General features: G+C 41.6%; 4 protein-coding genes across 17 annotated transcripts; 2 read left to right on the forward strand and 2 right to left on the reverse strand.

The window, feature by feature from the left end:
- Positions 1–1,744: 1,744 nt before the first annotated feature.
- PROS1 (protein S) lies at positions 1,745–67,488 on the reverse strand. 2 transcript variants are annotated; one of them, XM_014858500.3, is made up of 15 exons: positions 67,125–67,488; positions 42,642–42,799; positions 39,901–39,925; positions 29,929–30,015; positions 28,200–28,322; positions 27,970–28,101; positions 25,039–25,164; positions 21,152–21,273; positions 19,305–19,420; positions 16,348–16,537; positions 12,321–12,488; positions 10,894–11,062; positions 7,210–7,358; positions 5,011–5,236; positions 1,745–2,158 (listed from the first exon to the last, which is right to left on the reverse strand). In XM_014858500.3, exons 1-15 carry the CDS (start codon positions 67,198–67,200, stop codon positions 1,998–2,000), a joined length of 2,028 nt encoding a protein of 675 aa, XP_014713986.3. In that variant the 5' UTR covers positions 67,201–67,488; the 3' UTR covers positions 1,745–1,997. The 2 variants fall into 2 exon arrangements, with proteins under 2 accessions (XP_014713986.3, XP_070364632.1); XM_070508531.1 differs by having other exon boundaries at positions 67,032–67,236.
- A 6,212-nt stretch (positions 67,489–73,700) lies between these two features.
- Positions 73,701–142,593, forward strand: ARL13B (ARF like GTPase 13B). 8 transcript variants are annotated; one of them, XM_014858492.3, is made up of 11 exons: positions 73,704–74,036; positions 89,984–90,054; positions 98,485–98,734; positions 120,236–120,341; positions 121,196–121,398; positions 123,958–124,072; positions 127,741–127,960; positions 130,793–130,909; positions 132,121–132,189; positions 139,432–139,517; positions 140,531–142,593. In XM_014858492.3, the coding sequence occupies exons 1-10, from the start codon at positions 73,978–73,980 to the stop codon at positions 139,515–139,517; spliced, it is 1,296 nt and encodes a 431-aa protein (XP_014713978.1). In that variant the 5' UTR covers positions 73,704–73,977; the 3' UTR covers positions 140,531–142,593. The 8 variants fall into 8 exon arrangements, with proteins under 8 accessions (XP_014713981.1, XP_014713978.1, XP_044627690.1 ...); XM_044771755.2 differs by lacking the exon at positions 140,531–142,593 and adding an exon at positions 139,709–139,829; XM_044771752.2 differs by lacking the exons at positions 139,432–139,517; positions 140,531–142,593 and adding exons at positions 84,293–84,394; positions 132,637–133,514 and having other exon boundaries at positions 73,732–74,036.
- STX19 (syntaxin 19) lies at positions 106,214–116,072 on the reverse strand. Of its 5 annotated transcripts, none has more exons than XM_070508533.1 (3): positions 114,217–114,340; positions 111,551–111,626; positions 106,214–107,253 (listed from the first exon to the last, which is right to left on the reverse strand). In XM_070508533.1, the coding sequence occupies exon 3, from the start codon at positions 107,238–107,240 to the stop codon at positions 106,356–106,358; it is 885 nt and encodes a 294-aa protein (XP_070364634.1). In that variant the 5' UTR covers positions 107,241–107,253; positions 111,551–111,626; positions 114,217–114,340; the 3' UTR covers positions 106,214–106,355. The 5 variants fall into 5 exon arrangements, 3 of the variants coding, with proteins under 3 accessions (XP_070364634.1, XP_014713983.1, XP_044627692.1); XR_011503106.1 differs by lacking the exon at positions 111,551–111,626 and adding an exon at positions 115,801–116,072 and having other exon boundaries at positions 106,320–107,253; positions 114,217–114,391; XR_011503105.1 differs by lacking the exon at positions 106,214–107,253 and adding an exon at positions 115,801–116,033 and having other exon boundaries at positions 111,284–111,626; positions 114,217–114,391.
- A 5,634-nt stretch (positions 142,594–148,227) lies between the features above and the next one.
- NSUN3 (NOP2/Sun RNA methyltransferase 3) lies at positions 148,228–207,283 on the forward strand. Of its 2 annotated transcripts, XR_006528425.2 has the most exons (8): positions 148,228–148,473; positions 149,062–149,171; positions 163,903–164,246; positions 174,596–174,750; positions 175,469–175,590; positions 180,855–180,908; positions 181,674–181,816; positions 205,507–206,046. XR_006528425.2 is itself a non-coding variant. In XM_014858488.3 (6 exons), exons 1-6 carry the CDS (start codon positions 148,357–148,359, stop codon positions 205,775–205,777), a joined length of 1,119 nt encoding a protein of 372 aa, XP_014713974.1. In that variant the 5' UTR covers positions 148,239–148,356; the 3' UTR covers positions 205,778–207,283. The 2 variants fall into 2 exon arrangements, 1 of the variants encoding a protein (XP_014713974.1); XM_014858488.3 differs by lacking the exons at positions 180,855–180,908; positions 181,674–181,816 and having other exon boundaries at positions 148,239–148,473; positions 205,507–207,283.
- Positions 207,284–288,358: the final 81,075 nt, after the last annotated feature.

Below are 288,358 nucleotides of genomic sequence, written 5' to 3' on the forward strand. Positions count from 1 at the left end.
TTCCAAAAGAAATAAGGCAATTATTAAATAAACATACAAAGTCTTCTCTCCAGCAATACTACCAGTTCCAGAATGAAAAGAAAATTGAAAATACTTTCTAAAATTCACATGTGGAGACTGAGACTGGAATTACAATTTCAGATAGGATAACGGAGGTGAATAACCCTGTTCTCACAAATTAACCATTATTTTTACTGATCCATAACCCATCTTTGCAAATGGGAAGTTCTGGGGGACTCTGCAATGACCCTGTCACTTGGATTTTTTCATGACACAAAGCTCAAATAATACCACCAACTATCCCACTTGGCCTTCATGAACCACTGTTCGCTATCAACTCTTTCAAAGTAGGAAACATGGAATTGATCCCTATAGCTGTCCTTGTATCTGCGTATAATTAAATGAGAATCTAAGAACTCTTCCGCAAAGAAAACTCATTTTTCCCTTTCTTTCTTTGTTCCCTTCTCATACACTTTCAGTTTTTCCATTTCCTTGCTTTTTTACACCAACGTAATCATCAATAGTTGTTTGCTGAAATCCATCAGCCACAATAGATAGTGGTAAGTGGGAGACAAATTACATCCAATGAGATGATCTAGCACAATTTCTGGAATGTGACAAACACTCAAAACATGAGTATTCACTCACTACTAATACTCGATAATTTTGCTTTTCTTCTCTTTCTGAGCTCCAGTCTACAAGTCAATCATAACTATTGATCGAATATTTGATCAAAGACAGCTTCCTCTGTCTTTCAACTAAAAAAACTACTGTGCTGCATAAAGTTACATGTAGATTATATAATTTTACATTCTATTCAGAGTTGATAGAGTTCAGATATTATTCACATAAGTTTTTAAAATATACACCAATTTATTATGTTCTACATGATATAAAATATCTATAGTGGAACAAAAGTTTATTTTATAAAACCATCAGTGGAATACCTCATGTATATCCAATGTGAATGGTAGGTTTTGGAGGGAGAAAACTGACACTTGAAATGCATTGCCAGCAAGCACGTGGCAATCTCACATCTTTACAACTGTGTATTCATAGTTAATACATAGCATTAACTGCATCCCTCTGTGGTTATCCTTTCACTAAAATCTGCTCTAGTTTTCACCCTTCAACAGTCAGATTCTGGCAGCTTACTCTGGAAATTAAGGTTGGCTTCAAGGAAAACTATGAACTTTCACATTATTCATTCTCTCATTCATTCTTTCCATCATTGGGTCTGCCTTTTCTGATCTAGAGCTTGTGTGACCCACACAGCCAAATTTAAGGAATATACCCACCCCGGGTTTCCACACCCATTCCAACACAATCTGGTATCTCGTCCTCATCAAATCCAATTACTAACCAGCAAGAAGCATGTGCTGCTCTCATGAAAATCTGTCCAATTTGTCTCCTAATTCAGTAAAGCTTCTGGTTCAAAGGTGAAGCCGGGTGAAAGAAAGAAGAAGCCAAAGCTGATGCTCCTGAGGAACTGCTCTGGAATAAAGCCTCCCCCTCAAGTCCTACTTAATAGGCCACTGTCTCATCTGCCATCTTCGTCAGGAAAAAACATAGACAAATAAAGTAGCATCTGCCATGATCAATGGTATTTAGTCACAGAATTTTCATTTGGGTCTACTTTCTTGCTTTCCCAGAAAAATAGATATTTAAAAACTATTTCCTGGTGATAAAATTAAATTTTACTTTTACAAACATAAAAATAAAGAACGGTCATTTGTAGCAAAGATTCAAATTAAAAATCTTTATATGTTTCATTATTTAATTTCTAGACAGCAACAGAGGTAAGAATTTTTTAATGTTATTTATATCACAAGAGAATCTTGCTTTCTTGAAAAAGAACATTTTTAAAATTCCAGGAAGGTCAACGTATCACAAAATTATCAAGGTCTGAACATCGTAGGTGAAATCCTTTAGCTATTACTGAAACGTAAGTATAATTACACACAGGAAAAAGATATTATCAGCAGAGAAAAGATGCCTTAAGAACGCTTCGTGTTCCTCCAAACTGATGGACACGAGTGAGCCCTGATATCATTGTGTTTAGAAACGGCCTCGTCCAGATCCAGTTGTGCACCATTAACATTCACATCCATACAGCCACTGTAAAAGGCATTCACGGGTGTGGCACTGAATGGAACATCTGTAAAAACAGAATATTGAACTATTAGCCCAAGACTTTTAGCATCTTATTTGCTTACAGTTAGAGGAATTATTCAGACTTCCCATTTCCAACCAAATTTTAATCCTAAAGGAGAAGTTGATGATGTAATTCTATTCAATAAATTGACATTAAGTAACTCCTATGCACCTAAGGTATTGTGCTTGGCACTGAATTCAGCATGTCACGAGTTCCTCTGACTTCACTAACACAGTTCCATCCCAACCTAAGATAAACACACTTAAAAAAGTAGAAAAGAGCATATTCTTACTTGTGATGTTCTACTTTATCATTTTCTCTTTAAATTTGAGCAACTAAGCACTGTTAAATCATTTTTCATCTCCAAATTATAGCTACTTGGGAATCTTTTTTAAATGCCATGATACATACATCTCTTTTATTATTGCTAGAATAAAAGCAGATTTCTATATTTTCCAAAGAAATAGTTTCTTGCTGGGGATACAATGGCAAGTCATGATAGGAAATTCACTTTTATGTAATGTTTGGTGTTCTAAAAAATAACAATTTTAATAATGCTTCAGGGAACAGTTTAGAGCCTTTGGGCCTTTCTACACTTTCACTCTCTTTGTCAAACTTAATGCTAAGGTAACACCCTTGAATTCCTAAGAACTGTGGTTCATCTTAGAAACATCCCTCTCTCTACTTGCTCCCTCCTTTTTTGGCATCTCCTCTTCATGAATTTTAATTCCCAATGGACATTCTTCAGCACTTGGTCTTCTCTCTTAGAACCTTATGTAAAAAATATATATACTTCAGATTTTCCACCTATAACTTTCCAAGACAGTGAATAAAGTCCATACTTTTCTATGGGCTCATAGCATGTTTTAAAAAACCCTCTCAAGTTGGTCTGAGTATCACAGATTATGCCACTACTATAAAAATCCTCAAAATCATCAATTTATCCTCATTTTTAATTCACAACATGCAACTGAACATGCCTATTTTACATATCAATTAATAACTTATCCATCTCATAGTCACTCAATATCTCAATTTTCAGCTCCCCTCAATTTTTCCTTACTCTTTTTCTAAACACATCTTGCCTGAAGTCAGTTCTCAATGCCTTTTCCAAAGTCCCAGAACCACTGAAATTTTGATAGTTTTACTTCTTTTAAACTCCTTCATTGTTTGTTTGATTTCCTAAAATTGCATTCAATTAATTTGTGAATAAGGTAGTAGGCAGGTTCTAATAGAGAATTCATTCATTTGAACTGTAATTATACTTCCTAATAATTAACCATGCTAACTTAACTCCATCTATCTATATCTATCTATAAAGCTTAGAGCCTATTTACTCCTATATTGCCCCCAAACCCAGAAAAATTTCTATATGTGGGAAATTAAGATCCTGAGCAGTTACAGTAATATAGTGAAGGTTACTAGAAGTCCAGACATCAAACTCAGAATTCTCTCCATGAGAATAACCTGCAAATGGCATTTGAAAATACTTCCAAAAAACTTTCTGCCTCAATTTTTTTGCCATTTAAAGTAAAATGTTGATGTCAATTTCCAATATTAAGTTAAAAATAAACCTGCTTTTCCTCCAGTTTTTCCCATCTTGGTAAATGCAATCTCCACCCACACCAACTGCTCATGCCAGATACCTAAGAGATCTTTATATCTGCTTTTCAATCATTAAATCCTGTTAATTTAGTTTCTCACACATACCCCCAATCTATTCACTGTATACCACCTCCACTGCCCTCACTCTAGTCCAGCAGCTTCCTCATCTTGCTCATCTGTAAAATGGGGATAATAACAATACTTATCTCACAAGACTATTTTGAAAATTGAATCAGTTGATACGTTTGAAGCACTCTGAACAGTGCCCAGACTGTTTATTACGCACCAGTTGATGGTAGGACACTGTTGTTGCTGTTATTATTACTGCTCCTCCATCTGGATGCCTCAGTAGCCCCCAACCCACTTCACTCACTTTTGCCTCCACCTGTCCATCTCCATCCCTCACACGGGGGGATTTTTAAAACTGGAATATTGATGTATCACTTGCTTATCCAAAATTATTTAATAATTTTCATGACTCTCATAATAAGACTTGGGACCCTAAACCAGGTCTACAAATCGCACCACCACCCACTCAGTTCACAGCCTCATCCCGCACTGCCATCTCCCCTGCTCAACATGCTTCCACCGTAACCATCTTCCAGAAGGGCCAAGTGTATCAACCCTTCCCACTTTGCCCACACATGGACATTCTACTTGAATACTGACTCCAATCCCCTCCCCATCACTTGGTTAACTTTATTTAACCCTTCTAGTATCAGATTTATATCTTAGTCTTTTCTTCGGGGAGCTTGTTCCTGGCCCCCACAAACAGATCATGTCCTGATTTTCAGGCTATGAAAGCAACCCACATTCTCCTTCACAGGAGGAATCACAATCAGGTGCTCTACTCCCTGCCTGTGTCACTGGGTTGTAAAAGCCTCTGCAGCAGGGACCACATCTACCTGTCTATTACCACGTCTCTAGTGACTAGGACGAGGGTTCTTAATAAATATTGGGTGAATGACGGATGAATTGAAGAACAGATATTGAACTCGCAAGACTATTGTGAGGATGAAATGAAATAATAAATCGTTTCTGGCTAGGGCAGTCAAATGCAGCAAACCTGACTTTCAGTTCACCATTAAATGTATCAATAAAATGTCAATACAAGTCCCCAGGAAAAGAATAATGGATACTGGAATTTTGTCTTCCTTTCTGATCCCCATTTACTAAAGTGACATATTTAAAATACTATCAATTTGATTAAAAGCATACTTTTTCAACCTGAAGAGAAAGTAAGCAGATACCTGGAAGGCCACCCAGGTAAGTGGCCATTGTTCCTTGCATCGCTTTGTCCAAGTTGGCGAATTGTCTTGGAAGGTCTTCAGAGTAGATGACATCGTTTCTAAGTGGAGTCGACACCTGCAGACTGTCCCTGTTGACTCTGAACTCCAGATAGGATTGTTGATTGGAACACAGACTTAGGGCCTCTATCTGATATATTACCATACTTTCAACAGATACAAGGATATCCTGAAGCACAGAGAAAAGACTCAATATAAGCAAGCACTAGTGGTAATGCCACTCAGAGTGACCTATGAGTTTTTGAAATCCAAAAACTGAATTTCAATGAGGAAAAAGAAAAGGCATGATAGAGCCTCCAAGTTTAAATGAAAAATTACTAATTATTAAAATAATCATAATTTTAGAATATACATTTGTTTTACAAACTCCAGGTTTAGCTAAGATGTAAATGTCTTTTGGCTTCTGAAAACTCAATAAACCAACAGTTGTTTTACCAACAGTGAGAACCTACAGCAGTGTCTTAAGCAGTCTTTCTCTGTTCATGAGCCTTCCTACCTTCAAAACTTACATATGAAAGAGGAAGGAGTTGAATCACTTTTTGTTGGGGAAGAGACTTGGAAAATTTAAAGAGCTTTAGTAAACACAAGCCAGCAAGACTGATGGGTTTTTGTGCCACACAAGCAATCCTGTAGACTTGGGACAAAGTGAGTGAAGAAGCCCAGAGAGAAAAACCAGGGTTTGTAAGCAGCAAGTTACAGAGTATTCACCAGAAGATTCTCAAAGGAGAGGACTTACTCACTTTGCTGAACTTTTCAAAATGCTGATACACAAAATTACTTACCTTGCTGAGAATGGTCTATGCTTGTAGCTTCTATGCATCAGAGCAAACACAAAAGTAAGAGAGAAAATCGACTCTAAACTAGGGGGTGGGGGTTAAGAGGTGGTAGAAGGATAGTCTGAAGTGCCGACTTTAAGTGAAGACTATACTTGGCAAACAAGGGTTATCTGAGAAGATCTGTCACCATGTCATACATGTCTGTATTGCTGAACTCACGACAAGCCCTACAGATGGCTAGCTGAGGAAATGGCCCAGAATGTGGGATACATTGTCAACAGCACGTGGGATGAAACACTGTGCACAGACCTTGTGCAGGCAATCCCACAAGCAAAAAGGAGGAGCCACGGAGACAAACAGAAAAGATAAAATAAATATCAAAGACGTGGCATGTGCTAACCCCTGTACCTCACAAATGTAGTCCTGAAGATAGGATTTCCATTTTGTTTAAAAAAAAGACAAACAAGCAAACAGAAGGCTGAAATCCAGATGTGTAAGCTCCTTTGGTAGACTGGAGATAAAATCTCGGCAGAATCTTTTCAGGTTGCTTGTGCTTAATGGTCAGAAACTCCCCACGATCGTCTTTTAAGTTGCCTACAGCACCCTTTCTATCACTACAGGCATTATTCAACTACACGTCTCTTTCTACAAGCTACAGAGAGCATCCAAGCCAGTCTGGCGCAAACACAAGCGTCGTGCTGTTAACTTGCTGGACTCCACTGCAGATGACACATGAACAGAACTACTAGCCTATATTAGAAGGCTGAATAATACAGATCTTTCGATAACTCTCATATTTCCTTCTATCCAAGAGTTTTCCCTGTTTTTCCTCCTAATTTCAAATGAGAGTTCCCAGTAAGAAGCCAAGTGTACTGGGCTTAGTTTTCTCTAGTCTTTCCTAATTCACCCATGGGAAAAAGGATTAAGAGTGCCAGAAAGCACAAAACATTATAATTAGGCACTAAATATCTGAGAGTCGATTGTAATCAGACTCACTTCGATTTTGTTAGTAGAGACTAATTCTCATGATACTTCAAGGATTCTACATAAGGGTGGATGTCCATGTACTCTGGGAAGCTCCAAGCAGCCTATGTGTGAGTCTGCCTAATCTTAGCTATAGATGCAATAGGCTGTTCAATTTCTTCCCGTTATTTCTTGGTTCAGACCTTGGAAATATGTCAGGAAAAAAGTCATAATCATAGACATTTATGGAGTCCTTAATGATATGCTGGAGATTGTGCCAAATATTTTACATAAGTTATCTCATTTAATCTTCAAAATAACACTTTGAGGTAAATACTGCTAATATATCCATTTTACAAACTAAAAAACAAACAAGTATCATAAAGGTTTAGACTAAAGTTACCTGAAGTTTTTCAGAGGTGGAGTCCACCAAGGACAAGGCAAAGGGCACTGTGTTACCAGAAACCAAGGCAAACATGACGCCAGTGCCGGTGGACGGGCGAATACGCAAGGACACGTTGACGTGCCAGCCCTCAGCACTGGATGTGTTATCTGCTTAAAGAATGAAACAGAAGCAGGATCAATGTGCTCCTCAAGTGCACCCATAGGAATTATTACAATCTTACTAATACTCAAAGACATTTTTGTGTAATACTAAAGATTCTAATTCTCCTTTCTCAACAATCTATATAACCCAGGCAAAACAAAACAAAAGAAAAAAATTTAAATGCAGACAAGAAACACATAAACGGAGCCCCATCTTCCTGTTCTTCTTCCTAAAACAGCATTCTGGATTGTGGAGTTTAGGGTTATTATGGATTTTCCCTGTTTGCTCATGAACAAGTCTGCCTTCTGCCGTGCACATTCACCAACGCTCAGATCTCAGAGTGGCCACATTTAAAGGAAGAACAGCCAATTCACTGCAGCATTTCTGAGGGAAATTTGAGTACAGCTACCAGCACCCCCCCATCACCCCTCACCCACAAAGGGGTCAGGTTAGAGCGATGGGAGGGAAAAGCAGGACTTCTAAACACAGGGGAGCCAGGTAGTGTGATGGTAGAGACACACTCTGAAGTTAACAGTTAACTGTGAAATTCTAACAGGAGCTCTTCTCCTCACAATACTCAACACTATCTGTCCTAATTACCAGACTAAATGTCTGGCCCCAGAATGCAGCCCACATGTCTCCACCATCACTTTGTTTGCCAGAGGAGTCAATCAATGAATATCTGTTGAATCAATGTTTTTGAAATAGTTTGACTCCTAAAAATATTAGTTCACAATCTGAAGTCTTCCTTATTTAATATGAAGTAATATATAAAGCCCAAATGCCACTCAGAGGCTTTAAAAGTGTGAATGTGAATTGAGAAAACAATTTTCCTTTGACAAGATGTTCTTCCATTTAGCCACATCTAAGCTATCACATTTTTCGTTATAATCCTCTAATTCCCACCCAAGAGAAAAATTTACGTATATATAATCATCTTGAAATAAGTAAATTTACTACAAGATATTGACAGACTCAAACTAAAATGTACATGCAAATGTACAGAAATTATAATGTAATTTAAATATTAATTAAAAAGTAAATCATTTTCAAGTTATCCATGAAATAACCAATTACTTATAAAAGTATTTTTTCAGATACAACATAACTCTTATTTTCATTTTCTTTCCAGAGATTTTTTTCCTTTGAACCAATTATTGTGGGCCCAGTTTTTTCCTATATTCAGTCATCATCCCAATTAAAACATTTTTAAAAATACCCTCCATATACAGAACATAGCTAAAGTTAAAGACATTATATTAACTTATGTTAGGAAGACAAAAAGTATTAGTGTAAGATTCTTCCTTAAAACTCTAGTAATACCTTTTTAGGCTGCAAATAAATACTTTTAAAATATGATTTTTTCTTAAAGCAGAGATATCAAATTAACTTTAAATTTATAATGCAAGGTGTTAGTAGCTCAAATAATGAAGTCCTTAAACAGAAAAAGACGAAGAACGCAATAAAATAAAGATATAAATTAGCTAATAAACATATGAAGAGATACTCAAGTTCAGTAGAAATTGGGATAATAATATTTAAAACTGTAAGATTTAATTTTTCAAACCTCAGATTGGAAACAAATCTCAGGCATAAACTTTCCTTTTCTGCTGGTAGAGGTATACATTGACAAACATCTTTGGAAGAGAATCTGATCAAACAGTAGGAATTATACATTTGCACAACCTTTGATGGATAAACTAAGATTTTCTCCTACAGAATTAATCACATAAGTGTTGAAGGATGCATGTCCAAGGACATCACCAAAGTATTATTTATAAAGGTAAAAACCTGGGATCAGTCTGGCAAGACTTCCCGTCCCACTTAGACAGTAGAAGACTGGAAAGAACACTGCTCCCACCATCACGGCAACAACAAAAGACCAAGTATGCACAGAATCGCCACTCTTCTTCAACTCTCAAAGAGCTGAGGTTGCAGAGCAACTAACTAGTAACCTGAAGAAGGACAGGTGCTTCCAAGGAGAGAAGAAGAAGAGCGCTCTCTCACCCAAGGCAGACGCCAGATGTATTACAATTTGGTAAGAAGGATTTAGGTAAAAAATTTAACAAGTAGGGGTTGGTGTGAGCCTATAGAAGCCCTGGGAACTGCAGACTCACGGGAAATTCATACCTATTCACAGGTTCTTCTTCACGGACCTTACTGGGTGCTCAGTAGAAAAACTAGAGGCAGAGAAAGAGATTAGAGAAAGCTTCCCTCCCAGCACAGGCCAGGGTGAGAGGAGCAGCAACCTGCAGGAAAGGCACAAAGTCCCACCCAGATCCTTCTCTGTCTCCTCCATGCCACAGAAGACTTAGAGCACTGGGGAAAAGGCAACAAACCTTCTTGCCATTCAAACACATGCAAAGACCCACTGCACCTGCAGTTAGGGAAACGAGGAAAACCAAACAAGCAACAAAATAAAACCATTTACCATGGAGAAGGAGTAGAAAGACATCTTGGGTCCTGACCATTAGATAGCTCCCCTACTAGTGGTGAGGAGGGGATGATGAAAAGTCCACCTCCCTGAGACCCAGGGATACAATATCTGCCTAGGACTAAATCTGTACCAGAACATTGGGGAATGCTCCTCAGACCTTCAGACCCCTCTACCATGCCAGCAAATGCCAAGGAACTAGTAAGAGCACCCTTCTGGGGTGAGGCAAGACCTTGGAAAGACACTTTCTTGAGGCATGTCATATAAGGAATACCTAAAGCAGAGGATGGATCAGCTACTAAGAAAACTCCTCTGGCAAATTAGCCACTACCCTAAGCACAAGGTGATATTAAAGGAATGTGAAGGGTAGTTATGGAAACAAGAAACCTAAGCAGCTCAACTCTTGACTAGATTGATTCAATCCCCTTCATTAAGGGCCTAGCAAAAGCAGAGATGTGCTCATCTCCATACATAAATATTATTTATCTCCCTCCCTACTGTTCTATATAAGATGCCCCTCTTTAAGCCAAAAATTATGCAATACAGAAGGAAGCAAGGAAAAACAAAATATAGTCAAGAGACAAAGCAATCAACATGGCCAGACTTAGACATGACACAGAGGTTGGAACTATCAGACAGGGAATTTAAAATAATTATGATTAATAAGTTGTGCAGGCACAGGTGGAAAAGGCGGACAACATGTACAAACAGATGGGAAATTTCAACAGAGAGGTGAACATCTTAAGAAGGGACCAAATGGAAATGCTAGGAATGAAGATGAATCCTTTCAAGGCATTACTCAGTAGACTCAGTACAACTGAGAAATTAGAGAACCTTACAGCAGGTCAACTGAATTTACCTAAAGTTAATCAGCTTATGTGCCAATAATCTTTAAATAATAACATAAGCATATTCAACAGGCTTCCCACCCGCCGCCAATAGACTGGAAACATTTTATAAAAAGTCTTTAACAGTATGAATATGCTAATATTGTGCTGGCACATAGTAAGCACTCAGTAATGTTTACTGAAGGAATTATTGCTGTTTGTCAAAGAGTAAATTTAGCCATTAATGAAAAAAGAGAGAGGAAATGGGAAATCACTTACCATAGTTGATGCTAAACTGAGCAACTCCAGAACCAGGAAAGTAGGAACCCTTCTCCACAGAGACAAGGCAATGCTTATTCTGTTTTTCTTGAATAATCTCCTTTACTCCTGAAGCTCCTTGATTCATCAAATTCCAGCCTCGTATACACCCATCCAGACGAGGGTTAATCTAACAAATTAAAATGTAGGTCGAGTGCATTTTAAACTTAAACAAGTCAGACTCACAAGTGGCTTAAGTGATTATAGCTGTAGGTTTTCATTGAGAGGGAAAACACTTCCTTTGATGACATTTTAAAATATTTAAAATATTTTGAATTTTATCTAAATTTTTTTTTCAAGGTGTCCTTCAGATAGAGTCTTTTTCAGTAAAAGCGAGTTTATGCCATCACAAACCTCCACTGGGCTCCTAATGGTTTTTAACACCTCAAGCCCTACCTTCCTCTCCAGTATGACCCAGTGGTTAACTTTTCTGCTCTCAGGTTCCACATATGCTTCCACCTGTGGCCCTGGGCTCTAAGATGCTTCTTGTTTTCTTTAATTGCATTTACAACACAGGTTTATTTTGCCATCAGACACTAAGTCTCTTCATGAACAAAAGTGTTTGCATTCTTTAGCCTCCACCAAAGCATCCAGTCAGACTCAACACATGTGGTGGGCATTTCATAAATAGTTGATTCTTTTTAAATTTATTTTACTTTTAAAATGTCTTGATTTATCAATTTCAAAGGACAAGTGTATTCATTCTGACATGGTTTAACTTGACTTCAGGTTTTATATCACAGAAATATTTTAAAAGTTAAGGTAAACATGAATCGCCATGAGTGTAAGACGGGTATAAAATGGTAAATATTTAAGTGAAATCAGCCAGTGTAATTGGCAGGCCCATGACTTCAAATAAAGTTTTTAAAGCTCTGTAAGGATAGAGATTAGTCTCCTCCATGAAGCCTATTCCACGGTTGTTAGACAAACATCATATTCAGAAAATCACCTGTAGTATCTGACCTCAATTTATGACAGGATGTAGTTACACTCACAGCAAATATATTTTTTTTTAAAGTTCCAACTTACGTGCTAAATTTTAGTCCTAAAATAGACCTAAGAAAGTTTCTGACTGGCTTCTACAAAATAATGTGTTTTTGGACTCAATTACACGTATTTGTATGTTTAATAGCCGAATATGGACTATTGTGATGTTAACATTGATGGGATGCTTGAGAATTTAAAAAATCTCCTTCTGTGTGAGTAATGTTGGGGATTTAAACGGGCTCAAGCATCACTAATGGTATTTTTCCGCGTCCAATACAAGCTGTCACAGCTGGTATATTCAACAAAATAACTTCTTTTGACTCTCAGAAAAACACATCTACAAATCTGTTTCAGACAAAAGGAATTCATCCGTGACGAATGTTATAAGCTTGAATCATTACCGGTCTAATGAGTGCATTCTCCACTTTCCGAGGTAATCCTGCAAAGTATACTTTGGTTTCTAAAAATCCATTTGTAAGCTTAAAAAGGTTTTCGGGTTTATTTATATTCATTACAGCTTCTTTAGCTATTTTTACACTAATACTGTATTCTAATTCTTCCACAGAGACCTACAATTAAAAAGACGAAAATTATCAATCAGACATCACTGCCTATCCTTTGAAACACTAACACTGAGAAATCACGTTATTATCCCAGTACTCAAAGTAATCATCATAATGTAACTACTAATTTGTTTCCACCCATTTGAAATGTCAAATTATTATAAAAGTGATAAAAATACATTTTAAAAATGTGTTTGATTTAAAATTAAATGAATACCATATTTTAAAGTTCAATCCCAGTATGGCATAAAATTAAGTTTAAAAAAAGTGAGCTACTCTAAAAAATCTTTAAAATTTTTTAACTCTTATTTTCTCTTATTTTCCAATTGTCTGATAGTAGACATATGGAATAAATAATGTAAATAGATTATTAATATGAATTAAGAGAAATCAGTGCATCCAGTATTCTGTTCACTACATGCAAATTATATTTCAAAATTCAAAAGTAATTGAAGTCATAAGGAAGCACAATACATAAAACTAAATTTGGGTTTTCCAATTTTGAAAGTAGTTTGGGTTTTTAAAAAAGGTTGGAAGTGATGGTAAACAACAGTAAAAAAGTCCTCCCCAGAAGGCAAGTCAAAGAACCACTGCTGCAAGCTCCTCATGTGACACTGCAGCACTCACTTACTAGTCAGTAACAGGCATATGGCAGCACCACTCCAGAAGGAGAAAAGCTGCTCTACAGTGAAATAAATTTGGTAACATTTACCGATTTAAAGTCGGTCAACACTCTGTCCTTAACACTGCCCACCAGCATCCTTTCAGTCTAATGACGGTTCCCTCCCTGAAAGATGTTCTGCCTTAGCGTCCAGGACCTCAGGCCACTTGCTTCTCCACATGCTTACCACTCCTTCTCAGCCTCCTTTGCCGGATCCCCCTCTTCTTCTCAATCTCTACAATAAGCCTCAAAGCTCAGCCCCCAGACCTTTTCCCTCTAACCATGCAAATATTTCAAAATGGGGGCTCTACTGCCCCACTCTAGGGCATCTGGGAAATTCAGGGTTGGGGGCACTTTCAGTTGTCACAGCGAGGAGGAGCTATGCTGACACTGCAAGATGCAGGATAGTCATGCAAAATAAATAGTAAAATATCTGATATCCTGCAGGCTTTCTGAATACCCCTACTGTGTACTCATGTAGGGCACACTTACTCTTATAATCATCTGAGTCTGTGTATATGTAAACACAAAATACTAGTTGCACAATTTCAGCATTCACTAAACTTTTCAAGAATGTCACACTCTTGTAAACCAAGGATGGATTAATGTTTGTTTTGTTTGGAGCTTTACCTAGACTTTCTCACCATTTTGGAAAATTACTATTACTCCTGGTAATACCATTTATGCACTTATGGTATTTGAGTTGCCCACATAACACCCCAGAATGAGTCTTCATTTGCAGCTTTCACGTTGTTCCATGCATAGGAGCAAACGTTGACAAGCATTGTACTTGAGCACTCATATATTGAAATATATATTATTTTATTACAAATTACTTTCCTGTATTTTGTTATATAATAGAGCATTATATTGGTTTCTATTAGTGATATGTGAAGGTAGCTTATGTTATTTACGCATTTCATTATAGGACAGTAAAGGAGCCTTATAAATATTTGGGCATTGGACAAGCTAGAGTTTAGAACCACAGACTGACGATAACCAATTTCATGGCCCCACTCTTTAGTGAACCCTACTTGCAACTCATGATGTCAACTCACAGGCAAACATTTACCTTCTTCCTATACATAATAATATTCTACTTAGAAATTTATCTAAATTCTCCTTCAAACAGCTGATATTTTCAATTTGTATAAACTCAGTGGAAAAAAATTGTTTGCTCTCTTTTAATGGAAAAGTGATTTTAGATAGCTGATTTGGGGACATTAGGCAGTGAAATTCTTCGGCACATTGGAGGCATAGCTTATGCATCAAATATTCTAGATACAGATGTAGGAAAGATGGAGCAGCAAAGTCACACTGATGAGGGCACCAGGAGAAGCCAGAGAATGTTAGTGATTTCTCTGACAGTTGCATCTGATCCTGTGCAGACACTATGCTTTCAGAGTTAGGAGGCCAAAATCTATGGCTGCCAAGGGACAGACAGCCCTCTTTTTGGTGAACCACATGTGTGTTCCACTGTACTGTATTACTGCCTCTTCAGTAACACATTTCACATCACATTGTATCAGTTCATAAGGCAGCATCAGCTACTAGACTGTGCGGTACTAAGCTCAAGAGCAAGGAACACCTTCTGCTACAGGTCTAGCACTTGAATGCAGGAATTTAGCACTTTAGAAATGATCACTAAAAGTTATTGAATATATGGGGGCCGGCCCAGTGGCATAGTGGTTAAGTTCACACACTCTGCTTTGGTGGCCTGGGGTTCATGGGCTTGGATCCAGGGTGCGGACCTACACATCACTCATCAAGCCATGCTGTGGCAGAGTCCCACATGCAAAATAGAGGGAGATTGGCACAGATGTTAGCTCAGGGCCAATCTTCCTCACCAAAAAAAAAAGTTATTGCATATGTGAGTGCATGAGTGGGTAAACAGATGAATGAAATGATTTAGTGATGACTTCACATGGCTTCTCAGCATGGACCTCTCCTCAGCTCCCATAGGCATAGAAAGTGTCTCTTGCAGGCACCACATTCTAGGGTGAAGCTAATCTCTCAGCTGAAAGCAGCAATGACTCTATTACAGAAAAGAATTCTCCCCACTATAGACTATCAGAAATCCCTTCTCCAAGGGATTACTTTTCCTTCTCCAAAAAAACTTCCATTTTAATACATTTGATTAGTGTTGTTTTGTTTTTTATTTTTAAAGATTGGCCCTGAGCTAACATCTGTTGCTAATCTTCTTTTTTTTTCCTTCTTATCCCCAGAGCCCCCCAGTACATAGTTGTATATTCTACTTGCAGGTCCTTCCAGCTCTGCTATGTAGGAGGTGGCCTCAGCATGGCTCAATGAGTAGTGCTAGGTCCATGCCCAGGATCCAAACTGGCAAAACCCTGGGCCGCCAAAGTGAAGCACGTGAACTTAACCACTCAGCCAGGAGTTTGGCCCCTAAAATGTTCTTGATTAGTAACATAAAGTCTCATTTTTAGGATGATCTAAAAATGCTAGTTTCTAAGTAATCTGATTGGTATTGGCTAGTATATACTGTTTATATAAATTATTAACCTATATGCTAAGATTTAAACTTGAATTAACTTTTTATTTTTTGGTGAGGAAGATTGGCCCTGAGCTAACATCTGTTGCCAATCTCCCTCTTTTTGCTTGAGGAAGATTGTCGCTGAGCTAACATCTGTGCCAGTCTTCCTCTATTTTGCATGTGCGACACTGCCACAGCGTGACTTCATGAGCAGTGGATAGGTCTGCGCTGGGCATCAGAACCCACAAGCCCCAGGCCACTGAAGCAGAGCACACGAATCTAACCACTACACCACCAGGCCGACCTTGAATTAACTTTTTGATTTTGTTACTATGTGTATTCTCTTTCGTTTAAAAAATATTTGTGGGTATCCAGCATAGTGTTTGATCAGTGGAGTCTTTGCATAAACTGTTATGCCTGCTAATAATCTCTGACCTAGAAGAGAGGCACCAATGACAGCCACTAAAAAAGGCAAAAGTTAAAGACGGCAGTTCCTGAAAAACTTTAGTTACAGGAAATCCTAAATATATCAAGAGAGTTACCATTTCTCAGGCCGTTTCAGGGATTTACAGCACGCAGAATACACTACACACAACATCAGATAAACTCAACCCCATTTTAGTTTAGTATCACTATAAAAGTAATTATTAGTGATTTTATACAAACTGCGTCAAATTGGGAAGATTATTCCCGAAATCTGCAAAACATACCATATTCCATAGACCATTATTAATAACTTTGCCTCCCGTTGTGATTTGGGTTGTATGTTCATTCTTAAACTGAATTTCAATCTTTCCATCACGAAGTGCAATCAGGAACCAAGCTGAGTGATCGAGAGATTCTGCATACAGGATAACACCTTCTGAATCATAGGTTCGGAAATCAAATTCAGCTGAAAATCTAAACAAGGGGCAAAGAGACAGCCTTAACAATGAGAAACAGGGAAGGCTCCATGCATTAATCTTTTTCCTTGTGCTGACAAACAGCAATATGTTGAAAGAGTCTACTATTCATTTCTTTCCCTGGAATTAATAAAAGAGAAAGGCAGAATTAGACTGCTCATGTATTATCTCTGGCTCCATGTGTGTTTAAAATCAAGTTATTATACTGTTTTGCTTATTCTTGGAGTCTTTTTTTCCCAGTGAACAGACACTTTGGTAATTTTTCATCTTTTTTTTGGCATTTGTTTTGAAGGCACTCTTTCAAACACTGGAATTAATACACATGTACAAATATTAGGCATATTGAATATAATCTGACATTAAGGTTCTTTTTTTTTCAGTATCCATAAGTGATTAGTAAAAAAATGTTACAATTTCATGATTGGTTTATCCGTCAAAAAGTATATTTTCCCTATGATTTCTTACATATCAGGAAGGAATCACTCACAGAGGCATACAAGATGGCATCTGGATGACTGCAGACATAATTACACTTTCATGTGTGGTAAGGAAGGTAAAGTCAAAAACTTTAAACTGTATCTGTCAGCTTGATTTCAAAAGCTCTGCAGAACTCTAGTTGCATAAATCACTCTAGCAGAGCACATGGGAGGACAGTTTATAGATGCAGTGAGCCACGTGTTTGGGGGTGGCTGAGCTCTGGCAACGCCTATTGCTGTTAAGACTCGAGACACATACAGAGCTATTATAGAGGAGGAAAAATCTTACGAGTGCTGGATTAAAAAATATGTGTTGATTCAGAGTCCTTAGGACACTTCATTGAGAATCAGCATTAAAGTTTTCAAAGGACCAGCAAATCAAAATGACTGAAAAAACAAACAGGGAAGAGGAAAAATAGTTGTGTAACTGTCAGTCATCTAAGTTGAGGTAAAGGTATTTTAAGTTAAAAATGCAGGACTTCAGATAATTGCTAAATAAGGCAAGAAAGAATCCCACGCTCTTATCTCCACATCTAATAGTCACAGTAACAGAGGCACCATCTGCAAGAGGCAGAGATCCACCTCCAGTGGAACAAAGGAAACGTGATAGAATAAACTTCTTGGTTTTTAGATTTCCAAGGAAATCTTGTAAAGGGGTAAATGCAGGTTGGACAGACATCAATGTAGTAGGAATTTACTGAACTCAGATTATATTTTTAAAAAGACACTTTGCTTGGAATAGGGACTTCCGTTCTCTTTCATGACCATCACATCTTGCTGACGTGAAGCGCGCATTATCTTGCCAAAACCCAAATTGGTGTCTGCTCAGGATCTTCCAGAAGTTGATGCTGTTACGGACATAATTTCCTTCTCTTTGTAAAATCATGCTAAACCAGTAATTCAAAGAGTTGTGCTCCATATATTTTTTATCTGGAATACATCAGCATACTGATTCACTACATTGGGGAACAATTCATTCTTTTTCAGAAGTATTGTAGCACAAAAAAAAGAGTGTATTTGTTAACTTTTAAGTATGGTAAGTATTCGATTGTGGGAAACAAAGCTGAAGGAATTTGCAGAAAAAGAGAAAAAACAAAAAAGCTTTAGCTGTTCTTTGTGTTGGTTACACAGGTGGCAGTTTATAAAAATTCATCAAGCCGTACATTTAAGACACAAGTACATTTCTGTATATATATTATACTTCAATAAAAAGTTTAACTGACATAAATAATAAACAAATACATAAATACTGGAAAAAATAATTATTTGGCCAATTTGATCCAATGTTGGAGTCCAAACTACTGTGAATTGTCAGTGGGAAATGAATACCCGTGAAAGTGCCTGAAGATATGCAATAACTAACTTTTTTCTCTCTCATTCTCATTATTCTCATAGCAAGGAAGGGCTGTCTTCAACCTCTATCATTAGAAAATATTATTTGCTCTGAGATGTTAAAGGCAAAAACCAGGTCTTAGGGAAATGTGAGTGTTGAAGGAGCACAATTACATCCATGAATCTTAGAATAAATTTCAGTGTTCCATAATATTTCTATGAACTTAGTTGAATTATTTAATGAATATCACTCATATATCTAATGAATTAAGTTCTAAATATGCATGCTTATCTAATTAAGATATTTTAAAATTTGGACTCTGTAATCAGTCTCAAATATGTTTCCTTTTCATTATTCCAACAAAATTCCAATTTCTTTATTCTAGTTCCAATAATATATAGCTCTGAGAAAATTTGATAATTACAGTAGAATCACGACTCGAAAACACAAGCAAGTGCTCCCTCGCTAAAGTCAAGCTAACTGCAGGAGCAGCGGACACAGGGCTCAGAGTCTCTGAAATCATGTGACGCATTCCTTTAAATACCATTTAAGCAAGCCCATGAAATTTCCTTAATAATTATGAACATAGCTATATGTTAAAAACAATACTTTGAGTATTTTCTCATTACTTAGTTTTTATAACATGTATAAAGAAGAATGAAAATTTCACCAATACATTAAATCTACTTTCCCAGTTTCTTAGTAAATATGTATTCACTAGAAAAGGAAAAATGGTGGATTAAGGTAAAATGATCATTGGAGAAGGTCGGCCTAGAATGACCCAAAATGGTTCAAGCATGAAAATTACATGTGTGAAAGGGAAAATGAACTTTAGGATTCCACAAATCATCTGATTGATAACGCAATTCCATACATTTCAAACCCTTCCAGTCACTTCTTTTCTTCTGTCCTGACCTGCTTACCTCTAGAAATTATTATTGACATTAGTACCTCACCTGGTTATATCTGGCAAACGAAATTTTAAATATAAAACAACCCCTACAAACTGCTCTGCCAAGTACAGTAATTCATAATTCTTGTCAAGGTTCAGGGGAAGGCAGACTGGAACAGCCTGGAGAAAAGGAAACAAACAAAACACACAGTTACTGCTCGGCGTGTGTGGGCTCCACACCCTTTCTCTGGCTCCTACGCTCCTGTCAAATGTACCCTCCGTCTCCACTGAGATAAATGAGGAACACCACTATCTTTTACTTCCTTTTCTAGACCCTCTGTACAACCTCCAAGAATACGTGTGTTTTAAAGTCTTGTTCAATGTGTGTGGCTTTAGATTTTTGTCTTTAATCTTTCCTTTGCAAATCTCAGTCCAAAACACAACCTTTTCCCTCCCATAACAACATGTATCCCTTAATTAACTGCAGTTACGATGTGTTCCATGAATTATATCTGAAAATTATCTTTATTTGGAGTCAGAAATTGGTGGAAGAATTAATGTACCAGTAAATAGCACCTCATTCATTTACTCATTTATCTATTAATAAAAATGTTATGAGCAAAACTGTGCTATCTAGATAGTAAAGGTATGCTGGAAAACCCGAATGGTTTAAATATAAATTAAGATATCTTAATCTCCAAGAAATTTACAAAAAAGTGATTTAGAGTCATTAAATCCGATATCAAGGTTTTTTTTTCCTAAGAGTAGAAACAAACTTTAAAATGGAAGGCTTTTTAGGGAAAAGTTCTTGGGCCTACATATAGGGGTATTCTAGGGGAAATCTAGGTCCAGAAATAAGATTTTCCTCTTAGAACTTCAACAAATCTATTCCAAGGTATATGGTAATGTGTAACTACAACAAATCTGAAATTATAAGAGACTAAATTACAAAATAGTCATCCACACAGCATAGCATTTCAGGTCAGCACTCTCAAAGTCACTGCATATGCCAGCCAGCTCACCCGACCTTCTCGACCAAGGAGGTGACATAACAGCAAATGCACATTTTTTGGACACATGCAGCTTTGTCTTGGTAACAGATGTAGACATATGTGTAGACACATGATTAAATAATTCTTTAGGGGCTTTTTGTTTTGGTTTGGTTTTTTTACTGTCTGCCTCAATCACATGAAATTTCACTTTCACATGTAAAAAGTAACAGAGATGCAAGAATTGGGCTAAGGATCACTAACATGTAATTCTTATTTAGGAAAAAAAGAGCTTCAGATGTTGACCTATTTACTTCAATGGAGGAGAAACTAGAACCTACCCCCAACATTTAATTTCTGGGTCAATTATGAATTAAATCCAAGTGACTACAAGCAAATTTGAGAGACACAGATTAACAAAATCGTCCTTTCTGAATTTTGATAAACTTAAACCCTACTCCGGGGAAGCTGCTGCCGCGGAATTCCCTGAGCACCGTCGCGAGGGCTAGTGCGCTCAGGCGCGACCAAACCGTCAGCGCGATGAAGAAACATCGATGCTTGAAAACGCTTCTATGCAAGATTTTTTCTCACCAAGAGGAGCATGAATCTCAGGGTTTCTCAGTGTCTTAAGTAAACACACACTTTGCATTTTGTAACTGTGCAGGCTGCACAGATGAGCATCTCTGAGCTGTGACCCTGCAGTGGCCCTGTTTTCACTCGCTCATGACTTACCCCCAACGTTTACCACTTACATGACCAAAATTAGTAAAAAGATTGTAACTCACAGCCTGCTTGGAACTATAACAGTTATTACAGAGCATGTGCATTTTCCTGACTTACCTCCGCTATATAAGTACCTGAATAAGTACCTGAATCTCTCGTTTTAAAAAGAGGTGGGAAGTTTAGCATCACGAGATGTTACCTCACAACTCTTCTGATCTTGGGCAAGTTTGAATCCTTTCTTGCCATCACAATAACAGTAGTAACCCCCAGGGTAATTGACACAAAGTTGAGCACACATGTTCTCAGAGCATTCATCCACATCTATGATAAAAGAGAACATAAATTTTAATATCTCCTAAATGTTCAATCCAATAGAAGAAGGAGTATTCTGATTTTAGTACGACATAATCAATGATAAATCCTCAGTCAAAGAAACCCTTGTGACATCAAACCACATTTATACACTTGGCACAGAAATTTAAATGAGTTACAAGTGTAATTTATATTTATTTACATACTCAAAACAACAAATTTAATGTATAACTCTCAGTAATTCATAATTAATAAAACTATAACAATTATACTAATTTTCTCATTTTTAAGAAAAAAAGACTGAGAGTCTCAAGTTAACTGTCATTCTGATTATATGAATTCCAATGACACTACCTCTCAATTCTTTGTTTTGAGGAAAAAAAGGAAAAGAAATGGAAGGGGAGTGGAGGGGAGGGGAGATAGGGAGATAAAGGGAAGAAAAGATCCCTTTTAACTGAAGGTTAATGTAATTTGGAATAAATGACAATAGCAATAACATTTGACTTTTCACAATGCAATGATTATTGGTGGCAATAAATTTAAGGGCATATCCTCATTTTTTATTATTATTTTTTTTTTAAAAAACCTCACTATGCTATTACCTCCCATATTGTGAAATCTTCTATGTGGTTCCTGTCCTGGGTTCATATTTTGAGAAAATCATTCTTGAAAAGTTGTATTAATATACTTCAGCTAAAGTCCACTCCAGAGTTACGTAAGATCCTTGACTTTTTTGATGAATGCACACCATGACCTTTGAAAATTCCCAAGTTCATAAATGCTATTACAGTGTAAGTTCCCCTACAAAGTGCCTTAAAATAAAACCCCAAAATCAGTGATCTCTTAATGCCATTAAAATCAAATGATATATGATTAGAGTAGTAAAATATTAGATAAATGCCAGATATAAATTTTTTCTTAAAAATCTGGCATTCATTGAATAAAACTACAATAAGGATTATGAAGTTGGCTAATGATAAATCTGCAAATTACCACAATAATTTCCATCTAGAGTAGCAGAAGAGTAGAAATGGTGTGTAGGGGGATATCTTTTGGTGAGTGCACAAGGAGGTAAGACATCAAAGTCTCAAGAGGAGTATAGATAGTTGAAAAAAAAAAAAACCTGTTCTAAAATTATTATTGATTTAGGCAAACTTATAGAGACAGAAAGCAGATTAGAGGTTACCAGGATTAGGGGAGGGAGGAGGAGGAATTTACTGCTTCATGGTTACAGAGTTCTGTTTGGGGTGATGAAAAAGTTTCAGAACAGATAGTGATAATGGCTGCATAACTGTGAATGTAATTAATGCCACTAAATTGTACATCTAAAAATCATTACCATATGTCCATATTGCCTAAAGCAATCTACAGATTCAATGCAATCCCAATCAGAATCCCAATGACATTCTTCACGGAAATAGAACAAAGAATCCTAAAATGTATAGAGGCAACAGAAGACTCTGACTGGCCAAAACAATCCTGAGAAAAAAGAACAAAGCTGGAAGTACCACACTCCCTGAAGCGAAAATACACTACAAAGCTATAGTAATCAAAACAGCACAGTACTGGCACAAAAACAGATACATAGATCAATAGAACAGAATTGAAAGCCCAGAAATAAAACCACGAATCTACGGAGAGCAAATTTTCAACAAAAGAGCCAAGAACATACAATGGAGAAAGGAGAGCCTCTTCAATAAATGGTGTTGGGGAAATTAGACAGATGCAAAAGAATGAAAGTAGACCATTACCTTACACCATGCACAACAATCAACTCAAAATAGATTAAAGACTTGAATGTAAGACCTGAAACCATACAACTCCTAGAAGAAGATATATATAGTACACTCTCTAACATCCATTTTAGTAGTGTCTTTTCTACTCAGGCAAGGGAAACAAAAGACAAAATATACAAATGGGACTACATCAGACTGAAGAGCTTCTGCAAAGCAAAGGAAACCATCAACAAAATGAAAAGACAACCCACCAACTGGAAGAAAATATTTGCAAATCACATACCTGACAAGGGGTTAATTTCCAAAATACATAAAGAACTCACACACCTCAATAACAAAAAAGTGAACAACCTGAATAAAAAATGGGCAGAGGATATGAACAGACATTTTTCCAAGGAAGATATACAGATGGCCAATAGGCACATGAAAAGATGTTCAACATCACTAATCATTAGGAAAATGAAAATCAAAACGACAATGAGATATCACCTTACACCTGTCAGAATGGCTGTAATTATCAAGACAAAAACAACAAATGTTAGAGAGGATGTGGAGAAAAAGGAACCCTCATACACTGCTGGTGGGAATGCAAACTGGTGCAGCCACTATGGAAAATAGTATGGAGAGTTCTCAAAAAATTAGAAATGGAAATACTATATGACTCAGCTATTCCACTACTTATCCAAAGAACATGAAATCAACAATTCAAAGAGACTTATGCACCCTATGTTCATTGCAGCACTATTCACAACAACCAAGACATGGAAGCAACCCAAGTGCCCATTCACCAATGATTGGATAAAGAAAGTGTGGTGTATATATATACAATGGAATACTACTCAGCCATAAAAAGAGACAAAAATCAAACCATTTGCAACAACATGGACAGACCTTGAGGGTATTATGCTAAGCGAAATAAGCCAAAGAAAGACAAACACTGTATGATTTCACTCATGTGTGGAAGATAAACAAACACATAGATAAGGAGAACAGATTGGTGGTTACCAGAAGAGAAGCAGGTGGGGGGAGGGGTAAAGGGACAAAAGGGCACTTATGTATGGTGATGGAGAAAAATTAGACTATTGGTGGTTAACACAATGCAGTCTATACAGAAACTGAAATACAATAATGTACACCTGAAATTTATAGTGTTATAAGCCAATATTACTTCAATAAAATAATTTGAAAAATGGCTAAATGGGCACATTATATCTTAGAAATATTTTGCCACAATAGAGAAACTACTGCTGATTTGATTAGTTTTAGTCATGGTATTAAATTCACTTTGAAATTTTTAAAAATTTAAAGGAAGATGTGAAATAATTTGTCTATATTCATGATTATAAAAAAATCTCCTAGTCCGTCCAAGCTCCCCGAGCACATGGCAGCACCACCGCAGCCAAACGAGGTAACCACACGTCAAGGGCACCCCAGCCTCCGGCCTTGGCCTCTGCTACTGATCAGAATGTCTCAGATTTCTAGAGCTCAGTTATCATTTGGTTATGATGAGACTTTTATGCATATTTAATTATAACAGAACGGTGTCATTTCCTATTTTACAATAAATGACATACTGACATACGCACAAAAAATCACTGAAAAGCTTGGCATGAAACCTAAGACATGTAACTGTCCTTGTAACCTCCACGTGATTTTTAAGCTTGTCTTTCTTTGTGTACTTGTGTTTCTGTATGTGTGTTTCTCCTTCTATCTTGAAGTTCTTTTTATCTTTGAATATTGTTTAAATGATATGAAAATGTGTTTACTTTGCTTTTAACATACACGGGTCATCTCCAATTCATGTATAGCTTGGAGGGCCAATCTAAGGAGGGTATAACATAAACCTAAAGACCATGTGCCTCACATACTCATTCTCTGGAAGGAAGCCAACGATGACCCAGTCACCAAACTATATCATGAATTGTACCATCTTAGAAAACCTGATCGTTGATGTCAAACAGAACCAATGCTTCTAATACCAAATCAGGGTTCAAACCTACCCTCTCCAGCATCAACAACGGTACCACCACAACTCTACCTTCACAAGACTTTGAGCTGGGATTGTAGCTGTAGCCTTCGGCACATTCACATTCATAGTCTCCTGGGACATTCTTGCACACAGCTGTGCCACAAATGCTTGGCTGTGTAGTGCACTCATCCACATCTGTAAATGAAACTAATATATTAAAAACCATTTTTCCCATACCAGAAGGTGCACCCAAAGAACCCTTGACGTAGGTTTCCTGGACCTAGTTTAACATATGCAATGAGACAACAGAGTGGCCTGACAATAACAAAGTATTAAATCTATCATCATATTTTAGTTCACTAAATATGATTTCTTGATCCAAATGCATAGGGAATTTGACTGATGTTTGCCATGTTCCTTTGTAATTGCATAAAAGAAGGAGAGGGGTTTAGTTACGTTTTTATCTATCAGGTTACAGTATGAAAATAAATAGGAGAAGAAAGTTACCATATTCTTAATATGTAATCCTAAATACATGTTTCTGAAATACAGTCTTAAGCATATATTCACTCTGTATTATCACAAATACGAATTTAAAAATGAGGTGGCTCGTCAGTCTTACATTTTCCCTTTGGAAATAGATAATAGCTAAATCTGCATACTGTTATTGTTGCCTGAAGTATTCAATAGTAATTCAAATTTAAAACGAGACTGAGAAGGTCTCAAAGTATTTATAAAGATGCAGTGAATATAAACTTTAGTGCTAAATTAACGTTCCAGAAATTTCAGAAGTGTTTATTATGTTCCATAACAGAGTAGGAGACAAAGTGTTGACTGTAACTACTTACTAGATAAACACCTGTGAGAAAAACAAAATAAGTGACAGAAATAGTTCAATGGAGACGTAACTATTAGTGAACTTTTCCCCTCTGTCCTCTCTGGAGAAAGACAAGCTCGGAATGGAAAATATATTTTCTCCACTAAATAGATGAGAGTTTAATTTTTCCACAAACTAACAGCCAAAAATTGAAACATTATTTAAAATAACATGCACAAAAATAATAGAATCAATCTCTATGGTAAAGGAATTTTTCTGTATCTTGACCATATCAATGTCAATATCGTGGGTATGATAATACACTATTGTGTTGTAAAATGTTACTACTGGGGGAAACTGGGAAAAGGACACACAGGATCTCTTATTATTATTTCTTACAACTGCATGTAATCTACAATTGCTGCAAAATAAAACAGTTATTTTTTAAAAAAGAGCTATAAAATCAATATTTTTAAAAGAAAGTGAAAGTATTTGGTTTGAGGCATATTGCAAGACTTATTTAAATCATATGAGTTCAGGTTCCAGCATATTGATGTTATGACTCTACACTGACATCCAACATCTAATGAGAAGTTTTATTCTTGCATTTGTAGACATTTACTGGCAACTGGATCCCAAGAATATCCACATCTTGGCAAAGGCCCTATTGTAATAGTTGTATACATAGTCTTCTAATAATTCTGTACTCTATCACTTAGGTATCATGGATAAGAGACTCTGTAAATGAAGCATACGAGAACATACGTTCTGGGCATCAGGGACATTCTTATGTATAAGAAAACTTTTTGTAATTGTTTACATATGTGTATTAACTCAATGGATAAGGATTAAATACCTTTTAACCAAAAACGTAAGTCACAAATTCTTTAGAAGGACTATCCAAGTATTTAAATGTAAACGTATGAATGGGATTATTTACTTATGGAATGCATTTGGTATCGTGCATTATGATGGTTTTCTGTAATGGTGTTCTAATGATATTGTTATTCTAAATTTCCAACCTCAAATAGACCTTCAAATAGGCAGACAAGAAAGAGATACGGTCACAAACTGTTTAGAAAAAATTGCTAAGGTAGTTCACGTTAGAGTCATTCACTGTACTTTAAATAATATTGTAGTAAACCATACCATACCAAACTCTACAGTGCAGTGAGAAACAGACCATTCCTTGCATATAATTCAATTTGGGGATTTAACAAAGCAGATATGAAAAGAGTTTAACAGGAAAAATTTTGCAATTTAACTTACTAAATTTCTTTACCTTGCTGCAAGAAGACGAAGAAGAGGAGGAGTAGGAAGAAGAAAGAAAAAGAGAGGGAGGAGGAGAGGGAAGAAGGAAGGAAGAAAAGAAGAAAGAAAAATTTGCTCCCAGTTTCCAAAAGCAAAATTTAACTCCAGGCTGGAAAATCTCGTTTTTAGGCATCCACACACCTACACTTAGATTTGGAGATTTAGCTACGGCAGCTACACCAGTCTAATGGAAAAGACATGCAGAGAGAAAAACAGTCAAAACTGGGGGGAAGAGAAGCATAAAGAAAAACAAAAGAAATACACTAGTAAAATGACGTGTTAAAAAGTTAAACTGACAGGGATTATTTAAGTTTGAAATAAAAAAAAAGAGTTATGACCAATGATGTGATCTTAAATGTATAAAGAGAAAGAAAACCAGATCATCTTTCCCAAAAGCACAATGGGAAATGAGCTGCAAGATGAAAGGTTTATATTGGAAATTATAAAGGTGTTTAGGACAAGGAAATATAAAATACTAAGGATTCTGGTGGATTTCTTTGTATAGCTGTTTATCTTATTTTAATAAAGGAAATAATATTGTGGTATCTGAAGAAAAGCAAAATCAATGATTTTTCAAAGATTGTAGTATGCAGGGATATGATGAAATTCTTTACAAAATGCACATGTGCACACGCACACATACACACACAGTAAGAAAAAACAAAATGCTCTATACATAACAAAAAGCCCTAGAAACAATAAACCAAAAGGCAGTCCAATAGTAACATGAGGCTTCAAGGCAGATAATAATGTGTATTTATTATAAGGACTTATAACCAGAGAGTTTTCCAAGAATTTCCTGGAGAAATTCCTCTAACTGGATTTAGCTCTCACTCGGGAAACACCTCTTCATTGTACCTTCTTCCTCTTACCTTTGCAGTCCTTTTCATTTGAAAGCATAACGAAACCACCTTTACAGGAACAGTAGTAACTTCCAGGAGTATTATTACAAATCTGGCTGCAACCTCCATTTACATTCAAGGGATCTTTGCACTCATTTACATCTAAAAAGGGGGAAATAAATTATTTCTAAAGTAATGAAGTCTTCAGGAACTTTCCAGGAGGCCAATCCGGATGAGCTGGGTGGGTTTACTATACATACCAGATTCACACATCTCTCCTTGCCAACCTGATTTACACACGCACGTGAATGTGGCTTGGCCGTCTTTGCAGCTCATATATCCATCCTCCTTGCACGGCAGAGGATTACACTGGTCTGGAATGGCTGAAGGAAACAGACATCATTTAATTTCTGCCACATGCTATGGTAAGCAGAATTATATGCCCTTTAATAGAAATCCTGTGCACAAAGCCTATAATCAATGGAAAAATTATAAATCTTTCCTTCAAATAATACTTTTTCATAAAAAGTGAGTCCATTAGACAAAATTTTATAATTATTTTGCAAAAGGAAACTTTTATATTTGCAAATATATACAGTATTTTAAAGCTGTAATTTAGGTATTTTTCATATATACTACCTTATTTTATCCTTAAGATAAATCCACAAGATATTCAGAACAAATAAAACTATTCTCAGTATCAACAGCAGAAAGAATTTGAGACTTCCAATTTGGGCTAAGATGGAGAAACAGGGACCAGACATATCCTCCTGCTTTAAATAAATACAACTGTAGTCAAAATACATGAAACAATGGTTTGAGACATTGGACAACAGGTAGCAGAGTACTATGGTCCCTCACGGAGGGACAACTTCTTCAAAAAGTGTCACAGCAACTTATCACCATCTTAAATGACAGGCCCATTTGTTTCCTTACTCATTTGCAGTCTCTGCCCTCAATAGACACTGTGGCCCCTCGCTGCCTGCACATTTCCACACCTGCTGCTCAAGGCTTCATCGAACTACAAGTTCGTTCCATCCTTCCAGGCCAGTCCCCCTTGTCAGTTAGCCAGTGGGAATTTCTGTTACTTGCAAGAAAAATGTTTTTAAAAACCTAGCTGAAACCTAATCACTGAATTTTTCAAAAAATGACCCCATAAGTTTTTTGAAAAGTAGCAATAAACTAGGTATTAGTTAAAATGATAGAAAGACATCAGAAAATAGTTTTCAAATTATTTTCCTATCCTTTGGTAAATTAAAAAAGATAAAGTGTTATATGGTGATGGACAAGAAAAAATGTACAGCTGAAATTTCACAATGATGTAAACTATTACGAACTCAATAAAAATTTTTTTAAAACAGGAAAAAATAAAGTATGAATTAAATATATGTGTTTTACTTGTGTAATTATAACCAACTTTAAATTAGAGAAAATGCAAATAAATAAATATCTAGATAATGCCAATGCTGAATGTAAAATATTCACTGTAAAAACATCCCAATTCACATCTTGAAATTTTATCTTTTTCTCTTTGACTCTCAGTTGGGAAACTGGTAAATTAGAGGCAAACAATCTACCAGAACTGTCACTGGAACTTCTGAGGGAGAAGACTGACGATATTCTAATATTTTCCACATTATGTTATTGATGCCAGAAGAGTAAAGACGGCCCCACTCCGACCTATTAGTCAACTGCAGCACGTGGTCAGACTGCAGGATTGTGCAGCAACAGGCAAAATAAGGCTGCTGGGAAGAGCACGCTAAGGGCAGCGACCTAAAGTAAACAAGGAACACGCTCTATTTAAACGTTGGGTGGAAAATTCATTTTGAGTAAAACAGCAGCATTTACTCTGAAAACACCTCCTTACTGGGCATACAACCCTCCAAGGGCTTGTTTATTGATTTTTAAACATTAGTCATATTTACAAGTGTACTGTACTTGCAGGTTTTTGTTTAGCTTTGTTTTCTAAATAGATGGTAGGGTGTTTACCATTGACACAGCTCCGCAAGTCAGGGTAAGCGTTTGTCGACTGACGTGCAGCCGTGAACAGTCCAGCTCGGAAAGAACCAAGACAACCTGTGAATGCAAACACGTGAGATCTTAGAGCAGACACACGGAACTTCATCTGAAGTCATCCAAGACAGAAATGTCCAAAGAGTGAACTCTTTCTGCTCCTGTGGATTTATAGGATTTAGCATTCAAAACGTGAGCCCTAAATACTTCCATTCACCTTTTTGAAAAACTAAAAATCTACACACAAGATTACAAGAAATACAGAATCATCAAAAACAAGTCTGTGGAAGTCTCTCTTTGGAAAAGAATCTTAAAGCCAAAAGTGAAAAAGATCTTGGATTAGCAGGGAAATTTATTGTCACATAAATCTGTGTTCTTAATTCTGCAGCAGAGATGTGAAGTTATCCTCAAATCTGTAGACCAGGGCCTGGTTAGGAAAGTGGCTCCACTTAAGTCAGTAGAATGAGCTAGCGTTTCTGGTTGCTGTAGGCAACTCCCAGTCCTTCCAATGTTGTGTAGAGGCTAACACGATATTTGTATGATACCTCAGTATTACAAAGCAGGTTTCCCTGACCCATTTTATTCCTCACTACAACTCTAAGAAACTAGATATAGCAACCTGGCAGAAATAACAGCTGAAGTAGTAGAGATAAAATACTTATGGCCTTAAAGGAACTAGGGGTCATTTAGTGCCAACAATATAACATTTCTTAATAGCCACTGAAGATATTATATGTTACTTCATTGTACAGATAGTCACTATCTAACTGAAAAGGTGGATTTAGTTATCTTTTCCTGAGTAACAAACAACTCCCAAAATTAGTAGCTTAAAATAATCATTCTATTTTGTTCACGATCTGTGGGTCAAATATTTGGAGAGGGTTTGTTTGGGCTGTTTGTGTCTGCTGCGCACACTGAAGGAGCCACCTCCAACACAGCTTGCGCTCACCTGTCTGACAGCTCAGGCTCCCTGGCCTCTCTCTCCACGTGGCATGTCAAGCTTCAGGGCTTCTCCCTGTGCCGAATGTCTCTTAGCTGGTCCTAAAGCAGCGCTTCTTTCATGGCAGCTAGCTTCTAAGAGGAAGAAGGTGGAAGCTGCCAGGCCAATTAGGAGGCGTTTTGTCACTTCCACCATATTCCTTTGATCAGGCAGTCCCAGGGTCCACCCAGCTTCAAGCGGGAGGAGTGGCAAGGATAGACCCCAGATAGTGATGTGGGCGGCAAGACGACATTGCAGAAGAGTGTGTGAGGTGGAGTACATTTTACAGCCATCTTTGGAAAACACAGTTTATCACAGATGGATCCAAAGGCTCATTTGAAGTCAGTGTGTGTATTGGTTTCCTATTGGTGCTGTGACAAATTACCACAATCTTGGTGGCTTAAAACAACCCGAGTTTATTCTCTTACAGCTACAGGGATCAGAAGTCTAAAACTAAGGTGTCAGCAGGGCTGGCTCCTTCCGGAGACTTAAGGAGAGTCTGTTTCCTTGCCTTTTCAGCTGCTGGAGGCCACTTGCATTCCTTGGCTCATGGACCCGTCATCACGTCACTCCCAACTTCTGCTTCATTGTCACATGTCCTACTACCAACCCTGATCTCCTGTCTTCCTCGCATAAGGACATTATGATTACACTGAGCCCATCCAGATAATCCAGGATAACGTCCCCATCTCAAGATCCCTTTTGTCATATAGGGTAACATTCATAGGTTCTGAGGATTAGGACATGAACATCTTTGGGGGGTCATTATTCAGCCTACCATGCTGGGTTAGAATATTTTCCCATAGAAACAAGACCTTACATCATGATGGTCTTTCTGGAGGCCAAATGAGACCTAAGCAGTTTTACATCTTGAGTATTCTTTCCCTGTGTTCATTTGTCCCTCCTCCTGAATCACCCAATCCCAAAATCAGCTTTTTCTATTGTGGATATTGCATTAGGATCCTCGTCTGTGAGAAAGCCTACTTTTGCACCTCTGGACAAATTTGACAAAGAATAACAACCAAAACTTGAAAGTCTTTAGGTTGAAGGTACCAGGTAAAATGTTTCATATGGTGATCAGGATCCCAGGCTAGAGTGCAAAGTAGATTTAACCCATAAAGCAACTTTTATAGAAGTCTATAGGAATAGACGTGATCATGTGCTAATGGAAACCCGCACCCAGGATTACAGTGTGGAGAGCCAGTCGCATAGCCACCCCAAAGCAGTGCAGTACAGAGCCCTCGCTTCCCACTTCTTTCTTATTGCACAGCAGGACTGGGGGGGGGGGGAGGGGGGGGTTGGAGAGAGTGAGTAGGCAGGTGAGACCTGGAGACAGGTTGTCCTAGCTTTTGTAGCCTGAAGCAGAAGAGATGGGATTAGAAACAGAAATTAGGGCCATAAGGGAGGAAAGCCTAAGAAAAAGGCACTTTCAGGAGAGGTTCCAGCGGTCAGGACAGAGTAGCCTAGAAAGAAATCTTGGTTCTACGCTATGACAGTTCCTACAAATACCTTCTATTTACTTTTTTTCCTCATTGATTTTATTAGGGACCAAACTATTGGACTCCCTTTTACCACCAAGACTGTGTTGGCTGTCTTAATTTGTCAATTTTGAAAAATAGTTCAAACAGCCATTGTCACCTAAAGAAAGGTTGTATTGGGATTACAGCAGAGCCAGAGTCCTGTAAAGTTTTCTTCTCTCCAAGAAACTACTCTACATCCCTCTTCTTTAAATCACAGAAGAGGTCATTACGTAAAAGTCTGAACGTTTGCTTGTTTTCAATTCTAAAGCAGAAAGCTGAGCTATTCATACTCCCTCTTTAATGGTACATTATCATTATTGGCCTTTGAAAAGCCCATTGCTTGCTGCTCTAAAATATATATACTCCTTTTTTTTGCTGAGGAAGATTTGCCCTGAGCTAGCATCTTGTGCCAGTCTTCCTCTATTTTCTATGTGGATCACTGCCACAACATGATGAGTAGTGTAGGTCCGCACCCCAGAACCAAACCCAGGCTGCCAAACTTAACTGCTAGGCCACGTGGCTGGCCCCTATGTGCTCCTTTTCATCTCCATGTACGCTCTCATTCACCCCTTAGGCAACCATTCGAATGGGTTAATATATATTTTTTCATTTGTATGTGTTCTTATGAAATACGTATTTATAATTTTGTGTTCATGAATTTTTAAATCTGTAAATGGTTGTGTTTTATGTATCACATTCTCTGACATTTCTTATTCAGTACTGTATTTTTATGATCCATCCATGCTGCTCCATATAATTTATTGTTTCTAACTGCTAAACATTACTCCATGGCATGCAACTACCATTTTTATAATCCTCTCTACCCATGAGAGATACTCAGATTGCCTCCAGTTTCCCACCCCTACAAGCAGCACTGCATGGACATCTTCATGCACGTCTCGTTAATGCATGCATAAGAATTTCTTCGGGGAGCCAGCCTGGTGGCATAGTGGTTAAGTTTACATGCTCTGCATCAGCAGCCTGGGGTTTGTGGGTTCGGATTCTGGGCACAGACCTACACACCACTCATCGAGCCATGCTGTGGTGGCGTCACATATACAAAATACAGGAAGATTGGCACAGATGTTAGCTCAGGACCAATCTTTCTCAAGCAAAAAGAGGAAGATTGCCAACAATTGTCAGCTCAGGGCCAATTTTCCTCACAAAAAAAAAAAAAAAAATTCTTTGGAATGGGTATCCAGGGGTTTCCAGAACTGTAGGATCATTAGATAGGTATGTACTTAGTGTCTCTCCAGAGGCACATTTCCACCAGCAGAGCATAAGAATTTCTATGTCTTGGCTTCCTAATTGTTGCCAGAATAGGTAATGAAGTGATATATTGTTTTTCTGATTTCTAGTGACATGGAGCATATCTTCATGTCACATAAAAAATTGGGGGGTTTGTTCCTCTGAAAATTTTCTTTATTATTTTTAAACTGTTTTTCTATTGGTACTTATTGTTCATGTAGGTTTGCAGAAATTCAAACATTTATAAATCTCTCTCGTTTTGTTATCTGTCTCTTAACCTTATTTTTATGTCTGTCTTTTAAGAGAAGCTCTTAATTTTGTTGTAATCAAATTTACCAATTATTTTGCCTTATGGTTTGTGCATTTGCAGGTTTTTTTCCATGCCATTGATCACAAAAATATTTTCCCATATTTTTTCTTTAATTTCATAGTTTTACCTTGAAATTTCGGTCTTTATTCCACCTAGAATTCATCTTTATGTTGGGTGGTAGTTAGAAACCCAGATTTATTTTTCTCATTATAGTTAGCCAGTCCTCCCAACTCCATCTCCTCAGCAATTCATGGTGATTTGTGGTGTCATCTTTATCAAATATTAGGTTTCCATATATACGAGTCTACCCCTAAAGTCTTTATGTTCACTAGTCAACATGTTCTTTTGACAATATCATACGGATTTCTTTCTATAGTTTTGTAGCATTAATATTTGATGAGGTGTGTCTTCCTTTTGCATTTTTTAAGGTTTATTTAGGCATGTGTGGACTTTTATTCCATGATTTAAACACTAAAGTGAACTTACTGAATTCCTTTTAAAAAATCCAGCTGGAATTTTAAACAGGATTGCTTTGAATATATAGATTAATTTGAGAAGTGATCTCCTTATGCCATCACTCAATTCAAGATCATGAAATATCTTTCCATGATTTCAGTTCATCTTCTATATCCTTAGAGTTTTAAAATTTTCTCTATAGAGATGTTATGTAGTCTTAAGATATTTTAGATATTTTATGGGATTTGCTATTACTAATGGTATTATCTTTTCATTTTCTACTAAAATATTGTTTGTACAAAGAACTATCACTGATTTTTATAGGATAGTCTTAGAATCATCTAAAAGCTTTTATGTGCTCTAATGCTTTGTCTATGGAGTCTAGTTTTTCTAGGTAGATCATCGTATCAATTACAGATAATGATAGTCATATTTTGCCTCATGACCTACACAATTCTTACTTGTTTTTCTTTCCTTATTGCATTGGCTGTAACCTCCAGTGCTTCTCTTCTTGTTCTCAATCATAAAGAGACTGTATCTAAAGTTTATCCATTAAGTATGTTTACTATAGGTTTTATTTTTCTTCCTTCCTTTCTTCCCTCCTTTCTTCCTTCTCCTTCCTTCTCCTTCCTCTCTCTCTCCCTCCATCTCTCCCTCCCTCCCTCCCTTCTTTCCTTTTCCTCTTTCTTTCTCTCATGTTGGGTGCATATTATTAGCATAACCATACATGCCAACTTGCCCAGGACAGTCCTATTTTATTCTTTTTTACTTGGCACTTATCTAGTATTAGTACTGGACAAAAGTGTTAAAATTTGGAAGATAAATTATTTGGTTATTCTACACATAATCATTACCAAGCTCAGAAAGTTCTCTTATAATCAGTTTGCCAAACGTTTTTACCACAATTAAATGTTGGACTTTATCAACTTCTTTTTCTGTATGAACTAAGATAACAATATGCTATTTATGTGGAGAATTACTCTGATAGATTTTCTGATGCTAAACCACCCTTGAATTTCTGGAATAAGCCCTACATTATCATAATATATTATTTTAATATACTTTAGATTAGACTGAATATCATTTTATTTAAAATTACTTCATAAATAAAAAGGAATTATGTTTTTATTTCCTTGCGTTGTTCTCATTTGGTTTTAGAATCAGGATTATATCAGACTTTTTCATAATAAGTTCACAGCATAGAGTCTTTTTCTATTTTCTATGACAACTTTAAAGAGAGAATTTAACAATTTCTTTAAATTTGGAAAAGATCATCTGTAAAGCACCTGGGTCTGGATTTGGGGGAAAATACAGAGAAGTGGGCTTTAATCAAGGTTTTGGCTTGTTTAGTACTTATTTGTATACCCAAGTTCTGTATTTCCTCCCTTGAAATTACAGATGTTTTATATTTTTCTAAGAATGTATCCATTTTATCATTTCCAAACATATTTTGGTATAGCTGTTTGTAATATTTTATGATTATCTTTTGTCATATTTTGTGATTATATTTTATTTTATGATTACCTTTATTTTATGATTATAAATACAAACCATGTTGGGTTTATAGTATTTCCCCCTTTTTATCCTATACTTTGTATTTTGGCATTTCCTCCTTCCATTTTTTCTTTTTCCTTGATTATTATTGCCAGAGGCCAGTCTAATCTACCAACCTTTTCAAAGACTGAGATTTTGCTTTTGTTAATCCTCTCTTTTGTTTTCTATTTAACTTACTTCTATTGCTATTTTTGTTACTTCCTTATTTCTTATAACTCAGTGTTTGCTCTATTATACTTTTAAAAAATAGTCTTGATTTGAATGCTTAGATCATTTTTTAAATACTCGTGTCTGTCGTCTTACTGCTGCCTCAGCAGTCAGCACCTCAATCCCCACACGCACCAGGTCAGGCCAGCCTTCAATCTGCCACAGTTCCTCATATTTCTTGTTTTTCATTTTATTTTGTTACTATTAGTGCCTGGAATGCTATAATTTCTCTTGAGGTGATTCCAAGAGAAGGAGTCAGCAGTCTGTGCTAATTCACCAATTTGGCAAGATCTAGAAACTAAAAATTATTTCTAAAGTTTATACTTAGGCTCAGAATTTAGCATTCTTCCCAAGAAGTTTCTCTCTCATTAATAGCATCATCCAATGTATCAGATGATATTTTAAAGGTTTATATAGATAATAGAGATATTTATTCTATTTTCTAAGGAAAAGAACACAACTTAAAAAATTACATTTATATAATGAAATCCAAAGTATTTCTGTCCAAATTCCATGTTTTCAACGCAGAACATGGGACATGTGGATAGACTGAAGTGCTTTCTGAACTCCTGAAACTCTAAATCTAAATATTGTCCAGAAAGTATGGGTTAGTTAGTGGTCTGCTTCCTTGGGTGTCCTCACCTTGCTGTAAGGAGCTCCATGCAGGAGCTGTGGTAATTAGTGAAGTTACTGTTATGCTTACCAGTGGCAGGATTATAAAGGTTTGTGGGGTTTTTTTTTCCAATTAGGGCCACTGGACTACAGAATATACAAATCAAAGACAGAAAAGTTTAACTTATGTAGAATATTTCTTTTCTGTTTTCAATAGGGGAGTTCATTGCATATGCCTATATATAAATAAACTAAAATGTAAAATTTAAATAAAAAGTAATTAAAAGTATTTTTTGTTTCACAATATAGGTCAGTTAAATAATAATACTTTACTTTTGAGGAAAGTCTTATGCAGTAAGAAGTCTATCTACATAAATACACTTACTTGTTATTCCCAACAGCTTGAAGTTAGAAAATACAGTTATAGTGTATATTTAAATACAGAACTTGAAAAATTAAATAACTTGCTTAACCTGATACTAACTTAACAGAACTAAACAGTAGAAATGTTTAGTTCTGGGCCTAGAACCCACGTCTTATTTATTTATTTTTTAGTACTTGGTTTTTCTACCATGCTGCCAAATAAGATAGGCAAAGAGAAAAGAAAGTTGGGTGGCTGGACTGGCCTGGTGGTGTAGTGGTTACGCTCGTGTGCTCTGCTTTGGTGGTCCAGGGTTCACAGGCCCAGATCCCAGGCTCAGACCTAGCACCGCTCATCATGCCATGCTGTGGTGGCATCCAACATAAAATAAAGGAAGATTGCCACAGATGTCAGCTCAGCAACAATCTTCCTCAAGCAAACAGAGGAAGACTGGCAACAGATGTTAGTTCCTCAGGGCCAATCTTTGTCACCAAAAAGAAATAAAAAAAGAAAGAAAGTTGGGTGGAGCCAGAAAAGAGTAAGTTGAGAGGGATAAAAGAGAAAAAGAAAAACATCTTATCTAAGTAACTTCCCCAAAACACATAATGTAGTATTAAAATGATATTTATCTTTATCCAAATGTACTCTGTGATCAAAGGTCTATATCTTCTAGAGTAATGAAGCCTGCAGAGACACAGCTTCATTACATAGACCTAGGAAACAAGGGTTAATATTATATTTTTTAATGCACCTTATAATTTTTAAGATTCAAATAGTCTATTTTTATTATAAAATATTCTAACTCCTACCTAAAATAATCTTGATATTGTATCTTGTCTCCACTTTAACAATGCAAACCCTTAGTTTTTGCTTATAAAGTGAGTCATGTATAACTTTACAAAAAAAAGAGATGTTTTTCATGGATGCACATCAATATCCCACTTTCCTATTAAGATACGGCAGCTTAAAGCTTTAGAAAATCTTGTTGCATTTTCATATATAGAGACAAATAATATTGCTACACAATTTTTATAGTATCCTCTTTCCAAATTCAAATGAAATTGTTTAAGTCTGTTATTCAAAGCTGGAAAAAGGAAGGAGAGAAAGAGAATGGGAATCAAGGAGAAGTCAGGGAAGAAAAACCAAGAGAATGAGCATGAAATATTTTATAAGAGCTATGGAAACATCGCAGAGTTTTATTTCTTGTTAGAAACTTGGTAGGTAACTTGTTACTACCCACATGACAAATGAAAAAACTGTGGCTCATAAAGGTTAAATAATTCTAAGACTTTTCAGGAGATAAATGTTAGATTGGAGATAAAAAGAAATTATAGTAAATCAACTGGAAAACTCCCAGCAGCCCACAGAACAGAAATGGGTCACGACACAGACTTCTAAAGAGAGACATCACTGAATTGACGTCCTGTGGCAGATGAGAGGGTGAAACGAGACACAGCAGATTACAGTTGGTCTCCTTGGCTCAGGATGTGCCACACAAATAAGATTCACATCCTCGTAGACACTCAAAAACTAGAAGAGTAACCACTTCAGGAGCTATGAAAAACAGCACTTTGTTCTAAAAGTGTCTTTTCCCAAATAATGTTGGGCTCCTGTCTTGTTAACTGTCCTGAAGGGCTAATATAAATACATACCATCATTTCAATGTGAGGCTCCCCAGAAGGAGGGGAAGGGATAAACATTCCCTTATCTACACACGGTCCCTGGTGTCTCAGCATGGGTACTCAGACACAAAACACGAACAAACAAAAGTCACAACCTAAACTATCATTAAATACTGAAATTTCAAGAGAAATGAGGGTTTAATATAAATAGTCATTTGCAAAATTGTATTAACAATTTTAAGCTGCATAGTTATTAATGTATATCTGAGTACATTTCTACTTTTTTCTTCAAGTAAATCTTGCTTGATTGGAGCCTCAAGTTGGCTAGGATGAGAGTAGGGTGAAAACATGCACAGATGGGACTATTCTGAGCCTAAAAGGGGAGGGAGAGCACATCTCTCTGGGCTGGACCCAGAAAGCATCCCAAGAGAAGGAGGTGTACAAATTACGCTCCACTTTTATTGTCTGGAAATGCTGACAACTCTCCCAAGAAAAATTAATAAAATATTTCTATATTTGCTTAAGGCAAACTGAAGTTTATCTTTAATAGACATTTAGTTGAAATCATCTAATCTATCTGGGTGTAGAAATGCTATTTCACTCCTTGAGAGTCCAGAACTGTATCCAAAAGCAAAACTTAGGTAGGATATTGCAGAGAATGATGAAATGGTGTTGCAAAGAGAGAACATTTAAATAATTATTACTTATGTCATAAGCTCTGGGCAGTACAGAGATCTTTGCTCTCATTAAAAGACTACCCGTGAAAACTCACATACTTATAAAGAATGTTCTAGTACCTAAACATAACTTTGCATCAGCCCAATGACTCTTTATGAGAAAGGCACAAGAACATAAAAGACCAAAAGTCAAAATGCCATATGGTAATTAAAGAACCATTCCAAATTTGTCTACATGGCTTTTAATAAAAGGACAGTAAAACTGCATTTAGAATGTGATCTTCCGCCCGCGGCTCATGAACTTGTTTTGAACGGAATGCACACAGGTGGAGGGTGAGACTTGGTCATATCTAAGTTCCATTCCATTTCTGAGATTATATGACTGAGAGCCTTTGAACTTACCTAAATATTTTGGATAAAAATATTCCTAGAAAGAAAGAAAATAAAAAATATATCTTAGCAAACTTAAATTTCACTATAGAGTTAAAATTTAATTTTAAAATGTGTTTTTATATTAAAGATACAAATAAATTACATATAACTTTCATTTTCAATTATAATATAGCATTTTTCTATAGTAAAATATACCAGAAGTAGATAACTAATAACATTAAGTCAACAAGATGCTTAGGCTTAAAGCAATATTGATCAATTAAATCATGTTTCAAAAGCTTTTAATCTGAAAACAGGTTCTATTGAAAATGTTAAATGTAATCACATATGCCCCCTTTTGGTAAATCCTTTAATTTTTCCATAATGATTACAGACCCATTTGATAAATTTCATGTCATACTGATTACACAAACTAGATTCAATGTTGAATAACAATGACATAATTTGAAGTGAATTAAAGCGGACATTTATCTTTTAGTATCTTACATACATGTAATACCTTACTTGTAAATTGATTATGTACCAAAAGTTTCCCTGCAAATCAGTAATCTGGACTAAGGAATGTACTTTACCAAAAGGAGAAAAATGTTAAAAATGATTTCTGATGATAAGGTTCACAGGCTAGTTCACAAAAGCCTTCTTAAGCCATAATACATCTAATGTGCAGCATTATTAGCACAAGAACACCACATGAGAAACCAGTGTTTCTACACAAAAACATACTCAAGTACAGAACATAACTTCATCCAATACACAGTTAAAGTGCTCACTCTTTCCTCCTCTCACACATAAACCTACCTATCTACTAGTTAATAAGGATGGGATCTCCCACCAAGTAATTCAGGCAGAGGTGTTGTCTTCTACAGAACAAAAGCCAAGAGCGTAAGCAACAACAAATGTGTTCAAAAGGAGAGGGTGTGATGGTGAAAGGAATATGTTAGAGACAATGGGAAGGGAAGAAATGGGGTAGAGATGGAAGATGTGGACTGGGGTATTAGGGATGTGGATGGGGAGAGGCTGGGTCAGGACAGAAAGTGAGAAGCAGTAACAAATTTCTTTTTCATGTCTTCCATTTCTTCCTTACTCTCCCTATCATCTCAGTCTTTTCTGTCAATAACATCATTGTCAGAATGAGTGCAGGAAAGGAAGCACATCAATGAGTTTCTCTTTCCCACTCTTTCCTTCCTCTCTATGCCTTCTGCCTCACTCCTCATTTGCTACTTTGAGGCTGAGCTCTAAGAACTTGGGTACAGTGTTAGAAATACATACTCAAGTAGCTATGGGTGATACAGTAATATGATGTCTTGGGCATGCAGGTTTGCCTTAAAATGTTCCAACAAAACAAAGCAAAAATTTGGAGTGGGTGGGGTACAGAATAGGCAAAACAAGAATGGCAGATTGTTGATAACTGTTGAGGGGAGGTAGGCATATTGGAGTTCATTATTTTGTTCTACTTTGGGATATATTTTCAGTTCTTATAATAAAAAGAAATGTGTGTGTTTTTTTTGTGTGTGCGTGTGTGTATGTGTATTTGTTTCCTACACAATGAACACTCATATATTGTGTGGAATAAAATATTTTTGTCTTGTCAATTGTTTATGCACAAAAAGCAACAAAACTAAGAGGGAAACATTTTGATTCAATCCCAGAGAGTATTAAAAACAAATCTTTGGGTACCTTGGGAAAAATTCCCTTTGAACCTATTAGAGTAGGTGGAGATACAAGGATTAAAGAGCATCCCAGAGAACACAGGTCTCACTGTCTTGGGCAAGTGCTCTGAGTACAGACAAATGGTTCCTGCTCACTCTCTCCCAACTAGTCTCACGTCCCGGGAGCCACGGCGGAGATAAGGGAGGTACTTTGCACGTTTTCTCCCTCATCTCCTTTTGGTTACACAGTTCACCTCAGGGAAAATATCTGAGGTAACCTGAAGGTTATCAAACTGGAATTCTCAAGGTCATCCTCACCCTAATTCTTAGAGGCACTATTTATACTCCTGCTATCCACAGGACATGTTACAGAACATCCTTCTCTAGGAAAATTAGGGGATTATACAAAAGGTCTAGGGGTCCTCTATTTCTGGATTATATTTAGGAGTCTTTATGATTAGATTCTTCTAGACTAACTTGGAAAAATTTCTACATGAAAGATATAAATTCTAACCCCAGGGGTTGTGGATGATATGAAATGGGCTCTGGAAACTCCCCAAGGGTTTATGGAATAATTTATACTGAGAGAACACAGTACTGTAAAGAATTCTTCAGTAAGCATTCACTGAGTGCCTATTACGTGCCAAGCTCTGGATTAGAGGGTCTATTTCTAAAGCCTGGTTAAAAACGCCAAAGGAGAGATTTAAGGAAGGATAGCGATAACAATGCAATCACACACATGTGCGCACACGCACACACTATACTCGGGATGTCTCCCCCTCCACCCAATACTAACAAATTCTGGTTGCAAGAAAGTAATTATAAACTCTTGAGGTCAATACCATTTTCTGACAATTAGGTATAATTGAATTGTATTTTGGTCAGAGCACATTGCTTTTGGAGAGAGTGTCTTCCTAACAAGCCCACTTTCTTTTGAAGGTACTTCCTCCTGAAAGGCTTCAGTGGTCACATGTGGAAGGTGATAGACTCTTTCACTAACTTTAAAAAGGAACACAAGGGAACAGAGACTCAAGCTGGAAATGGCCCATCTGTAACTGTATGTCTAGGTATGCTAACTTACTAGTTTTCATGAATTCTTACCGTTTCAGGGATATTTTCAAAGATCTCCCTGGCTTCTTCTTTATTGCACAGTTCTTCAATGCATTCTCTTTCAAGATTACCCTTTTTGGTTTCTTCAAGAATAGAATTTGCACGGCGTTTCCTAACCAGGACTTGTGAAGCATGTTGCTTTGACAAAACTAAAGGAAAAATAAGTTTATATGAATAAATCTTTCATTTCTCCACCTATATTATTCTACTAAACAATGATGATTAAAATCATTTTCTGCCTGTGAATTGTATGACCTTTAAAATCAGTACAGTTGAACTGAGAAAAAATGCAGATACGTAAGCTCTTCAGTTCACAAATCAGAGCAGGTTGCTGAGCACCTACAGAACGTGTATAATGACCTACACAAATTGCTCAAGCCTGTGCTTGAGGTCCAAGTACCAGACGGTATTTAATGTTTCCCATATCACGACCACATTGAAAAAGCATCATGCTACAACAGCCACATCAGCCGTGGCCACACCATCTTTAAAGCCAGAGTAACAAACTCTTTCAATTTTAACGGGAAACTTGCATGGTCTCTGTGGAGACAGAGATCCAGTCAGCTATTTAAAAGACGTCTGATAGGGTAAAACACTTGATTATTCATACAAACAAGAGAATAAAAACTCATGGAAAAAGGAAGACTTTGTGCAAAGTACAAAAAATAGAAGGCAAAGAGAAAAACATCGGTAACTTCAACTACATAAAAAATTTTAAACAGTTGAAGAACAGCAACAAAAATAACATGACAAACTTCAACATCAAGCAACAGATTGGAGGAAAATATCTGCATCATATAGAATAGAAAAAATTACATCCAGAAGTTATAAGCAACTTTTGCAAATTAAAAAAAGCAAACAATAAGCCAACTGATACAGGAATATATGCAAGATTAAATACAAAATGATTTAAATAGTATAAACAAAATGTAAGCAAAAACATATAAAGAAAATCATATAAACTACAGAAAAATAATTTAAATGAGCAATAAAAATGTGAAAAGATGTTCAATGCAAACTTTAAAAAATAATTAGATTTTTGCCTATTAGATTTAGAAAAATTTAAAAGACTGATAATATCAACTTTGATGAGGGCAAAGGGAAACTGTATTCTTGTACATTGGTGACAGGAATTTAACTGGTAAGCATCATTGGAAGGTACTTCGGTAATATCTGAAAATTTAAAGCACATTTACTATTCAGTTCAACAATTCTGCTTCCAACTATGTCCTACACATATGCACCTGTGCTGGAAAGGGCATGTATAGAATGTTTATTGACAGATTGTTCATAATATGAAAAAATTAGAAACAACCTAAATAACTATCAAGAAGGAAATGGAAAAATAAGCTATAATACATCCGTACTGTGTAATGATATGCAGCTATTAAAAAGAAAGAAGATGCTCTTGTACTGAAGATGTCCAAGACATATTATTAAGTTTAAAAACACAAATTGTGGAATGCACACCTATAGCATAATCCTATGCACATCAGCCATACTTGTAGATATGTAAATACCATGTGGACAAACACACAGAAAAGAGTTTAGAAAGACCCTCAAACTACTGATTGCAATTATATTTGAAGAATGGAGAGTATGAAGTTTTGGTTTATTATTTCAGTAAGTGAATAGAATACTGTTTTTCTTACCTTTTTTAATATAATTTATTTAATTGTAAGTTTATGTAATTTAATCGTTTTAAACAGCTATGCTTAACAGCTGGCTCACAAAATTCCTGAAAATTTAACAACTGGCCCATGTGAGCCAGTATAAGCTGACTCCAGAACACCACTGCAAAATTTACCATTTTCTACTCAGGAAAGTAATATGGCTGCATTGCAGGAAATTTGGAAAACACAGAAACACACAAAGAAAAAGTCACCCATACCACTGTTTTTTAATTGAATTTTTTTTTATTGGAAATTTTAAAAGCACAAATAAAATCTACAAAAAATTTTTTTAATTCTGATTTTAACCACAAGTGATTCTTTCACTAAGATGATAAGCAAATAATATAAACAGCTAAATTTATTTTCTGTTATTTCTCTTATTACCTGGTAAATAATAAGAAATAAATACTCAAAAGCTGACAATACAAGGAAGAAAAGGAAAAGCAAAAGGACTAATTAATCAACAATCATCATAATTATTAGTTGAATAATTGAACAACTTTCAACAGTGAAGTAAGTAGTGTTACTTTATTTCTCTTACTTGCCAAAACAGAAGTTTAAATGTGATGACTAAGTAAATAAACTGTTTGGGTTAAATTTTTAACCCAACCTGACCATTTTTATCACTATTCATTAAGATAAAGATTAAATCAAGGCTGTGTGTCTAAAAGACACCATTCTGTGAGCACACTGCCCGCCAAGCGTATTACTGACGGGTAAACGGCAGCCCATGTGAACGAGTCTGACATGGGCGATTATCTCTTCATCTGAAGTAGTTTTAAGCTATTTTACAATAAACATAGCAAAAACGTGGCTCTTCTGAACTTCAAAGCAAATATATTAGTCTTTCTGGGAAAACAACGACACTTTCTTTGAAAGATGAATACATTGATGCAATAACAAAAAATCAAGGTCAAATGCACTTAGAAACAAACCATAAACACCACTCTTTGGCATTTGTTCCTCACAGAATATTAAGTTTTGGACTTGAGAGTTTAATACTGATATTTAAGCATACCTCCTTCCCTCTAAAGGCCCCCACTGCAGGCCACAGACCAGGTGTAATAACATACACTAGATTCATGTTTGTGAAAGGGGAAGTTCTCAACTGTCCAGGGAGAACAAGGCAGTGGTTTAAAGGAAAGCCCACATGAATTTATAAAACTAGAAGGAAACATACTAACTGCCATCATTTCAGAGATGATGAGACTCAGGTAAAGAGCATGCAAGATGTTTGCCTTAAGTTACAAAGCTAATAGGCAGCAAAAGTCCGACAGATCACAGGCATCCCAATGCTCAGACACGTGATTACCACCTGCTGCTGCTCAGAAACAGGCACAAGTCCCATTGACTCCATTGACAAGAGGAATGTTAAAAAGAAGAATTGTTACACCTGTGACCTAAAGGATCCTGATGCTAACAATAAAATAATTTTGTCTAAATTTGAAAGTTTACGTTTTATTTCATCTAGGTTCAACTCAATAATGCTTTTAATTGGCATGGTGCTTAATAATTTTTAAAGTGTATTTTAATTATTTCATTTTATTCTCACATAAATCATGAAATAAACTACAGGACAGAATTATCATCCCCATTTTCCTGTTGAAGAAATTGAAGCTGAGAGAGGTTACAAGATGTACCCAAGGTCATAGAGCTAGGAAGTGGTGTTAATGGGACAGGAATTTAAATATATCCACCTTCCTAGAAGGTGTCTCTTCTGTGTATTCTCCACCAAATGCCCACAATGCACTTGGTTTATAAAAGAAATTATGTGATTATGGAGTGGACAAGTTTGATGTCTTAAATAAAACATGTACTACCCTTTATAAAATAAACCAATCCATCTAACAGAGTGTGCTTTCACAAGAGTCTACTACACCTTGTCAAAAAGTTACAAACATATCACAGATCCAAATTAAGAACTACATGGCTGTAGGATGAGACAAAAACGTGGTTAGAAGGGCTTTTGCCAGCTGGATCAAAGTCGATCTGCCCAAAGCATCCACCCTGCTGGCCTGCAGGAAGGTCTAAAAAGCTCCATTACTGATCATACTAATACCCACGGCACCCAAGCACCTGAATGCTGTTTTTGCACTATCGCCTTTAATCCTCATCACAACTGTTCTAAATAGATAGTAATTTTCCCATTTCAATCATGAACAAACTAAAACACAGGGAAGTGGAATCAATTTTGCCAAATTCACACAACTGAGAGCAGAGCCAAGCCTGCCTCCAAATCTGAGCCCTTTTTGCATTACCACACTGCCTCTAATTGTGTCTTTCCCTTCTTTGGATTAAGAACTTTCACAAGAAAGTCCTTGTTAAAACTCAAGTATGTTGCTTGAAAAGTGTTACATTCAGATTCAAAATTTCAGGCTATGACGTTTAGTTATAAAACATTCAAGATGAGAAGTATGACTGAATCTACTTGAATTTGTAACTTATCTGAGTCATCCCCTCAAAATAGTGACCACAGCAGGTTGAACAATTATTACGCCAATAACATAACTATTGTTCAAACAGTAACTGGAATTCTCTTGAAAATGTCTTCACGGCCTTCACATGTTCCCTTCAATATTTTCTATGGAGGAAAATCTTTGTTTTCGTGCATAAATTTGATTGTCTTACCTCCAAAAAAGTAATTTATTGTTATTGGTCTTAATTTAAGCACCTGTAATAAGGACAGTGGGGTAGTGGGGTTAGCATCGCCTCTGCTCATAGGACAATTCCCCCACTGTCCAATTCAGTTCCGCCATGGTCAAGGAGAGGTCCCTTCCTCAGGCCCCGTTCTGCACTTAGGTATCCAAGCTTTCTACCTTCTGTTCAGGGTGGGCAGGACCACAGATCTGCAGGTCAGTCAGATGAGGGTGAGGTTGCAGATGGAGGAGGTCCCAGCTTTATGGCAGCTCATGCTCTGAATCTCTTCCATTCTGCTCTCCTGTCCTTTGCAAAGATGGTTCTCATCTCATAGATTCCTCCCTCCAAAAGCTCATTTCATTTTCAGTTCTGCTTTCTGCTCTCCTTTCCCTATGCCGTTCTTATCTGGCATCCCAAGAATGAAAAACTGCCCCTAAAAGAATGTGTCTGAGAAGAGAACCTTTGGCTAGCATTTGGTTTGGCAGAGTGTTTGAATCTTTGTTTCTCCTTCAGTGTGGGATGGAGTTGGGGACAATGGCTTTCAATGTACAAACAGAACAACTAGATAATATTTTGAGATATAATTGTGCCTCATATGTCTCTACTGTTGAAATGGCATGTTTTCCTTGAAAGCCTGAGAAAAAAGAATTGCATGCCATATAGGAAAACCTTTAGTTAATAATGAGGGGAAACCATACAGCCAGAAATAACAAATTTTATTTAAAATAATCACATATTGGGAGTGACGTCAGCATCATGGTGGAGTGAGCTCTTCCTTTAGACTCTTCCCCCTAAGATAGAATGAAATGGACATTCATAAACCAACAGAGGACATTCATATAACACAATAGATGTCTGAGAGACCCACACAGCCATATGTCTGAAGGTGAGGGTGCTGCAACAGCCTCCCACCCTCGGGAGGCAATGGAAGGAGGTAAGGGGATCTTCTCTCCCTCCTGAGTGGCGGCAATCTAGGGCACGAGACCTCATGCAGCAGCCAGTGTGCAAATCTGAGGGGGGGGGGGTGAAAGGGCAGCCCTCTGCAGGAACACCTTCACTCTCAGAGTTGCTTCCCACCCCGTGGGAATGCTCCACACCGAGGCAGCTAAGCAATAACAGAGGGATCCACACCAAGCCAAGCAGCCAAGGTGGGCAGATAGCAAGTGCAGAGCAGGAGCACCTAGGATCGCAAAAGCAAAAGAAAGCACCCCTTTCCTCCCTTCCACCTGGCACACCAGCTCAGCCAGCCAGAGCAGGGGACTCCCGCAAGAGTACCTGCAGGCCTATATGTGTAAACCAGTAGCAGCCAGTGGGCAAACGCACACAGGCACTGTCAGTACAGCTTCCAACAGACAGGCACATCTGCCAGGGGTCACACATGACTCAGAATACACAGATCCTGCTCCCCCCCACCATGGTGGTGGGTGGAGTATGCAACCAGATACTACCACCATGCGATGGCACAAGTCCACCCCATCAAACAGCAGGAAGAGGTATATCAACTCTCCAGACCAGAAGGAAAATGACAAGCATCCAGAAATCAATGCTGAAGTCACAGAAATTTACAATCTAAATGACAGAGAATTCAAAATAGTTATAAAAAGGAAATTCAATGAGCCATAAGAAAACTCAGAAAGACAGTTCAATGAAATCATGAATAGAATTAATGGACAGACGGAATTCTTCGCAAAAGAGATTGAAACTATGGAAAAACAACAGAAATGTTGGAGACGAAAAACACAATGAATAAGACAAAGAAAAATCTGGAATCCTTTAATAGTAGAGCTGATATTATGGAGGACAGAATGAGCAATTCAGAGCACAGAAATATAGAAATGGTTCAGTTGGAGGGGGAAAGAGAACTCAGACTAAAAAGAAATGAAGAAATTCTCCCAGAAATATCTGACTCGATTAGGAAATGCAACATAAAGATTATAGGTATTCCAGAGGGAGAAAAGAGGGAGAGAGAGCAGAGAACTTGTTCAAGGAAATGATAGCTGAGAACTTCCCAAACCTGGGGAAAGAGGTGGAATTACATGTAAATGAAGCCAATAGAACTCCTAATTACATCAATGTAAAAAGACCTTCTCCAAGACATATATAAGTAACACTGGCAAAAGTCAATGACAAAGAAAAAATATTAAGGGCAGCAAGGCAGAAGAAAATAACCTACAAAGGAACTCCTATCAGGCTTTCAGTGGATTTCACAGCAGAAACTTTACAGGCTAGGAGAAGGAGAATGATATACTCAAAATTCTGAAAGAACAAAAATTTCAGCCAAGAATACTCCAACCAGTGAAAATGCCCTTCAGCTATGATGGAGAAATAAAAGCTTTCCCAGACAAACAAAAGCTGGGTGAGTTCATTGCCACAAGACCCTCCCCTACAAGAAATGACCAAGAAGGCCCTCATACCGGGGGAAAAAAAGAGTTAACAAAGCCTAGAGTAAGGAGATAAACAGACAGACAAAATCAGAAAATTATAGCTCTCTATCAGAAGAGGTTAGCAAACACTTAATTATAACATTAAAAATAAAGGTAAGGAAAACATCAAAAATAACTATAATCACTTAATTTCAATCACAAACTCACAACATAAAATAGAATAAGCTGTGACAACAAATAACTTAGACAGGGAAGAGGAAAGGGATGGAACCTGAGTAGACTAAGGAAATAAGAGGCTAACCAAAAATGGATTATCACATCTATAAGATCTTTTATACAAACCTCACAGTAACCACTAAACGAAAAATCAGAACAAAGACAAACATGATAAATACTGAGAAAACCATCATAGAGAACCACCAAACTGAATTGGCAGGTGGAAATACACAGGACAAGAAACAAGGGAAATACAGAACAGCTGGAAAACAAGAGATAAAATGGCAGTATTAAGCCCTCATATATCAATAATCACTCTAAATGTAAATGGACTGAATTCTTCAATCAAAAGACAGAGTGGCTGGACAGATTAAAAAACAAAAACCAACAATATGCTGCCTCCAGGAAACACATCTCAGCTCTAAGGACAAACAGGCTCAGAGTGAAGGGATGGAAGATGATACTTAAGCTAATGGCAAACATAAGAAAGCAGGTTTTGCCATACTTACATCAGACAAAGTATACTTCAAGATACAAAAGACAATGAGAGACAAAGAGGAGAAGTATATAATGATGAAAAGGACACTCCACCAAGAGGACATAACACTTATGACTATATTTGCATCTAACAGGAGCACCAAAGTACATAAAGCAACTATTAGCAAAGCTAAAGGGAGAGATTAACAGCAACACAGTAACAGTAGGGGACCTCAACACCCCACTCACATCAATGGATAGATCATCCAGACAAAAAGTCAACAAGGAAATAGCAGAATTAAATGAAAAATGAGACCAGATGGACTTAATAGACATATATAGAACATTCCATCGAAAAACAGCAGAATACACATTTTTCTCAAGGCACATGGCACCTTCTCAAAGACAGACCATATTTTGGGAAACAAGGCAAGCCTCTAAATTTAAGAAGATTAAAATAATCTCAAGCAACTTTTACGACCATAATGATATGAAACTAGAAGTCAACTACAAGGAAAAAGATGGGAAAGTGACAAACACGTGGAGACTAAACAACATGCTACTGAACAACCAATGGATCAATGAAGAAATTAAAGGAGAAATAAAAAAATATCTGGAGACAAATGAAAATGAAAATACACCATAGCAACTCATATGGGATGCAGCAAAAGCGATCCTAAGAGGGAAATTCATAGCAAAACAGGCCCACCTTAGCAACAAGAAACATCTCAAACACATAATCTTAAACTACACTTAACAGAACTAGAAAAAGAACAAACAAACCCAAAAGTCAGCAGAAGGAGGGAAATAATAAAAACTAAAGCAGAAATAAATGAAATAGAAATTTAAAAAAACAGTATAAAGGATCATTGAAACTAAGCTGGTTCTTTGAGAAGATCAACAAAATTGACGAACCCTTAGCCAGACTCACTAAGATAAAAGAAAGAAGGCTCAAATAAATAAAATTAGAAATGAATGAGGAGAAGTTACAAAGGATACCACAGAAATACAAAGGATTAAAAGAGCATACTATGAAAAACTATATGCCAACAAATTGGACAATCTAGAAGAAATGTATAAATTCTTAGATTCATACAACCTCCCAAAACATATCAAGAAGAAATAGAGAATCTGAATAGACCAAACACAAGTAAACAGATTGAAACAGTAATAAAAAACCTGCCAAAAAATAAAAGTCCAAGACCAGATTGCTTCTCTGGAGATTCTTTTGTTTTTTCTTTTTGAGGAAAATTAGCCCTGAAATAACATCTGCTGCCAATCCTCCTCTTTTTTTTTTGCTGAGGAAGGCTGGCCCTGAGCTAACATCCGTGCCCATCTTCTTCTACTTTTTTATATGTGAGACACCTACCACAGCATGGCTTGCCAAGCGGTGCCATGTCCACACCCGGGATCTGAACCGGCGAACCCCAGGTCACCGAAGCGGAACATGCGCACTTAACTGCTGCGCTACCAAGCTGGCCCCTTCTCTGGAGATTTCTACCAAACATTCAAAGAAGATTTAACACCTATCATTCTCAAACTATTGCAAAAATTTAAGAAGATGGAACACTTCCTAACACATTCTATGAGGCCAACATCACCCTGACAAGGACAACACAAAGAAAGAAAATTACAGGCCAATGTCACTGATGAAGAAAGATGCAAAAATGCTCAACAAAATATTAGCAAACTGAATAGAGCAACACATTAAAAAGATCCTACACCATGATCAAGTGGGATTTATACCAAGGACACAGGGATGGTTCAACATCCACAAATCAATCAATGTGATATATCACACCAACAAAATGAGGAATAAAAAACACATGGTCATTTCAATAGATGCAGAGAAAGCATTTAACAAGATCCAACATCTATTTATAATAAAAACTCTCAATAAAATGGGTATAGAAAGAAGATACCTCAACATCATAAGGTCATATATGGCAAACCTGCAGCCAACATCATACTCAATGGGGAAAAACTGAAAGCCACGCCTCTGAGAACAGGAACAAGACAAGGGTGCCCATTCTCACCACTCTTATTCAACATAGTACTGGAGGTTTTGGTCAGAGCAATTATGGAAGAAAAAGGAATAAAAAGAATCCAAATAGGAAATGAAGAAGTGAAACTCTTGCTGTTTGCAGATGACATGATTTTACATACAGAAAACCCAAAAGAATCCATTGGAAAACTATGAGAAATAATCAACAACTACAGCAAAGTTGCAGGGTACAAAATCAACTTACAAAAATCAGTTGCATTTCTATACTCTAATAATGAACTAACAGAAAGAGAACTCAAGAATATAATCACATTTACAATCACAACAAAAAGAATAAAATATCTAGGAAATTTAACCAAGGAGGTGAAAGACCTATACAATGTAAACTATAAGACATTACTGAAAGAAACTGATGATGACATAAAGAAATAGAATGAAATTCCATGCATGTGTATTGGGAAGATAAACATAGTTAAAATGTCCATACCACCTAAAGCAATCTACAGATTCAATGCAATCCCAATAAGAATCCCAATAACATTCTTCATAGAAATAGAACAAAGAATCCTAAAACTCCTATGGAGCAACAAAAGACCTCGAATAGCTAAAGCAATCCTGAAAAGAAAGAACAAAACTGGAGGCATCACAATCTCTGACTCCAGAATATATTACAAAGCTATAGTGATCAAAACGGCATGGCAGTGGTACAAAAACAGGCACACAGATCAATGGAACAGAACTGAAAGCCAAGTAATAAAACCGCACATCTACGGACAGCTAATCTTCGGCAAAGGAGACAAGAACATACAAAGGAGAAAGGAAAGTCTCTTCAATAAATGGTGCTGGGAAAACTGGACAGGCACATGCAAAAGAATGAAGGTAGACCATTATCTTTCGCCATACAGAAAAATCAACTCAAAATGGATTAAAGACTTGAATGTAAGACCTGAAACCATAAAACTCCTAGAAGAAAATACATGCAGTACACTCTTTGACATCTGTCTTAGCAGGATCTTTTTTGGATACCATGTCTACTTGGGCAAGGGAAACAAAAGACAAAATATACAAATGGGACTACATCAGACTGAAGAGCTTCTGCAAGGCAAAGGAAACCATCAACAAAACAAAAAGACAACCCACCAACTGGAAGAAAATATTTGCAAATCACATACCTGACAAGGGGTTAATTTCCAAAATACATAAAGAACTCACACAACTCAATAACAAAGGAAGAAACAACTCTATCAAAAAATGGGCAGAGGATATGAATAGACATTTTTCCAAAGAAGATACACAGATGGCCAACAGGCACATGAAAAGATGTTCAACATCACTAATCATTAGGGAAATGCAAATCAAAACTACAATGAGATATCACCTTACACCTATCAGAATGGTTATAATCACCAAGACATAAAACAACAAACATTGGAGAGAACGTGGAGAAAAGGGAACCCTCATCCACTGCTGGTGGGGATGCAAACTGGTGCAGCTACTATGGAAAATAGTACGGAGATTTCTCAAAAAATTAAAAATAGAAATACTATATGACCCAGCTATCCCACTACTGAGTATTTATCCAAAGAACATGAATTCAACAATTCAGAGACTTATGCACCCCTCTGTTCACTTCAGCATTATTTACAATAGCCAAGACATGGAAGCAACCCAAGTGCCCATCGACTGATGATTGGATAAAGAAGATGTGGTATATTCACGTGCTCTGCTTCCGAGGCCCAGGGTTCACAGGTTTGGATCCCCGGCGCAGACCTACACACCACCCATCAAGCCATGCTGCGGTGCCATCCCACATACAAAACAGAAGAAGACACACAGATGTTAGCTCACTGACAATCTTTCTTAAGCAAAAAGAGGAAGACCGGCAACAGATGTCAGCCCAGGGCCAACCATACACACACACACACACACACACACACACACACACACACAAAATAAATAAATAAATAAATAAATAACAAAAGACGTGGTATGTTTATACACACACACACACACACACACACACACAATGGAATACTACTCAGCCATAAAATAAGACAAAATCATCCCATTTACAACAACATGGATGAATCTTGAGGGTATTATGCTAAGCGAAATAAGCCAGACAAAGACAAACACAATTTTGATTTCACTCATATATGGAAGATAAACAAACACACAGACAAAGAGAACAGATTAGTGGTTACCAGAGGGGAAGAGGGTTGAGGGGTGGGCATAAGCGGTAAAGAGGCACGTATATATAGTGACTGACAATAATAATGTACAACTGAAATTTCATAATTTTATAAACTATTATTACTTCAATTTAAAAAATTAAATTAAAATATAATCACATTAACAAACTGCAAAATCTATCATTTTTAAATAAAGATTTCTATCACAGAATATTTCTAATTGAGGAGGGATATTAAAAAATGTCGGGGCAAGGACTAAAAAACACCTAAACACAGACTTTTAATTAGGCATTCTTCAGCCTATATAATTATTTCCAACTTTCAGAAAAGCTTGTGTTAGCTTTCAGAAAGAAATGATATGTCTATATGTATGTTATTCTTCAATTTTCTTTAGGTTTTGCATTTTTTTTAAAGGGAGTTATACTTGCTTTTCTCTAAATTTCACATTTTGTTTCATATTGAGGACTATGCTACTGGGCAACTGATTCTTCTCATACTATAATGTTAAGGGTTAGAAAAACGTTAAAAAATATTCTCTAAAGATGAATTATACCCCTGTCTTTCAAGAGGAGTGAGCAATAAACAGGATGATGAGAAATACTTTAAGAGAGTCAAAGATCATAAGAGACAGGCCTAGATAAGGATTTGAATCTGGTAGAGAAAAGGAGGAAACAATCTTTGACTTCTATGTTGCACATATAAAGGTGAGTTCTAAAACATTTGGATTAGAAGGGGTGAGGGCTGGCGTTTATCTAGAAATAGGAAGGCCACTGGTGGCATTTTAAAAATGTGACCATTGACCCCTATTCTGGAACAGATCAATGAATGAGTAGGGAAACAACACCTGAACTCTGCAGCCACAACAGAAGTGAAGTGGACCTCTCTTTACTCCAAAATTTAATTATACGTTTAATTTACAGCCCCTAGTCCAGAAAAAAAGAAAAGAATAAATCAAACCCTATGGCATTGTCTCCCCAAGATTAAAACCTTTGATTTTGCCATAGATAGAGAAAGTGGTACGTTTTAGTTATTCCTTCCAAAACAACAAATACTTCTACCCAAAAGACAGCAACAGGCAGCTTATTACCCAGAAAATCTCCCTTGACGATTTCTTTTGTTTGACTTGTTTGCTATTGGTGAGTGATAAACTAAGATATTTGAAGGGACCCAGAGTTCAGACTTTGGCAAAGCATGAAGAGGAATTCTCTGCAGCCCTCTTTTCTTCTCTTGACCTCGCACTGCAAACCGGCCATACTCCCCGAGAGAGGCCACGGCGGGAGACACTCAGCCAGCTCTCCCTGCCTTTTCATCTCCTGCCACACTAGAAGACCAAAACACCATCTGATCTTACATCATGTGCCAGAGGTTACAGCACAGGAAATGCTTTGTGTTTGTTCTGTTTGACCTATTTTGTCAGGATGGCATCAATTAATATTATTAGTTCACTGGCCTATGTGTGTACTTATGTTTGGAAAAGCAACAGGCAAACTGTTCCTGGATATTTTTTAAGGCAGTGATGAAAGAGTTGGCCTTACTCTGCAATATCCCGCTTCCTACAGTCTCCCCCAGATCTCTCCAGTCAGCAACTCTGAAGTGTTCTCAGAGGCTCAGAGAGACTCTAGATCTCAATGGCTTACCTGTAGACTCTTAGGATATTACCTATTTTTTTTTGGTGAGGAAGATTGGCCCTGACCTAACATCTGTTGCCAATCCTTCTCTGCTTGAAGAAGACTGGCCCTGAGCGGACATTTGTGCCTATCTTCCTCTATTTTGTATGTGGGACACTGCTACAGCATGGCTTGATGAGCTGTGTAGGTTCGCACCAAGATCTGAACCTGCAGACCCTGGGCCACAGACGTGGAGTGTGCAAACTTAACCACTTGGCCACCGGGCTGGCACCATGGATATTACTTTTTTTATTTTTAAAGCACTGATGTGGAATTGAGATTATTTGGAATACTGGTATAGCATCGAGTAGGTGTTTATAACTCAATACCATTTCTGCAAGCCTCTCAGAATTCCCTGTTGACTTTCTAAAAGGCTATAAGACACAGTCTAAATAACAATGGTAAAAAATGATAACTTATCAAGGAAAGGAGAGAAAATGATGAGGATAAGGAGTCAGGGAAAAGAAGAATAAGACAATAATGAGGAAAGGTACATTTAACATATAGAAACTCAGGCCCATTTAAAAAAAAAAAAAAAGCAGCCAGAGACAAAGGAAAAGAACCTACCTTTCACCTTCCATAAACAGCAAAAAACATAAAATGAGCATTGCATTCTACTTGACAAGGTCCTGCAGACCCAGTGTTTGTGCCCCCCGCCCCCACAAAGTCACATGTTGAAGCAGTAATCCCTGTATGGCTGTCCTTGGAAACCAGCCTCTAAGGAAATCACTAAGATTAAATGAGGTCATAAAAGTGGGGCCCTGACCCCACAGAATTAGTGTCCTTACAAGAAGAGAACTAGGGAGTTCGTGCTCTCTCTTCCTCCACACGCATGGGCACCAAGGAAAGGCCACATGAGGACCCAGTGAGAGAGGACGGTCTGTGAGGGGGGAAGAGAGTCCTCGAGACTGCATTGGCCAGAACCTTGATCTCGCACATTCCAGCCTCCAGAACTGTGGGAAAATAAATTTCTCCTGTTGAAGCCACGTGGTCTGTGGTCTTTTGTTAGAGCAGTCTGAGCTAACACACAAGGCAAGGAGGTTAGTGACTATTTCCAGCTGCTCTTTAAAGACATGGGAAGTGGTGTTTATGGCTGATGATGTCAGAGAGCATTTATCTCTTCCTCCTCCAAGACTGCATTAAAATGATACTAAGAGAGTTTTTAAAAAGAGTAACTTACAACACTAGAGAGAATGGAAAAGGTCATTGTTACATAAGTGATTTCAACAAATTCTCAAAGCTGGAAACTAATCAAAACCCATTGATGGATAAAACAAAGGAGAGGAAGCCTTGACCCATAACACACATAGAGATGTGACAGAAGTAAGAACTCTTTTTCCTTTTGGAAATAAGAAGCCCCAGAAAGACTCTACTACAGCATTATCAGCAGAGTGAGAGAAAGGCACCCAGAAGCACGGGGATTGATGTGAAAGTCCAGTGGCATCAGTTTCCCAGTACATTCCAAAGTACATGAAGCGGTACACTCAGAGTGGACCCAGTCAACATTATTTGTATACGTGAATTGACTAATAAACATATACAGAGCTACCTGCTAACTCTCTCATTTAGAAGAAAGACTAGCAGGAAACCAGATCGATATGTACAACAGCAGCAGAAACCCACACAAGTCGCATAAAACCAACCCAGTACTGTTGCTTAAATATGAAGAGACAATAAAGAATCATCAGAAATATGGAGGAAAAAAACTGCCAACAGCATGAAAAAGAAAACTGACATGAGAAACAAGGAGGTAATTCAGAGAATAGCAAAGTTATAGACCATGTTTTTAGGACTTTACTTTCTAACCCTAAAGCCACTTTTCAAGGTAATTTCTAAAATAATAACAGTTCTCACCACAAGGAATAATTTCAGTATCAGCTGTTACCATATTTTTTTCACCCTACTACATTAACAGCAAACTCAGTGTCATTATACTCAGTCCCCAATTGGTGTATTAGTAGGATAGTTAATTATGCACTCTCTCTATCCCATGTTTTGTGCAGATAGTTATAACAACTTCACACTTTGTGATGTATATAACTGAAGGTTAAACAGGCAATAAGTATTTGTGCTTCTTTTAGAGGAAGAAACAATCTTAACCTCAGAGGAAAAATGTTTGTTACAGAGAAAATGCTGACCAAACAGTCCACTAGCCTTCTTGGGTTTGGGTAGTCAAACTGGAGGCAGAAGTGAGTTTTGTCACTTCCCTGTTAAGACAGGTAAAAACAAGTACATCTCCTCCATTGCTCCCTTTTCTGGCAGGGACACTGAAGGCCACGTGTATGGGATGGTATAACTAAAGATGGAAGAGATTCACACAAACCACACAGGACCTTACGTGACTGAGAAATAAACTCCTATTTTGCTAGGTCACTAAGATTCGGTAATCTGGAGATTAATTTGAAGATTAAAGTGTTATCACTCCATAGCATACTTTATCCTAACTAATATGAGATTGTGAAAAGTTTAAACCAATGCCCATAATAGAAGTTATTCAATAATGCACTCATTTGCTCCTTCCTGAACTCTAAAAATCAGAGGGCTCTAATGAAAGCAAAAAACACACAGATAAGACAGAGTATTTCAGTTTATTCCTTGAACAAAATAACAAATAAAGCAAAAGAGAGGAGAAAAGAAGCCTTAAATATATTTAAAATATTAGAAAATAGCAATCTAAAAAATAACAATTTTCTAATTACCCTTTATTATAAATGGGAAAATAAATATCCTAGAAAGCTTTATCACATGCCAATCCATGATTCTAAAAACAGAGGAATAAAATCTTAAAAAGCATCCTAAAGTTTGAGGAGCCTTTGGACAGCTGCCTGGGATGGCTGGGGGACTATGATGAAGAGGAAGAGTCTTCCAAACAGGAGGGACCCCCGGAGAGGGAGGACAGAGAACGACCCTCTTTGAGGAGAGAGGCAGGGAGATCTCAGTTGGGCTAAAAGATCTGGAAACCTCCAGATCACGAGCCTTGTGCACCAGGTTCAGACGTCAGAAAGGGAAGGAAGAAACAAGCAGCAGCCACAGATGCCCCTGCTGACCTTCTAGAAGCAAACTGCCATGTTGTGGAGAGGGCCAGAGTGGGAACGGGGGGAGGCGTCAGGAGCCAAGGGCCCCAGTGCTAGAGCTGCCAGAAACTGAACTCTGCCAACAGTCAGTGCGCTTGGAAGAGGACTCCAAGCCTCAGGCGGATCTCACCTCCAGTGGCCCCCTCGTGAGACCCTGGGAGGTTCCTGGACTTGAGACCTACGAAACAATGAGATAATAAATTGTGTTGTTTTAAGACACTAAGTCTGTGGTAATGTGTTACACAGCCATAGAAAAGTAATACAAAAAGGCATATATCATTTTGAATCAAGCTGAATGTATTAATTTTCCTGACTTCATTCCACGTGCTAGCTGGGGCCACCAGCTTCACTTCTACGGTTGGCTTGGTTGGCTAATGCCATTCTCAACAAAACCTGGGCATACACTAAACAACACTGAAAGCCTGACACTCCTTGGCATGGTATAAAAGGAAGAATTCACAGAAACTAGGAGACAGACAAGCTGACTGGACTCTTTCATGTGGTTCCTACCTAGTCACCTCCTCACTCATCCATCCCACTCCTCACTGTGGAAGAAAAGAATGTATTTTCATGATTATCATAGAAGTAGATTATTGAGAAAATCAGTGGAATTTTAAAAAAGCATTTTACTGGTGATTCTCCCGAGATGGGAAACGCCGGTGGGAGGGGCTGTGGTGCAAGTGGGCTCCCAGATCTCAGTGCGATGGGGAGACGCTGGGGTGGCTGAGCTCAGGCAGCAGCCTGTACTCACGTGACTCAAAGGCAGGACGAGAGTAGTGATCGAATCTTGGAGAAATTATTAACAAGCAAAGATCTCCCTAGAATGAGATGGAAAGAACTCACAAAATTCTTCACTGAGTCATTGACTCAAAAATTCCCTGGGTTAGCAAATAGAGACTGTATTTCAGTCACAAAACAAACAGCACCTGTCCTTAATTACCAATCTTGAATCAGTTGATGGCTCCAGAACCTCTTGAATGAAGGAGAGAAGAGATGTCCTTGAATAACATCCTGTGTACTGTCAACTTTTCTCCTAGTTTTCTCCAAAGCAAGATAACTGCACTAAAGACATATTCCAAAACCCTTAGTGATTATTAGGTGTTGCCTTTTGGGGAAGCAAAACATCTAGGATCTCAGCTACACTGGTTAGAACTGAGGCTTATGGGGGTCAGTTGATAAGCAGAATTCTGTCCTAAAACTGCCTAACTATAGGCTCAATCAGACTCAGACTCCAAACTGTGGTTCTCTTCCTGGGCCTGAGAGCACTGAATTATTTTCAGCAGCATTTTGGTCGTGTTGGAATATTCCTGCCCAAGTGGGAGACAAGTTGTTATATACCTAGGTGTCCATCACTAAGATGGAAGAAGAACTTCTTTTGGTGTACCTTTTATTTTTGAGGCATATTCCATTTTTTAGGCATTCTACTCTGATCTATTTACCATATGAGTCTAAAAGCTGCAAAATGCAGATGGGAACCAGAATAACAGAATGCTCTCAGCTAGTTCAAAGTTCAATTCAAGTAGTCTGTCATTTAGCCTAGCCAATGACTCATCAGATCCAGCTGTGCTCAGATTGTCCTTAGGATGGCAGGGCGCTCTTGAGAGACTGTAACAAGCGCCAAAAGAACTTAGTAGCGATTCCTATGATTGGGAGTAAGCCACATTTCCTTCAGCAAGTAATTTGTTTCTCCTTGAGAAACTGCTCCTGGTATCCCTTTGGACTTTAGTTGGGTCTGAAGATCTGACCACAGGACACCTGATGACCATGCAGTGTGAACATCTCATCAGGAATGGAGACTATCTTTTCCAACTAAGCAGGCTGTGCAGGTTCCTCCCTCTCTTGACTTCCCCTCCCTCAAGCTCCCTTATGGGCTCATGAGGAAAGGCCTATGACCAACCAAATGAAGGCGAAAATCTCTTTATGGATGCCTCTGTGTAATGTACCAACACGAGCCAGAGGTAGACCTGCTATAAAGCCATAGCCAGAAACGATCAAACAAACCACAGCCTGTCTCAAGAGTAATCCTGAGGAGCACTGGAAAACAAAACCCTCACGAGGGGCAGACATAAAGCAGTATTTCTGATTGTGCACTTTGCTTAGAATGAGAAATTATCTGAGATCAGGGTCTATTCTACTTTTTGGACAGCTGCAGATGGTGTGTCAGGTTGCTCAAGGACCTGTAACGAGCTAGATCTCCAGCCCAGAAACCAGGAAGCACGGGCAAGAGTTGGGCAGAGCTGAGAAGATCTGTGTTCCAGCACACACTCAGAAGGTAGTCCACACCAGAGGAGCTCTTAATTACAGGAGGCGAGGGAATGACCCAGTTAGTGATCGTCAGTGTGTTTCTTCTCAAGGCAATCTAGTGCAAAGGCCACAAGCCCCAAACTCTGCAAGTGTCAGACAGGAACCATAAACAAAGGAAGAGAATTTGGTGAGAGACAGTGTGGATACTAGGAACTGTGGCAAACTGGAAAGGGTATATTCCAGCTAAAAAAGGCAGCTCCGAATCAGCTCCAGCTGAATCTTAACATGTTGAAATGTGGGCCCACTGTTGCCAGATATGCCTTCATTTGTTTTTCAAGAGGAATCATAAAATCAAATTTTTATTTTATTATTTAATTAATTAATTTTTTGAGGAAGATTAGCCCTGAGCTAACATCTGCTGCCAATCCTCCTCTTTTTTGTTGCTGAGGAAGACTGGCCCTGAGCTAACACGCATGCCCATCTTCCTCTACTTTATATGTGGGATGCCTGCCACAGCATGGCTTGCCAAGCGGTGCCATGTCAGCACGGCACCCAGGATGTGAACCAGTGAACCTGGGGCTGCCAAAGCGGAACATGTGAACTTAACCACTGCGCCACTGGGCTGGCCCCAAAACCAAATTTTTAGATGAAATCTTCTGATTTTTAAAATGCCATGAGAGCCAAACACATAAGTCTGTGGGTTATGTATGGCCCTCCGGCTTTTGTGTCACTCAGTCTAATGTTTGTTCAATATTCATTTAAAAAAAGCAGCCCTGGCCGCAAGATGGAGACCACATATTGACTCAACTACAGTCTTTCCATCACTAAGGTGCACCAGTCTCACTACTCAAAAAACACCAAATTTGTCAATGGAATTGCTATTCTTTTGCTCTTGGAAATTGGACATATTGCAAAATGCAATCGGATACCTGGTGGGTGATTGATTAGTTAGGGCTGTTTTACCACAGAGGAACAGCAATTTGTACTCAGAAGGGAGACATTTCTTCTATATCTGCACTTAAATTTTTATCAGCACCACTATGGGCAGACTTATTCAACGCTCTCTGCTAAGCCACACAACTTTACCTCTAAATAAGGATTTAACTCCTCCGTCCAGGAAATAAGTCATTGGGATGATTTATATGGTTTTCATCAGTTTCATTTATATTTTTTTCTTATCGTGTACCCTAATATGTGGAAGGAGCTAACCTTATGTAATGATGGACTGACCAATTATTGAGGGTTCAGTCACTGCCTTTTGGGACACAACACTATCTTCCAAAATGTGGTAAAATAAAAATGGGGTATGTTTTCTGTACCAGTAATCATTAATGTATGATGCTCAGGGGCCAGTCCATGGTGTAGCAGTTAAGTTCGTGCGCTCCACTTCGGTGGCCCGGGGTTCACTGGTTCAGATCCTGGCAGACCTACACACAGCTCATCAGTCCATGCTGTGGACTGATCCCATATAGAAGAACCAGAAGGACTTGCAACTGGGACATACAACTATGGACTGGGACTTTGAGGAGGGAAAAAAAAAGAGGAAGATTGACAACAGATGTTAGTTCAGGGTCAATCAACCTTCCTCATAAAACAGCATTAAAAAATATATATATTATTTTTTGTGCCACTCAGTAGCCTTCCAATAAATAAATCCACTCAGCTAGCCTGCTTGCTCTTTCTTTTTCTTTCTTTCTTTCTTTTCTTTCTTTCTTTCTGCTTTAGTTAGCAAGCGTTTGTTACTGTTGCTTATACCTAAAGAATACTGATATGTGTATTATCAATATATATATACATATATATGCACCATATATACACACACACACATATATACATATATATGGTGCTCTTTTTCCTAAAACTAAAATACACAGGTCAGAAATGAATGTAGAAAGGAAAAAGTACTGGTCATGATATGATGCTTAGGGACTGCTATGGGTTGAATTGTGTCCTCTATAAAGACAGTGAAGTCCTAATCCCCCAGTACCTGTGAATATGACCTTGTTTGGAAATAGGGGCTTTGAAGATGATCAAGTTAAGACAAGGTCATGAGGGTGGGCTCTAATCCAATATGACTGATGTCCTTAACAAAAGAGGAAATCTGGAACAGAGATAGACATGTACAGAGGGAAGATGACATGAAAACACAGGGAGAATGCCTATGTAATCTATAAGCCAAGAAATTTCTGAGGCTACAAGAAGGTGGAGATGGGCATGGAACCAATCTTCCTTCACAGCCCTCAGAAGGAACCAATCCTGCTGACACCTTGATCTCAGATTTCCAGCCTTCAGAACTGTGAGACAATAAATTCTGTTGTTTAAGGCCCCAGTTTGTAGTACTTTGTTATGACAGCCATAATTCAATTACCTATTCTCAAATTTTTTTGCTTTTATTACAACTGAGTTCTGCTCATTTAGAAATTGGAAACCAGAGAGGAATACATTCACTAGGGACCTAATATATTTTCCACGAAATTAGAAGCTGAGACTGCTATGCAGCCATTTCAAGTTCTTTACTCCTGTTTTTAAAAAAAAAGAGTATTATACTGGAATGACAATAATCAAGCCAAAATAGTGTTGTTGTCACATGTAAATCAGTATTAGAAGGAGTGTTGCTCCTCCAGGATAACTATTGTACACAGTAGAAATGGTAAAAGAAGAGACAGATACAACCATCCACAGGTAGGAATCACAGGGGTCAGATCCTTCCTGAATAAGGGTGTAGTTCATCTCACTGAGCAGACAAAAAACAGACATGAAGAACTGCCGGAGAGCAAGAGAGAGACGCACCGGGTAGGGAAGGAGGGAGTCACAAGTATCAGCTCCAACTTGCCACCAGAGAGACCTGTACTCCCCTGCTTATCTTTTATTATCATCATTATTATTATTATTATTATTATACTACTATTATTTTGGCATATAGGATGTGTTGGTACAGTACAATGTATCATTTCATCCATAAAGCATAGCACACTGACTTGGGATTGTGACAGAACTAGAGGACACATGGACATCAACTAATGATCGTACATTAGGAAACGGGAGCCTTGAGCCTCCTCTCTGAGTGTGGTGACTGGAATCTACTGAGGAGGGGGTCCTTTCTGCTACATTAGTTATATGCATTATGTTAGAGATATTTGCATTATATTTGCTATATTTTCAAACGGTGTTTATAGAGAAGGGCACATGTGTATGTGGACTTCTCTTGTCTATGCTTCCTTCTCAGCATCCATCCTTTGTGGAAGCTGTCCTTCTGGCACTCTACCTGAAGCTAGTGAGTTGGAGTCACAGGACTCCAGAGACAAACTCAGCCCAAAGGAATAGGCTCTCTCTTCTAGGACTCTGAACCAGGAGCAGAGAAGGCAGTTAGAACTGAGTCATCCGATGGCGGCTCCTAACTGAGCACGCGCGTTCCCACTACATAGACCACCTAAATGCCCGAGACTTCCTTAGGCCTGGTCACTCAGCATGCCACTCAGTAGCCTTCCAATAAATCAGTCCACTCAGTCAGCTAGCCTGCCTGCTCTTTCTTTCTGTTTTCCTTTTTCTTTCTTTGTTTTCTTTCTTTCTTTCTGCTTTAGTTAGCAAGAGTTTGTTACTGTGGCTTAAACCTAAAGAATACTGATACGTGTATTATCAAGCTTCTCATAATATTTTTTTCTCATGATACTTGGAAAGTTTAAGTATGTATATAGATCATTTAGCTACAAAGAAGGTAATGAACTTGGTGGACAGAAAAGGCCTATTATGAAAAGCATTACTGTGTTTCCTAGCATAGAAATAACGGTAAGAGAACACGGCATAGGGTTTTGTTGTTGTTGTTGTTGTCGTATACCAGAAATTGTCTCTAATTCTTCCAACACCAACCCCAGTTCTAACCTAACCTTCATAAAATCTCTCCATCAGTGCAACATTTTGGACTCTGAAATAAAGAGAATTTAAGAAAAGACAAAGAGAAACAGTGAAAGGAATAGTTAGAGAAGGAAAGAAGAGAGTAAAAAAAGAGAAGGAAAATATGATTCAGTAATGTTGAGGGCAGACTGCACCCACTCAGAAGTGGAAGTCTGAATACAGCCAAAGTAGCACAGCCAAAGTGGACATCTCTTCACCACAGCCCGTAGTGGGAAATGATATAAAATACGTGGAGAGTATATATTTTAAATCTCTCTCTTTATATATATATATATATATATACACACACATACATACATACATAATGTCTGGAAAGTCAGTTAACAGCTCTTAATTTCTTTACTGTTAAAATGAAGAGGTTAAACGAGATGATTTCTAACTCTCTCAAAACTAAAAGTGTGATTTGTAAACGTTTTTTCTTTAAATAACAACTATATTTCTATGGACCAAACAATGAATAATAAATCAAATGTTGAGAATTCTATCTCAAATTTAAAATGTAAAGGAGTAAAAACATTCCATCTGTATCCCAGTTTCCTCATCAGTAAACCAAGATGCTTTTTAATCCACTTAAACTATCATACTTTTTTAAATGAAGGCATTATAGGGCCAACTACTCTTTATGTGACATAGAATTAACTTATCTACTCTATCAGAGTCTATATATAGCAAGCATATTTCTCTCTATACATGGTTTGAATACCTGTATATAATACACACAAACACACATAATTTTTAACTCTGCCTAGATTACTTGAAAATGTAACGATTTCTATAAAAAGAAAGGGCCTAGAAAATTCCTGGGATGACAAGAAGTAAGTGTGGCATGCCAATTTTGTCTCTTTCTCCTCTCCAACACACTGGTTACCAAGTGAATATGTGATTGTCCTAATGAACTATGCAGATAATGAGGCTGTGCCTGTAGCGCACATATAGGCTTGATGATAGTGGTTTGAATGTTGAAGTTCTGCTATTTAATATATGATCAACAAATAATGTTTTAGCCTTTAAATTAGAATTTTAAAATATTGATATTCATACTGATCAGTAATTAATAAAAAATAGTAAATTCCTATTTAATTCTCCTGAAATTACCATCTTTGAAAAGTTTACATTGGAGCTTTAGGCAGCTTAGAAGTTATTTGTAATTCAGAGTTTATCTCCCCTATGCCATTTCCTGAGAATAAAACAAAGCACAAGTAAGCATTTTTAATCAATGAACATGCTTAAACTTTAGAAAACAAACGAATTAACTGACGAATAAAATGTACTAAATGCCTCGATATTCCTTATATATTTTTCAGAGAAAACTCAATATATCCTGCTTTGGATCCAGGCATGGGAAAATAAAGAACTGGAAATACAAAAATAGAGTACAAAGAATTCACGACACGAACTCAGATTAGTGGCAGTCAGCGTCAAAAATCCTCAGGACAAAATAATCTGAGAAATACAATATTTAACAGTCCTTTTGATTTCAAGGTTAGAAAACGAGATCTACTATGCAAACCCGCAGTCATCCTAAAACAATCCGTTTGTCAATGGTGAGATAAGCAAAACAAACTCAAAGTCCAGAAGTGGCAAGAGAGAGGCGGGGGACAGCAGGGGGCTGGCGGGGACAGCAGGGGGCTGGCTGGGACCGGCGCTCCTGCCAAGGGTGGGCTGCCGCTCCCTCCCTGCTCCGCGCTGGCACGCGCCCCTCCCTGCCCTCTGACCGCGAGCTCCAGGTGTCTGGGGCAAATGGGTGGGCGTCCTAATTCCTTCACTGGCACTCAGCGTCACCTAGGTTCTTGAACCTGTCCTGGAGGCAACACAGGATCCCAGAGCAGGGCAGGTATCGACCGTGCCCACCGTTAAGCCGCCCGGAGACCGCGCTGCTTCCATGACGGTCGGGACTTACGCAAACTTCGCAGGAGAGAAAATCCTGCCCCCAGGGCTCCCGGTCGAGTCGGCGCGGCTGGGCAAAGCAGAAGGGACGCTAGCGACTACTCACAGTTTGCCTCGGAGACGGGAAGCGCGAGGGCGAGGCACGCCAGCAGCGCAGCGCAGCGCCCCCGCGGGACCCTCATGGCGAAGAGGCGGGGGCGGTCCAGGCGGGCGGCGGGGACCCGGGCGCGCGGCGGGGGCGGGGGCGCTCGGCGGGGACCCGGGCGGGGGCGCGCGGCGGGGACCCGGGCGGGCGGCGAGGGCGGGGGCGCGCGGCGGGCGGCGGAGCTGCAGGCTGCGGGCGTCGCTCTCTGCAGGCTGCGCACAGCGCACAGCGGGAGCCGGGGGCCAGCCGGGGCCAGCCGGAGCCGGGGGGCAGCCTGGGGACAGTGGGGCCCGGAGCGGAGGGCACCGCCCGCTCCCGCCCCCAGCCCGGGGGAGTGATAAGCGGGATGTCTCCAGGAAGCTTTTCGGAGCTGGGGGCGGGCTCAGGGAGAGTGTCGAGGCCTGGTAAACACTGTGGAGACAGCTTTCCTTCAAGATCCCGAACCCCAGCGCTGCGTCCGTCTCTCCGGAATGTGAAGTTTCCCAAGGGGAAGGGAGAAGGCCGTAAACACTTGCAGCGACCTGGGGGGCGGGGGGAGGGGGTCGGGCTGAGCGGCCAAGAGGACTTTGAGGACTCAGAGCGCAGGGCATCAGGCTTGGAAGGCTCGTGAGAGACTGACGTTGGGGATGAGGACGTTAACCAAAATCTAGAAGCGAGTGACCCAGGAAGGCTGCAGAGAACAGAGAGAATGGAGCAAATGGGGTAGTTTTGATCGTCCACGTTTTTATCTTGTCCTTGCATGTATGGTATAAAAGCAAATAATGTTTTGGGGAAAAAAGAGAATGTATTACATTTCATGTCCTTCAAACAGCTCGTTTTGTTGTTTGCATATTACCTCTACTTTTTGTGCTTAGACCTTCGTATTCGAAATATGTTACTTAATGTTTAAGGCTGGTCGTGGGGTTAAACTGCCTGGATGTAAACAGCGACGCTCCGCCTCTTACTAGTTGTGTAACTTCTAGCGGATCGGTACCCTCTCTAAGCCCCAGTAGAATCATCTGAAAAGTGGGGATAGCAGTAATTATAGTGTTAATGTAAGAATCTAAAGAGATATGACACGTAAAGCAGTTAGTGTGGTATATTGACCATCATCGCTTCTAGTAGTTCTGCCCAAAGGAATATAACAATTCATTTCCTGTGTGTGAGTGAAATTCCGTAGGCTGATCATCTTTCAAGAGTCTCTTTCAGCTCTAGCTTCCTATGGTTCTGTGACCCAGCTGGATGGAAGTTGATAGAGTCACTCTTTTGATAAGAACATTTGCAAAGGAATTGTTAAATATATCTATGACCCGTTCTGCTTTTAAATTCTCTTCCTTCTTGCTGTGTCTGACTCTGCCATGTCAGTCTACTCACTCTATTCCCAGCCCCAAGTGTAGAACTGTTAGGTGTGCTAGCAATCATAACATTAAACAAAATGAACTCTAAGTGATTATTAAATATTTAAATGCACTTAGGCCACAAGTCTTTCAACCAAAAGCTTGATTTGGGAGTCTCATCTTCTGAGGAAAAATTAAGAGTAGAATATCAACTTTGAGATCTCAAAATTTCATGAGGAGGGAAAACCTCCAAAATCATGAATCAACAATACTGGTAACAACTCACCTCCAATAGAGACATAAAAAAAGAATATGAAGACTATGAAGAAGGGAAAGTTAGAGAAACATGAGTTCCTAAAAGAAAAATCTTGCCCTTCCAAAGATTTCAGCTGAAAGTGAATATCTTTTTAATACCACAAATGTGCATCACAGTGCCAGCAATAGTTGTCAGTGCTGAAAAATTATGTATCCTACCTACATTGTAATGTCAAACTTTGAAAAATCTGGTACTGAAATTTTTAATATTAAAATTTAATAATACGTCTTTGGATAAAATTTTTGGATTTTTAATTTGTCTCAGAAGTTTATTGTGTGATGTTGATATCTGGCTTAAGCTCAATATTAATTAAGACTTGGTCAATCTTATTCGGCCAAAACTTTTTTTCAGTGCACTTCTGTACATGCAACTAAATCTCGTCCAAAATTTAACTTCTAACCTAATCCCATACCCAGTCCTAATCCTAAACCCATTCCCTACCCGGTTTGACATTTCTCCGTGTCATCTTCTACTAGTAGATTTTCTAATTTACTTATTAATTTTGTTGATTATTTGCCTCCCTATCCCTCCCACCACTAGAATGTAAGATCCATGACCATAGGAATTTTTTAATGTTTTGTTCACAAATATATTCCTAGTGTGCAGAAAAGTGACTGGTACATAATCATTCAACTAAATTCAATTTAACAATGCAAGCTTGGGAATATTTATGCCAAAATATCGAGTGATCATTTCCCCTGGTGGGATTATGGATCATTTTCATTTTGCCAGTTTATATATTTTATTTTTCTACAATAATCTTTTAATATTAGCGTAGTGAAAGCTAACAAACAATTGAACTAAAGTGTTTAAACTACAGGCAGTAAGGACTAGTCTTGTTTTATTTGTTTGTTTTTTTCTGGGTTTGTTTGTTTTAGAAAGGGGAGTGATTTTCATGGTTGTACTTTAAGAATGTTACCTTGTTAAGTGTTTACAAAATGGATTAGAACAGGGAAAGATTAGAAACCAAGTAACATTTAGACAACAAATAACCAGTATTGGCAAGGATGTGGAGAAAAAGCAACCCTTGTATATTGTTGGTGAGGCTATGAGCTGGTGCAGCTACTATGGCAGACAGTATAGAGGTTCCTCAAGAAATTTGAAATAGAGCTACTATATCACCCAACAATCCCACTTCTGGGTATATATTCCAAAGGAAATGAAGTTACTATCTCAAAGAGATACCTGTACTCCCATGTTCATTGCAGCATTATTCACAATAGCCAAGATATGGAAACAAACTGTCTATGGGTGAATGAATAAAGCAAATGTTATACATAAATATATATTATATGAATATGTATTTATATATTGTAGATATATATCACATACACACTATGTGTGTATATATATATATAATGGAATATTATTCAGCCTTAAAAAAAGAAGGAAATCCTGCTATTTGCCACTATATGGATGAAATTGGAGGGCATTATACTAAGTAAAATAAGCCAGAAGAGAAGGACAAATACTGCATGATATCACTTATATGTGGAATTAAAAAAAAATAAAAGTCAAACTCATAGAACAGAGAATAGAATTGTGGTTGCCAGGGGCTGGAGGAGGAGGAAAAGGGGAGAGGTTGGTCAAAGGTACAAATTTTCAATTATAAGATGAATAAGTTCTGAGGATCTAATGTATGTATAGCATGATGACTATACAGTAGTTAATTATACTGTACTGTACACTTGGAATTTTCTAAGAGAGTAGATCTTAAGTGTTCCCACCAAAAAATAAAAAAGGTAACTATATGAGGTAATAGATATATTAATTAACTCAATTGTGGGAATCATTTCTCAATGTGCACTTTAAATATATTACAGTTTTATTTGCCAATTATACTTCAATAAAGCTGGAAGAAAAAAAGGAAACCAAGTAACATTAGGATACTATTTCAACAGTCTCTTGGAGATGAAATGAGATTCTCAACTAGAATGATGGCAGGAAGACTGTTTTCATCATTCAGAATAAACTAGATTATAATGTGGTAAAACAGCCACAAAATCGCAGTGGCTTAAGATAACAAGTGTTTATTTCTTATTCATAGGAAGTCCCTGTAGGACTTTCCACGCAGCTGTTCTCCATGTGCTGGCTCAGCATTCCATGCTGTTTGGATTTTATAGGACTTCAAAGTTATATTAACATCACAAGGGAACAGAGAACATGAATTGTGCACCAGCTTTTAAATCCTTTCACCAAGAGGTGACACAAACGCTACCACTCATATTTCACTAGACAAAGCAAGTCTCATGACTTTAAGAGAGTGGGAATAACTATCTCATGTGCTTGTAAGGAAAAGAGAACTGGAAATAGTGAGCAGCACTTATGTCTACCAAACCACTTAATATATTGAAAACGAATATTCAGCTCAGTTAACTAACTGATGACTGAGTGTTGGCACCAGAAATATTTGGTAATGCGTCACTATCGTAACCAGGGAGGCCAGGAAGTAGGGTTGGGTGGAGTATATTCTGGAAAGCAAGGCTGTAGAGTATAATTGCAGAAACTCTCAAGGGATATCCACATAGGAAGGCACAGAGGTAATAATTGGATTTTCCAAGAGAAAATGTTTTTAAAGAGGAAAGCAGAGAGATAAGGTCGAATCTTGGAGAATATATACAGGAAGCTGGAGGAGGAATGATCAGTGAGGCAAGAAAAGAACCAGAACAGTGCACAATTTTGAAAAGCCAAGGGAGGAAAGAGTTTTAGAAGAGTTGATTGTATTAAATGTATTAGGTGATGCAAAAGAAAATGAGAAGTGACTTGGTACTTAGGAGGACATAAGTCATATATAAAAAAACCCCATGTTTTGAGTAGTTTGATGGGACAGAAGCCCAATCACAGTAAACTGATAAAAAGAGTGAACAGCACAAATAGTGATTTAGGGTTTATGAACCACTCGTTTAAGAAGTTGGGTTGTGAAATTAAAGAGTCAGCAGAACAGTACCAATCTGGGTTCTAGTTAAGAGGGAATTGTGGCCTTCCCTGCCCTGTGCTCTTACCCCTCCCCCACCCTGGATACTGTAGCCAAAGATCTAGGGGGAAAATGGAGAGGAATACACTTAAGATGTTGGATCAAGAAGAAGTAATTGAAGGAAGAGGATTTTAGAATAGTTGAAAAATGATGTTTGTCCAAGTCCCAGGAAAGTGGATAACCTTGGAAAAGAGGAAGTAGATCTCTATTAGCAAATGAGAAGAAACAGGGGTAACAGGGAGAGAAGAAAATGTGTGAAGGGATCATCTAGCGTTCTTCATTAGCACTGTATAATGGAGGTATTTCAATGTAGGACAGGGCTGTCTCTGCAAAGGCAGCATCTAGCACTGATGAAGAAGGGCAGACTCAGGAAACCAGTAGAGGTCATGCAGCCTTGAGCAATTGAAATGGAAATTGAAGTTATTAAGGCAGAACAATGAGAACAGTGGACAAGACCCTTAGCAGTGTGAAGAGAGGTTGGGAGGATGCATGCCATAAATGTTTATGGGACAGTTGATACCAAGTTCAAAATCTGCTATTATTTGTTAGAAATTGCACTTGAGCTTTATTTCTCTCATTTCATCATCTTAGCAACTGTGCAAAGTAGGTATTTTCGTTCCCATTTTACAGATGGGGTACTTGGGTTCAGAGACAGTAAGCTGTAAGAGATATTTATGAGTTTGAATTGGGGTTACATGAGTTAGTAAAGGATAGAGAATAATTTTAAACCTAGATCCATCTTAGTCCCGAACTATTGTTTTCCTCTGGGTACACTGGGCTTCCCAGGGCCCTTTCTCCTTTTACAAGGATTTGAAATATATATTTAAGTGGAAACTGAATGGACCCTACATACGTGAATAGGTCCCTACATATCATGCATGCATTTTTTTCTATAGGAATGTATTGTCATTTCTTTTCCAAAGAATATAAAAAGAAATGCAGATATTACATATCTTTTTTTTTCTTGAGGAAGATTTGCCTTGAGCTAACAACTGTGCCAGTCTTCCTGTATCTTGTATGTGGGACACTGCCACAGCATGGGTGACGAGTGGTATAGGTCTAGTGCCGGGGATCCAACTCAGGAACCCAGGCTGCCCAAGCAGAGTGAGTGGAACTTTAACCACCCCTGCAAGGGGCGGTCCTACACAGCTCTTTAAATAAAATAAAACCTATTACAAAACAGCCAGTGGATCATGGTCTGCATCTTGCAGAAATCAAATAGCTAGCATCTATGTATCTAAAATCCCGGAAAGAACACACATCCAAATATTAACCCCGGTTATCTTTAGGTGGTGAGTGAGAGATCTTATTTTCTTCATCTTCGTTTTTTAGTGTTTTCCAAATTTTCTACAATGAGCATATATTTCTAGTAATCATAATCCCCCCAACACAATAAATATTATACAATTCCATTTCACATTTTATGTAACAAATAGCAATAAACATTATACAGATTATAACGTCACTTTCATCTGACCTATTGAGGTAGTTAGCAAATGCGTTTTTCCCCTGTCCTTAATTTATAATAATTGCCCCAATGTATTGTTTCTGTAGTTGTGCAGCCAGTCTGCCGGAATCCCCAAGGATCCGCATCTCTGCTGCATAAAACAAAACAAAACCCGCACAAGCCCTGAGGTCTTAGGATCTCAGCTGTGGTTGGAGACAGACGTCGAGCAGCACCTCGGCTGGCAACGCATTTAGACAGGCTTACAGATGAGCCTCGCCAAGATTTGTCCCGGATCCCGCCGCTCTTCTCGGGACGCTCGCGTTGCCTAGTTACGAGAGCCGCCTCCCCCAGCTCCACCTTCCCCGAGCTCCACCTCCCGCTAGACCACGCCCCCGAGCGGAGCCGCTTCAGCCACTCAGAGGCCGGCACCGCGAGTCCTACAGCGCTGATTGGAGGACTGCATGGGCGGTGCTCGGGGCGGACCCTCCGCGCCGGGCGAACGTCAGCACGTCGACGCGGGTTTTCTCCGCCGGCCCGCGACCCCAGTTCGGGTGCCGCTCTGCGCTTCGGCCGGTGTCCCTGGGCGAGGGGCGGTCGGGGCCGCCCGCGGCCGGCGCCGTTGCCGGGGCTGGGAGCTCGGACGGACTGCCTTCGCCTCCCCGCCGGGCTCTCGTCCGCGCCTCCCCGCCTCAGAGGCCTCGGGGCGGTGGCGGCCCCGGACTCGGCGGGGCTCGGATGGGCGGCGGGAGGAGCGGCCGGGGATGTTCAGTCTGATGGCCACTTGCTGCGGCTGGGTCCGGCGCTGGCGCGAGCCGGTCAGGTGGGTGGCCGGGGCCGGGCTAGGGGGGGCCGTCGGGTGGGGGTGCCGTCGGGTGGCGGGGCTGGGGGGACCGTCGGATTGGGGGGCCGGCGCCGGGCCTGGGGGGCCGTCGGGTGGGGTGTGGCCGGGGCTGGGCTAGGGGCCGTCGGGTGGGGAGGCTGGGGCCGGCGCCGGGGGGCGGGTTGGGGGGGGCCTTGTCAGATTGGGGGGCCGGCGCCGGGCTGGGGGAGCCGTCGGGTGTGTGACCGGAGCCGGGCCTGGGGGGCCGTCGGGTGGGTGACCGGGGCCGAGCTGGGGGACGTTGGGTGAGGGGGCCGGGCCCGGGCTAGGGGCCGTCGGGTGGGGAGGCTGGGGCCGGCGCCGGGGGGTGGGTTGGGGGGGCCTCGTCGGGTTGGGGGGCCGTCGCCGGGCTGTGGGGGCCGTCGGGTGGGGGTGCCGTCGGGTGGGGGTGCCGTCGGGTTAGGGGGCCTGCGCCGGCATGGGGGTGCCGTCGGGTGGGGTGGCCGGGATCGGGCTGGGGCGGGGTCCGTCGGGTTGGGGGCCGGGGCCGGGCCGGGCGGGGGGGCCTGTGACGGGGCCTGGGCCGGTGGCCGGCGCTGGCCTGGGTGCAGGGGCCTGGTGGGCTGGCAGGCTCCTCCCGGCTGCTAGTGTGTCCTGGGCCGCGATCCCTCTTGTCTGGCTGCACGGAGTTCTCATCAACATGCTTACTGCTGGAACACTGGAAAGGGATTCGAATTGCTTTAAAAGTTGTGTATTCTGTGTGTGTGGAATTGGAAACTATCGGCTGTGTGTTTTTCTTCTGAAGCTTTGTAATAGGAATTTTTTTTATAGTAGAGAAGGATAGGATAGCCTTTTCATAAACTCCATACCTCCCTTTCCAACACACACACGCACACACACTGTTTTGTTTGAGAACTTGGGCTTGAAATCTGGCTCCCCTGCTTCGTAATTATGTGACCCAACCTCTTCGGCCCCACCTTCCCACCTTCCTCCTGTGTTAAATGGGGGTGAGAATATCTACTCCTCAGGAGTGTTGCCTTACGGGAGAGTAACTGATGGGAAGTGTGTTCTTAGCTGTAGCTTCAATTTTCATATGGAATCTAGTTAAGCCTTTTTAAGAGTCCTCTTCTTAACGTTTAATTTTGAAATGATAGATGTACTAATATTCACTGCATGTTCCTTGATATTCATTCATTTTTTAACAAATATTTGCTGAGAAAATACCATGTGCCAGACACTGTGCTAGGAAGGAATCAGTGAAAATGATCTTTTTAAAATTGAGCAGCTCAACCTGTAAAGAAAGCTTGTTTCTTTTTATAGTTGTACTGTGGAATTAGGCCAAGAATAAATTATAGCAGTTTTTGGGTTTTCTAAATCATTAACATTTCAAACATAGTATTTGTAGTAAGGGTGAACTATCCTTTAAAGAGTGAACCTGAAGAACTACACTTGTAACTTGTATTTTATAAGGAAAAATATGTCTACATTGGGAAAAGAAATTTGCTTTAAATGAAACTTTTGAAATTCTTTTCCCATTATTAACTTTTAATTGTATTTGAATGTTTTAAATGTGAGTGATATGATGGACTGTAAGAGTCAAAGATGTGTTTGGGTATGTAGACTCAGATTTTTAAATTTTAATCATATTCTGGTCTGATTTCAGAGGATCATTCATAATAAAGGGCCCCTTATGTTTCTGTATCTGCTTTCTAAAACTGTATTTTATTTTTGGAAGAGGGCACAATAGCCTGTGTTCTTTTAACTAAAAACACTCAAAAAGCTTGCACTCCGAAACAAGTTTTCAATTTAATTAATCATTCTTTGTGTTTGCTTCTCTTAGCAGCTCTAGTATATTCTCTGGGATGATTGTTTAAAGGAAAAACAGAGTTCGGAGAAAGGAGAATGTATTGATTTCCAAGTAGGACAGATAAGTGAATTTTATTAGTAAAGCAGAATTGAAATTTAACCCTATAACTCAGTGTATTTTCTTCTTTAATAAGTAGCATCAAGATCTGTGCTGTCCAGTAAGGTAGTGACTAGCTGCATGTGGCTGTTGAGCATTTGAAATGTGACTAGTCCTAATTGAGATGCTCTAAATGTATAATACAAAGTGGATTTCGAAGATTTATTATGCAAAAAGAAAAAAAAAGTGACTATCTTATGTCTTTTTTTAGTTTGATTATCACGTTGAAATGATAACTTTTATGTATATTGGGTTATATAAAATACAGTATTAAAATTCATCTTTTATTTTCACTTTTTAAAAAAGCAGTTAAAAAATTTAAGCTAGAAAGTTTAAACATATATGTAGCGTGCAGTATATCTCTGTTGGACCTTGCTGATCTAGATCAGGGCCTGATATAAAGGACATAGCTGAACATCTCTCAATGTGGATACAGTTAACTGTCAAAGGACTTAAAAACAAGTTGGATTACATCTTTCTTTTAAGCACCCTTGTTCAATGTGTGGTTCATAATAGTGGCTGAATAAATATTTGCAAAATATTGTATGTAGTTTGATCACTCCTTAGCAATAATCATCCTAAAGTAAATAATATTAGCAAATATTTCCATTTGCTGGAATGAATGAGAGGTGAGCAAGCTGATTTAAAAAATATATCAAATTTTGTGTTTTTATGATGCATTCTGTAATTTTTTAAGTTTTAGATTATGCTGCTCCTGTTGAAATTCCTCTTCATGTTTATATTTTATGAAAATGTGTTTGCAAATGTGAGAAGTGAGTGTGTAAGAGAGAAGCTGAAAATGATGATGAATACATTATGACCTCAGGCCACTTTGCTGGCTTATCTAATATATCTTGTACCCTTTGGATTTACCCACCCGTCCTCACTTAGATGCTCTCCAGTGAGCATATTATTTTGGAGACTGGCATCGGGGATTAGATGATCAGAATGTGTGGTAAGGACAAGGCAAGAGTCAGAGATCAGTCTAGATCAGGAGTCAGGACCAGGATGCATATGGGCTATTGTTAACCACTGGTCAGAGCCTAACCCTAGGCTTTCGAGCTATGTAGATTGGTCTTGGATAGACTGAGAGCGAGACCCATATGTGAGTAAGGGGCTTGCTCCTGTGGAAGCAGTGCGGTACAGTGGTGTTGCTTTTAACTTTTTATTTTGAGGTCATAATACAATGATCAAAGCTAAGAAATTAACTCTAGTACAATACTATTAACTAAATAACAGCCTTGATTCTGAGTTCACAAGTTTTAACACCCAGTCCCCCTTTTTCTGTCCAGGATATAATCCAGGATCCCATGCCGCTTTGTCAGGTCTCTTGGTCTCCCTTAATCTGTAACAGTTCTCAGTCTTTCCTTGTCTTTCATAACTTTGAGGCTTTGAAGAGTGCTTGTCATTTGTTTTGCAGAATACCCTGCAATTTGTTTGACGTGTTCTTGTGATTTGATAAAGATGTTGCTGCACTTTGAGCAGAGGAATACCACAGAGGTGATGTGTCCTTCTCGGTACATCTTATCAAGGCGTGCATGATGTTTATATGTCTTATTACTGGTGGTTTGAACTTGACCACTTGGTTATGGTGCTGTCTACCAGATTTCTCAATGTAGTGTTTTGAGTCAAACAGGTTTGTGTCTGAATCCTAGGAGTTCTGGCACGTTTCCCTGTGTCAAGTGTGGATGATTTCTATCTTGCGGCATTTTAGAAAGAAAATTTAGGCAAGTATTTGATGCTTTGCGTGTAGTAGTTCCTCAGTAAATAATACCTCTGATCCCAGGAGACAATTCTGGTGAGTGAATTACCCTCCTCAGTTCATCTTATGCCCACCAGTATCGATGCCCTTCCTTTCCTCCCTTTCTGTGTTAGTGGAGGAAGGCTTCATTTTCCTTTCCAAGGTTAATTCTTACACCTGTGTGCTTTATTCCATGTCTTCCCATCTCCTGGTGAACTTCACTTCTTCAGCATTCAGCCAGAGATCGTAGAGAGAACTTCTGGGATATGAGAATAAACCTAAACTTTTATCCCAAACTTTATTTTTCAGTTTTATTATCAAAAATACAAAATGTCTTTCTCTTGTCTCCAGAGCTTCACTTCTGTTCTTTCCTTAGTATGTAAACTCAAGCCTCTCTTACCCAAGAAAACAAAACTGAATGTTTCCTATTGCCGCTGTAACAGATTACTGTTAATTTAGTGACTTGTAGCAGCACAAACTTTTTCCCCTGCAGTCCTGGGGTTGGGGTCTAGGATGGGTTGGCAGGGCCGCATTCCTTCTGGAGGCTTTTCCAGCAAAGAAAGAGGCTGCTTACGTTCCTTGGCTTGTGGCCTCCTTCCTTCATCTTCAAAGCCAACAGCATAACATTTTCTCTCTTCTCTGATCTCCTGCACCCCCTTAAAAGGACTCTTGTGATTACGTTGGATACTCCAAGAGAAGCTCCCCTTCTGAGACCCTTAATGTAATCACATCTGCAGAATTCTTTTTGCCATGTAAGGTAACATGTTCACGGGTTCTGGCGATTAAGATGTGGACCTCGTTGAGCGGCCGTTATTCTGTGTCGGCCATACTAAACAACCCTCGGTCCTTGCAGCCGCCGCCCTTCTCCTCCTCATCATGGCAGACTTAACAGGTGGCGATGGATCTCTGGCGCATTCTCAGCTTCTCTCCCACTCATGCATTCTGTAACTTCCTGCCTAGAAGACTTCTGCCCAGACCATTCGATTCACTTGTTCTTGCTACACCAGATGCTGCTTGGTTATTAAATCCAATGGATTCTTTTCAATTTCTTGGCGTCATTTGACACTTAAGACCACTCTCCTTGAAATTCTCCGATTTCTTTTTCCTGAATTTTAAAATCTTTACCTTTCTGCCTGTTGACTTTTCTCTTTTTGCCAGTTTGCCTTTCTTCATCTGGTCCCAAGTTCGCCCCAGGGTTCTGTCTTCAGTTCTCTTTTCTCCTGCATGACCTCTCTTTGTGGTCAGTCTCACCATACATAGGGACTTCAGCCACCACCTCCACACGACTCTCAAGTCCATGTTTCCAGCACAAAGACTCATCTACCACTTGAAGACTCACATATCCAATTGCTATGGAATCCTCAGTCCCAGCACATCCAAAATTGAGCTTACATCCTCTCTCATTTCCATTTTGAAAGCAGATTTTTAATCATTTCCTGTTATCCAAATCAGAAGCTGAGAGTAATCCTGGACACCTCTTTATACTTTGTTCTCTCAGGTCATCAAGGCCTTTGGTTTCTACTTGCTTCGTATCACTTACCTGTCTTGCACTCTCTCAGCTTTTCCATAGTACTGCTCTGTTTTAGGTAAGGTTCCCATGCTTCCTCTCCCAGATTTCTTAGACAGACTTTCCACTGTTTCCCCTCTGAGTAATTCTCCATGCTGTTGTCTGTGGTCTTTTTAGTGTGCAACTGGTTTTAAATCTGCCATCTTTCCTAATTGTCTTCAGGATAACATCTAAGCTTCTTACTTATAAGATACTCATGATTCAACCTGAACCTGGCTGTGTGGACTCCTTGTCGTAAGCTATTCTTTCTTCTCCTGCCAAGCTAAATTTGGGATACTTGAGTTCTCTAGTCCCTCTGCCCCGCCTGAATGTCCTTGTCTTCTTTGGCTGTTCCTAGTCATGCTTCAAATCTCAACTGGGAGATTCTCTCCTTCAGGGAACTTTCAATTCTAGATTCTCTGCCCTTCCCTGTGTTTGCTTGTCTTGCCTTATCCCTGTATTGTAATGAAATGTCTGTTCAGCTCTTTTCAGTGGTCTCTAGGGTGGCTTGTGGACAGGAGCTGCTATTGCACACACTGAAAAGCAGTGTATATTTATTGTTATGTAAAAGGTAGAACATTGAAGGCACAGTTAAACGGGAAGTGGCAAATTTAAGTCGCCCACAATCTCACCCTCAGAGATGACCACTTTTAGTATTTTGGTGTAGAATCTCTTACATATGTGTAAATTTTTAAAGAATAATGAAATAATAGAGTGCTATTTCACAGCTTTTTATTTATTTTTGCTTTAATGCATAATTAACACTTTTTGCATCATTACATATTTTTCTTCAACATCTTTTTAATAGCAGCAGAGTAGTGTGTTGTATAGATTCACCAAAGTGTGTTTAATCATTCCTGTTATTAAATATTTAGAGTGTTTAAAACTTTTCACTACCATCAACAATGTTTTGGTGAGCATCCCTACATAAATATCTTTGGAAATGGAATTCTAGATCATATGATAGGAGAAAGTTTAAAGTATTTGGTATATGCTGCCAAATTGTTCTTCAGAAGGGGTTTTTTTTTTGAGGAACATTAGCCCTGAGCTAACATCTGTGCCCATCTTCCTTATATGTGGGACGCCTGCCACAGCATGGCTTGACAAGCAGTGCATAGGTTCACACTTGGGATTCCAGCCAGTGAACCTCCGGCAGCCAAAGTGGAGCTTGCAAACGTAACCGCTGCGCCAGTGGGCTGGCCCCAGCAAGGTGTTTTGTTTTTTTTTAAACCAATTTCTACTCCTACTAGCAGTGTGTGAGAATGCCTTTCTCCCTCAAAAAATGGAAGTCATTACTTTTTCATTTTTGAGGTTGTAGGGAATGCTGTCTGCTTTTAGTTCCTGTTTTCTTGGTTGCCTTTAAGATGGAAAGTGTTTCCTTGGACAGTTGTGTTTCTTCTTTTGGGACTTCCCAGTGATTCTCTTTGCTGTTTTTCTGTTGGGACAGGTGCATTTTCTTATTGAATTTTCTAATTTTCTAAAAGAGATTTTAAATGTTTATAGTAGTAACCATTTCTCTGTATTATGCATTGCAGATATTTTTCTTCCATTTGTTAAATTTTTTATTTTTTGGTGGTTTTTGACATATAAGCATTTAAACATTTTTAATTCAAATATAACACCCTTTCAGTGTAATACTTAGGAAGTTCATCACCACTCCAAGATTATATTCACCTGTACTTTTTTCTAGTATTTATGTTTTAATTTTTAACATTTAAATCTCTATTGAAATTTATTTTGTGTATAGGGAGTAGCCTTCATCCTGGGCACAGAACACAAGGTCTGTCAGGCCCTGGTGCTCAGTGTGTATCTGGGCCCTGTAAGCAAGTCCTCACCCTTACTTATTATCATCTGCATACTCTCAACTCCTTTATTTGTACCAAGTAGTGTCTAGTTGATGAAGTAGTACATATAAAAATGATAGAATATGCAAGAGTTGAAAGATGATTTCCAAGATTTTTAGCAAGAATTGGAAGCAATATTTTGGAAGGGGTGTAATTTTACCTGGGTCTTGGAGAAATCTGTTTACTAAGCTTTCCGTGAGCATGACTTCAGAAATGGCCCACCCAAGAGAAGCAGAAAATTAACATCAATTTAAATGAAAGAATTTTGGCAACAAGAATTATGTAATAATATAATTTAAAATAAAAAATATTTTTAACATTATTTAAACAAAAAAATATAATAATTACTCATGCTCACCACCCAGGTTTTACGAATATTAACCTCTGATCATCACATTTCAGTTTCCTCTTGAAGAAGTAGAGCACAGATCCTTGAAGCTCCCTGCTCTCTCTTCCTCCCATGCCATCCCTCCCCAGAGCTGACCACCCTGTTCGTCCCCTGCTGTCCCTCCCCAGAGCTGACCACCCTGTTCATCCCCTGCCGCCCATCCCCAGAGCTGACCACCCTGTTCATCCCCTGCCATCCCTCCCCAAAGCTGACCTCCCTGTTCGTCCCCTGCCATCCCTCCCCAGTGCTGACCACCAGCTGGAACTAGTTTCTTGCCCTTGAAGGGGCTCAGAACAGGCCTCCCCAAGATGTGCCACTTTGGCGTGTGAAATATTTTGAGCTAAAGGCAGTTGAGACCCTGTGGGCTCAAGAGAAACTTTTGCCTTACCCTTAAAGAATTTAAATTCATAGCAAGTGTTACCACCAGAAATAAATTTTTGTGACCTATCTGCTTGGCAGGGCAAACGTCTAATTACTGAGCATCTGTTCTCCTCACCATTCTGTGAGTTGCCCTCCTCCCCTCTGGAGCCCAGGCCCTCCCTGACTCCTTGGCTCAAGATGGCACATGCACCCTCTTTTACCTTTCTGTCTCTGAACCTCTCACGTGTGTAGGGTCTCTGACTCTCGTGTTGGGTTCCTGTACATAGGAAATTAACTTTGCTTTTCTCCTGTTAATCTGTGTCCTGTTCCATTTAGTTCTTAGACCAGCCGGAAGAACCTAGAAGGGTAGAGGAAATTTCTCCCTCCCCCACACCCATCTGTATGTTTTGATGTCACAATTCAGCCTATCAAAGCTTTACCTGAAATTTATTAGTAAATTGTTGTTCACTATGGTGGGTTCTGAAAGAAGAGACTCAGATGTCACAGCAAGCAGTGTGGATTGGTGCTTTTTGTTCATCAGTGTGGTGTCTGATAAAGCATACTGTGATGTGGTATGTCATCTCTGCTGTGCATATTTTCAGTGGGGGAAGAGTAGCACCCTAATAGCCATCTTTCTTGGTCTAAATAAGTATACCTGTAAATCAAGACCATTTATAGAAATTGCTGAGTTCTTAATTTCTTAAGCTGTACATACAGATTAGGAAGGATTATCCAGTGTTCTGTTTGTAGAACTGAAAAGTCTTATGTTTCTTTTTATCTCCCTACAGCTTCTTGTTATTCACAGTGAGAGTTTTAGAAGTTTAGGATATAAAGGGACCTAGAGACCTGATTCTACCCTTTTACGTTTTAGAGATGAACAAACTGACACTCAAAATTTGGCTTGACCAAGACTTTGAAGCATACGACCGTGTTTGGTACTCCTACTGTTTACTTGTGCTCCATAAATTTAGGTAGTGCTCTAGATGTAATATTATCCTGGGATCTACAATCTGAAATAAAATGTCAAAATATAGTGCACTTGTACAATAAAATCACACCATAATTATTTTGGTAGCTTTTTTCATTGTCTCACATAGATCGTAAAACTGTTTCCAAGTCCCTTTTCATACACGTGTTTATGTTACTTTTTAAATTTAGAACTTGTTCCATGTAGTTTTAAATATTTTAGGTAATAAATATCAGTTTTGATGGACCAAATTTTGTCTTTTAGTGTTTTTAGTGAAATATTTTAATTTACATAATAGTTTTGAAGTTTAAGATAACTTTTATGTAATTATCTCATTGGAAGTTTTGTCTTCCTTAGTCGACAGACTAGGAAGTTTAGAGCTGTAGATGTTCAAATGATTGCAATACTGTCATTCAGAAAAGATTCAGAATTCAGTGTTTTCTAAGTCTAAATTCAAAACTCCAATATTATGTTGCTTATATTTCTGACATACTAATTTGTATATCTGTTATATAAAAAAGGACCCTGAGATAAAATATATAAAACAGGCTTTGACTTTCTTAATCTCTACTTTTCATTTTTCTTACTCAGAATTGTTTCAGTTTTAAAAATCTGTTATTACCCTGAAACCATGAGCATATAAACTTTTTCAGAAAAGTTCAGCCAGTTTGATGTAAGAAGATAGATAATTTTAATTACATTCTCTAATATTGAAGCTACCTTGATGTGAAGATTTATATAAATTAAATCCATTATAGTACTTTCTTAGCTGAATGTTATGTATTTTAATTTTACTTCGCATTTACTCAGCAGATGGGGGATCAGAAAACAGATTTATGTTGTTTCATTCAGTAAAGATGCCTACTGCACACCCAGCACATTTGATCCTGGGGCTACAGAGTTAAGAAAGGTCTAGCGGACGAGACTCTGTGAAAGTTGCATGAGGAAGTTCAGGTCTGCTTGCGATGGTAGCACAGATGGCCAGAAAGGACTGGGGCATCTGGCCTCGTAGGCTTGCTGGGGAGTGGCTGTAGTTTAAGGATTTTAAGCAGAAAAATGCCGTGGTTAAATTTCATCAGCATCATGGTTAGGTTTTATTAGTAGCATGCAAATCATGACCTTAGTTAATCTACCTATTACTAGGTAATCTTTCTGTTAGGTCCAGGAACCAGGTTACGATTATGATAGACCTAAATCTGAGGACAAAAATTCCAAGATACCTTATGAAAATGATCCAGACTGCCTGGCTATCTGATGTTTATTAGTGTGTCTATATATAAATGTGAGTAAATTTCAGTGTAAACAAAATGGCTCAAGTTACCCTTTATAATAATAATTATTATTATTTTTGTAAAGCGTTGTATTTAAACTTCCCACGGAAACTGCTGTTGACTGACTTCTCATTAGCGCTGTTTCCTTGGGTAACTTGTACCTGCTCTCCTTGCAGGGACAGTGTGAAGACGAATGAGAGGCCAAAATAGCTTTGAACTGTCAAGTCACGCTTGGTTATTGCAGGGTCTGGGAACAGCTGAGAGCATGTATTTCGGAGGTACTTAATTTGGGGCTTTTACCAAAAAGATACTTTTGTTTTACAAAACTTTGAAGTGTTTGATACTGTTCATCTCTTAACCCTTCTGAAAACTGTTCCCAGCGCTGCCATTTCTTTGGTCCCCTCATTTCTTTCTGATGACAATTTTAAGAGTTTCTTCAAAGGTTCTTGGGGTTCCATGCTCCCCTGTCCCCTGGCTCTTCTCGTCCTGTGCTCTCCCTGGGCTCTTTCATCTGTTCTCATAGCATTAGCCACCAAGTGTATGTCTCATAAACCCAGTGCAGATCTTTCCTCCAGCCTCTGATGCCAGTGTGAGATGAACATCCTTGTCAACATGTGCGAAACTGAACCTGTTAATCCTCCTCTGTAATCTGGTCCCTGCCCATCCTTTTGGTTTCATCTGGTGGACTCTGTCTTGCATTTTGTGCTGTAATAAGAATAGCTATTGGTTGAGCACTTACTGTGTGCCGCAGGCATTGTGCACATTACTTGCATTGTCTTATTTATTTTTTACCACATCCCTATGGGATGGATATTGTTATTATCCCATTTTCCTGATGAAATTCTGAGAAGTTAAATAACATGTCCCAGATCATATGGCTTGGAAATGGCAAGTGTGGGGCTTGAACACAGGTCTCTCTGACACCGGTTTTGTGTCTATACCTCCAAGTGCCCACGATCTCCATTGTGTTACTGAGTACTGGCACGAACATCTGGTACATCTTACAATACTGCAGAGTCCTTGCCACTCAGCCTTAATAGTTTGGTATATGATTAAAGACTCAGGGACAACTGTAATGAGTGAAGTGACCACTTCCAGTTTCTGGGACGGTCACGTTGCTAACTAACTGATGATGCTGGTTCCTTCAGTAGAAGTACGTCCAGTTCCCTGTAGATTCAGTCCATAGTTGTACTGAGTTGTGATTGTTTGAGGCTCACAAGCTGTTCTCCATTTGTTTAAGGTTGCTCCCCTGATGTACCCTCTTAAACCCTGGCTTTCGTAGCTCATCACCCTGCTGGTTCTCACCTCCTTACTGTGATGTCTTCTCAGTCTGGAATCTCCTCATCCGTCCTCCTCCTGTGTGCACCTTCCGCTTGCTCTGCAAACTTCTCCACTTTAAGGACTTAGTTGAGGCATCACCTTGCATAGGAAGCTTCTCTGACCTTCTGCATCTCTAGGCCAGATGAAGTCCCTCGCTCTGTGCTCATGTAGCACCTCAGCACTGGCGGCAGGTGGGACACCACAGTCTGTGATGCTCAAGCCCCTCCTGTAAAGTGGCGAGGTGTGTGCATGTAACCTGTGCACATCCTCCCGTGTACTTTAAATCATCTCTAGACTACTTGTAACACCTAATACAGTGTAAATGCTATGTGAGGATTAATAGACTGTATTGTGTAGGGAATATGACAGGAAAAAAGTCTCTACATGTTCAGTACAGACACAACTATTGTAGGCCTTTCCATCCAGGGCTGGTTGAATCCACAGATGCAGAACCCACAGATGCACCGGGCCGGCTGTATAGATAAGCATTCTAAACTGTCCTGGTGTCACCATATACTAATTTAATATTCGTTTGTGTTTCAGGCACTCTCAGAGGATGAGCACTCTGGGGTAGAAGCCATGTCTCAGGCAGTTTTGTGTCCATAATGCCTGGTACACTTTTATTGAATTACCGTCTGACCAAATGACTAAATGATTGATTTTATTGCTGTAGTCAACTTTTCTAGACACTATAAACCTAAGAACACTGTATATTATTTTTTTCAGTTGAAGGGCTAATGTATCTGATCAATAATCATAAGACTAAAAGACGTAGACAGTCTTATTTTTCTGTTATTATGTCACAGCCAAACTGTTCCCAATTGGTGATAATTTACCATATTTTAAAAAGCAACGATGACGTGCATTTTAACATGTGTTAGATTGTACGTCTTCATTATTTAAAGAGTTGCATAGAATTTTTAGTGTTAGGTGAATGTTAACCTTTTAACCCCACTTGATTCTGAAAGCATAAATTTAGAGCTTTGTTATCAGGCACTGCAGTAATTCATCCTGTGATTTTCATTTGTACTGCTAATGTTATGTTTATTCATTAAGGCTTTAATTACGTCAGATATTTAATTAAAGCCACATTTTCAAGTATATAGCATAATGGTCTTAAAAATCAACCACTTCAAATGTAGTCAAAGTAAAAACAGAAATCCAGAGGCTTATTTTGTACTAGTCTCAGCGTGATTATCATTTTCCAAAGTGATTTTCGTGTGTGAGGGATGTTTTTTGTTTGAACCTAATATTCTATTTAAAAAAGGAAAGCTTTTAAGGTAAAAGCTAGCATCCTTGGGAGCTAGCTTTAAGAGCAGTGTTTCAAAATGTGTAATAGTAATTATTTGGAAGATCTTTTTTAACTGAAATCTTGACGAGAATGGGGGGAAAACATAGGATGCTACCCACGGAATGGAGAATGAGGGGCGGTTTTCCTTAAGGAGGGCTATTTGAGATTTTTTGCTGTGGCTCACAGGGATGGGAAGCGGCTCCATGATGTTCCTGGACACTGCCGACCCAGTGTTGTCTGTGTAGCGGGGTCCTCCCTGGCTTCCAGCATAGGTGTCGTCTTTCCCTGATAGCGATCCTCACGCGTGCTTGCCTCTCAGTGCCTGCTTCCTGTCGGGCTCTAAACTTGTGAGGGCTGGGGACTGTGTGTGTTTGCTCCTGTGTAATTGGTGCTTAATGAACATTTATAGAATAAATGATACGAACAAGCACAAAATCAGGATTTGTTCCCCAAAAGTAATTGTTTTAGTTCATGGTGATGTTTGAAGTGCTATAGATCTTGAAATGCGTTATAAATTGTTAAAGAGCAATTGAATTAGCTTTAATATTATTTTAGTCTAATTTGTTGTATATCTAATAACTTGAATTATCTAAAATATTGTTTAAATTCTACATTATCTTTTTTGGATAGTCATTTACTATATTTTGTTTAGGAAATTATTTTGTACTTAAATCTTGTTCTTTAATACTTGGTGCTTATGAATTCTTAAAAAAAATGAAGTTATACTCTTAAATATCTTGCAGCTTTCTTAAGAAATGCCCTCATATTTTTCAAAGTTGATAATCCAGGTGAAATTTCCACATGGATGGAGGTACCTAGACCTCACATACTTCGTCAGCTCCCTAAACTCATAAGCTGCTGTGGCTCACTGTGGCATTCCCACAACCCCACCACTGGTGACTGGGATGGGCTAGGGGGTGCTGCTAATGGCGACTTACTTTATTCTTGCACTGACTCAGGCGTAGATATGCTTCCATTTACTCCCCATGCTGGGTAGCAAAGGTTGAACGTTTAGAGGAGACTAAGGCTCCTGGATGACAAAGGAAATTTACATGGAGAGTAGATTAATTTCATTCACAAAAGCTACAAGTCCTCACCCTGGCCATCAGGGCCCCACATGATCTGGCCTCTCATGTGTATCTGCCCTCCTTCCTTCTTCCCTACCCCTCTCTCACTGGATTTTAGACCCCTGGCTTCTGGCTCATGCTGGAGCATTCCTGCATGCTCCGTGAGTGCTCTTGACCGCGCTCTTCTCTCCTGGCCCAGATACTTGCAGACTAACTCCTTCCTCAAGCCTTGCTCAGACTTGACTTCCCAGTGAGGCCTGCCCTGATTACGCACACGAAGCTGCAGCCCGCCTCCCATCCCACCCCTTCACCCCGTTCTACTCTTCTTTCTGTACTCCTTAATCACCTCTAACATTCTCTATTACTTATGAGAATAGGTATATTTATATTTTTTTATATTTATTCTTGTTTTTTATATATTTTTTTTATATTTATTCTTGTTTTTTATATATATTTTTTATATTTATTCTTGTTGTCTCCTGTCAGTAAAATGTTAAGTTTAATAAGGGAAGAGTTTCTTTTTCTGTTTTTGTTCATTTTTCATTGTTGTAGTGCTGATTTTAATAAGCACAGGTGTATCTCAAGTACCTGGAACACTGATGTCTGGTGTACAGATGGTCAGTGACTGTTTAGTAAATGACCCTTTGGTTTATGCAAGGCTGAATTTGTTCTTCTTCAGCTTGCGACCCATAACTGGAATGCATCACCCTCAGACTCTTTGAAGACATTTGGAAAAAAAAAAAAAGGCCAGATCTCAAAGAACCAGGCCTAGGGAGGTGAAAGAACACCCTTTCTTGCCATGTAGGGTCTGTTTTTAACCCTTCTTGGGATCATTGCCAGGGAAGAATTGCTGTACTTAGCAGAAATCCTGCCTCTGCGCCATAGGCCTGTGGCCCTGTGTTCTGCTGTGGTTTTCCCTCTATACTCCCAAATCCATGGTGTTAATGGATGGTCCCCCCTCTTATACTGTGCAGTGCTTCAGCCTGGAACAGAAGTGACCTTTAGTGCTGAACTGAATCAACACGATAATAGGACCAGTATAGTAGCTTTGTTCCTTTATGCCTGTCCCAGGTTTAAGAAGTCCCCAGGAGTTAGGTGGATTAGCTTCTAGTTCTGAGTCTGTAACCGACTCATTGTCTTAGGACCCTGGGCTTACGTTTCTTCAACTGGAAAATTGAACTATACTGTATTTTTTTTTCTGACTCTACAAAGTATAGGATGTCATCAGAAACATTTTAGGCTTTATAATTGTAGGAACCCCCTGACAAAATATGTTAGCACTTAAATTAAGAATCATGTTACTATACTATAGTTAAGATTTATACTTGGTGAGGTGCTGCCTATCTGAAGACAAAGTTGAACACACCAGGAGTCCCTAGAACCTAACAATAATTCTTTTCTTATGTAATTTCACAAGGAAAAACAGATTTGTGATAATCCTTAGAATTCAGTTAACTAGAAAATTGAGTCTTTATAGTTGTTGTTAGTCACTTTTGACTCCTAGCCGCCCTGTGGACAGCAGAGCAGAACCCTGCCCAGCCTTTTTGCCCCACCCTCTCATGTTCACTCTATCAGACAGTGCTCTGCTGCTATTCATACGGTTTTCACAGCCAGTTTTTTGGCAGTGGGTGGCCAGGTCCTTCTTCCTGCTCTGTCAGAGTCTGGAAGCTCTGCTGAAACCTGTCCGCCATGGGTGACCCTGCTGGTATGAGAAATCCTGGTGGCACAGTTTTTAGCATCACAGCAACACGCAGCTGCCACAGTATGACCACTGACAGACGGGTGGTGTGGTTCCCTGACTGGCACAGGAGCCTGGGTCACAGTGGTCAGAGTGCCAGATCTTAACCACTGGACCCCCAGGGCCCGCTAATTGAGTCTTTAGGCAGGAAGAGTAACTTGTATGTTAGAATCTCCCTCCCTCCCCCTCCCTTCCTCTTCTATTCTTTGGGTTGTCTGTTGTATAGTCCCCCTTTTTTGCTTAGAGAACAAAAGGATGACACTTTAAAGATATTTTTTGTGAATTTTGCTTTTTGAATCTATATTTTATTCATCATTGTACCCTCTAGTTTCCAGCAGATTTTCTTGAACATAGTTGATGCTTCTTAAATGTTGCTTGAATAAATGAATTTACTTTTATTTTCCTCAATATTGAATTAACTCAGTGATTTTAAAATTTTTGTTGTTTTAAGAAAGGTGACTCTTGTGATGGTGGGACTTGATAATGCTGGTAAAACGGCAACGGCGAAGGGAATCCAAGGAGGTAAGCTGAGAGTATTTATGATGACAGTATTCTAAACTACTTATTTGTTTGCGTTGGTTTATTCCATGTTTGTTGGCCACAGACAGTGTGCACTCCATTACTTGATATTCTTAGTATACTTGTGGCCAATATGGTGAACAGACTCTGGCTTAATGGTACCAGCCTGTTATCATGTTTCAGATTTGAATAAATGCAGAAGTGCAGAGGCTCCTTGAGGCCTTGGATCAGCTCAGAGGGATCACATCTGTCTTCTAGCCAGTAAGAAAGGAAAAGTAAAAAAGGACGTGCCCCTGCCTTTAAGGGTACCCATCTTCCGCTTACCTTCTCTCAGCCAGAGTTTAGTCAGAAGGCCCCACCTCTTCTCTGTTTTTTTTTTTATCTTGTTTCTTTTGAGATATGTCTGCTTCCTTTCTAACAGTATTACTCTTGTCCAAGTCCAGACCCTCAATGTCTTTCATCTATAGTGTTGTTATAGCTTCTTAACATAAGAATACTTTCCCTGTCTTGAGCTTCACTTCTTTCAGTCACCTTCTCTTCTTCATGGATGTCAAAATGATTATGTTAGTTGGATATAGGTTCAGTTGTTCTAACAGAGACCTAATATAACAGTGGCTTGACAAAATAGAAGTTTATTCCTCTCTCATAACAGCACAGGCAAAAGTAGTCTAAGACTGGCATAGCACCTCCATGGTGTTAGGGACTCAGGGTCCTTCTCCCATTTGCTTTGCCATTCCTAGTGTTCTCCTTGCCTACCTGGTCCAAGGTGGCTCACTACTGCATGTGCATTTCAGCTGGAAGGAAAGAGGGAAAGGGCAAGGGGAGGCCGTCTTCCTTTCCATGAAGTGCCTGAACCAGAAGCCTCCACATCACTTCAGTTTACATGCCATTGACCAATACCAGTGATAGTCTGGAGCTGGCTCTTCCTGGCTCTTCTTGGTTTATATCAGCTAGTGAGAGCCGTTTAGGCACATCCCTTCCCAACTCTGTGTTGGGGTACTTCACACTGGTAGTTTGAAATTGGCCACGATAGGAGTATTTATACCATGGAAATTGGCAAACACTACCCCCCAAGCTGGTTAAATATTTAATAGTACACCAGTAGCACACTACCTAGAACCTGCTCTCACTGCCGCTCCTAGTTGCCACAGAGACTGGGGATTGTAGTCTTTATCCTAAACAGCCATGTACTAAGCTGGAAAATCCAGGATTCTCTGACTATCCAATGCTGTTTCCTAATACCTCCTAAGGAACTCTTGTTATTTGGGGTTGGAAAATTTTTCTTTGTGTAAATTTTTGGTCCCTATTATTGTTGGGTATTAACACATCTTTTTTATATTGTAGGTATTTGTTTATATCTGTTTTTCCTTTTTTCTTGTAAGAGCTTTTTTCTATGTAAGAGCTCTGTAAGATCAGAAGTTGGATCTTATTAATCTTTGTATATCCAGGACCTTGCACAGTACATATAATAGATGCCCAAGAAATAGTTATTGATTATATATTTTCATTTTGTCTTGGACTTTCTAAAGATTGTCTAACACGGATACCTTACTGAAATCCTCAGGATTGGGGACCATAAGTCTTTGTATCCCTGGTTCTTGTATGATGCCTGATCTATAATGGGCACTTGATAAATGATTACAGGCATGGATGAATGGATAAATAAATGGAAGGATGAAAGGAAGCACGGATGTAAGGACCGCAGCTCAGCAGTTGTAGCAGCCTGGCGTTGTGGTGTTGAGCCACTCTGTGCTTTGTGCTGAGTGCTAAGGATACAAAGATGGGGCCCAGCTATTGAGAGGTACAGGCTTGTGAAGACCAGCTATTGGGGAGGTACAGGCTTGTGAAGACCAGCTATTGGGAGATACAGGCTTGTGAAGACCAGCTGTTGGGAGGTACAGGCTTGTGAAGACCAGCTATTGGGGAGGTACAGGCTTGTGGCGACCAGCTTTTGGGGAGGTACAGGCTTGTGGCGACCAGCTCTTGGGGAGGTACAGGCTTGTGAAGACAAGCAAGAAGACAAACACAGGCATATCTGGGAGATGTCACAGGTTTGGTTCCTAACCACCACAAATAAGCGAATATTACAATAAAGTGAGCCACATGAACTTTTTGGTTTCTCAGTGCATATAGATTTATGCTTATTGCACACTATGGTCTGTTAAGTGTGCAATAGCATTATGTCTTAAAAAATGTACATACCTTAATTTCAAATTATTTCATTGTTAAAAAATGCTAACCATCAGGAGCCTTCAGTGACTCATAATTTTCTTGCTGGTGGGGATCTTGTAAAAAACACAATGGAGAGAGAGTTTGGAAGATGGCAGTGGAGGAGGATCCTGAGCTTGCCTCCTACCACAGATGCAACAGCTTCCAACTGGCTGTGGAGCTGTTTCCTCTGGCAGAGATCTGAAACTGCATGAAAAGAACACCCACAACAGGGGACAACACAGAGGGGTGGAAGAGATACAGTCCTGCAGGGGGAAAAACCACACCCTAGCCATGGCAGGAGTGATTGGGAACAATCTCAAAGGTACTGAGCTTTTCCCAGAGGAGCAGAGCATTGAAGATCCACATTAGGCACCCCAGACCTTAGAGCCAGCACAAAAGAGATGAGATCCCAAAACACTGGGCTTTGAAAACCAATGGGGAATATGCCCAGGAAAGCTATAGTACTTCAGGGAAAGGAAAACCTGCTCTTAAAGGGCTTATGTACAGACTCATTTGACCCAGATAGAAAAATGCCTGGTCCACTGGTAAAAGAGACTCACTTACTAAGCTTGGAGCACATACCAGAGAGGCAGGAGGCAGCTGGGCCAGCCCTCCAGGGACTGAGACCCTGGCAGCAGCCAATATTGTGACCTAGTTCAGCCGTGCTGACACAGACACTGGCAGGTGCCATTGGAATCCTTCCTCTAGCCTGCTAGGGCAGGCAGCCTACCCCAGGGACCTGCCTGCCCACTAGTGAACCTGCAGCAGACTTGCACTGCTGGACTACAACCAGCCAAGCAAGGGATCTGCCTTGCCTACCAAGATGCCTGAAACAGTTGGGTGGTGCTACACCAGGCCCTTTCCCACCCACCAGTGCAGCTGAGGCACTGGCACACTCCCAGGCCATACAGACAGCCTGCAGCAGAGTCCTGTGTTGTCCAAGAGTAAGCAACAACCCTGTCACAGCCAACCTCACTGGGGGCCTGCAGCAGTTGTCTGCCCCACGTCCCAGCGACCAGCCACACTCAACAGCAAACCCTCAGTAGTTGTGACCTACCATACCTCACAACCAGCCACACTAGGGCTTGCCCGGCCCAATAATGCACCTGTAACAGCAGCACATGGCCAGGTCTCACAACCAGCCAGTCTGGATGCTAGCCCAGTCTACCCATACACCTGCAACAATAGCAACCCTATCACAACAGAAGGGCACATGCAACTCACACTGAAGACAGCTCTGGAGCATTTGGCATGAGTGATGAGACGTGAGCACCCTGTTGAGCCCATAAGCCAACTCCTACATAAATCCACATTTCCAAAGTCAGGAGACATGGCTGACCTACCTAAATCATAGAAATAAGCACAGAGAAGGAGGCAAAATGAGGAGACAAAGGAATATGTTCCAAATAAGGCAACAGGACAAATCCTCAGAAAAACAATTAAATGAAACAGAGATAAACAATTTGCTTGATAAAGAGTACAAACTAATAATCATAAGGATGCTCATTGAACTTGGGAGAAGAATAGATGAGCACTTAAACAAACAATTAAAAAATATAAAAAAGAACCAATCAGATCTGAAGAATACAATAATGGAAATGAAAAATTCACTAGAGGTAATCAACAGCAGCATAGATGATACAGAGGAATCACCAATCTGGATAAAAAGAGTAGAGGAAATCACTGAAGATGAACAGAAAAAGAAGAAAAAGAACAGAGATAGTTTAAGGGATCCCTAGGACAACATCAATAAAGAGTACTAACATCCATTTTATAGGTGTCCCAGAAGGAGAAGAGAGAGACAAAGGGGCAGGGAACTTATCTGAAGAAATAATAGCTGAAAACTTCCCTAACTTGGGGAAGGAAACAGACATGCAGTTACAGGAAGCACAGAGAGCACCAAACAAGATGAACCTGAAGAGGCCCACACCATGACACATTATAATTAAAATGTCAAGATTAAAGATACAGAGAGAATCTTAAAAGCTGCAAGAGAAAAGCAACAAATTACGTACAAGGGGAACCCCATAAGCCTATCAGCTGACTTCTCAGCAAAACCTTACAGGCTAGAAGGGAGTGGCATGATATATTCAAAGTGCTGAAAGGAAAAAACCTACAACCACAAATACTCTACCCAGCAAGGTGATCATTCAGGTGGAAGGACAGATAAAGAATTTTCCAGGCAAGCAAAAACTAAAGGAGTTCATCACCACTAAACTTGCTTTACAAGAAGTGTTAAAAGAACTTCCTTAAGTGGAAAAGAAAAGGCCACAAGTAAGAATAAGAAAGTTATCAGAGAAAAACCATCACTGGTGAAGGCAAATATATAGTAAAGGTAGTGGATCAACCACCTATAAAGCTAGTATGAAGGTCAAAACACAAAACTACTGAAATTATCTATATCTAGAGTAAGTGTTTAGGGGATACCCAAATTTAAAGAGGTCAATTATGATGTCAGAAACAAAATGTGGAGAGTAGTAGTCAAAGTGTAGGGCTTTTAGTATGAAGTCAACCCTAAGAGACTGTCAACTTAATATAGATTGCTGTATACATAGATTATTATATATGAACCTCATGGTAACCTAAAACCTATAATAAATACACAAGAAATAAAGAGAAAAGAACCCAAACATAACACTAAAGAAAGTCATCAGATCATAAGGGAAGAGAGCAAGAGTTGAAGAAAGGTACAGAGAAGAGCTACAAAAACATCTAGAAAAAAAGTAACAAAATGGCAATAAGTATATACCTATCAATACTTACTTTAAATGTTGATGGACTAAGTGCTCCAATCAAAAGACATAGGGTGGCTGAATGGATTAAAAAAACGAGACCTATATATACATTGCATACAGGAGACAAATTTCAGATGTAAAGACACTCACAAACTGAATGAAGGGATGGAAAAAGATACTCCATGCAAATGGAAATGAAAAGAAAGCTGGGGTAACAATACTTGTGTCAGACAAAATAGACTTTAAAACAAAAACTGTAACAAGAGACAAAGAAGAGCACTACACAATGATAAAGGGAATAATCCAACAAGAGGGTATAACACTTGTAAACATCTATGCATCCAACTAGGAGAACCTAAGTACATAAAGCAAATGTTAAGAGACTTAACAGGGGAAATTGACAGTAACACACTAATAGTAGGGGACTTTCACACTCCACTAACACCAATGGATAGATCATCCAAACAGAAGATCAGTAAGGAAACATTTGCCTTAAATGACATATTAGACCATTTGGACTTAGTAAATATATACAGAACATTCAATCCGAAAACTGCATAATACACACTCTTTTTGAACGCACATGGAATATTCTCCAGGATAGATCACATATTAGGCCAGAAAACCAGTATCAATATATTTAAGAAGATTGAAATAACATCAAGCATTTTTTCCAACCATAATAATATAAAACTAGAAATTGACTAGAAGAAATCTGGAAAAGTCGCAAATATGCAGAGATTAAACATAATGCTACTGAATAACTGTTGAGTGAATGAAGAAATCAAAAAATACTTGGAGACAAATGAAAATGAAAATACAACATGCCAAAATCTATGGGATACAGCAAAAGCAGTACTAAGAGGGAAGTTTATAGCAATACAGGCCTACCTCAAGAAACAAGGAAAATATCAAGTAAACGATCTAATGTTACACAAAAGGAACTAGAAAAAGAAGACCAAATGAAACCCCAAATCAGTAGAAGGAAGGAAATAATGAAAATCAGAGGGGAAATAAATGAAATTGAGCCTAAAAAGAGAATAGAAAAGATCAATGAAATGAAGAGCTTGTTTTTTGAAAAGATAAAGTGAGGTATACCTGTTTTATGCTAGAGGATGTAGGTGATACTGGAAGTAGAAAGGAATCATCAGACAGGGATTTCTAGGAAAAGTAAAAACCTGAACATTTAGTCCTTAGTCTTGAAATCATGAGTAGGAGCCAAAGGAAAGAATAGAAAAGTGGGTGCAGGTATTCCATGTGTCAAAAGAAGTCGGCTTCTAAAGTCCTGAAGACCTGGGTTTGAGTCCTGGCTCTGCCTACCATGTAACCTTGAAAACATTACTCAGGCTGAATGGGTTCTCTGGGAATGTTGCCATCGTTTTGTCTGTGCTTACACTGCCCCTGCCCAGAATGTTCTTCTCCCTTCTTTGTCATACCTCTGTAGCTTTTGAGACTTTGTTCACATTTCACTAGACTATAGTGCACCCTCCCTCCTCTCTCCCCTTTTCCTCTTGAATGCTCTCTGTCTTCGTCAGCTCAGGCTGCCATAACAGAACACCACAGACTGGGTGTCTTACACAGCAGTTATTTCTCACAGCTCTGGAGGCGGGAGGCTGATGTCTAAGATCAGGGTGCTGGTGTGGGCAGGTCCTGGTGAGGGCCCTCTTCCTGCTTTACAGACAGCTGCCTTCCCGCTGTGTCCTCAAGTAGTGGAAAGAAAGAGAGAAAACAAGCTCTTTTGTGTCTCTTCTTGTCAGGGCATTAATCCCATAATGGGGGCTCTACCCACATGATCTCACCTAAACCTAATCACTTCTCAAGGCCCCACCTCCAAATACCATCACCTTAGGGTTTCCATATATGTTTTAGGGAGACACAGATGTGCAGTGTGTTACACCTTCACACTGTCCTCTCCAGTCTTTTTCAGAGAACATCTACATTCTTGTGTTATTTCCATTTATATCCTGTGTCTCTGTATTGCACTGTATATTCGAGGACAGCAAGTACATTGCAAGTCTGTTTCTCAGTCATACATAAGCCTAGCAGCAAATGCCTTTCAAATTTATCTTTGCAATAGCAAATGTGTTGCAGAGTGTGAGAACGATAAGGCTCCTAAACCACTGTTGTTTAAGGAAGTGTTCTGCGATGATGGAGGTGTTCTGTATTGGCTCTGTCCAGTATGGTGGGCCACTAGCTGTTTAATTTTAATTGTTTTAAATTTAACAAACCTCAGGTAGCTTGTGTGCTAAGACTGTATTGTGCATCGTGCACTGTAAACAAAGTCCAGTGGCGTAAGATTTATTGTGGATTCCAGTGATGAAGGGCGTGGAAGAGGCAGACGTGAAACTTGCACTCTTTTTCTCCTTAACTGCAGTCATCAGGTTCAATGAATCTTTCATAAGTTCTCTGTCCATTCCTCTCATTTTGTTTTCTTACCTCTGAAAAGTGGCTATCCCTCTCATTTCCAGTCAGTCCTACAGACTTTAGCAAAGATGAATCTTAATAAAGTACCACCTTAAGTGGCCTCAATTATTGTCTGCTGAAATACCTTCCTTGGCTCCCAGCTCTGTGTTCAGAACCTTCTCAGTCTGCGTTCACTGTCTCGAGGGGTTGCTCCAACCGCAGTGTTCAGCTTGTTGGTACTTCTTGCCTTTGCCATTCCTGTTGCTCAGACTACTCTTCTGCCTGTCTTAATCCTATCTAGCTTTAAGGCCTAAGTCCAGCTCCCACTTAAAGTCTTTCTTGAAACGCAGTGATCTTTTTAGTCTCTTATTGTCATTACCACTCTTTGGTAGTTATAATCATATACAATCTGTACCTTCTTTGTGTTGTCATATACAGAAGTCAAAAAAAATTCAATTGTAAATTTACAAGAATATCAAAAACATGTTCCTGTAGAAATAATGAAATCCACTCTTTATGTTTGCAAGCTGACCTTAAAAGTCTCTTTATTCCAATTACAGCTGAATTCAGCTAATTAAAAGAGGAGTCTACTCTTCGTGCCTTCTCCCATTCTTTGGTTCTTCTGAACCATTCTCTGAATGCTCAGAGTGTCTTTATGACTGCACAGAGGTTGTAACAGCCCCCTGGGGACGGCTGTGGTGTTGAAGGATTGAAATTTTTATTGTCTGTAACTCGGAGAGTCACTAGCTTTGACGGCAAGAGTTCACTGATTATTCATTCTACAGACACTTATTAAGTCCCTGTTGGATGGTAGCATTTTTCTAGGAGCTGAGGTCATAACAATAAAACAAACAGAAACAGAAATCCGCTCTGCATGGAGCATAAATTCTAGTTGTCTATTTTATAGTATCTACCCTTCCCCCAAACCAGTATGCTTAGATGTAATGCTTATTGTATAAGCAAATAATAAACATTCTATTCAGTACTAAAGTCAGATGAATAACACTTTTTATGTCATTTAAGTTTTAAAATTAGTTACTAATTTAAAGTCTAAAGATTGTTCCTTTTATGTCATTTGAAACAGAGTATCCTGAAGACGTAGCTCCTACTGTTGGATTTTCCAAAGTTGACCTTAGACAAGGAAAGTTTGAAGTCACCATCTTTGACTTGGGAGGTGGAAAAAAAATTCGGGGAATCTGGAAGAATTACTATGCTGAGTCCTATGGGGTCATATTTGTTGTGGATTCCAGTGATGAACAGCGAATGGAAGAGACAAAAGAGACGATGTCAGAAGTACTAAGACATCCTAGGATCTCGGGAAAGCCTATACTGGTGTAAGTCATGTTGGTGTCACTGTCAACGTAGAGGCAGCGGCATTAGCCAATAAAGAAATTTACCTAGCTTGCAAAATCCTGAATAAGCTAAAATAGTCACGCTCTAGTATAATAAAATTTCTGATGGACTGGACGTTGTTCCTGTCCCAGGCCTGTTGTAATGCTGTCTGTAGGGGTGAAGGGTTGAGGCTGTGTTCTAAAGAAGCCTTATAATTAGCTCTCCTGGGGATTCAAATATAAACTTTTATTTGATAATTTAGTTTTTATAAACTTTGCATTTTGGAATGGTCTATTAACAAGGTTGTGGAATGTTTTTCCTCTTCTAATAACACATTTATGTTTTGCCTTTGTCTTTTTTGCTTGAAGAGTATTCTTGTTCGAAAGTCACTTAAATGGTTTGTTCTTGTAATGCCACATTGATTCTCAGTTTTCCTGTTTCTGAAGTGAACGTGTAGTCTTGTGACCCGCTTCGTTGTAGGCCTGCCCCTTTGTCCGGTGGCTGGTGCCTGAGCACACCCGGCCTCCGCACGTCTGCACGGTCAGCATCAGAGGGCGCCGGGGACCAGGCGCGGCCTGCGCACGGGCTTCTCATCCCTTTGCCGGGTTCTTGGGGTTCGGCGGGTAAATAAGAAATTGGGAACGGAGTTTCACCACGGTCCGCAGTCGTAAATGAACATCTTTAAATGAGGCAGTTTACCAGCTCTGATGGCAAACAATAAACTTTACTGCATCATTTATTGGTAAAGCTTATACTGTTTAATTTTTATTTAACCAATTAGAGAAGTTATTTGATTTATACCATCAATTTTTACCATTATTGAATCTGAAGTAAACTTCAATAGACACATACATGACCAGTGAACTTTGTTGAACTCCATAGGCTAAATTAGCCTCTGCAAATGTTTAAGCAAGAACCAGCGACTTCTTGGGGATGGCCCAGTGGCACAGCATTTAAATTCACACATCTCGCTGCAGCCTGGGGTTCGGATCCCATGTGGACCTATGCACTGCTTATCGAGCCACTCTGTGGCAGGCGCCCCACATAGAAAGTAGAGGAAGATGGGCACGGATGTTAGCTCAGGGCCAGTCTTCCTCAGAAAAAAAAGGATTGGTGGCTGATGTTAGCTGAGGGCTAATCTTTCTCAGGAGGAAAAAAACAAAACAAAAAACATCAACTTCTAAAATTAAAAGTATTAATGACTAATATTCATTCGTAAAATAATTGTATGCTTTTTTTAACCTAATAGTCATTTACGTGATGTATTCTTTTATTCATTTAATCTTTCATGCATTTATTCATTCATGCATGCATTAATTCAAAAAATATTTATTGAGCATCCACTATGTGCTAGGTATTGTTCTGGTAATGGGGTAACATTTGGGAACAAAAACAATAAAAATCCATATATGGCCTTAGGAACTTACCTTCTAGGGACGAGACAGACAGTAAACATAATGAATAACTTATGTTGTACATTAGGTGATACGTATATTGAACACAAAGCAGCTAAAAGGAGATTGGGAATCTTGTGGTAATGGAGAACGGGGTATGCTACCCTTACAATTACGATAATCGTAGTAGGTCCTATTGAGAAGATGATCATACTGAGGTGAGAGTCAGTCATGCACGCATGTGTGGAAGAGCCCGAGGCAGGCATGCAGGCATGTGAGGACAGTGGGGTGAGAGTCAGTGCAGTCCGCAGAGATTACTGAGCAATCAGGTAGCTTCACCAAGATGTCTGTGTTCTGTTCTGTCGCCTGGCTCAGCTAGTGAGCTTCTGGAATAGAGGAAGAACAGCCCTCATGCAGAGTGACCACTTCACTGTTACAATTTCATAGTGTGAGCTCACAAAGACATGAGAATTAATTATTGATAGTGTAATATGTTTATAAATATAGTATGGCTTGCCATTTGACTAATTTTGGTAGGGGACTTTTACAACCATAGAATTTTTATCAATAAAGGTAAACTGCTTTTTGAAATATGTTCTTCAAAAATATACAAAATGTACAAAAAAAAGTGCACATTCTTAATAAATTTAGAAGATGTAGGAAAGAATGAGTTAAAAAAAATTAAAAGATTGACCTCTCGTGCACAGCCAGCCGCTGCTACATTTTGGTGAATTTCCTGTGCATATTTTTGTAAATCAAGTAACGTGTGCACTATTCACATAATATATAAAATTTTGTATACTGTCTCTTTTCATATGATTACAAGTCCCTCTTGAATATCTGCCAAAGCTCCATATTTGGAACTTCTCCTGTTTGCCCTGTTCTCTGATCTGCAGTTAATTTCTCTTATTGATGTCGCTGTGGCCACGTGGTCTGCGTCTCTACTCCTCTCCATTTCTTCGATGTTACTCCCGCCGTCCCCTTTCGCTTCTCTGCTGTGTTCCTGGTGGCAGCAGTCTCCCAACCAGTCTCCCTGCCTGTGCTCCGAGCTCAGCTCAACATGGCTAGCAGGAACCCTTTCTTTATTTGGTGGTTTCCACATTACAAAACTGGTACATGCTTTAACAAGAGAAACAATGCAAGAACATACAAAGATTGTGAGAGATCTTTATAAAATGCAAATATGATCATTTGTTCCTCTGCTTAAAGTCCTTGAGGCTGCCTTCATAGCTCCATGCAGATAGGAAATTCTGGTTTTTAACTGATACAACCTTAGCACATATTAGGTATGACATTGAAATGTCCACTGGATGATAAGTGGAAAGGGCCTCGGCAGAACCTTGCTGAGCTCAGTGCTGGGGGCCGGTGGGGTGTGGGGAGGTGGGGAGGGTACCTCAATTAGGAGCCAGGCTACCTTGTTGCACACAGCTGCTACCTTTCTGCCCACAGACTTCTGGACCTCTCATCTGCTACATTCAGTTATAGCATCTAATTTCTTCTGTTTACCCCTGTCTGAACCTAAATTGCTTGATTTAGGATCCACAAAGCCTCTCAGAACTCACTTCGACACCTAGATAACCCTCTCTTCCTATGCTCTGATAATGAGCGAATGGAGAGGAGGAACACACCCCTGAGTAGATGCAGTCTTTGAACAGAAGGAGACAAACCTGAAGAGTTAGGATCTTGTCTCTGACCGCAGAATCGCAGTTCAGTAGTGCTGCGACGCGCTCACGCTATGGAAGCAGAGTAGGGGACACAGCAGCAGGTCCTGGACAAGCTCCAGCTCTGCACAGCAGCCTGACGGCAAGTGTCCTTGCAAGTGAGGCCTCAGCCAGATTTCGTCTCTGTCACAGACTCCAGTCTCTCTTGGAGGGTCAGAATCCTGGACGTCACTAGGCTTCTATGTTTTATTAGCTCAGATGATGCTGCTTGGCAGTTCTATAGCCTTTACTACTTAGTCAGCATAATATTTTAATTAAAACATCTGCAGTGAGTGGTGAGAAGTTGGAAAGCCGTGGGTTTAGAGAGATCGAGAGTCTGGAACCTGGATTCCTAGCAGTAGTCTGAATTTGTTCACGACCCTGGCGAGTCACTTTTCTTCTTTAGACCTAGTGGTTAAGTGCTTCTTCTGTAGTTAAAGGAACTGTAAAGTAGCATAATTCTGCGTACTACAAGCTATCTCAAGAATCCACTTAAGCAGAAAGGTAAAACTGATTTGTATTCTTCCAAAGAGAAGGAATAAAATAGATGCTATGCAAACGTTGTGCTCTGTAATCATGTTAACCTGTTTATTTATTAGAAAGTCTTTCTTTTCTCCCATATCTAGAGGTTAACTTTAACCTATACTCTAATTAACTAAGAAGGCTCTCTCTACATGTCCTCTCTCTAGTATAGTCTTGAAAATTGGCCTCAGAGAGATACTAAATAACCCTTCCTTTTCTTTTGGTGAGGAAGATTGGCCCTGAGCTAACATCTGTTCCAATCCTCCTTTGTTTTATGTGGGATGCTGCCACAGCATGGTTTGATGAGCAGTGCTATGTCTGGGCCCAGGATCCGAACCTACAAACCCTGGGCTGCTGAAGTGGAATACACAAACTTAACCACTTGGCCACCAGGCCAGCCCCTGAGCCTTCCTTTTTTATGGTCAAATCTCCTAGTACTTATAACTGGAATAAGTCTGGAGATCCACAGGCTAAAATTTCCTCCCGGGATAATAACAGTTCTTCCTGTATTAGCACGCTTGAACTCTTGGAATGGTGCTACTTTCTCATTACATACAGTCTGCTTTTCTGTGGAATTATATGACCTAACTTAACTTTTGGCCGAACCTCACAAATTGGATACTTCAGAACAAAATAGAGGAGTTTCACTCGGGGAAGAAAACATAATATCTCTGATACAATCTTGCTAGGTGTTGTGAACATTTCAATAAAAAGATTTTTTGACCCTGAGGTCTTTGCACTGTGGATGACCTCCCAGGACCTTCTGAGATCATGTACACAATTCTGAGTGCATGTGCAGTTTCTTGGGAGCAGATTTTAGCTTTCTTCAAATTGCTAAAGGATTGCATGACCAAAAAGGTTAAAAACCATGGCAGTGAGTTTCCATATTAGGAGAAACAATAACCAGGCTTTTATTATTACTTTTTCAAGATGGGATTTTTGTCTGCAAACTTTACATGCCTACTTGACTCACCTCCCTTCTAGACAGTATTACAGGAAAATGTTGGTTCACAAGTTTCTGTGAGACATATTCTTCTACAAGTGCCCGGGAGAAGTTAACTAGGTTATGGATTATCCTAATACAGTCACTAGAATTTGAGTCAAATGTATGTTTATGAAGTTAGACCTTTAAGTAGTAAATAGGAGAAACCGAGTCCTTTTTAGAATGCTGAAAACCCCTAAGTATGGAAGTATGGACCCTTGTTGTTTAATCACTTGATCATTAGATAGAGTGGTGAGTACCCTAGTTTACTGTTTTTACCATCTGAAACGCCTACTCACTGTGTTCACAGGGCCCATTGGTCTAAGACTTCTCTTCTTTCAGTGGAACCTTACCAAGCTGTCCTCTTCATCATCCTTATTTAGTTATACTCTTGACTCACCTGCAGCCTTCCTTAGGGGGCTTCCTTTTGTCTCTGGTGGCAGCCAGCTTCACGCAGCAGCTGTGGTTGACAATGGGGCACCCCAACTGGTTGACTTCCTGGGTAATTCATGCACAAGGAGCCTGCAGATGTTCCCGTCCCCCCCCTCCCCACCTCAACACGCTCTGTTTAAAAACAAAATAATGGAGAAAACCTGCCGGCAGTGTTAGGCGGCACGATGTTGTCTAGGGACCCCCTGCATCAGCATCAGCCCGGACGTCCTGAAGTTCTGAGGGGCCAGTGATGCTTCTGCTTTTTTCACAGGTTCTCCAGATTATTCTAATGCAGAGCAAAAATTGAGAACTACTCGGGTAGGGGAAAGCGTGGGCTTTGGAGTCAGACAGGCCTTGGGTAGTTGACTTAATCCTTCTGAGCTTTGGTGTCTCCACTTGTAAATAAGGGTTTTAATACCTTTTTGTTGTTTAATACCTTTGTGTTGTCATGTGAATTCCAAATAATGTGTTTAAGGCAGCCAGTGCAGTGTTTTACCAGTGTTCTGTCAAAGTGATGGTGGATATGAATAGTTACTGTCAATGATTTGCTGTGTCTAGGTGGAGATAAATTAGGAGAACCAGTTTTAAAGTGTCTCGCCATATGAATTCAGGCTATGTGAAGCTTTTGATTAAGAAAATGATGTAGTTTAGTAGGTAAGAATATGAGCCCAAGTGCTCATAATAATTTTATTGTTTTATTATGGGATACCTCTAAAACCAGTAGTTCCTAATATTGTGCCTCTAATGCTTAAGAATTTTTTCCTTAAGGTAGTAATTTTAAGGAAAAAAATACTACTTTTAGTGCCTTTTAAGTGTGTGAATAAAACATACAAACTGTTCAGCAACTAATTAGTTAAATGTCATGTTGGTGTTGTTGCTTAGGTTAGAGTAATACTAATGGATTTTCAAATATAACAGTGAAAATTGCGATACATTGCTTTGCGATGAATCTGTGCTTACGTCTTGCTTTAAAAGCACTATGTGCAGATATAAATGCTAATAGAAAATTGCTATTTTACAAGTTCATCTGGATATAATTGTGCTCATGAATATTAAATAGTACTTAATGTTCTCAGTTTTCATGATAAACATTTTAGGAGCAATTGTAAACAAGTATCAGTAAGACACTAAGTAAAAGGATATGGCACAGTCTTAGAAAGGATAGAAAAAATAGTAAACTTCAGACTTGCATGACTTACAAAGCCTTAAATTTAACCCCTGCTGACCTTTCAATTTTTTTTAGTGAGGAAGATTGGTCCTGACCTAACATCTGTTGCCAATCCTCCTCTTTTTGCTCGAGGAAGATTGTCGCTCAGGTAACACCTATGCCAATCTTCGTCTATTTTGTATGTGGGATGCCGCCACAGCATGGGATGATAAGCAGTTTGTGGGTTCATGAACCGGATCCAAACCCATGAAACCTGGGCCAGCGAAGCAGAGCGTGTGAACTTAACCACTACACCACCATGCTACGCCACCTGCTGACCTTTCTTAACCTCCTCTCTTACCTGACTGTGTTTTTGCCACTCTGATAAGCTGTACTGCTCATTTTTCCTTGAACCGAGTAAGTTATACCCTCATAGTCTTTGCACTCTTTGTTTTCTCTTCCTGGAATATACCCTCCCTTGTCCTCATCATTCAGATCCTCACTTAGTATTCCCTTTCAGAGAGGCTTTCATTGACTACCTAACCAAAAGAAGCCACCCTGACAGTCTATCTCACTGAGTCTTCTCTTGCTAAGTCTCTGCCGAGAATGTGACGTGATCTCGTGTTTGTATGTGCTGTCTACTTTCTTCCCTAGAATGCGGTCCTAAACTCTGTCCCTGTGTGGGTTCAGACTCTATCCCCAGCCCACAGTGTAGTACCTGGCTTCACAACACCAGTGATGGAGAAACTTTCAAGGGTATATTTGCCTTTATTTTTCATTTTATTTGCCACCTCTCCTAATCTATAGTACAGTGTCCTGAATGGACCTAAGTTCAGGAAAACAGTGCCTTAACTTACCTTCTTAGGCCTTAAGCTAGATTCAGCTCCCAGTTACCAACTGGACTCATCATCAGATATATACGTGGGTCTTCCCAGGGTTTGCCGACCTCTGAATTAACTGTCCTAACTCAGCATAAAAGATTCGATACAGCTGCTAGTTGGATTTTGTTTTAATATGGCACCCTTGGAGGTCTTGTTTTATACAATTCTTAACTACCAAAATCCTCTCAGATGAGCCAAAAGGGTTATTTAAGTAGTTATCGTTTATCGATGTTCATCTTGTTAAGGCATTGGAAGTTACAAAAGTATGTAATAGAGCTTGGTGCCTGACTGGAAGCTTAAGATCATTCATCTCACGGTCGGTAGTTAACCTGTGAGTTTAAAGCTAACTGTACTGTTTGTAGTTTAGTAAATGAAGACTTCTTTCATGACACTGGCTTCAGAAGTTTCTGTAATTCTGCTGGGTAAGGACTAATGGGGAAAATTATGAGTTAATAGTGATAGAAGATATGTGAATGGATCTGTGAAATGAAGAAGAACAATATAAGACACTGAAAAATGGGACATTCTTCATTCTAAAGCTGGAACGTTTTCTAAAGTAGCTTCTTTATTTTGAGCCACAGCATGGGCAACACCAACAACACAATACCCTGCAAGGATTTCTTTTTTTGTATTTTACAGCTAGTCCAAATTTCTCTTTAGTAGTGTTAACATATTCTTTTGTACTGTTCACTATCATTTCAATATTGTTGATGCTTTCTCCTTGTTCCTCTACTAAAAGAGATATCTGAATGAAAAGGTCCCTTAAATCCTTCATTTGGTTCTCTAAGTTAACAAGTTCCTTGTGTCTCTGTTCTATCTCTGAGAGTTGTGCTTTAGTGATAGTGATTTCCATAAGTAAGCTTTCATTAAAAACTTCCCATTTTCCTTGATGAAGCATATCATTTACTTCTTCTTCAGGCACTTCTTTTCCAGCTACTTCAAGCTGACGGAAAATGAATGTCTTGCACTTCTCTTGCTTTGCTGCTATTGTGTCATTGTACACAAACATGGTTTGCTGAAAGTGGCGGAACATCGCGGCATGCTGAGATTTCAGTATCCTTGTGACCACTGATGATGGGCCATTTTCAGCCTCTGACTTTTTAACTTCTTTTACTAAATCATCCAAACCTCTGTTAATGTGTTCAGCTTGGATTTTTATCTCCTTTGTGATGCTAGACTCTCTTTTAAGTAGACTAAACCTTCTCATTGAAGCCACCAGACTTTTCTGTTGCTGCCCAAACCGCTGGACGTCGTCCGTCAGGTTGTTGATGCTCTCCCGTAGCTTCTGGATCTCATGCAGGTGCCTCTCGGCTACAGGCTCTCTTTCATAAAGAACTGCTTGCTGGGGAAGTGCCTCGTGCTCCTCTGCGGCTGTGGTCGACACTGGCCTGTTCCCAGAGAGCTCCACCTCCTTTGTGCGTTGCTTTAGCTCCTGAAGTCGGTCTTTCATCTTCCCCTTCCTCCTAAGAAGCAAAAATGACTGTGATGAACAAAGAAAAATTTGGTATTTTCCCCAGTAGCAGTTGGCTTCACATACCTATGTGTATCTCCCAGGAAAAATCCTCCTACTCTTCTGAAAAGAGGTTAAAAAATTAGAAGAATCAGTAAGAATTTCCTCATAAAGATCACTGAGATAGGAAAAGTAATGTAAAATAAATTGTAAATTACTTCACGTAACGTGGGGCTGCTGAGTCCCGTTCAGCTGAATGAAGTGGCTGAGAAAGCAGAGATGGACCTACCGTTGCCCCAGAACAGTTCTTCAGGGTCGTGCCACTTAACGTATTCTTCTCGATGTAGGAAGATACGTCTTAGAATGAAAGAGCCGACCATATCTTCAACTTTTAGGACTAAAAGGGGCCCCTGAAAGTGCCCTTATTACTGTTCCCAGTTAATTTGGTCTATATAATGTTAAAAACATACTCACTTTGCTAAATATGCATAATTCAATTAAAACCAGTAGTGACAGGCAGATTCCATATGACAGCATTAAGCAATATAGATAATGTTGAATTTATCTTTTTTTTTTTTTTGAGAAAGATTATCCCTGAGCTAACTATTGCCAATCCTCCTCTGTTTTGCTGAGGAAGCCTGGCCCTGAGCTAACATCCATGCCCATCTTCCTCTCCTTTATAGGTGGGACGCCTACCACAGCATGGCGTGCCAAGTGGTGCCGTGTCTGCACCTGGGATCCGAACCAGCAAACCCCGGGGCCACCGAAGCGGAACGTGCGAACTTAACCACTGCGCCACCAGGCCGGCCCCGAATTTATCTTAAAATCTCTGAGGCTTCCACATTGATTAACACATTATTTGACATAGCTTTGTTTTCTTATCCATTCCATACATGTGAAAACATATTCTTGGTTTGATTATGCTGATTTCTCATTCTTAGCATTCCTTTGCAAAGATATCCAGACTGTCTTAGAACAAAATTTCTATCAATTCATACTAAGTGATATTTTTATAAACGTTTTATATAAAATCTTATTTTGAGAGTGCTGATAATATTGACTTTTACCACATCCTGTGTTGGTAGTTATACATAGAATCAACCTGATGTACATAATTTATATATAGTGATATATATATGCATATAATGATATGCATATATATGTAAAATGCACTGAATAAGAAGCAATCTTTGTTAGTAAAATACTTTATTTTCACAGAACATCTTGACTTCAGAAAGGCATTTAATAATACCTTTCATGATATTTTTGAGAAGAAGAAGCTGTTAGGGAGTTGCAAATGGCTCATTGAACCCAATACATACTATCACTATCAACCAGAGAAAAAGTTCTCTGATGTTGTGCTGTTACGCTATGGGACTCAGTGGTTCATATATTTATGAAAATATTTTTATCAATGATTTCACTCTTGTCATAGAAGACCTACTTATCAAATTTGTTTATGACACAAAATATGGAGAGATCTTTAGTACGCTGAAGTACCAAGTTGGGACCGAAAGATTAAAATAGCGTGGAACACTATACTAAAAGTAACAAAAATATATTTAACTGGGGTAGATGTAACACATTGCATCTAGTTGTTTAGAAAACACTTTCACATCTACAATATGAAAGACCCTTGTGTTCATAGCAGTGCTTATGAAAATTACTGGAGATTTTAATTAATTATGAGCTTTCTATCTCAGCTATCAGAATAGTCATTATGCTTTCATGAATAATAGTATGATGTCTGCATAGGAGGGATCAGGCTTACTTGGCTTTACTCCAAAGGGCAGTGGGTGGAAATCACATGGAGAGAGATTTGATTAGTATAAAGAAGACTTTTCAAACAATTAGCACTGTCCCAAGATGGAATAAACTGCTTCATGAGATAATAAGCTTGCCATCACTGGAACTGTCCAGGATGTTCTTGAAAGCTGACCCAGTCAAGGATGTTGTAGAAATGTTGCCTACATTGTGTAAAAAACTAAACCACTGTCCTGATAATATTCTTTTGGTTTTAAAGGACTGACATCTTGTCAAATAATTATTGATGCTACTATATTCAAAGTTTTAAATGCTGTATTATATATTCAGTAGTACCTGTCCTTGAGTTATTTACTGTCTGAGGGGAGATGGCCAATATACAGTAAACAGATAAATGAGGTAATTTTAGATCTTGATAGATCAGTTAGGCAAGGCCTCTCTAAGGAGGTTGTGAGACCTAAATGTTGGGAAGATGAAGAGCCGAGGGAGTCTGACCTGGTATAGGAAATGAGGCCCCAAGGCAATGACTGGGACTGATATGTTTTAGGAACAAAATGAATACCTGTGTAGATAGAATTATTGTGAGGAGTGAGGTCAGGAAGGTAGGCAAGGATCAGATCATAAAGGGCCTTGTGGCCCCAAGTAGTGAGTTTAGATTTTATTCTAGATGCAGTGAAAGAAAATTAAAGGATGAATAGGGTATTAACATATGATTTATGTTTTTAAAAGATCACTGTATAGTGAATAGTTTCCCAGGGTGGGGAAAGTAGTTCACAGGAGAGACTTGGAGGATAAAACTAGATGGAATAATGGGAACCATTCAAGATATATTTTGGAGGTAGAAGTACTAGAACTCACTGATGATTGTAACCCATCAGCAGTACTTATGACCATCACTTCTTGAAACGTTTTCAAGAAACATGTTTCAAATGTGTTTCTCCTGGCATTCCTCTTACCTCTTTGGCTCTCCCATCATCCTTTTCTTTTCCTGGTTTCTTCCCATCTCCCTGACCTCTGAATATTGGAAGCCTTCCAGGCTCAGTCCTCTTTCTACTCACCATCATTTTCTAGTCTCTTGGCATTACATGCTGTCCATTAGCTGATGACTCAGTTATGTCTCCAGTGTAGACTGCTCTCAGAACACCAATGCACTTGACAGCTCCATTTGAATGTCTGTGTCTAAAATAAGCTCTTGGTCTTCCTCCCAACCCCCAAACTACAGCTGCATCTCAGTAAATGGCAACTCTAGTCTTCTAGTCGCCAGACCGAAAACTTTGGAGTCATTTTTAACTACTCTGTTTTGTCCCCGCCTCCCCCCATTCTCCCCTTCCCCTATCCAACTAATGGCAAATCTTGTCGACCCCTTTTCAAGGTCTCTCTGGATCCAGGCCCCTCTCACCACTTCTCTGGTCTAAGTCATTGTCATTTCTTGCCTGGATTATATGCTCTATAAAGATCAGCTCTAATGAGTTCTGAGAAGAGGCAATTAGATAAGTGAGATGCTTGGGAAAGAAGCCACATCACAAGAGATAAGACCTTGAAATCTGTTTTTGATGAAAAAAGTCTTTTATGGATATTAACAGTTTACTCAGAAACATTTGCTGTGCACCTGAGCATTTTAAGTACTGATTGGAAACATTTGAGATCAAGTTTTTGTTGCCTGTAATGTACTTATAGTTTTCTTCTATTTATTTTAAATATTTTAAATACTTAATTCAAATAGCTGGCAGACTTTATTTTGCCACTGATTTGCTATATTAAAGGTAAACAAAAATGTTTCAGTCTGTGTAGTTTATGCAAATAAGAGACTTCTAGGTTGGGAAGGGCTTCATCCCTTCTACCCCCTTTCCATTCTCTGTATTCCGCCTTACTTGCAAGGAGTAATTTCTCTACTTTAGGAATAGAACTAGCCAAAGCTAGTGGTTTACTAAGATCTGCGAGACAAAATAACAAGCTACAATATTAAACATAGAAAATCTGTGAAAGGAAGATGAGTCAAGGAGCAGTATAAGAAGGTAGTATAGACAGGACTGCAAACTTTGGATGTTGGGAAAGTAGATCAATATAAAACCCTTAGTAGTTGTTGATCCATATGTTGTACATGTCTTCTAGGAATGTGTTTCTTAGCCTTTGTCCTTATAAATAGGAAATGAGCAAAATCGAGGAGATATATGTATAATAGTGTGTGAGCATGTTATTTGTATAAATTCTATTTAAAAGAAAAAAGTTTTTGCAGGAAGTGGTATAGCATATCTGATCTAAAATAATTATGTTGTTTTCAGCTTTATTGGGCTCTTTAATATAATCAGAACAAATTGAGCACTTTACAATTTAGAAGAAGAAGAATTAGTTCTGATCTCATAGACCTATGTCACAGAAAGTTTCTAAGAAATTTTGAATCCTATCCTTGGCATCATGTAGTGATCGGGATTCTTATATTTTCTTCTGCTTTAGCTCATCGTCACAGGCTGATAAGGTAGACAGGAAGTGAGGTATACTTCATTCCCATTTATGTTCACAGATTTGTTTCCTCTTCTTGTACTAACCTGTTACTACGAATTCTTACAGCTACAACGTATATAGCAGATATACTGTTTCTTGCTCTATTTTTTTACTGTGTTCCTGGTAATATGGGAAAAAGAAAAGAATAACAGTATTAGAGGCTCAGATGAGAAATGGGGGGGATCAAAATAAAACAGATTTTGATTATTTATTTATGAGAATTAAGTCCTAGCTAATGCTTATATAATAGCTAAGTAGCTTTTAGCAATCTTTGAATTTCACAGTTCTCAAGAACTACAATGTCTCCAACTTTCTCTTTGCCTGCATGGCTCGGAAAAAATCCTGAAACAACTCTCTCTAACATTTTTATGGCTGAATAAATTGTTCCTTTTTTTCAATTAGAAATAAATGATCAATGCCATCAAAAGCCTTTTTCTGAAGCATCGTAGTTTAAAAGAATTCTTTTTTAAGAAATAGAATATTTAAAATTGATATTGTAGCACAGTATATCTTTGCAAAGTGCTTTTGGGAAGGTGAATTTTACTGTCACTGTTTGTGGAATCCACGGTATTTGACTCTGACCCTTGCAAAGATTGTCTTTTCCTGGGTTTCTGTCCTTGGAAGAACAGCTTCCTGAAGGAGTAACACACATTCGTATTTGAATAAAAGGTACTTTAAGGAACTCTTCCAAATGTATTGATATGTATTTTATATTCTTAATTAGTAATTAATTAGTAATTAGTAAATTAATAAATTTACTATCAAAAAATAAGTAAATACAGTCGTCCCCCCCTTATTGGGGGGGGCACTTTCCAGGACCCCCGTGGACACCTGAAGCTGTAGGTAGTACTGAAGCCTGTGGACACTGTTCTTTTCACTTAGAGGAAACACTTTACAGCTTCTCTCTAGCATGTCCAAAATGCCAGCAAGAGCAATACTGCTCTTGGGCCTTGGGGCCATTATTAAGTAAAATAAGAGTTACTGGAACACAAGCACTGTGATTTGAGACAGTTGATCTGATAATGGATGGCTACTAAGTGACTAACAGATGAGTAGCCTATATACCGTGGATACACTGGAATTTTCCGTTTAATATTTTCAGACCAAGGTTGCTGCGGGTAACTTAAACCCTGGAAAGCAAAACTGTGGGTAAGAGAGGACTGCTGTATTCCAAATCTCTCTTTTCTGTAACTCTCTATATGTTACTGATAGTAAAGGGAAAACAGAGTCAGATGTCCTGTCAACGCTGTATGCCATGGCAGGCGTATTATTGTGAATGGTGTTTACATAAAATCAGCTATAAAGTTCATGCTGTGTTCATCTTGGTTTATGGATCCTATGTCTTCATTTATTTCTCTTGAACATTTAAAATATATTTATGTTAAAGATTCTTTACATTTAGATTATTTCTGGTTTCTTAGGAATAAATGCCTGTCATGGCCACTGACTGTTTCTCTTGGTGGTGGGCAGATGTGTTCAGTGTACCTTGTCAGTAGTTTATTTTCACTGGGGAATTATGTTCTGCAAATTCCTGAGTGTCCTGGATTATAGATGCATTCCTAACCCATTTTTGTGGCTGTCACTACTCGGGCCCTCTGGAGTTTTGCTCTTGTAGCCCTGGTGACATAAATGTGGGCCTGAGTTTTCTCTAGTGAAACGTGATAGCCTGGCAGATGCCATGCCCCTGGGCCAGCTGACAGAGATTTTCCCGTCTCCATGTAGAGACTGGGTTCTGTCTTTTCTAGTTCACTGCTTCTTCTAGGAGACTCAATTTCAGTTCCTTGTTATGCACAAACCCTAACCCCAGCCTCTGAGGTGAAGGATTTGCTTCTGGTGCCCATGGAGTTAGTTTTAATTCCTGCCCTCCACTTTGGCTGTGAGGGTGTTGCCTCTTCATTTCTGGCATCTGGAGATTTCCCTGTCTTACTTCCAATGTAATGATGTAGTTTTAAAATTTATCTTTTTTTCTTAAGATTATATCAAGCACTTCTGTATGTTTGTAGCAAAAGGGAGGAATTTCTGTGTCTGTGCATCTTGAATAAAAGTCATAGGTGATTATAGAGTAAACATAATTCAGAATGTTCCCCTAATCCTTGTTCGTCTCTGCAGAAATTAACGTAATGTGGGTGCTCAGGTGCACTCACATGCTGTATATGAACTGCATTTTCAGTAGTTGCATACTCATAACTACATGTATAATGATTTCCAGCTAATTGCTTAATCTTATATCTTCATAAAGTAGAATATTAGGCAAAGTGGGACATCTAAACATTTTAGAATTTAAAAGTTGAAAGAGACAGTTCATGAAGGCATAAAATATTAAGCTCATAGTTGTGAAATCACTTAATTGCTTAGGCCAGGTGAAATTGATGAGACCACCATTTCATGCAATCTTTTCTGTACCTTAAATTTATTTTGTTAATGTTGGAAGAGTTCTGTCCAAACATGAACCATCTTTCAGCATGCTAACTTACTGCCTTGCTATACAGTTTTGAATTCTACTCTCAATAACAGACTATATCTTTGAGCTTAAAACATGATATTTGCAAAAAGAAAATTAGGACACTAATTTATAAGTGTGGTAATCAACTTTGACAATTTGTTCTGGAAAATAGAAAAGTAAACTTGTATGACTCAAAAGTTTCTCCACCCTCTTTTAGACATCCTCTTTCTGTTCCCAGGAACAGAAGTATGAACAAAAATTACCTACTTGGGGCCAGCCTGGTGTTGTAGTGGTTAAGTTTGTGCGCTCCACTTCGACGGCCCGAGATTCGCTGTTTGGATCCCAGGTTCAAACCTATGCACTGCTTATCAAGCCATGCTGTGGTGGGCGTCCCACATACAAAGTAGAGGAAGATGGGCATGGATGTTAGCTCAGGGCCAGTCTTCCTCAAAAGAAAGAAAAAATTACCTACTACTTTAAGAAATATGCCCTGAAATAGATAACTTTATAGATTTATAAAAATTTTTTTAAGTAAGACATTTCTGTAGTTACTATATTGATCAAATAACATATTTCAAGGGATGTAACCAGTTTTTATCCAACGTAATGTGGAGTATTCTTTGGCTTTTGTGTGTGAAGACGGCTTGCAGCATTTCCCTAGTTGAAGGTGAAAGCAGCTGATGTTATTAGAATTCTCACTTCTTTGGCTTCTTAAAGGAGGAAAACAAACTAAAAAAATTATTGCAAATTGCATATATTCTCTCTTAAGTTTAAACTATCTGACTTTTTTGTAATGCAGTCTCAGTTCTTTTTTAATTTTACTTTTTATTTAGTGTAATTGTTAAATTAACTTATTTAAGGTAACAATAAGACGGTTTTGGTTTAAATATTAACTTGTGCAATTTTGAACTCTCACTTATCTGATTAAAGTAAGCTGTACATACATAAAATGATTTTTATATTAAATTTAAACTGCATAGCCATGAAGATAGCGTGTTCTAGGCATTACATAGCCAACTTTCAAGTCCACCCTTAGAACATGTATTAAAAGTCATTATTATTTTGATTTGAAATCAGTTGTTTATTAAATTTTAGCATGGTAACAATTACAAAATAACTTTGAAGAAATATAAAAAAATAAAATGTTTTGGTTAAGCCTCTGTATATTGCTTAATTTTGAAAGTATCAGACCTCCCTATTAAATGTTGCATTTAAATGATGCTGACTAAAATTTTTGAACCTATGAAATCAAATATAGTATTTATATTTAATGTTATAATTTGAGTGCTTTCAATTTATTAGCTGAAACATTAAAAAAGTCAGTACTGTGATATTTTACAGTAGTCCTTTTGCAACAAGATTATTTTCTAATAACCTCAAATTATTTTTAAAAGATTCTGGGAAAAACACAAGAAATTATTTAAGACCTTATAGAAAAATCATCTTAACTTTTTAAAGGTTATACATATGTGTCAAATTTAGGCATAAGCTTTTTTCAGAATTAAATGTAAAAGTGTTCTTGCAGCAAGCACAGCATGACTACCATATAGTCTAAAAAAAATAGAATTTTGTTTGTTTTTATAGGATCTGACTTTCTAGTGTTTTCAAAATGAGGTGTTTTTAAAGGACTTAAAAGAAAAAGTTGATTTTTACTATAGTGGTTTGTTTCTAAGAGCTCTAAACCCAAATCCCGTTCAGTGTGTCAGCAGTGTGTAGGAACAGATCAGCGGCTCGTAGCCTGGTCTAGATCTGAGCAGAGCTTTAATTTCTGTCGAGCTCGTTTTCAGTGACACAGGTTTCAGTCTGTGGTGGTCTCACCTTAAAAAGTGCGTGGAAGATTGGTTTGCTTACCTGTGTCTTGTTCCTTAGGCTGCTTTCCGCCTGTGGTGTTGTCGTCCTGCCTTGGAGAGAAAAACTGAGTACCATCCGTAACGTTTTGATCAAATTGTTTAAGTCACTGCCTTGTAGTTCACAGGCTAATTTCTGTGGTTTCGTATAGTTAACTTAATTGAAAGCCAAATACTGAAGTGAAATAAGTTGGAGATAAAGTTGTCCTTTTGCTGTTAATATCAAATGAGGAGAACAAATTGCTTACTTCACACCTGGAGAATCCGGTTCTGCCTGTTCTCTGCCCGTTTAGATGAAAGGCAGATCCTTTTCCTTGGAGCTGGTTGGTCACAGGAAGTCCTCATTAAACTGCCTCAGAGTGTTGGCTCGGGCTCTGTGGTTCCAGTCCTGTATTATATATAAAATGCATTACCTACCAAAAACGGGTTTGTACTTAAACAAAGGCTATTTTGCTCTCTTTAGGTGTCAAAACTTGCCAAAAATATGGAATTTGGAATAAATAGGAATGGGGCTTTTTGTTCCATTTACTTTAAAATGATTAATTTCTGCCCTATTTTAGGGAATCCCAGGGTGTAACTCATAAAATCATGGAATTTCAAAGCTACAACAGCCAGAAAAAAACTTGTGTCTTTAAATCTTCCACCCTACCTTTCTTCTTACTATACCTGCTATTTGTAGTTTAAAATAAGTTTCTTTCATAGTTTTCAATATAGAAAAACTAAAGTTGTGCAGCAATATATGTGATGCTCTTTATTACATCAATATAGTAATTTAAAATTTTTACCAGAGAGAAATCTTTGTAGGAACAGTTAGAAATGAAATTTCTCTCACTACTAAATTTCTTATTTTCTTTCTTATTCTGCCTGAGTTATACAATTTGAAGATGAGAGGAGGGACATTGCTGTAACATCCATCAAAACAACATCTGCATTTATTCTTTGATTTAGTAGTCCACTTCAATCTCTTCTCCAAATAAGAAACAACTGCTTCACACACTTACTCTTAACAGTACTTTTGTGAAAACAAAACACTGGAAACAGCCCAAAGTCCTTCTGTGTAGGCCTGGGTGAATAAACAATGAAACATCCACGTAATGAGCATTTTACTCCTTAATAAAGAACATTTCCTTACACTGCTTCAGGATGATTTTAGGATTTACTGTTAAAAAAGCATGGTCATGCACAAGGGTGTGTATATATGCTAGCTTCTGAGCAAGAAATAAGGTGGAGATGCACACAACACTCCAGCCATTCAACAGTACTGAATATCCATAGTGCCCAAGAAGTGGTCTTTGAAAATAGCATTTCCTCCATATATATGTTTGTATTTTCAAAAAGAAACAATGGGAAGATGAACCAAAAACTAATGAAAATGGTTACCTATAGGAGGATGGAAGGAATGGAGAGAGAAAAAGGGACAGAGATGGAAAACGGTTCTTTCTGATTGTACCTTGTTTTCATAGTTTTGAATTTGGAATCATATAAATGTTTTAAAAATTAAATCTTAAAAAATAAAACTATCTAAAAATCAAAAGCAGCCTGAAACAAAGAAACCTAGCTGTGTATCTAGATGGAGGCACAACCATACAGAGAAGGATTATTTCAAGTAATTTTAAAACTCAGTACTTTGTGCATCTCTTGTGGGATATATCTTAGAGACAAGAATAAGCACAAAGAAATCTTAACCTGCCTTTAGTACTCTTATTTTTAGTAATAATATTGGTATTGTTATGTTGAAACTCATATCTCTAGGATAAAGCAAATAGTTAATGTCAGTTTTATTAGAAACTGTAATTTCTTATGCTGTCAATTTTTCAGCATAAGAAAAAAGAAATTTGGGGCTGGCCCGGTGGCACAGCAGTTAAGTTCGCACATTCTGCTTCGGTGGCCCGGGATTTGTAGGTTCAGATCCCGGGTGTGGACATGGCACCGCTTGGCAAGCCATGCTGTGGCAGGCATCCCACATATAAAGTAGAGGGAGATGGGCACGGATATTAGCTCAGCACCAGTCTTCCTCAGCAAAAAGAGGAGGATTGGTGGCAGATGTTAGCTCAGGGCTAATCTTCCTCTAAATAAATAAATAAATAAATAAAGTATAAGAAAAAAGAAATTAAGCAGCTAAGTAAAAACTTGGTAATATTTTGTTTAAAATGGGGAAATCAATGTCTGCTCATGATTTAACTTTTTTCTTTCTTAAAAAACTGCATTTTCCCTAGCTTTGTCCACCGAAAAGGGTCTAGAAGCAATGGCAAGTCAATAGCAGTAAATGTCTTTAGCACCCAGACCGTGTTCTTTCAAACATGGTTCCTACTGAAAGGAGCCAGGGCTCCTTAGGGAAATGGATGATTCTAGGTCTGGGACATTGTTTTTATGAGAAAGCAAAGAAGCTGTCAAAGACCTTCAGAGTTGTACCAAAAGAATACAGCAGCCAACACAAATGGGACTCCACTGACCAAAAGTGGATAACTTGGAGCCCCAAAAAGAACAGTAGCTATGATAAATTGACACACATCAAATGTATGTAAGAATCCGTGAGTTCTTAATGATAGCCCCCGTAAACCAGAGGAAGAACTTGATTACCTTTGGAGGCTGCTAGGGCACCCATTATGAAAATTAGGAAATGAAGGCAAAGGATCGAGCATTTATCTTGACTTTTCTCTGAATTGTATTTAGATAAGAGTCACCAAGTAGCTGATGAAAGCTTACTTTTTAGCAAAGATCCAGCTAGTAAATGCAGAAGGAATATAGAACTAGGAAAGTTATGATTTTATAAGCTCCTATAAAATAATAGAATTCAGTAAAAGCCACCAATAGCTGCTAAAATCATTAGGTGAAAGTTTAATCAGGAGTGTTATTTTGAGTAAATCAGGCTAGCTCCACCTGAATCCACTGATCCATTTTAACCTCACTAAAAGTGGTACAAGCAGCTATCCTATGCCTCCTAAGAACCAGCACCATCTGTGAAATAATGCTTGCCAAAAGATTTCAACTTGAGGGGCTGGCCCCGTGGCCAAGTGGTTAAGTTCGCGTGCTCCGCCTCTGCAGCCCAGGGTTTTGCCAGTTAAGATCCTGGGCGTGGACCTAGCACCGCTCATCAAGCCATGCTGAGGCTGTGTCCCTCATGGCACAACTAGAAGGACCCACAACTAAAAAATACACAACTGTGTACTGGAGGGCTGTGGGGAGAAGAAGGAAAAATGAAATCTTTAAAAAGGAGAAAAAACTCATCCAGCCTGTACATCTAACTACCAGATACAGGAAATACAGGGTATGTATGTTAAAAAGCCTCGTAAGGAAGATATCAGCCAAATCGTAAGCATGGGAAATACTATAGAAAAATGACTTGTTTTACAAATGAATGTCATGGGAGGAAAAGTGGTGGTGGTAGTGGTGCAGGGGTGGGGCTGTTGGTCCTGGAGGGTGATACTGATTCAAAAAGACTTAATAAATTATAATGTGGATCTGGTTTGTATCTAAATTTGGACATAACACTTGTAAAAAGATTGAGGAATATTAGTTTTGTTAGGTGTGATAGTGGTATTGTAATGTTTTTTAATTTTTAAATTTTGGGGTGAAGTGACATGTCTTGGGGGAAAAGTGGAAGATATATGGATGAGCAAGAATGGCACGATGTTGGTAATTTTTAAAGATAAGTGATAAAGTTCATTAGATTTATTATTCCATTTATTAAATAATATATATTTGCCTGAAATGTCTATCAAAACCCTGACCAAGACAGTGTTTTATTAACTTTTGGATCCCTGCCATCTCATAGGCAAATAGTGGCATTTTGTGGTAATTCTTGCTTTTTTTTAGAACTTCTTTTGTGTTTCCTTTTGTTGTTCCCCAGTTTGTTCCTCGTTGAGTATAATGTTTTTATGCCCAGTGCTGTGCCAAGTAGGTTAGACAGAAGTGGCCCCAGGCTTCCAGAAGACTGTGCGTGTGTGTGGACAGTCCCGGCGCTGGATGCAGATGAGCTCACATGCCAAGAGCTAGAATGAAGGTTTGGGTGTTTAGAACATGATACTGTTTGTACTCCAAGAAGATAAGGATGTGAGATAAGGACATTTACGTCATAATGCGGTGTATTTTAAGAAGATAAGGACATAATTAATGTGATAGTTGGAATTGATGGCTGGACACTGTGGAAATGAGTTCACTTCCTTTTCTACAACATAGCTTTTTTTTCCTGCAAATGTAGCTTTTTTTGGCTTATTGATCTATTGCTGTTTTCTTAACCTGATTTCCCTTTTACAGGACAGTTCTTACAAACTAATTTTAGCAGTAATAAAGGAAAGATGATGAAATAGGTACAATATTCTCTAAAATCAGTGTGTTCTGTAATCACAACTTTAAAATAAGGAGAGCATGGTCAAAATATTTTCGCGTGGCTGTCTGATTATATATTTACTATAAAACAACTTCATTTATGTCTCTAGGTTGGCAAATAAACAAGACAAGGAAGGGGCCTTAGGAGAAGCTGATGTGATTGAATGTCTGTCTCTGGAGCAGCTGGTCAATGAGCACAAGTGTCTGTGTCAGATTGTAAGTGTCGGGTTGTCGTCCTGTGAAACGTGTTCAGTATGAGTTAGTTTTTGTAAAGGCGACAGGCAGTTAGGTGGTAGGCAGCTAACAAAATAATATATTAGTTTTAAAAGAGCTTTTATTTTTTTACCCAGGAAATCATGTTCTCACTGTTCTGTTGGTATTACCCAATACTGTAATAAGTGTTTTCTCCTTAGTTGTTAGTGATTTCCATCAGCTCTCTTTCATGATTTCAGACTTTAGAGTTTCCTTCTTGTTTAAGATATTGCTGACAGGACCTGTAAGCTGTACAACATGTCATGCTATAAATTTTGTGAAACAGTAAAGAAAAGTATAAATACAAAATTTAAACACGGTTTATAATGAATTTTGGAAAATCGTGTCAGGAGTGTTGTCATACAGTCTTAAGAAAGATGGACAGAGAATTTGATCATGTTTTCTGGTTTCAGAAGATGATCTTTAGGCTGTCAGTCTTAAAGATGTTTATTGTATAAATTCCCTGGTATGAGGAATTAAAAATTCCCCGTATTTTTAATAAGTAGGTGTATTTTGCTTCTGGCAGTTCAATTTTGTCTTCCATTCAGTTTGTTTAAACTTAAAACTGGCACTGTCAACTTCTTTTGTCATAATATCTCTCGTAGCTTACAGATATCACCCATAAAATATTTTAACTCCTGTGTACTAGTGTTAGTGATCATTGCGGAGGTGTGTTTGTAAGTTAAATAAGCAGGTGCTTCATATCATTCATTTAATGGGTCAATTTTGATTTGCCAGTAATTAAACTTAATGGTTTATGAATAGATTTTTGTGGAGAACTTTTAGTTTTAATCTTTAAGTCAAATGCTGTTTTTCAGGAACCTTGTTCAGCAGTCTTGGGATATGGAAAGAAAATTGACAAGTCCATTAAAAAAGGCCTTTATTGGCTGCTCCATATCATTGCAAGAGACTTCGATGCCTTAAATGAGCGCATCCAAAAAGACACCATGGAGCAGCGTGCTCTTGAGGAACAAGAGAAGCAAGAAAGGGCTGAACGAGTGCGAAAACTGCGGGAAGAAAGGTACCACTGTGCATTCGAAAAGTCAAAAATACAACAATGTTATGAATAATTTTTGTCCATTCACTTTCCTCTTTCTGTGTGAAGGAAGACACTAGGTAAATTTTCTCTTTTTACAGGTCTGTCTCTCTACACAGTAATTTTGGGTGGTAGGGTTCTAATCTCCCTGGTGGTGTTACAGGAGTCAAATTTATTCCTTAGGCATTTATTATGTCCCAAGGTTTTAAGATATTTATCTCTTATTTCTCATGGCTACTTTTAGTACCACGGTTCTCAGTCTGCAGGGAGATTTTGCTTCTCAGAGGACATCTGGCAATGTCTAGACATCTTTACTTGTCACAGCTGGGGGCAGGGGTGCTCCTGGAGGCCCCCAGAGGCCAAGGGCGCTGCTCAACACCCTACGCCGCACAGGACAGTCGCTACAACAAAGAATGACTGGGCCCGGGGGTCGATGGATCGGGAACCCTTCTCTAGTCTCAGCAGAGATTTTAGAAGTTAAGCTGTTAGTGGGTCAGTCAACCAAAGCAAAAATCTCATCTTCGACACTGGTTTTGTGAGAAAGTAGACGGAATTGCTATATTAGGTTTTTAAAATATGTTTGTAAAAAATTATTTTAAAAGTATGTTGCCTGAAAGGAAATTTTCAAACTAAACTGAACAGTGAGTTTTACAAACTGATTACATAAATTCCACCACAGAATCGTTCAGAATAATCTTAATGCTGCAAGAAAGTACTCAGATTTGATTAGAAGTTGAATTTAGTACTTAATCGAAGATATCTCTTTGTTTCTCCACTGGATTGTTGCAGGTAGCGGAGGGGAGAAATGAAAAGACTTTTCTGTGAGCTCCTGTAAGCTGCAGAGTTGTCTTCTTCCTTCCTAAGTGATCTAGCAGAGCTGTGACCGCAGAGCCAGAGCGCGAGCCCAAGCCCGAGCCCGCCAGCCACCCTTGGGGATGCCCTGTGAGGGGCTCCCTTACGCGGCTACAGAAATCCTCGAATTACTGTAATCCTTCGCTTAACTCAGAAATAGGACTTTGGAAAGAAATCTTTGCAGAGATAACTCCCCATCCCCAAGTGCTCAATAATAGGAGCAGGGCATTCATCTCGGTCTCTCTTGATACCTTTGTGAGGTTCTAGTTCTTTTGAGCATCTTAGGTTTTCTATCCTGGTGTGTATTTTCATGATAGAAAGCTCAGTACAGCCCATCATTCGTGTAAGGATCTCTTTTATATATTTATGAAAGTAAAGTATATGGCTGTCCTTTCTAAAGACTCCTTTGCTTTTCCTCCACTAAGAAAACAAACAAAAAAATTGAGTTGGATAAAAGGAACCTAATGTTAGTCATTTTTTTTCAAGTTTTTACCTTTTCCATAAAGGTGTTCTGGATCACGCCATGCAAGCTATGCAAATCCCCATGCCCCTTTCCTCTGTTCTCCCAGCCATGCCACTTGTGTCCCGAGGCCTCTCCTGCTGAGTAGAGACTCCACAATTAGAAGTAAATTGGCATTTAGACAAGAATGATTTTAAAAGACCTTTTTACTTCATTAAATTAAATCTAATAGGTTCAGATATTTTTGAAAAACAGTAAAATATGCTATTGTTTGTATCTGAAAATAGTATATTGATACTAGATACCTGAAATTGCTTACTAATAAATGAATAACACTGGTAACAATTACTGTCTTATAAGTATGTTCATTTACAGAGTGCTTTCACATGTATTACTTTATCTAAAACAACCCTACGAAGTAGGTATTTTTATCCACATTTATGGGAAAGCTGAGGCTCAAAGATCCAGATACATGTCCAAGGCTGCAGGAGTAGAACTTTCAAATCTACATCTTGGCTTTCTAGGTTCAGAATGAAAGGATGCATCTTTCCATCACAGAACATGAGTAGATGTCGCGGTAACGAGCATTCACATTGCTATGCTCTGCTCAGTCTAGTTGCAGGTCTGCAGTACTCATTTTCTGTCTTCAGCTACTTGTTTTAGCAACTCACTACTCTTCGTGTTTAGGGCAACATTGACTGTAAATCATAGAGGTAGTAAACATTCCAGTAGTTACTAATATGGAAATATTTAATCTGAGTGATATAAGGCAACTTATTTTTATAGCCTCTTCTGCCATCATGCAAAGCAAGAGTTGTTATCTAGTTCATATATGATACACAACTGGACACAGCCCTTAAGAAGAGGGTTAACAGGAGGATTATTCATCTGTTGACATCGATGAAGAAGACAGCATTGGTTTGGGAGAGTAATTAATACATTGATAAATATAAACCCTGAGTTCATAGAAAAGTAGTTAATATGCACCATTGACATTAAGAAGTCAGTCATGGAAATGTCATTTTTGTTGGCATTTGCAAATGATGAATTTTTACATGGGGGTAGAGGCCTATTACCTTCAAAAGGATTTCTGAAAATCTCTCAGTAATTCAAAGTCATGTCCAGAGGTTTAAATTACTAAATTTAATAGTCTTAAACTTATTGCAAGTGTTCTTAAACATGGTTCAGCATTTTCTTAAAAGGAATTCCAAATTTTTTCCCTCAAACAATAGAGAACAAAGAGAGCGAGAAGAGGCTGAACTTGATGGAACCAGTGGTCTGGCTGACTTGGACCCAGAACCTGTTATTGTTAATCCTTTCCAGCCCATAGCGTCTGTAATCATTGAGGTACGGATGGTGGCAAATGTAATTTTTCTATCTTAAGTTGTAAAGTTGGAGGTTGAGAGCGGAGGTGGGGAGTTGGGAAAGGAGGAAGGGAGATAGAAGTGTTTCACCAGAGATTGATTATTTCCAAAAGAAGTGAAATGGGAGAGATGGGTTAAAAGTTTGCTTTTTTTTCTTCCTTCTCGAATTTACCCTTTGGTCTAGTAAAAAGAGGAAAGATGACTTCAGAATTAACTGAGAATGAAAATGAAGATTGAATGTAGCAGCTATCATAGTTACTGTCCTGATAAATCTTTTTTGTCTTCTATTTCACATGATAGTAATGTATTTACTTATGTACACTGTTTTCATCTCTGTATTGCTGTTACTATCCCTTTACAGTAATATTTAGATGCTTATGATGCATTAGAGTATGTAAATGATTTTCTAATTGTTTTCCCATGATACTTAAGGATGTTTGAAACTATAATAGATTATCCTACATCTGAATATTGTTTAACTGTCAGAAGTTTTTACAGTTAATTTGTAGTCATAGTCACGAGGAAGTGAGGGTTGTGTGTGTGGGTCTGCTTTCCTTTGGAGTGATGTCAAGAGTTTGCACTGGCACTGCTGTAATTGCCCTCAGGGCGGCGGGCCTCCTCAGAAGCAGAGCTCCCTAAACCTCCTCCCATTGGCTCAGAGCTTAACTAGCAGCTGGCTTGCTGGTCCCTCCCTCTCTGCTGCCCCTGCCTCCTCTGCTGGGGGCTTGTCTGGAAAGGTGCGTGATTCCTTCTTTGGGGCTGCTGCAAGGAGGGAGGAGCTCCTCAGGTAAGAAGGTAGTTTGGTAGTTTTGGTATTTATTTTCCAAAATAATTGGTAATATGAGATATTTGGTCTTAGTTGCTTAGATACCAGAAGGTTAATTGTAGTTAATCTTTTTATTAAGCTCACTGCATTTACCTTAAGTGTATGCTTTTCTAAGTACAGTAAAGCCGTCTTAATAACTTGAGCTGTTGTTTTGTCTCCATCCTGTTAAATATTGTTTGTCAAGTTTTGTTTTATGTTTTTCTAAAAATATTGGTAGAGAAGAAGGAAATCAAGTTTGGCTTTTCACCTTGAAACATTAATTGACTCTATCTGTGTAATAAAGCTGACTTGTAATAGGACTGATGGTTTTATAGTGCCGGGCTGTGAACTACTTAGAAGGCCTCGCTGCTTCTGCCAACCTTGTGTTGTTCACCATGTAAAGATGTGCACAGTCCTGGTGTACAGTATGGTGTACCTTATATGGAAAGTCCCTGAATTAATTAGTGGCATGGGGAAAGTACAATTACTACGCTTTTAAGCTACTATAATTTTAACAAGATGGTCAGTAAAGAAGTGAAACAGGTTGCCTGTAGTCTTCTTTTTACCAAGCAGATTTTCCTTTTTCCACAAAATTTCTCCTTTGAAATGTTTGCCTTTTAGAGAAGCATCTTACATTTCTTTGATTTTACCACAGATAATAAAAATGGTGAGGTATTGGTTCCAGAATAGACAGATCCAGGAACAAATAGTAAAAACCTAACTTTGTATGAGATAAATTGACATTTCAAGTTTGGGAGAAAAGGATGTTGGAACAATGGAAGAAACATTTGTAAAAAAGTAAAATTATTGAGTGCTGTATACAAAATTAAATTCCAGAAGACTTAAATGTATAAGAAAAGAAGCTTTAAAAATATTAGCATGTAATATGGTTAAAATTTGTATATACTTGAAGGAGGAAAATGTTCCAAAGCAGGACAATCAAGCCACAAACCCTAAAGTGAAGAATAGAGAGATCTTTATTATATTCAGTTTTTAAAGAGCTGTTCAAAAGGTTAAAGGCTGGGGGCTGGCCCCCTGGCTGAGTGGTTAAGTTCACGCGCTCCGCTGCCGCAGCCCAGGCTTTCGCTGGTTCGGATCCTGGACTCGGACATGGCACCGCCCGTCAGGCCATGCTAAGGCAGTATCCCACATCCCACAGCTAGAAGGACCCACAACTAAAAATACACACCTATGTACTGGGGGGCTTTGGGGAGATAAAGAAGAAAAAACAAAAGGAGATTGGCAACAGTTGTTAGCTCAGGTGCCAATCTTTAAAAAAAAAAAAAAAGTTAAAGGCAAAAAAAAATCAAACCCTAATGAAAAATATTTGAGACACATAGGACAAAAAAAGAACCCTTAAAAATTATGAAAATAATGAAAACTATGAAAATGTGAAACTATGGAATTTAAAACTATGAAAATAATGAGTATCTAATAGAAAAATGGGTATTAGGATACCATGGGTAGTTCCCTAAAGAGAAATAAAAATGGCAATATGAGTATTTAATAGTTCATCTTCCCTGGTCATAAAAAAATAACTTACCTCAGGGCCGGCCCCGTGGCCGAGTGGTTAAGTTCCCGTGCTCCGCTGCAGGCAGCCCAGTGTTTCATCAGTTTGAATCCTGGGCGCGGACATGGCACTGCTCATCAAACCACGCTGAGGCAGCATCCCACATGCCACAACTAGAAGGACCCACAACGAAGAATATACAACTATGTACCGGGGGACTTTGGGGAGAAAAAGGGAAAAAATAAAATCTTTAAAAAAAAATAATAACTTACCTCAGTGTTGGTTTAATTTGATTTAAAAGTATTTATTTGGCGGAGATATGAAAGATTGAAGGTGACATGGAGCGTTGAAAACAGCAGGGAAACGTCACTCCCCCAGCCCTTTGCCGGGGGTGTGAATTGACTCTAGTTCTTCTGAAGGGAAGTTTGCAGTATGTCACATTTTAAAATGTGCTTACCTGTTAATTCAACAGTTCCATTGGGAATTTATTTTATAGAACTTATTCAATAATTGTACTTCTGATAATAGTGAAAAATTGAAAATAGCTTCTTTATCCATTGATTGGGAATTGGTCCAATAAGCTATGGTGTAACAGTTCAAGATGATCATGTAACTGGTGACAGTAATCGTAGCTAATGCAATTGTGTCATAGACACCTGTGTAGCCAGCACTTTACTGTGTGTCACCCACTGTTCTGAGCACTTCATGTATTCATTGACAAGGAAAGAAATATACATTCTGAAAGAAAACCTTCAATTCTTTTCACTGAAAAAACAAATACAGAGGGCCAGCCCCGGTGGCCTAGTGGTTAAGTTTGGCACGCTCTGCCTCGGTGGCTGGGGTTCGGTTCCCAGGCACTGAACCATACCACTCTGTCAGCGGCCATGTTGTGCTGGCAGCCCACATACTAAAAATAGAGGAAGATGGGCACAGATGTTAGCTGGGGGTGAATCTTCCTCAGAAACAAAAAACAAAAAACCCCAAACTCCACAAGAACAAAAATATGTATATCGAGAGAGACAGTCATGTTTGTGTCCGTTTGTGGGTGGTGTCTGTTTGCATGGAGGGGGTACCTCTTAGAGGTTATACACCAAACAACACCCATCTCTAGACTGTGGAATTACTGAGAATGTTTGTTTTCTTTCTTTATATATCTATGTTTTCTGAATGTTTGGCAATTAACATGTTTTAATGATATATTCAACAAATTAATCTTTTAGTAGAAATATCACAGTGCCCTGAAATTACAGAATGTTCTTGGATTATTTGATTTCTCCCTTAAAACTATCTTAGATACCACCATTATATTAAAGACTATGTATTTCATTTTTGTTAGAATGAAAAAAAGCTTGAAAAAAAGAGGCAAAATATGGAGAAAGACAATGATGGCTGCTCCCTGAAACATAAAATGGATCATGAGCAAATAGAGACGCAGAGCCAGATCAGCAACAGCAGCCAAAGAAACAGTGAGTTTGGACTAGTAGAAAACTATCAGGAGGCACTAACCCAGCCTCTGGAGAATGAAGATGAGACAGACCAGCCGTCGTCAGAATCAGGTGATAAGTCTTGTCACTTGAATACGCATACATAGAGGTCACACGTAAAACTTAGCTACACTCCTTTCATGTGTCATGATTAGTTTCACAAAACATGTACTGTAATATTTTTTTGTCTCCAAATGCAGTATTTGTCATGGTTTATACTTACTCATTGGTCACTTTGCTAACTTATGTTTTTATTCTTTATGCCTTAAAAGAATTTCAGCAGAAAATTCCATTTTCAATTTCACTTTTATAAATTTGGAATATAGCATAGCACCAGGACTCCCAGAATGTATTTGATACCTTTTAAGGCTTTTTGTTTTTGTTTTGTTTTTTGGTTTTCTTTAAGCTTCATAATGCTACAATCAGCATCATTTCCTTTATTGACTTGCTATTTCTGTAGGATGCAGACATAATCAGTTAAACATTTTTAATGTCTTATCAAGTAGACATTTTCCTCTTTAGTATCATGCAAAATTTTCAGTCCATTATTCTTTTCTTTTGCTAACTGATTATGTGATTCAACAGGAAGTTCGTGTCTTTTTGTGTCACAGAGAGACAGCCTGTGTTTGGAATCAGACAGCGTGGGGTAGAACCCTGATTTTCCTTTCTGCTGTGCGTTTGCTCAGTCTTAGTTCCTTGTCTCTGAAAGGGGGATTAGCATCATCTTTTTCATGGGGCTTTTAGGGTCATTTACAATAAAACCCCACTGTGCTCCTAGCACAGGGCCTCCCATGTGGGAGATGCCCAGTGGTTCCTTGTGTATAAGGATTTCTGTACAGCATCAAAGAGTTTATGAAAACGAGCTGTCAATCCCTGAGGGGCAGACTAGCTAATGTGGATATTTTACTGTAAAAAAATAGTTATATTTAGGGGCTGGCCTCGTGGTGTAGTGGTTAAGTTCACGTGCTCTGCTTTGGTGGCCCAGGGTTTGTCGGTTCAGATCCCCAGTTTGGACCTACACACTGTTCATCGAGCTGTGCTGTGGTGGTGTCCCACATACAGAGTAGAGGAAGACTGGCACAGATGTGAGCTCAAGGACCGTCTTCCTCAAGCAAAAAGAGGAGGATTGGCAAAAGATGTCAGTTCAGGGCCAGTCTTTCTCAACAACAACAACAACAATAAAATAGTTAGATTTTGAAATTATCCTTTCTGTAAGTTGGGAAGTTAGGGCAGCCGTATCCATGTGCATACAACTCTGTCAACGGAGTTAGAAAGTAGACTCAAAGTTGCCTCTCAATATGTTGAAAGAGCTCATTCTCACACTGATACATACTTAGAGAGCAAAATGATTTGGCAAATGATTTAAAAGTTTAGCACAGGAAGATCTAAGATAGACAGTCATATAACTATAAAAATACTAATAATTGAGATCATATTGTACACTTTAGAAGGTGGTTTCAGATGTAGTATGTCATTGCACATAGCAATCCTAGGGTCTGTTATGCCCACTACATAGAGGAGAAGACCGGGCACTCAGAGAGGTTGAGTCACTTAAGAGCATATGTCTCATCTGTGGCTGTGCTGAAACCCACTCCAGACCCTCTGCTCTGTCCTCTGCTCTTCCATGACCCTGAGCTTGCCTTTCGTAAAAGACCACATGGTTCCCAACCATAAAGCTGACAGCTTTAATTGTCAAAAGATGTCTTTGTTTCCCTCTGGGGTAAAATGTCTCAGATGATACTAATTTATTTAGAAAAATAACATTTCTAAATATGTTTCTATTTCTCATTGTTTTGTAGGTTTCCTAGATGTTGGCTATTTCTTATGTAACAGATAATTCCCATTTTAGAAAATGTATTACATATATATAAATTTAACAGTTTAGGATTGAACTATATCATGGGGCTGGCCCGGGGGTGTAGTGGTTTAAGTTCATGGACTCCCCTCTGTGGCCTGGGGTTCACAGGTTTGGATCCCCAGTTTGGACCTACACACTGCTCATCAAGCCATGCTATGGCAGCATCCCACATACAAAATAGAACAAGATTGGCACAGATGTTAGCTCAGGGGCAATCTTCCTCAAGCAAACAGAGAAAAACTGGCAACAGATGTTAGCTCAGGGTGAATCTTCCTCACCAAAAAAAAAAGAAAGAAAGAAAAGAAAAGAAAAAAATATCTCAGTAACTTTGATCTTTGGCTATTTAACTACTTGCTATCCTGGTTTACACTGTTAAAGTTTACATGTTAACAACATAGATGTCCTTAAGATGTTTATATGTGCTTAAGTGAGAATCTGTAAATAGTTATTTTTAGAAGTAACACAAATTCAATTCTGCAAGGTCTAATGTGATTTTAGTTACATATGTTTATATTGAGCATACCTTGTTTGGGGGTTATTCTAATAGGTAATGTGTTTAGATTTGATTGGGGTCATTTTTCACATTTCAAAGGATTATTTTGGGACAGTTTATACCTAGAATCATTCTGTATGTCGTACTGAGACAAATCAACACCCCTTCTCTTTCTCCATGCTGATCTGAGTTTCATGGAAATCTCTGCAATTACAGTTATACTTAATATGACATTTGGAAAAAAATCTAAGTTACTTTTAGAACTATGCATTTTTTTTGTATTCTGAATAACCTTTCATTGAACTTAAAATATAGACTTTTTGCTGTTCATATTATATTCATTAATCATTCATTCAATAAGTAATCATTTAAAAAATTTACTCTTAGTAAAAGCAAGTTCACATTTTGTTATTGGTAACAATTTCCTAAGTTGAATTTAAGATATATTTCTGTGGTAATAATAGTATCAATATTCTAGTTCTGTTCTTTATTTTTTTATTGTAGAAGTTTACTTTTTCCCAAAGGTGTAAAGTTCTGTGTTATATTCTTGTAGATAATGGTAAAAAGAAAACTAAGAAACTAAGAATAAAAAGGAGTCACCGTGTAGAACCTGTTAGTACTGATGAGTCTGCTCCTAAGAGTCCAACGCCACCCCCACCTCCTCCTCCTGGTGAGTAAACTGCTATTGGGACTGAACTAGAAATACTGCTTTAAACAGTGAAGAGAAAGAAAAAAGAAATCGTGTGGTTTTTATTAGATATATTCATTATCCTGTGAATTTGTAGAAAAGATAGAATTCTTTGCTCTGTCTGCTTCGTTCAAAATTTATTTACATAAGTATCCATTGCTTTTTTTAATCAGAAAAATTGCTTTATAAAATTTAGAAAATAAGGAAAAATTAATAAGAAAATCTTACCCAAGCACTTCCTAGAATGAATTCAGGTCCTATTTGAAATGTCGGTACCCAGATTGCTAAAAGGAATTTAAGTTTAATGAGTGGATAGCTAATATGAGCTTTTTTTTTTAAGATTCGAATTATTTTTTATTTCTCCTTCTCTCCAAAGCCCCCCAGTACATAGTTGTATATTCTACTTGTATGTCCTTCTAGTTGTGGCCACCGCACGCCACCTCAGCATGGCCTGATGAGCATGCCACGTCCACGCCCAGGTTCCCAATCACTGAAACCCTGGGCTGTGAAAGCCGAGCACGCGAACTTAACCACTTGGCCACAGGGCCAGCCCCTAATATGAGCTTTTACAATGTTGGATCTTTCATCCTGAAAGTTAACATTTGAAACCAAGATGTGTGAATTTTCCCATTATATTTCCAACATGTGTACCGACCCGTTAGGTTCTTGTGAGGACTAGTGGAGTGTTGCATGTACAGCACTGGGACGGGCACACCGCGTAGTGGCTGTGAGTGATCTTCAGCACTAGGCACAGCCCTGCATGTGCTGCAGGTGCTCAGTGAGCACCTAAATGCTCGTGTTTGTAGTGCCCTTCAGCCCTGCCAGAAGGCTTTAGACAGTAACGTTTTCCTTTGCGAATTATTGAAGATTCAGTTCTAGTATTCCATTTAATAAGGGAGCGTTTCTTTTAGCTTCTGCTGGGGGTTAGTAGCCCAAGGTTATTTATGATGGTGAAGATGCTTATATTTTTAACTTAAGGTAAATCAAAACTTAAAGCAGATGTTACCAGCCTGTAGTTGCATTTTTAAACAGAAGTCATTTATGATGGGTTTATAGCTATTCAGTCCTGTGTCGTTCAGTAGAGCATATGAATTGACATCAAATGTTACGTACACTTGCTGGGGAGGAATCCTCTCAACAGACCCAAAGAGACATTTTTTAAAGTGTTTTAAAATGTTTTTCTTTTTCTTTAGTTGGCTGGGGAACCCCCAAAGTCACTAGACTTCCAAAACTCCAGCTTCTTGGTGAAACACGTCATAACGGTAACGCAAAAGGATCAGTGTTCAGATACCTATGCACGTTGCATCCACTTTTATTTACCTCATTACTTCAAAAAACTTTTATTTTTGGAGGCCTTTCAAATCCACAGCCATCCCTTTCATTATACACAAAATTTTCCATTTTATTTAATTTTTTATTCTTAAATGCCCTTTGCCTCTATATAATTTGGTATAATTATATATACCTTAGAATATATATAAAGGTATAATTCTATATACCTTAGAATACAGGGGTGAAAATAATCATAGCTTGTGTTTATCTATTATATATTTATGTAAATGGTTATGAAAAGGGAAAGGTTTTAAAGCAATTTAAATTAAATATGAGACAGTGCAGTTATCATTATTGTTAGAAACTGCATTGTCATATATATGCTCAATATTCTCAATGATAATTCCACATACTGTTCTTTCTCCTCTTCTGATAAGATGCCCAGCTGCTGAATATTAAAACGAAGTCAAGATCAACACAATTTGTAGAATCAGAGACCAAATCAATAAACCAAAAAGTTCAGCCAAGTAGAAAGAAAGTTACTAAAGGCTTTATTGACTCAAGAAAACAGTTTTCTTTGGACGAAGTTAACTTAAGGTCTAGTCCCGCCAGTATATAGCAGTGGAAGCCCACAGCTGGGAACCAGAGAAAGGACGATGGGGAGAGAGCTCCCTCATCCGGGAGGCAGAGGGCTGACTTCGGACCATCAGCCCAATTCTCTCAGTAAAGTATTTCTAGAATGCAGAAGGATGATTGTGTATATATTGTAGCTCAATAAACTTCTCCATCAAGAACATCTGGTTCCATTTTTGATGGCTCTGTTTACATAATCTAGAACTTAGTTTCCTAAGGAGACTCATTTACTAGAAAAAAAAACAAGTTTAATCTTTGGAAAAGCGTTCCTATATAATTTGAAATTATATCAAACTGTATAAAATATTTTTATTCAAAAAGTATGTAAGTATAAGTGTGCTATTTTCTTTTTTAGAATACTGTAAGTCAGTCATGAAATATTTCTTCATAATCATTAATGAAAATTAAAGTTTTTTTTCAGTTCTAAAGACAGAAAAATCTGTCCTTAGACTATATCAGAATTAGAATGAAATCACATCTTTGCAGGACTTCATGACGTTTTATTGACTATAATCGGTTAGTTCCTGTTTTATTATTTTCTGATATTATGTATGTTGGAAAATATTATCAGTTTAAATAGTCACTGTGTTGTTAGAAAAAATCAGATAATGTCACTAGATGTGTGTATTTATATATGTGTATACATACACGTATATATACAAAAATGCTCATTTCTCATTTGACAGGTATTTTTTCTCTAAGTTAGGCATCCAACAAGCAGCTATTGTGTATTTGACAGCACGGTGACGCCAAGATAAGCGAGACATGAATTCTGCCTTCTGGGGATTCTAGTCTCACAGGGCAGACAGTGCTTCCGCGTGTGGGGCGCGGTGGTCGGCGGGGTGGTGCGGGCCTGGGGCGTGGAGCACACACTGGGGCGCGGCCTGCCGAAGCGTCGGTGCGGCTCTGAGGGCTGAGGGGGTCGCTGCGCACAGGAGACAGACTCTTCGCAGGTGGGGAGGTGGGAAGGGACATTGGTGTTCGGAAAACGGAGCTTCGGGCCACGTGCGTAGGGTGGGTGAGGAGGTGGGGGTTCGAGAGGGGGCTGGAGCTGCACCTGCGCCCAGGGCCGCGCGCATCAGGATGACTGCATCTGCCCTGAGCTTCCCGCTGTCAGCCGGGGACGTGCCACTGATGTGCTGTCTAGGAATGCAAGGTGCAGACTTGACGGTGCCACGCCTGAGGCGAGGACCCCGCTTAGGGGCTGTGGCAGTGGTCAGAGTGAGAAGGGAGGCATGGAAGCTGGAACGGAGGGTGGGAAATGGATGCCAGCAGGGTGCAGCCATTGCAGTCAGTGCTGTTGAGGAGTGGGCATGTGGGCTGAGGGGAGGAGTAGAGGGTCTTGGGCTCGGGGCTGGAAGGTTGGTGCTGTCTCTAAGACTGCGAGCACAGGAGGGAAAGGGGACCTGCTGGGAGGCGTCTGTGCCTTGTCTGTGTGGAAACGACTGTCTGCCAGTCCAGGGAAGGCCTGGAGCTCGGGAGAAGAGGGCGGCGGGAGCTGTGGAGGGGTCTTTTTCCAGCAGCTGTCGGCGCGCGTGGGGGTGCTCAGCCGCGGTGGAAGCTCCGTGATTGTTTGCTGAAGGAATGCAGCTGAGGGAGTCCGAGGGACCGTGTGTAGAGTGAGGAGAGAGTTGATGGCAGCGTCCCGGGGACATTACAGTCCAGGGCACGTGGGAAAAGAAGTTGGAAATGGACTGAGAAGAAGGTGTTTTGTTTTCTTTTTCCTTACTTTCCTGTTTTTTTTTTTTTTTTCCTTTTTCTCCCCAAAGCCCCCCGGTACATAGTTGTGCATTCTTCGTTGTGGGTTCCTCTAGTTGTGGCATGTGGGACGCTGCCTCAGCATGGTCTGACGAGCAGTGCCATGTCCGCGCCCAGGATTCGAACCGACGAAACACTGGGCCGCCTGCAGCGGAGCGCGCGAACTTAACCACTCGGCCACGGGGCCAGCCCCTTTCCTGTGTTTTTTTAATTAGAACTCCTAGGAAAGAATTGTAATAAATTAGTTAAGTTTAAGACCACCATATTCCAATACTTAAGTTAATTTTCAGTATGTATCAATAAATTTAGCTTCCCAGAGCAAAAAAGAAAACACTAACTTCACAAGTTTTAAAATATCTTTATTCCTTTTTCCCATAAATTTCAAGTCAAAGTATATCTAACCTGGGTTAAAAAAAAAAGTACGATCAACTCTGCTTTCATTAATGGGGAAGAAAGTACGTATAATAAATTTAAAATTTTAGTAAAAAAGCTGACATTAGTTTTTAGGGTTTATTGTGAGATCTTCATCTGAGATGCTGGGAGATGCCAATTTTATAGCTGCATTCTCTTCCTTCCCGTGACTTTGTGCATGCTTCGTTGCATTTGGTTGATGGTAAGTAAACACATACATGATGGACTAGAGAAGGGAGTTAAAGGCTAACTGCAATTGGTTTGGCACTGAAAGTTCTGTGAGATGAAAACAATTTGTTCTGGTCAGATTGGGATTTTTAAGGCAGATTCTTACTGGGTCTTTGATTATGGACATTTACTTGACAGGAATTTGAGTCAACTTTTCTAATTGCATTTATTGTCTGTACAGCTTTCTTAGTCTAACAGGTGAGACAGCTGCCTTCAGAAAACACTCCCAGTCGTACTTCATCAGCATGCCATGTACCATGCATTATGAGGGATAAATCAAAGATTCTCTTAGACAAAAATACCACGTGCACAAACTAAAGAATACATATTATTATTATTTTTGCTGAGGAAGATCGGCTCTGAGCTAATACCTGTTGCCAATCTTCCTCTGTTTTGTGTGTGGGACGCCACCACAGCGTGGCTTGATGTGCGGTGTGTAGGTCCACACCTGGGATCCAAACCCTCGAACCCTAGGCTGCTGAAGCGAGCATGCAAACTTAACCACTATGCCACCGGGCCAGCCCCCTAAAGAATATTTTTAAATCTTAAAATAGGAGTGAAGATAAAATTTTGTAAATAGTTTTACTACTCTTCAATTTTTCATGTTAAAAAGTTTGAAGCACTTTATAAAAATGTGTGTTACCAATTAAGTTGGTCATATCAGTTGGGCACTAAGATCAACTTATATTTCCTACAGTTAAGGCAATAAGAAACCTAATTTGTATAGAATTATTTCATTTTCTGGCAAAGAAATAATACAAAATCAACTGCAGAAATAAGATAATTTCTTGGGAGGGAAAAGGATGCTTCTTGCCGTGTGTATTTGGTTTATCTTTTTAGGAGGGTGCTTTCAAATTCCAGAAGTAAAACATATTAGAAACTATATTCACTTCGGTTTGTGAGTTCTGTTGTGTGTTGAAAATTCTCATTAATTTTAAAATCAAGAAATTAGAGGGCCAGCCTGGTGGCACAGTGGTTAAGTTCACACGTTCCACTTCTCGGTGGCCCGCGGGGTTCGCCAGTTCGGATCCCAGGTGCGGACATGGCACCGCTTGGCAAGCCATGCTGTGGTAGGTGTCCCACATATAAAGCAGAGGAAGATGGGCATGGATGTTAGCTGAGGGCCAGTCTTCCTCAGCAAAGAGAGGAGGATTGGCAGTAGTTAACTCAGGGCTAATCTTCCTCAAAAAAAAAAGAAATTAGAAAAGGCATACTTTAAATTTATCAAAATAATTGTCTCTGTTACAATTTTAATTATAGCAATGGTAATAACGGTATGTACCATGTGCCTGGCATATTGCTAAGCACTTTAGCTATATTATTTCATTTTAATTCTCCCCACAGCCTTATAAGATAGGCAGTGATATCCCATTTTGTACATGAGGAGCCTGCACCCCAGGGTCACACAGCTAGTAAGTGGCAGAATCAGGATTTGAACTTAGGTCTGTCCAGCTTTGAAACCCATGGCTTTAATTCATGATGTTACACCATTACATTTAGATTTATTAAGCATCATTGCAGCTTAGTAGTTGCTTTGAATATAGCTGCTTGAAAATCATTTTCTCCTAATACCTTTTATACTTAAAGTGATTTTCCTGTAGACAGCATCCAGCTGGGTCATGCTTTTTGATCCAGTCTGACAGTGCTAATTGCTGCGTTTGGACCATGGGTGTTCAGAGCGATTGTTGGTGTGGCTGGATTCATATCTACTTTATCCAATGCTGTCTTCTCTTTGTTGCCCTTGTTCTTTGTTCCTATTTTTGTCTTCCCCTCTTTTTCTGCCTTTTGTGGGTTTTTTTCTTTTTTTAGATTGACACCTGAGCTAACAACTGTTGCCAATCTTCTTCTTTTTTTTTCTCCTTCTTCTCCCCAAAGCCCCCCCAGTACATATCTGTATATTCTAGTTGTAGATCCTTCTGGCTCTGCTATGTGGGATGCCACCTCAGCATGGCCTGATGAGCGGTGCTGGGTCCACGCCCAGGATCCGAACTGGCAAAACTCTGGCCCACTAAAGCAGAGTGCGCGAACTTAACCACTAGGCCATAGGACCGGCCCCACCTTTTGTGGTTTTAATTGAGCATTTTATATGATTCCATTTTTCTCTCCTTTATTAGCTTATCACTTATACTAATATTTTTCTTTTTACTTTTTTTAGTGGCTGCCCTAGAGTTTGCAAAACACATTTATAACTAATCCACGTCCACTTTCAAATAACACTGTACAACTTAACGGGTAGAGCAAGTGCCTATAATAACCAAATTATCCTAACTAATTCCTTCCTCTTGCCCCTTCCTTGTTGTCATTCATTTCATGTAGGCACATATATGTATATATTCATGCATACATAAGATATATACATAAGCATACATAATCTAATACATTATTGCTATTAGTATTTTGAATAAATAATTATCTGTTAATTAAGAATAAGAAAAATAAATTTTCATTTACTTATTTCTTCTTCCATGTTTTTTCTTTCTTTATGTAGATCAGAGTTTCTGACCTATATCATTTTCTTTCTCTCTAAAGAGCTCCTTTTATCTTATTTTGTATGGCGGGTCTACTGGCAACAAATTCCCTCAGTTTTTTCTTTCTTTAGCCTTTAGTTTTGAAGGACAACTTTGCAGGGTACAGAATTCTCGGTGCATGGGGTTTTTCTCTCAACACTGTAACTATTTGACTCCACTCTCTTCTTGCCTGCGTGTTTTCTCAGGAGGAGTGGTGTGTAATTCTCATCTTTGTTTCTCAATTGGGAAGGTGTTTTTGCCTCTGGTTTCTTTCAAGATTTTTTCTTTTCTTTGATTTTCTGTAATTCAAAAATGATATGGCTAGATGTGGGTTTTTGGGCATTTATCCTGCTCACTGTTCTTCGAGTTTCCCAGATCTATGGTCTGGTGTCTGACATTAATTTGGGGAAATTCTCAGTCGTCTTGGCTTCAAATACTGCCCCTGTCCTTTCTCTCTGCTTCTGCTGTTCCCATTATGCGTACATCACACCTTCTGTAGTTGTCGCGCAGTCTTTGATGTTCTGTTCTGTTTTCTTCAGTCTTTGTTCTCTTTGCTTTTCAGTTTTGGAGGTTTCTGTTGATGTGCCCTCCAGCTCAGAGGTTCTTTCCTCAGCTGTGTCCAGTCACAAGCCCATCAAAGGCACTCTTCGTTTCTGTTACCATGTGTTTCACCTCTGGCGTTTCTTTTTGGTTCTCTTTTAGGATTTCCATCTCTCTGCTTACACTGCATGCTGTCTACTCTATCTGTTAAAGCCCTTAGCATAGTAATCAGAGTTGTCTTAAATTCCCAGTCTGATCATTCCAACACCCCTGCCGTGTCTGGTTCTGATGCTTGCTCTCTCTCTCTTCCTGTTGTGTTTTTTGCCTTTTGGTGTGCCTTATAGTTTTTTCTTGATGGCCTGACGTGATGTCCCAGTAAAAGGACCTGCTATACATAGGCCCTCAGTGCCGGGAGCCTTCTGTAATCCTGTGGTCGGGCCCAGTCTCATGAGCCTGTGCCTCTGGGCCGTGAACTTCACAAGAGTTTCTCAGTTTCCTTCTCCCCGTTGGGTGGGACAGGATGGCCAGAGCTGGCTGGAGTTGGTGTTCTCCTTCCCCGGGTCACTGAGGCTCCGATGTCCCCAGCAGGTGAGGTCCCAGCTAATCAATGTCCCCTGAGGGCAGGCCTTGTGCAGGAGAAGAGCTGCTGTGGCATTTCCGAATGTCCCCTTACCCTCCCCTGCTGGAGCTGGAGGAACCTGCTCGAGCTCCTGGAGACCAAGCTGACGATATTGTGGGCGTCCTCCAATGACATAGTCCGCCTGGCGTTCTGACTCTCAGGCTTGTGCACACGGAGCCCCCAGCAGTTGTCAGCCATAGTCCAGGTTCCTCCGCAGCCCTGGTCCCTGGCAGTCCCATCCACAAACACCTGTTCGGGTAAACTGAGGCGCCATGCGTCTGCCTGCCTCTCCATTCTTCAGGGCAGCAGTCTGCCCTGTGTCCTCTCCTCATAGGGTCCCAGAGAAGTTGTTGATTTTTCAGTCTGCTCAGCTTTTTACTTCTTGTCAGAATGGAGTGGGGACTCCAAGCTCCTTGCATGCTGCTGTGACTTTGTTCAATTAACATTTGCTGATAGAGCTCCTGGGTGCTGGACAGGAAGACTCGGTTCAAAAAGACCACAACAGAGATTGAAATGGAGACGTTTACTACTCACAGGTCCTGGAGAATGTGCGTGGCAGCCTCGAGCTCTGCGGGGCTGGTCAAGACCGAGTGCAGGCAGAGTTTCAAGACGGCTTTATTAGGTCTGTGGGTCGAGTGCTTTGGGGTTCCCAGGCTAAGCCCAGATTGGTTCATTCAAACCCAAAAGAGTGGAGTTTTGGTAAGCCCCACAGGGCTCATCTAGGGGAAGGCCCTGGAAGGCAAGGGGGACTGTTGGTCACCAGGGCCCCTGGGGAAGTTGTGTCAGCAACTTACACGTCCTGTGACTCTGCAGGCTGCCCTCCAGGGCCGTGCCTGCATGACGGGCTGCATCTGCTCCAGGCGCTCACAGGCCACTCACTGGACGAACGACCCTGAGGCAGCAGCACCACGGAGCGCTCGGCTACGCTCCATACCTGCAGGACCGGACACAGGCCCCTAATGCGTTCTCAGTATTTACTTCAAGTGAGCCTGCATACCTGTGCTTCTAGAATAATTTTAAGTTATCAGGCCAGAAAATAATTACTTATTGAAGGTCCATGTGTGCTGTTAAATTTATATGCCAATTTATGATAATTAAGGAATAGGAACTTATTATGAAGTACAAAATAGACTTTTTTGTATCAAATATACCCCAAATCACTGAAGTAAATTGAAACATCATTGTAAGAGATTCCTACTTACCAGAACACTAAGATAATTAGTTACCCCAAATACCTACAAGTGACAGCCGTTGGGGAGGAATGCGGATTGTCAGGCTCGTCAGAGCTTTGGCAACAGGCTTCCTAGATTTTGAATATTTGTTATTTGTCCTGTTCTAATGTGAACATGTAATTGGAATAAAAAGTACTAACATATACATTAGGTGCAGCTTTTTATTACATCAAGTAGAGATTAATTGATAATCTAGAGTAGGAGTTTACTGTAGTGGTTGTGTTCTGAATTTATTCAAGTTTTATTAGATTCTGATTGTTTTTCTATTTTCCCCGCCCATTGCTTCACATGTCAAGTCAGTGTCTTACTCTTTTGAGGGTGTTGGTTGGAAAATAATGAATTTTATCAAAAATCTTGATTTACCATAACTGTTTTGTATTTTTGGTATCCATTCTTTATGTAGACTTCTACGGGAAGCCGCTGCCTCCCCTGGCCGTGCGACAGAGACCCAACAGTGATGCTCACGACGTGATCTCATAACCAGGTCGCGTGGCTGAGCTCTCCCACTGTCCTAAAGAGCTGGAGGACCTTCCCCCTAAGGGAAGAAAACCCTGAAGGCTGACGCCCGGGCAAGACGACCACAGCGGCTCCAAGGAGGCGACCAGCCTGATGGTGACTTGTCCGTGTTCTTCATGGTTAAAAAAGGAAGCGAGATGACCTGCAGACGGGATGAGCATTGGCCAGCAAGAGTTGCGTTGACTCTGGTTCTGCATCCCCCTCGGGCACTGTCCTGAGGGAAACCTCTTCAGAAGAGCCAGTGGCCCTGCACACTCTCCTACTGTCTAACAGCCTCTATTTCTGTATCTGAAATGTTTTTTGTGAGATACATGTGCATGGAAGGGGGACTCCTGGGAATTTATAACCTAAATTTTTAACTTTTTATATTTTTCTAAAACCTTTGTTTAAGAATTTTAATTACTATGATGTTGACTGTGCACTTTTCTATAGATGCTTTGTTTAAATTGTGTCTGGAAAATGGGGTTGAGTTACTTGACAAACATGAACTATACAAACAATATATTTGTATGGTTTGAGGTATATTTTATAATAGTATTCTTCATGAAGTCTACATCCTAATTTGACTTAATTTTAAAATAATACCTTTTTAAAATAGATTCTCAGGTCTTTATTCTACCAAATTATGGTATTTGAAAGCACTACCCAAGGAAAGAGTTCAGTTTTTCTCTTGTTGTTTGTTTTCTTTGGTGATGATCCCAAAAATGAAAGAGACTTGAAATACCTTTTGACCTAAATACTCTCTAAATTAATAAAAATGTTATGTGAGAATTTATTAAAAGTCCCAATAAACGCTTCTTTTAAAGTTGGACCTTTTAGATCCAGGTGCTCCTGTCACCCCTTGTTCTCTCAGAAGCTGCAGTGACTTTAGGTTTTTCTGACTCTTTTGTGCCTTGAAATTAAAGGCAAAAAGACTGAAAAGCTTCTGTAGGTCCAGAGACTTGTGTTTTATAACTGGGAAATGCTTGGTTACTACAGTAAGAATAAAACTGTCGGTTTAAAATTACGTTTATAAAGAAATAATTCCAAAATAAAGTATTACTTCTCTTGCACTGACGAATGGCATCTACAGGATGCTGTACTCGTCTGGCATTTAGACAAACTTTTAGACATATATTTTGAGTAATAGATTCATGTTCATTTATATGAAAGCATACATTTATATCAAGGAGAAAATATCATAAACAGTATGGTTTCCATCACCGTGTTAAAATTGGTCGTTTGGTAACTTGTACTGACCACAGACTCACACAGGTGTCTGACAGAAACATGATAGGTATGTCCAAGGCAGTTTAATGTGATCGTTTACTTTTAGAATTTTACTTCAGAGCATCACATCTTATTCACATTTTTTAACTCGTTGAACTTTAATTAATCAGGTCACTTACTACTGATTAAACTCCAGGTTTTTGGGGTTTTGTACATGTACCTACCTAGCACACTGAGTAACAGCACCGTCCTTCAGATCAAGTTTGATAGGTGGCTGAAATGTAAGGAAAACAATACAAGGAGACAGAATATAAACTTTGAATTAGATTTTAGAGAATAAACTTGTTTGTACATCTTGTTGGTTCCTTTTGTAACATTTACATTTATTCATGTTTTTAAAAACTAAACATACTTTGCCATCTTTTTAATATTCATCTAGTTTGAGAATAAATATGTTTTTAAAATTTATTTTCCTACCAGTGATTACTGCAGTGTACAATAATTACTGAGTCCATTTAATAAAAATGATTTTGAAATTAAATATATGATAAAGTAAAATGTTTTATATCGCTCTCAAAAAATTAATTTGTATTCTTAAAGCATTCTAAAAATATTCTAAAAGAAATTTTGTAAATTCAGGTGGCTTTTAACAAGTAAATGCCTATTTTGTTATATGCTGCATTTTTATTAATCTTCATGAATTATGACATTTTTCACACAATAAAAATAATTTATATCAGTATGCTGTTTCGCTTTTCATTTGATAAGCTTAAATGGTTTCTTTTGGGTAATAAAATAGGAAAAGATTTTTTAAATATGATTATTGAAAGACTAGGTCAATAGAATAAAATAATGAATTTTTGGTTACTTTACATGAAAAACTTCTTTCTCGGCACAAGTTTTTATGTATGTGGGAAAGAATGCTGTCATTTTAGTGGCAGTTAAAAATAACATCATATCACCTTAAGATTCTAGATGATTCAATGTTTGTCTTTTGTTAAATTACAGCTACTGACCCAAAGACATATTTTTACTTATTTAAAAGATAATTCTATATGCCTTTCTGCATAAAAGCATATATAACATATACACAATATTGTATGTAATTGACTTCAACTATAAAACTATGAATGGAAGCAACACTAGAAAGAAATGTTGCAAAATGCTAATAGTGAATTTTTGAGTTATTGGTTGTGTGTTTTCCACAATTCTTCAAACCAGCTTTTTGTAATTTGGCTTACTTTTATAATGGGGGAAGCAAATTAATAATTTTGTAAAAATTAAGCACCATGTTTTCTGTGAGTTTAAAATAAAATGCTCTTATAAATGCCAAATGAAGGACGAGAATTCACTTAATATGTCAAACTTCCCTTGAACAGCCCACAGACATTCAATGGTAGAACATGCGATCATATTTGCAGCTGCTTAAAAAGTGCTCTCTCACTATGATGGTGTTTTACTCGATATTCAGTTCTCTGTGCTATGCTACCCATGTTACTCAGTTTCTCCCATTCCACACTAACGAAAGCCAGTGCTTCCAGGTGGCAAGAGCTTATCAAAAGTGAAACTGCTAGGGCTGGCCCAGTGGTGCAGTGGTTAAGTTTGCAGGCCCTGCTTCAGCGGCCCTGGGTTTGCAGGTTTCGATCCTGAGTATGGACCTACACACCACTCATTAAGCCATGCTGTAGTGGCACCTCATATACAAAACAGAGGAAGACTGGCAACGGATGGTAGCTCAGGGCCAGTCTCTCACCAAAAAAAAGTGAAACTGCTTAAGCAAATAGAGCTGTGGCTTAGAACTCTTATAATCCTTGGCTTTAAAACCAAAGTTTTTCTCCAAGTGCAGTACGCTTTGCAACTGAGCTTCTGCTAGCATTGACTAATTTTTCAAGATATATATTCCAGCTGATTCGAAGAACAAATGCAGATATTTCAAAACGTAAAGTATGGTATAAATTAGCAAAATCCACTAGTTTTGTGGAAACGATAATAGAAGCCTGTTTTTTGAGAAAAATGAAATCAGAAATGAATTTCTTTTAATGAAGGGCATCAGCTTATAATTAAAGGGAAAATAGGAAGAAAATCATTTGCTCTCTAGAGCCTGAGCTGTCAGGTCCTTCTGTGTGCTGACGAGGAAGCAGAATTACCACCAAGGTAGATGCATTACTGGTCTCCAAATTTTTGTAATAGTACATGTTCGTCAGTAAAAATTTTTGGTATACATTTATACTTAAGTTACCATATCAGTTCACTCGGCTGCCATAACAGGGTGCCACAGTTGGGTGGCTTAAACAACAGAGACTGACCTCCTCATGGTTATGAAGCCTGCAAGTCTGAGAGGAAGGTGTTGGCAGGGTGCTGTCTCCCGAGATCTTTCTCCTCTGCTCAGAGATGGCCTCCATCTCCCTGGGTCTCACGAGGTCTCTCCTGTGCTCGCACTCACCCCTAGTGTCTCAGTGTGTCCACTTTCCCTCTTTTCATAAGGACACCAGTCGGATTGCATTAGGACCCACCCTAAAGGCCTCCTTTTAACTTAATCACCTGTAGAAAGGCCCTTTTCCCAAATACAGTCACGTTCTGAGGTACTGGGGGTTAGGGCTTCAAGACACAAATTTTGAGGGGGACAAGTTTCAGCCCATGATAATTACATGCCTGTTCAGATAATCCCCTAAAAAAATGTTTTAGGCCACCAGAGTGTGTATGCAACCTCCAGCAGACACCGGGACTGGGAAGTAAATATAGTAACTTGTATTTTTATTTAATTTAATCTTTAAAACAACACACTGAGCCTTGGCTAGCCAGCTTCTCACTCACGTGAGAGCCCAGGACTGCCTGGAACCGTGCATCCTTCCCAGCTGTGAAGGCAGGTTCCTCTGTTGCACTCTTGTGCTAACGTTCTCTTGATGTCAATGTGATATCAACCCTGATATCAGTTTCCCCACATTAAACTCAGCATATATGGGGTGAAAACCAAAACACTCATTCCCTGCTGACTCCCTGGTTTCCTGGCTCCAGAATCCACCATCCTCCATGGAGACAAACACTGTCAAGGACAAGCACCTGGACTATCTCCTCCCGCAAAGAGATACGGGCTGGTGGGAAAGCTGCTGACCAGCAAGGTCACAAGCTCCCTCCTCTCTGTAAGTGTCTTAAGGCCAAAGACAGGCTGGTGGGAAAGCTCCAACCAGCAAGGCCATATGCTCCCCCTCCCCTCCCTAAAACCCCAAATAAAAACCCTTCCTTTTAGCTTTTCGGGGAGTTTGGGATTTCAGCGTTAGCTACCCTCTCTCCTTGCTCAGCGCTGTGCAAAAATAAAATTCCTACTTTCTTCCACCACCCCTGGTGTCAGAAATTGGCTTGCTGCGCAACAGGTGAGCGAACTCACTTCAGGTTCGGTAACAGATGGTTTAACTATAAAGCCTTCCTTTACCTTTTTGACACATAAAACTCTATGTGAACAGGAAGGTTTTGAGAGATGTTTTATCTAAGTATGAAAATTCATAAACATAGTATTGGAGATAGTCTATAAAGTGTACTTATTCTGAAACACTTGTTAGATCAAATGACTTCACAATAAAATTGTTATGTATTTAAAAATCCTTTCCCTGCTCCTTATTAAGCTGCTTCATTCTTTAACACCATAATAATAAAAAACTAATACAACTTCTGGCATTTGTGTCAGCTCAATTTCTCATGTCTGCAGTGGTTTAAAACAACTGTGCTGCTAACAGCTCCTCTTCTCAGAACTCAGTGTGCAGCTTTGTTTATTCTTCAGCAGCTATTTGGTGTGGGGTAGGCAAATCCATGAACTACCTCATGATACACTAACACTTATTCTAGAGAGATTAATGGGTTAAATAGTAAAGGTTAAACAAAAAAAAAGAGGGGGCGAGAAAGAAGCCAAAGTAGATCTCTTCTATGGGAAGAAATTTCCAAGCCTGAAAGCAATGGAATCGATTACAAACTTGACTGCATAAAAATATAAAGTATTTTCACACTTAAAGTCAAATGTTGTAAGAAAAACTGGGAAAGTATTTGAAAATGTGCTATGGTTAACATTTCTAATATAAATATGAATAAAAATAGCACCAAGACATCTATAGATAAGTGGACATGAGCAGGCAATTTACAAAAGGACTATAATAACTAAGAAGATTTTAAAACTTACCCAAACTAAGGATGTAATAAAAAATTGTAAGATTAACAGACATGGAAAGATTCATGAGCAAAAATGTTTATCAAGAATAAGGAGATAGCTAGTAAGTATGATAACCTCCACACCTTCGAACACTGTGTAACTTCCAGGAGTGATGTATATGAACTTTTAATATAAGAAAATGCTTATGAAAACTTTTGATCAACCTTTATATGTATATAAATGCTTTCAATCAACCCTGAAAATGTATAAAATTAGAGAAAGACACCAAAATGTTAATAGTGATTATCTTTAGTGGCATTACGCTTCACTTTCATTCTCATAGCCTTTTTTTTTCTAAGAGTGGCACCTGAGCTAACAACTGTTGCCAATCTTTTGTTTTTTTTCTGCTTTTTCTCCCCAAATCCCCCCAGTATATAGTTGTATATTTTAGTTGTGGTCTTTCTAGTTGTGGCACATGGGACGCCACCTCAACATGGCCTGATGAGCTGTGCCATGTCCACACCCAGGATCCAAACTCTGGGCCGGCAAAATGGAGCACACGAACTCAACCACTTGGCCACGGGGCTGGCCCCCTCATAGGCTTTTTAAAATAATTTTCTTCAATAAGCATCAGTTTATTTAAAATGAAAGAACAGAAATACACTGAGTCACAAAACAATACAATAGAACTACCACAACCTCTTTCCAAGCATACGTCCACTTTCTTTAAAAGAAATAAAGTATACACGATTTCTACTACCTGCTTAAAAATCTTTTATATGTCTACATTGCAAATATACTGCCACATTAATTCATTAAATGCAACATTCTATAATAAGCACAGAAAAAATAAATTATATAAAATCTCTAAGTAGAGACTGAAAGGTAGACTAATGACTTTTTCCTACACATCCAATAAACTGCACACATTTAATCATTTCACTCCTTAATACTAAATTTTCTTTTGCACCAAATCTAAATTCAGTTTTAGATTATTGGGGAACTTCTTTAAATAAATATATTAAGCTTCAAATAATATTAGTGGCAATGACATGTATCTTTTCACGGTCTTAAGATTTGCACCTATAGTATACACCTGTACTGATACTTTGAGCATCAAGGGTCTCAAATTGACGATGCTCGTTAAATGTTAGGTACCACATTACCCCGATTTTCTGATACTCTGCTGATTGCTGTTACACGGGGGCACTCAGAGCAGCACTAACACACACACAGGTCACGGCTCCGGCGGGAACCCGGCACTGCGGGGCGCACGCGGCGCTGCGGCCTCATCGGTCTCAGGGCCTGACGACGATGACCAGCAGGTCGCGACAGTGGAATCGTACTCAGCACAGCTGAAGTTTGGCCTTCACTGTTTCCTGGTCTCTGTGCTAAGGGCTTTACTTGCGTCATTTAATCAATTTAGTCATTTAACTCTTCCCATTAAAAGAAAAATATGCCAATGGGCCATTTTAGGAAACGCGTGACAATTTCCTTTTCATCATATGCATCCTTTCATCCTGAGTTCTGAATATCCGGGTAACGGCGGGTCATCAGATTTGATAGATTAATAGTTTCGCCTCTGACAACATTTTTAAAAAATGATCATACAACAAAACCTAAGAGCGACAAGAACGCCCCTCCCCTGCCTGAGCCCCGCACAGGAACAGCCAGGCGCGCACGCGCGCTGCGCGGCTTCCAGGGCCCGGCCGCTTAGGCCCCGCCCCCGGCTCCACCCCGCCCCGGCTCCGCCCCGAAACAGAGCTCCGCCCTCTCCCCGCCCCCGGCTCCGCCCCGAAACAGAGCTCCGCCCAGGCCCCGCCCCCGGCTCCGCCCCGCCCCGAAATAGAGCTCCGCCCTCTCCCCGCCCCCGGCTCCGCCCCGCCCCGAAACAGAGCTCCGCCCTCTCCCCGCCCCCGGCCCCGCCCCGCCCCGAAACAGAGCTCCGCCCTCTCCCCGCCCCCGGCTCCGCCCCGCCCCGAAATAGAGCTCCGCCCTCTCCCCGCCCACGACACCGCCCCCGCGCCCCGCCCAAAACGAGAGCCCCGCCCCCGCCCGGGGGGTCTCCGCCCACGGTCCCTACCTCTCAGCGGCTCGAGCCCTGCCCCCACCGAAGGGCTCCGCCCCAGCCCCCCACCCCGGCCAAGGCCCCGCCCCAGGGCTCCGCCCACCACCGCACCCCAACCAAGGGCCCGGCTCCCGGCCCACAGGTTCCGCCCTCGCCCCGGGAGTAGGCACCGCCTCCTCCAGCCGCCCGCCGAAAAAACTTCCCTCGTGCCTCTCGCGGGACCTACGCCTTTTTGGCGAGATTTTGATAACCCAGGCAAAGCACTGTCCCGCGAGGTGTGGAACCGGAAACGTGAGGGATGAGAGCGGATTCCGGCGGAACTCGGAAGCCTCGCTGTTTTGTTTCCCGGATCTTTCGTTGCCGGGCAGCGTGGAGCTGGCGTTTGGCGTGTCCTAGCGGGATGGTGTTGACCCGGGTGAGGGCCGGGCCGAGGACGCCCAGAGCGGGCCGGCCTTCGTGCGCTGTCACGGCGGCGGGAGGGGCTGGTGGTCGGGGATCTGCGGCTGCACAGCCGGCCCGGGGACGCGGTTCACCCCGAGACCCGCCCTCAGCCCGGCGGGGCCGGGAGCTGGCGCGCGTCCCGGAGGCGCGGGGACCCGGACGAGGGCGCGGGGACCCGGATGGCCCGGATGAGGGCGGGGGCGGCGTCCGTGGGACGTGGCGGAGTTTACCTCCGGATAAGCGGGCGTGGAGGAGTTGTACGCTGACGGAGAGTCGCAAGGATACAGGCTGCGTGTGCTTGTCGCCGGGCCCAGGGTTTCACCCGGCTCCCCGTGGGCGCCGCGGGCTCGTCCCTGACCGCTCCCTGTGGGCGCCGCGGGGTCCCCCCGCCCCTGCTCCCGCGGACGCGCCCTCTTCTCCCAAGTGGGAGCCGCGGCCCGCTCGCTTCGCGGAGGCGCCCGTCGCGAAGTGCCTGCTGCGGGGCGTCCGGTCTCGGTGGCTTGCCGCCGGCGTGAGCTGGCGTCCGCGTGCCGGGTGTGACCGCCGTGCCCCTGTCCCGCAGCTGACCGCGGCGCCGGAGCGCAGGCTGGCCCGGCGGGTGTGCGGAGTCGTGCTGGACCACTTCGACGCCCAGTACTCCAGCGAGCTCGGCGACGCCTGGGCCGCGGTCAGGTCAGTGGGGCCGCCCCGGGCTCCGGGGGACAGCACGCGGCCGGGGCGCTGCGGGCGGGAGGGAGGACGGGACGGAGCCGCTGGAGGGGGAGACCCGGTGCCGGAGCCGCCGCCGGCCTCGCCTCGGAGGCTGCTTCGTCTCCGAAACAGGGACGCGCCCGTCTGACAAAGTGACGCTGTAGTGCGGAAGTCTAGAAGGAGACTTCTGAGGTTCCTGAAATTCGGAAGATAGCGCACCGCCCTGAAGCCAGCACGTCTCCATCCCGGCTAGAGCCCTGCGCTTGGTCCCCGCGTTTCTTCCCGGTGTCGGGGCTGCTGGGCGTTGAACACGTGCACACTCCTGTGTGCAGATGCTTTGTAGAGAACGGTGTAGGCCTTAAGGCGCAGGCATCAGGGAGCGGAGCCTGGTGTGCGCGTGCTGAGTCGGCCTTCCCGGGATGTGGCTCTGGGTCGTGCCCCGGAGACCGCTCGGAGCCCGGCGGCCCGTGGGGTCCTGCAGCGGGTGCGCGCAGCAGGGCGGGGCGACCGCGACCGCGGCTTCCCGAGCGGCCCGCAGGATGGCTGATCAGCAGCCCTGAAGCACCAGCACGCCCGGGAGCCAGGTCCTGGGGACTCCCGGGGACCGCCTTGGCAAAGGCGCCGGCGTTGAGGCTGAGGTAGGACGCGGAAGTTTGGGGCAAACCCCACGTTTCCCTCGGGGGGAAGCTACTGGCTGCAGACGCATCGGGGACTGCTCAGATGCCCATCTTGTTCGTCTTCTTTTGGGTCAGCTCAGGAAGAGTTTCTCCTTTACGAAGGACAACTGTAAGCATCATTTAAAAAAAGTTAAGTCTTTACAAATAACGATAAAGTCTGAGATGGTTCTCAGATAATTCTGGGACAAGTTAAGCTGTTTTAGAACTTGTAAATACTGTAATATGAAAATGTAGTTTAGAGTGGTGGTTTAAACTGGAGTTTAAAGTGGGTGACTTCTATCACAGAGGAAAGAAGAATCAGTGACTAGTGAAGTGTGATGGGTTCACTTGAGGAGACAGCACAGGTGAAGTGACTAGCCCGGGCTCCCTGGATGAGCGAGCAGGCCCGCAGGGATCCGGGCCTGGGCTCTCTGGTTCGAGGACTCCACTGCTGACCCTGTTCCAGTGCCTCTCATACCTGGGTAGTGTTAGGCACACATAGATGATTAAAAAGAGAGATTTCAAGAGGTATATTGTCTTCAGATTTTGTAGTGGTCTGGCTGCTCATACCCTGTAATGAGTTATTCTTGTATTTAATGTACTCAGACAGATTTATAAATTATTTGACCCCAAACAAAATGAGCAGTGAACCTCAAGTCCATTTAATTAGCTGTGCCTTCTGCTTCATCTACCTTTTGTTGTGTTTTTGTGGTTATTTAAGTTTTGCATAAACGGTAAATTTGCCGTGGGCACAGTAGAGGCTTTCTCAGCATAGAAAGTAGTCTGTGCATGGAAGATGGCGTGGAGAAATGAGAACAGAAGTGTTTTTGGTTTTTAACTGTTTATTTGCAAGACTTCGTGCTTGCGGAGTCTACTTCCAGGGAAAGTAAGTGTAGTTTGTCCTACCTGGGAAGTAATTTACTCCATAATTTTAGTTTCTCACAGTAGTGGGGAAGGGTTGGTATTTATTTTAGTTGTTTCATAATCACCTTTCTTGTGCGTCACCCTCTGAGCACCCCTTTAAAGTTGGGTTTAACCTGTCCCGGTCTTGCCTGTGCGCTCTCCCGCAGGTGCGCCGGCTCCTGGGGTGACAGCCTCCCTCACTGTGCTCTCCTCTCAGGCTGTGCGGGCCTTCTCAGGCTTCAGTCCCGTGGGTGTTTTCTGGAACCTTCACTCAGCTCCATACCAGGCACACTCAAAAGCATAGTATTTTTTCTTCCAAACCTGTGTTGCCATTTGCTGCTTTGTCTCAGTTGAAGACACCCCATTGGTCTGGTGCTGCTTCTCCCCACCTTCACTGCTGTTGCGCTAAAGAAGGAACCTTACTCAAAAACAAGTCTGGTGTCTGCTCTCAGCTCTTGGAGTGTCCTGCCTGAGAGTGTCTGTTTACCTGGGGGCTTGGGCCCCCCGGGAAGGTCTAGCCATGTAATTTATGGTGGGGGCTGTGAGCCGCAGGACCAGCTCGGCCTCCATCTCTGGAGGGTCTGGAGATACGGATCAGCCGAGTGGGCAGCCACTTGTGTGACTGAGCCCCACTAAAGTCTAGCCACCAAGGCTCTGGTGGTCCTCCGTGGTTGGCAGTGCTCCTGTGCGTGTTGTCACACATGGCTGCAGGGAGACGTTACCCTTGTCTGATGCTTCACGCCTTGGATGTTCCTGCACTCCTCTCCAAGCGTCTGTATAATAAACTGTAACCATGACCACGAGTTGGCAGTGAGTCCTGTGTGTCCTCCCAGCCTCTAACCAAACCTGAGAGTGATCTTGGGGACTCCAGACTTACAGTTGGTGTCAGAAGTGAGGGTGTTCCTGGGGACTCCCTAACTGTGTACTTGTACACACCACTGCCCTGCCCCCATCACAATCTATGCCCTCCAAATGCTGTGGCTGCTGCCTGACAGGTTTCTTAGCGTGGATCTCCTTTTTATCACCACTGTGACTACTTAGGCCTGCATCATGTCTTACCTGGCGTAGTGCAACAGTCTCCCACCTTTAGTATTTATTTCTTTGCTTATTTTTATCTACTGCTCTTATGGCACTATATGCCAGGCAATGTTCTAATGACCCTACAAATAACAACATAATCCTCTGCACAGCCCTCTGAGGAGATATACTTCCATTTTACAGGTAGGAAGGCTGAGGCATACAGAGGTGAAGTAACTTGCCCAGTGATGTCTGGCTCACTTGGGGGAGCCTGGGGAGTCTGTCTTAGCCACTCTGCCATGCTGCCATGTTCTGTGTGTCCTGGAGGGAAGGCCTCCCTTGCTCCCCACCGTCTGCAGTATCACACCTAGACAGGCTCCTTCCTCCGTTTCGGATGGTATGTGCTGTTCCCTCTGGAGGAATGACCCTTTGCTGCTCCCTCTGTAAGTCGTGACAGAGTGGGTTCGGATCCGTTCTGCGTCTTGTAGTGTATGACCTAGATGAGTGCCTCACTATCCCTCTCTGTAGAGAGGAAATAGTATCCATTTCAAAGAATTATTTGGGAAGATAAAAGGAAATTATGTATATTCAAAGTGCTTGGAATATTGTTGGACAAGTAGTAAAGCCTCGATACACGTTAGCAGTATTTTTATTACTGTTAGTGATATTAACCAGTTCTTCATCATGCTTCCCCAGATACTCTTGGCAAAGTTAGTTCTGCACTGTGTGTTTCCATTGCATTTTGTTTATAACAGCTGTTGTAATTCTTTCATGATTGTATCCTCATCATTTACTAAATTGCTTGTCTCTTCCCTGACAAGGGAGGATCTTGAAGAACCAGTACCTTAAGACTTGGGCAAGTCATCTGCTTATTCACACTTTAGGTGGTGTTTATCTGCTAGGCACTGGGCTAAGCACTGGGGATACAAAGATGGATTCTATATATTCTGTCCTCAAATGTATGAATGGAGGATTAGTTGGAAATCTTTATGAACTTTGGAAATTTTGTGTGCACTTTGTGGAAAGAAAAAAAAGAAGCCCCAGTTGAGTCTGGCCATCTGTGGATATTTTTTATTCGGACGGTCTCCTCGCTAACGCAGAGTTCACCATAGTCCACTACAGGGGGGAAAAATATTTTTATCACAAGATTGCATTCCCAGCATCTGTGAAGGGGTGGAGTGGGGTGGGGTTGGGGAGGGCAGACATAAACTAGTGTCTAGATTCCGATTTTGTTGCTTATGTGGCTTTATACACGTTTTAACCTTAATTTGTGCAAATCTCAGTGAAGTGGTAGCTTCGGCCCCTTTACAGTCAGAGGGTAGAAAGCTTGCAGCATCTTGGTTTGCGGCCTGTGCCTTGACCCTTCTGCAGCCATGTGCTGCCGCAGGCTCTGGAGGCCCTGGGCGGTGCTCAGCCTTTGTCGTCTCCACAGACCTTTCCTCAGGACTCCATCGGAGGCACTGTGGGTGACAGGTGTGGACACAGATCACCTGGTGAGAGACCAGCAGGAAGCAGGCCAGGAGAGAGCAGGAGGCCATAGCCCACCACTCGAATCTCTGAAGAGTCAAGTAGAATGGCTGGAAAACATCCTTTGGAGCACTTCCGTGGATTGATCGATTCTGTGTCTTTAAACTGGACGTTCACAGTGATTGAGGGAGTGCCTATAGTGGATGACAGCAGCGATAAAAAAAGGGATTTCTGGGTTTTTGACCCTGAAAATTCAGTTGGTTTTGTAATGTTCAGGGTTATACCAATTGTGCTTAGCAATGTCTAGGTAAAGTGATTTTTCATCCTCATCATTGGATTGGATGGTAGAATGGATACTAGAATAGTAAGAGAAAAGAACGGAATCACAGGAAAGTTGAAAAGAATCATATCAAGGAACAAACATTGTCCAAATAGCATATGGTGTGATTTTTCAGGGGACGTGCGGGCACAGGCAAGCTGCAGCAGTTGGTTTCTAGCTGCTCAGTTTCGGCCCATGTGCTTCCAGAAAATTCCTGTGCTCCCTGTGCCTGAGGGCCGCTTCCTCCTCCCAGTCTGCCCTTCTGTGACTGTCTCTTTCCACTTACCGGAGTGTGTACTTTCACCCTGCAGACCCTCTGCGTTCCTTCAGGGGAGACTGTGGGAACAGCACCGTGAGGGTCTAGAAAGTAGACGACCAGCGACTAACAGATTCTGTGACAGGTCAGAGGGTTTCTGAGGTTTGTTTTCAGCAAAAGTAGAGGAACTCCCCTTGAGTTGTCAGCTAACAGATCATTTAGAGTAATTTTGAAGATAGATCATTAAGTGACTTGGGCATATAGCTCAGAAGAAAATTTTAAAAAAGGGAGACATTGCTATAACAAAATGTGTTTGATTCTCACCCGTTTATTTAAGTGAAGGTTCTTCTCAGCCCTTATAAAAACATAAAATAGGAACAAAATTGATGTTCAATCCTGACTCATTATAGCACAGGTATAATATCCCTGGATATATGGAAAAAAGCTCATTAAGAGATCCATTTCCTATCAATTTTTCCTTTTTATATCTACCAAATCTGTAATGGTACTTTGACCAATTTTGTACTAATAATTTTATTGATAACAATCTAGAAGTTACCATTTTAACACTTTAAGAGATTTAGGGCCATGGTGAAAACAAATTTAGTGTATGCACATGTGCATTTGTGGGGTGGAGAAGTATGATGAGGTAATAAAGACGCTTGAGCACAAAAGTGTATTAGGATAAAATTATATCGGAAAATAGACCCTAGGTAAGAGAGGACCAGAAACAGTGGATTTCCCACCGGTTGAATTTAAATATACATTGATGGGTTTCACCATCAGTCTGGTATTTAGATTCCACTGGATACATTTTGAAACGTGGTATAAGTGTATTTTAAAATGTCAATTTTTATAGTATGCTGGAAATTACATCCTTAAACACATGGTGATGATTTTGATGTTAACTTAAAATGTGCCAGAGGGTACAGTTTTTTCAAAATGGTGTCAGTGGATGTACTACCAAAACATCTGCGCGTCGCTGACCTTGCGGGGTCCCTGTTCTCCTGATGCTGGTGTACTTGAACTTCCCGACCTCAGAGACCAGTGAGTAGAGCAGCTGCAGGCCCCTCCTTACGAATCAGGAGGAGACCTGCAGTGTGGCCCCTGACCAGCATCTTCTTGAGTCTTCTAATGTACACTCCCTCTACTGTCTGCTGGGCTGCTTGCCCGTTCGTCAGAGCTTTGGACCTGAGTGGCCACTGGCCTGCCAGCCCCAGGGCATCATCCTACCAGTGCAAGCACTGGAGGTTGTGTCTGTGTTGGGGGGAGGGGGGTCCCTGGTGTGTGGGTGCAGGGGGAGCTGAGACCCACATGACTCCACAGCTTTGCCTCCTTAGGACTGGGAAGCACCCACCTGAGCAGCCTCAGCAGTCTCTGCATTGAGGTGGTTCTGTTGCAGCTGGTCCTCAGGGCAGAGTGTGTCAGCTGTTCTCTTTGTTAGAGTCTTTGTTAGAGACAGTAGGCCTCCTTCTGGGAGCCCAGGGCCCCTGGCACCAGGGGAGGGTTGGGGTGGAAACTGCTGCGCTGGGTTGTACACCGCCAGTGCTGCAGTGCCAGGTCTCACACTCCTTTTGGACTCTAAAGCCGGCTGAATCTTGAATCAGGTACTTCTGCTTAGTAGCGATGAGACCTTGGCTGAGTTTCCAAGTCTCTGAAAGCCTGTTCCATAACCTCTAGAATGGGGGTAATAGCTGCCCTTCACGGTCGTTGTGATGGTTAAATGAGGATTGTAAACATCCAGTCACTAGTGATTACTGTTAATATTGTTGGAATGAGGAGGACCGGGGGTTGGGTGATAGGAGAAAGGCTTCCCTAGGAGATGAAGCCTAAACCGCCCCCTGAGCAGAGCGAGGAGAGTCAGTGGGAGACAGGTGGGTGGGAGAGGAGAGGAGAGAGGCAGTTCATGCAGAGACTGGTGAACGCTGAAGAAAACTTGTTCCAGGAAATTCACGTGGTTCAGTGGGTCTGGGTGTAGGTTAGGAGGGATCAGAAAATTAATCTGTTCTAAGCAAGGCTTTATGTTTTCTAGTTAAAGGTGAGAGAGACTAGTTCCTGAAGATTCCTGCCTCGTTCTACCATGAGTGCATGTTTTAAGTCTAATGAGGCTCTCTCCCTGCAGTCTTTCAGTGCCTTCCCATCACTTACAAGATACGATTTAAACTTTGGCGTGTTGTTCTTGACCCCGTAGTCTCCTGCTATGAGCCACAGCAGACCTGAGTCCCCATGTGCCCTGCCCCTCCTCAACCTCTGCCTGGAACTTCCTTCCTCAGGGTGCCTCTAATTCCTCATCCTTCCAGTTTTGACACATTGGGTAAACACAACAATCAGTGGTGTTCGTAAACTAACAGTCCTTTTGTATGATAAGGTTAGAAGGAAATAAGTAGAATGAAGAACCTTTGCTAAGGGCTCTGAAAGGAAATGTGGATTAGTGGAGAGACGCATGGTGGTCAGGGTTGGGAAGACTGAATACAGTACAGATGTTAGTTCTCCCCAGTTTAGTGCATTTACTACAACCCTAGTCAGGGTTACAATCTATTTACACAAGTATTTTATAAATTATTTTTAACTGACCAACTGATTCTCAAGTTCATCTGAAAGAATAGATGTTCTGAAATAGCTTTGTAAGTTCTGGAAAAAAAAAAAAAAGAGGAATGGAGATTTGCCCTGTCAGATATTAACCGGTTGAAAGTGACCTACTATTTGTTAGCTAAGGGGTGGACACAGTGCAGGCCAAGCCACTCCAGCCTGTGTTAATTGGGTTATGTTTCTGACCACTATTTCTCTGTTAGTATGTGACTCAAAACCCAGGATAGATTTTCATCCAGTTTGGAGGGTAAGAATGGGATGGACGGACGTAAGATTCACAACAGTGGCATTCACAGATTTCCTTTTGGGGTCTCTTTTAGTGCTGTGGTCCCCAAAGTGTAGTCATAGGACCCACAGCATCAGTATCGGTGGAGAACTTGCTAGAAATGCAAATTCTCAGGCCCCACCTCAGACCTACTGAATCAGAAACTCCAGGGTAGGCCCAGCAGTCTTTTACAGACACTTGAGGCGCAGGAATGTTTCAGAGTACCTTCTTAAACTAAGAGGTTGTCATCCTTCAGAAGAGCTGAAGCAGATGCCTTGGGCTCCTGAGATGCACCATCACAGGAGAAGGAAACGACAGGAGAAAGCGATGTTACATGTGAGCCCTCAGCTGGAATTCACATGGCACCCTTGGGCTCACAGGTATCATGTTTTGATCCAGCATTCCTCACACAGCCAACTCCAGGGTGGGTAGCATCTGGAATTTACATAATTGACTGTGGTTAATGAGGCTCCCAAATAACTCAGCCAGAAAGGTCAGCTGGTGAATAAGTTAAATATTTCCTGCTCTATCATCTGTCAGTTGATGTGAGCTTGTGATTGTCAAGAGAGCTAACTGTTGGAACAAATAAAAAATTAGGAAGGCCCTTCTGTGATTCTTAAACCACTCTTGGCTTCATGTCTGAGCCCCTGACGACCTCAGTAGGCTCACTCAACCTAACTGTAGGTTCACAGTTGTTAGCTTTCCGTCCTTCCATATTCCTCAGAGGAGAGCTTCCACACTCTTTCCTTTAAACCCCTTCAGTGGCAGTGCTTTTCCAAAACTCCAGTATTAATAGTCTCGGGTTCCAAGTTGTAAATTCATCTCTGAGAAAAACACTGTGCAAAGACTAATAGACTAAAATCTGTTTTGATGGATTTAGAGGTATGCAAATGCAGGCCATTTTCTTTGGCCAGATATTCTGAAGGGAGGGGCTTACCTGAGGCAAATGAAGCATGCTCTCCAGTGCAGACTTTAAGGGGCCCCTGAAACTCACTGATCAAGATAAATAATATTTTAATGACCAAAACTTATACAAAAGAAAAGACCTACAGTGAACAAAATATCAAACTTTTTGATTGTTTTACTTTTGTTTTTTAAAAGTGTATTAATTTTCAATATTGTAACTGAAATTGAGCCATAAAGCCTGATAATTTTTTTTGGGGGGGGGTTCGTAATAGTTTACATCAACGTGAAATTTCAGTTGTGCGTTATTTCTTGTCTGTCACCACGTAAGTGCTCCCCCTCACCCCCTTTGCCCACCCCCAACCCACTTCCCATTGGTAGACACTGAACTGTTTTCTTTGTCCACGTGTGTGTTCATATTCCACATATGAGTGAAATCATCTGGTGTTTGTATTTCTCACTCTGGCTTAGTTCACTTAGCATAATTCCCTCCAGATTCATCCATGTTGTTGCAAATGGGATGAATTTGTCTTTTTGTATAGCTGAGTAGTATTCCATTTTACATATATACCACGTCTTCTTTATCCACTCATCGGTTGATGGGCACTTGCATCGTTCCCAAGTCTCGCGTATTGTGAATAGTGCTGCAACGAACATAGGGGTACGTATGTTACTTTGGATCATTGATTTCAAGCAGTTTGGGTAGATACCCAGTAGTGGGATAGCTGGGTCATACGGTAGTTCTATTTTTAGTTCTTTGAGGAATCTCCATACATTTTCCATAGTTGGCTGCACCAGTTTGCATTCCCACCAGCAGTGTATGAGGATTCCCTTTTTTCCACACCCTCTCCAACATTTGTTATTTTTAGTCTTAGTGATTATAGCCATTTTAACAGGTGTAAGGTGGTATCTTAGTGTAGTTTTGATGTGCATTTCCTGATGATTAGTGATGTTGACCATCTTTTCCTTTGTTTATTGGCATCTGTATATCTTCTTTGGAAAAATGTCTGTTCATATCCTCTACCCGTTTTTTGATCAGGCTGTTTGGTTTTTTTATTGTTCAGTTGTATGAATTCCTTATATATTAATATGATTTGCAAATATTTTCTCCTAACTGGTGGGTTGTCTTTTTGTTTTGATCCTAGTTTCTTTTGCCTTGCAGAAGGTCTTTAGTCTGATGAATTCCTACTTGTTTATTTTTTCTTTTGTTTCCCTTGTCTGAGAAGACATGGTATTCAAAAAGATCCTTTTAAGTTCTATGTCAAAGAGTTTACTACCTATATTATCTTCCAGGAGTTTTATGGTTTCAGGACTTATCTTCAAGTCCTTGATCCATTTTGAGTTTATTTGTGTGTATGGCGTGAGATAATGGTCTATCTTCATTCTTTTGCATGTGGTTGTCCACTTTTCCTAACAACATTTATTGAAGAAACTGTCTTTTCTCCATTGTCTGTTCTTGGCACCTTTGTCGAAGATTAGCTGTCCGTAGATGTGCAGTTTTATTTCCGGGCTTTCAGTTCTGTTCCATTGATCTGTGTGCCTGTTTTTCTACCAGTACCATGCCGTTTTGACCACTATGGCTTTGTAGTATATTTTGAAATTAGGGATTGTGATATTTCCAACTTAGTTCTGTTTTCTCAGTATTGCTTTTGCAATTTGGAGTCTTTGGTTGCTCCATATGAATTTTAGGATTCTTTGTTCTATTTCCGTGAAGAATGTCATTGGGATTCTGATAGGGATTGCATTGAATCTGTAGATTGCTTTGGCTACTATGGACATTTTAACTATGTTTATTCTTCCAGTCCACGTGCATGGGATCTCTTTCCATCTCTTTATGTCATTATCAGTTTCTTTCAGTAATGTCTTGTAGTTTTCATTGTATAAGTCCTTCACCTCCTTGGTTAAATTTATTCCTAGGTACTTTATTCTTTTAGTCGTGGTTGCAAATATAATTGTATTGAGTTCTCTTTCTGTAAGTTCGTTATTAGAGCATGGAAATGCAGCTGATTTCTGTAAGTTGATTTTGTACCCCACAACTTTACTGGAGTTGTTAATTATTTCTGTTAGTTTTCTGATGGATTCTTTAGGGTTTTCTATATATAAGATCATCTCATCTGCAAACAGCGAGAGTTTCACTTCTTCACTCCCTATTTGGACTCCTTTTGTTCTTTCTCTTGCCTAATTGCTCTGGCCAAAACCTCCAGTGCTATGTTGAATAAGAGTGGTGATAGTAGGCATCCTTATCTTATTCCTGTTCGCAGAGGTATGGCCTTCAGGTTTTGCCCATTGAGCGTGATGTTGGCTGTGGGTTTGTCATATATGGCCTTTATTATGTTGAAGTGATTTCCTTCTATCCCCATTTTAAGAGTTTTTATCATAAATGGCTGTTGGATCTTGTCAAATGCTTTCTCAGCATCTATTTAGATGAGCATGTGGTTTTTATTCCTCAGTTTGTTGGCGTGGTGTATCACACTGACTGATTTGCAGATGTTGAACCATCCCTGTGTCCCTGGTATGAATCCCACTTGATCATGATGTATGATCCTTTTGATGTGTTGCTGTATTTGGGTTGCCAAAATTTTGTTGAGGATTTTTGCATCTATGTTCATCAGCGATATTGGCCTGCAGTTTTCCTTTTTTGTGTTATACTTGTCAGGCTTTGGTATCAGAGTGATGTTGGCTTTGTAAAATGTGTTAGAGAGTGTTCCATCTTCCCTAATTTTTTGGAATAGCTTGAGAAGGATAGGTATTAAGTCCTCTCTGAAAGTTTGGTAGGATTCCCCAGGGCAGCTGTCTGATCCTGAGCTTTTATTCTTTGGGATGCTTTTGATTACTGTTTCAATCTCTTTCCTTGTGCTTGGTCTATTCAGATTGTCTGTTTGCTATTGATTCAACTTTGGGAGGTTGTAAGAGCGTAATAATTTATCCATTTCCTCTAGATTATCCATTCTGTTGGCATATAGTTTTTCATAGTATTCTCTTATAATCCATTTTATTTCTATGGTATCCGTTGTTATTCCTCCTCTTTCGTTTCTAATTTTATTTATCTGAACTTTTCTCTTTTTTTCTTTCTAAGTCTTACTAGGGGTTTGTCAATTTTATTTATCTTCTCAAAGAACCAGCTTTTTGTTTCTTTGATCCTTTCTACTTCCTTTTTTGTTGCAATAGCATTTATTTCTGCTTTGATTTTTATTATATCTCTCCTTCTGCTGACTTTGGGCTTTGTTTATTCTTTTTCTAATTCCGTTAGGTGGAATTTGAGGTTGCTCACTTGGAATTTTTCTTGTTTGTTAAAGTGATCCTGTGTTGCAATGAATTTCCCTCTTAATATGGCTTTTGCTTCATCCCATATGAGTTGGTATACTGTGTTTTCAATTTCATTTGTCTCCAGATAATTTTTGATTTCTCCTTTAATCTCTTCAAGGATCCGTTACTTGTTCAATAGCATGTTGTTTAGTCTCCACTTCTTTGTCCCTTTCTCAGCTTTTTTCTCGTAATTTCTAGCTTTATAGCATTGTGATCAGAAAAGATGCTTGTTATTATTTCAATTTTCTTAAATTTATTGAGGCTTGCCTTGTTTCCCAGCATATAGTCTATCCTTGAGAATGTTCCATGTACACTTGAGAAGAATGTGTATTCTGCTGTTTTTTGGTGGAGTGTTCTGTATATGTCTATTAAGTCCAACTGGTTTAGCTTTTCATTTAATTCCACTGTTTCCTTGTTGCTTTTCTGTCTGGATGATCTATCCATTGATGTGAGTGGGGTGTTAAGGTCCCCTACTATTATTGTGTTATTATTAATGTCTTCTTTTAGGTTTATTAATGGTTGCTTTATGAATTTTGGTACTCCTGTGTTGGGTGCAGAGATATTTATGAGTGTTATTTCTTCTTGATGGAATGTCCCTTTGGTCATTATATACTGCCTCTCTTTGTCTTTCTTTACCTGTCTTATCTTGAAGTTTGCTTTGTCTGACGTAAGTACCGCAGCATCTGCTTTCTTTTGTTTCCCATTAGCTTGGAGTATCGTCTTCCACCCTTTCATGCTGAGCCTGTGTTTGTCGTTGGAGCTGAGATGTGTTTCCTGAAGGCAGCATATTGTTGGGTCTTGTTCTTTAATCTATCTTGCCACTCTGTGTTTTTTTTATTGGAGAATTCAATCCATTTACGTTTAGGGAGGTTATCAATATATGAGGGCTTAACACTGCCATTTTATCTCTTCGTTTCCAGTTCTCCTGCATCCTTTGTTTCTCGTCCCATGTATTTTGCTCTACCCATTGAATTATGTACTTTTTTTATGATGTATTTCTTTATTTTCTTCTTATTTATTACTTGTATCTCTGTTTTGCTTTTTTGTTTAGTGGTTACCATGAGGTTTGCATTCAGAATATCATGTATAAGATAGTCCATTTTCTGATGGCCTCTTGTTTCCTTAGTCTAAACTGATTCAGTCCCTTTCCTCCTCCCCTCCTAAGTTGGTTTTCTCACATCTTATTCTATCTTGTATTGTGAGTTTGTGGTTAAAATGACCAGATTATCTTTATTGTTGGTGTTTTCATTCCCTTTGTCTTTAATGCTATAGTTATTTGCTATCCCAATCTGATTATCTACCAATTTATCTCCTTACTACGTGCTTTGTAACCCCTTTCTCCCTGTTTTTTCCCCCCAGGTATGAGGGCCTTCTTGAGGATCTGTTGTTGGGTCATCTCGTGGCTATGAAGTCCCTTAGCTTTTGTCTATCTGGGAAAGTTTTTATTTCTCCATTGTATCTGAGGGATATTTTTGCTGGATAAAGCACTCTTGGCTGAAAATTTTTGTCTTTCAAGGATTTGAATATGTCATTCCATTCTCTCCTAGCCTGTAAGGTTTCTGCAGAGAAATCCACTGAAAGCCTGATAGGGGTTCCTTTGTAGGTTATTTTTTTCTGCCTTGCTGCCCTTAGTATACTTTCTTTGTCATTCTTTTTTGCTAGTTTTACTACTATATGCCTTGCAGTAGGTCTTTTTTACAGTGACGTATCTAGGAGATCTGGAAACCTCTTTCACATGGATTTCCATCTCCTTCCCCACGTTTTGGAAGTTCTCTGCTATTATTACTTTGAACACACTTTCTGCTGCATTCTCCTTCTCATCTCCTTCTTGAATACCTATAATTCTTATGTTGTATTTCCTCATTGAGTCAGATATTTCTCAGAGACCTTCTTCATTTGTTTTTAGTCTTAGTTCTCTCTCCTCTGTCTGGAGCATTTCAACATGTCTGTGTTCAATTATGCTGATTCGCTCCTCTATGATGTCCACACCAGCATTCAGGGAATCCATATTTTGTTTTATCTCTTCCATTGTGACTTTCATCTCCAATATTTCTGATTGATTCTTCTTTATAGTTTCAATCTCTTTTGTGAAGTAGCTCCTGAACTCGTTGAATTGTTTCTTTACATTCTCTTTTACCTCATTGAGTTTTTTGATGATTGCTATTTTGAATTCACTGTCACTTAGATCACATATTTCTGTGTCCTCAGGACTGAATCCTGGGTAATCTTCATTTTCTCTCTGGTCCGGAGATTTGATGTAATGTTGGTGGCTCTTTTTATGCACCCTGGTGTTATTTGGTTGCAGTTACTGCATATCGCCACTTCTTAGGGGTGGAGAGCCATGTGTTATCAGCCCTGTGCCTTCAGCATGGTGGAGCCTGGTGGGCAGGTGGGGGGAGGGGTGCTTTCTCCTCTGTGCTCTAGGAGTTTTCTTCCTCTGCTCTCCTGGGGTGTTGGCTTGATAAGGTCACCCCTCATGAAAGCTCTCGCCCCCATAGAGGGCTTCCCTCTAGGCTGTGAGGGCCTTCCAGGATGCTTGTTGTTCCCTCAAATGAACGTCCCCTCCCCCATTCCTTCCCTCTCGGAGGCCTCTGGGCAGTCCTGGATCGCAGGCTTTGGGGGATGGCAAAGTTTTGTCTTACCCCATTCCACCTCCTCCAAGGGGGGCTCCAGCCTCTCTGCCCACTGGTATGGCTGCATGGGTCTCTTCGATGTTTTTTGTGTTGTGTTTGTATGTGTTCTGTTGGAGTAAGAATGTTTTTTCATTGTATGTTGGAGGGGGAGGATTACTGAGAAAGTTTACTCCACCATCATGCTGACCTCACTCGAAAATACCAAACTTTTAAAGACAGGATCCTCACAGTGCTAAGTTGAGCTGCATTGGAGCTAAGGCAAAAGGAGTCAGCAGTATGACCGTTGCCCTGCAGGTCACAGGAGAGTGAAGTGGAAAACGAGGACCACATTCACTCCACTAAGTTGCAGAGTTGCGTCAGTGGGAGTGATAATAATATTTGTTCTGTTTCTGTTTCTAGGGACATACTAACATCGCCCTGCTGCTGGCAGTATGCTGTCCTTCTAAACCGATTCAATTATCCTTTCAACCTGGAAGAGGCTTTACGTTTGAGGGGCTATCGCACCGTCTTCCAAGGATCTTTACCCCACTGTCCTAAATCCATGAAGTGTTACCTTAGCGCAACTGCGGGCAGGATGCCTTCAGAAAGACACCAAGTTGGAAACCTAAAAAAATACTATCTCCTGAATGCGGCCTCTCTCCTCCCAGTGCTGGCTCTGGAGTTGAGGGATGGGGAGAAGGTTCTGGATCTGTGTGCTGCTCCTGGGGGCAAGTCGATCGCCCTGCTGCAGTGTGCAGACCCAGGTAGCGTGCTTTCCCGCAGCAGTTGGCAGTGCTGCAAGTACTCTTGATGTGTGTGGGGAGAAGTGTGACATTGAGTTTGCAGGCTGGAGGCTAAGACAGTGTGGAGAAGAGTGGACGTTTTAGCTGAGGAAATCAGTGTAAACAATGTTTTTTTTTCAGCTACTTAATTTTAACAGATATTGGGAACAAAACTACAACATTTTGTGAACACAAATCTGTCAGATAATTTGAATTTTATTAAGCCAGTGGCAAAGATTTTCTAATTTTATTGTTACTTTTTTACTTGAGAGTACTGTGTTGATATCCTTGTCATACTTCTATGCAACAAAAACATAGAGGTTTAAAATCATTTTTTGTGTCAATGGACCATAAGATTCTAAGGCAGTTCTGTCCAATACAAATATAATGTGAAGTACATATATACTTTAAAATTTTTGAGTAGTCTCAAGAAAAATGGAAAGAGGTGAAATTAATTTTAATAATACATTATAACCCCATACATCCAAAGTATTATTTCAACATGTAACCAAAATAAAAATTATTAATGAGATATTTTTATTACAAAGTTTTCAAAATTGGTATTTTACACTTATAGCACATTTCAGTTTGGACCAGCCACGTTCAAGCTCACAGCCATCTGTGGCAAATCGATATGGTATTGGACAATGTAAGTTAAAAGATTTGAAAAGTTCTTTGGAAGTGAGTTATTGTTACTATTTTTAGTAGAAAAAAAACGATGAAATGTAATGTGCATTTTTATAAATATTTGTTAAAGGTAATGAGTTGACATTCGTCGTAAATTATTTTCTTAGTGAGACGATGAGACTTTTTTTAATTATTAGGTTTCCCTAGATGAATATTGGTTATGGCTCCAAGAGACAGGGTTCAGCATCAGTTCTGTCTGGGCTTTGTTGGCCTGTGTGATGGTTTTGTTTTTATAAATACAGGTGCTGTTGTTCACATAGATAAGAAGATGGAAACGGTGGGAATTGTGCTGTGGGAGTTTCACGAGTTCTTTAAGCTCCCAACTTACACACAAATCACATAGATATCTTTCATCAAGTGTAACTGTAATGGTAACTAGGTGCGCACTCTTTGGGTCTAGTTTTGATTTTGTGGATGGCAAGGCATTAGAAACCGTCTGTCGCAAAAGCTATTGTCTCCAGTTGTCTGACTCATTCCTTTCCCAGCTCAGCACTGACGTGCTGACCTGCCTTGTCTGGTGCGTTGGTGGTTTCCACACCCAGCACGATTGCTGTGCTAAGATTCTGGACGGGGGGAGCTTGCTCCTCGTTTGTAAAGTTGGGGAAAGGCCGTTGTGAAAGGAGATCCCTGACCACCTGACCAGAGCTGTTCTCCTTAGGAAGTTGAGGACCTGAAAATTAATCTTCTAGAACCATGTGAGCTGGCTCATCCCTGAGAACGTTGTTCGTCTCCCCAGGGCAGGCAAATCCCAGTCTGAAGATTGCTAATTTATATCTTCATTTGAGAGCATTGCCTGTGGGAGTAGATTACAAAAGCTTCTACAAGGACTGTGAATCCAGTTGTTGAGGCATTGGTACAAATATGTTATCAACCATATATTCAGGAGATAACATACTGTGTGTTTAGAGTTGTGGTTTAAACTCTGTTACTGAAACTTGCTGTCCTTTTTATGTAAGAAATCACAGCAAGAGAGATTATTTTTTAAGGTTATTTTTATTATTTGAGCTGAAGTTTTATGGAATCATGTATTATCAGGAGTGTTTGTTTTTACTTTCACTCCTTTGTTGTTTGACAGTATTCTTATTTTGGCTGCTAACTCAATTTTGAATATAGAATTTTTAGTGTTGTAAAAGGTAAATTTGTCAAATTTGGGTACCATTTTGAAGAGAGGGCATTTTAATCCTAAATTATCCTCATTACTAGACTAAATATTTCACATGCTTATAGTAGGAAAGGTGGTTTGGTCAGGAGTCCAGAGGCAAACCGATGTACTCCAGGAGTTTGAAGTGGAGGAGAATCTTGCTGTGAAGGGCAGTGAAGGCCAGGCAGGATTCCAAGTAAAGTAGCTTTTCGTACAAGCAGGCTAATGATAATGGCTTACTAAGAAGTACACGTGCCTTCACACTGATGCTCAAAGCCCAAAGTAGGTTAGCTATAGTGCCTGAATTTAGAATGCAGAGGCAACGCTAGAAAAGTTTCTATAAGCAAAACTTAAATTGATGCCTGCACTAAATGTTCGTTTATACTCCAAATTCTTTAGATCAGTTCTGGCCTTTATTCTGGGCCAAGAGGCTTACAGCTTTGAATGATTAAAAAGCTCATATTTTAGGATGATTAAAAACATTAATCTACTTCTCTTTTGCTTGCACCTGTTAGCACAGTGATGGATTGTTGGTCATGGTTTTGTTTTGTTTTTGTCAACATAGCCTTGTAATGTCCTGGTCTCCTGGTCTTGAAAAAGAGCAAACAAGTCTGATTCTAAATGAGAAAGCATTAATGTACTAAGAATGACCGAGCATGGTGGAGTGGCTTGATCAGCTTTCTCTTTATTTTAAATTTAAGTTTCAGGTGTACAACATTATAATTTGACATGTGTATACACTACAAAGTGGTTATCCCCATAAGTCTAGTTCCCGTCTGTCACCCTGCGACTGACCCTCTTCACCGCTTTCGCCCACCCCCCAACCCCCTTCCTCTGGTAACCACCAAGTTCTCTGTATCTATGAGTTTGATTTTGTTTTGTTTGTTTTTTAGATTCTGCAAATGAGTGACACTGTGTGACATTTGTCTTTCTCTGTCTGACTTATTTCACTTAGCATGATGTCCTCGAGGTTCACCAATGTTGTTGCAAATGGCAAGATTTCACTCTTTTTCATGGCTGAGTAGTATTCCATTGTGTGCTTATGTGTGTGTATATATCTGTATACCACATCTTTATCCATTCATCCATCGATGGACACTTACGTTGTTTCTGTATCTTGGCTATTGTACATAACGCCACATTGAACACAGGAGTGTATATATCTTTTCGAATTAGTGTTTTCCTGTTCTTTGGATAAATACCCAGGAGTGGAATAGCTGGATCATGTGATAGTTCTGTGTTTAATTTTTTGAGGAACCTCCATACTGTTTTCCATACTGGCTGCACCAGTTCCCACCAACAGTGCATGAGGGTTCCTTTTTCTCCACATCCTCACCAAGACTTATTTCTTGTCTTTTTGATAATAGCCATTCTGACAGGTCTGAGGTAATATCTCCTTGTGGTTTTGATTTACATTTCCCTGATTAGCGATGTTGACTATCTTTTACCTGTTGGCCATTTGTATATTTTCATTGGAAAAATGTCTATTTAGGTCCTCTGCCCATTTTTTAATTGAGTTGTTTGGTTTTTGTTGTTGAGTTGTATGAGTTCTTTATGTATTTTGGGTATTAACCCCTTATTGGATGTATGATTTACAAATATCTTCTCCCCTTCTGTAGGTAGCCCTTTCATTTGTTGATGGTTTCCTTTGCTGTGCAGAAGCTTTTTAGTCTGATGTAGTCTCACTTGTTTGTTATTTATTTGTGTCATCTTCAGTGCTTTCATCAGTGTCTTGTAGTTTTCAGTGTACAGGTCTTTCAGCGTCTTTTTTTTAAAGATTGGCACCTGAGCTAACATCTGTTGCCAATCTTTTTTTTTTCTTCTTCTTCTTCTTCTCCCCAAAGCTCCTTAGTACATAGTTGTATATTCTAATCACAGGTCCTTCTGGTTGTGCTATGTGGGATGCCGCCTCAGCGTGGCCTGATGAGCAGTGCCATGTCTGTGCCCAGGATCTGAACGACAAAACCCTGGGCCACCGAATGGGAGCACATGATCTTCACCCCTCGGCCAGGGGGCCAGCCCCCTCAACTTCTTGGTTAGATTTGTTCATAGGTATTTTATTCTCTTTGATCCAATTGTAAATGAGATTGTTTTCTTAGTTTTTCTTTCTGATCGTTCACTTTTAGTGTATAGAAACGCCACACATTACTCTGTGTTGACTTGGTGTCCTGTCACTTTACTGAATGCATTTATTAATTCTAACAGTTTTTGGTGGAGTCTTTAGGGTTGATCTGCTTTCTTGCTGAGAGCCAGATCCCTCCAGGTGTGAAATTCTCTTTGTTGCCAGTAATCCCTTGTGGACATCGAGTCTGCTCTGGTGGTGGAAAAGATCAGAAAGGCCATTTCTTTCCTGAGTTGCTTTTGTCTTCCTGCTCTCACTGACAGGAACTGCTTTCCCTTTCTCTCCCTGCGACTTCCTTCCCATTCTTCAGGTTCTCACTCAGGAATCAACCCTCCTGGACTGCCTTCCCAGAGCTCCCTGCGTTAGGTGCCCCTCCTTTTTGGTAAGAATAAAAACAGTGACCATTTTGGAACACTTCGGATGTACAAGGACTGTATTAATCACATTGCCTAAATCTTTGTTTTTCAAACACTTTTTAGTAGTCTGCTTCCCCATCTTATGTTGTATTTCCAGACAAACATCTTTCTGAAGTCCTAGGACTCTGAAGAACCCAGTGTGACTATCACTGGTGTACATGATCTTATTTAGCTCTGCAACCCTCTTAGTTGGGCATTATTATCCCCACTTTAGAGTTGAAACTGAGACACAGAGAGTTAACTAAATTGCCCTAGCTAGGTGGCAGAGCTGGGGTCTGAACTCAGATTTCAGTCACGTGCTCCTGACTGTTCTGCAGGCTCCAGTGTTATGCAGCTGCTGACCTGCCCAGATTCCTCCCTCAGAGAGCTTGCTGAGCATGGGACAGGCTCCCACTTACCTCTATCTGCAGCTGGAGCCCTGTGCCCAGTCCATACAGGTGCTTAGCAGACAGAACCTTGAAGCGGTACTCTCAAGTGTATTTTGACCTGTTGTGTTTAATCTGTTGTCAGTTTGTTGTTAACAGTTTGTTCTGTGAATCTGTAACATTGCTTCCAGGTGATTCAGGGAACCTTACCATTAGCCTTCATAGTACTTATAGTGGATGGACAGTGTCATTGTTCCAATTTTTGCACTGAGGGACATAAAACAATCATCATTATGGCTTTTGGCTCCAAGGAATAATCAGCAGAACTGAAAGTAGGCAGAATTGTTTTTACTGAGTTATGTGTACCAAAATAAATTAATGACTGAAACTGCCAGTTTTAGTTTCTTTCCGTGGACCAAAGGCTGTCATCTGTCGATGTAAAGCTTCGATGACTTTTTCAAGGCTTAGTTTTTATTAAATTCACCCCTTTCCTGCTTAGATGAAAAGATACCAAGATTTGGTTTATTTTTGACAATTTAAACATGACATTAATTCTACCTCAATGTAGTAGGTCTTAGTATATATATGAAACTTGGATTGTGATGCTTTGTATTGCATATTTTTAAAAGTTTAACCAATCTAAAACTATTTCAAATAAAATCTGTATCTAGGCCAAACCACAATATATAGCACAAACCTATATTTCAGCTGAGAGATATTTTAAAATGCTGAACGGAGAATCTTGACTAAAGCTATAATTTAATGAAAAGCTGCCCTGACTTTCAGTTTTAGCGATTTAAATGTCTTTTATTATAATGCTGTGTTTCAGTTGTCAGCTGTATTTAATGAGCACAGGCTCTCTGCAAGACATGGGATGTTGGGTGTGGAGCTGGAAGGGATGTGGACATAATAAGACTTCCGTGTCCTCTGGTATGACCAGCTGGGTATCCTAACCCAGCCTCCTGCTGAAACCACTAAAATATGTAGGATCTAATGTTAAGGGAAAACCAAAAAAAAGTTTTCTTTTTGCTGAGGAAGATTAGCCCTGAGCTAACATCTGTGCCCATCTTCCTCTCCTTTTTTGTATGTGGGACACTGCCACAGGGTGGCCGGTGAGTTGAGTAGGTCTGAGCCCAGGATCCAAACCTGTGAACCTGGGCCACCGAAGTGGAGCATGTGGAACTTTAACCACTCAGCCACGGGGCCCGCCCAACAAAACCTTTCTAAATGCATCAACGATCTCCAAGTGCTCAGTGGTCAGCATCTGAAAGAGTGGAAACCTAGACAGTGAATTGAGCACTGAAGCCAGCCTTTCACTTGGGAGCACGTGCCTAACCTGAGGAACTTGCATGTCCACGTTCATCACTTCTTGAAAAGGCAGATTAGAAGGCAGAGCTGGAGCCTGCTGAGTGGAGCCTCCCAGAGCTGATTCACCTGGAGCTGGGGCTCCACAAGGCTGATCAGATACTGGGGTGGGCCTGCCTGCCCTGCAGCCACACTTGTCTCCACAGCCACATCAGCGAATCTCCCAAAAGCACCTGAGAGAAACGGGAACTAAATTAAGTAGCGCACTTCCTAAGGAAATGCAGCTTGAAGCTGGTTTTCTGCTTCTTTGCCCCTAACAAAACTGCTGCATCTCCTGACCCTCTTCCGTGTGGAGACGTGGGCCGGGTGGTAGGGAGGAAGCAGTGTGCATGAACACCTCTCGCACCAGGTGGAATATGGCACACGCCGGAGGTGAGGTGCAGAGTGGCTGAGAAGTGGGCTCGTCAGCCACATCTGCTGGAGCACAGAGCGTGTTGGTGAGATGGTGGGAGGTTGAAATTGAAAGGTTGTCTTGAGGCCTCCCTGTCACAGACCTGAAATTAAAGGCTAGGTGTTTGAATTTTATTCAGTGGGTGATGGGAAGTCATTGAAAGTTTTTACCAGTGGATAGACGATCAGAGACAACAGCACGTATGTATAGATACGTATAGATACGTAGATGTATATACACACTCATACGGTCATACATATGTATATGTATTTGAGCAAAGGGTTTACAGAGATTTTTTCCCCCTTGACGTTAGAATTTCATCTTCAGTTAGTTCTCTAGCTTGTTTCCCTGGTAACCTGACAGAGACTGTCACTGTGTTTCTAGGCAACGTTGCATATGATAAAAATGATTCTGATTGGTAAAATGCACGTGCCCTGAAAGAAAGACCAATTAACCCCTTGAGACCTTGCTTGGGGTCTTCCTGAGTGCAGTGAAGCACTGTAATCGGGATGTTCCTGTGGGGACCCTGGATGCTGTGCCTGTGCAGTTGTTAGAAGAGGTGTTGGCTCCTGTGGGACATGAGGCTTTTAGGCCAGAACGGCTCCTGCACCTGCCCAATGTGAGTCTCAACTTCTCGTACTGAGTTACCAGCTGTGTGAGCCACCACAGGCCTTCTAGGAAAGAGGATGTCAGCCTGCCCTCTTGGCCACTGGAGGTTCCTGTTCTGTGTAGGGTGATGCCAAATGTGGCCTGCATGAATGTTTATGTTGAAAAGACCACCTTAAATAAGACCAGAAAACCTAGAAATTATAAAAGTGATATGATTGACTACAAAAAATTGTGAAACTTATGTATTAAAAAAGATCTACAAATAAATTCAGAAGACAGTTTAGGAAACATTTGCAAATCAGATGGCAGATAAAGGTTAAGAGCTATCCTATGGAAATAGGTCTCACCTTAATAAGAAAAGTATAAATAGTGCAATAGGTAGAAAAGGGCAAAGGGTAAGAAGAGGCAGTTGACAGGAAAGTGAAACTTAACAGCAAATAGGCAGTCTCAGAGATGCTCCATTGTGTGAGAAATGAAGGGCTGTGCTCCAGTATCACGTCCCATATCAGACCAACAGCGCTTACTTCTGCAGGAGTTTGGTGGAGGGACAAGGCAGTTGTACTTGCTAAAATTAAATGTTCCCCTACTCAGACCTCGCTGCTCCTCTGGTAATGTCCCATAATAATAAAGCACAGATGACAGGACAGCTGTAGAAAGATGTTCAGCTACAGCAGTGTGACAGCAGTGTGAGCCCCAGCCCCTGGCAATGGTTGAGCAGAGGACACCACTGCACGTACTGTTAGCACCTTTAGAGACTATGTGTCTCTGTGCCAGTTGACATGGTGGTGTTTCCTTTGAAGTGTTGGGATAAGTGAAGAGTAAGGAAGCAGAGAACTGTGTAAATGTAATCCTGGGCATATAATCATATAAGCACATATATGTCAGGTTGATAGTAGAGGTTTCTTTTGATGGGATAGTTGGGCAGTTGGTGAAGGGGGCGGTTGAAGAATGAGGTGAAAAACTGATACTTCAAGGGCTGACCTGGTGGTGTAGTTGTTAAGGTCACACGTTCCGCTTCAGTGGCCTTGGGTTCACTGGTTCAGTTTCTGGGTGTGGACCTACACACTGCTCATCAAGCCATGCTGTGGTGGCATCCCCCGTAGAAGAACTAGAAGGCCTTGCAACTCGGATATACAGCTATGCACTGTGTGGCTTTGGGGAGGAAAACCAAAACAGATGTGCAACAGATGCTAGCTCAGGGCGAATCTTCCTCACCAAAAAAAGCATATCTAAAAAAAAAAGTGATACTAGAAAAATAAAATTGCGTTTATATAAATTTTATGTGTGGCTTATATGCTTGAAGAGATATGGTATGATTGTTTATCAAAATGTTAAATGGTGGTTACCTGAAGACGGTGGGTTTCAGGTAATTTTTGATATTCTTCCTTTATACTTTCATGCATTTTAAAAAATATGCTTGTATTTAGGTATATATTTTGTAAACACATATTGTGTGTAATTTTATTATGTAAGAAGTATGTAAATATTTATAAATAAATAACTATATGTTTAAATAAAGGAAAACAAGACTGTCTTATGAGGGAGTGAGGTGCCCTGTCTGCCGAGGGGCCATGTGTCTGTGGTGAGAGGTAGGCTCTGGACTCAGGTCTGGGCTTCCTGCCCTGTGAACCTGGCCAAGCACTTCACTCTTGGCCCGAGTCTCCATCAGTAGAACAGGAGTATTACTGAAGGCCTCTGCGCCATGGGCTTATGAGGGTCAGATATGTTGCTACATGGGAAGTCTTAGGACTATGCCTGGCACAAGATAAAGACACAAGAATTGTTAGTAATTATTATAAACATTTGTAGTCACTGCTTTACAGTACTGTGCTAGATATGTTACTGAAGGATCGCATTGAATCTTAGCAACCACTTTGTAAGGTAGCTAGTATAGGGGAGGTAAAATTTCTCCTCTGTCCTCTTAGGGTTTCCAGCTGGGACTGACATAAAACAGAGTAACAGGAGGAAAGCATACAAATTTTATTTAATAAAATTTTACTGGTTAGGGGAGTCGCCCCAGGAAAATGAAGACCTGAAGAAGTAGCTAGGCCTCAGTGCTCATATACCAGGTTGAACAAACAGTGCCACTTGTGGAAAAGTAACTGAAACAGATGGGGAGAAGAAAGGAAGAGTTATTTTTAGCAAGGTCTGTTTGTATGGATTTCTCTTGGCCTTGACTCCCTGTCTCTGGTGATAAGAATCTTTTGGAGCCAGCCCTGGCTGAATGGTGAAGTTCACATGTCCACTTTAGTGGCCCAGGGTTCGCATGTTGGGATCCTGGGTGCAGACCTACACACTGCTCGTCAGTCCATGCTGTGGCGGTGTCCCACATAGAAGAACCAGAATGACCTACAACTAGGATATACAACTACATACTGGGGCTTTGGGGAGAAAGAAAAAAATGGAAGATTGGCAACAGATGTTAGTTCAGGGCCAATCAATCTTCCTCCCCCCCTGCCCCCAAAAGAAAGACATAAAAAAAAAAAATTAAAGAATGTTTCTTTCCTCTGGAATAGGAAGGGTATCTTTCCCATGGGAGTCCATCTCCTGCTTTCAGGAGGAGAAAGGAAGGTCAAATGCCATTCCTGTGTTTGCTGTTATTCAGGTATCTTTAACTCAAAATAATCAGTGTACCAGAGCAGCATATTTGGGGTGGTGTGTTCTGAGCCCTTCACTAGGTGCAGTCCCCATTGTACAGGTGAGGAAACTGAGGCTCTTGAGGAGGGCTGAGGAACTCCCCCACAAGTCTCTTAGCTCATCATTAGAGCCTGTCTGTCTGAACCACAGAGCCAGGAGCACTGCACGTGCTTTTTCCACATTCCACATGCCTGCCTTTATTTAAAATGAAGGCCTTCTGTCCTGGAAGGAGCTCGATAGATGATCGAATAGATCGTCTACTCTTAAGAGCTGTAGGGAAGAATGGGTCTGAGGAATTGGTTGTATGGCATATCTTTAGGAATCCATAATTCTCTAAAGGTTTTTGCCTCACAAAATTAGATTTGAGTGAGTAGATGGTGGGAGCCTTTGAGAGACTGTGCCGGCCTGACTGCTGTGCATGTTTTATGCTGTGTGTGTGTGTGTTTCTGCTTTTAAAGCATAAAATAATCACGATGTTTACCTCTGAGTCCTATTTCTGCATAATTGGGGTGAGCTGATTTCTTTCTGAAATTTATTTGATCAAAAGTGGAAATTTAACAGTGTCTTTGCATTCATATTAAAACTTTTAATCCTTTAGGTTATCTTCACTGCAACGAATACGATCATTTGAGGTTGAAGTGGCTGATGCAGACCTTGGAATCTTTCATCCCACAGCCATTGGTGAATGGGATTAAAGTGTCTCAGTCGGACGGCAGAGACGTGGGGGACGCCCAGCCTGAAACTTTTGACAAGGTGCCTTCATGACGTTGTGATGCGCTGATGTCTCTCAGTATGCCACCGTTAGGTTGCCTCTTGTTTTCCACCTGCTTCCAGAAGTGGCTGGATGCCATTTCTCAGCGCCATGGGAAACTGATAATGGGAGCATGGATGCGGTTTTCACTGGGTGGTCAGCATGGCTCAGAGGAAGCAGCCACTGTGGGATTGGGGACTACAGAATGTTTTTATTTCCCAGTACCTCAGAGATTCTCAGGAAAAGATAAGCTGTGATTGGGGTCCATACACACAATTGCCCTGTATTGCTTTAATTTGCTAACATTTCGTATCAGAGTATGACAGGTAAAGAAAAGGAGCATTTCAGGAAACTGAAGTTGAAACATTTTTTAAAATGTTGAGAATTCAGGAGTACTAGTAGTAATGTCTGTTTCAAATGAGTAACTTTTGTAAAAGTTTTTACTGTAGTTGTCAAGAATGTGAAATGTTAGTAGTCTTTTGGTCCTCCCATTCGCTCTCCTCCCAAAAAACCAAGCACTGAGAGTGCACAGGACATTTTTCTGAAAAGTGTTAGTGAACAAATATCATAAAGAAGGATTTACCATGGTGTATTTTCAGCTACTAGGGAAACATCCATATGTATTTGCGGTTTTTGTCACGGGTTTACGTAGCTTCCCTGTGCACGCTGTGTCTGAGAGTGTATTTTCAGCGCAGATTTACCTTACTGTCCTTGTTTCAGGTGCTGGTTGATGCTCCGTGTTCAAACGATCGGAGCTGGCTGTTCTCTCCTGATGCTCAGAAGGCGGCCTGCAGGATAAGCCAGAGGAGGAGTCTGCCTGTGCTGCAGAGAGGGCTTCTGCGGTGAGAGGTCTCCACATGGGGTTTACCTTGGTCCTGTGGTAATTTACATAGGCTGGGCAAAACGCAGCCCCCAAATGATGGTCTCCTGCGTGGGGTCAGTCGTCATGCCTACAGACGCTGCACCCGGAAAATTCTCAGCCTTTCCCTTCCAGCTTTTGTGCTGTCCTGTCCCGCTGCCCCCGCCCTGCCCCTGAATGAAATGGAGTTTTGCTGTGCCTGGTCCTTTAAAGGGCGCAGAGCACTTACCTGAGGCTTGGGGTTGTTTGCACCTCGGGACCACCCTAAGCCTGGGTTTATCACCTGTGCTTTCACTGACTCTGAGCAGCGCTGTAGGAGCTGCTTTGGGCCAGGAGGCACCTTTTGGCAGCGGCCACGTTGTTCTGGATGAGCTAGCCTCCTAGGAAGTTGTGGTTTGTTGTTAGCACTCATCGCCCCTCTAAGAATTTTGCAGAAGAGCATGACCACCAAGAGGTACTTGTTTTCCTTGAGAACAGAGGCATTTTGGGACATCCCATCCTGGTTTCAAAAGAGATTTCTCCTTTTATCCTACTCCCAAGTGGTTCCTGTTGTTCAGTACTTAACAGGAATTCTCTGAGCTGTGTGAGGTCTAGTTAAGCGACACCTTCGTGGAGTGAGGGCGAGGGCGGTGCACGAGCTCTGCAGATTCTGGGTCCATGTCCACCTTCTGACTGGTCCACGGCGAACGTGCCGAGCTGTGTCAGGTCTAGTTAAGCGACACCGCGTCCTCTCTGCTCCTTTGTGGAGTGAGGGTGCGGGCGGTGCACCTGCTCTGCTGGCTCCGGGTCCATGTCCGCCTTCTCAGCGGTCCACGGCGAACGCCTGCCGGTCCCTGAGCGGCACAGCCAGTGCTGATGGCCCTCCTGTACAGGCAGTGTGTTAGCTCGTTGTGCTGGTTCTAGCTCGTACGTGCCGGCAGGTTCTTCCAGACATTCCTCCTCCAGCAGGTGCCTTTCATCTGCTGCCACCAGGGGACAGTTTGCGAATTCTGTGCACCTTTCCCTCCTGCCTGCTGGCTGTGAGCCTGGGATGCTGGTTGAGCTGGCTCTGTCCTTTTTCTTACCCGAGTCTCTTGCTCTGACTCCTCAGTTAATTCCTCGTGCTGCTCCGAGCCTTGCTGTTCTTACGCCCCCCCAGAGCAGATGCTGCATCTTATGACCTCCACTTAGCATTGTGACCTCTAGTCGTTTTTTAAACTCTTAGCAACCAGGCTTCCTGAGAAGATCATTTTTCTTTTCTCTCTCATAAAAATCCTCCCTTCACTTCTTTTTCTTCCTATCCATTACCAGGCTTTCTCTGTTTTATGTTCTGTAATACTACTTTTCTTGCCATTTTCTCTCAATTCAACATTATCTATCTTCTGTTCCCTTTAGTCTTCCACACCTATGCTTATTAAAGTTACTAAATTGATAAGTTTAATTGATATTTTTTAATGGATATTCTTCAATTTTAATTTTACTTGATCTCGATGGTATTTTAAAAATATATTTTATTATACAGCTATTACATGGAAACATTTTCATTGTAAAAAAACTCAAATGATACAAATCAAGCAAAAGGCCCCTTTGTCCACAAACCCAAACAAATACCAGCTTTCTTCACAAGGGTTAACTATTGGACTTAAGCTGGGTGTACATTCTTCCAAACTTTTTCTATAGCTTTTCTTTTCCTTTTTTTTTTTTTTTATTTTGCTGAGGAAGATATGCCCTGAATTAACATCCGCTGATCTTCCTCTTTTTGTATGTGAGCTGCTGCCACAGCATGGCCACTGACAGACAAGTGGTGTAGGTCTGTGCCTGAGAACTGAACCTGGGCTGCTGAAGTGGAGCACACTGAACTTTACTGCCAGGCCACCAGGACTGCGCCATCTATAGCTTTTCTTCAACTGTGTATACATAGAGAAATACATTAAAAATAACTGCTATCACTGTGTCTATATTGTTGTGTAACTTGCTCTTTTTTGTACTTAACATTTCTTAAAGTCTTTTCCTTATAGATGTACTTTGTTTTCTTTGACTTCTGTGAAATATTCAGTAGGGTCAGACTATCATATTCCATTTAATTCTCTGTTTTTGGATATTTACTTCATGTCCTTTTTTCACTTATACAAACTATCCTTTAATTGTCTCATTGGACACACATATTAACATTTTTCTTGCTTAAACTGAATTGTTCTCTAAAATGGCTGTACCAGTGCACACTATGTTGCATTTGGCTTTGACTGTTTGCGCCCTCTTAAAATATTATCTTCCCTTGATTTTTGTGATCATATGCCTTCCTGCTTTTCTTCTACCTGTTTTTCTTAATTTGTTCTTAATCAGCTTATCCCATAAATTTTGGATTTCCATAGGCTGCTGATGTTGGCTGCCTTCTCTCCCTCTCTGATGGCTTCAACTGATAGAAAGTGCCGTCTCCCAAATATACATCTAAGCTGAGATCTCCTCCTTAGCTTCAGACATGTATGCTCCGTTACCTATCAGAGATCTCCATTTGGAAGCCCCTGAGACATGCAAAACTCAGTTTGTCAAGAGGGAACTCATAATTTCTAATGCTTTCCTGTCCCCTTGAAAATCAACAAAAGGAAAACTCAAGACAGAAACCCACCAAACTGCCTCTGTTCCTCTCTTCTCCAGCTCAGTAGTTACATTGGCCTAAGTTGAAATCCATCTCCAACCCCCCTCTCTCCTCTTCCTAGTCAGTCACAGAGATGCTTCATTGTACCTGTTGGCTGTTTCTCAAGCCCATCCAGGTCTCTGTCCTTAGTAGCCTAACCTGAGCCCCCAACATCTGTGACCTAAATCATCACAATGGGCTCCAACTGCCCTGCGTGTCTCCAACTGTGACCTCTGCTTCACTCTCTGGTAAAACGAAATCTGACCTGAAATGTAGATCTGATCATGTTGTTCTGCTTTTTGAAGTCCTGCAGTGGTTTGCTGTCACCATTTAGGTCTCAGACTCCTTAGTGTGATCCTCGAGTCCTCTTTTGGTTGGTTCCTCCCTGCCTCACTAGCTTCACCATCTCAGGACTCCTCCCACATTAGTTCCGACGCAGCAGCTCCTTGGACTCTCTACACGGTGTTTCGTTTCTGAGCTCAGTGCATTTCCTCTTCCTGTTGCCTAAGAGTTCTTCCTCTAACTCTTCCTCCCTCTGGGGAAGGATGGGCAACTCTCCTGGTTCCTCAGTAATCAGCTCTGACATCTCTTTATCGAAGCCTTGCCTGACTTCCTGGGCCTGGTGTTGGTACTGCCTCATGTCCTTGCCGTCATTTACACCTACACTGATGATTTAATTCTCTGCTTCACGTTTGTGGGGTGCTGTCTCCTCCTCAACAAGACTGTGGGCCTCGTGGGAGCAGGGATTGTCTTAGTGTGCTTTTTTTTGTACAAAATGTTTTTTTCTTGTGATGAGAACTTTTAAGATCCAGTCTTTTAGCAAGTTTCAGTCTTATTTTTATTTCCAATACATAGTTTGGTGTCCAGCATATAGAAGGGATTCAGTAAATAATTGTTTAAAAGCAGTAAATTACAAGGCCTGAGTATTTAGAATTTATGTCTGCATTAAATTTATAGCAAAGTCAATCTGACAAAAATGATAAAATCATTATTGTGCTGCATGGTAATTAGCTGTAAATGTAAAGCAGTTCAGTTGGTACTGCTTTTGCACAACCACACATGGCTTTAGTTTAGTTTTTCTCCATTTAATACGTTTCCCTTAACACCAGACAGCATTTCAGTCATCATCACATAGGCCATGCATCTACCTAAGCCTCACACAGGCGCCTTCCTGTGCCCTGACACCCAAGGCTCTTCTTTGGTGACCACTCTACTCTCCCGTCATCCTACTCCCCAAAGGGAGTGGCTTTAGTACCACATCACTTTAGTAGCAAGTTGACAGGGTGCAAAACCAACCTCTCAGTCACGAGTGTAGACCTTCATGCACTGTATGTGTTTGGAAAGACCATCCTGCCAGCCATCCTGCAGTCTTCTCCTTGAGCAGCTGCTCTGCTGCCTGGTCTGTGCGAGGGGCTTCAGAGCTACCTGAAGCAGCTGAAACTTTCAGGCCCTGGGCTGTGTGACTGTGATGAGGAGGGGGAAGGCGCAGAAATCCAGGCTGGAGATGCATAAAGTGATTCTAATTCCCTGATGTCTACAAATCTGGGGGTTAAAACGGCGAAGGGAAAAATGATGGTACCAGCACAGCCTCTCTTTTATCTCCTGCCCCTGGCTCGAAAAAAATGGAAAAAAAAAGACTAGTACTTTTCTCCTCGGGCTGGCTCTCTCGCTGTATCACAGACCAAGAGATTTCTCTCACCTTCTTCTTAACCCCCTCGCTGAGCTGTTGCTTTCCCTTCCTTTGGCGAAAGGCAGTCCTTTTGTTTCACAGTGAGAAGGGAAGGTTTTCAGTGTGGACCTGTGCAAGAGAGATGCATGGTGTGTCTGAGTTTGGTCAGCGGGCTGCAGGGGTGATCTCAGCTCCTCGCTTGCACCTGCAAAGAACAGTTAGGAGGCACGGATCAGAGACCGCCAGGCCTGGTCCTGGGGGCAGGAGGCAGGTCAGAAGGAGAGAGGAGCCCAAGGAGGCTGAGAGGCAAATAAGGACAGCCTTCCGACAGTGCTGTTTTGTGGGAGGCAAGACTTGTGCCTGCATGTCTGCTGATCGTGGTGTTCAGAGGCACCCTCTGCCTGCCATGGCTGTGTGTTTGTGTCCTTACTGGAAATCATTTCTGCTCACATCAAGGAGGAAGCCTGCGGAGTGTTCAGAATTTCAGATTTTGAAAACACAATACTAAAACCAAATATTAACCCTGCAATATTATGAATGTGATCTTAAATGACAATCGATACTTTATTTAATAGAAGTTTCTTGATGTTAAATTTTTTAAAAGGAGTAATGTTAGTAGATATGTAATAGTCTTTTTAGAATTCTTTAAAAAATTAATTTATGGGGCCAGCCTGGTGGCATAGTGGTTAAGTTTACGTGCTCTGCTTCGGTGGCCCAGAATTCACAGGTTCGGATCCCAGGTGTGGACGTAGCACTGCTCGTCAAGCCACGCTGTGATGGCATACAACATAAAATAGAGGATGATTGGCACAGATGTTAGCTCAGTGATAATCTTCTTCAAGCAAAAAGAGGAAGATTGGCAACAGATGTCCGCTCAGAGCCAATGTTCCTCACCGAAAAAAAAAAAAATGTATAGAGTTATACATAGCCATGAAAGTGGTAATCCATCCTGATTTTTTTTTAGCATGCAAAGTTTATTGGAAGACACAGTGACAACAGGAGGAAAGTCCCAAAGCATGTGAGTTCTTTGTACACTTACTGAGGACTTTGGATTTAATCCATACAAAGGTGGAAAAATTAGAATCTTCTATTAAATTTATAAAACATGAAGGTGTGAGTTGTATGTAGCTCTCTCAAACATCTGTCCCCAAAACCCTATGCAGAAGGTGAGGGAGAACGTGGGGCAAGAACACGTGGAAGAATTGAGCATAAGCCAGTTCTATTAGTGGAGTATCATTTGAAAGTATACCTTTATTATCATTTCTCGAAGTAATTTCTGAGATCAGTCGTTTCTCTTACATACTATGTATGTACATACTCCACAGTCAGATTCTCTTGCCTCATTTTTATTTAACTATATTAAGAAAAACAGTGGGAAAATATGCTGAAAATGATAAGCATCTAGTGTTTTTAGAAAGCAGCCATGATGTTTGTGCAAGAGAAGTTTACATGATTTTTAGATGGGAAAGCTCGAACTGAAGAATATGATTTATGACAATAATATAGGTATCTTATTGCAGTGATGTATCATGTCATCCATTTCCTCAGAGGAAATCAATCACATATAAAATACTGACCCCTTCTGGTTTTCCTTCTACTTGACAAGTGAAATCCAATTTGTGAACTCATTGAAAAAGGAACCTTAGGTTATTTGGTAACATTTTGAAAATTTGTATAAATCACCCGGATAACAATCCCTCAAAAGTGGTACTATAACAGCAAGAATTGTGTTTTAAAGGAAACATTAGAAAAAAATCCCCATCTCTTCTGTCATGTTCTCCAGCTGAGATAGGGGTTACCTCCTGACTGTGAGGCACGGCCTTCCTCTTTCATCATTGGTGACCAGAAGTTGATGTGTTCGTATTGGAAGAATAATCTTTGGACATGTAGCTCTCTTAGAATGAAAGATTTCCACCACTGTTTCAGGTATGTGTGTATCTTCTTTTTAAAGTTCAATTAATTCAGTTAACTTTTCATACTTTCGTCATATGCTAAGTCATACGTGTGGAATCCAGAAAACAAAAGCAAGCCACTATGAATACTACACTACTAATTCTCCTCTTCTTTCTTCCTTTTGCTTTAAGTGGCAAGAGTCAGAGGTTCTGAGATTAAAAATCCGTAATTCATTTGGGCAAAGGACATACTTTTCAATAAAAGTTTACAGATCGAAATAATCCACATAAGTGAAATTGTGACGCCTGAAGAGACATCCAAAGCTGTAGTTTGTAGCAGTTGTATTTTCAGTCATAAGAATATGTCTCAGGTGTGGATTGACAATATGAAATACAATCTTGAAAATAAGATTTTATTAGCATTTATTACTTTATCCAACATTTAATAAGGATCTACTTTATGTCAGGAATTTTGCTAGGTACTGCAGATACTAAAATATGTACAGAAGGTTCCTTGTTCTCAGGTCCTCAGGGCAGTTATCATAGAGTGTGGTAAGGAGATGGTAACGGGTAGTGTGGGTGCAGAGGGAGCAAGAAGAGGGACAGCTGACTTTGCTCAGGTTAAGGGTGGGGTGTGAGTGTAAGATGGTATATTTACAGAATAAGCAGCAGAGAAACGTTTAAGCTGAGGATATTTTTCTAATAGTTTTTCCTAATCATGAAAGTAATATCTCGTAAAGCATTTGAAATATACAAAGAAATATAAAGAAGAAAATAAGCAGTTCATTAAAAGAAACTTTCACTGACTTATTTCCCTTCACTGCATATAGTATTTACAATAATAGAAATCATAGTGATACAACTTGATATTTTTTCCACTTCATTTATTATGAACATTTTAATTATTAAATTGTCTTTGAAAACATGCTTTTCAAATAGCTGTATTATAGTAAATCACTCATTCATTTATTCAGGTAGTTAGAAATATCAAAAACTGTTCTTTCTAATGATAGAATCTCATTAATGCAAGAAATAGTTACAAAAACGTATTGTAATGGAGATGAAAACGTCATCTTTTTTAATGGTCTGGGCAAGAGTGTGATTATTCTTTAGGGAAGGAGTTGGCGGCTGGCCTGGGATCCATTTCCCTTCTCATTTCCAGGGTGACACTCCCACGAAAGAAAGAAGGCAGATGATCCAGTTAAATGTGTTGCTAGCTGACCTCTGTGGTAAATAGACGGAGGCATTTTGCTAAGAGGAGAATTACTTGTGGCATGCTTTGTGCAGGATGTCCCTGGTTAGGATTGCCTCGGGTGAACACAGCCCAGAATCTGCAGAATGGTGAGGCCTGGCTTCCTGGAGAATGTCCTATAAGCTGTTCGACTTCCTAGAGTATGTTGGAGATTGACGTGGCCTAAATGCGCTCTCCCATGTGAGCTGACTATGAACCTTGCTTAGAGAACTCGTCGATTACTCTGGGCTGGAAGACCTAAGCTGCAAACGAGACTTGCAGGAAGCCGCAGCACTGTCCCTGCTTCCCTCGTGTCACTTGGTTGCTTATATACTTGAAATGTTAGTGAAGCTTGGTAGAGGGTGAGGTCTCTGCTTCAGGAGAGCCTGATTTGACGATCCAGTTCTTCCTGTTAGCTCTCCCCTGAACCCCACCCAGGCACTGCTGATGGAGCTAAATTGAGGAGCAGCCTTTGGCCCTGAGCCCCAAGTGCAGGCCTGTGTTTCAGTCCCACATCTAAATCTCGGGACTCAGTCAGCTCACCACCCAGCAGTTAGACAGACAGAAAGTAAGAGCCCTCCGCCTCTGTCCTCTGCATGGAAGCATGGTTAAGAGACGAAGGGACAGGCCCAGCTGAGCCAGAGCCCAGGCAGGTCTGCGAGGACGCGAGAGGTGGGGATGCTCCTAAAGGGTGGCTTTTCCGCTCTGGCTCCATAGTTAGTACAACTGGTGACGATGGATGCCTTTCATCAACTGTGTAGGTGCTGCTCCTTCTCTCCTGTTTGCAGAGGCTTGAATAAGTAGGTGGAGAGTCTTCGACTGTTCACTCCACCAAGTGCCTGCCCTGCCTGTGCGTGGGGAGGAAGACTCTCCTTAGAGAAGGGAGAGCGAGGATGCGAGGGTGCTCCCTGGCCCTTCGTCCTTTCCAGAAGTACTTGCTGAGTGCCGTCTGTGTCCGCACATCCGCGGGATACAGGGCAGTCAAACTTTGTTTGCCTTGGCTGCTTTATTCTTGTGAGAAAGTAGCTGTCCCTGGTTTCTCATTCGGGAGTCTCTGTCTTCTGCCAGCATCCGTGAAGCTGGCGAGCTTGTTACTTGTCGGCAGCATGAGATACCAGCCACTTCAGTTTCTGACACTGTGATCAGATAACTTTCTCCCTCTGTGACGTGCCTGGCGTCTTACTCTCTCTGGTGTTTTTTGGGTTTTTTTTTTTTTATTATTATTACAAAGAGAGGTTGTTACTTTTTATGTAATGTATTCTATCTATATTTTCCTTTATGATTAATGCCTTTTTTGTGTCCTGTTTAAGAGATCTTTCCACACCCCCAATAATTTCTTGTGTTATTTTCTGGAACCCTTATTTTTTTGAATAAAAAATAGGCCACACTTAGGTCTTTTACCTACCTCACTTGATTTTTGCTTATTAGTGTGAGATACGAATCTGTTTTCTTTTCTGTCCGTCCTTCCTTCCTTTTTTCTTGCATATGGATACTCAGTTGTCAGAACAGCATTTATTGAAAAGTCTGTCCTTTTCCTAGTACTTTGTACTGCTACTTTTGTCATAAGTCAAATGTCCGCATTAACAGGGTCTGATTTTTATTTGATTTAATTGCTTTATTTATTGATCCCTCAGCTACTGCTACACTAACTTAATTGCCATAGCATTAATGTCATAAAACGTAGGTGCAAGTCTGCCTGTTTTTTTATTTCATTTTGTCGTGTTAAGAGTATTTTGGCTATTTTTTTCTTTTTTTTTTTTTTTGAGGAAGATTAGCCCTGAGCTAACATCCATGCCCATCTTCCTCTACTTTATATGTGGGACGCCTGCCACAGCATGGCTTGATAAGCAGTGTGTAGGTCCGCACCCAGAATCCAAACTGGCATACCCTGGAGTGCAGAAGTGGAACATGTGAACTTAACCACTGCGTCACCGGGCTGGCCCCTATTTTGGCTATTTTTGACCCTTTTATATTTCTATATGCATTTTAGAATTACCTTGTCAAATTTTGTGAAAAACTTATTGGCATTTTGATTAGAATCATTAAATCTATCAATTTGGAGAGTTTTGACATTTTTTCCAGTATTTCATGATGTTGGCAAATTTATTAAATCTAAAAATTTGTCTAGATTCGTTTGGATTTTCAACACAAACTTTCGTAATTCTGTAGTATACAGAAATATATATAATTCTTTTCTGGTTATTGTATGATAAATTTTGTTTAGACTTTTTCCTTGTATGTTCATAAATGAGACTGGCTGGTAATTTTTCATTCTTGAGATAGTCTTATTAGAGTTGGGATCAGGGTTATGTAGGCTCATAAAAGGAATCAAGGAGTGTGCTCTCATTTATATTCTCTGGAACAGATTATGTAACATTGCAATTATTTTTTTTTGCTTGAATATGTGGTAGAACCTGCAGTTGAAGCCATGTGGGCCTGGAGATTTCTTTGTGGGAAAAGTTTTGACCATTAATTCAGTCTCTTTAATAGTTATAGGACTCTGAAAACTTTCTCTTTCTTCTTGAATCAGCTCTGTGAGATTTTTTTTTTTTAGTAATTTTCCCTTTTTATCCAAGTCTGCAAACTTACTGACATAAAGTTGTGTACAGTTATCTCCTTTTTAATGTCTGCAGGATTTATAATAATGCCCTCTTTTATTTTTGTTAATCAGTCCTTACCTGAGGGTTGTCAAATTTTTATCTTTTCGAGATCCAGCATTTAAATTTGATCATCTTTTGTAAATTTGTTTTCTGTTTCCAGACATATGGAAACTTTCTGGTTATCTTTCTTATTTGTTAATTTTTATTGTGATGGGAAAACATATGCTATATTGTATTAAATCAAATCTGAAATTTCTTGTGTCTTCATAGCCCCGCATTAGGTCAATTTTTGTAAATATTTTATGTGTGCTTGAGAAGAATGTGAATTTTGCATTTGTTTAGTATACGGTGTTCTGTTAGGTGTCCATTAGGTGACATTTGTTGATTTTGTTATTCAAGTCCTCTATAGCATTACTTTTGTGTGTGTGTGTGTGTTTTTTTTTTTTTTTTTTTTTTTGCTGAGGAAGATTAGCCCTGAGCTAACATCTGTGCCAGTCTTTCTCCACTGTATACGTGGGTTGCCACCACAGCAGGGCTGATGAGTGGTGTAGGTCCATACCTGAGATTTGAACCTGCAAACCCAGGCTGCTGAAGTAGAATGCGCTGAACTTAACCGCTACATCACAGGGCTGGCCCCTATAGCATTACTTAAAAAAAAAAATTCTCCAGTCAGTTCTTGAAAGAGATGTGTTAAAATCTCCAAGGGTGATTTGGATTTGTACATTTCTTCCTGTCATTCTGTCAGGTTTCTCTTTATATATTTTGTTGACACAAATAATCCATAATCAATCTATAAATCAAAATTGGGGAGCATTTATTAGGAGCCAGATCTGAGGACTAGCCTGGGATCTTCCTTCCCCGAGGAAGGAAGGGCACCAAAGAAGTGGGGTGTACAGAGTGGTTATATACTGTCTTGGAGCAAAGAGCATATACATCACATATGACAGGAATGTCCCTTGTACACCTGTCATGAGATGCTTAGCTGGCACAGCAGGTCGCTGGTCAGCAGGTCAGTGGTCACAAGGTGAGCACAGCAGGTCGGTAATTAATCCTTATTTTTCAAGAAGAGATGCTTATCCTGAAAGAAATGCCAGGATGGGGGGAAGTTATATCCTTATGTTTAAGGACATCATTCTTGTCTTTGGACATTGTAAATGTTTAAAGCAGATTACAGTGCTTGCTCAACAGACCACGTCAGGCCCTTTTGGAAAAACAAGGTCAGGCCGAATTAGTTTTAACCCAAATGACTTCCTCATATACTCCAGCGTATCCTGTTGCTTTTTATTTATTCATCAACTTTAAGGCCATGTTATTAGAAGCATAGAGGTTTTGTTTTGTAGTGGTTTTCATACTTGCTCCAGAACCCTTAAGGCCCCTCATCTTGGCTATTAAAACATGGGCTCTACTGTCCCTGCTTAGTCCTGAGCTAGACAGTACTACCTCTGTTTGCCTTAACCATCTGTGCTTTTGCGTAACGTTTAATTTGAGTAGCTTACTCTGTAACTTCGCACAACTGCTATGTCTGCAGTGGGGATCTGCTGAAGAATTTTTGATACTGGGGTGACATGATTACATTTCTTTTAGAAGTATTCATTTATACCACGTAGAGGATGCATACAAGGGAACAAGCACAGAGAAAGGAAAGCTAATTAGGAGGTTATTGAAAATTCTAAGCGAGTAATGATTATCAATAGTTTAAAGTTAAAACACAAAGATACTCAAGATGATACGTAAGCATTTCATTAACTCGTCCTAGTTTATGCGGTTTGTAAAATATCATTGATGTTAACAAGAGTTTAAATTATTTTTGGTAATAACTTGAAAAGCCTCTAATGGATATCAAACAAGATGAACCCAGGGTAGTAAGTATAAGAAGTTGTCTGCAGTAAAAGTATTTGAAACATGAGAGCACGTAAATTCTTCTGTTTTAAAAGTCGTGCACTTTTTTCCTGAGATTTCTGAACAGTGACCAGTAAGTGTGGCAGGGGGTGACCTGGCTCTCGGCCGTGGGAGGAAGTGCTTCTTTGTCATCTGAGTGTTCCTGATTGTCACTTGGTGACCTGTGTATTTCTGCCTCCCCTGAGTCTTCTTTCTGCTGGAAGCCACGACTTTTATGATGCAAAGGATTTGACCAAGGCTGAAAAAGCAAGATTAGACCAGCCTATCCATCAGGAGTCCCTGTGGCTCTTGCTTCTCCATCAGAAACGTTGTCCCATGCTGGGCCTCATTCTGCCACTCACTACAGGTCTCTGAACTTGCCGAGCTAGTGACCTAAATGGAGTCACTAAAAGGCCTCAGCAAACTTTATAGGCTCTTAATTCCTTTATAACCTGGCCACTGCAGGAGTCAAACGACTTTGTTCTTTAGGAGGAGAGAGCTGCTGTTTTCCCCCAAAGAATTATTTAGAGGGCAGTGGTGTTCAGACTCCGCTCTGTGCAGACAGGGCCTGGAGGCTCGCTTCAGCTGCCGTCTTGAGGGATGGGAAAGGGATGACCAGGAGAGCCTCTTAGTTCACCACAGCAGATCCAGCAAGGAGCATGGTGTCTCCATCTGGTTAGACTTGTAGGGTTTCGTTTGAAGAAAGTCTTTTTTTTACTAATAAAAAAAAAAAAAAGGCTTGAAAAGCTGGTCAGTGATAAGCAATCTCTATTCATTCATAAGCACATTTGCCATGGGCCAAAATGAAGTCAATTCTGGTGGTCTTCTTGCAAGCTTTTTATTTCTTTTCTTTTTATGAGTGAAGGGACTATATTTGACAGTATATCAAAGACCCTATATTAAAGTTTAGCAGAACTCATGTGGTCTGTTGTCACTCTTCTCTAATGTAGGCAACACAAAGCTGGTTTCCTTAACGTTCATCTCTAAGCCCCCTCCTAGGCCCATCTCAATGAGGTAATCAGCTGCTGAGAAGATGTTACTGCACAAAGTGTGAGTTCTCTGCCTGATGCACATTAAAAAAAACTCAATTATTACAGCATCAGCTTTTGAGAAAAGAAAAGGCTTTGGTGTGAGGTGGACCTGCAAGGAGGTAGGAGGCAGCGCTCTCAGCTCTGTCTCCCCGATCCAGGGCTTGGGGCACAACTTAGGGGATGAAGGGCCGGGTGGTCTGAGGTGTGGAGGTAGGTGACTAGAGGTGAGGAGAAGTGAGGTAACTTGACGATCTGCGCAACTGTGGTCCAGCTCCACGGCTCCTCATAGGACGCATGTTCACAAAATGGTGTTAGCATTCTCTGAGGCTGAGTTTTCAGCTCCTCGATGTCAAAGGGTCGCCTGTTGCTCGTCCACGCAGGCTCGCTTGATGGGCTGGTGGTCTCAGCCGGCCTGAACTGGACAAGGGGTCTCAGCTCCTGAAAACCACTCGAGTTACTCTTGATAAGGTGGGTAAGTGGAGCCTGCCCTGGAGGGCCCCTGGTTACAAGATCTTCAAGTAGAAACTGATAATAAATATGTCAAAACTTGTCGTTTATAATCAATTTCAGGACTGTCTAGTGTCCTTACTCTGCTCTACCAGTACTGCATAAAAATATCCCTTCTTCGAGATAGCTTACTTCCAGGGCCGAGAAGATAATTATCAGCATTGTTTTTGTTTCTTAGGCTGAATAGCTGCTGGCTGTGGTCTCTCTGAAAATAGAAGCCTGGTCATGTTTCTTTATCTTGAACTTATAGAACTTCTTTGGTAATAAACAATTTGCTATCTGGAAATTTGACTACTTGTGAGCACAGTGAAGACTACCCTCAAGGTGTGCGAAATAATACTCTTAAAACTGATGATAGCACTGGGTAACGATCAAACTAGAAATATCTGTGTTTTGGATGCTTGTAGTAACTGAAACTTAATTTTGAATCTCCGTTTGTTTGGTAGATTGTACATGAACTTCAGCTTCTCCCTTTAGTGTGTTCTTAGGTCGCAGACCATAATAGTGGTGGGATTTTTTTTTTTTCCTGAGGAAGATTTGCCCTGAGCTAACATCTGTGCCAGTCCTCCTCTCTTTTTGCTTGAGGAAGATTAGCCCTAAACTAACATCTGTGCCTGTCCACCTCTATTTTTTTGTATGTGGGATTCCTCCACAGCATGGCTGGTTGAGTGGACTGGGTCTGTGCCCAGGATCCAAACCCATGAACCCAGGCCACTGAAGCAGAGTGCATGAAAATTTAACCACTTGGCCACAGGGCCAGGCCTGAGATTTTTTATTTTCTCTGTTTGCCAGCAGAAATAATAAACTGATACAAACGGAGTGAAATTATGAGAAACAGCAGTGGAAAAACAAAAGAAATGGGAACTACTGAAAAGGAACAAAAATGGAAAAATGGTACAACATGGGGGCAGTATGGAACGGACAGGAAAAGTAAATGAAACAACTCCCCAAAACACTTAGAATAAGAAAAGACATGAAATGTAAAGGGATCAGACCTTTAGGATTGGGGACAGAAAAGGAACAACGTAGAGATAAGAGCTTCATGGAACTCCAAATGGTAGGTCGAAGGTTTGGTTTTACCGTTTGTTAGATAGTCTGGTAGTAGTTAAAATATTTCTATTCATTCATCAAATAAGGCTAATAACTTTTTTAAAAGACTAGATTTATTGTCTTACTTTTAAATCAGACTGCCTGCCCCCACTAGCCCCCAGTGTTGGTTTCCCTTGTGTTCTAGAAAGGCGGTCTCAGGGATAACATTTGTTTAAGTAGGTCATAGCGGCATTTTTTGGTATCACATATCTCAATTTAAAATAGTGGGCATGGTTTTCCAAGCAGTCAAGTTCACTTAGTAAAAGTTACCAGACTGTTCCACTTACTGAGAAATGAGACCACAATTGCTAAGTGGCAGCCTTTATTAACAGATTATTTTACCTTTTGTAGGCCTTTATTATTGCCAAGAGGAAAATCTTTTTTCTCATTTTGGTAAATTATTTGTTGGCAAAAAGTTTATTTTTTTCCCTCAAATAAAGCCTCTGGCCTCTATGATTTCCATCTGTTCTATAACATGAGAGTTGTAGGTTGCTTGAGCTGTTCCCTACCAGAATTTTTGAGTGTTAGTTGCAATTAAATATACTCCTCTGTTTGGCCCTGAAAAGTTCTTCTGTTGACCCACCTTTTCATTAAGGTAACATTCATTCATTCGCTTATTTAATAAGTATACTTTGAGCACATACTTTCCAGTTGTGCTATATCTAAAAAATACAGAATAAGTGTAACATAAACCCTGTTTTGAAAGAGCTGAAGATTTATTGCTTGGGGAAAACAGATTAGGAATTCTGTGGGGAATCAGTGAAGGCTTCAGGGACGATACAAGCTTTGAAGTGGGTCTTGAAGGATGAGTAGAGGTTCACCTGGTCAAAAGGAAACTGAAAAATAATTTATGTAAGCATTAGAGCTTACTCAACATCTGGCAAAGAATGAATTTTAACTCCTTGACTTGATAGTAAATCACACGGTGTCTGTCTTGCTCCATAAGAGGCAGAGGTGTTGCGGACTGTCAGTCAGGACTTTGTCAGAGAAGAATCACTGCAGGTGATGTGAGGGAATCTTCCTGGAGTTAGATCTTAATCACGGAAGCTGGTTAAGTAGTCTCTAGAAGTCTGTAGTTGTGCCCCGACTTCTGGTCTGGGAATAGAAGTTTAGCAGGGCTGACAGCCAGCACATGCAGTGGGAGAGAACAGAGACACGCTAGAACCCAGAGGATAAAGGGTCCCGTCTTGCTGTCACCAGAACCTGCTTAGGTTTATGTCCACCTCTGGCATCCAACCTTAACGATGTGAGTGATGTGCAGAAGAGCTGGTGCCTCTCCTCATGGAGCTGCACACGAACCTGGTATGGGATTCAGAGAAGCCAAAGGAAGACCCCATGATTGCTGGGAAAGTTGCCCCCCACCCCACCTGCAAGTTGAGCTGGTGGCTCTGTAATGTGTGTACACTAAGCTTACATGTGCGTTTCAAGGCGTTTGGACAGTGACACAGGCATGTGTAGCCCATAACCCTGTCAAGATACAGAACATGTCTTGGTTTATGTGAGTACGCTCTGTGATGTCTGCACGCCAATGAAACCACATTTCTCAGGACACATCCCTGTCCTTAAGCGACACGTGACTTTGTAATCCATAGGCAGAGGACCGTCCTAGGCAGAGCTGTGTTCCTTCCCTCTTTGCTTCCAGATTCCCAGGATCTCTCCTGAGCCTGCTCTCGTTAAACACACTGACATCTTGAGGTTTTCTTCTAGCTACCCCAGGGTTATATAAGCTTTGATTAGCACATGGTCTGTCTTTCAAGACATCATCAACAGTGATACTGTTAAATATTTTCCATGGCATATTCAGGGTTACTGGCTGTGTTAGTCAGGGTTCTCCAGAGAAACAGAACCAATAGGATGTGTATATATAGAGAGAGGGATTTTTTAAGGAATTGGCTCACATCATTATGGAGGCTGGAAGTTCAAAGTCTGTAGGGTGGGCCAGCAGCCTGCAGATGAGGGAAGTCATGCTGTGGTTCAGGTCAAAAGGTGGTCTGCTGGCAGAGTTCCCTCCAGCTTGGGAGGTCCTTCTCTTGTTCTCTTCAGACCTTGGGCTGACTGGATGAGGCTGCCCATGTTATGGAGGGCCATCACTGTACTCAAAGTCCACCCGTTTAAATGTTAATTTTATCCAAAAATACCCTCATGGAAACATCCAGAATAATGCTTAACCAAATATTGGCACCACAGCCCAGCCAAGTTGTCACATAAGTCAGTAACCACTGGCTTTCTAGCCTGGGGTGTTTGGCCTTGCCCCCTGTTGTCTGCATACTAACCACTTCTACATTGTAGATTCTACTAAAGCAGCTCCACATTTGGTGCCAAATTCAATATTGGTTAAGATAATTTTTCTTCCAATATAGGAGAGAGAGAGAGAGAGAGAGAGAATAAAAATGAGAGTGACTTAAATAAGTAAAAGTCTGAGTAGGTTTCCCAGGGTTGTCGTGGTGATCACTTGGCTGCCGGACTCCACAGTCATCAGGATCCAGGCCCCGTCTGTCTTCCACCTCATGGCCAGTGGCTGTTCCTGCTCTTGCTGTTCAACCTGCACTGCGACTAGTAGGAAGGCACAAGAGAGCACACCCCACATTGCCCACGTTGCTTTCCCACGTCTCAGGGTCTGACTTGGTCCTGTGACTGCCTTTAGTGCAGGGCGGCCTAGGAGATTAGCCTTAGCTGTGCCCAGTTAAAAATCCCATTACTGCAGAAGAATGTGAGAGCAGACATTGAAGAACAATTGCAAGTGTTTGTCACAAGTCGGAAATCCCTTGATCAGATAACACTGGAGGATACAGAGAAAATTAACTAGGAAACCCTTTAGCAAGAAAACCAATTTGAAAGATTTGACAGTAGTCAAGAAGTGGATGACAAAGTCCTTACCTAAGTCAGTGGGAGAGGAATAGACGCATGGTCCCATTGCAAGATGTGCTCAGGAGAATTAACAGAATCTGGCCATTGATTGGCTCTGGAGTGGGAAGGGAGAGAAGGTGTCACAGCTGACTGTGGTCAAGACATGAGCTGTAGGCTCCAGCCTCGCTTTGGCTCCTGGTTTGGACGCTGACTCACTTGGTGGGCTTGTCCATGTTGCTTAACACTCTTGCCTTAGTTTCCTCATCTGCAAAGTGAGAATAATAATTCATGTCTCAAAACTTAATTGAAAGACTAGAGGAGATAACTTTTGTACAACATCTAACTTTAGGGAAAAGATTAATCAAGGATGAGGTTCTAGGAAGGCTGATATGTAAGGGGTGGGAAGAAGAGGACAGGTAACAAGGAGGACAAAAAGGGGCTTCAGAGATGTCGGCGATGCACAGGAGGCCAGCATGGGAGACTCTCCAAGTCGAGAGTGAGCGAGAGAATTAAAAGGTGAGGTGAAGGCTGAAAGTGAGCCTTGTAATCTAGGCTGGTTTTGTACTCATTTTGTCAACAAGCTTCTGAGGAAAACATATTTTTATCTAACTATTAGAGTTGTGGAAACAAAGTATGGTTAAAGAAATTGCCAGACTATTTGTAATAATCACCAAATTATTCTATTTGGAATTTTTGTGAAGGAGTAGCTACATCTGAGTTTCTGACCGCTGAGTCTAGTCTGTTAAAATTCTTTAAAACTGAGGAATTGCCAGTCTGTGGTGGAGAGGTTCAGACTGCATCTCAGCGTGAGGCGTTTGCTGTATTGACCCTGTCCTAAGTTCTCTGCGCCGCCACTTTGGTGGGTGACGATTGTGTCTGTGGAAGGAGCTGTGGACAGCACTCTCAGGTCTTCGCTTCGGACCGATCCATCCTTAGTTTCTTTATGTTAAAAGTGTCTGAGAGAATCTAGTTGTTCTTTGACTTCAGTGAGTATTTGGGACAGTTGGGTGATGAAACGTGTGCGTGTGGCATCCTGTCTCACTACCCCCGATTCCATACTTGTTTGAGAGTGGTGATGTGGCTTCAGGGTGGATAGCAGTGGTGAAGTTTGCAGACCTTTTCCTGGCATTAGATTAGGGGGCAGTCTTTGTGCTGCATTAATTCGGTGTGTAACTTCGGGCAAGTCACCGAGTCTTTGCGACCCTCTGTTTGATAAATTGCATCAGACTATTTACCCTGTACACCTCGTAAGGTTTTGTTAAGACTCCCATGTGTGGAGTGCTCTTTAAATTAAGCACCAAATAAACATATGGTAACATTATTAATTAGGGTTATCACTTGTCCTTCACTCTGTTAACATAGGAATCAGCATGCTTTTGGATTCCTGGATCAAATCCACATTCCTGTTGATTCAGGAATATTCTGTTCTGTTCTAAAGAAAGAGTGAGAATTTCCTCATGGAGTGGTATGTGCTGTGTGCAAAGTGTCTTCTGGAAGCCACCTTTTCAGTTTTAGATTTGGTTTAACTGTTATTTGGGCAGTAGGATGCAAAGACTGCCCATAGTTTTCATGTTATTAGTTATATATAACTGTTTTTCTTTTCTACGTAAGTGCAAGTAACCTTATAAAGGAGCCTTATATAGAATCTCTGAAATATTAATTGAATACTAAATGGTTACAAGGGACCAATTGCAGGATTGATGCTCCTATACTCATTTTAAAATTTTAAAATATTTTAAAAAATTGGTTTTAAAAAAATGTTCAATGCTAGAGTCTCTAAGATAAGGGGGACAGGCTTGATAACGCTGTGGCAATGAAGGACTCTTAAGTCTGTTTCACTTGATTGCGTCTCCATATTTACATCTGAAGGAATGGTAGCTGTTGCCTTGGTGCTTTCATTGTGATAGAAGGGACACGAGGAAGATGAGGAGTAAAGATATTAGTCACAGGGATGTTTAGCTGTCATCCTGATTTTTCAAGAGTACAGACATCCATGGCTGCTCTAGCACCAGAGAGTCTTGTAGGAGAGGCCTGGCTGTGCCTCCAGACGCATCCCAGGAGGACTCCCTCAGCAGCGTGGCTCCAGCGGTGAGGCAGGAGGAGTTAGCCAGAGGGAATCACTCTGCTTTCGTCAAAAGATGGCGCTATTGCTGTGCCGCCTGTCCTCTTCTGAGCTGGCTCAGGCTTTTTAAATGCAGAGAACAGTTAAATTGGTGATCTAATTAACACTGATCCTCGCAACAGAATGCCAGATATCTAGTCAAGCACCAGGAGAATAGACGAGAGAAGTGGAATTTATGTTTTTGAAATGCGTCCGGTTGTTCTAGTAGCTGTCTGTAGAGATGACGCCCTCCAAGACTCACACTCACTGTGGAGCAGTGGGGTCACGCCTTTCAGTTTTGGGGAAGTCTGAAGTGCCTTCTTTCTGAGCCTTGGCAGCAGTCAGGTTCCAGGACTGTCTGATTTTGTTCTGTTTTTAGTTTTTCAAGGTCATCGAACTTATGCTTTCATAAGGTAATACTTATTTTTCTGCAAGGTGTTGAAATCAGGTCATGTTTTTCTTTTATTTGCCTTGGTCATATGCTTCACCTGTGACGGTTGGAAGACGGCATGGCCTGGTCTGGAAGTGGTCTCTCTCATGCTGGGAAAGCCACACATCCCATCCTGTTTCTCAGCCAGCATCTCAGACGGCTCTTTGGGCTTGACTCCGTTCCTCTCAAGGATGGAGAAGTTCAGTGACAAGCACAGAACAAAATGACAAAATGAACTCTTGAGAACAGACTTTGTTATTGATTGTACAAGGTGTTCCTTAAAAAATGCATTATACAAATCGAAACGCTATTTGGGGGAGTGGGGAAGAAGCCTTGGTGTGCTGAGAAGACCCCAATCATCCCGTCCCCCTGCTTGTGTTAGAGAGAACAGGGATGACGCGTGCACGTAGACCACAGTTTGCCTGTCTGATGCTTTTGGAAGTTGACGTGTAAATGATTTCCTGAGAAAAGCTAGTTGAATCAAGCTTTCATCACAGAGCTATGAGTTTATCATGTAGATATAATACAGAAGATACTTTACACAGCTTTGCATTTTAACTCATTTGAATCTAAAATACAATCCAAAATCTTCAAAACCTTTGGGCCCAGATGTGCTTCAGACTTCCAGTTTTCTTGGACTTTGATATAGTACCTGTTTGATATTTCATGTCGTTCCTTTCCCCAGCAGCATCTGGGCAGCACTCAGTGATCAAACGTTAATACGTTTTCAGCAGAACATATGGATAATTATGTCGCATGGGCTAAGTCTTGACCATAAATAGCTTACATAATTTAGGTCAGATTTTGAGGCCAAATGAGTCTGCCACAAACTCAAGAAAAAAATTGTAGTTGGCACAGCTTTTGGATCTTATAGTGAAATGTGAGAGATGGTGGACCTGATTGTCATTTGGGTCCACTCTGTGAGCTGCCCAAAATCAGTTAACATTTTCTGTGTGTAGATGGGAAAATTAAATTTAACATTATATTCTATTTAATGTGGTTTTTTAAGAATATGTTTTGTATTATTTTTAGCTGCTTCATTAACTGGGTGGTCCAAGCACCTAGTTAATGTGTTCAGCCGATTCCATAGTAAACTGAAAGATGACCCAGGGTTTGGACAAACGTGCACAGCCGACATCTGCCTAAGCCCCGGGGTGCCTGGTGTACGTCTGCGGCACGCAAGCCGCCCCCCCACTTCTGCCGGGAGTCCTTGGGGGAAGGCGTTCCCCGCTGTTTATACCATGCTGGCAGTCGGGCTCAGCTTTATTTCCTACAGCTGTGCTGTGAGGTAGACTCCTGTTTCATGTTTCAGTTGGAGTTAAGCCTGATCAGCAGTTAGGTAGGAGAATTTGAGGGAAATAGTATGTTTGGGGAAATGACAGCAGGATGGTATTACGTGGCAATTCTGCTTCCTTTAGAAGTACTTCCTCCAGCTCTGATTGTGGTGGGACATTGTGTGTTGAATAATCTGTAAAACCCAAGATTATGTCTGCTAGTTCCCATTCAGTTCAGAGTATTAAGGTAAGCTTCTGCCTAATCTGGTCAAAGTAACACTTTGCTTCATCTGCTGTTTTACTCATGACATCTTTTTCTGCCTTCACTGCTAAGTATGATTAGAAAGCTCCGCTGGCCATCTCTCTGTTCTGGTGAATACCACTTGGTTTGTAGTAGTTTCACGCAATATAGTTAGTGTCGCAGTGCAAGTGAAGAATGTTCCGTGACTCAGGGTCTTGTTAAGCCTTAAACTTAGAGTCACTGAGAAGCCGAGGGCCACAGCTCATTTGGAGAATGTTAGCACAGGATACCGTTATGCCAAGATGGCTGTTGCTTAGCTAGTTGTTTAGTTTTCCTTCCTCTTACTAAAAAAAGAATAACTTTGCATGGCACAGAAACTTACATAGGTGTACAGAACCCTAACCCTTCTACTGGAAGTCTTTTTATGATTTGGATGAGACCTATAGTATAATTACTTGGTTCTTATGGGCTACTTGAAAATATAGGTGAGGGGCCGGCTCTGTGGCTGGGTGGTTGGGTTCGCGCGCCTCGCTGCGGTGGCCCAGGGTTCAGATCCTGGGCGCGGACATGGCACCTCTCGTCAGGCCACGTTGAGGCGGCATCCCACATCCCACAACTAGAAGGACCTGCAGCTAAGATATATAACTGTGTACAGCGGGGGTTTGGGGAGATAAAAGCAGAAGAAAAAAAAGATTGGCAACAGTTGTTAGCCCAGGTGCCCATCGTTAAAAAAAAATAAAATAAAAATATAGGTGAATTGTTATGGAAACAGATGGTTTATCCTAGAAACTACTGAGGTGGGCAGATTACAGCATGATTAGGTACTTAGATTTTAGGAGTGTGTTAATTTTCATTTAGTATATTGTAAAACACATGCTAAAAGTATCTTTTAGTTTTTATTGGAATACCAATACCAGAAGTATTGGTTTTTAAATCACTGAACTAATCTGATTATAGTGTTGTTAAATACTCTAATTTTAACTAATATAGAGTACCTATTGCCGTTTATGTATCAAAAGTGAAGAAACTATTATGTGTATTGATCAATGCTAATTTTAGAAATAGCTTTATACCTCCTGTCAAACCAGTGGTAGACCTCAATATGGAGTGGTTCAATTCATGAGAAAAATGTCTTCTGTGTTATAAAATAATTCTCAGTGCTATCACGTGCCACATAACGACGTTTCAGTCAATGACGGACCACATATATGACAGTGGTCCCATAAAATTAGTACCATACAGCCTAGGTGTGTCTTAGGCTGTACTGTCTAGGTTTGTGTAAGTACTGTAGGGGAGGAAGAAATGTTCCTCTACCCTTTTGGGTTCGTCTGGCCAGTCTAAGAATTAAATAGACCTGAGACAGATTAACAGGAAAAAAACAAACAAAAGTTTAATAACATGTATATGTGGGAGAAACCCAGGAAAATTGAGTAACTCGCCAAAATGGCCGAAGTCCTCACCTTAAGTACTGTCCTCAGCTAAACTCAAAAGAAGATGTTGGGGGTGGGGAGAGTCAGGAACTTCAAAGGGAAGAAGGCAGGTAAAAAGGAGTGTATGTTTGGGAAATGAGTGTTTGGCCACAGAAAGAAGGACAGACAGGGAAGCCCAACAAACAGGCTTTTCCAGGTTCCTCCTCTTCCTGTTGTGCTAAGGTGATCACTCGCTTCCTGACAGGTTTATCTGTCTGAATTCTTTGAGGCAGTTAAGGGGGAGGTAACAAGAAAAATTTTCTGAGTCTTTTGTTTCTTAAAAATAATCAGCCTAAAATAATCCTTATGTTAAAGAGACACATTTTGGGGTGGCAAATTTTGTTCCCCTTAAGTACATTCTTGATGTTGGCCCTAGTATGAAATCACCTAATGCGTTTCTCAGAAATTATCCCCATTGTTAAACGACACATGACTGTGTAGAAAAGTCTTGGCTGGCCAAATGAACCCTGTGAGTGAGTTTTTTTCACATCGCCTATTTTTCTTGATCTTTGAATACAGTATGATGGTATTTTTGGAATCTGTAACTACTACAAACAAAAGGGTACAGGTGGTATTTAAACCACAGTCAGCAGCACAGCAGCGGCAGCCACTGGCTGGGCTCCCTGACCTCGGCCCTGGTGCTGGGATGCACCCGCTTGTGAGAGCACCTTGGTGTTGCCACGCAGCTTCCTTGTTCAGAAAGTAGCACGACCAGTGAAGTTACACCAACCGAATTTTAGAAAGATAAATTAGAATGTTGGAAGGAAAACAAAGCAAAAGAACCAGCCAATGTTGGCTGCATTATAGAAATTAATTTAAATTTGTGTGAAGCCACAAACATAGTGTTTGTAAATGTGAGGCTTCTGTGGACTCCTGCATGACTGTGACGAGACAGACTCCCCCTCACTGGGCCAGGCGTCAGCTTTGCTAGTTGTGGAGCTGGGATCAGAGTAACATGTCTGTGTTCACATCTGCATACATCCCTTGTCCAGTAATCCAGCTTTTTAAAAGAAATCCTTGTACCCATTGCTATAGTTAGTAGAAAATAATCCAAAATGAATGTAGTTGTAACTTACACAATTTTAGCAAAATCTACTGATGCCTTAATTTGTTGCTGTAAAAACAGCCAGCTCCAGGCGTGTGTTAGCTTCCTGTTGCTGCTTTGACCAATTACCACAAACCTACTGGCTTAAAATAGCACAGATTTATTATCTTATACTTCTGGAGGTCGTAAGTTCAAAGTGAGGGTGCTGGCCAGCTGCAGTTCCTTCCGGAGGCTGCAGGAGGGCGCTGTAGACTGAATGTTTGTGCCCCGTGATGTTCGTGTGTTGGAGTCCTAATCCCGGAGGTGGTGGTGTGAGGAGGGGCCCCTGGGAGGTAGATTCGGTTGTGATGGGATTAGTGCCTTATAAGAGACCCTTTCCCACGTGAGGACACAGCTGTGGCCGAAGAGACAGGTCCTCGCAGACCTGGACCTGCTGGCACCTTGACGTGTAGTCCAGGCTCCAGAACTGTGAGAGACCATGTTTGCTGCGTCACCCCCCAGGCGGGGGTGTTTTGTCCTTTCCTTGCCTTCTTCACGTTCCTTGGCTCCAGTTTGGGTTGTCAGCTCCAGCCTTAGTTCCGTCTCTCTCAGGCTCCCTGCTTCCATTTCCGTTTACAAGGATGACCTCCCAGTTTAATCACATCTGCAGATGCCCTATTGCTGTGCAATGTGACATGTTTAAGGTTCTGGGGATTAGGAGATGGACATCTTTGGGGGCCTCTGGTCTTCCTACCACAGGCTGTTATCCCATTAACAGTTCAAGTCTTTGGTGTCCAGATCTGAGCCTTTTTTGTTTCTGTGGGGGATATTTAGGGGACAGTGAGAAGTAAGAAGATACACGTAAAAACCTTTTTAGAGACTAACGACAAGCACTGAAGGTTCAGGAGGCCCTCAGTGGTAGGTACCTCCCCAAATGTTCTTCAGTCAATAAATGAATACATGGGAGGACTGGGAATTCTGGCTACCATAACACTTCAGTTATCTGGAACCTCAGGGAATAAGTCTTCTAGAGAGTTAATCCCTTATAGTCGAAATCTTAAAAAATTACCTGACCTCTATGGGAAGTTGCTGGTATTTATCCTACTGTTGTAGCTTCTCTTTAATTTTTGTTATAGAAACACAACACATGGGTAAAACGTTAAAATGCAAGTGAGCTTTTAGGTGAAGGAACTTACCCCTGCACTCCCATCTTCCCTGGAGCAGTTGCCTGATTATTTCTGTTCTTTATTTTGCAGGTCACTCCCAAACCTCTAAATCACGTTTCTTCTTTATTTTTATCTATGAGCTTTAGACGCTGACTGCTGACTTCTCACCGGGACTTCTCTCTCGCACTACCCTTTCCCCTTCATGCCCTTCCCGCCTGCTGCTCACCCCTTCTCAGCTTCGCCCGTGGTGAGCTCCCGAGTCCTGCTCACCGGGAGCTGCATCTTGGCTCCTGTGAGTGTGGAGAGTACCTCTCACACGCTTCAGCTTTGTTCTGTTTCCTCTGAGAAGCAGTCAGGGCAAGGCCCTATGTCTGCCCCTGTAATGCAGGATCATTTACAGCCCCTCTGCTTCCCGGGCTCTTAACAGCTGCACCTTCACTAGTCAGGGTTGACAGGGTTCTCTCTGAGAGTTCATGTCTGTTCTGTAACAGTACTAACAACAGGCTATGGAATGATTCTGAAGGGTGAAGACCAGTAGTAAGTATCTGTTGTTTACTTCTGTAAATGTTGTTCACTGCAGATGGACTAAGATGTTAGAATTAAATTTCCTTCTCTGTTGATTAGGTGTTGTGATCGGAGTGCCACTGAAAGGAAATTTCCTACCATCAGATTACAGGGGAAATCTCTCTCCTCTCTTCCTCCCTCTCTCTTTCTCTCTACCCTGCCGGTACTTGTGCCGTCTTCAAGGTTTTTTCTGTTTTGAGTCATTGTGTCTCACTTCTTTCTAGAGAGATCCCTCTCATTCTCATCTGGAGTGGTCACCCCCCAGGGCTCTGGAGACTTCCCTCTCATTGTGATCTGAAGCAGTCACTCTCCTGGGCTCTGGAGGCCTCCCTCTCATTCTCATCTGGAGCGGTCACCCCCTAGTGCTCTGGAGACCTCCCTCTCATAGTGATCTGGAGCCTCACCCTCCTGGGCTCTGGAGGCCTCCCTCTCATTCTCATCTGGAGCGGTCACCCCCTAGTGCTCTCGAGACCTCCCTCTCATAGTGATCTGGAGCCTCACCCTCCTGGGCTCTGGAGAACCTCCCTCTCATTCTCATCTGGAGCGGTCACCCCCTAGTGCTCTGGAGACCTCCCTCTCATTGTGATCTGGAGCCTCACCCTCCAGGGCTCTGGAGAACTCCCTCTCATTCTCATCTGGAGTGGTCACCCCCTAGTGCTCTGGAGACCTCCCTCTCATTGTGATCTGGAGCCTCACCCTCCGGGGCTCTGGAGAACTCCCTCTCATTCTCATCTGGAGTGGTCACCCTCCGGGGCTCCCATGCAGTTATCATCCTGGGATTTCACTTGTATGTTGTGTTCACTGTTTTCTCTATCACCGTCCTCCTTTTTTTTGATTTACCTCCTCATTTTGCTAGAGGTCTAATTTCTAAATCATCAAATACCTGACATTTTCTGTATCCCTTCAGTATATTTATTTGACAGTTTGGCAGTGAATAGTACCCACTTTACGTTGCCTTTTTCCAGGATTGGAGTGTACTGCTCCGCTGACACCAGTCTCGCTCCTGGACCCTTATGGGCCACTCATTTTTCTCCCTGGAGGCATTTAGTGTCTTCTCTTTGTTCTTGACATTCTAAAATTTAGCAATAAAGCCTAAGTGTGGATGTTTTCGTTCATTGTAAGGTTGAAGTCTTGCAGTGTTGTATAAGACCCTCTGCCTCTCCTCCTAACTCTCGGGTCTCATCTCATCCTTCCACCCAGCTAGCTTACCTTCCTGCAGCCTCACTGGCCTCCTCTTTCCTCAAAGAGGCCTCCAGGGAGGGGGAGGGGCTAGAGATGGAGCCCACTCACCAGAGACCAGTGATGTAATCACTTACGCCTACTTAATGAAGTTTCCATAAAAACCCCAACTGAAGGGATTTGGAGGGCCTCCCGGGGGGTGAGGAGGTGCTGGAGGGGTGTCTGGAAAGGGCATGGAAGCCCTACATGCCTTCTCCCGTGCTTCGCCCAGGCGTCTCTCCCATCTGGCTGTTCCTGAATTGTATCTTTCTGTAATAAATCATTAATCTAGTAAATAAACTGTCTTCCTGAGTTCTGTGAGCCATTCTAGCAAAGTATTGAACCCACGGAGGGGGTCGTGGGTCAGAAGTACCGGAGGGCTGGGCTTGCACTTGGCGTCTGAAGGGCAGTCTTGAAGGGCCCAGCTCTTCACTCGTGGGATCTGATGGAAACTCCACGTGGAGAGTCAGAACTGAGGTAAATTTTAGGACATGCAGTCAGCGTTTGCAGAGAATTGGAGGATTGCCTGGTGAAGGAAAAACATGCAAACACATATACATACATGTGTGTGTTGTGTGTATGTGTGTATTTATGTGTGTATACTGTGTATCAGTCTGCCAGGCCTGCTACAACATACATACACGTGTGTGTTGTGAGTGTGTATGTATTTATGTGTGTATCCTTTGTGTCAGTCTGCAGACTGGGGCCTTGGACCCCAGAAGTTCCTTCTCCCGGTTCTGGAGGCTGGAAGTCAGTGAAGGAGCCGTGGGCTGGTTCCTCCTGAGGCCTCTCTGCTCAGCTGGGGAGAGCTGTCTTCTCCCTGTATCTTCACATCATATCCCTCTGTGTGTACCTGTGCCGAAATTTCCTCTCAGAAGGACATCATGGTATTGGATTAGGGACCACCCTAAAGCCGTCATTTTTTCTCATTACCTTTTTAAAGATCCTGCCTCCAGATACAGTCACAACACTGGGGCCAGGACTTCACTGTGAATTTGGTGGGGGCACAGTTCAGCCGATGATAGACTTACTTATTTTTATATTCTGTCTCCCCCAGCTGGAGTGTAAGGTTCATGAAGGTGAGGCTTTTTGTTGTTTTTCTATTTCAATATATACCCCACACCTAGAGCAATGCCCAGCAATGTAGTAGATGCTTAAGAAACAATATCGAACCTTCCAGCCTCTTGATGAGTTCTCTCAATCTGAACACCCCTGTCCTTTCATCTCTGGAAGACTCTCTTCTGATTATTCGTTAATTCAAGTACCCTCCCCCAGTTCTCTGTGTTGTCTTCCTGTCAGTTGAAATGTGGACCCACTTGATTGATCTTCCCTGTCTCATTTTCAGTCACTGTTCTACTTTTTGGAAGATTTCTGCAACCTTAACTTCCAGACACTTCTACAGAAGGCTGTATTTTGACAAGCATGTTTAATTCCTGAGCGCTGTTCCTCATCCTGTCTCGTGGCATTCTGTCACTGTTTTACGGGTGCTGCATCTTTGCTGATCTTGCATTTATTAGGTCTCATTGTATCTCTTTTGTTTCCTGAATTTTATGTTTCTTCCTATGCCATTTTTTTTTGTTTATTTTATTCTTGCTTTTACATAGTGCTTGGGCATTTCTCACGCTTAATTATCTGCAGTCCTTGGTTGTACATTTTTATTTACTGATGGGACAGTGAAGCACCAGGAGGCTTGCTGCAGGGATGGGACCCTGCCCTCAGGATGAGCTCACCGTTACCTGGAGGCCCCTTCAAGGTAGGATGCAGAGGTCTTTGGTTTGAGGGGCAGATACGCACAGTGCCTACCATAGGGCTCCCCAAATTGTTTATTCAACTTTCTTAGATAAAAACCTTTCAACATTTTACCTGGCTGCCAGACTTGCCGTATATGGGAGTATGGAACCCATCGTTTCTTATATATGCTTTGAATTACTATCTTTCTGTTCATTTTCACTCCTGTCACATTACATCTGGCGTTTTCTCTGCAGCTGGGTGGGTCAGAGGAGCCCTCTGTCACCGTGGTCCTCCTCATGAGAGGCCTCTCCTCCTGCTGCATCCACCACCACTCCTCTGCGGGTCAGCCTTCAGAAATTGTCGAAATCTGTTGTTAGGTAGTGATTCTCTCCGTGCTATTTACTTTATTGTTTTCAGTTAGTAATTCATTTCTTTTCATCTCATTTAAGGGTGTCTAAGGAAGGAGAGAGGAGTGAAAACTTTGTCATGACTTTGCTTGTCTTGAATTAGAATTCTTCATCCCTTAATCACACAGAGAACACAATTTGACCTTATTTTGATGATGTGGATCTTCATTATACATCTCAGTTACTGGGATGTGCTCCAGCTTTTTAAATGCAGATTTGAGACAAGGAGCTGCCTGTAGTCTTAAATCCAGTAGTGGTTCTAGAACATGATGTCTTACCAAAACAGCTCCTGGTCAGCAATTGTCCTGGAGTCGCTGCAGCAGCAGGACTGACCCTTCGGGTTTGCCTCCCAGTGATGACCTTCCTGCTTGCCTCTTTAGTGTCAGAGCTGTCTGTCACCTCACTGACTTAAAACGTCCCAGCTCCCGTTCATGCTCCATGCTATTTCAGGCGAAGAGTGCAACCCCGTCTTTCCTGAAGCCGGCACGTCCCTTTGCAGTCGGAATCCTGGGCTGTTCTCATGGTTCACCCTTTTCAAACAGTGCAGGTCTTCTTCCTAAAAGCAAACCTTCCTCCCCATCTGTTCCCTGAAGCTGCGTGCCCCTCTGGTGGAGCTTCTCAGTCCCTGTCTGAGTCCTGCCCCTTAAGCATAGGCGCTCTCTGAGTGTCTGTGTTTAGTCCACTTTTTTTCTCACTCTTTTCCTGGGAAATCCTCTTTCCCATGGTGATTGATTTGGCTACCATTTCCCAGTCGTTTAGGGTCTGTTAGAAGGTAATGGCTCCTGAGCTAGAGAAGGTGCAGCGTCACTGGTTGGAGCAAGCTTCGTTTCAGATGTGTAAGCTCCCTGGCCCTCAGACCCCACAGTGCCTTTGAAGGCACCTAACCAGTCTTCTGCTTTTTCTTGATTTCGTGCAGGTCTGCAATCAAGGCCCTGCGTCCTGGAGGCCTCCTCGTGTACTCTACCTGCACACTTTCCAGGGCAGAAAATCAAGACGTGATCAATGATGTGTTAAACACCCACAGCAACCTCATCCCCGTGGACATTACGGAAATGGCAAGGACCTGCTCCCAGGATTTCTCCTTTGCTCCCACTGGTCAGGAGTGTGGGCTCTTGGTGATTCCAGATAAGGGCAGAGCCTGGGGCCCGATGTATGTAGCCAAATTGAAAAAATCGTGGACTGCGTGAAATTGGTGACTTGCATTTTGTGGACCATGTCAACGTATTATATTTGTTTTTCTGAGCTCTGCTACATGTTGACATTTAAATAATTGTGGAGTTGCTTTCCCTGGGTCTGTTGGAATCCTGTTTAGTTAATGCCTTAGCATCTCAGAGTCGAGGTTTGGGAATTTTCCAGGTGTATTTTTTTCCTAGAAATACATCTATAGCAATGATTTAAGGTGGTACAGATGGTGCTTGTTCTGTGTGATAATAAATCTGCTGTCTTTTACTTGGCATTTTCTAGTTAAATTAATCAGAATATGTAGTTTTATGCATAAAATGTTTAGAAACACCTATCCATGACGTTGGCACTTTGAACCTTTAAAAGTGCACGTTGCCGGCCTCTCCTTATCAAATATACAGATGATTTCAGAGTTTTTTCCCCCTTTTCTGTAAGAACTGATTGGTATTCTGGAAGTAACTTCTTCCAGAAGCACTATTTTTGGTTCTAGCAAAATAGGTTTCTTATTTGCCAAGTTGTTTTCTTTTAGGGACTGTCTTCTGTTTGCTTCAAAGGTCAGTGACAATCGACACCAGCTTTATGTCTCTGCTCTTTTTCGTATTCACAAATACAAATTGAAAGGGTGAATTATGTCGACAGGCCTTAGAACAGCAGATCCGCATGTACATGTCTGACTTCGACATCCAGGTGGTGGGAGAATGGAGTCTATCCAGCAGGCGGTAGAGAACGCACTTGAAACAAACCCAGAATGATTAGTGACTACAGTGGCTGAACTGTGTTTGGAGTTTTGTGAGCAGTAGACTCTGACTGTCCTGCAGTTGCCGTCTGGGGGCTGTTTACTTCACTGCATTGTGCAGTGTTGTGTGAGAGCACAAGGTCACGTTAATGCATGAGGGGCAGGCGCCTAGTGAGAGCCGTTACCAACACTCCGTGCATGGACTACTGGCTCCCTGTTCACACATATCCTGGGAAGATTGTGCGCGTTTCTGCGTGTGTGCTTGTGGTTTTAGCTTCAGGTTTGGATCATGTGTTTTCTCTAGACATTGCTTCTCTCAGAGTCCAAACAATTTTTTCCTAATGTTAAGAAAAATTATGCAGCATACTTCAAAAGAGTATATCTGTTGGAAAGTAGCTTTTTTAAGAAAATACACCGACTATATAAATATGAAATTCTGCTGAAGCTGAATCCTTTTGAATTGTTTATTACATTCTGTGCATTTAAACTAGAGAGTGTTTGCTTATGAACTTGTTTTTGTTTTGCAAGCATATGTGAGCAGGTTCCAATAACTGGGAAGCATATGTGACCAGGTTCCAATAACTGGGAACCGTATGTGACCAGGTTCCAATAACTGGAAAGTCCTAGGAAGAATGTTTTTTCTGTACCTTCATTCCATTGAGCCTTTTTTTCCCTTTATATGTAACCAATATGTTTAAAGAAAAGCTGGATCTCTTGGACTCAGTGACACATACTGGGTTAATATGAAAGATTAATAATAATGGAAAAGATTTAATTTTTTTTGGTTGGTGCTTATTGGTTTATTTCAACTTGAAATCCTGTCTTCAGATACTATAGGTTTAAAAAGTGCATTTATTCTGTGTAAGTTAAGCACAAAGTAAATTTTCGTGGTGCACTTTGTTGAATGTCCTTATTTTCTCACCATGTGCCCTGAGCCTCATCTGAACACTCTGTGGGCCACTGGTTACACCTTCCTGTGATTGCTGAAAAGTGCAAATAAAGATAGAGCGAGCCCACTTTATTATTAACAATAATTTTAATGAAAGAGCTGACATTTATTAAACATAAAATATTTGATCAAGTTCTTTATACAGATGTATCTTTTTGGTCTTTAAAAGACTCCAGGAGTGAGTATTGGAACCGCCTTTTGCGAGTGAGAAAACCCAGGCTCAGTGCTGGTGGCAGCTTTGCCGAGTCTACACTGGTGGGTAACGGGTGAAGCTAAGGTTCCAACCAGTGCCACAGGCCAGGCCCTTCTTCCTGTGCTGTGCTGTGCTGTCTCACAGGGTATGGGTCATGGGGACCCTCAGATTGTCCTTGGGCTTCACCCTTGCTCTCTGTTGGTCAGTTTTCCACTTGTATGCGACTCCCTATTCTCAGCGCGTCAAAAGTTAATCAAGACGTGGAGAAGAAAGCCTTTGAAATATTTCAGTGTGTGTTCTAAAGAAGAATTTCTTGTGTTGCAATGCTCAGAAATCTCCCATGGAGGTATTCTGTGCCTTCCTTGTCTTTGCGGATGCTGAACTGAAAACTAGAAGTTTGGAGCAGCCTCGCAATGTCAATTGAAAACCAAGGAGTAATTGATGCTACTTTCTGTGGCATTGGGTTACTTTGAAAATAGCTTTGTAATAATTTGGGTTGCTCACCAACACATTAACTTCTCTCTGCCATCAGCACACTGAACAGCCGCTACTTTCAGAAATAGGCTATGAATAAATGTAGTGCTTTTTTAATGGTTTGTACTGAATTTTAAAGCCTCGGAAATTACCTGTGGTTTGGAATCAAGGTGGCCTACTATCCTTTATCCTGTTACATATGTCCATATAGCCATATACTCAAGATGGCATGTTACCACCCCAGCAGTATTGTGAAAAATATCCTTTATACAATGTGAGTGGGTATAAAATGATACCAGAACACTTGCTACATGATTAGATAAAGTAACAACGAGTCTAACAGGCCCTTGTCCACGAAGGCCTCCTGCCTGGGAGAAGAGGGCCAGGTGATACGCAGGCTGATGCAGCTCATCTGAATCACAAAGAGAAGACTGGAACCAAGAGCAGCCATTTTACTAGATGCCAAGAAGTCCTTTGAGGCAACTGAACAGGACCACTTGTATTATGTGTTAGGCAGATTTGGCTTTGGGGACAAATATAACAGGTAGCACAATTTATTTTTAATCCATTTATATGGTTCAAATCGATGGTTTACAGTCTCCTTGTCTTTGCCTCATTGCTGCCCTGGGGAGGGAGGTAAGGATGATGCCCATCACTGGTGCTACTCCAGGCTGACGCTGGAGCTGTAATGGCACCAGATCCCATGGGTATCTGATGGATACTCAGTTGGAGGCTCTCAAGTTAGCTAGTGTCTGCTGATAATCTGTTGCTCGTGCTGAAGGCTCTAGCAACGTCTGTCCTGGAAACATTGACAGTAATGTCGGGATTTGGAGAGGCTTCAGGCTGCAAAGTCAGTGGGAGAGGATCAGAAATACTCAATTGACAGAGTAGTTCCTGTTAGTGTTACTTATTATGCGACATTTAAAATAAATTTTAAAAGAATGGATTTGGAATTCTCAGGGAATGATTAGACAATAGAGTAAAAAAACAAATTTAAAACATTGAGCTGTAATTCAGTGCTAAGATTTTAAGAAAACGTTTCACTAAGTCTAAGGAGGAAAAAAGCCTGGTAGAGTGTACATCTCTTTAAAATTTAATTAGCCCAGTCAAATATTAATGCCACACCTTTCTGTAACTTTTCACGAATGAAGAAAGTAGTTTCCCAGTCACGTGAGACCATGTGGTCGTGTTGAGACTAGGTGGAAGCACCTGCCGCCTTTGGAAGAGGACCAGTTGCTTCACTGGAAGCCGTTTGATGGCTACATGGTGACTCAGTTGAGCTTGCTGTGGCTTGTCAGGAGGAGTTTTCTGCTGCATGGTGCTCTGGAAGAGCCTGTTACACACAAATAACTATATAGCCCAGCAGAATCAACAGAGACTGAAAACATAGCCCATTGAAAAATAAGAAAGGACTAGATTTCTAGCTGCTTCTTAGTTCTTAAAAGCAAGTAGGAGCAGAATTGCAAATATTAACAAGAATGGACATGCTGAAGAGGGATTAGCATTGGTGACAGGAGAAAAGAGGGACTGGGCTCATTTCACCTTATTAACTTATATAGAGAAAGAATCTTCATTTACTCATCCAAACGAAGCATTAACAACCTTTCTCCCTCCTTCTGGTGTTACAGTACTCACTGGGGTGTGGGACTGAGGAGGGAAGAGGACTGGACGACTCGTGCTCACGCGTTGACAGCAGTAGGCAAGGTTACTGTGTGCTTGTGCTCATGGCTGCCGACTAAAGAAAAAGAAAAGGGGGCATGGTGGTTGCAACCAGCTCTGACGTTCCTGGAAATTGTTCTGTGTGATATATTTAGTCATGAATAGCCAACATGACTAGCTATACCACATTACCATATTACCACATTGAGAGACATCCTTCTTGACCATAAAAACATGTCAGTGTAAGCCCTAGAATATAATAAATGTGTTTTATAAACCCAGTGGACATACACAAACTACCTGTGTTCTTCAATAAAAAAAGATTGCTTTTGCTATATGTCCTAGTACAGAGAGTCTGTGTTACATCTTCCCTATAAAGCTGTGGCTGTGCCCATAGACACGTTATTTTCAGTTGTCAGTTAACCTGACCATGTAGATTTAACTCAACAGGTTCCTTTCCCATCCCATAGTACTGAGTTGGCTGAAGCAACTTGCTCTAGTTTCAGAAAGGTGATTTTGAACCAGGGGGAGGTTCAGGACAGGTTTAGCTGGGATCTGGAACGTTACTCTTGGGTCGGGCCTAGATTGACTTGGTCACGCATGTTTCAGAAGCCAAGGGCTAAAGCAAGCCTGAAGGGTTCAGGATGAACCCTTCCAGAAGCACATGACAGCTCCCAGCAAAGTTTAGGTGTGTGTCTGGTCACACCACCTGCGTTCACTGAGGACTTGAGTGTCCAGCTCATATCTTCTCCACTGGAACTCCTGCCACAGGCTGAATTCAACGTCTGTGGAAAACCCATCCAGTATCCTACCTTCCCGTTTCCTTGACTGCCTCTCCCGTAATGGCTTTTGTCTCCAGTGTTTTCAGCAACTCATACTCCTGGGCATTCCCTGGAACTTGGCATTATCTACACTCTCCAATGGACCTTCCTACAGGATGGAAACGTTTTATCTGCCCTGTCCAGTCTGGACAGTATGGAAGCCATGCATGGCTGTGGGGCACTTGAAATGTGGCTAGTGTGACTGAGGAACATAATTTTTCATTTTAATTATTTTAACTGTGAGTAGCCACTTGTGGCTAGTGGCTCCCACATTGGACAACACAGACCTACAATTTCTGCACTTAGGAAAACTCAGTCTCAGCATCTCCTGTCGCAGCTGTCTTACTCTCTCATTCTCATTAAAAATACAGCCAGGACGTCAGCATCATGGTGGAGTGAATGTGCCCGGGACTCTCTCCCCTCCAACATACAACAGAAAGGAGCAACCATATTCCAACAGAAAATACCCTAACAGCACAAAAACCTCAGAGAGAGACACAGCCACAGGACAGAGGGTGGAGAGGCTGGAGCTGCCCTTGGAGGAGCTGGAACAGGGTAAGAGAGAACTTCACTCCCTCCCCTAGAGACTGTGGTCGCTGCCACAGGAGGCTCCATGAGTGAAGGAGTGGGTGAGGGGAATGCTCATTCACGGGAACAAGGACTCCCTAGGGCCCTTGCAGCCTAGAGGGAAGCCCTCCTATGGGGCAAAAGTTTTCACACAGGGTGACCTCATCAAGCCAAGACCCCAGGATACCAGATTGCGAGAGCTGATTGGGAAACCAGGACTGCATGCAGGAGAAAGCGCCCCTCCCCTGACCCACGCTGTGCCATGCCGGCTGAATGTGGAGGACTCAGGATACGCAGTTCTCAACCCACACTCGGTGACGATAGGCTGTAACTGCAACCAAATAATATCAGAATGGGAAAGATCCATCCTTCCACCATCACGCATTTCATCAAATCTCCAGACCAGAAAGAAAATGAAAGCACCCAGAACTCAGTCCTGAGGACACAGAAATATGTAATCTAAACGACAGTGAATTCAAAATCGCTATCATCAAAAAACTCAACGAGATAAAAGAGAATGTAGAGAAACAATTCAACAAGTTCAGGAGCTACTTCACAAAAGAGATTGAAACTATAAAGAAGAATCAATCAGAAATATTGGAGATGAAAGGCGCAATGAAAGAGATAAAATACAGACTCCCACTCAAGTGGACATCATAGAGGAGAGAATCAGCATAATCGAAGACAGACATGTTGAAATGCTCCAGACAGAGGAGGAGAGAGAACTAAGACTAAAAACAAATGAAGAAGGTCTCTGAGAAGTATCCAACTCAATGAGGAAATGGAACATAAGAATAATAGGTATTCAAGAAGGCGAAGAGAAGGAGAATGGAGCAGAAAGCGTGTTCAAAGAAGTAATAGAGAACTTCCGAAACCTAGAGAAAGAGAGGGAAATCTGTGTGAAAGAGGCTTCCAGATCTCCTAGATATGTCAATGTAAAAAGACCTACTGCAAGGCATATAGTAGTAAAACTGGAAAAAAGGAATGACAAAGAAAGTATACTAAGGGCATCAAAGCAGAAGAAAACAACATACAAAGGAACCCCTATCAGGCTTTCAGCAGATTTCTCTGCAGAAACCTTACGAGCTAGGAGAGAATGGAACTACATATTCAAAAGTTTAAAGACGAGAATCTTCAGCCAAGAATACTCTATTCAGCAAAAATATCCTTCAGCTATGTGGGAGAAATTAAAACTTTCCCAAACAAACTAGAGCTAAGGGACTTCGTAGCCACGAGACCCATCTACAAGAAATCCTCAAGAAGGCCCTCATACCTGAAAGAAGAAAAAGAGGGAGAAAGAGGTCACAAAACACAGAGTAAGAAGATAAATAGGTAGACAGAATCAGAATAGGATAGCAAATATTCAACTACAGCATTAAGCTAAAGGGAAGGAAAACACCAAAAACAAAGACAGTCTTACCACTTTAACCGTAAACTCACAAGTTGGGATAAGATATGAGAAAAACAACTTAGAAGGGAAGGAGGAAAGGGACTGAATTGGTTTAGACTAAGGAAATAAGAGGCCATCAGAAAATGAACTATCTTATACATGAGATTCTGAATGCAAACTTCAGGGTAGCCACTAAACAAAAAAGTAGAACAGAGACACAAAAAATAAATAAGGAAAAAACAAAGAAGCATCATAAAAAACTACATAATTCAATGGGTAGGCCAGAGCACACAGGATGAGAAAGGAAATGCAGGAAAATCGGAAAATGAGTGATACAATGACAGCATTAAGCCTTCGTATATCAATGATCACCCTAAACGTAAATGAATTGAATTCTCCAATAAAAAGACACAGAGTGGCGAGATGGATTAAAGAACGAGACCCAACAATTTGCTGCCTCCAGGAAATACACCTCAGATCCGATGACAAATACAGGCTTAGAATGAAGGGGTGGAAGACGATACTCCAAGCTAATGTCAAACAAAAGAAAGCAGATGTCACAATACTTATATCAGACAAAGTAGACTTCAAGATAAGTAAAGAGAGACAAAGAGGGGTAGTATATGATGATCAAAGGGACATTCCATCAAGAAGAAATAACACTCATAAATATCTGTGCACCCAACACAGGGGTACCAAAATTCATAAAGCAACTATTAACAAACCTAAAAGAAGATATTAAAAATAACACAATAATAGTAGGGGACCTCAACACCCCACTCACATCAATGGACAGATCATCCAGACAGAAAGTCAACAAGGAAACAGTGGAATTAAATGAAAAGCTAAACCCGTTGGACTTAATAGACGTATATAGAACACACCATCCAAAAACAGCAGGTTACATGTTCTTCTGTTGCACGTGGAACATTCTCAGAGATAGACCATATGTTGGGGAACAAAGCAAGCCTCAATAAATTTAAGAAAATTGAAATAAGCATCTTTTCTGATGACAATGCTGTAAAGCTAGAAGTTAATTACAAGAAAAAAGCTGAGTAAGGGACAAAGATGTGGAGGCTAAACAACATGCTGTTGAACAAGCAGTGGATCATTGAAGAAATTAAAGGAGAAATCAAAAATTATCTGGAGCCAAATGAAAATAATAACATACCAACTCATATGGGATGCAGCAAAAGCTGTATTAAGAGGGAAATTTATCACAATACAGGCTCACCTTAACAAACAAGAAAAATCCCAAATAAGCAATCTCACATTACACCTAACTGAATTATGAAAAGAAGAACAAAGCCAAAAGTCAGCAGAAGGAGAGAAATAATAAAAATCAGAGCAGAAATAAATGCTACTGAAACAAAAAAGGCAATACAAAGAATCAATGAAACAAAGAGCTGGTTCTTTGAGAAGATAAATAAAATTGACAAACCCCTAGCCAGTCTTATAAAGAAAAAAAGAAGCCCAAATAAACAAAATCAAAAATAAAAGGGGCGAAATAACAAGACTCCACAGAAATACAATGGATTATAAGAAAATACTACAAAAAACTGTATGCCAACAAAATGGATAACCTAGAGGAAATGGATAAATTTTTAGGCTCTTACAACCTCTCAAATCTGAGTCAGGAAGAAACAGACAATCTGAATAGACCAATCACAAGAAAAGAGATGAAAACAGTAATCAAAAGCATCCCAAAGAATAAAAGCCCAGGACCAGACTGCTTTCCTGAGAAATTCTACCAAACTTTCAGAGAGGATTTAATACCTATCCTTCTCATGCTATTCCAAAAAATTATGGAAGATGGAACACTTCCTAACACATTCTGCGCAGCCAACATCACTCTGATACCAAAGCCTGACAAGGACAACACAAAAAAGGAAAACTACAGGCCAATATCGCTGATGAACATACATGCAAAAATTCTCAACAAAATTTTGGCAACCCACATACAGCAACACATCAAAAGGATCATACATCATGATCAAGTGGGATTCATACCAGGGACACAGGGATGGTTCAACATCTGCAAATCAATCGATGTGATACAGTACACCAACAAACTGAGGAATAAAAAACCACATGATCATCTGAATAGATGCTGAGAAAGCATTTGACAAGATCCAACAGCCATTTATGATAAAAACTCTGAACAAAATGGGGATAGAAGGAAATTACCTCAACATAGTAAGACCATATATGACAAATCCACAGCTAACATACTCAATGGGCAAAAACTGAGCACCATCCCCCTGCGACAGAAACAAGATAAGGAATCCAAATAGGGAATGAAGTGAAACTCTCACTGTTTGCAGATGACATGATCTTATATATAGAAACCCCCCAAAAAATGCATCAGAAAACTACTAGAAATAATTAACAACTACAGTAAATTTGCAGGGTACAGAATCAACTTACCAAAATCAGTTGTTTTTCTATACTCCAATAACGAACTTAGAGAAAGTGAACTCAAGAATATGATTCCATTTGCAATCGCAACTAAAAGAATAAAGTACCTAGGAATAAATTTAACCAAGGAGGTGAAGGCCTTATACAATGAAAGCTATAAGATATTACTGGGAGAAATTGATAATGACTTGAAGAGATAGATTTCTTGCTCCTGGATTGGAAGAATAGCATAGTGAAAATGTCCATACTAGCCAAAGCAGTCCACAGACTCAGTGCAATCCCTATCAGAATCCCAGTGACATTCTTCACAGAAATAGAGCAAAGATGCCTAACATTCATATGGGGCAACCAAAGACCCCAAATTGCAAAAGCAATACTGAGAAAACAGAACTAAGCTGGAAATATCACAATCCCTGACTTCAAATTGTACTATAAAGCCATAGTGATCAAAACAGCATGGTACTGGTACAAAAACAGGCACACAGATCAATGGAACAGAACTGAAAGCCCAGAAATAAAACCACACATCTACAGACAGCTAATCTTCGACAAAGGTGCCAAGAACAGACAATGGAGAAAAGACAGTCACTTCAATAAATGTTAGGAAAACTGGACAGCCACATGCAAAAGAATGAAGATAGACCATTATCTCACACCATACACAAAAATAAACTCAAAATGGATGAAAGACTTGTAGGTAAGTCCTGAAATTATAAAACTCCTGGAAGCTAATATCGGTAGTACACTCTTTGACATCGAACTAAAAAGGATCTTTTCAAATACCATGTCCTCTCAGACAAGGGAAACAAAAGAAAAAATAAACAAGTGGAAATTCATCAGACTAAAGAGCTTCTGCAAGGCAAAAGAAACTAGGATCAAAACAAAAAGACAACCCACCAATTGGGAGAAAATATTTGCAAATCATATATCTGGCAAGGGATTAATCTCCATAATACGTAAGGAACTCACACAACTGAACAATAAAAAAACAAACAACCCTATCAAAAAATGGTCAGAGGATATGAACAGACATTTTTCCAAAGAAGATATACAGATGGCCAATAAACACATGAAAAGATGTTCAACATCACTAATCATCAGGGAAGTGCAAATCAAAACTACACTAAGATACCACCTTATGCCTGTTAAGATGGCTATAATCACTAAGACTAAAAATAACAAATGTTGGAGAGGGTGTGGAGAAAAGGGAATCCTCATCCACTGCTGGTGGGAATGCAAACTGGTGCAGCCACTACAGAAAACAGTATGGAGATTCCTCAAAAAACTAAAAATAGAACTACCATATGACCCAGCTACCCCACTACCAAGTATCTACCTAAACTGGTTGAAATCAACAATCCGAAGTAACATATGCACCCCTATGTTCATTGCAGCACTATTCACGATAGGCAAGACTTGGAAACTATGCAAGTGCCCATCCACTGGTGATTGGATAAAGAAGATGTGGTGTATATGTACAATGGAATACTACTCAGTCAGAAAAAAGACAAATTAATCCCATTTGCAATAACATGGATGGACCTAGACGGAATTATGCTCAGCAAAATAAGCCAGACTGAGAAATACAAACACTAGATGATTTCACTCATATGTGGAATATAAACAAATACATTGACAAAGAAAACAGTTCAATGGTTACCAGGGGAAGGGAGGTGGAGTGTGGGCACAGGGGGTGAAGGAGAGCACTGATGTGGTGACAGACAAGAAATAACATACAATTGAAATTTCATGTTGATGTAAACTATTATGAACTAAAAAAAAAAATTTTTTTTAAAACTACACCCAACTTCCTGGACACCTGTAGTTTCAAACTTTCGTCCCCCAAGACTGCCCCTCCCCTCCTGGTCTCTTTTCCTTATCCATCCTGGACTCTATGGTTGATGCCTTAAAACTTTGTCCTCAGAGTGCTTTTGTCTCCCTCATGCTCCTGCATTCTGTTGCGCTTGATATTTAGACTTGCAACTCTAGATCATGCCATAGTCCTGACTCTGCCTAGATATCCAGCATTGCTTGGAGATACAGAAAGTCATGTGGCAGTGCAGACTGGTGTCACCACAGGTTCAGGCCCCCTGCCTCTCCCTGACTTTCGCTCGGCTCAGTAACTTGGGCTGTTCTTTGCCATCTTCCTTTTCCACTCCCGTTAGTGATTTTTCCAAACTTCTGTTGTTCTCTGCAATTCTCCCATATGAACACTTCCTCTTTTATCCCAGAATATGCCCCCTGCCTCCTGGTTCCTTGAGAAAATTGTGGCCACAGTGAATGTCCTTAACCTTGCCTGATGCATAGTTCTCATTTTATTAGACACACCACCATCCATCTGGCCTCGTGTGTTAGAAACCTGGGAGTCATGTTCAACTTTTCTCTTTCCTCTTCTCCTTCTCACCTCTGGGTAATAACAAAGTCTTACCTTTTTCAGTTGTTCTCTCCTACTTAGCACCATTGGCATTGCCGTAGTTAGGGTCTCCTGAGCTGTTGAATTTTCTTCCAATTCATCTTCCTACCTGCTGCCTCACACCTCTCCACCCGCATCCTATTGCTACTGAAGTGCTCTTCCCACAACAGAATCCCATCAAGTCATGACCCTGCTTAGAACTCTCCTCGCTGCCTGCAGGACGAAATCCGAGCCCTTCGCATTTCCTCTCAGGTCCTCTTGCTTTGAGATCTGTGTCTCTCTCTCACTCTCTTTTTCACACCCACACATACACACACACAATTAGATCCTCTTTAACTTCATCAAAATTAGAATAATCCTACTGAGAAAAGCTAATACCACAATGTATAAAGTGTCCCAGCTTATTGGTTGGGAACCCTTTAAGTAACTCACCACATTTTCCTCTCTCTCATTAGCTGGAGTTCTAGAGGACCTGATGTTATTTTTTTTCAAAGTGATCTAAATATTTAAAAATATAGTCTTTTTGTTATACTCCTGTCTGAAAACAATATAGGTATATTTTAGGCTGCAATGCTTAGTTTTTCCATAGTGAATTGAAAGAATAGTCAAACTATTTTTGCAAACTTGTGCACTGGACTGAGAGATGTAAATTAAATAGAGAACCCATTGTATTATGGACACGCTTAGGCATGCACACATTGTGGGGAAATCCCAAAATGAAATAGCCTCGATAATAAGGTTGGAATGCCAATGGATAAATGCTAGCAGATACTTCAAACCTATAAGGAATATCCAAGGGCAGAACAGAGGATGAGAATGTCTTAAAATAGAAAAGGAAATGGTGCTTCAGCACATCAACGACAGTCAAAATCTAGATTATTAAAGTAGCACTTGCAGAAACTATGGAAAAGTCTTATTCTCTGTAAACTTAGGAGTTAGAGTTTTTCCTTTTTATTGAAATGTGAACATTAATGTTTTGGAGCTACTGCTGCCTCTAACTTGATCTGTGACATTAAATACATCTCAAACTTTCCAAACTTGGTTGCCTGATTTTTAAAGGGAAATAGATTTTCTCTAAGGGAAGCGAGTATGTTTTGAGCGATTACTATATTGCAGCATTGTTCTAAGTACTTTCATACTTGTTATTTCACTTAATCCAGGTTCTTCTCTCTAAAAGTTGTCTGATCCATAGCTGAGGTTGTACTATTACAACATAGAAGGTCAGGAGTGAAGAATCAAGATTGTCTAAGAGCAGCTGGTAAATAGGAGTCGGGTCCAAGAGGGCAGTGGGACTGACAAGGGAGACGGGCGCAGAACCCCACTTCGCGTTGCTTCACGTTCTTGGCAATTACATTCCCTCTGCTAAACTAGAATTTCTATTAAACCAACGTGCCAGGAAAATTGGTGGGTTTTGTTTCTTTTTTTCACAAAGCCAGTCTTTGTTTCCAGGCATGCTGTCTCTCAGTCTTATAGGTCTCAAACTTTGATAATGTAAGTACCCCTTTTAAAGAGCAAAAGCATTCTCTGGGGCTCCAGTGTTTTATTAAATATTTACTTAAAAATTAACAAGCAGAACTGTGTATAAAATTCTGTATACATAGAGTTTTATACAGCTCTAAAATCCACAAAATTCCATAAGACATTTTAAAAGTTGAAGTAAACAGTATTAATTTAACATCTGCTTCTTGCTGAAACTGTTGCCCTGCGGTCCGAGCCTGGTGCTGGCTCCGGAGGCGAGGCCTTGGAGGCTAGGTGCCTGGGCAGTCCAGCGTCATGTAATTTCTCAGTTCTTCCACGAGTTTTCTGTACTTGGACTATAGAAAAGCCTTTATTTTTGTGGTGTCCGATGATGCCATTTTATCTCCACCTTTCCAGGAATACAGAGTTTATATATTAAGAGCAACTCTGGGGTTTTTGAGTTATTTCACAAATATTAAAATAATATTGCTTAGTTTTAACTTGATAACAGAAACACTGTAAGGACTGGAATCTTATTGTGGCTATGCAGATGGTGCAGAATGTGCTTACGCCGTATTTTAAAATTTTACAGAGGCTTCAAATGAGATCTAAAATTACCCAAATCCTCGGAGCGCGCTCAGCGCACTGAGAACCTTCTGGAGCTCCAAGCGCTTGAGTATTGGTCTGAGAGACACTTCCCAGGCCCTGGTTGACCCTCTTGATAGGAAGACGCGTTTCCTCTGACCAGCGTGTCTCACAGCGTCGCCAGGAGACAGAAGCAGGAGGGAAATCACAATTTGAATAACAAGTTAGCACATCGTTGGTACACAGCCCTTCCCTGCAAATATTTCTTTCCGGGCCAGGACGTTTCTTCCTTGCTTATGGAAAGGGTGGTCATGCAATTTATTGTCCAACTAGGACATTTTTGAGGGTGGAAGGGCAAGCTATTAGTGATTACGCAGGGCGACGCCCGTGCCCAGGACAGCCGTGTGGCCACCCAGGTGTGCGGGGAGCAGGGCGAGGCGGACGCAAGGCGTTTGAGCCCGCAGGCGGGCCTCGTGAGAGACGCGGTGGCCTTGCCCGCGCTCGGCCCTGCGGAGGCTCCTCCGTCTCAGCCCCGGCGAGCTACCCCCAGAGTGGCGTCCTTCCCACGCCCCGCCTGAGCCTGAGCGTGAGGGGCTCCTCCCAGTCAACAGCTCACATGCGCCCTGCAAGCACTCCCCACAGGCCTCAGTCTGGCCTCGTTTGTGGAGTTTTGCAAGATTCCGGCTGAGGTAACTCATTGCCGAGGTGAACCGTCTACGCTGAGGCGTGGCTTTCAGACATTGTAACAGAGTGCGAATCACCTTTATGAGACGACACGTACGTCAACCCACGGATGGACACAAGTTTCTATTGCACAGTGTTTGTCCTCAAACTTGAGATGCACTCACACACACACACGTCTCATAATTTTTTAAAGTCAACTGGCTCACCGTTGACTTCATGCCCCACAAATGGTTTGTGATCTGGAGTTTGGAAACTCTGCTAACCAGCCGCTCCTTTCCGTGTCCGGGTCCGTGAAAGGTGCACACCTGTGCGCGTTAGTGCCTTTCCACGCGCCTTCCCGCGGCTGCAGGTGTCGGCGCCCTGCTGCGCGCTTTCATACGGCGGCAGGTTGCTGTTTGTTCTTGGTTTAAGTAAGAGTCAATTTCAGGACATTTGAAAAACCTTATATAAGACGTTGTGTATTTTGTCCTTCCGAGTCCTCCACACGTAAGGACCCTATTTACGAATTCGTCTTAGATTGCAGACAATGTTTTCAGACTGGGAAGCCTGTGTAAATCAAGTTATCTCCCATTTCACCTTAAGAAACACCTAAATACGTAAAATGTAGCTAATAACATAGCTGTAGTAAGGGAACAATAAATCAAGCTCTCACTAGTGTCAGCTGAAGTTTGAGAAGCAAACACACAATTAGTTAAGGATTCTCATTTCCCAACCTTAGGAACCTGGAGACTCTGTAAGTATAGTCTCATTTGAAGTGAGCATAGAAATGTGTCTGCATCTTATTCTGTAAACACCCCTTTGTCGGAGGAATCAACAAACCATGGCTCCTTGGAGCCTCGGGGCCGGGTGGGTCGCCTGGCTCCTACCTGCTGCTTTGCAGTGCTCATGGATGAGTCGTTTCCAACCAGTATGAGGGTCTGGGCTGCCTTATCAACCCTTCAATTTCCCCAGCACTTCCTTCAATGCTTCCTACAGTAGGTGTTTCATAAATATTTAATGAAGGAAATTAATTTAGCAGGTTCTTTTCAAAGTCAATAAAGTAAGAAAGCTCTCCATAGAAAGGAGTGAAAAATCCAGAGTTGGACCAAAGCACAGAGACAGGTTGGTATGCAGAACATTAGCTGAGGCGGCGAAAATAGAACGCCCAACTTTCCCACAGCAGTGGTTAAGAACATTTGTTAGTAAATCTGGATGTAAAATCCTGCCTCTGTCACTTCCTACTTATGCAAATTTGGGCAAATTTAATTTAATTTAAACTTCAGATCCGTCAGCTCTACAGGAAGGATAATTGAAAGATGGTGAATTTAAGGTGCTCAGCACAGTGTGTAATATATAGAAAGCAGATGTATTAGGTCTTCTTTTGCTGTATCACAAATTACCACAAACTTATCAGTTTAAAGGAACACAGATTTGTTATCTCACAGTTTTCGTGAATCAAGAGCCTGGAACATTTTAATTGGGCCCTCTGCTTCTGGTTTCAAAAGGCTGAAATCAGGGTGTAAGCCAGGTACGCCCTCATCTACAGATTTCACCAGGGAGACATCTGTTTCCAAGCTCCCTCAGGTTGCTGGTCCAGTTTTCATACTAGCTGTTGGCGAACCACTTTCAGCAAGTGGAAGCCACCAGCAGGTCATTGTCACACGGCCCTCTCCAAAGGCTCTCTGACTCTCTGGATCTCTTCATCTCTTCCTTCAGGAAAGGCTCCCAGTCTTACGTGCTCACCTGACTAGATCAGGCCCACCTGGAGTGATCTCCCTTTTGATGAACTCGAAGTCAGCTGGTCAATAACCTAATCATGGGAATGATATTCCGTTGTTTTCACAGGCTGGTTCACACTCAAGAGGAGGGGATTATTCAAGGCTGTGGGTCATAGGCTTGGGAATCTCAGGGGCCATCTTAGAGTTCTGCCTAACATAAGAAGTAATTTCAGATCCCTTCTGAACAAGCATTTAAGTTTTGGGAAACAAGTGGCTAAGGAGAGAATCATGTTTCATTCCACTGTTCCACATTCAGGGAGTGTGCGTGTGCGGCGAGTGTAGGATGAGAGGCGTGTGGCTGATGTTCCCTCCCTGCCTACACTCGGTGTGACTCTGCTACCTGGATGTACCTGTTAATCATACAGGGTGGCCCTTAGCTGTTTAACCAGGTGCTCAGTTGAAGAAACAGCAATTCTTCTCTAAGACTGGATGAAAAATTGGCTGTGTTCAGTTTATTGACAGCTGGTAGATCTCCAATATAGCACTTTCCTAAGAGATTTTCAAAGGTAATTTTGATTATGTTATTTGCACTTAATACTCTGTCTCTTGAACCTAAACTCCATAAAGAACAACTCTACTATATTGTTCCTATTATTATTATCTAGGACACCTTGAGATAACTGATGAGAGAAAAATGATTGAAAGGATATAAAGTTAGGAAGATATTGGTTCTCTTTATTATCCTTCCTGTACCAAGTGGTTTAAGCAGAAAATTTAAAACTAGCTTTCAGTTGTATGAGTTATGTTCATCGTTGTAGGGAATACAAAGAAATGTGAATTTACCTTTATCATCAATACATGTTCAATCTAGTTGCAAAGGTAAGACAATTATAAATGTAAAGAGTTAAGTGACAGGAGCAGGCAGCATATAATTATAAGCCACGTGGGTAGGAGTGTTAAATGATAGTCATAAGGTAGAGATGACATCTAAGAGTGTCATCCTTAATTATCCAAGGATGACATCCAAGGGAAGTGGGAGACCACAGATGAACCTACAGAGATGGGCACGGTGTCACCAGATGGAGAGAGTGGAAGAGGACATTTCAGGAGGAGGTGTGGCATGCACAGAAACGCGGATGCACACAATGAAACAGTCATGAAGTGGCCGTCTGGCTGGAGCCCAGAGTTCAGCTAAGTGAATCTGAAGAGGTACAGTTGAAAATGTGGATGTTATTTGGAACCTGAAATATGAACCTAAAGAGTTTGGACCTAACTCAATAGTTAATGGCAATCCATCGAATGTTTTTTAGAAGAGGAATGCCACACAGAGTAAATATTTGTAGAAAGAATGAATCAGTACATAGTAAATTTATTTTAAGAAGAGTAATAGTTTGGGGAAGGGTGATTTGGAGGAAAAAGAATGTCGGTCTGGGCTGTGTAATGCTCAGGATCTGAGACACGGCCTCGGCAGTCACAGGACCTGAGTTAGGTTGTATCCTAGCAGTGGGAGGGATAAATGGAAAGGAAGAATTAATAGGATCTGAAGACTAAGTTGATATGGGGGAAGGAAGAGAGGGAGGAACTAAAAATGCCTCAATTTCCAGCCCAGGTAATTTTAACATGATGGTAGCACTTTGCAGTTATCCTCCATGTAAAGTGAGGAAAATAAGAGTATTAACCTCACAGTTACTACATGTTTCTATTATCGTTATGTCCATAAAATTTCTGACACAGTGCTTCAGTGATTGTTGGTCTCTAATAAGTAGTTTTTATGTTAGTATTGTCATTATCATTATTTTTTAATTCACAATCCCAAAATCCAAAAAGCCCCGAAAATATTTTTTTGTTTTTGAAAATGTGTTCTGTAACCTGACCTGAAGTCTTTGGTAGCAAAACTTTACATAAACTGACTGAGAAATTATTTATATCTTTGTTTACTGTGTAAATAACCATGTGTTCTGCTCCCTAAATATTAATGTGTTTATGGTGAGAAAGATGTTCGGTTCAGCCTTGTGGCCTTGCTTTGCCCGTCTCCCTGACCCAGCTGCTCCGATGTTTGTAAACGTGTCGTCGCCTTCTGCTGTCACGGCTCAAAGGCACAAGTACGGTACTGCCTGAGATCCTGCTGGGAGGGTTAGAAATATATGGCACGTTAACATATCACTCTTGTAATGTTTGAAGATGTCTAACTTCAAACTACATCCAGCTCAAGGGTTTCAGATGTGGGATCGTGAAGCTGTCCTATTGTTGATGGAAGAAGAGGGGCCAGAGCTGCTTGAAGAGGACGAAGAGTGGATTTCAGATGTGTCGGGTTTGAGGGGGTTTTTCACGTCCAAGCGAAACTGTTTCCAGGCAGTTGGAGCTGCCTGGTTGGAATTCAGGCAAAGGCGTGAGATTCAGGCTGTGAGGTGGACGGGAGGGGAGCTCCGAGAAAGACTTCGCAGAGGGAGGGAAGAGGAGTGGGGTGGGTGTTGAAGCAGGGAGCATGCTCACAGTGTGCAGAGTGAGAGCCCCAGCAAGCTGGCTCGGTGCCTACACTCCCTGTCAGCGTCAGACCGAGCGCGGGCCTGTCCGAGATGGGAGAGAAGCAGGACACTTCCAGAGCTGCCAAGGAAGCAGCCGATTCTAAGAAGGTGCAGTTGGTCACTCGAGTCCAGTGCTCCGGAGAGGTCGGAGGAAAGTAGAACGGAGCCACAGACAGACGGGATTTGGTGATTTGGGTTTGAAGATGGGACTCTGCATGCTGAACTGCCAGCAGAGGGGAGAACAGCAGCCCCAGGGTTGAGTGGGGAATGGCAGGGGCCTCTGGATTTTACTCCTTCCTGATTGTACCCATTCCTGCTGGTCGAGGAACACAAGCTTCAAAGGATTATAGAAGTTCGTCGCTAAATCTGGTTGTATTGTCTGTCCCTCTTGCTTTGCAGTTAAGGGTGCTGATGCCCCAACGTGGTTGGGATTCTGTAACTAAGTACGTGGCGGAGCCAAGACCAGAGTGTGAGCACTGACTCCCAACTTGGTGCTGTTTCCGCTCTGCCTAGGTCCAAGCAAGAGACTCATCTCCCGGCACTGTTTGAACGACGCCTTGGGAAGGTCCTGCAGCCCCCGTAGCACGGACAAGGGTGCGCCTCCAACCAGCTGGAGCATGAAAAGGCCGCGGATAGCCTACACATATGTTGCCGGTGTGTGTTCATGAATATACATGTATCTGTTGGTTTTTTATTACAACTCATTTTTCTTCATACTAATTTGCCCCTCACACGATTGATATTTTATGGGGAATTGGAAATCTTGCACACTCATGTATTTTAACTTCCAGTGAGCCCAAGAACTGTTCGTTTCTTCATGTTAATGCCCATGAGAGAAGACCAGTCACTATCCATCGACTCCTTCAGTAGTTTCATATTTCTTGGGCTTACTCTCTATAATTTGCGGGATCTCCACAGCGTGAGAGGACCTCCACAGGACAGAGGACAGAAGGCAGGGACGTTATCCTTTACCCCTGACACCCCAGAACACTGTCTGGGACCTGGGATATGTTCAGGAAAAGCATGTTGAATGTGTGAACGAGCGGGTGAACGAACATGTGAAGGAGTGAGGCATGCAACACCCCATGCATTCACACAGCGCGGTGGGGAGAGGAGATGCATGGCTCAGCCTGCAGGCCCAGCCTGTGCCTGTGTCTGACTCAGCGCCCCCGGAGTGGCCCCAGCGTGTTTGCAAATCCAGCCGTCATCCTCAATGGGGGAGCACGTCTGAGTTCTCCCTCAGTTACCGTGAACAGGTTTCACTTCTTTGGGTGCCAGTGACCCTGAGCAAGGATTTGGGACTTGGGAAAGAGGCCTGGGGGATGGCGGTGGGATATGTCGATCCCAGCCCTCGCACATTCTGGAAACATCTTTCTTTGCTACTTATCTCCTTTTGGGCTTTTTGTTTCTTCTGAAATGAAGTGTGGAGGGCAGAAGGATGTCCCGGGAAGTCTGGCCTTATTTAGAAGGTCTCTGTTGAAATGGCTTACCAGCACTCACCACTTTCCCAAGTTTAGTGCACAAATACACTCATTTGAAGAAACGTGCAGCCGCTCATCATATGTTTCATGTGCACTAAGCACACATTTTCCTTCTTCCCTGAGGTGACGTGCTCTCAGCTCAGCACCCAATGACACAAAGTTCAAGCGTTGTAAATTAAAATGCCTCAGGGGCCTGGTGCCTCCCAATTATCTCCCGGGAGCTGGTGCTGCTGAGCAATGCCCGTGCTTTGTCGGGCGCCGTGCCTTGTGCTGGCAGCTGCCTCCTGCGAGTTCCCGTGGAGCAAGAGCCTTGTCACAATGGGACACACTTTTTCTCCTGAAAGCCGTGTATTCGCTCCCCAAACTGGGTAAACCTGTATTCTAAAGCAGCAATCACAAAGTTGTTAGTTATTTTGTAGGATTTGAGAGAAATTAGTTTAAACAGCTTAATTGTGGAAATACCCCTTCTGGCCTCTCTGCCAGCCGCCCTGAGAGCAGTCAACCTAACTCCTGTCTCTGATAGGACTAGGAAGATGGGCATTGCATCTCCGTGTGCAAAGTGTCTACAGATTCAGAAGTCATTGCATCTCCGTGTGCAAAATGTCTACAGAGTCAGAAGTCATTGCATCTCCATGTGCAAAGTGTCTACAGAGTCAGAAGTCGGCCTGGCAAACCAGAGCTCAGAGTATGAGGAACAACATTGTCTCTGTTCTTTTTTCCCCTCAAAGTTGAGAATTTAATTCTTGATAGGATAAGAGCTAAAAATTGGCAAAGGGGAGCTGACAGCAGTGAGGAGACATCTGTCAAAAACTTGTGTCGATCAGTGGGGCCTCTGCCTACCCTGTGCACCCTCAGCTCTCAGAGGCTCTGTTCTCCCCTCCCCCCCACCGCCTGGCTGCCCAGGGCCTGATGGACAGACAGACAGAGGCAAGCATTCCACACCTCGCTTTGCCTGAGTGAAATGCATGGTGGGGAGAAATTACGATGAGTTCTTTTTTAAGCAAAAATGTCACCATTCGCTTTCAAAGATGAAAACCTGAGTAATGACTTAAGAGAAAAGATTGGTGTCAAATTATGAGGCTGTTTTTAGTGCTTATGATTTATGTCTAGGAATACATAATTTTTTGACAAAGAGCAAGATGAGGTTGAAATTGTATTTAGTTGGCAAACTAGTGTTGGCTTCTTTGATTTTTAAGCCATTGGCATTCACTTGGCATGTCACGCACCCTATTTAATACCACGCAGCAAGGACGTGGTGCTCACGTTCAAAACCAGGCAGGTGCTCAGCCACTGGACCACTGCCCGACGTCTCTGAAGAACTCCACGAGACGAGAGCCGTCTCTGTTGGATGGCTGTTCTAGACCATTTGTTTTGTTCCTAAGAGCATGATTTCCTTAGCTGTCATCTGTTTCTCCTCTTGTCTATTAACACCTCAAAGAGTTGTCTTAACTTCTGGCAAGAGGAAAAATTGATGCAAGGACCACTAGACTTTAAAAACTCTCTGGAAATAGATATTCAGGTTCTCCTGTCGACAAAAATAATCCATAACCAATCTATAAATGAAAATTTGGGTGAGTTTATTCTGAGCTAAAATGTGAGGACCATGGCCCAGGGCCTTTCTTCCCAGAGGAAGAAAGGGCAGCAAAGAAGTGGGGTGCACAGAGTGGTCATATACCCCAAAGAGAATGTTTCACATGCTTGAAATGTCCTTTTACAATAGTCGCGAGACTGCTCTGTCGGCACAGTGATTTACGGACACAGCAGGTAGGTCTGCTGTCTCGGTGGACACAGCAGGGTGGCAGGTCTGTTGTCTCGAGCTGGGTGGTCACAGGTGAGCTGGGTGGTCAAAGGTGAGCGCAGCAATCAGTTCCTAGCCTAAGGAAAGATGCTTATCCTTAAGGAAATGCCAATGTAGGGGAAAGTTGCATCTTTATCTTAAGGGCCTTTGTTCTTGCCACAGTAAGTGTTTAAAGCAGATATACAATGCACACTCATGGCCGTGTCAGGCCCTTTTGGAAAAACAAAGGTCAAATTGGGTTTACACTAAATGGCTTCTTCATATGCTCCACTATACCCTATTGCTCGCCATTTCTATCTGTCACTCCCTTTCTCTCTCCCTAGCATTGCATGCTATTTTAGCAGTCAAGCTATTTGTGTATCAAAAACAGAAATTACAGGGGCCGCCCCGTGGCTGAGTGGTTAAGATCGTGCTCCACTTCGGCGGCCCAGAGTTTCACCAGTTCGAATCCTGGGCACGGACATGGCACTGCTCGTCAGGCCACGTTGAGGCGGCATCCTGCATGCCACAACTAGAAGGACTCACAATTAAAATGTGCAACTATGTACTAGGGGGATTTGGGGAGAAAAAGCAGAAAAAAAAAAAGATTGGCAACAGTTGTTAGCTCAGGTGCCAATCTTTAAAAAAAAAACCCGAGAATTATAGATCACCTAGTCTATCTTTACTAAGTAATAATGATGAGTACGATCACACGTGAGCTTTTCCAATGGGGCATTAAGGATTAGTTGATCAGTTTTTTTTTTTGCTTACTTGTCAGCAGAGCTGAGTGAGAACCCTTTGATCCAATTGATGGGGATAGAGTTCAGAACATGACACCCCAAAATCTGGTACCTTGCATGTTGAGTATTTTGAGCTGAAGTAGTCTGAGGAACAGCAGGCACAGGCAGGGTGCTCTGACCTTCCCTTCTCTGCTCAAGCAGGTGCTGAGGCCGTCATGTGATGGTTCCCTTCCTGTACCTGGGGGAAAGGGTCCTTATCACCAAAGGATCTCACAGAAGAATCTGGAGGAACAGGCCCTGCTGTTTTCCCGACTTAACCCTACTGAGCCCATTCCCTTTGGTCCTTTCATATTTTCATGTGACTTCCTGCTCTCCATCAAACCCTAGTGTAAAAATGCTAAGGCTTAATCATTTCTTTGGTTCTGCATTTCCTTATGAAGGCTCCCATGTTGTCTAAGACTTATATTAAATAAATTAGTATGCCTTTCTACTGTTAATTTGTCTTTGTCAGTTTAAATTTGAGGCCCATCCAGGGGCCCTATGACTTTTAAGGAAAAGTTTTTCCTCCCTTAGGCTAGCTCCATCTGCCCTGTTGAGTTCAGGCTGCTCTGGGGAGCATCACATTCCTCACCTTCCACTAACACATGAGGGGAAGTTGAAGTTCCGTGGGTGCAAAGCACTCGCTGTGTTCTGTGACGCATCATTCCCATCGTACGTGTGGACCATTCAGGAGAGGACAACTCCATAGTGTGCAGCAGTCGCTGTGTTCCATGACCCGTCATTCCCGTCGTACGTGCAGACCCTTCAGGAGAGGTCAACGGTTCTGAGAGATGGTTGCAGCGTGCCTCATGAAGCTTGTGAACTATTATCTGACATCTTTGGTGGAGATCGCACATCACTCCATTGCCATATTGTTCTTCCAAATTTCAAGTTTGTGGTCCCTTCTTGAGTCCCACATCTAGAATCACAAAAGATGCCTTTGTACATTCAGGTCCCTTAACAGTGCTAGAATTCTCACTTCACATGTCCAGTAAGATCTTGGAAGAAGAGATATGCCTTCTGGGAAGAACACTGTCTTTGAAATGAGTCAGATGCTTAATAAGCCATTTGGTTTCTGAATTGTGGTTTCCTCTTCTGTGAGATGGAGGCGGCAGTACTGTCTTGGAGGATACTGCCTGGTCTCGAAGTTGGAGGCCTCTGGGGAGGTAGGCTCTTCCCAGCCCATCGTCCTTTCTCTTGGGTGCACGTCACGCACAGTGACCCTGCTCCCCGGATGCCGCATCCAGCGTGACAGCCTTTGTGCACTATTCCTGCTGTGTCTGTCTAACCGCTCCTCTCTTTGGTGTTCGGAGGCCCAGCATCTCATGGAGTCTACCTATCCAGGTCCTATACGCTACTTTCATTCAGTGTTTTAAGCTGCTTTTTCTCAGTGTGTGCGTAAGTTGAAGTTCTCTCTCCCAGAGTATCCAGAGGCAGGCCTGGGAGTTATTCATTCATGTCTTGATTCACTCAATAAATATTTAGCCCTGCAGCAAGCCCCCTGCCACACCCAGCATCACAGACCCCCATATACTGGGCCCTTTCTCTTCCTTCACTTATCGTTAGCATGCTGTAGAATTTGCTATTTTTATTGCCTCTCTCTCCGCTATGATGGAAGCTCCACAGGGATCTTTGTTTTGCTTACAATGAATCTCAAACAAATAGAACAGTTCCTGGCACTTAGTACATATCTGAAACTGGTAAGTTGTATGTCTCTTCCAGGGCACAGTTCACTCAGGAACTTTCTGGGGATCTTTAAAGGAAAAAGTTTCACACTGAATACCCAGCTTCCTTCTTCTGTGCCCTGAGGCACAGGGAATGTCGCTGCCTCCCTCTGGGTTCTGCGTGAGCTTTTGGTCGCCGGGGTCTGTGCCATCATCATCACCGTCATGACAGCTCGTCTCCAAGAAGGCTCATGAACCCTTGCCTCCTGGAATCGACACTCTCTTGCAGTCCCCTCACTGTTGGACAGGGATGGCCTCCGAACCCAGCAGGGCGTTGTGGGGGTGATGACTTGCAATTTCCGAGGCCAGGTCATAGATGACACTGCAGCTTCAGCCTCTCTCTCTTTGATCGTTTGATTTTTGGGGGAGGCCAGGTATCATGTCATGAGGACATTAGAGCAATCCTCTGGAGAGGCCCATACAGCACAAACTGAGGCCCCCTGCCACCAGCCCTGTGAAAAAACCATCTTGGGGGTGGATCCTCCAGCCCTGGTCAAGCCTTCAGATGACCACAGGGCTAGCCAACATTTTCTCGACACTTTCGTGAGAGACCCTCCTCCGGGACCATCCAACTAGGCTGCTCCCACACTCCTGACCCATAGGAACTGTGAGATAAAAAAGCTTTTTGTTATTTTGAGGTATTAAGTTGTGAAGTAATATGTTACACAGCAGTAGTTTAGTTAATAACATAACCATCGCTGCACTTCTTGAGCACCTTCCACATACAAGCAAGTGTATGATTTCATTCTCGTGCTAACCTCTGAGCTGGTTGCCATGCCCACAGGACCCAGGTCACACGTCCAGTGAGTGCAAGAGTTCGAATCTGAAGACAGACTTGGTGTAACCACGTTGCTGTTCTGAGGACGTGATCTTTAGGTGTAAGCTCTTGCTGGCAGTGTCTGAGAATGGAACCTGAGAATCTTGACAGCTACAAGCCACTGTCAGGAACGTTCCTTCGAAGGCTCAAGGTGAAAGCACGCAGGTGCTTGGAGTTTCAGGAATTGTCTAAAGCTCCCCAGCATCACCTACGGTAAACTCGTAGGTTCTGTAACCACAGTCCTCTCCTCACTCTCAGTTTTTAATTAACTCGCTGGTTCCTGGTGGAGTGGAACACGTGGAAGTTTGGGTGGTAGAAGGAGATCAGGGAGAGTGACATTGAGAGGAGAGAGGGACACAAAAGTAAGGATTTAAACGTATGAAAAGTAGTCTGTCGTTTCACAAATTCTCCACCAGGCCTGGCCTCCAGAGGACGCATGCTTCTGCAGACGTGCGTGCCAAGAGCCCACCCTGCCTCCGGGGGCTGCTACCCCAGTGTTTCCTGTAAAGATGGTGAAGCCAGTTGTGCAGGGAGAGCATCAGAAGACATCCCCGGCCTGAGCTTCATCCATGTCCACCCGCTGGTGCATGGGCACGTCTCTCCATCAGTCCGAAATAGGATTAAATGTAATTAGAGTAACTCTCCACGCGGTACCCCAGCAAGTGATGTAGACATATATTCTGACTGTTAAAATTTTTACATGAGATTAAGACAAAGCATGTCTCCAAAACAGGCGCAAGCGTGAAATCTAACCAGTGAGTGCTTATGACCGTCCGATTTCCTCCACGAGATAAACCGCCTCGTGTCGCCGTTTCTGTGCTCAGTGCTCCTGTTGTTCCTGTGTTTTAAATTCTTTTGCTGACTTATTTGCTGCGTCAGTTTTCCACAGTCTGCATCCTTTAAAATTGGCTTAGAATTTTGCTACAGAAAATGCTGAAAAATCTCTTGCTGATTGTGTACGGCGTGCACCCCATGTAAAATATACCATAGCTCTTTTTCTTTTTCTTTCTTTTTTTCTTTTTATTAAATTTATTTTATTTTATTTTTGAGGAAGATTAGCCCTGAGCTAACATCTGCCAATCCTCCTCTTTTTGCTGAGGAAGACTGGCCCTGAGCTAACATCTGTGCCTATCTTCCTCAACTTATATGTGGGACGCCTGCCACAGCATGGCTTGCCAAGTGGTGCCATGTCCGCACCTGGGATCCGAACCGGTGAACCCCGGGCCGACAGAGCAGAATGTGCAAACTTAACCACTGCGCCACCAGGCCGGCCCATCGTTTTCTTCTTAAATAATGTTTCTTGTAAACGTGAAATTACAGCGGAGTTGTGAAACTATCTAGAAATGAACAAATGTTTATTATGGGGTGTATAATAGATTCTTTTCTATGGGCAGTGACACCATGTAAGACCTTGAACCCAACTCCGAACAAAGGACATAAGGAAAGAGAGAGGAGTGGGGTGCCTGCACGGTAGCCAGGTGGGGGATTGTTCTGCAGGAAACCTAATGAGGCAGCAGGGCCTTGTGGCAGCCAGTGGAGCTAATGGGCATTGGCAGAAGGATGCTATTTGGAATGACGAAGGTGAAGCCGTGCTCTTCTCAGACATCTGTGGGGATGTTGATTATATTTTGAATAGCAAATTGTTAAAGAATAGAAACAAGTGAAGCTATGTTCAGATAAGAAAATTCAAGACATTGGAGTATTTCAAATCTGTCGTATAAGAAGCATATTTAAATATTTAATGAGCTTTGTAGATTCAACGTTTGTATTTTTAGTTTTCAAAATTTGGACCTAGAACCTATGCATAGAAGAAAATAGGCTGAATCAACAGAACTAAGGAGTTGATGAGCTGCTTCAGGAGGTGTGTATGTGCGATCACGGCAGGTGCCCGAATTGGGAAACTCCCGGAGAGAATACACAGAGACACGCATCCTTTACTGCAGCGTCGCCTCCTTCACGGCCACGTCTTGCTCAGTCAACGCCCATGACTCAGATCAGTCAGATTGGCCGATCCTCGCTGCGTGGGGCGGGCCGCTCGGTGGTGGGCAGAGCAGCAGAAGTGCAGAGGAGGGTGGATGCTCTTGGCCCCCTCCACACACGCTGTGTACTTGGCGAGTTTATCTTCCACAGGCGACAGCTGGAAACTATTTTGTGATAAATAGTAGGAACTTTCAAGATGTTCGTGTCATTTGACCTCACAGTTTCACTTCTAGAATATGAAAGATATAAACAGATGTTGTGAGAAAATTTTGCATACAGAAATGCTTATCTCAATATTATTTATAGTAGCAAAAAAGGTGGAGGGAACCCTTTCAATTTTGCATATATTTACTGAGCACCTGCTCCGTAGCAGATATCCTTCTGGGTGCTCGGCCGTATCAGTGAACAAAATAGTCTCCTGCTCTCAGGGCGTCTGTGGTCCAGGGAAGACGAAAGTAATAGAGATGCAATAAGTACTTACGTAATACAGCGTGGTAGGAGGGGAGGATGCTCTGGGGGACATGCAGGAGCACCAAGGAATGTGTGGGGTGGGCTGCGGCATGGCCAGGGCGAGCAGGCGATGCAACCCGAGCCAGTCGTGAGGGCGCCAGCCATGCAGACGTCTAGTGGGAAAGAGCAGAATGTAACCCATGGGAGTGATTCAGCAGAAGAGAAAAATGGATGAAGTAGAATTTCTTTTACTAACCTGGGAAATGCTAACGATACAATATTCCGTGAAAGAAACCGGGTATAAACTATATTCAGTACTGCAGTTTTTAGTTATGTGCACACACATGTCTTCCTTTATTCCACAAATATTTCTTGAGCACCTACTTGTTTATTGTATAAATATTTACATAGCACTTACTATATTCCAGGCATTGTTCTAAGCATTTCCAAATATTAATGTTATTGAATTTTCATAACTTTGTTACAAAGTAGGAACTATTTTGACCTCATGAATGGGAAAGATGCTAATCAATTACCTAAGGTCGCGTGGTCAGCAGGATGGAGGTGGTTCTGCTCTTAGACTGTGCTCTTGATCAGCGTAGCTTCTGCCTCCTCTTTGCTGGGCGCTGTTCAGGCACTGGGAAGGGAGCAAAACTCATAATTGCATGCTTAGAAGAAAATTCTGGAAAGATATATGCCAAATGTTAATGAAGATTTTTCCATGTGGCTGGAATTATAGATAATAGTCATTATTTTGCATACATTTGCGCACTTTCCAAATTTTCTATAATAAAGGCATTTTAAATTATAACTAGAATATTAGATATATTTTGATAGTACAGTGCCTTCTACAGTGCTTATAATAAAAGCGTAAACAGTTAAAGCTTGAAGGAAGAGCCGGAACAAGCCTTTGGTCTCCCTTGCTGTAGGTCGGTTTTTTCATTAGATGTGTTTCTGGCGCATGGTGTGTTCAGCAGAACATGGTGGAAAGGTGACTGCAGTGGCAGCGAGGCTCAGGCCCCACTTCTGACACCAGCAGGCTCTGCAGCTTCGAAGGAGTCACTTAGCCAGTCTGGGCTTCAACCTCCTCGTTTGTAAAATCAGAGAATGGCACTATTTGAATCTGGCCCTTCCGTTTCCTACTTTCTGTGAGTCCACGGCAGTTTTACTGTCTCACCCTAACTCCAAGGCAAGTGACTGGAAACAGATGCTGGGATACGAGTTTACCAGCTTTAAACTTTATTATTAGCTTGCAAATAGCTTAGGTGACATGTGGACAAAAACCCTTGAAGTCTGTGTTAATTCGTTTTCTTAGTGTAACTGAGCTATGAAGTGTTGTTTCGTAGACAAAATAAATGCTGGTCCCCATCTGAAAGTCTGCTTCACGTCCCTTTGCTTTCATGAAAGACCTACATTGGTGCCTGTTTTTGCTAACTGAGAGAAGTACAAAGAGGGTTTTTGCTTTTATGGAAAAAAAGTGAAAATAGCGTCCAGTGTTTGTTCTGTGGCTCCTGGGCGCTAGAGGTAGCCGCGCCCCCAGCAGTGACAGTGGCGCCGCTGATCTCCTTCTCCAGAGACCACACAGCATCTCTGCACCTTGGCATCCGCCCGCCATGGCTTTGAGCTGTGTCTGTGAGCATCGGTGCTGTGTCTTGATTTACGTGGTAGGTTATTTCCGGGTCTAGGACCACTGAAAACCTCCCCGTATAGATTAATAGTAGCTGCTTCCTAGCCTTTCCCTGTCTCGGCTAATGAAGAGTTTCACAGAGACGCTCTACTGCTGGATAGCGGGACACCTGCAAACATTAGCAAATTCATAAGGTTTAACTTAGTACATGGAAAGACAGTAATAATCAACAACCACTCATCAATTGATTTTGAAATTACTATCACATGCATAGAAACACTTGCGGTTCAAATTATTAGAAAATTGTGCAGTATAGACTGGCCCACTTTGGAGTCAGAGTTTGCTCGGTGAGGATGGAATCAGACAAAGATGGATCAGAAGAATCAAGCCGTCCAATGCCGTCAGAAGAGGAAGGCTGAGACGTCTACGTGTCTGCCTGGAGATTCAAAATCTCTCGCCCATGACCTCCACATGCCACCCCACCCAGCCTTGCCAATGGGACCAGGATCCTTGAAATCCCTTAAGTGCAGAAGGCTCCCTTTTCTTGCACATTGCCAAAGTTAGGCTCTGCCAAGAAACCCCCACTTTCCTTTCCCTTGGCTTCCTGGCTGGCCCCAAACTCCTTTTCCAGAGGGCTGGCTCCTTGAGTGATTCTGCATGTCTGTGTGCTCCTCCAGGTTACATTTTATGACTCTAAGGCCTTTTCCTTTTACTGGTTTTCTGGTTTTCAAAATGGGATGTAATTCACGATAACCCTCAAGTATTGACGACACAATTTGCTCCTTCAGTGCAGCACAAGATCCGGTTGGGCTAGAAGAAGCAACTTTTCCTCAAAATCTAGGCTGAGAATAAACGACAGTTTTCCGTGAAGCCACTAGAGCTCCTCCACATGCAGCTGCCGGCCCCTGTGCTGTCAAGGGGAGAAGCGTCGCCCGCGCCCACGGGTCAGCCCTCATTCATGCGGGCGTCTGTGGCGGCGAGCCCGTCCGGCAGCTTCCTCTACTGACTTGTGTTGCTAACTAGGCTCAGTTACGGCCTGTGCTGCTGAAGAAGTGCACGTGCTGTCAACACGCATATCTCACAGATTTTAAGACTGCACAACTTCAAAATCACTATTTTAAAAGTTTCCTTTCTCTGTTTTGACTACCTGGCCCTTGAGATTGCTCTGCTTTCTTGTATACATCCTCGGTTTTCATATGTCCTGTGTCGACAGGGAACTTTTAGAGGATTTTTCTTTTAATCAAAATGGAAAAAATATCTATAAGCACTGAAATAGTAAACACTAGAAAGTTACAAAAGCCCCCAGATTCTGAAAATACAACAGAATTATTGTATCTATTATTGTCTGTTTTGTGGTTTCAGTCCTCCTCTCACGTGAATTCTGTGGACTCTAAGGTGGTCTGTACTAGACACTATTCTATGGCTCGTGTATTCCGAAGATAGCCGTTCCGTTTTCCCCTAAGTTCCTGCTCACTGTCCTCTTTATTTTAACTGGGAAAGGACGAATTGTATCATTCTCTGGGTACAGCTGCTGTGGAATTGATTAAATACAGCTTCAGCACTTTCTCATCGCCTTGCCCTCGTTATGAGAGTGTCTTGCCCATTGACAGACTGTCAGATCTTTTTAAGTTATAAGGGATAGAAACCCAACTCAAAGCAGCCTGAGCAAAACTGGACTTTACTGATCCACCGCCTGGTAGAGAAGAAAAGCTAGTGACACCAGGTAGACCAGACCCGGGGCACAGACTGTGTCTTCAGGTCTCCTCTCTCTGTGGCTCAGCTCTTTCCCTCTCTGTGCGTCAACCTCAGTCCTGCCTGTTGCTTCCCAGCTTTCTTCTGCTGGTACCCCCAGGCCTGGAGGATACCAGCTTAGTGTCTTCAAAGAAGAGAGAGCCAACCCTTTTTTCCCACTGTCCATATTGCAATCCCAGGAAGGGCCTCTGTGGGGCCTTGCTGAGTCACTCGCCCACCAGTGAATGAACCACAGAGGCCGGGAATGTGTGGTGTGCCCCAGTGACCAGCCCTGGGTCGTTCTTTTGGTAGGGGATGGGGACTGGGCCAGGCGTGTCAGGAGAAGAGGAAGAAGGGATGCTTGCAGAGTAAGCAGACAAATGCAGCAGCTGCCATGTTTACCATACCATTGATGAATAAGGCATTTGCAATATTCAGCTTCTCATTATGGTAGCCAAACATGCTAGATTTTCTGGAACAATCCTGATTTCAAATATACTGTCCCAGTGAGTCACCGTGTGTTCAGAGTTTTAGACTGGAAAATTACATGCTTGTACTCTAAGGCATGCAGCGATTGGCTCTCACAAAAGAACAGTTTGATCATTTTTACGTGAGTATGTATTTTTTAAAAAGGTTTAATTAAAATGTGCTGGAGTATGAATTTAAGGGGGACATAATCAACAGTAGGTGGTAAAGAATGTAGCAAAATACTTTTATAAAAGAAAACCAGTGGAGGTTTTGGGTAAGCCTTCAACCTTGCCAGCAAGCATCCCTCGCCACCTGTAAACTTGTGTAACGCGCACCACTGACATTTCGGCTGCTGTTTTCCTGGCACTTCCCGGAGCTCATTACTTATGCTTTGAAACTTTACTTCACAAACTATCACTTGTTAATGAGAGGGCTCATTATTTTCCGTGGGAAGTGCTTCACTGCCTAGAGCTGCCATTTGCAGGAGGATTTCTGTTCCCGCTGGCTCCATCCGCTGTCCTCTCCCTCCCGCCAAGATAAACATCCCTCCCACCAGACACACACTTCCAGCCTTGGAACCGAAGCAGTTATCAGTGGTCTACAAGTCAGTCTGTTTCTCCTTCACTCACAGATGCCACACGGGCCCTGGGCATGATCCCAAGGGATTAGAGACATTAAGAGTCGGAGGGAGAAATATAAGCATTAGAAAGGCACTCACTTTATGTAACTCACCACACCGTGGCATTTTGTTAAAACACGGGAGCGCAGGCCTCTCCCTCATTACTCCCTCAAATGGTCTCTCATTTGTTGAAATACAATGCTGTCTTTTTTTTCTTTTTCTTTTTTGTGAGGAAGATTGGCAACAGATTTGCTTGCGGAAGATTAGCCCTGAGCTAACACCCAGGCAGATCTTCCTCGATTTTATATGTGGGATGCCTGCCACGGCCTGGCTTGATGAGCGGTGCGTAGGTCTGCGCCTGGGATCCAAACCCATCCCAAACCCAAGTACCCCAGGCCACTGAAGCGAAGCACGTGGACTTAACCACTACACCACCCGGCCCTACAATGCTCTTTTTAATAAGCCCCCAAATGAGCACAACAACCAGGTGTGACCAGAAAAACTGCAAAAGGCCATAAAAGCTAATTATCATAAAATGCCCCCAAAGCTTCTGGACCCAAGGGGCTTTTCTTAAGGTCACTGCCACTATGCGGCTACAGTGTATACATGTGAGACCCGAGGAGAACCAACAGGCAGCTAAGAAGGGAGCACAGACAGCCGTGTGCCTTTCAGGGCAAGTCCCTCAAGGGGCCACCCGTGTGGCTGTTCAGAACAGTGTGTTTGGAAAGTGAATTTAAAGGACGAGAATACTTTTGCCATCTTAACACCAAAAAAGGGAGAAAGTACACCGCAGGCTGTGGGAGTCACAAGATGGTTGGGGCATGCAGTGTGCTCACTTAAAACCCTTTAGAGACTTCCCATTTTTTCTCACTCTCTTGCATTTCCTGACGATAGAACAGAAAGCACGCCACGGTATGCAAGTGACATGTCACTTTACCCATCCAAGGGCTTCATGCGCTATTTTTCCAGCAATTGAAATAAATCGGGGCCGGAATTAGGTTTTCCTGAAGAGCTGGAGAGGCAGTGGAGGCTGAGTCACGGTGAATTCCTGCAGAGCCGGCAGGAGTTTCCCTCCCTCCATCTGGGTGGTGCTGGTGCAGTTTGCAGAGAAATGTCTGGGATGGCATCATCGACTATAAAGGCTGCTTAAGCTCCTGACGAGCGAGTCTCTGAAATGTTTTCAGTGAAGGATGGGGGAGGAGCATGAAATGCCCTCAGGTTCGTTCATTTCCTCATTGTAATGCTGTCCGATGGAGGACATGGAGATTGAGTGCTTGAATAATTAACTCATTTACAGCATGAGTTGTGCGCACGGTTTGCCTGACGTGCCTCTTGTGAAGTGGAGCACGCACTAAACCTCTCCCCAGGCAGCAGAAGCAGCGAACAGCTCAAGCTGTTCCAGGTCTGGCTAATCTGGGAAGGTGCACTTAATAAAAGGATGAGAACTTAAAGGGAGTGGAGGAGCAGAGGGTCAGATACTCTGTCTTCTTCCTCCAGAACAGGGTTGGCGATCTTTTCTATACAGGGCCAGATAGTGAATATTTTAGGCTCTGCAAGCCACGTGGTCTCCGTTGCATCTGCTCAGCTCTGCATGAAAGCAGCCATTATAGTACGTAAACGAATGGACGTGGTTATGCTACAATAAAGCACAATGTATTGGTATTAAAATTTGAATTTTATGTAATTATAAAGCGTCACAAAATATTATTCTTCTTTTGGCTTTTTCAACCACTAAAAATGCAGAAAACGTTCTTAGCTTAGAGGCAGGACAGTTGGTGGACCCATGCGTGGTGGTTTCAGTCCCACTGTGGAATGCTCAGTGTGTTTCTCCACTCAGCTGTGGAGTGACTGTGTCCGGGGCCTGCGGTCAGACAGAGCGTGGTAAAGTTGTAGAATGTCCCGCTGAAATGGCCGGTAGAGGCTGTCCAGTCCCACACGCCCTCTCTCAGGATGACCTCCAGCATTCCGGTTCCTTGTGAAGTGTGGTGGGACGTACAGAACAGGACAGGACGGACAGTGGAAGGTCCTGGTGATTTCATTTGCCTCAGGATCTGCTTCTTGGCTTTGCAAGTCCAGTAACACTGATAAGTGCTTCAGGTTTTATTGGACCAGGTGAGGCTGGTACATGGTAACTCAGGGTAATAACCCTTTTGAAGCTCTTTTCCCATTTGCAATCTTAAGAAACCCAAGAATCTCTTCTCAGAATAATTTTTTAAAGGCATAAAATAAAATATACTTGCCAGTGATTATTTGTAATGAAAAAATTATGTGAAAATACAGTTACAAATGATTTGTGCTATGGTGACATGAGCTTCATTACCTCGGTAAATTACGAGATGTAGTGAAGTATGAGGAACATACATGGTATTTTGCAAATAATACTTCATGTCATAATGTGATAGAAAAATCTGTCCTTTGTTTTGGAAACAAAGCCTTAGGTCCTGTTAAACTCTCATATAATATGGACGTACATAAGGCAGCACGCAGTGCAGTAACTTTCCACAAGCACTGTAATACCCCCCTGCAGTCTTCCCTATTGTTCCCGCTCGGCCTAACACAGGGGAAGGTAAAGCACAGGCGTTTGGCAGAGGTGGTTATGACTCAGAAAACCTGCGGCCTGCATTTCGCGGGTGGAGACCCCACTGACAAGTGGGCTGCTCGGAGTCAGCGCTGGGATGCGTGTGTATTCGCTGCTCTGACAGCTGTTTCTGTTTCTTTTTGGAACCACTTCTCTCAATGACACACCTTTCTCTCTGCGACGGTTCTTCCTCTGGTTCATCTTCGTTCACAGCGGGCCTCCCAACAATTTCTGGAACCCTTCCATAGGCGCTTCACAGATGCCCCCAAACAGGACCGCTCCCGGCCCTTCCCCGCGCCCCACGCGCCCCTCCGGGCACCTGCTTCGGCCGGTGGGACGCGAGCGAAATGACAAGCGGGGCCTTGCGGGCACCTGCGCTTTGGGGTCGGCTCCTCTGTTCTCCCTGAATCCTGGAAAGCCCCGGAGGAAGCAGGGCTCGTCTGCCAGACGGTGGAAGTCACACGCCTTCATGGTGACACCGTCCTGGGCCCGCAGCCACGGACGAGCCCCGCGCGCTGAGCCGAGGCCCCGGCGCGCCCGCCCAGCCCGCAGCGCCCCCGGCGCGTCGGACCCCGAGCCGTACTGAGTGCTTGTGCATCTGAGCCTCAGTTTCCGACGGTTTGTTCTGCGGCAGAAGCCGCCTGCTCACGGCCGCCCCCTCGCCCTCCTGCTGCCCCCGGGGACACTGCCCCGCGAGGATCGAGCGCTCACGCCCTGCGGGAGCCGCTTCCAGAGGGGAGCCCAGGGGACTCGCCCAGGACCCCACGTCTACTGGGCGCTGTGGGCGAGTAAGGCCCTGGTGTGATCCACGACTTCTCCTCTGGTTACAGGAGAGAATATGATAGATAGTGAGCTCCCTGTTTAGGGCGTTTACATGTAGAAAACTGTCACAGAGAGAAGGCAAGGCTCCGACAGAGGAACAAGCCGCTAGTGACAGAATTTCAGGAATCAGTAGTGATATTTGAGGGCAAACTGGGTTTCCTACCAGACCTCAAGATTCAGTAAATGCATTTGTCGAGCTTATTCCACGTTCAAAGCCATGGCCAGCACTAGGGCGGAGCCGGCAACGCTGGTTCCCAGGACGCAGGATTTAAGCAGGCGTCCATCTCGGCTGGCGCAGGTGCAGAGGGATGCCTGCTAATGCTGTGCCGGCGCCCCGCGGTTCTGTGCCCTGTGCCAGTGCCTCTTCGTGCTGTGTCCTGTGCCAGCGCCCCACAGTGCTGTGCCCGGCGCCCCGCGGTGCTGTGCCCTGTGCCGGTGCCCCACGGTGCTGTGCCCGGCGCCCCGCGGTTCTGTGCCAGTGCCTCTTCGTGCTGTGCCCTGTGCCGGCGGCCCCCGGTGCTGTGCCTGGCCCTGGTCCGCGGCCTCCTGCAGGGCATCGTGCTGGCACTGTTTGCCGAGACTGGAACCAGCCGGCCTGCAGCCCCGAGGCCACCCTTCTCCTGTCTGTCCTGACCGCGGCTTGCTCCGGCCTCCTCTGCCCGCTGCTTCACGTGCAGGCTCTTCCGCGCCCTCGGCCGGTCGGGCTCCTCCTGGGTCGGGATGAGACTCAGGCTGCGCGGCGCCCACGCCTCTGGCGGATGGTTCGCGTGAGCTTGGGATCCAGTCCAGGGATGGGACATGCAGGAATTCCGCTGGGTGCTCCTGCAAAAGGCAGCCTCTCGTCAGAAGGAACACACGGGAGGGAAACCTCTTCTTCGCTGGACACAGTCTTGTTGGCAAATGATGCCTCGCCCTGCTACAGGCATTTGCACGGACGAGGGTTGGACTGCTGAGGTGCTGGAGACGGCAGAGACAGCAACGTCAGACCCTGGTCCTCAATGACAAGGCTAACCCGCCGAATTAACCACAAATAAGCACTCCCTCTTGCCTTTTTTTAATGAGATAAACTTTTAAGCCACTTTTAGTCAATTTTCTGTTAATTGAAGCTAAAAATGTATTTGTTGCAGCCAAAGACTCTGAATTTGCAGGAAGAGAGTTCTGCCTCTTGGGGAGACTGCTAATTCCTCAGAACTTTACTTGAACAGCATATATAGTATCTCCTTCCGTGTTGAGCATGGTTAAAGCAACAGAAAGTCACTTATGAGAGCGAGGTCTTAGGAATCGGTGTAATCCATCTGTGTGGGCTGAGCTACCACGTAGCCACAGGCCGGATGGGGTCAGAGAGGAACCTGCAGCTTCTGTCGTGGCAGAGGCATCTGAGGACGGGGTGAGAAAGCAGGCCCAGACAGAGTGCTCTGTGTGACAGGGTGACGCGGGAGCAGCACAGCAGACTGGTGGGGAAGGGGCCTCACACCAGCAACGCCCCGGAAAGCTTCCTGAGCACCGACTGATGGCCACGGAGCTGTAGAAATAAGTCCGGAAAAGGCATGTCCTGCTCCTGGAGACTTGATTTTTAAGAGAAATTAGAGATACGAGAAGAAAACAGTGATGTCGTGACTGCACGTGTTACAGTCTGAGTTTCTCTCCGCGGCTCCACCTCCACCCTGGGGTGAGGGAAACAGCCCTGGAAACTATGGAAGCAGAGAAACGAAAATAAAATACACTCTGAAGAGGAGATGAGAAAGGATTAAAAAGAGAGGTGGGGGGGCTGGCCGCTGGCCTAGTGGTTAAGTTCGTGTGCTCTGCTTCTGTGGCCTGGGGTTCACGGGTTCAGATCCCAGTTTGGAGCTATGCACCACTCATCAGCCATGCTGTGGCAGTGTCCCACGTACAAAATAGAGGAGATTGGCTCAGCAACAATCTTCCTCAAAAAAAAAAAAAGAGAGGCAGGAGGGGAAACAACAATTGTTGTCCACCTACCATCTGCCAGGAGCTTTAACATGCTTACTCATTTAATTTCACAACAATCATGAAAAGAACAGATTTTTACCCCTCATTTTATAGGTAAGAACTGAGGCTCAGTAAGCTTATGTGACTTGCCCATCTGGGTGATGGGGTTGGGATTCAAATCCAGGTCCACTGTGTCATGTTGCCACAAATAAAAAGTCTTTGAGTTTAGAAAGTGGACTGCAAAGTCTGTAAGAGAAGAGGACAAAAATGAAATCTGTTACTAAATGAAACTTGTATCTGGAGTCCTTCACGTTGTGAGTGAAATGCAAGACCTGACAGCTGGCTGGTCTGGGCAGCGGGTGAGGTGGAGGCAGACCGGACGTGTCGGGCAGGAAGCGAGGAGAGAGGGGAAGATGGGCTTCCGGAAGGTGCAGACGAGGCACGAATGTGGCCTTGTGTAATTCAGTTCCATCGGAAGGGATTCTGCTGTGAGGTAGGGAGACAGAAAAACGGAAGAGGCCACAAGATGTGCTGGGTTGAGGGCATGGGGGTACAGTCGGCCACCCCATTGACCCTGTACCTGAAGCTGCCCCACATGCTCAGTAGAAACAGGGGGATGGAGAAGTAACCAGCTGGGTGTGGCAGTGGTCCTGTGAGGCACCACAATTTTCATTTGCAACACAATCCTACTGTCCTCTCTTGGTCCTTACCTGGAGCCCAGCTTTCTTTCCAAGATGGAAAGCCTTCCTAAGAGGGATGCATGCCAAGTGCAAAGGGATATGCTTCTGCCTGGACTCTCTGCGTTAGTTCTGCCTGAGGCAGGTAGCCAGGAAGAGTTGCCACAAGCCACTGGAGCAGGAGGAAGGCGGCCTTCCAGAGAAACCCAGAACATCAGCTCATAGAAGCTCTCTCTCTGTCAGCCGGTCTACCTTGCGTGTTTCACAGACACCTTACTTTCAGCATGTTCCAAACTGGACTCATTTTCTTTCCCTTTGCCCTGCTCTTTCCTGTCTTCCTAACTGTAGGTGATAACATCAAGGCAGACCTGTCAGAAGCTGCCATTCCATCCTGGACCTTCCCTCCCCGTCTCTGAGGCATACCGGGTCCCTCCAAATGGCTCTCTCCTGTCATTGTCTCCTCCATCAGCTCCTTCCGTGTCATTGCCCTGCATCAGATCCTCACCATCTTTCGTTCAGACCCTTCTGGCTGGTCTTGTCCTTCTTGTCAGGCTCTTCTCAGTCCGCCCCCCCAACTGCCCAGAGCGTGTGCCCCACCACACCCCGCTGTGATCAGCTCCTCACGACCTGGACTCAAGCCCAGCTCTCAGCTGCCCAGCGTAGTACAGGAGTCTCTCCCGTAACTAGCCTTAGTACTTCCGACCCTCCCTGCTCCCTGCTCTTTGCTGTGAACATTATCGTTCAGCAACACCTAGCATCTGGCAGTTCTCCAGACACTGCACGGTTGATGCCCGAGTCTTCGTTCATGTCCGGACGCTTTCTCATCCTCCACTTCCTTGCTGACTCTTTATCATCACCTGTGTGCTGGAGGGACACCCCAGGCTGGCAGCCTGGGTGACACTCGTCACACTGTCCAATTAATAACCCTCAACTTCTTGTTGTTTTAAAACAAGCAGACAGGAGTGTTTTTTTTTACAAATACCCTTTTAAAACTGTGCAGACGAGGTTCTGGGGACCACTGTTTGCATCATACGAGAGGATGTGCTGCTGCTGTCTTGCTCACTTGTCACCTGCAAACGCCAGCCGACCGTGGGCCACTGGGGACATCACTGTGAGGTTGCTGGATGGCTCCTGTTTCTTTTTCCTTGTTCACCTTGAAAAGTTCGTCTGAGCCTTGCCCCTGCAGGCTGAGAGTGGAGGCCCCGGGCTGGGCTTGAGGTCTGACCACCTGGGGAAGTATTCTCTCTGAACTTCGTGGACTGATGAACATCCTTCGCCACAAGAGCCCTTGGCACTGAGTTTCAAGAGCTCACAAAGCGGGTGACTTGCAGCCATCATGCTTTCCTTGATATCAAGGAGAGTTGAAAAACTGATGTTTTTCTCTTGCAAAAATAGACTTTTTGCAAACTATGATCCTGGGGCAGAGGGATTCTGTCCAGTCCGTGCTACAGGCACAGGTGTAAGGTGTCTTTCCCTTTCATCTGGAAGGATGGCCTTTTGCTGGTCTACGTGTACCCTGTCGACTGGTTTCTTAATGGGTGTGAAATTATAACAAATGATTGTACACCGAGCAGTGCTGCCCTGAGTGTATGTGGCCCTGTAAACGTGCGCTGACTGTGCCTGTTTTTGCCTCCCGTGGTGGGGGGAGGGCAGGGAGGGAGGCCTTCTCGCCGGCCCTGGAGCCGAGAGAGCAGCGGAACTTACTGGGAGTGGTTTTCTCATCTGTAAAATCAAAGACTGCATGGCCTCAAAGCTGGCTCTCTAGTTATAAAATTTTGTATCCAGTACTAAAATACTAAAAGTTTTAATGCTGGGATGATGGATTTTTGATCACTTTTAGCTTCTTTTCTACTTTTTTGTTTTCCAATTTTTATCTATATTTTTTACTGGCTCATTTTAGAAAACAAAAATAATATACAAAATTACATTGCTTCTCTGCCATGTACCAACACATAAATTATCCCATTTAATTCTCATATCTACACCAAGAAAGGTTGTTGTTCCCACTTACGACAGGGAAGCTAAGGCACAGAGAGACGGGATAACATCCCCAACGCAACTGGTTGGGCTACAGAATCAGCATCAGCTCAACCCACAAATTCCTAGTATACCACAGTGCTTCCGTTTAAAACATTTTAAGAGAATGACAATTCCTTATACATGTTTTAAAATAAAATAGGACTAGGCAATCAAAAGAACTGGTCGGAGGAAGTTAACTGGACTGTTAAGGACAATACTGAAACTGGCTGTGATTCAAACACTGCAGGGTGTTTTCTGTTTTCTAGTGGGTGAATTTAAAATGTGCCACTGTCAGAGCTGAAAGTGCACCTGCTATCTGCTGGGAATGTCTCCGTCTCCTGACGTCCTTTTCGAGTTGAGCAGTTATGCAGGTCTTGCTCCTAGTGATGCGTGTGGTGCCCTCTCTGAGCCACGGGTCCGCCCTCCATCCAGCTCCTCCACTGCCTGTCACCCAGCATCATGGCAGATCTCAAGACTCTGCAGACTTGGCCCACCACCAACTGATGCGGCCTGACTTTAACTGCTTCTTAATCCTTTCATTAATCTCTTGTTGACCCTCTAACACCGTCTGCACAAGAGCTCTTCCAAACCTTCGCTCACTTCCAATTTAGGGTGCCATCCTTCCCTCTCATTTTGAAGTGGACAACTTCCCTTCTTTATTAAGAGAGCATCCTATGTGAGCTTTTTAAATTGCTCCTCTTTACATGTCCTTTTGTCCTTTTTTTTTTTTTTTCCAGTCTGAGAGTAATGAATGTCTCTTTTTAGGGTTAATGCTTCCACTGGAGTCCCAGGCGTCATGCCTTGATTATCTTGCCCTCCAGCATCATTAGTCTTTCTCTCTCTACTTCATCCTTACTTCCGCCATGTTGAATTATACATTCCTTAACCCTGCACTCTGCATCACCCAACTTCTCTCATACATCTCTTCTTTGTTTAACTTTCAGAATTTGTTCTATTTCTCTATATTCAATATCTCCAGATTTAAACCTTCTGTCCCCTCTCTAGTTCCCTACAATACTGATTTTGAAGCTCCATAGTCTACTCAAGCTACTCTCTCAAAAGGCCTTAGTGACCATTTTCCATTTTCCTATGAATATAATGACCTTTGATAGTTCCTCTTCTTGACATCTCTTAAGCACTTGACTTGATTTTCAATTCTCTTTTTCATGAACTTTTTTCTCATTTCCAAGACTATTTCATGATGACTCTGTCTTCTCTGTGGCCCTTCTGTCCAGTTTCTCTATGTTCTTCTTTATATATTTCATTTCATAATGATTTGCTCAAATATTTGACAACAAATTCATGTCTCTTCTTTTAATCATAAGATATTTACACCTTTTTCCAGAAAACCCAGAAAAACCTCTCATCTGCATCCCCACTCCCAGCCTGCGTGCAGCTTTACTGCAGCACTGCCAAGTGGGCTGGTACTCAGAGAGGAGCTGGCGGGTGCAATTCCATCATTAGACTGTGAATGCCTGAAGTTAGAAACCATCACATTTTCACTGATGTTTTGAAAGGGATGGGTAGAGGGATTCTAGAGAAGGGGTTGTCACACTCATTTAGGGGCAAGTGCAGCCCATTGAATGGGGCCTGCCTGACCTGTACTGCTCTTGCTGTTGCCACCCAGTTTGAGCACTCATCCTAACGCCTCTGAAGTGTTGCCAGGCCTTCTGGTTTCCTCCTGGACTGCACTTACTTCCTTGGAATCCATTTACAGGGCTTTTTGGAGGCCTTAACTCTACATTCAGAGATAGTCAAATAAATATTTAGTTAAATGAATTTACTTTTTCAACAAAATTTTATTGAGCACCTACTGTGTGCCAGGCACTCTTCTTGATGGTTGGACCACATCAGTGAACAAAATAGAAATCAAAAATCCACGCTCTTGTGGAACTTACATTTCTTTTATTACATGTCTATTAAGGAAATTTCATTTATCCTATTTTTTTTTTTTGAGGAAGATTAGCCCTGAGCTAACGTCTGCTGCCAATCCTCCTCTTTTGCTGAGGAAGCATGACCCTGAGCTAACATCTGTGCCCATCTTCCTCTACTTTATATGTGGGATGACTGCCACAGGATGGTTTGACAAGCAGTGCATAGGTCCACACCCAGGGTCCAAACCGGCAAACCCTGGGCCACCAAGCAGAACCTGGGAACTTAACCTCTGTGCCACTGGGCTGGCCTCTCATTTATTCCATTTTTTTTTTTAACGTTATGATAGATTACAACCTTGTGAGATTTCAGTTGTACATTTTTGTTAGTCATGTTGTGGGTACACCACTTCCCCCTTTGTGCCCTCCCCCCACCCCCCCTTTTCCCTGGTAACCACCAATCAGATCTCCTTGTCAATATACTAACTTCCACCTATGAGTGGAGTCATACAGAGTTCGTCTTTCTCTGACTGGCTTATTTCGCTTAACATAATACCCTCGAGGTCCATCCACGTTGCTGTGAATGGGCCAATTTTGTCTTTTTTTATGGCTGAGTAGTATTCCATTGTGTGTATATACCATATCTTCTTTATCCAATCATCAGTTTCTGGGCATGTAGGTTGGTTCCACGTCTTGGCTATTGTAAATAATGCTGCGATGAACATAGGGGTGCAAGGGACTCTTGGGATTTCTGATTTCAGGTTCTTAGGATAGATACCCGGTAATGGGATGGCTGGGTCATAGGGTATTTCTATTTTTAACTTTTTGAGAAATCTCCATACTGTTTTCCATAGTGGCTGTACCAGTTTGCATTCCCACCAACAGTGTATGAGGGTTCCTCTTTCTCCACAACCTCTCCAACATTTGTCGCTCTTGGTTTTGGATGTTTTTGCCAATCTAACGGGTGTAAGGCGATATCTTAGTGTAGTTTTGATTTGCATTTCCCTGATGATTAGCGATGATGAACATCTTTTCATGTGTCTATTGGCCATATTCATATGTTCTTTCGAGAAATGTCTGTTCATGTCCTCTGCCCATTTTTTGATCGGGTTGTTTGTTTTTTTGTTGTTACGCTGTGTGAGTTCTTTGTGTATTATGGAGATTAACCCTTTGTCGGATAAGTGGCTTGTAAATATTTTTTCCCAATTAGTGAGCTGTTTTTTGTTTCAATCCTGTTTTCCCTTGCCTTAAAGAAGCTCTTTAGTCTGATGAAGTCCCATTTGTTTATTCTTTCTATTGTTTCCCTCAACTGAGGAGTTATAGTGTCCAAAAAGATTCTTTTGAAACTGATGTCAAAGAGTGTACTGCCTATATTCTCTTCCAGAAGACTTATTGTTTCAGGCCTAATCTTTAGGTCTTTGATCCATTTTGAGTTTATTTTGGTGTGTGGTGAAAAAGAATGGTCAATTTTCAATCTTTTGCATGTGGCTTTCCAGTTTTCCCAGCACCATTTGTTGAAGAGACTTTCTTTTCTCCATTGTAGGCCCTCTGCTCCTTTGTCGAAGATTAGCTGTCCATAGATGTGAGGTTTTATCTCTGGGCTTTCAATTCTGTTCCATTGATCTGTGGACCTGTTTTTGTACCAGTACCATGCTGTTTTGATCACTGTAGCTTTGTAGTTTGTTTTGAAATCGGGGATTGTGATTCCGCCAGCTTTGTTTTTCTTCCTCAGGATTGCTTTAGCAATTCGCGGTCTTTTGTTGCCCCATATGAATTTTAGGATTCTTTGTTCAATTTCTGTGAAGAATGTTCTTGGGATTCTGATTGGGATAGCATTGAATCTGTAGATTGCTTTAGGTAGTATGGACATTTTAACTATGTTTATTCTTCCAATCCATGTGCATGGAATGTCTTTCCATCTCTTTATGTCGTCGTCAATTTCTTTCAAGAAAGTCTTGTAGTTTTCATTGTATAGATCCTTCACTTCCTTGGTTAAGTTTATCCCAAGGTATTTTATTCTTTTCGTTGCGATTGTGAATGGGATTGAGTTCTTGAGTTCTTTTTCTGTTAGTTCATTGTTAGTGTATAGAAATGCTACTGATTTATGTATGTTGATTTTATACCCTGCTACTTTGCTGTAGTTGTTGATTATTTCTAATAGTTTTTCTATGGATTCTTTGGGGTTTTCTATATATAAGATCATGTCGTCTGCAAACAGCGAGAGTTTTACTTCTTTGTTACCTATTTGGATTCCTTTTATTTCTTTTTCCTGCCGAATTGCTCTGGCCAACACCTCCAGTACTATGTTGAATAGGAGTGATGAAAGTGGGCACCCTTGTCTTGTTCCTGTCCTCAGAGGGATGGCTTTCAGTTTTTGTCCATTGAGTATGATGTTGGCTGTGGGTCTGTCATATAATGCCTTTATTATGTTGAGGTACTTTCCTTCTATACCCATTTTACTGAGGGTTTTTATCATAAATGGGTGTTGGATCTTGTCGAATGCTTTCTCTGCATCTATTGAGATGATCACGTGGTTTTTGTTTTTCATTTTGTTGATGTAGTGTATCACGTTGATTGACTTGAGGACGTTGAACCATCCCTGTGTCCCTGGTATAAATCCCACTTGATCATGGTGTATAATCTTTTTGATGTATTGCTGTATTTGGTTTGCCAAAATTTTGTTGAGGATTTTTGCATCTATGTTCATCAGTGATATCGGCCTGTAGTTCTCCTTCTTTGTGTTGTCCTTGTCAGGTTTGGGGATCAGAGTGATGTTGGCTTCATAGAATGTGTTAGGGAGTACTCCATCTTTCTCAATTTTCTGGAACAGTTTGAGAAGAATAGGTATTAAGTCTTCTTTGAATGTTTGGTAGAATTCTCCAGAGAAGCCGTCTGGTCCTGGACTCTTATTTTTGGGGAGGTTTTTGATTACCATTTCTATTTCCTTACTTGTGATTGGCCTATTCAGATTCTCCATTTCTTCCTGATTCAGTTTGGGGAGATTGTAGGAGTCTAGGAATTTGTCCATTTCTTCCAGGTTGTTCAATTTGTTGGCATATAGTTTTTCATAGTATTCTCTTATGATCCCTTGTATTTCATTGGTATCTGTTGTGATTTCTCCTCTCTCATTCCTAATTTTATTTATTTGCGATTTCTCTCTTCTTTTCTTGGTGAGTCTGGCTAAAGTTTTGTCGATTTTGTTAATTTTTTCGAAGAACCAACTCTTTGTTTCATTGATCCTTTCTATTGTCTTTTTTGTTTCAATATCGTTTATTTCTGCTCTTATTTTTATTATTTCCCTCCTTCTACTGACTCTGGGCTTTGTTTGTTGTTCTTTTTCTAGTTCTGTTAGGTGTCGTTTGAGGTTGCTTATGTGAGCTTTTTCTTGTTTAGTGAGGTGAGCCTGCATTGCGATGAATTTCCCTCTTAGGACTGCTTTTGCTGCATCCCAAATGATTTGGTATGTCGTGTTCTCATTTTCATTTGTCTCCAGATAATATTTGATTTCTTCTTTAATTTCTTCAATGATCCATTGTTTGTTCAGAAGCGTGTTGTTTAGTCTCCACATTTTTGCACCTTTCTCTGCTTTTTTCTTGTAGTTGATCTCTAGTTTCATAGCATTATGATCAGAAAAGATGCTTGATATTATTTCAACTCTCTTGTATTTATTGATGTTTGCTTTGTTTCCCAAAATATGGTCAATCCTTGAGAATGTTCCATGTGCACTTGAGAAGAATGTGTAACCTGCTGTTTTTGGATGAAGTGTTCTATATATATCTATTAAGTCCATCTGGTCTAATTTTTCATTTAATTCTATTATTTCCTTGTTGATTTTCTGTCTGGATGTTCTGTCCATTGGTGTTAATGGTGTGTTGAGGTCACCTACTATTATTGTATTGTTGTTGATATCTTCTTTTAGTTCTATTAAGAGTTGCTTTACAAATTTTGGTGCTCCTGTGTTGGGTGCGTATATATTTATAAGTGTTATGTCTTCTTGGTGGAGAGTCCCTTTTATCATTATATACTGTCCCTCTTTGTCTTTCTTTATCTGTTTTGATTTGAAGTCTACCTTGTCTGATATTAGTATAGTGACACCTGCTTTCTTTTGTTCATTATTAGCTTGGAGTATTGTTCTCCATCCCTTCACTCTGAGTCTGTGTTTGTCTTTGGGGCTGAGGTGTGTTTCCTGGAGGCAGCATATTGTTGGGTCTTGTTCTTTGATCCATCCTGCCACTCTGTGTCTTTTGATTGGGGAGTTCAATCCATTTACATTTAGAGTGATTATTGAGATGTGGGGGCCTACCACTACCATTTTATGTCTTGTTTTCCGGTTTTCTTCAATTTCCTTTGTTTCTCATCCCATGGTTTAATCTGTTCTGATGAAGAGCTGCTACTCTCTGTTGTTGTCCTTCTACTTATCTCCTCTGCTCTTGGTTTTGTAGCCCCTTTCCTTTTTTTGATTTTTCAGGAATGAGGGTTTTCCTGAGGATTTCCTGAAGAGGAGGTTTTGTGGCAATGAACTCCCTTAATTTGTTTATCTGGGAAAGTTTTTATTTCTCCATCATATTTGAAGGATATTTTCGCTGGGTAGAGAATTCTCGGCTGTAGGTTTTTGTCCTTCAGATTTTTGAATATATCATTCCACTCTCTTCTAGCCTGTAAAGTTTCTGATGAGAAATCTGCTGATAGCCTGATGAGGGTTCCTTTGTAGGTTAGTTTCTTTTGCCTGGCTGTCCTTAGTATTTTCTCCTTGTCGTTGACTTTTGCTAGCTTCACTACTATATGCCGTGGGCTTGGTCTTCTTGCATTGATAAAGTTTGGGGATCTATTGGCTTCTGTCACCTGAAGATCCATCTCTCTCATCAGATTTGGGAAGTTCTCAGCCATTATTTCTTTGAATAGGCTTTCTGCCCCTTTCTCCTTCTCTTCTCCCTCTGGTATACCTATAATCCTTACGTTGCATCTCCTAATTGTGTCTGATAATTTTCAGAGAGTTTCTTCATTTCTTTTTAGTCTTACTTCTCTCTCCTCCTCTGCCTGCAGCATTTCTATATTGCCATCTTCCAAATTGCTAATTCTTTCCTCCATATTATCAGCCCAACTGTTCAGTGCATCTAGATTTTTCTTAATCTCCTCTATTGTGTTCTTCATTTCCAGTATTTCTGTTTGGTTCTTCTGTATCGTATCAAACTCTTTTGTGACATAGCTCCTGAACTCGTTGAGTTGTCTATCTGAATTCTCTCTTAACTCATTGAGTATTTTAATGATGGCTGTTTTGAAGTCATCGTCATTTAGGTTATATATCTCATTTTCTTTGGGATTGTTTTCTGTGTATTTGTTATTTTCCTTCTGTTCTGGAGATTTAATGTATTTTTTCATATTGCTTGATGTTGTTGATTTGTGCCTCTGCATAGAGATAGAGTTTAGTTGCTCCTTCCACTTGTTTCTGCTGCTTTGGTGGGGGAGCAGCTGTTTATACTGCACCAACCAGGAACCCTATCTGCAGTTGCTAACTGGGCCTGGGCCCCTCCTCATAGTCACAGTGGTCCTTTGGATTCCCTCTTCTGCTGTGGGGGCTGTCACGGGGGGGCTTCAGGCTGCTGGTGCCTACTGTTGCAGCCCACCTAGACGTGCTCCCTCCTTGGGGTCTGCAACGGTGTTATGGGCTTTTCCAGTGGCCAGGGGTAGGATCACTTATATTTGCCGCTCTGTCACTGTCGGCACCCACAAAATCTCACTTGTCCACTATGGGTCACAGCAGAGCTATTGGCATCTTCTACAGTCTGTGGTTAGCTCACCTAGCTATGCTACTTTTGTCCCGGGGTCTTCCAGCCTTGTGGCTGCCGGATGGGTTCTCTCTACTAGTGCTGTGCAGAGGCTTTCCCTGAGGCTGCTGTGAGCCTGTAGGGTTTCCCCCTAGGCTACGGAGCTGGGTCGCTGGAACTCTACCCAGCCCCAGTCCTGTTCCCCAGGAACTCAGGGAGCCCTTTGCCCTGTCTGGGGGATAGCCGGAGATCCTGATTTCAGTGGTAGCTGGTCAGCTGCTGCCCTGCCTGATATTCTCCTCTCCGGGACCCTCCCAGTGTTGTGGATGCTGGGCGTGGCCCCTCCGCTAATGGCAGACAGAGAGTTTTGTCTGCTGCCCGGGCAGAACTCTGGAGCTTCCCCTCCGGGGCGCGGAGCCGGCCTCTGGAGCTTCACCCAGCCCCAGTCCTCTCTGAGATCTCCAGCAATCCCTAGCCCCACCGTGCAGGCAGTGGCAGCTGGGCGGCCTCCGTACCCTCAGTGATTCTCTCTGGGACCCTCCGGGTGCCATGAACACTAGGCAGGATCTCCCCACCAATGGCGGGGAGAGACTCTCCCCGCGGGCTCAGGTGTGTAACTCTAGAGTTTCCCTCTGCGTTTAGGAGTAATTGCGGGGGGTTTAGGTAGGGTTCTGGTCACCTGTTTCCACGTTGCTCCTCTGTTGTGTGCTCGCTCCTGCCCTAGGTGTGTGTTGATCTTCTGGGGGCGTCCATTGGAAGAAAGCTGCTTGCAGGTACTAGGCTGTTCAGTCGGGGTCGGAGAGTTTTCACCTATCTCCACATCCCGGAGGGAAGTCCATCCGCCTTCCGATGTATAGTCGTGTGGGTCTCTCAGACGTCCTGAGATGCTATCTGGATATCCTTTGTTAAGTGATGAGTGTCCAAATAATTGTAGACTCGAAGGGGGAGAGACAAAGAGGACTACTCACGGTGCCATCTTGGATCCTCAATCCCATTTTTAACATTGAAATATATTTACAGCTCAAATTATACAGACGTAGTCACATCCTACTAGTAGAGAAAGCCACAGCTCCCCATGCATTTGTAAATGCTGTGTCCACTATCCTCTATCAGTGATATATCACCACAGCAGTACATTGTCACTGTTCCATAAGCCATCTCAAACTCAGTGGCTCAAGAGAATAAGCTTGTCTTGTTGCTCATAAGTCTATGAGTCAGCTGGACAGTTCTGCGGGTCTGGACTAGGCTCGGCAGGTCTCAGTTGGGCTCACTCACACATCTGTGGAAACCTGGCAGGTCAGATGGCAGCTGCATGGTCTAGAACAGCCTTGCTCATGCCTGCTTGTGTGCTGGCTGCTGGTTGAGCTGGTGGAGGTAACTGGGCCAGGTATGTCTCACCATCCTGCCATGGAGTTTGGCTTATTCACATACTGGCAACAGGGTTCCAGGGGAGAAAACAGAAGAGATCCAAGCCTCTTGAAACCCCAGCTCAGAACTGGCACAAGGACTCTTCCAGCATGTTCTGTGGCCAAAGCAAGTTACAGGCTAGTCACGATTCAAGGGGTAGGAAAATGGATTCTACCTTCGGCTGTCACAGCAAAGGGCAAGGACAGAGGATGAGGATGTGGATATTTTGGCAATCCGTCTATCACAAATTCCTTGTCTGCAGGTGCAGTATCTGATAGAAGGCTTATACAGAGGTTATTGCCTGCCAGTCATTCTACACAATTATCTTCCTTCTGTAAGTGTTTCATAACTTACTGTGATGATAAAACTAAAATGTAAACCCCTAGATGGTTGTGAGCCCCTTGAGGACAAGGAACATACGGAGTTCATCTCATCCTCCTCCATGGTGCATAGCACAGCATGGTGCACAGAACAGACTCAGAATGTTTGCACAATCCATTATCTGCTGAATCAGCGATATGAACCAGCAATGAAGAGCACAGGGGGTCGTGCTGAGATGTCCCCTCCCATCTTCTGGCTTAAAGAGGGTGCAGCAACACTGTCATGCCATGTTCTTTCCCAGTATTTGGACAGCTGATGCGTTTCCCTGTGTGATGCGGAAAGAGTTGAAACACCTTAAACTGATCCCTAACAGTTGTCTGGTGCTTCTGAGAAGACGGTGAAGGTTAATTTCTTCAGACAGTTAATGCTGGCTAAGGAACAACAACAACAAGACAAAAGGACCAGAGGTCCGGCCCTGGGCCAGGAGCTAGAGATGGGTGGAGCTAAAGCCAAAGAGCCTGTGCCTGGGGGCAGTGCGGGGGCTGGTGAAAGGCCCATGGGGGAGGGGCTGGTGAAGGGCACGTGGGGGAGGGGCTGGTGAAGGTCTCCGTGGGGCAGGGGCTGGTGAAGGGTACGTGGGGGAGGGGCTGGTGAAGGGCACGTGGGGGAGGGGCTGGTGAAGGGCACGTGGGGGAGGGGCTGGTGAAGGGCACGTGGGGGAGGGGCTGGTGAAGGGCACGTGGGGGAGGGGCTGGTGAAGGGCACGTGGGGGAGGGGCTGGTGAAGTGCCTGGTGGGGGAGGGGCTGGTGAAGGGCACGTGGGGGAGGGGCTGGTGAAGGGCACGTGGGGGAGGGGCTGGTGAAGGGCACGTGGGGGAGGGGCTGGTGAAGGGCACGTGGGGGAGGGGCTGGTGAAGGGCACGTGGGGGAGGGGCTGGTGAAGGGCACGTGGGGGAGGGGCTGGTGAAGGGCCCCCGGATCTCCCACCTGAGTGGAGCAGCTACCGGTGTTAACGAGGGAGGAACAAGCCTTTCAGGAAAAGCACCTAAATTATCTGGAGATGAGGTCCAGGTAAAAAGACAAAATACAGGCAAATTATAAAGACAAGCCATCTTCACCTGGAGTTTGTGAGACATGTTACTGCTAGAAAATTCTGATATTAATAAAGGAATTTTTTCTCACTTTTCCCAAGGATGTTTTATATAATATATGCAGCCAGAGAAGATGAAAAAAAAAAAAGAGAGAAAAGCTTCTTAGCTATAAGTGTTTGCTTTTTGCATTTGTAAATGTAATTCTGTCAACTTTGAAGAGCTGGAAGGAAGTGAGATAGACGTATGTGAAAAAAAGGACTTTAGAAAAATTGGAGACAGGAGTAATTTTTAGTTAGAATTTACTTGATTAAAGTGTATTCTATTTTCTTTAGGATATACTTTATTCTCTCATATCCTATTTACTTTACAGAGGAAGACTGGAATTGTTTAAATTAAGTTTGAATTTCAAGCCTTTGTTTTAATTGAAACCAGCACCAAGGTAAACTCAAAAAGGAGACTAGACTCTCTAGCCTGGGTAGTATAGAATAATTACTACACAGTATTAATTTAATCGCAAAATCTACCACACAAATGCAACAAACTGATAATATTGATGTAAACTATTGTCTTCAGAAAATTTCGTCTTTTTTCAATAGCATGGGCATCAGGGTTATGTCTTACAACCCCAAATTTGTATTTTGCTCAAGCTATCCAGATCTTATTGCATTAGGCAAATGCCATTCAGAAGAACAGTAGCTCATGTAAATGCCTTTAATATTGTTCATGGGTTTTACTCCCGCAGTCGTTTAGAAATATGTACTCTCGTACTACCAACCTTACTCAATTTCGATGATGCATTTATGCATTTTCATGACAATTTGAAGCAGCTGACTGTCTGCCTCTTGCAGATTCTGCGTGCTTTTGTTCCTGCCTTCTGCTCCAGTGCTCTCATCTATGTTTCTCCCCTTTACTTACCTTCCTACTTTTCCCTCCATCCTTACACGCCTCTTGGCACCAACTCACATCAGCAGGCAGGACTGCAGGCTGAATTATTAAGTTTAGCTTTAGGCGACACACAGATGTGTGTGCGTGTGTGTTTTAATCAGCCTGTTATTTATGGCTGCTTCACAGTGTCTCATGCCCTGGCAGAAAGGAGGCCATGGCACCTCGTGCTGCAGGACAGCTTGGCTAGCTCTCCTGCTCACGGCAGCTGAGGTCTTTGCGTCTGTTGTGACCGCAGAAGAATGAAAAAGTGTACAACACCAAAACTAGACGAAACTACTTTTGTACTTCAAATATAAACATATTTCCCAGTCCCTATAATTTTTGCCCTTTAGTAAATAATATTGAATTAAGCTGAGCATCCTTGAGAAATCGGGTCAGGAACTGGAGTGAAGCTCTAACTAAAGTGAAGTGAAATTTATCTCCCTGTACAGTTCAGCTGTCCGCAAACACGTTCCCCCACTTACCCATTCATTCCCTTGCTCAGTAAACGTTTACTGGTCAGCTCCAGTGTTGCAGGATCTGTTCTGAGCCCTGGAGACAGAGCCATGAACACAGCACAGGTTTTGATCTCTCTGAGTTCATGTTTTTAGTTGGGAGAGACAGAAAAGAAATAGATGGAGAATTGCTTCGACGCTGATAGACGCTAGAACTAAAGCAAATCTAGAAAAGGCGCCCCTGGTAGGAGTGATTTCAGATAGCTGGGCCCTCACCCCTGACACTTGTCTGATCAGAGGCCTGAGCCAGCAGGGCGTGAGCTGCGGACACGAGGGACGTGTGCTTCACAGGGCCGGGAGCGTGGTGTGTGGACGGTGCAGGCTGAGGGCAGCTTGGCTGCAGCACGAATGAGAGCAGAGTGGAGGTCTGCTCGGCACGTGGATGTGGGGCTGGGGTGGACCCAGTAAAGGCAGTGAGTGCTGGTCATGCTTAGCCCTGACAAATAAAAATTGCAAGCAATAGGATATATTGGAGAATATGAGGAATATGAGGAAGCCATTTGGTATAAACCTGATTTGGCCTGAACTTGTCTTTCCAAAAGGGCCTGACCAAGGCGTTGAGCATGCATTGTATATCTGCTTTAGAGATTCCCTATGGCAAGAACAAAGGCCCTTGAGATAAAGGTGCAACTTCCCTCTCCCTCCCAACGTTGGCATTTCTTTAAGGATTAAGCATCTTTCCTTAGGCTAGAAACTGATTGCTGCTCTCACCTGTGACCACCCAGCTCAAGACAATAGACTTGCCTCCTGCTACGCCCTCTGAGACAGCAGACCCACTACCTTCTGTGTCAGTCAAGCGCTGTGCCGACAGGGCAATCTTGTGACTATTGTGGGAGGGACATTTCAATCATATGTGAAACGTTGTGTATGGGGGTATATAACCACTCTGTATACCTCACTTCTTTGATGCCCTTTCTTCCTGTGGGAAGAAAGACCCTGGGCCATGGTCCTCAGATTTCAGCTCAGAATAAACTCACCCAAATTTTCATTTATAGATTGGTTATGGATTATTTTCGTCGACAGCCCTCTGGGCCTCAGAAAAGGTTCAGGCTGTTGCTGAGTAACATGTGAAGTGGTGGGAGGATTCTGAGTGGAGGGAAGATAAGCTTGACAAGATTTGTTTTAATTTGAATTTTTTTCACCACTTTTAAGTGTGGAGTTCAATAATGTCAACTCTATTCATGTTGTGTGCAGCAGATCTCCGGCACTTTTTTGTTTTGCAAAACTGAAACTCTGCACGCACTGAAGAACAGCTACCCACGCTCCCTCCCCAGCCCCAGGCAACCACCATCCGCGTTGTTTCTACGTGTTCCATGACTCTAAGTACCGCATGTGAGAGGAATCATCCAGTGCTTGTCATTTTGTGCCTGGCTCATTTCACTTTGATATGGTTTTTGTATTTCTGACTTAATATCATGTTATCTTCTGTTACGGCTTCTGTGAAGGGTGTAGATCAAGAGGGGCAAAGGTGGAAGCAGAGGTGAGCTCTGAGGCTGCTGCCTTGCTCTGGGCAGAGATGTGGTGCCTGGACCACGGCCGTGGCAGTAGAGGTGCTGACAAGAAGACAGATGCTGGGTAGATTTTTAAGGTAAAGCCAATAAGATGTGCTGACATTTTAAGACATGTGATGTGAGAGAAAGAGGAATAGGATATGAATCATCATATAGTGAGTTTTATGAAGAATGTAATCATTAATCTTTTACCCATCATTAGAGTAACATTTGTAAAATCCCCTTAAATGCTGCATGGCTTCTGTAATAGGGTGCTGATGCTAAATCAGCCTATTTGATGGTTCAGGGTTATTGTTTTGAACTTGAGCTTTTCTATCTGTTGTAAATATAGGTATGGCTGGTGTGGGTGTGTCAGAAGGTGTGGAAATCTGACTGGACTGGGCGATAGTAAACATTTTCAGGTAGAGGAAAAGCACATCTTATTTTGACAGCAGGTTAGCCCCACCCCACAAAATATTTTGGAATATTATCAAGATGCTATATTGCATATTGCTTCTTCTATCCTCCTTATAAGATCTATTCAGCATTATCTGAGTGTGGAATAAGCTGGTGGAATCTTGAGACCCAGAAAAAGTGGGGGAGGCAGTAAGGAAAAAATCCTACTCTCCTATTGGTGTTCAGTTTAATATTAGAGACAAAGGAGAAAAGGAATCTACAAACAGAATTTCTTTTTAGCTAAATGTATAGGAATACCAAACATAGCCATTGAAGAATATCTCTAAGTGTTTAGAAGTTATTTGTTATTGTCTCAAACTATGCAATGAAAAACCAATTATATGCAGGTTGAGGTTTTTAAAAATCTGGTTATTTGTGGCACGCCATGTTCCTTATGAGAACACAGAGATGTGGTGGAAGGACACCTGGTTGCCCGGGCTGGGCTTCTCTCCTTGTCGTCCTGCCTGTGTTTTCCTGACTGATAAGAGGGGACGCCGTGTATGTTGGGGAGCTATATGCTGGCCCGTGTGTACTATTTCCGACCAGTCTCAAAGCATGTCAGGCAGAATTTTGTAATTAGCTGAAAAGGTACACAATACAATTTCCATTTGCTGACCCTGATCTGTAGGACTGACAGCAGCCTTCAATGGACCCGTCAGTAGATAGTTAGAGCAGACAACGCAAGCGCCACGTGAACTGTCGCCTGCACGTGGCATGAATATTTGCTCGGTGCTCTCTGTGGTGTGAGCTGTTCCCCAGGATCTGTGGGGTGCCTGTCAGGTGTGTGAGCATATCGACCAGTGGAGAGTGGCGCAGTTAGAGGGCGTGGGCATCCCTGGTCAGAGAGGGTCTGCTTATCGGGGGTACTGATGCATTTCCTTAAACTCTGACCCAGACAACGATCACCTGCTTCCACTAGTCGTGCGCTTCGGTTTTGATGTGAATTTTAAATTCCTATGCAGAGAACTGCTGTTTCCCGGACTTTCCTGGATTTATGCCATCTATTTGTTTCTCCACTCTCTGAGATTTTTCATCTGTAAGATTAACTCAAAAGATCATAAGCTCTAGGGGCTGGCCCCGTGGCCGAGTGGTTAAGTTTGTGCACTCCGCTGCAGGCAGCCCAGTGTTTCGTTGGTTCGAATCCTGGGCATGGACATGGCACTGCTCATCAAACCACGCTGAGGCAGCATCCCACATGCCACAACTAGAAGGACCCACAACGAAGAATATACAACTATGTACCAGGGGACTTTGGGGAGAAAAAGGAAAAAAATAAAAATCTTTAAACAAAAAAGATCATAAGCTCTAGATGTCATAAATAATTGAATAAATACATCAACAAAAGAATTATTGGGCTATAAGACTTGCCTTATGTAGTGATAAAAATTGCTTTGGCGCATAAATATTGGTTCAGACTTTATTTGCATTTATCTGGGATTTCAAAGAACTTTATGCTATTTACAAAATTGTCTCTGAGAAAAAAAAAAACTTAACTGTGCATGCCTTGAGGAAAGACCTAGTCAGGGAAACTGGAGGTGGAAGGAGGGACTGGGGAACTGAATAAATCAAGTTAATCTCTGTATGATGATTTAAAAGAAGAATAAAATTTAATCATTTTCTGAAAACTGAAAGAGGTTGTACAATGTGGTGGTTAAGAGCATAACTCTGCAGCTAGAATGCCTGGGTGTGAGCCCAGCTCTGCTGTGCACTAGCTGTGTGACCTCGGGTGAGTTACCTAGCCTCTCAGTTCCCTGATCTGTGAATAGTGTGGTAACAATGTTACCCACCTCCTAGGTTATGAGGATTAGGTTAGTATACATAAAGCACTTAGAGCAGTGCCTAGTAAGCACTGTGTGTTTGCTCTGCGCATTTGCTCATTGATATATATAGTATAGACACCTTGAAATGATCCTTCCTGACATATATAAAATATTCAATGTAAACTTTAAGATATTTCAAACGCTTCTTACTTACAAGAGGTGACACTATTCACGGTGGAGTAAACTTTGGGTCTCCTTACCTTCTGGAAGGTGCCAGGCCCTGAGCGCCCCTGCGCTCCTCCGCCATCCAAACCTTAGCACACACCTTAAAGGTGAATGTCAGGTCTGCCTCACAGGTAGAGCGTTCGTGGTCTGGAAAGCGACCCAGCGATTTTAAGTGGACCCGCTCCACGGTTTTCAGCGTTGCAGGCCTCCAGCGAGGATGCACGTATAGATTGTGTGTGAACCCCAGCTCCCCGTCTTGTGCTGTCCCCCCTCCCCAGCCCCCTGGGGCGTTGGGGCATTAGAGCTTCACTCTGCTCTAAGTGGGATGCCTCAGGCCTGACTCTCGGGATTTATGGACCTGCTGCCATCAACAGAGGGGAAGGGAAATTAGGACTCTGTGCAAAAGTAAGTGCATTCCCCGCCCTGCAGAAAAGGAGACTTGTGCTCCCCGGTAATTCAGGAACAGCCCAAAGGCACCAATTCCTCCGTTGTTGGTTTTCTAAGTATCACGTGAATAAAAGTCACTTAAAGTGAATTGGTGAGAGACCTGGGCTCCCAGTGCAGACAGCCATCCTCCGCAGAGGCAGGGCCGGGAGCAGGGCCGCGCTGTTTCCAGTGCATCTGAGAGAACTGAAGGATGCCTTCTGACCAACACAGTTACCTTGAACAGAGCTGATCTGTGGATTTTAAACTGAGATTCACCAGCTACCGTATAATCCTCACTTTCTTTTCCTTTAATAGTGCGCACGACGAATGACGACGTCCTGTGTCTGTAGGAGGGCATTCTTTTTAGTCACCATACTGCATTTTGCTGAATCTAACTCCTGACTCTTCAGTTCAAAAACCGCCGAAATATTCAAGTATTTGTTTATTTGTGGAGATTTCTTTCAGGGGATTGAGATCCCTGACCTTCTATGGGAAGTGCTTCAGTTGGGCTGAATGGGGTGGTAGCACAGCATGACTGCTGCGGGGCCTTCCAGAGCTGTACCCTTTGTGTGTGCTGGGGGCTGGTGGAGGTACAGGGGCCTCTTAACTTGGCCTCAGGTTGGAGGGAACCACCCTGTGTGCCTCCACGTCAGGGGTCTGAAGGATGCCTTTGGTGGAAGCTTGGTTAAAACCGATTTCCTGAAGCACAGGCAATTCAGAATGAAGATCTGCTTTTCAACTGTATGTCAAGTTAGATGAAAATGCCGGCATTACGTCTGCTCCTAAACTTTTCTCTTTAGGCTTCTATGTACAAACAGAAAAAGAAAAAGTGTTTCTCTCTCTCAAGTGTGAATCAGCTAGGATTTTCTCAGTTTCCTTCTTTTCTGACTTTAATTTTGCCATTTGGTAAATTGAAGTTGTAAAATAAAAAGCAAGATCAGCATCCTATGAGTCTCCAGGATTTCCTATGAGAATTAGGGCACTGCATATATTTTATAAAAGCAGGTTGTGATGTTGGAGGAAAAGTAGGAAATATATTATTAAAATGAAAAGAAATAGGAAATATCATAATCCGCTGATTTAAAATTTGGGATTTGGATAAAAAGATGGGCAGAGTATATGAACACACGTTTCCCAAGGAAGATCTACAGATGGCCAACAGACACATGAAAAGATGCTCAACATCACTAGCTATTAGGGAAATGCAAATCAAAACTACAATGAGATATCACTTTACACCGGTCAGAATGGCTATAATGACCAAGACAAAAAACAACAAATGTTGCAGAGGATGTGGAGAAAAGGGAACTCTCAGTCACTGCTGGTGGGAATGCAAACTGGTGCAGCCACTATGGAAACAGTATGGAGATTCCTTAAAAAACTAAAAATAGAACTATCATATCACCCAGCTATCCCACGACTGGGTATCTACCCAAACAATTTGAAATCAACAATCCAAAGTAACATATGTACCCCTCTGTTCATTGCAGCACTATTCACAATAGCCAAGACATGGAAGCAACCCAAGTACCCATCGACTGATGATTGGATAAAGAAGATGGGTATATATGTACAACGTACTACTAAATATATGTACTACTCAGCCGGAAAAAAAAAGACAAATTCATCCCATTTGCAATAACATGGAAGGGCCTGGAGGGAATTATGCTAAGTGAAACAAGCCAGTCTGAGAAAGACAAACATCAGATGATTTCACTCATATGTGGAATATGAACAAACACATGGACAAAGAAAACAGTTCAGTGGTTACCAGGGGAAGGGGGGTGTGGGGTGGGCACAGGGGGTGAGGGGAGCACTTATGTGGTGACAGTCAAGAAATAATGTACAACTGAAATTTCACAATGATGTAAACTGTTATAAATCTCAATAAAAAAAGAAAAAAAATTTAGGATCTGTCACTGCTGCCTTCCTGTGGGGAAAAAAGCAGGGAAAACATGCAGAATCTTTGTGTTGTTACATTAATCATTTTTGTAGGAAACTTAACTAAAGTTACACACTTCTGCATGATACTGCATTGAGTATTATAAGGGGATAATTCTCTTTTAAAAATGATGACTTTATGATTAAACTGTAACATGAAAAAATCTGAAAGTGTAGTCCACAAAGGGAATCTAAAAAGTTGGAACAACTGAAGTCACCCATTTATTTCTGACAAAAAACATGTGCATTCCTGTCCTGCTCTCCAGTTTCATTAACACCAAGTGTGAGAGCAAATGTGACTGTCAGCTGAGTCTGTTACTTAAGATTTTCCTTCCATATGGGTGTGTGGGATGTGGGGACGCATTAGAAGTCATCACTGTTGTTCTCAGTGCACGTTGCCCGACGTACAGCTCTGCTGTCTTAGTTCTCATTTTGCCTTTTTATTTTCCTCTGCCTTTTGTTTCTCAAGGTGCACACTACTAAAGCTGTTTTTTTCAAAAAATTTAAGGCAAAAATGTGTGGCTGAAAATATATTTTCCCACAACCTATTTGTAAAGTTCTATGTCTGAAACTTTGAGAAGTTTTACAGAGTATGAATGAGTTGAAAATAATGTGAAAATGTTACAAAATAATACTCACCCTAATTTTTTCCCTAATTGTTTTATGTGTTTCCCTACAAAGATGCAGATGTTGAACTAGGTATTTCTTTCAGACCTGAGACCGGAGAACCTTGCACTATGTGGAACTCAGCAAGCTCATGTGCTCTAACATGGCAAACGGCTGGGAATCTGGTGGAGAGCGTGCAGCCTGAACGACAAAGGAAAGTGGTGTCAGACAGTCTGCCCGCACAGCCCAGAGCCAAAACTTCCGTCCAGCTCACCTTGGTCTAGACGGTCAGCCTCCACGGCCCTCAGTCCTTACCCGTGACGTGGGGACTGTGGCACCTGTCTCCTAGGATGTTACTCGAGACTGGACGGAAGGGTTCACGTTCGGCCCTTTGTGTAGCAACTTGTCCCCTGCAGGCACTCAGCGAATTGTACTTAGTTCCTTCCTTCCTCTGAGGAAAGGAGTTTGAATAAGGCTGCTGCTGGTGCTAGTGCTCTTGCTTTTCCAGCTTCTGTTTTCAGTAACTAAAATCTTACAAGTCTTCTTTTTCTTTTGTCTTTGTGGTAAAATAGCAGAACCATTATAAATGGATGGTGACTTTCCTCTGTTGTTTGTTGGAATATGTATTGGCGCGACCTTTCTCAGGGCACTCAGGAATATGCAGTAAGAGACTTAAAACCTGCATCCTCTTCAACCTCCTTATCCTTAGGAATTAACCAGAGACGTGCATAAATGTTTATGTAGCCTTACTCATAATATTTTGGAATTAGAAGCAAACTAAATGTATATTATTAGAGGATTGGTCAAAAAGTATTTAAGACATGCCCATAATGGAATGTTTTGAAGCTGTTCTCAAAAGGAATTTATGAGAGATTCATAAATTTATATAGAAAAATAATTGTTATGTATTATTAAGAGAAAGAAATATATAACAAAATTATATTAGCCAAATTAAAGTATTTTCACATTAAATAAATATATACATGCTAATGTTCTCAGTTAACATCTGTAGATTGCCTTCTATTTTGTATATTTTGTTGTTGTCTGAATTGTAAAAACACAAGCATTGCTTGCATTTGCATATTTTGAAAGATGTCCATTATTTTAAAAATTATTTATTAATATATAAAATTACTGAGGTAGCAGATGCTTTTTGAAAATTTAAATATAAAATGTATAAAGAAATGAGAGTTAATCCACCTCCCCTACATATTTAATTTATAAGCAGTAAAAATAATGTTTTTTTCCCATTAATAAAAATAATCGGGACTTTGCTAATCTAAGTGGCTATTGTGAGAGCAAGCAGCAGAAACAGCACAGTGTAGCCAGTTTCATCCCCAAATGGTTTGGGGGACAAAGCGGAGACATTCTGAGACCTGTGGCTGTCATAGCTAACTTTCTCCTCCGTGATATTTACCATCGCTACCTCATTTGAGGCTTTCAATGAATTCAGAATAAAAACCTGTTGCACTGGCCGAGACGCCTGTCCTCACAGGCAGAACACACATGCCCACCCAGGGTGTGACACTGGGCTGACCGGTCCACAGGAGCTCGCCCTGCCAGCAGACCAGACAAGCTGTCTCCCTGATGGGTTGCACCTAGGGGCCCTGAGCGGGGTGTCTGCGGGAGGTTTGTCTAAACACAGCCAGGAGATGGCGCCTGGTGAAACATGCGTGATCACAATGAGAGTTGAGTGAATCCTGCTGAGATGCTTCAAAATGCTCATGGAGGGAGCAACGTTCATTTTGCTCTTAGATTAGATTAAGCATAAATGGATCTCAAGGGATTTTAATCATGTGGGATCAGAAAATTACCCGTTTTAGCAGGTTTGAGGCAGCAGTCAGAAATCCCATCAAAAGTCTACTAGAGCAGGATATATCGCTATCACTAAACGGTATTTTACCGCATTTTATCCTATTAACTAGGTTTCACTCTGCGAGCCACCTTTCATTTGAGGAAAAGCAGTCAGTCATCTTCCTAGGAAGCTGCTGACCAGGAGCCTCTGGTGTTAGGGGCCCTGAAGGCCATGACATGATGAGGGCGAGGGGACAGAGGAGGCCTCCAGGCCTGGGATTGCAGCCCACCCTGCACAAGCCTCTTCGTCTCTCTGAACCTCAGCTACTACACCTGTGAAATGTGGAGAATTTGTTCATTGCTGAAACGATTATTGGCATCAGATGGGAAACCAGGCACTCCACCAAGCAGAAAAGAAAACAGATACCATGACATGGTCTTGACCACTGAGGAAGTTCTCTGAGTGGGAAGGGTGCCCAGGGTGGAGGCTGTGGACCCTCAGGAGGACTCCTGTTGACCCTGAGGAAGGTCTCTGAGTGGGAAGGGTGCCTGGGGCAGAGGCTGTGGACCCTCAGGAGGACTCCTGTTCACCCTGAGGAAGGTCTCTGAGTAGGAAGGGTGCCCGGGGTGGAGGCCATGGTATCCTCTGTAGGACTCCTGTCACTCCTGTGATTTCCTGGGAAGGGGAAAGACTCCATGCTTAAGCATCAGCATTAGGGTTTGTCTTCTTCTGAGCGAAGCTGGAAAATACCAACAAGGCAAGACAGCCTGCCACATGTCCTCTGCTGTTTCACATAGAAGAGCTTCTCATAGTTTTGTGATGCACCCAGCTTGCTTCATGATTGTAACTGAAATCTGACTGAATGTGTTATTGGTAAATTAACTGCCCACAATCATAAGTAGTTAGTAACTTGCTCCCTGCCTTGTTATCCATTGTCTTATTGCAAAAACAATAAGTTTATGTGTTGTATAGGTTAAGATCAAATGACATCAAACATAGAAATTAAAAATAAATCCAGTTACTTACCCAGAAAGTCTCCCTAAAGAATACCATTTTCCTTGATTAGGGCATATAATAACCAGATTTTTCATGAGTCTTTACGTGTTTATCTGGATGTCTGGTAATTGCTTTAGATCCTGCCTGGGAGTCATTGTATTGCAATACAAGACCCCAGAGAAGTGACCGCCAAACTTTTAAAGGAGTAGATAGTACAGTAGCTTAGGATTTTCTTTTCTTTAGGCCAGTACTGAAAGCCGATAAAATGATAGTCAGTTTTTCTTCAAGATAAGGCAGGTAAAGACAGACATAGAGGGCCAATATATAATGATCAAAGGGACACTTCATCAAGAAGAAATAACGCTTATAAATGTCTATGCACCCAACACAGGAGCACCAAAGTTCATAACGCAACTATTAACAAACCTAAAAGAAGATATTAAAAATAACACAATAATAGTAGGGGACCTCAACACCCCACTCACATCAATGGACAGATCATCCAGACAGAAAATCAACAAAGAAACAGTGGAGCTAAACAAAAAGCTAAAACAGTTGGACTTAATAGACGTATATGGAACACTCCATCCAAAAACAGCAGAATACATGTTCTTCTCAAGCATGCATGGAACATTCTCAAGGATAGACCATATGTTGGGAAACAAGGCAAGCCTCTACCAATTTTTAAAAAATGAAATAATAACAAGCATCTTCTCCAATCATAATGCTATAAAGCTAGAAATTAATTACAAGAAAAAAGCTGAGAAAGGCACAATGATGTGGAGACTAAACAATACACTATTGAACAAGCAATGGATCATTGAAGAAATTAAAGAAGAAATCAAAAATACCTGGAGACAAATGAAAATGATAACATGCCATACCAATTCACATGGGATACAGCAAAAGCTGTATTAAGAGGAAAATTCATCGCAATACAGGCACATCTTAACAAACAAGAAAAATCCAAAATAAGCAATCTTAAACTATACCTAACTGAATTAGAGAAAGAAGAACAAACAAAGCCAAAAGTCAGCAGGAGAGAAATAATAAAAATCAGAGCAGAAATAAATGCTATTGAAACAAAAAAGGCAGTAGAAAGGATCAATGAAACAGAGCTGGTTCTTTGAGAAGATAAATAAAATTGAAAAACCCCTAGCCAGACTTACAAAGAAAAAAAGAAAGCTCAAATAAACAAAATCAGAAATGAAAGAGGAGAAATAACAACAGACTCTGCAGAAATACAACAGATTATAAGAGAATAGTATGAAAAACTATATGCCAGCAAAATGGATAACCTAGAGGAAATGGACAAATTCTTGGACTCCTTCAATCTCCCAAAGCTTAGTCAATAAGAGGCAGACAATTTGAACAGACCAATCACAAGGAAAGAGATTGAAACAGCAATCAAAAACATCCCAAAGAATAAAAGCCCAGGACCAGATGGCTTTCCTGGGGAATTCTACCAAACTTTCAGAGAGGATTTAATACCTATCCTTTTCAAGCTATTCGAAAAAATTAGGGAGGATGGAACACTTCCTAACACATTCTACGAGGCCAACATCATGCTGATACCAAAGCCTGACAAGGACAGCACAAAAAAGGAGAACTATAGGCCAATATTGCTGATGAACATAGATGCAAAAATTCTCAACAAAATTTTGGCAACCTGAATTCAGCAATTCATCAAAAGGATCACACATCATGATCAACTGGGATTGATACCAGGGACACAGGGATGGTTCAACATCTGCAAATCAATCAATGTGATACACCACATCAACAAACTGAGGAATAAAAACCATATGATCACCTCAATAGATGCAGAGAAAGCATTTGACAAGATCTAACAGCCATTTATGATAAAAACTCTGAACAAAATGGGGATAGAAGGGAACTACCTCAACATAATAAAGGCCACATGACAACCCACAGCCAACATCATACTCAATGGGCAAAAACTGAGTGCCATCCCCCTGAAAACAGGAATGAGACAAGGATGCCCTCTATCACCACTCTTATTTAACATAGTACTGGAGGTCCTGGCTAGAGCAATTAGGCAAGAAAAAGGAATAAAAGGAATCCAAATAGGGAAGGAAGAAGTGAAACTCTCTCTGTTTGCAGACGACATGATCTTATACATAGAAAACCCCAAAGAACCCATTGGAAAACTTTTAGAAGTAATCAACAACTACAGCAAAGTTGCAGGGTATAAAATCAATTTACATAAATCAGTAGCATTTCTATACTCTAATAACGAACTAACAGAAAAAGAACTCAAGAACACAATACCATTCACAATCGCAACAAAAAGAATAAATTACCTTGGGGTGAATTTAACTAAGGAAGTGAAAGACCTATACAACGAAAATTACAAGGCTTTTCTGAAAGAAATGGATGACGACATAAAGAGATGGAAAGACATTCCACATACATGGATTGGAAGAATAAACAGTTAAAATGTCCATTCTACCTAAAGCAATCTACAGATTCAATGCCATTCCAATCAGAATTCCAATGACATTCTTTACAGAAATAGAACAAAGAATCCTAAAATTCATATGGGGCAACAAAAGACCCCGAATTGCTAAAGCAATCCTGAGAAAAAAGAACAAAACGAGAGGCATCACAATCCCTGATTTCAAAACAAACTACAAAGCTACAGTAATCAAAACAGCATGGTACTGGTACAAAAACAGGTGCACAGATCAATGGAACAGAATTGAAAGCCCAGAGATAAAACCACACATCTATGGACAGCTCATCTTTGACAAAGGAGCTGAGGGCATACAATAGAGAAAAGAAAGTCTTTTCAACAAATGGTGCTGGGAAAACTGGAAAGCCACATGTAAAAGAATGAAAATTGACCATTCTTTTTCACCACTTACCAAAATAAACTCAAAATGGATCAAAGACCTAAAGCTGAGACCTGAAACCATAAGGCTTCTAGAAGAAAATATAGGCAGTACACTCTTTGACATCAGTATTAAAAGGATCTTTTCGGACACCATGTCTTCTCAGACAAGGGAAACAATAGAAAGAATAAACAAATGGGACTTCATCAGACTAAAGAGCTTCTTCAAGGCAAAGGAAAACAGGATTGAAACAAAAAAACCCCCACTAATTGGGAAAAAATATTTGCAAGTCATACATCCAACAAAGGCTTAATATCCATAATATATAAAGAACTTACACAACTCAACAACAAAAAATCAAACAACCCGATCAAAAAATGGGCAGGAGACATGAACAGACATTTCTCCAAAGAAGACATACAGATGGCCAATAGGCACATGAAAAGATGTTCATCATCGCTGATCATCAGGGAAATGCAAATCAAAACTACACTAAGATATCACCTTACACCCGTTAGAATGAAAATAATAACTAAAACAAATAGAAACAAATGTTGGAGAGGTTGTGGAGAAAAAGGAACCCTCATACACTGCTGGTGGGAATTCAAACTGGTGCAGCCACTATGGAAAACAGTATGGAGATTTCTCAGCAAACTAAAAAAGAACTACCATATGACCCAGCTGTCCCACTACTGAGTATCTACCCAAACTGCTTGAAATCAGCAATCCAAATTAACATATGTACACGTATGTTCATTACAGCACTATTCACAATAGGCAAGACATGGAAGCTATCCAAGTGCCCATCAACCGATGACTGGATAAAGAAGATGTGGTATATATATACAATGGAATACTACTCAGCCATAAAAAAGAACAAAATCATCCCATTTGCAACAACATGGATGGAGCTTGAGGGAATTATGTTAAGTGAAATAAGCCACTTAGAGAAGGACAATCTCTGTATGACTCCACTCATATGAGGAATTTAAACATGTGGACAAAGAGAACAGATTAGTGGATACCAGGGGAAAGGTGGGGTGGGGGGTGGGCACAAAGGGTGAAGGGGTGCACCTACAACATGACTGACAGACAATAATGTACAACTGAAATTTCACAAGATTGTAACCTATCATTAACTCAATAAAAAAAAAGTTAAACCATTAACCTGAAAAAAAAAGATAGTTTTTAGTACTTGATGAAATGTACAGACCAATATGATTTGAATGACATTATGCAAAATCTCAGGAACCCTTGTCCTTCCTTCTTCAGCCTCACCCTGTAGGGTGTCTGTGCAGGTGGCAGCGACAGCATCTGAGGACGTTGCTGCCTGTCAACCTCTTCAGCCCAGCACAAGATGATCTAGAAGCCACCCTAATAAGGGATGAACACCGCGTAAGGACAGAAGAGAGAGGGAGGGTGGTCAAGGGTTTGCGAGTTCTCCTGAACACATCTGCCTCCGGAAGCTAACTGCCTCTTCCTCTTCCTAGTGGCGATTCAACCCGTGGATGGTCCTGCAGCAAAACTATGTGTCCTTGCACTTCTGAGAGGACTTCCACCACCCGACACAAGCGCAGCAGGTCTGCAGGTGGCTGTACACCCTCATCCGGGGGGATTTCTGACTTAACCAGGATGAAAGGCCAGCCTGTCACTGACTGGCACAACTCACACTGTCAGACGAGCTCTGCCTCCTTTCGCCTCGCGCTGCTGAGTGAAAGTTCGTCTGATGACTAGTTGGAGTAAGAGAACCAAATAAATATTGTTTGGCATTCTCAGTTTCTGTCAAGCTTCATCCTTACCGAACAGGGAAAGATTCTGCCCTGAGGTGCTCTTTCATTTTCACGGTTGGGGGATTCGTGGCCGTGTACTTTTCTTACAAATTTATGCCCTGATTTTAGTTCCTATTTTCATATGCTTTAGTCAAAATCAAATCATTACAAAATTTCCCTTATTGCAGCTGTGAGATCCAGGAACAACGTACTGCGGACTCCAGGGATAGGCGGTAGTGAGCAGAGAGAATATGGGCTTCTTAAAGGTTTGATTTTATTACATTTCTCCATAATTAAAAAATTTCAGACACGTAGAACATTTCAAAAGATGCATATAGCCCTTTTGTTTTACTTGCTTTAAATGTAAAAAACAATGATGAAGTAAAACAACCCTGGGTACCGTTCCCCAATCCGATTCCCCTCCCTCCTCTCCTAAGCTCAGCCCAGTGTAGTGATGGTTCCTCTGCCAGTCTTGACGCAATGACTAAAGCTGCATGTATCCATAAACAACACATAGCACTGTTCCGCATGTTTTCTAGCTTTAAGTACTATTTTACTATACATACTATTCAATTACTGTTTTCACTTAACTCTGGTTTTGAGATTGGTCCATGATGCCACGTGTAATTCTAGTTTACTCATTTCAACAGTTGTATAGTGCTCCAAAGAATGAATATATCACAATTTGCCTTATCATTTCCTGCTGGTGGACATTTAGGTTAAACAGTGTTGTAATAAACACTTTATGTAGGTACTTTTTTGTTCACATGGGAAAAAATATCTCCAGGAATGGCTGAGTATTTGTCTTAACTTTGCAAGATATTGCTAAATTGCTCCCTCAAGCGGTTGTGTCAGTTTATCCTCCCAGCGCTGGACAGAATTTGTATTTCTCCACAGCTACACCAAATAGTAATTTTAGACTTTAAAAAATTTTTACTGAATTGATGGGTCACTGAGGTTTTAACGTGTTTCCTGATGACTGGTGAGGCAGTGCATCGTTCTCCTTCTGTGATCATTTGGGTCTCCTCCTCTGTGAATGCCTGTTCATTTCCTTTAGTACTTGGCTATTGAATTGCTTGCATTTTTCTTTACAGTTGTTCTGGACATGCATGAGTTACAAATATCTCTTCCCAGACTGTAGCTTTTTTAAGAAAATTTTTGTTTATGGTGTCTTTTGTTGACAGAAGTTTTTAATTTTAAAGTAGTCAGACTTAGTCTTTTCAGTTGTAGTTGGCACTTATTGTGTTTTGCTTAAGAAGTATTTTCATAAAATGTCATGTTCATCATTTTTTATTTTTATTTTTTAAATTAATAAACTTTATTTTTTAGAGCAGTTTTAGGTTCACAGCAATATTGAGTGAGAAGTACCAAGAGTTCTCATATCCCCTGCCCCTACACATGTACAGCCTCCCCTACTATCGACATCCTGCCCTACAGTGGTGCATTTATTACCTACATTAGTCAATTAACCTACATTGACACATCGTCATCACCAAAGTCGTTAGTTTATAATAGGGTCCGCTTTTGGTGTTGTGTGGTCTACGGGTTTGGACAAATATACAAGGACATCTTCTAAATGGCCACATCACTTTGCATTTCCACCAGCAATGTATGACAGTTCCTGATGCTTCACACACTCACCAGCATTTCGTGTTGTCAGTGTTTTGGTTTCTGGCCATTCTAATAGGTGAGTAGTGGTATATCATTGTTATAATTTGCAGTTGCCTAATGACATGTGATGTTGAACATCTTTTCATATGCTTACTAGTCATCTGTATATCTTCTTTTGTGAGGTGTCTGTTCATATTTTTTGCCCATTTTTTAACTGGGTTGTTTGTTTTCTTATTGTTGAGTTTTAAGAGTTATTTATATATTTTGGATAACTTTCTTTTATCAGAAATGTCTTTTGCAAATATTTTATCCCAATCTGTGGCTTGTCTTCTCATTCTCTTTACTTTGTCTTTCACAAAGTGTAAGTTTCTAATTTTGAAGAAGTCCAGCTTATCAATTCGTTGTCTCATGGATCATGTCTTTGGTGTTATATCTAAAAAAGTCATTACCATACCCAAGGTCATCTAGGTTTTCTCCTATATTATTTTCTAGTATATTTATAGTTTTGTGTTTTACATTTAGGTCTGTGGTCCATTTTGAGCTAATTTTTGTGAAGGATGTGTGGTCTGTGGCTAGATTCATTTTTTTTTCCATGTGGATGTCCAGTTGTCCCAGTACTATTTGTTGAAAAGACTATCTTTGCTCCATTGTATTGCATTTGCTCTTTTGTCAAAGATCACTTGACTATATGCATGTGGGTCTATTTCTGGGCTCTCTCTTCTGTTCCATTGATCTATTTGTTTGTTCTTTCGATAAGACCACACTGTCTTGATTACTGCAACTTTATAAGAAGTCAAAGTCTGATGGTCTGAGTCTTCCAACTTTGCTCTTCTTCAATAATTAGTTGTCTATACTGGGTCTTTTGCTACTCCATATAAACTATGGAATCAGTTTGTGGATATCCATAAGATAATTTGCTGAGATTTTCGTTTGGATTGTGTAATATCTATAGGTCAAGTTGGGAAGAACTGACATCTTGACAATATTGAGTCTCCTTATCCATGAACATGGGATATCTCTCCATTTATTTAGTTCTTCTTTGATAGCTTTCATCAGATTTTTATAGTTTTCCTCACAAAGATCTTATACATATTTTATTAGATTTATACCTAAGTATTTCATTTTTTTGAGTGGTAATGTAAATGATAACATGTTTTTAATTTCAAATTCTGCTTGTTCATTGCTGGTATATAGGAAAGTGGTTGACTTTTTTTTTTTGAAAGTGATTGACTTTTGTACATTCACTTTGTATCCTACAATTTCATTATAATTGCTGATTAATTCCAGGAGTTTTTGTCGATTCTTTTGGATTTTCTACATAGACCATCACGACATCTGCAAACAGGGCCAACTTTATGTCTTACTTCCCAACATGTATACCTTTTATTTCCTTGTCCCGTTACATTAGCTAGGAGTTCCAGTATGATGCTGAAAAGCAGTGGCAATGGGGACATCCTTGCCTTGTTCCTGATCTTAGTGAGAAAGCTTTGAGTTCCTCACCAATAAGTATGGTGTCAACTGTAGGTTTTTGGTAGATGTTCTTTGTCAAGTTGAGGAAATTCCCTTCTATTCCTAGTTTGCTGAGTGTTTTTATCATGAGTGGGTGTTGGATTTTGTTAAATACTTTTTCTGCATCTATTGATATGATCATATCATTTTCTCCTTTGGCCTGTTGATGTGATGGATTACATTAATAGACTTCTGAATGTTGAACCAGCTTCATGTACCTGGGATAAATTCCACTTGGTTGTAGTTATAATTCTTTTTATGCATTGTTAGATTTGATTTGCTAATATTTTGTTGAGGATTTCAGCATCTATGTTCATGAAAGATAGTGGTCTGTGTTTTCTTTTCTCGTAAAGGCTTTGGTATTAGGCTAATGCTGGCTTCATAGAATGAGTTAAGTAATAGTTTCTCTACTTTTATATTCTAGAAGAGATTGTAGAGAACTGGTATAATTTTTTACTTAAATATTTGGTAGAGTTCCCTAGTGAACCCATCTGGCCGGAACAGTGTCTGACTTGGAAGGTTATTATTTATTGATTCAAATTTCTTTAATAGATATAGGCCTATCCCTTTCTTCTTGTGTGAATTTTGGCAGATTGTGTCTTTCAAGGAATTGGTTCATTTCACCTAGGTTACAAATTTGTGGACATAGAGTTGTTCATAATATTCATTTATTATCCTTTTAATGTCCGTGGGATCTGTAGTGACATACTCTCTTTCATTTCTGATATTAGAAATATATTTCTTCTTCTTTTTCTTAGGATGACTAGAGGCTTATCAATTTTATTGATTTTTTCAAAGAATGAGCTTTTAGCTTTGTTGATTTTCTCTATTGATTTTCTATTTTCAATTTTGTTTATTTCTGCTCTAATCTTATTTTTTTCTTCTCTTTGCTTTGGATTTAATTTGCTCTTTTGTTTCAAGTTTCCTAAGGTACAAGATTAGATTATTGATTTTAGATCTTTCATCTTTTCTAAAATACACATTCACTGCTATAAATTTCCCTCTAAACACTACTTTTGCTGCACCCCACACATTTTTGTAAGTTGTATTTTCATTTTAATTTAGTTAAAATATTTTAAAATTTCTCTTGAGATTTCTTCTTTGACTTGTGTTTTCTAACCTCCATCTATTTTGGGATTTTCCAGCTATCTTTCTGCTACTGACTTCTAGTTTAATTCCATTATGGTCTGAGAACAGCACTATATGATTTCTGTTCTTTTAAATTTATTAAGATGTGTTTTATGGCCCAGAGTGTGGTCTATCTTGGCAAAAGTTCCATGTGAACTTGAGAAGAATGTGCAATCTGCTATTGGATAACTAATCTGTAGATGTTAATTATACACACTTAACTGATGGTGTTCTTGAGTTCAACTATGCCTTTACTGATTTTCTGCCTGCTGGATCTGTCCATTTCTGATAGAAGGATGTTGTGAAATAATAGAAAAAAATATATATATAAAGAGAGGTCTTTTTCATTCATTTAGGTCCTTTCAAATTAACCCCCCAGAACCATGAGACATAATAATGTGTTGTTTTATGTCATTAAGATTAGAGTGGTTTGTATCACAGCAATAGACAACCACAACACAGAGGTAAAGTATTGTTAACTGAAGCTCGTGGGGACGAGGATGAAGATGGACTTAGTTTAAACTAGCTCTTAATTTGTAATCATCTTATACTTACTGAGGGTTGCATAAATAACACAGAAAGCTCTTATATGCCATTAACCAAACTTCTCCTAATGTCAACATCTTGCATAATCACAGTAAAATTAATGACATCAAGAAAGGAACGTTTATTCAATAGCATCATTAACTAACCTAGAGACTGAATTTTGCCAGTCGTACCACTAATGCCACTTTTTAACCTAAGATTCAATCCAGAATCTCACTTTGCCTTTAGTTGTTATATTTTGTTATATTTTTAATAGACTTCAGCCTTCTCAAATCTATGACAGTTCCTCTTTGTTTGTCTTTTATGACCTTGACATTTTGAAGAGTGTGGACCAGACAGTTTGTAGAATGTCACTCAATTTGGATTTATCTGATATTTCCTCATGATTAAATTCAAGTTATGCATTTTTTGGCAAGAATATCACAGAAGTGAGGATGTAACCTTCTCAGTGTATCATTTCAGCGGGTGCAGCATGAAGACACATCTCCATTCATGATGTCTCATCATGCAGTTTTAACTGTCATCACTTGGTTAAGGTGGTGTCTTCCAGGTTTCTCCACCGTAAGGTTATTGTTTCATTTGTAATCAATAAGTATCTTGTGAGGAGACATTTTGAAACTATGCAAATATGTCATTTCTCATCATGTTTTTATTTACTAGTTTCTGCATCCATCTGTAACTCTTGCCTGCAATAATCATTACTGTGGTTTTTGCTAATTGTGATTTTCTATTGTCATCATTTCTTCTAAATTTATTAATTAGAATTTGACTGTAACAAAAGCTGTCCCTTCTCATGCATTAATTTATTTATTCAGTTATTTATTTATATCACTATAGACTACGGATTTTAATCCAGCCTATCATTTACTTTATTTTTCACATGGACTCACATTTGGCCATTGAGATTCTTCAGATTGTGCCTCAGGTGCTCCCATCATTTTCAAGTATTTCCTGTCTTTATGGCACACTAGACATTCTAGGATTGTGTGGTGTTTCCTGCCTCAGCTCTGGAACCAACCATTTCCCCTGGAGCCCTCATTCCTTTTATTGGAGGAAAGTGTTTAGAGACTAATACCTGGAGGCTAGGCATTCTCACTGCTGGGACAGCGTTGCCACGAGGATTGCGGTAGACAGAACTGAGAAATGTATCTGCGTAAAAAACCTCTGCACAGACATATCCGTGTTGATTTCTACATCTATCTACTCATGTTGTAACCAGGAGCCCTCCAGGACCAGTTCAACTGAGCCCATTTTATCAGCAGAGTAATTAAGAGTGGTTTTTCAGGAGCTGAGACCCCTTGTCCAGTTCAGGCTGGTTGAGACCACCAGCCCATCAACTGGGCCTGCACAAATGCCTAATAAGTGACCCTTTTGACATCAAAGGGCTGAAAACTCCACCCTCAGATCATACTAACACACCATTTTGTGAACATGCGTCCTATGAAGAGCCATGAAGCTTGACCATGCTTGCGAAGACCATCAATTACCTCACCTCTCCTCACCTTCACTCATCTCTCCCCACACTTGAGACCACCCTGCCCTTCATCCTGTAAGTTCTCCCCCAAATCCGGGATCTGGAAGACAGATCTGAGAGCTTATGTCTCTCGTCTGCTTGGAGATTGATATAGCAATAAATCTGTTTTCTTTTCCCAAAAGCTGATGCTGTAATAATTGGATTTTTTGTGTGTGTGTATTGGGTAGGAGAACCCCAATTTTGTGTGGTAACGATATTTATATTAAACGCTGATATGGATACCTCTGATTCCAATCTACCACCACAGCTTCCTTCTAGCCTTTTTTTTTCTTTATTTGTAACTCACTTCTTGAACCATGAGAAAACTCACTCTCATTTCCATGATAAGCTTACACATGAACCTTGACTGTTGATGGTTCCCAAAGAGGAGCTATCCTCCTCTGGTCTTTTACCTGCTTCTGACTTGGATGGCTCTCCTTGCATTTCAGCTCTTGTAAAGGTAAGGCTGTCAAGAGAGATGGATGGAAACTGCCAGTTCCTTAGATTTATGCAGTTCAAGAGTGCACAGGGCATCAGGACCGATAAGCAAACATAGATGTTGAATTAATGTTTTCAAGTAACTCCATCTCATGAGGCTAATTTCATATTGGCTTAAGAAAATCAGTCATTGGATGGGTTTTGTTGAGTGCAATGCTAACACCCTTTATCAGGATTTACAATAAAAACAGCATATTGAGACTGAATGTACCCAGTAATCTATGTCAGACATGTCCTAGAAGCTGAAAACAAACAAAATTAATATCATACATTATTTTAATTTTGTAAAGGATGTTGGAGCACTCTTTCTGTGAAGGATGCCACACAAAACTAGTTTGCACTGTTCTGGTTATATAGTGACAAGAATAAATGAATACCAATTATACATTTGTTTTTCATTTATTTTAAGCATAAAATGTTAGCTATATCATTTGAATAACGTATGCACCTATTTTAACTAACAGTCTTATTTTTTCAGCTACTTAGTTTAGAAATGATAATTTTAGCTTTAAAGCATGTTCTGATTTGCAAATTTGTTACCCAATCTCTTTTCTTTATAAACAGGATTCTAAATATCTATAACTTTAGAAGTAAAGTACTTCTTCATGTTCTTATGAAAGTCCTCATCAGTGAGCTGGATATTTGCATGATTTTTTAAAATACAGAAACAACAGTTGTCATGGCAAGTGTGAGTTTTAGACTCAATATTCATGTGAAGATTGTTTCAGGAACGGTCTTCAAACCATAAAGGGTGAATGTTGAACAAATTGTACTAGCTTTTTGGTGACTATTAAAGTATGCACAAGACAGCCTGAGATTTAACTTGGGGTAAGGAATTTAAATTTAATTCTGAGGAGCAATTTTCTTATACTGAGGCTGTTAAATCCGCAGATATGCTCTTGAAGGTGAGGGTTTAGAATTTATTCTCTCAGGGTCTTTATAAACTAATAAATTTGTAATTCCAGGATAGTCTAGGTGTGATCTCACCTTAATATAGAGGTGTGGACTTAACAAGTCCCCCAAAGGCCCCGTCCTCGCCTGAAGACTCTAAGAATGCCATTTGCACTCAGAAGTTTTGTTGGAACGGGACCAAGGAGCTGGTCTGGTTCTGCCTGTCCACAGAGAAGTGACACCCGCAGAAAGGACGGGAGCGAGGTCAGGTGCGCACGCCCATCAGGGGTCTGCGGCCAGAGCTCCTCTGGAGCGCGGCAGCGAGGTCTCTTCTGTAGTGTGCTCCGTAAATCCTTCATTAGCCATCATAGCAACTCTGTGAAGCAGAGAAGACAGTATTTCCACCAAGCCTTCAGGGGAACTGAGGAGCAGAGGATTTAAAATACTTGTCTAAGGTCAGGAAGCAGAGGTGGGACCCGAATGTCTGTTTTTTGACATAGCCCTTTGCTCTTTCCAATATCTGCTGCCGTTTGTGTGAGAATATTTGGAATGCCATGTAAATATCAGACATAAATGAAGATTCCATGTGTTTGGACTCAGACAAAGATGCCCTCACTTGCTGGGGGGCAAGAGGCACACAGGTTCAGGGGCTGAATTAGACCAGCTCGTTTCAGCGTCCTCTGAACACTGCTCCCAGGGCGACAGTGGGCCTCACGCTGTATCAGTTACGGCGGGATTCAGCCTTGAGTATCAGAAAAAACAAAGTCGCAGCGCTACATACAGGACTGAAGAGTACTCCTGTCTCCCTCCAAGGAGCCTGGAGGCCGCATGTGCGGCTGGGGCGCGGGTTCCAGAGGGATCCAGAAGCCGGGCTCCTGGTCAGGCAGGTTCTTCCTTTCAGCCAGCCTCCTGCTGGCTGGGCTGTGAGTCGCTCTGCATCTGGGGGGGGGGGCTGGAAGAGGGGAAGAGGGGAAGGGAGGAAGGGGAGAAGGGGGAAGGGAGGAAGGGGGAAAGGGGGAAGGGAGGAAGGGGGGAAGGGAAGAAGGGAGAGGAGGGAGGATGGAAGAAGGGAGGAAGGGAAGAAGGAAAGAAGGGGGGAAGGGAGGAAGGGGAGAAGGGGGAAGGGAGGAAGGGGGGAAGGGGGAAGGGAGGAAGGGGGAAGGGAAGAAGGGAGAGGAGGGAGGATGGAAGAAGGGAGGAAGGGAAGAAAGAAAGAAGGGGGAAGGGGGGAAGGGAGGAAGGGAGGAAGGGAAGAAGGGGAGAAGGGGGAAGGGGGGAAGGGGGGAAGGGGGAAGGGAGGAAGGGGGAAGGGAAGAAGGGAGAGGAGGGAGGATGGAAGGGAGGAAGGGAAGAAGGAAAGAAGGGGGAAGGGGGGAAGGGGGGAAGGGAGGAAGGGGGGAAGGGGGGAAGGGGGAAGGGAGGAAGGGGGGAAGGGGGAAGGGAGAGGAGGGAGGATGGAAGAAGGGAGGAAGGGAAGAAGGAAAGAAGGGGGGAAGGGGGGAAGGGAGGAAGGGGGGAAGGGGGAAGGGAGGAAGGGGGGAAGGGGGAAGGGAGGAAGGGGGGAAGGGGGAAGGGAGGAAGGGGGGAAGGGGGAAGGGAGAGGAGGGAGGATGGAAGAAGGGAGGAAGGGAAGAAGGAAAGAAGGGGGGAAGGGAGGAAGGGGAGAAGGGGGAAGGGAGGAAGGGGGGAAGGGGGAAGGGAGGAAGGGGGAAGGGAAGAAGGGAGAGGAGGGAGGATGGAAGAAGGGAGGAAGGGAAGAAAGAAAGAAGGGGGAAGGGGGGAAGGGAGGAAGGGAGGAAGGGAAGAAGGGGAGAAGGGGGAAGGGGGGAAGGGGGGAAGGGGGAAGGGAGGAAGGGGGAAGGGAAGAAGGGAGAGGAGGGAGGATGGAAGAAGGGAGGAAGGGAAGAAAGAAAGAAGGGGGAAGGGAGGAAGGGAGGAAGGGAAGAAGGGGAGAAGGGGAAAGGGAGGAAGAGGGGAAGGGCGGAAGGGGAGAAGGGGGGAAGGGAGGAAGAGGGGAAGGGAGGAAAGGAGAGGAAGGAGGAAGGGAGAGGAAGGGGGGAATGGAGGAAGGGGGGAAGGGGGAAGGGGGAAGGGAAGAAGTTAGAGGAGGAAGGAAGGAAGGAAGAAGGGAGAGGAGGGAGGAAGGGAGGAAGGGAGGAAGGGGGGAAGGGGGAAGGAGGGAAGGGAGAGGAGAGAGGAAGGGAGGAAGGGGGGAAGGAGGAAGGGGGGGAAGGGAGAAGGGAGGGGAGGGTGCGCGGAAGAGGCGCGCGCCTCCCCTTCCAGGCGGTTTGTAGTGGTCCCGCAGTTCTCTCCAGGGGCGTCTCACCAGAACGGGCAGCTCCGGGAGCGAGCAGGTCGGTCTCGCGGGGCCGCAGCGTGCCCGGCTGAGGGCCGGCTAAAACCGGATCCAGACGAAGGAAGCAAGCGTGCGTTGACGCTCTCGATCGCCGCCCCACACTGTAAACGTGGGCCCCGTTGACAAAACCATTCTGTGGTCAAACAAGCCTAGAAATGCGCGGCTACACGAAGCCGAGGGTCTCTTCAGCGCCAGGCCTCTCAAAGGTGCTGGTGCGCGTGTGGCCAGCACGGAGCAGCGTGTTCTCGGTGCAGCTCCCGCGCTTGTCCGACGTCGGGCTGGACTCAGGGCGTCTGTGGGACGAGCGGCCCGCACGACACCCCGTGAGGAAACCCTGCTGGGAGCCGCGGGACCCAGGCCGGGTGACTCCTCTGTTCGCCGCCGCCGAGTGCCGACGAAGCGCGCCTCCTCGCGTGACTCGACCTCATCCCCGGGCGCGTCGGCGTGCGGAGAAGCACACGACGAGCGACTTGCAAATGTGAAGGATCATGGAAGTGCCAAGTACTCGGACATTAAGTTCTCAAACTCCTGCCTAAAAACACACGTGGAGCAACCGTCACGTAGGTAACTCTGTTCTCCGACGCCCCGGTCACGGGAGACGCGCGCGGGGAGCCCGCCCCCTGTGGACGCGCGGGGCGGCCGGCGCTTCCGGCGCCGCTCTGAGGGCGCCGCGATGGTGGCGGCGGCGCCTGGTTCGCGCGCTCCAGCGTTCCGCCCGCCCTCTCTCCTGAGCTGCAGCCCCTCCCCCCGCACCCCCGCTTCGCTCCCTGGCCCTGCCCCGCCACGCGGAGGGCGCTCCCGCCGCCGCCCTCGTCCGCCTGCCTGCGGCCTCTGCACCTCCAAACTGTTTGCCCTCGACTGTTGTCACCACCACCACCGGCCCCCGTGCGTCTGACCGACCGCGGTCGTCTCTCAGCAGGGCTGCTGCGGAGGCGTCCTGCTCTCCGGCTTTCGTCCTTTCCCCACTGATCCCCGCACCTCCGGTGGTCTCCGCACCTCCGGTCGTCCCCGCACCTCCGGTGGTCCCCGCACCTCAGGTACTCTCTGCACCTCCCGTGGTCCCCGCACCTCAGGTACTCTCTGCACCTCCCGTGCTCTGCCGTGTGCGCAGTGGTGTGTGTGGTTTGTCTCTCACGGTCACAGCTCAGTGACACGGGGTTTCGTCTGTTGGTTTCCCGCTAGTGTGTGCCAAGCCCCCGAGGGCGCCTAGTACGCAGTGGGTGAGCTCCGTCCCTCGGTGCTGGGGCCGGAGCTGAGGGCAGCGCCGCCGAGCGCGCATTACACCTGCTTGCAGCTACGTAACTGAGGTGTGGACAGGCCCGGCGTCTTCTCCCGCGCCGCCGGTGAGGAACTGCGCGGCCTGCGGTGAGGCCACCAGCCCTGCCTTGCCCCGCCACAGCGTCCGTTTAGCGGGGGCTCTGATCGCGTCCGATGCCGCAGGACGAGACTGTCGCAGGGCTCACCAGCCTTCAGAAATGCCAGCAAGAAGGAAGACTGGGGAGGAAGGCCTGCGGTTCTTTGTAACGAGGAGACGGCGGCCTTCGCAAAAGCTGTTTCAGTAGCGTTGGAGCAAGAGCCGGAGAGCAGAGGACGAGGGAGTGAAAGGAAAGTAGGTAGAAGGAACGAGAGAGCTGATAATTACTCCTCCTCGGAAATTCTGGGGGTGAGAAGATGGGGAAGACGAGTTTCACGGAGAGGAGAAGTTCTTGTTCAGGGCGAGTAGGACTTGAGCGCGTGCATGGGAAGAGGCAGAGACGGCAAGGACAGGTAAGAGTGTAGGGACGAGTGTAGAGGTACGGGGAGGGCTGCTTTCCAGGGAAGCTGGCTTAGCGGGGACGGCGATGCGCCAGCGTCCGCGGGTTTCCTGAGCCAGGGGATGGCTGCACTGAGAAGCATGGCTGTGGCCTTACCTTATCCCGCCACTTCTCTTTCCCTTGTCCCTTGAAAGAAACTGTTCCTGTTTTCCTCAGCAGCTTTTCCAAGTTACCACTTTCTTCAGTCCTCCTGTCTCAGTCCCCAATATCGTTGTCTTGTGCGGCTGAAGCAGACGACATCGACTGCTGTCTCCCAGAGAAGAGGGACCAGCGGCCACGAGCTCTTGCAGCTGTCTGCCTTGTGGCCTCACTCTGCTGTTGCTCACTGTACCTCCTTCCCTGCCTTCTTGATGGAAAAGTCCCTGTTGTCCCCAAGTTTAAAATGTGAGCCTGGATTCGTCGTCTGTCCTTAAAGACCTTCTTTATCAATTTTTCCTTCATTCTAAGACTGTATTTACAAGTTTTGTATCCATACTTACAAACGAGATCTCCTATATATAGATTATTCCCTCTAGGTCTTACTTTCCTGAATTTCCAACCAAAATGTAATGATTTCCTTTATACAACAGCACATATTCAGCTTCTGCTGCACTGGGCCTGGTGTTTGACTTTGGGCAATCCTAAGATGAAGAACTTCAGGCATATACTGAGGAAGATAGAAACATAAACAGACTATAAAACCATGTATTAAGTGTAACAATGCAGATTTTCACAGTAAAATGGACATCTCTTCCCACTGGTTGCTCTTCCTATGATTAGTTTCTGAGTGACATGGAGTTCCTTTGTTCTTCTAAGCTGGTTTGAATTGGGTTTCTGTGGCTTGGAGGAAAGGAATCTTGGTTAATAGACTCAAGTTGTCTGACTCAGAAGGTGGCAGGGAGGCCTCCAGGAAAGCCTTGTGGAAGAGGTAAGGTGTGAAGTGAGTAAGAATTAAGTGAGTGAGAACCAGGCTGTAGCCAGAGGAAGTGAGGGGACACAGGTGGGTATGAGGAGGCGGTGAGGGTGGAGGCAGGCTGGTCAGCACCAGCAGAGGCACTGAAGGGAAACACACTCTGCATGTGTGCAGGAAAGTGTCAGGTGGTGTTTCTGGAGAGGCAGGTACAGGAAGAGCCGCTGAAAAGACTGGAGGAATGGCCAGAGACTCAGGGCCTGGAGTGACACGGACATCGTCTGTAGGACACAGGGAGCCAAGCAGGAGAGTCACTAAGTGTGTGGCTGTGGAGGTCAGATACGAAGAAGACAAATCTTGAGACACAGCATCTTCAGTCTCGAGCCCATTTTCTGACTGCCGGCTCTGCCAAACATCCCACCGCTTCACCTTTTTCTTTTCAAGTAAGAGAGTGTTGTGCCTTGCTGCTGCTACAGATGACGACCTTTATTCTGTGCCCCCAACATCTCACATCAACCTTTAAATCATATTCATGGAATTTTTGTAATTGGAAGAGGAGAACAAAACCTGGGATGAAAGGAAAGGCTGCAAAGAAGAAAAGTAAAGCAGGATGGGGCCCTGGGCTGAGTTTGAGCCCCTCTTGAGGGTGAAGGACATACCGCAGTGTGGACCGAAGGTCGAAGACCTTTATCCAAGGTGGTTGGCCAGTAGTTGCTCAATCAAAAAGTCTTATAAAAAAATGGGATAATGATCTTAAAAGAAGCGTGTACAGCTTTAATTCTATTTGATGTAAATAAATACAGTATAAGAAAAAAAGATTTGCCCAACTTTTGATTTAGGGTCAATATCTAATTAGCGGCACAGATTAGAATTCCTTTTTGTGTTTTTTTCTTTGAACTACAGCCTCAGTTTGTCACATTTAAGTTTCTTCAGACTGATGTAGAAGTTAAATGAGTTGTGAAGTGGTCTGAGGGTAGAATTCTCCGGTTGTCTCCAGTCTTCTGTCGTTGCCTCCCGTGGGTCTCGTCTGACCCTGGTCTCAGGATCAGCCTTCCTGGGGAGGGACGTGGGTGCAGCTGCAGAGGAGCTGCACGAAGGGACTTTGTGGTGAGGGGACCTTCTGTGCTTTGCCTGCCTTGGTGTCAGAGTCTTGGTTGTGATACTGTATTGTCGTCTTTCAAGATGCTGCCACTGGCGGAGATTGTAGAGGGTACCCTGGATCTCTCTGCGTTAATTCTCACAACTGCATGTGAGGCTACAATTATCTTCAAATAAAAAGTTTAGTTAGAAAACACGTATTGAGAGCCTGCAATGTGCCAGGCACTATTACGGATGCAGAAGATGTTACAGTAAGTGAAACATAGAAGTCTCTGCACTCACAGGGCGTACATTCTACTGGAGGAGACACTCTAGTGGGGGAGCCCATTTTTGCCCATGTTCTGCCTTGGTGTGGAGCTCAGTGCCATCCTGGAGGTTGTGAAATGGAGGCCTCCGGGCCACTCAGAATAGTGTCCTTGACATGGTTGTTGATGTTCTCGCGGCAGATGGGAAGTTGTTCCAAGTTCTTTGCAAGCAGCAGATGTGGGTGAGTGACAGCCTAAGCAGGAGAGAAACAGCATGGGAAGTGCGACCTCATGACTTCAGCTAATTCACTGGTTTGTGGTCACATAAAAAATTAAAGCATGGTGGCCGGTTTTGGGGTGCAGTGGTTAAGTTTGCATGCTCTGCTTAAGTGGCTGGGGGTTTGCAGGTTCAGATCCTGGGCATGGACCTGCACACCACTCACCAAGCCATGCTGTGGTGGCATCCCACATAAAATACAGGAAGATTGGCACATATGTTAGCTCAGTGACAACCTTCCTGACCAAGACAAAACAAAACAAAAAAAGGAAAAAAAGTTGAAAAAATTAAAGCTTGGAGAGGGAAGCTGAGGCTCTGCTGCTATTAGATGGAAGGCTGTGGAAACAACTGACCAGTGGGCTGTATTTTCTGCCTTGTCGTTCTGCCCAGACTCCAGCTTCTGCGTCACCATCTGCCCAATGGAATCTCCTCTCTAGACCTTCCCCGAAACCCTCGCGTTTCTAAGTCGGAGCAGGGGTGCTCTCTGCAGCAGCCGTAGCGATGTCTGTGTGCCCATGTGACAGCCCTGGTTGCACTGACTTGTAGTCGTCTCCTGCCGAGTCTGTCTCCACTCCAAGTCCTGTTCCTAGTAAGACACAGACTGGGGAAATCTTTCAGGGGGTAGATTTTTTCCTGTAATTGTCTCGGGAAGGGATTTTTTTCCCTTTTCTGTGTGTACATTCCCAGCCCTTGAGTGGATGTTCCAATTTCCCTTGGAAGAAAACAAGATCAAACCCAGCAGCACCCCCTGCTCTCCAGCCCCAGATGACCGGCCCTTCTGCAGTGCCCAGAATGCGCCTTGGTCACCCAGGCCCAGAAGTGATCTGCTTGAAAAAATCGCCACTGTCTCATTTTCCTCAGCTACTACTTCCGCTGACCTTGTACCAAGGACAGCACCTGTTGTCCTGACTGCGTCCATACTTGAAAGTTTGAGTCAGGGGATTCGTGTTAGCCCAGACACCACTGTCCCACGAGCCTGTCTCAGAGGTCGCCAGTTTCTAAGGGTTGCTCTTGCAGAGGAACCGTTGCTGAGCTTGGGACCTCTATTGGGAGTGTGCTGTCCTCTGCCCTGTGCTCAGAGGCTCTCTCGCGTTGAAATGTGTAATGCTCTAACTTGTCCCTGTCCTTTCCGACCCCTGCTGGTACCTAGGTGGGTGCTCTGTGGCCGTGCTACTGTAATTAAGACACTCCAGAGCCAGGCAGACCTCGACACCACTCCCCAGGAGAATGGCCAGGGCTGCTTGCAGTTGCCTTTGCAGTGATATGTGAATGGCAGTGGGTATCAAGGTCCAAAGAAGAGCAGCCTGAGTGCCTGGAGACATGCTGGATGTTTGCACTAACACCTTGACTCACCCGGTGCACACTGACTACAGGTCTCATCTGTCTTAGTGCAAATGTTATTACTACAGCTCCTGCACCATCTCGCACACACACGCACACACACATGCACACAGAGTGATGGTATGGATATTTCTATTCTCCTGAAGATCCTCGATATGATGCATATTATTTCACACTTAAAACACTTCACATCACTGAACTGAAGACAGAAGAAGCAGGGGAAGGCACAGAAGGGGACAGATGAAGAGGAGGTGGGAGAGCGGGAAAGCAGTGCGCGGTAGGAGTAGGCACGGCACGGGGGAGATGGGGCTGTGTCTGATCACAGAGCAGCATGAGCTGGCTTCTGATGGTGACACACACTTGTCCTGTCTCTCACGGGGCTCCGCCCTCAGGGGAGCTGTCGGCGAGGAGGGCAGCCGCCCCGCATGGCAGGGCCCCACGTCTACAGCAGCCGCCAACATAAAGTCACTGACAGGAACTGTTCTCCAAGGCAGGGGCAGTGCTGGCTTCCTTTCATTTTGTCTTTTCCATTCAGCTTTGGGAGGAAATTCCATCTCTTCTGTCCCAGGTTCCCTGAAGGGCGGATTTG

Source organism: Equus asinus, chromosome 5, assembly GCF_041296235.1.
Source record: "Equus asinus isolate D_3611 breed Donkey chromosome 5, EquAss-T2T_v2, whole genome shotgun sequence".
Taxonomy (NCBI): domain Eukaryota; kingdom Metazoa; phylum Chordata; class Mammalia; order Perissodactyla; family Equidae; genus Equus; species Equus asinus.

What these genes read in the sequence shown, in the direction of transcription:
- PROS1 (XM_014858500.3), bottom strand. Translation starts at nt 67,200, where the DNA reads ATGAGGGTCCCGCGGGGGCGCTGCGCTGCGCTGCTGGCGTGCCTCGCC. An exon ending in TCCCGTCTCCGAGGCAAACT is followed by an intron (nt 42,800 to 67,124) that starts GTGAGTAGTCGC and finishes TTTTTCCTTTAG; the next exon opens with TTTTGTCAAAGCAACATGCT. An exon ending in AGGAGAGATGTGTGAATCTG is followed by an intron (nt 28,102 to 28,199) that starts GTATGTATAGTA and finishes CCCCCTTTTTAG; the next exon opens with ATGTAAATGAGTGCAAAGAT.
- ARL13B (XM_014858490.3), top strand. Translation starts at nt 73,978, where the DNA reads ATGTTCAGTCTGATGGCCACTTGCTGCGGCTGGGTCCGGCGCTGGCGC. An exon ending in TCGGGAAAGCCTATACTGGT is followed by an intron (nt 98,735 to 120,235) that starts GTAAGTCATGTT and finishes TTATGTCTCTAG; the next exon opens with GTTGGCAAATAAACAAGACA. An exon ending in CCAGCCGTCGTCAGAATCAG is followed by an intron (nt 127,961 to 130,792) that starts GTGATAAGTCTT and finishes ATATTCTTGTAG; the next exon opens with ATAATGGTAAAAAGAAAACT.
- STX19 (XM_014858497.3), bottom strand. Translation starts at nt 107,240, where the DNA reads ATGAAAGACCGACTTCAGGAGCTAAAGCAACGCACAAAGGAGGTGGAG.
- NSUN3 (XM_014858488.3), top strand. Translation starts at nt 148,357, where the DNA reads ATGAGAGCGGATTCCGGCGGAACTCGGAAGCCTCGCTGTTTTGTTTCC. An exon ending in GCGGGATGGTGTTGACCCGG is followed by an intron (nt 148,474 to 149,061) that starts GTGAGGGCCGGG and finishes CCTGTCCCGCAG; the next exon opens with CTGACCGCGGCGCCGGAGCG. An exon ending in AGCCTGAAACTTTTGACAAG is followed by an intron (nt 174,751 to 175,468) that starts GTGCCTTCATGA and finishes TCCTTGTTTCAG; the next exon opens with GTGCTGGTTGATGCTCCGTG.